Below are 288,358 nucleotides of genomic sequence, written 5' to 3' on the forward strand. Positions count from 1 at the left end.
AACAACTTAAAATATCCACATACCTGTGAAACGTAATATTCGTTCCTTTCTCGAATATATTTGTACAATTAATCGCTGCACAACTCTTCACCATTGTACTTCTTTTGATTGGAACATACAGACAGTAGAATTACGAGCAACAAATACTGTATGTACGCCCCAACAAATATACAACGTTGAATCAGGGTCTTCATAAACAACAATACTACGCAACACATCAGACTACAACCACTATAATGGCGTCCAGCCGAAGGTTCAAATTATCCCGCGACTGCAGCGCCATCAGTGAGTCTAGTCATTTTTTGCAAGGTCTTTGATGCCAACACAGATCAACTGCGGAGTCATAGATACAACTCGCGCATTATGCACGTGTCTGCCGCCGACCAACGTCTCTGGCGCATTTGCATCTGTGGCCGCATGCGCAGTCGCGCGTCGCGCGGTGCACGAGTATAAAGGGACGGAGCGAGCACTGGAGCGGCAGTCTTGCGGCTCACTCTGAAGATGGCTGAACGTTATACAGCCGAAATATTAGAAGAAGAAGAAGGAGATTTCTTGCGGCTGCACACCCGAAACTTAATGGAACAACGTGAGGGAGATGTGCTCTTTCAGTACGGTAAGGCCTATATACAAACATCCCGAATGGCTCAACGCACCATACAATATGTTGGTCATCTGACTTGCCATCACGATCATAGACTTGTCGTCCATTGAGCACGTATGGGATATGACAGCATGTAGTCCAATCTTCTCTGTCTTACCTGCAACAGACCTTGAGCACTCGCAACAACATGTGAAGCTGGCGCAGAACATTATCTCCTACGTTTCTGTGAAGCTCTTTATGTACGACAGCAGGAACACAGTATAGCTGGAGAGATAGGCAGTTGTGCCATACATTTTGTCTCTAATCGTATGATCCTACGACTACTGTAGATATAGACTGTTTGCCGTACATTCTATCTCTAGTTGTATGAACCTGTGACTTATCAGATGTGCGCAACTTGACCTTGAATAAAGTGTCATGTCAGACCATTGATTTTGCTATTTATTTTTAATTTACTGCTGTCGTACATCATTCGTGTAAAGTTTTTATCAACGACAGATTGTTCATATCTAGTGTTTCTTCCGAAAGAAGGAAGAGTTGTTTGACTAGTGACATTCCACTGTTTGTTTGTCGTTTTCCCATTTTTAGAACAAATACAAGAGTTGGAACTTTAATAGTGGCAACTATTTATTTACAGTTCGTACAAAACAGATACGTGTTTCAAAGTTTTACTGACCTTCAAAGTGGTCACCAGCATTGTGAATAACCCATTGCCAGCGATGTGGAAGTCATAGGATAATCTTATCGGTGCCAATTGTGTTGACAGTTCGAGCGACGCGGTCTATTGCCCGACGAATTTATAGCTGTTCTGAAGCGAATGCCGTGAAGTGTTTCTTTCAGTTTAGAAATCGAGTTGAACTGACGAGGGCTTAAGTCAGGGGAGTGCAGTAGGTGGTATAGCACTTAGCAGCCCCATCAGTCAAACAAATCAAATTCAAATGTTCAAATGTGTGTGAAGTCTTATGGGACTTAACTGCTAAGGTCATCAGTCCCTAAGCTTACACACTACTTAACCTAAATTATCCTAAGCACAAACACACACACCCACGCCCGAGGGAGAACTCGAACCTCCACCTGGACCAGCCGCACAGTCCATGACTGAAGCGCCCCAGACCGCTCGGCTAATCCCGCGCAGCAGTCAAACAAATCAGTAGCAGCTTGCACTGTACGTGCTTGAGAATTGTCCTGCAAAATGATGGTCAGGTCCTGCAGAAAGTGTCTTCACCTCTGTCTCTATGCTGTTCATTTTTGGAACACAACCTACGACCAGCTTAGAGACAAAAGTGATGACACTTTCTGCAGGACCTGACCATCATTTTGCAGGACAATGCTCAAGCAGGTACAGTGCAAGCTGTTACTGATTTGTTTGACTGATGTGGCTGCTAAGTGCTATACCACCTACTGCACTCCCCTGACTTAAGCCCTCGTGAGTTCAACTCGATTTCTAAACTGAATGAAACACTTCACGGCATCCGCTTCAGAACAGCTACAAATTGTTCGGACAATAGACCGCGCCGCTTGAACTGTCAAACAGAATTGGCAATGCTAAGAGTATCCTACGACTTCCATATCGCTGTAAACGGGTTATACACAATGCTGGTAACCACTTTGAAGGTCAATAAAACTTTGAAACACGTATCTATTTTGTACGAGCTCTAAATAAATAGTTGCCACTATTAAAGTTCCAACCCTCGTAATTTATCGGTCGCATTGTTACGTTACCCTTCAGTAGTTGATAAACATGTCTTCATAAGACTGTCATAGATTCAGAAAACTAACAATTTGTATCGAGATCCATAACGTGCATATAAAAACTGTAATCTAAAACAATAGCACGTATGGCATGGATGTCCTCACTTTAAAAGTCAGTACGCATCATTTGTTGAGCAAAACGCTACAAACGTAATAGGAGGCTGCAAACTTGTAGTTTCTGTAGCCATTTATAGATTTTCCTTTTTTTCATTTTTGTATTTCTGTTCCGCAAACTCTTAACGAGAGAAAGATCATAAGTATATCACAGTCGCATGTTTCCTACTTACTAACTCGATACATTTATCTTATCACTAACAACCTCATTGTAGACAGGTTGTTAAACTATAATCATTTTTCTTTCCACAACATTTGTCCACTAGAAGAATGCGAGTGCATTCGTTGGCTTTGTCTCATCTGTCTACACGTGACACTTAAGCAGTACTTCGGCCGTTAATCTGCTGCCATGAACTGCTTTTTCTCAGTAACACTGCAAAAATTTTCCAATACCGTGAGGCTTTAAGTAGACATTCGTCTCCTATATGTACCATAACTTCCTTCTTCCACCTTTTCACCTCTGCCATCTCTCTGCTTTCCATTTTCAGCTGCTTGTGACCTGTAACAAGGATTGTGAACTGTCCTTACTGCGATTTTTCTTACACAATGAGTATTGTGATCAGAATTTACGTACTTATCTTCCACACTTTCCATCACAGCATCGTCATTATCGCCTGAACATGCAGTTAATATCAAGGCAAAGAGTCCTCCCAGAACAGCGAAGGCTCCAAAAACTGTTAAAGGCACTGCTTTCCCAAAAACGGCCTGAAAAAAAGTTAATATCGAAACACTAGAACTATACACAAGCAAACATCGTTCAGAATGGTATGTTAATGTTTAGCTGTAGCCTTATTCCGTGATGTGAAGGATTTTTTAAAATTTTTATTTATACTGATTAAAACTGAATGTCGTTCTCATAATACTTATGTATATGAAAACGGCAGCAGGGTGCAGATTCGTGACAATATGTCACAAAACACATTCCTCAACCTGCACAAGGCTAATTTTACATTCCTGTCTCATATAACCATTAATAGGGGTCACTTTTATATCACACTTTCAGCGAACCTTATTATTGATCCATTAGAAACAGAGATGGAGGATGAGAGCGGGTGAATAGATTACGCAGGTGTGAAGGTGTTCAGTCTGGGCCAATAGCGTGGTCACTGAGTTATTTGTTTGTTGCTTATTTAGGCCGACCAGATTAGCACCTTAAGGATCTATCTTATATCTGACCAGGCACAACACATACCAATTATATCACTAAAACGTTCACTATAAAATAATAATAGACACTAACAATAATAACAGTAAAGAGTCTTATGAATGATATAGATTATTTTAGAAGATTTGAAGCCATGTTTAGGATTATCAGAAGCGGAAGGGATAAAGAAAAGAGAAGATTGGCAGTAATAATGGCAGTTAGGAAAGAACAGAATTAAAATAATTCTGCAATCATGAGAGGGAAAGTTGTGGGTAAGGTTGGGGGAGGGGGGGGGGGGAGGGAATTGAAGAGTGTGAGCTGCTAATATATGCGATATATGACTGTTGTCATAGAAAATGTGCCATTAGCTATCTTTTGAAGCTCACAATTTCTTAGATGCTTTTGGAAGATTGTTCCAAAGTCGGGTTCCTGATACAGAAAATGATTTAGAGAAAATGGCAGTGTTACGTGATGGTTACAAGCAGCCAACCGACAATTTACTACCCACTGAAATGAAGTGTTCTAAGTTGTTTTACCAAACTGTTCTGCTACTTTAGTCCGAACACACTTAGTTACTAAACCCTTCACCACTGGATTTAATTAAATTATTGGCCTGGTATCAACTAGCGTTTACATCCAAAAAGTGACCCTAACTAAAAGGAATAAAATGAAAATAAATAAAGCAAAACTAATTTATGCTGCCTCTAAAGCAACCAGTTCCTAATAGATCCATCAATAGCCTTTGGCTAAGCTAATCCTTTTACTCGAACGCATTAAACTTGGTATTACTTATCCGCTAGAAACTATTAAAACACTGAATTTTACGAGGGAGATTGGTGTGAGCAGACGACATAATTAGCAGTATAAGAAGTTTAACACAGACCTTCGAGCCGGCCGGGGTGGCCGAGCGGTTCTAGGCGCTTCAGTCTGGAACCACACGACCGCTACGGTCGCAGGTTCGAATCCTGCCTCGGGCATGGATGTGTGTGATGTCCTTAGGTTAGTTAGGTTTAAGTAGTTCTAAGTTCTAGGGGACTGATGACCTCAGCTGTTAAGTCCCATAGTGCTCAGAGCCATTTGAACCATTTGAAAGACCTTCAATTATGAAAGCTCTACGTTCATAAAAAAGTCATAGGGGCAACGGAAAAAGACAAAACTGCAGAAATTATGTGTGATACCAACAGCTTATAACAAGTGACAACACTACTTAAATGGTGATACAAGGGAAAACTTTGCCTTCCCTGGGAGCGAAAGATTTTATTCCGAGCGTCGTGCTTCCAAACGCTGTATTATAGGAAATAGAATACTGCAGAAGCTTGGAAATGGGTTCTGCAAATTTACAAATGTTTACTCTCAATTACTGAATTTATCTCCTCAGCATTACAAGTACATATAATAATGGTTACGTGGTTACATGGTACATGTAATAATATGGTTTCTGCTTTTTGTTCCGTAAGTACATAGAAGCCCGTAACCTGAAGAAAAATAGCCCTTGAGAATTAAAAGAATAATATATATGCCACTCTCTCTAGAATATTTTGCTAAATTTTTGTTTAAAACAAAAATTTTTAAAATGCTTAGTCTTATTGGAGGAACATAAATAATATTATATCGAAACAAAAGGAACTTACCAGGAAGCGTTTATATGAGAACATTTTGTATTGTTCAACCCTACATTATAATTGCAATTACTTCAGTAAAAAAGATCGTCCATCATTTTCTAAACCTGAGTGGCTTATTTGAGGGATCGATGTCACAGGCGTTTTACCATCTGTGACAGCGCTTAACACAAACGTGTTTGCTTTTCGGTCGGCAGTAGTTAACTCACAAAAACACTAAATTTGTTATTGTTCTTAGTATGAGTAAGGTTACCAGATTTCCAATGAAGGGAGCAAACAGAAGAACACACCGGCCGAGCGTTACACAAGAGAACACTCCAAGCACTCTGTGGCTTTCAGCAAAAACGCTTCCAGTTGCAAAAGTCACAACTGTGAGGCAGGTTGCTATAGCCACACGTCCAAACATTGCAACCATTAATAGCACGTAGTACAGGTCTCCCGTGTCTGCAACAAAATTTCAGATGTTTTCAAAATCATTAAATTTACATAACTGCGTAGACAAAGCAGACGAGCTTTATCCCACAAAATGGTAAATAACCTATATTAATAATCGTAAGAAGTGACTGATTGTATAATGAGGTAAAGTATATATTGCTGATAACAGTGATATCAATGCTAATATATTTACATATGTGTGTACACACACATGGTTTATTAAAACAAGTGTCAGAAACTTCACGGATTTATTTTTGACATCATGACATTTCAAAAAGTTCATGTGAACATGGGTTCGAAAATCCTTCGTTAAGGAGGTATGAAAGAAATTCCCTACACTAACTACTGGTTGTGTAATTTACCTCAAATGTGCATTTTTACTCCCTTCCTTGATTACAGTTGGTCATGGCATGTGTTTTCCTTTGTATGACTGTCGTTCTATCACAACGATGTAATCAGTGTGCGAAATGACGGATAGGCCATACATGTAAGGCCTAGCAGGTGGAAACACAAACGCAGCACCTCAATTTAGCGCTGAACGTTACGTAACTTATTCGTTAACGAGGCTGGCTTCACACGTGATGGGATCTTCAGCTGTTATAACAGTCACGTCTAGGATCTTCAAACCCCTCATTTAGTGCGATAAGAAAGCAATCAAAGAGATTCAGTCTCAACGTGTGGGGTGAATCACTCGTGATCATCTCCATTGGCTCCTTGTTCATTCCGCAACATCTTACTGGACAAAAGTAACCGCAGTTTCTCAGACATAAGTTGCTCCATTTACTTGATGCTGCGCGTCTAGACGTCACCCAACGAATGTGGTTTATGCACGATGGCGTTCCACCTCATTTGCAGGGGTAGTTCGCCAATATCTCGATAACCAGTTTCTAGACAGGTGGATTGGACGAAAGGGTTCCATTGCACGACCTGCCCGATCAGTCAGTTTGATTCCAATGGATTTTTTCCTCTGGAGATATTCAGAATACTTGCTGTATTCAACTCCCGTATCCCCTTTAGATGTTCTGAGGAAGCAAATCGTAAAGAGATCTGAGCGAATACGGAACACACCAGGAGATTTCCAAGAAGCAAGGCAAAGTATGCTTCCTGGGATGCGTCGAAGCAGGAGGTGATCACTTCGAGCAGTCCCAGTAAATGTAAACGTGTTTGGTAAATGTACCATTTTTGTGCCGTGAATAATAAATCCTTTCATACCTCACTAATGAAAGATTTTCGGATCCACGTTCACATGAACTTTTTGTAAGGTTTTGATGTCAAGTATAAACCGTAAAGGTTCTGACCCACGTTTTTATGCCCCCTGTATAACTACATCTACAATGTACAAGGTGAGTCGCGTATGACGTAACACCCCTCTTATTTCGTGAACGGTTCAAGATATTGAAACGAGGTTTTCGGCAAATGATAGTACACGAATGGGCGTGTGCTTTGGTATGTGATAGACAGCCTTAACTAAGTAAGTATCTTTAATAGAATAATATACTTTTTAACGGCATCCGAAAGCGCTTGTAAAGTCGAGTCCAGTGGTATAATCCTTGTTATTGTTGAGGTTCAAACTCTTCGCAAACGAATCCGAGAAATATTCTAAAATTGAAAGACAGGTTGGTCGGAATCGGCTACTGTGTTCTAGATACGCCCATGTCAGACTACCCAGGCTCCGTCGTTATATCAAACATTTCTGCTGTTTACTTGTCCGCACTGCACAGCTGGCAGAAACAGCGTCTTCTATCGGCAGGCCATTTCTGCTTCAACATTCATTGCGTGCAAACATGTGCGCCTATGAGGAGAAGTTAGACACGCTACTTTTATACGGCGAATGGCAGCACGAGGTGTATAGCCAAGGAATGTGTGATCAGCCAGAGGAGTATCATTCGCATCTTTCACCGACATAAATTCCAGTTTTATCATATATAACAACACCAGAACACTCGGAGGACGTGATTACGATAGTCGCATAGAATTTTGTTGGTTTCCTGCATCGCTTAGAAAACGACACAACTTTTTCCAAGGTTTGCTCTTCATCGACGAACCATGGTAATTCCAACTTACATGATATACACTACTGCTCAACTGAAAATCCACGCTGGCTTCTTCAGGTACTACAAAAGACCGTGAAGCGTAAACGTATAGTGCATCAAAGGAAATTCCATTGTGGGACCATACTTCATCTCAGGAATGTCAAATGGAAATACGGACGCACACTTTCTTTCGAACATTCCATATGTTGTTCTAGGAGAGGTACTACTGGATAAGCGGGAGCGTGTGGTTCCAACACGACGGCTGCCCAGCTCACTCTTCCAGTGTTGCAACGCAAATACTGAGTGAAAAGATTACTGACAGTTGCAATGCGATATCTGGACAGGACTCCTGATTTGAGTCCTCTTGATCTCTTTCTATGGGGAGCACTGAAAGGTGCAGTCTATCATGAAGCCCCAACTACGCCAGGCGATATGCGCCGTCGAATCGCCACAACATGCAATCGCATACCATCCAATGCACTTTCACCTGTTCATCTATCTCTCGGACGGCGGTTGCAGATGTGCCTTTTAGTCGATGCAAACAATTTTGAACACATACTTAAGTGTAAATCTACTTTTCGCTTAGAAAGGCACTTATTTTGTGGGTGGCACTGAAGGTAGCCAATCACGCCGTTGCATGGGCAAATTCAAGAAGCCCGCCAGATACAGTGTCGCCAAACATATCCTTCATTTGGTTTCCTAAACCAAACAAGGGAATGATACAAAAAAACTGGACACTTCAGCATTCTTCTGTAGCACCACATTTCGAAAGCTTCTATTCTCATCTTGTCTAAACTGTCTGCCGTCCACGTCTCATTCCATACATGGCTACACCCCATACGAATACTTTCAGAAAGAACTTCCTGACACTAAAATTTATACTCGATGTTAACAAATTTCTCTTCTTTAGCAACGCTTTCCTTGTCATTGCCAGTCTACATTTTATATTCTCCCTACTTCGACCATCGTCAGTTATTTTGCTTCCCAAACAGCAAAACTCATTTACTACTTAATGTCTCATTTCCTTGTTTAATTCCTTCAGCATCACCTGATTTAGTTCAACTGCATTCCATTATCGTCGGTTTGCTTTTGTTGATGTTCAATTTATATGCTCCTTTCAAGATACTGTCTATTCTGATCAACTGCTCTTCCAAGTTCTTTGCCGTCTCTGACAGAGTTACAATATCATCGGCAAACCACAAAGTTTTTTATTTCTTCGCCCTGGACTTTAACCCTTGCTCCAAATTTTTCTTTTGTTCCCTTTACTGCTTGCTCAATATACAGATTGAATAACGTTGGGGATAGGCTACAACCCTGTCTCACTCCCTTCCCAACCACTGCTTCTCTTTCATGCCCCTCCACTCTTATCATTGCCATCTGATTTAGGTACAAATTGTAAATAGCCTTTCGCTCCCTGTATTTCACCCCTTCCAACTTTAGAACGTGAAAGAGAGTATTCCAGTCAACATTGTCAAAAGTTTTCTCTAAATCTACAAACGTAGGTTTGCCGTTCCTTAACCTATCTTCTATGAGAAGTCGTATGGTAAGCATTACCTCCCGTGTTCCTACATTTCTCCAGAATCCAAACTGATATTCCCCAAGGTCCGCTTCTACCAGTTATTCAATTCGTGCTAGTATTTTGAAACCGCGACTTATTGAACTGATAGTTCGGTAATTTTCACACCTTTCAGCACCTGCTTCCTTTGGAATTGGGATTACTACATTCTTCTTGAAGCCTGAGGGTATTTTGCCTGTCTCATACATCTTGCTCACCAGATGGAAGAGTTTTGTCAGAGCTGGCTCTCCCAAAGGCTATCAGTAGCTCTTACGGAATATTGTCTACTCCCAGGGCCTTGTTTCTGCTTGATTGACTGATCTGGCCTTGTAACACTAACTAAAACGGCCTTGCTGTGGTGGTACTGCGAACGGTTGAAAGCAAGAGGAAATTACAGCCGTAATTTTTCCCGAGGGCATGCAGCTTTACTGTATGGTTAATGATGATGGCGTCCTCTTGGGTAAAATATTCCGGCGGTAAAATAGTCTTCCATTCGGATCTCCGGGAGGAGACTACTCTAGAGGACGTTGTTATCAGGAGAAAAAAAACTAGCGTTCTACGGATCGGTGCGTCGAATGTCAGATCCCTTAATCGGACAGGTAGGTTAGAAAATTTAAAAAGTGAAATGGATAGGTTAAAGTTAGATATAGTGGGAATTAGTGCAGTTCGGTGGCAGGAGCAACAAGACTTTTGGTCAGGCGAATACAGGGTTATAAATACAAAGTCAAATAGGGGTAATGCAGGAGTAGGTTTAATAATGAATAAAAAAAATAGGAATGCGGGTAAGATACTACAAACAGCATAGTAAACGCATTATTGTGGCCAAGATAGACACGAAGCCCACGCCTACTACAATAGTACTAGTTTATATGCCAACTAGCTCTGCAGATGACGAATAAATTGAAGTAATGTATGATGAAATAAAAGAAATTATTCAAATAGTGAAGGGAGACGACAATTTAATAGTCATGGGTGACTGGAATTCGAGAGTAGGAAAAGGGAGAGAAGGAAACGTAGTGGGTGAATATGGGTTGGGGGAGAGAAATGAAAGAGGAAGCCGTCTGGTAGAATTTTGCACAGAGCATAACTTAATCATAGCTAATACTTGGTTCAAGAATCATAAAAGAAGGTTGTGTACATGGAAGAATCCTGGGGATACTGACGGGTTTCAGATAGATCATATAATGGTAAGACAGAGATTTAGGAACCAGATTTTAAATTGTAAGACATTTCCAGGGGCAGATGTGGACACTGACCACAATCTATTGCTTATGAACTGTAGATTAAAACTGAAGAAACTACAAAAAGGTAGGAATTTAAGGAGATGGGACCTGGATAAACTGAAAGAACCAGAGGTTGTACAGAGTTTCAGGGAGAGCATAAGGAAACAATTGCAGGAATGGGGGAAAGTAGAAGAAGACTGGGTAGCTTTGAGAGATGAAGTAGTGAAGGCCGCAGAGGATCAAGTAGGTAAAAAGACGAGGGTTAGTAGAAATCCTTGGGTAACAGAAGAAATATTGATTGTAATTGATGAAAGGAGAAAATATAAAAATGCAGTAAATGAAGCAGGCAAAAAGGAATACAAATGTCTCATAAATGAGATCGACAGGAAGTGCAAAATGGCTAAGCAGGGATGGCTAGAGGACAAATGTAAGGATGTAGAGGCTTATCTCGCTAGGGGTAAGATAGATACTGCCTACAGGAAAATTAAAGAGACCTTTGGAGATAAGAGAACCACTTGTATGAACATCAAGAGCTCAGATGGAAACCCAGTTCCAAGCAAAGAAGGGAAAGCAGAAAGGTGGAAGGAGTATATAGAGGGTCTATACAAGGGTGATGTACTTGAGGACAATATTATGGAAATGGAAGAGGATGTAGATGAAGATGAAATGGGAGATACGATACTGCGTGGAGAGTTTGACAGAACACTGAAAGACCTGAGTCGAAACAAGGCCCTGGGAGTAGATAACATTCCATTAGAACTACTGACAGCCTTGGGAGAGCCGGTCCTGACAAAACTACCATCTGGTGAGCAAGATGTATGAGGCAGGCGAAATACCCTCAGACTTCAAGAAGAATATAATAATTCCAATCCCAAAGAAAGCAGGTGTTGACAAATGTGAAAATTACCGAACTATCAGTTTAATAAGTCACGGCTGAAAAATACTAACGCGAATTCTTTACAGACGAATGGAAAAACTAGTAGAAGCTGACCTCGGGGAAGATCAGTTTGGATTACGTAGAAATATTGGAACACGTGAGGCAATACTGACCCTACGACTTATCTTAGAAGCTATATTAAGGAAAGGCAAACCTACGTTTCTAGCATTTGTAGACTTAGAGAAAGCTTTTGACAATGTTGACTGGAATACTCTCTTGCAAATTCTGAAGGCGGCAGGGGTAAAATACAGGGAGCGAAAGGCTATTTACAATTTGTATAGAAACCAAATGGCAGTTATAAGAGTTGAGGGGCATGAAAGGGAAGCAGTGGTTGGGAAGGGAGTGAGACACGTTTGTAGCCTCTCCTCGATGTTATTTATTCTGTATATTGAGCAAGCAGTAAAAGAAACTAAAGAAAAATTCAGAGTAGGTATTAAAATCCATGGAGAAGAAATAAAAACTTTGAGGTTCGCCGATGACATTGTAATTCTGTCAGAGATAGCTAAGGACTTGGAAGAGCAGTTGAACGGAATGGATAGTGTCTTGAATGGAGGATATGAGATGAACATCAACAAAAACAAAACGAGGATAATGGAATGTAGTCGAATTAAGTCAGGTGATGCTGAGGGAATTAAATTAGGAAATGAGACACTTGAAGCAGTAAAGGAGTTTTGCTATTTGGGGAGCAAAATAACTGATGATGGTCGAAGTAGAGAGGATATAAAATGTAGACGGGCATGGCAAGGAAAGCGTTTCTGAAGAAGAGAAATTTGTTAATATCGAATATAGATTTAAGTGTCAGGAAGTTGTTTCTGAAAGTATTTGTATGGAAGTGAAACATGGACGATAAATAGTTTAGACAAGAAGAGAATAGAAGCTTTCGAAATGTGGTGCTACAGAAGAATGCTGAAGATTAGATGGGTAGATCACATAATTAATGAGGAGGTATTGAATAGGGTTGGGGAGAAGAGAAGTTTCTGGCACAACTTGACTAGAAGGAGGAATCGATTGGTAGGACATGTTCTGAGGCATCAAGGGATCACCAATATAGTATTGAAGGGCAGCGTGGAGGGTAAAAATCGTAGAGGGAGACCAAGAGATGATTACACCAAGCAGATTCAGAAGGATGTAGGTTGCAGTAGGTACTGGGAGATGAAGAAGCTTGCACAGGATAGAGTAGCATGGAGAGCTGCATCAAACCAGCCTCATGACTGAAGACCACAACAACAACAACATCCTTACATTTATCCTCTAGCGATTGCTGCTTAGCCATTTTGTTCTTCCTGTCGATCTCATTTTTTAGACGTTTGTATTATTTTCGTGTGCTTCATTTTTTTCATTTTTATATTTAATCGATTAAATAAAATTTCTCTTGTGTTTCCAAAGGATTTCTACTAGCCCTCGTCTTTTTTACCTACTTGATCCTCTACTGCCTTCACTATTTCATCTGTCAAAGCTACCCATCCTTCTTCTACTGTATTCCTTTCCCCTGTTCTTAACAAACGTTCCTTACTTCTTCCTCTGAAATCCTTTACAACTTCTGTTTCTTTCTGTTTATCCAGGTCCCATCTCCTTAAACTCCTGCCTTTTTGCAGTTTCTTCAGTTTTAATCTGCAGTTTTTAACCAGTAAATTGAGGTCAGAATCCACATCTGCCCCTGGAAACGTCTTACAATTTAAAATCAGGTTCCTAAATCTCTGTTTAACCCTTATAGAATCAATCTGAAACCTCCCGGAGTTTCTAGGTCTCTTCCACGCGTACAACCTTCTCTCATGATTCTTAAAGCAAGTGTTACCTATGATTAAATTTTGCAATGTGTAAAATTCTACCAGGTGCCAGCCTCTTTCGTTCCCTTCCCCCAGTCCATATTCACCTACTACTTTTCTTTCTTTTCCTTTTCCTACTATCGAATTCCAATCCTCCATTTCCATTCCCCCTGACTATTAAATTTTTGGCTCGCTTAGCTATCTGAATAATTTCTTTTATCTCATCATGCATTTCTTCAATCTCCTCCTCATCTGTGGACCTAGTTGGCATATCAACTTCTATCACTGTGGTGGGTGTGGGCTTTGTGTCATCTTGGCTACAATAATGCCTACAGTAGCTACAATAGATTATCTGCTTTCCTATTTTTTACTCATTATTAAACATACTCCTGCATTATCGCTATTTGAATTTGTATTTATAACCCTGTATTCACTCGGCCAGAAGTCCTGTTCCTCCTGACACCGTACTTCACGTAATTAAAAACTTTCTTCCGGTGTGAAATTATTATCATTGCTGTTGAAGTGCGCACAATCTATCGTAACTTTAAAAATTTCAGCGTGTTCATTCTTTCAGTGCAGCCTTGTGACAGGAAGCTCATTACTACATACCCCAACAGAACGAATTGGTTCATCTGCACACTTCTGGGTTCTCTGGATTCATTATCACGCACCCTGCACCGACAACTGAAATCACCCTTAGGCATCCTCCAATATCTAGTTCTTCTTTTCAGGCCAAGTGGCTGTGTGGAGAATAAATGAAGTGTCTTCTGGGTATGGGTCTTCTTTCCAGCTCAGGTGCTTGTGTGTGAGAAATGCAGGTTTGTTCCTGTGACAGTTCTTCTATTCAGCTCAGAATGACATGCTTCACTTGTGAATCAGTTCTAGAGCATCCAAAATTATCCCATAAAGGCAAGACCCAGGCCACAGGACCTTCTTCCCCTAATCCTGCTGCGCCACCAGCTGATGGCTGCTGCAAGCAACCCAGCACAACGAAAGTCGACTGGAGCCTCCTCGCCTGTGCACTTTGTGAGTGGACGCTGATGACCAGGATAGGGACAGGGGCAGGGAAGGACGTGAAGCTCTTTGCACAGGCAGATGCTGCGTGGCCCAACACTCACACATTGCTCCAGAGATCACACAAAAATTGTTTATAAATATGTAATAACAGAGCACAGAATTCGAAATTGTTTATGGTGAAGCAACAGAGCTCAGAAATTTGACCGATTTCCATTACTCAATTTTGAGGTACAGAATTTTTAAGTAGCACAATTGGGTAATCTCCAACATATATAAACGCCAATTCAACCAGTTTAACTTTGCACAAGTGATCTTTCAGTCTTCGACTTTAAGCTGGAAATATGGGTTATCTCGAACATACTAGTAGATATAAGACGCCAATTCAAATTGCTACCAATTCAGACAACTATGATTTTCATATCAAAAATTTCCCTCTATGTACCCTACTTTCAGCATCTTGAATTTTAGTATCACAAATGCGCAAGACCTGTTATCTTGGTTTTTTCCCTCAAGGAATATGACAACACTACATGAAGGAAGATGTGGGGAAGGGAAGGAAAGGGTGGGGGGTTGTCTTGAGGGGGAGGAGTGATCTTAAAGACAGTCCTTTAGTGGAGAGGGAAATCTGGCAACATTTCATAGGGCAGGTAGATGGGGACATGGAACGGGATGGGGTGACCTTGAGTGTGCCCTTGGGGCGAAGGAGTGACCTTAACGACTGACCTTTAGGGGGAGAGAGGAAATGTGGCAACACTGCATGGGGAAGAGGTACGGTGTCACATTGACGGTGAGTGGGAAAATCTGGCAACAGTGCAGTCCGTCCTGCACTACTAACAAAGCCCTAAGCTGAAACCTGTGGTGTGAGCTCTACAGATACTTAATTTTGTCATAAATAACCCTCACAAATTGGTCTTTACAACAATTTTCGAATTAAAAGACTGTAACACAGCATTTAAGGTTTATTATTTTGTGATGTAAAACTTTGCTTTACACTCACATGAGCAAAAAATTGTTGCAATTAATAAATGAAAAGAATTGAAATCATTATGGTAGTTAACATCTTTATGAATAACTATATTTTAAAAAAAAGAACAGTAAGGTTTGACATTCATGTCCATGTAAAAATTAGTATTTCGGTATTAAAAACATGCTGTAATTTATTGCGACAAAAAAGATCTATACATTCGTATTTTTTTAAAAACAAATGAATTTACTTATTTTCCTACTGAATTTTCCACTAAAATGCTCTTGGTGGGCGCTTGACCACTTACATCGCTAGTGAATAAGCTATGTGGTAAACGCTGAGGATCTTAAAAAGTAAAGTTTGAAGGTAGGCGACGAGGTACTGTCAGAATTGAAGCTGTGAGGATAGGTTCCGTGTTGTGCTTGGTAGAGCACGGCCGGGCACCAGTTTTAATCTGCCAGCAAGTTTCATATCAGCACAAATTCCACTGCAGAGTGAAAATCTCATTCTGGAGTCTTGTACGTTTTCTGAAATATCTCGTTTAGGAATAAATGTGTCTGAATGCGGCTTTTCCCACCTTCAAGAGGTCAAGAGCTTGCTAAAGGAAGTAAAAAAGAAATAGTATGTGGGTCCTGGTATGGATGAAATGATGTATGGAAGAAGACAATACGACCGCACAATTAAACTCATTGTGAATTGCCATAATAGCCTCAGCCATAATATTTTAAAACTGTACCGATTTAGACAACTGAAACACACTTATCTGATAGTGTGCCAGTGGGAATTAATATGAAGGATCTCAGACTTCGAAGCGTGAATGCTGCCTTCGTACATTTTAGCTGTTCACTGAAAAATTCTGTAGAGTACGGCCATACACGATAACTAAGTGTACGTCATGTACGTTTATAACAGAGCTCACAGTACAGCACAGCATAAATAACAGTAATTTTATTGTTTAAACTTTTGTGGTGCAGGCCCGTGTCCATAGACTGCAGCCCAGAAAACTTGCGTGTAAATGCGGCTCTGCCGACACCTCCACACCATTCTTGGCTATACACTGTAGTACCATCCGACAATTACCTTGGAACAGTGTTAACAAGAAGAAGTCTCCAACGGTGCGATCGACTTTTTGAAACTATCGATACGATGATGTAGGTTAAGATCCCAAGTACCACACACTGCAGAAACTCGACATGGTGGGCCCTCGTTTGGGAGTAATGACGACAAGAATTCCGAATATTGTCTGACACTCAATTGAGTTGAAACCGGTGCAGTATGTAGTCTGGTTATGTGGTGTTATGGATAGCATAACAGCAGGGCATGCAGGACGTTGTGGGTTCGCATCAGATGCAGTAACTTCTTTATTTTTAAATATTTATCGAAATGACTTTGGTCGTAATTTTTGTTCAATTGCTGCATTTAAATATAATTTTCTAGTTCTATTCCTTTGTCACATAATTTTAATCATAATATCAACTTCTTCATTTGCTTTCATATTTCTTCCTATCATTCTTTCTCCACTTGAAATCTTTGTTCATGTGTTTTAATTAATTTTATTTATTAATTTCGATTTAATTTCTTTTGTTGTACCAACCTATTTTTTCGTCCTCAATATTTTATTCGTCATACCTATTTCTCATTTTGCTTGAATTTCGTTTTGCTTACAAACCCGTCTCTCATTCAAATTTTCATTTGTGTTATTTTGTCTGTAGTGGAATACACTCCTGGAAATGGAAAAAAGAACACATTGACACCGGTGTGTCAGACCCACCATACTTGCTCCGGACACTGCGAGAGGGCTGTACAAGCAATGATCACACGCACGGCACAGCGGACACACCAGGAGCCGCGGTGTTGGCCGTCGAATGGCGCTAGCTGCGCAGCATTTGTGCACCGCCGCCGTCAGTGTCAGCCAGTTTGCTGTGGCATACGGAGCTCCATCGCAGTCTTTAACACTGGTAGCATGCCGCGACAGCGTGGACGTGAACCGTATGTGCAGTTGACGGACTTTGAGCGAGGGCGTATAGTGGGCATGCGGGAGGCCGGGTGGACGTACCGCCGAATTGCTCAACACGTGGGGCGTGAGGTCTCCACAGTACATCGATGTTGTCGCCAGTGGTCGGCGGAAGGTGCACGTGCCCGTCGACCTGGGACCGGATCGCAGCGACGCACGGATGCACGCCAAGACCGTAGGATCCTACGCAGTGCCGTAGGGGACCGCACCGCCACTTCCCAGCAAATTTGGGACACTGTTGCTCCTGGGGTATCGGCGAGGACCATTCGCAACCGTCTCCATGAAGCTGGGCTACGGTCCCGCACACCGTTAGGCCGTCTTCCGCTCACGCCCCAACATCGTGCAGCCCGCCTCCAGTGGTGTCGCGACAGGCGTGAATGGAGGGACGAATGGAGACGTGTCGTCTTCAGCGATGAGAGTCGCTTCTGCCTTGGTGCCAATGATGGTCGTATGCGTGTTTGGCGCCGTGCAGGTGAGCGCCACAATCAGGACTGCATACGACCGAGGCACACAGGGCCAACACCCGGCATCATGGTGTGGGGAGCGATCTCCTACACTGGCCGTACACCACTGGTGATCGTCGAGGGGACACTGAATAGTGCACGGTACATCCAAACCGTCATCGAACCCATCGTTCTACCATTCCTAGACCGGCAAGGGAACTTGCTGTTCCAACAGGACAATGCACGTCCGCATGTATCCCGTGCCACCCAACGTGCTCTAGAAGGTGTAAGTCAACTACCCTGGCCAGCAAGATCTCCGGATCTGTCCCCCATTGAGCATGTTTGGGACTGGATGAAGTGTCGTCTCACGCGGTCTGCACGTCCAGCACGAACGCTGGTCCAACTGAGGCGCCAGGTGGAAATGGCATGGCAAGCCGTTCCACAGGACTACATCCAGCATCTCTACGATCGTCTCCATGGGAGAATAGCAGCCTGCATTGCTGCGAAAGGTGGATATACACTATACTAGTGCCGACATTGTGCATGCTCTGTTGCCTGTGTCTATGTGCCTGTGGTTCTGTCAGTGTGATCATGTGATGTATCTGATCCCAGGAATGTGTCAATAAAGTTTCCCCTTCCTGGGACAATGAATTCACGGTGTTCTTATTTCAATTTCCAGGAGTGTAGTTATTTAAGTTATGTTTTAAATGTTTGTAAGAAGACTACCGTGCAAAAAAATGCACACCTCATAACAAAAATACGCTTTCCATATCGTTGCACAAATATAAAGAGATTATTTCGTCTTTTGCTTTAAACGGTTAGATCGTAATTTTCAAATAATTGAATATTATTGTAGAGAAATATAATTAAATTCATATTCACAAAAATTCGGATTGGAAAAAGAATGATATAAAGAAAAAAATGAAACCGATGGAAAAGTTCAGTGATTAAAATGATGTGACAAAGAAATAGAAGTAATTACGATAAAGATTTAAAAATATGAAGAATCAGTCCAGCTGAGAATATTCGAACCCACAATCTCCTGTATGCCATTCTGCTCTGCTACCCGTTCCACCACACTACTTAAAGTGCCTTTTTTTAACGCTATTGAGTGTCATATAAAATTCCGAATATTTTTTCGTCAATCACTTGCGCACGGGGGCCGACCAGCGCGAATGGCTGCAACGTGTGATACCTGGGATCTTAAGCTACATCACCATATAGATAGTTTCAAAAAATCGATAGCACCGCTGGGGACCTCTCCCTGTAAGAGCTTTGTGGACAACTGCTGCGTACCAGGATTAAGACGTTACATGAATCAAAATGAAAACTAAAAATGGGAAACGCCGCTGGTACCAAAACAGGATATTTTCGTTGTACTTCAAAATATCTACAACAGACTTAGTAGCGTGTATGTTTCTTTGTTCATGAGACTCACTCGCGGATTAACAACAAGGGCTGGTCAGCCAGATAAGCTGAATGTGGTTTTTAGGCAGTATCCCACATACAACTAGGTCGGTACTACCCGCCCCGCCTCAGTTACACGCCACACAAACATGTACAAAACTTTCTCTCACTTGAACACGAGAATTACAAGCATCGGGCAACCAACTGTCACTAGCATTGCCAAAACCATTATAACACTGCCGAATCCACAGAGGAACGGGAACAAGCAAGGAAGAAGAAGTTCCTTTGTTCGTGACGTAAGGAACGCCGAGTGGTGGTAAGCTGTTTGTAGATCGCTTTCGTACAGGCACCAGGACAGTACATTTACTTCATTTCAGTTATTTTTTACTTGAATCTTTGGTGTCCAGTGATATATGATAGAAAGGAAAGGCAAGTTTAGAAATATAAAGAAGAATACCGAGCCAAGAAATCAACGAAAGCCTTATGTAACAAAGAGACAGCTGCTGCTCAGAAAGAACCACCACAAAGTGATGTAAGTTAAAATCATTAGAATTTAACTGCAAATTGTGTATCATAATGAAATGGATTTACGTCACTTTTTATACCGGACTTTCTTGGTTAACAACTTCTTAAATACCATCGGACTACAGACAACAAAAGCTTCAACAGTATGTTTTAGACCAGAGAAGAATGGCAAACTTCTGATTAAAGCTTCATTTGATGACGGAGACTGGGATAAACTTGTTTTGCTGAAGAAGGCGTTCCCACTCCATGATCTTCCTATCCTAGAAAATGTTCCTCACCTTCCATTGGCCAACAAATTACGTACAGAAAAAGAACAACGTATTATTCATGAACGATTTGCTCGAAATCAAATACAAGGAATTTTATTTCTCGTTTTCTCAGCGTTGTCAATATTCTTCTTTTTGTTACTGTTCAGAAACAAGTAAGGTGTTGCTGTGCACATTCAGTGATTCCACGGAACTGAAGCTTGGCACTTACATCTTCACCTAATTTTTAAAACATCTTAAAATCTAAGCGTATTACACTTTTACTATACTTCTCCTGTTAGACGTTGCAAATGATGTGTAAATCTCATAATTTGCGATCCTTCGAATGAAATGATTTGTAATGTGACTCTGTCATTGTTTTTCCTGTTTTCTTAGATTTTGACCTTTCACATTTTCAGTGTTTCCCATTTCCAGTGTACAATTGATATGTTCACACACTGACATATATTTTTTGGCGGCTGGACAAATCACTATCTAACTAACTTAAAATGTTTACATCCTAATGTAAGAATACGCTCATATGAGTAAACATGTGTGTGCGTACACGTGTGTGTGAGTGTGTGTGTGTGTGTGTGTGTGTGTGTGAGAGAGAGAGAGAGAGAGAGAGAGAGAGAGAGAGAGAGAGAGAGAGAAACAGAGAGGGAGAGAGAGAGAATGAGATTAAATATGTCTGGTCTACTAAAATAAGTGCGTAACTCGTCGGCTGTCCGAGCGGATAACCCCGAAGACAAAAAAAATTTAAATAAACATTTAACGTGTACAACACAACACACATTGCGATAGTCGGGCGCTGATAACCACGCAGTTGAGCGCCCCACAAACCAAACATCATCATCATCACACATTGCGATAATAATTAGCACATTCATTGTGCATAACAAAAAATCTGATTTGAAAGACTGATAGGTGAAAAAAACTACTGACCATCTGGCAAAATCCAGGATAATATATACACTGTTCCTCCTGTAATATTAATTATTCCCATTGGGAGCCACGGATTGGATGCCCACAGAAGCAGCGAAAGTCCAAGAAGTGTGCCTGCTATTTCTGCTACTCCTGAAACAAAAGCCGGTCACTTTACAAATAAAAATACAACAGTATTTCTTGTGTTGTTCCTTGCCATTACTGGGATTCGAGTCCATTTAGTTTCGACGATTGAGTACTTCAGAAGTTCTTTCTTTAGCAAGGGTGGAGGGAGGGAGAGAGAGAGAGAGAGAGAGAGAGAGAGAGAGAGAGAGAGAGACGGGGGGGGGGGGGGGAGAGTGATATAGTGTGAGGGTGGGAGTGTGTGAGAGGAAGAGGGAGAAACTGTTTATCATCAATTAACTAATTAAAACTGTTTATAATGGTCTACATTCCATAATGACAAATACTACATCTGTATACAGGGTGTTTATAAATGAATATCAAGGTTTCAACGCTTTATAATATTTATTACATTAAACTTACAGTTATAAATGATACGTCAAATGAAAAAGCAACTCAAACTGTTGTGTTTGGTACCAGTGCGCATGCGCAGCGCACAATGTTTCCGCATTTCTTTTATTTTTATTTTTTATGGGCCTTTCTTTTTTGATGAACGTGCTGTAAGTGGCACTTCTTACCTTGATACACTAGAGCAATGGCTCTTCCCTCAGTTGGAAGAAGATGAGCCAGAGTACTTCATTTTCCAGCAAGATGGTGCGCCACCTCACTGGCATAGCGAAGTACGCGATTGGTTGAACTTCACTGTACCCAAGCGCTGCATTGGCCCCAAGGCCCAATGACAGGGCTTGCTTTGCATGGCCTCCACGTTCACCCGACCTAACGCCATGCGATTTTTTCCTTTGGGGCTTCATCAAGGATCGTGTGTACATGCCTCCGCTACCAGCAGACCTCCCTAAATCAAGAAACCGGATTGAAGCAGCTGTTGCTACAATCACTGAAGAAACACTTAGCAACGTTTGGGAAAAACTCGGCTATAGACTTGATGTGTGCCGTGTGACTAATGGTGCTCACATTGAACATTTATAAGGTTCTTGGTAAAACTGTTCGATTTTTTCATTTGACACATCATTTATAACAGTAATGTAATAAATATTATTGAGCGTTAAAACGCTAAGACTTGTTTACATTCACATTATCAGCTGCATATATTATAAATGCTGATTGTTTTTGATAATACAAGTGTAGCTATTAGATCTACAAATGAAAATAATGGAACAACAGGTAGCTATTAAAACTGACAAACAAGAAAGAAAACATTTAAAGAAATTTGAAGTTATTATTTTACCTGGATATTGAAAAATGAAGATGATTCAAAATATTTTAAATAACAGCCATATGTGACACATTACAAGGAAAATCCGCCACACTACCCTGAGACTCTTCATGCAGTTTCTAATGATACATAACATATTACTAAAGCCACATATGTCAGAGATGAAGGAGAGAGGGATAAGAGGTAGGAAGGGGGGGGGGGGGAATAGTACGAGGAAGTGGACGGCGGAGAGGTCAGGGGCAAATAGACAGTAATATGTGATAAAAGCTAAATATTTATGCAAAGTAATTGTTTAACACTAACATTAAATGTTCTGCTGGCCATTAAAACTGAAACACTATGAAGTCGGCATGCAACAGACGTCAAACTGGCGTGAGTGTACTACATGTTTGACATTTCAGAGCAACCGCACGAAGCAGTTACCAGTGATACCATTTAGATACTTCTGTGCAAGAAATCGCATATGAATGTAGGATAATCACGAGAAGATCGAGTTATGCCTCGTGTTAGAATGAGAAACGTCTACAACATGTGTCGGAATTCGACAGCGGCAGGATCGTGGGGCCTATCGAGACTGTGTCTTCGTTCCAAGGTATTACTGCTTACGTTAGTCGCGATCCAACAAATGGCGTAACAGAAACTCAGACATCAGCCGCAAATGGCCACTGAAATAAATCCTGTGTCGACAAGAGAAAAACTGTGCCGGACTAGGACTCGAATCCAAATTTTCGCCGTTACACGAGCGTTCACGTTATCCGCTTCGGCTATCTGAACACATTTCCCATCCACCCAAATTCTCAACTTGTCGCACACTACCCTCGTAGCGTCCACCTGCATTATCCTCATTGTTCCCACCCTTAACCTGATTCCCAAAAGAGTTTGGACGTAGTGCGCATCTGTATGGAAGGTATCATTAGCAGCCTTCAAGGTGTATGTATATTACTATGCACTAACGGAAAATAATCGCAACGCCAAAGTGGATTTGTGTGGCATGGACGAAAGTTGATAGGCGTGTTTCTACATCTGAAAGGTGTAGAGATGGGTCGTTCGCGAACTAGCGGGTCCAAAGGAACGGTTCATCAAGATGAACGGAACGAGCAAGGAACGAATTCTAAGGAGCGGTCTTTTATAGTTCACTTCGGTCGCGGCTTTCTACTTACAGTTCCCAGGAACGGGAAACGGTTGGTCTCGTTCCCGCAACGGCACGTCGGCCGGTCTCGTTCCAGCCTCGGTCCCGTTCCCGTCTGCCTCGGTCTCGGTCTCGCTCGGGCAGACTCGTCCTTCACGTGTCCACTCGTCGCAGTTCTACTGCCGACTGCTCCTACTTATCGACTTGTTCGCGTCGTTCACTGCGCACGCCCATTCTAGATCTGTTTCAAACCTTTTTTTGAAATCTGAACTTCTGGTTCTTTCCGTATTCTATTCAGCGTCCAATACCGGTAATTAAAATATTTTTTCTAATTACATAAATTACATAAAATTATGTTTTATGTAATACATACATCTTTTAAGGTAACAAAACGGCATATCAGCTTACTTCACTATTTCGATAAACAGCAGAAGAAATACTTGTAAAAAGGCAAGATTTTTTTGTTATCACACATGCGAAGAAAGTCGCCACGGCACACACGAGTGGCCATTTTCCGTCTTCTTTTGATCCATGGCAAAAGAGCATGTTCATTGTTGTGGAAGCCATACCGACTTACAATCGAATGAAGCCCGTGCTCCATAATCGATTTTCTGGTGTCACATTTTGTAAAGAGAATGTGATAACATCTACAATATCATTTCAGTGGTACAGGGTGGCGTACGAGAAATCGGCTCCGAGTACTAGACTGCTCATTGTCGCTTACCAATCGTCATCTATTGTTTCGACGTTGTTTGCATTAGCTTATTTGTTATTTCTTCACTACCTAATTATTAGATGTTTATATCTTGTGCTCATAGCGGTCAACAAATCGTGCGTAATTGGCGAGCAGTCTGCACTCGGGGCCGGTTATTCGTGCGCCAGCTTATATTATTTCACTGCGATCAGCCACATAACGCTACAGTGGGCTAAACGAGAGGTTTTGCAGAATCACGAAAGTTACAAGTGTGTGAGAATTCTGTTATGAAAAAAACTCTGTACTCCAAGAGGAGGCAAGTGCTCCCTCTTGGCGCCTTCCATCTTCAGTTACCTATGCTACTAATTTTCAGTTTTTCATAAGAATCACACACCAAGCACAAATGAACGGTGAACTAGCAAAAATGAACGGTCCCCCAAAAAGAGCGATTACCAGTGAACTAGTTCCGAAGGATGAACAAGTTTGCCCATCTCTAGAAAGGTGTCTATTAAACATTTCGCACCAGTCACACAAGAGTGGCGCTAGAAGAACCACTACGAGGATGCAAATCAGGTTTGGTTTAAATACACTCTGTAATGGTCGTGAGCGATAGTTACCTTTGAGACTGGACGTGGAGAGTTGATGTTGCTCAAGGAAGTCTTCAAGGCGACAAAGACGCCACTATTAACACTTCACTGAGTTTGAACGAGGTCATGTAATACGGTTATGAGAAGCTGGCTGTTCCTTCTGCTATCCTGCAGAAATACTTGGCAGGAATGTAGCCACTGGCAGCGGTGGTCAAGAGAATGTACGGTCACAAGAAGGCTGTGCTGCGGATGGCCATGTGACATTACCTTGGAGAAAGATCATCGAGTTCAGCGTTTGGCTGTGGCTAATCGTATGGCGTCTGCGGCAGCAATCTGAGTACTAGTTGGCACTACAGTGACTCAACGAACTGTTACAAATCGGTTACTTCAAGGACAGATCCGAGCTAGATGTCCTGTAGCGTGGATTTCGCTAGCACCAAACCATTGCCATTTGCAACTTCAGTGGTGTCGATGGAGGTCTGTCGTGCTTTGAGATGAAAGCTGATACAGTCTCAATGCCAGTGATGGCTGTGTGTTGGTTAGGAAGAAGCCAACTGAGTACCTGCAACCAACCTGTCTGTGTAACGAACACATTGTACCTACACCTGGAGTTATGGTCAGGGGTGGAATTTCGTATGACAGCTGGAGCACTCTCGTGGTTATGCCACATACCCTGGCTGCAAATTTGTACGTCAATCTGGTGTTGCACTGCCATTCATGAACAGCATTTCAGGGGATGTTCTGAAACAGCGTAACGCTCGCCCACATACCGCTGTTGTTGCACAACATGTTCTACAGAGTGTCGGCTCGATCACCAGATCTGTCTCCAGTCTAGCACATATGCGACATCATTGGACGAAAACTCCAGCGGCGTCCACAAACAGCGTTAACCGTCCCTGTATTGACCGACCAAGTGCAACATGCATGAGAGTCCATCCCAAAAACTGACGTCTAGCACGTGTACTACACAATACATGCAAGTTTACATGCTTGCATTCAACATTCTGGCGGTTACACCGGTTATGAATGCGCACCATCTTTTCACGTTTGCAATGACTTTTCTAGCGCTTACATTAACCCGTGATCTTGCAACATTAATCACTTAAATATGCTACAGAGAGTAATGTATTCCCAAAATTTCATTACTCTACAGTAATTATTTCTTGGTGCTGAGATTCATCATGGTACTGTGTAAGTAGGCTGTTTAGGTTCTTATATTGGTAACGCCGCCGCCACGTAGCGCTCTGTATGAAAATCACTGGCTGTGCTGTGTGCAGTCTGTGGTTGGTTTGCATTGTTGTCTGCCATTGTAGTGTTGGGTAGCTGGATGTGAACAGCGCGTAGCGTTGCGCAGTTGGAGGTGAGCCGCCAGCAGTGGTGGATGTGGGGAGAGAAATGGCGGAGATTTGAAATTTGTAAGACTGGATGGCATACATATTATGATTATTAAGGTAAATACATTGTTTGTTCTCTATTAAAATCTTTCATTTGCTAACTATGCCTATCAGTTGTTAGTGCCTTCCGTAGTTTGAATCTTTTATTTAGCTGGCAGTAGTGGCGCTCGCCGTATTGCAGTAGTTCGAGTAACGAAGATTTTTGTGAGGTAAGTGATTTGTGAAAGGTATAGGTTAATGTTAGTCAGGGCCATTCTTTTGTAGGGATTTTTGAAAGTCAGATTGCGTTGCGCTGAAAAATATTGTGTGGTCTATCATATTGTGTGTCCGTTTAAGCACAGTCTTGTATAATTTTTCTAAGGGGACGTTTCAACTGTTGGTCCAGATTGTATCACACCTCAACTGCGATTCGGCGTAGATCCCTCAGAGCGGCTGGTGGGTCACGTCGTCCATAAACAGCCCTTTTCAGTCTATCCACGGCATGTTCGATAGGGTTCACGTCTGGAGAACATGCTGGATACTCCAGTTGAGCGCTGTCGTTATCTCGACCGGTGTCGTTATCCTGAAGGAAGTCATTCACAAGATGTGCACTATGGGGGCGCGAATTGTCGTCCATGAAGACGAATGCCTCGCCAATATTCTGCCGATATTGTTGCACTATCGGCCGGAGGATGGCAATCACGTATCGTACAGCCATTATGGCGCCTTCATGACCACCAGCGGCGTACGTCGGCCCCACATAATGCCACTCCAAAATATCAGGGAACCTCCGCCTTGCTGCACTCCCTGTCTAAGGCGTCCAGCCTGACCGGTTTGCATCCAAAGACGTCTCCGACAATTGCCAGGTTGAAGGCATATGCAACACTCATCGGTGAAGAGAACGTGATACCAAGCCTGAGCGGTCCATTCGGCATGTTGTTGGGCCCACCTGTACCGTGCTGCATGGTGTCGTGGTTGCAAATATAGACCTCGCCATGGACGTCGGGGGTGAAGTTGTGCATCATGCGGCCTATTGTGCACAGTTTAAGTAGTAACACGACGTCCTGTGGCTGCACGGAAAGCATTATTCAACATGGTGGTGTTGCTGTCAGGGTTCCACCGAGCCATAATCCGTAGGTAGCGGTCATCCACAGCAGTGGTAGCCCTTGGGCGGCCTGTCATCAACAGTTCCTGTCTCTCTGTATGTCCTCCTTGTCCGAACAACATCGCTTTGGTTCACTCCGAGACGCCTGGATACTTCCCTTGTTGAGAGCCCTTTCTGATACAAAGAAACAATCCGGACGCGAACGAACCGCGGTACTGACCGTCTAGGCATGATTTAACTACAGACGGCACGAGCCGTGTACCTCCTTCCTGATGAAATGACTGGAACTGATCGGCTGTCGGACCCCCTCCGTCTAATAGGCGCTGCTTATGCGTGGTTGTTTACCTCTTTGGGCGGGTTTCAAATGTTCAAATGTGTGTGAAATCTTATGGGACTTAACTGCTGAGGTCATGAGCCCCTAAGCTTACAAACTACTTAACCTAAATAATCCTAAGGACAAACACACACACTCATGCCCGAGGGAGGACTCGAACCTCCGCCGGGACCAGCCGCACAGTCCATGACTGCAGCGCCTAGACCGCAGGACTAATCCCGCGCGGTTTGGGCGTGTTTAGTGACATCTCTGAAGAGTCAAAGGGACTGTGTCTGTGATACAATAACCACAAGTCAACGTCTATCATCAGGAGTTCTGGGAACCACGGGGGGGGGGGGGGGGGGTGATGCAAAACTTTTTTTTTATGTGTGTGTATACCCCACGCTTATCTGACTTCTTCTGGTGTATGCTGCGTGGTATAGGATCTTTACCAGATAGGATTGGCGGAAGATATGGAAAAAGTTCAAAGAAGGACAGCTCGTTTAGTATTATCGATAGGAGAGAGAATATGACGGATATGATAACTGAGCTGATGTGGCAGTCATTAAATCAAAGGCGTTTTTCGTTGCGGAGAGATCTTTTCATGAAAATCCAATCTGCAAGTAACTTCTCTGGATGCGAAAATATTTTATTGACTGACTCCTACATGAGGAGCAATGACCATCGTGATAAAATAAAAGAAATCGCAGCTCGTACGGAAAGATGTAGATTTTCATTTTTCCCACATGCTATTTAGAGGGTGTAATGGTCAAGAAATAACGTGAAAGTGATTGTATGAACCCTCTGCCAAGAATCAAGAGATGAATTTTAGAGAAGTCACGTAAATGTAGATGTAGATGTTGATGATGGCACACCACTCTTAACACTCAGCACCTAACTGGTTAAACTCGCCGGACCGAAATAATATGTCACCAATCTGCAGGCGGTATATCTCGGTACAGGGTGCATTACCTTAGCAAACTACACTCCTGGAAATTGAAATAAGAACACCATGAATTCATTGCCCCAGGAAGGGGAAACTTTATTGACACATTCCTGGGGTCAGATACATCACATGATCACACTGACAGAACCACAGGCACATAGACACAGGCAACAGAGCATGCACAATGTCGGCACTAGTACAGTGTATATCCACCTTTCGCAGCAATGCAGGCTGCTATTCTCCCATGGAGACGATCGTAGAGATGCTGGATGTAGTCCTGTAGAACGGCTTGCCATGCCATTTCCACCTGGCGCCTCAGTTGGACCAGCGTTCGTGCTGGACGTGCAGACCGCGTGAGACGACGCTTCATCCAGACCCAAACATGCTCAATGGGGTACGGATCCGGAGATCTTGCTGGCCAGGGTAGTTGACTTACACCTTCTAGAGCACGTTGGGTGGCACGGGATACATGCGGACGTGCAATGTCCTGTTGGAACAGCAAGTTCCCTTGCCGGTCTAGGAATGGTAGAACGATGGGTTCGATGACGGTTTGGATGTACCGTGCACTATTCAGTGTCCCCTCGACGATCACCAGTGGTGTACGGCCAGTGTAGGAGATCGCTCCCCACACCACGATGCCGGGTGTTGGCCCTGTGTGCCTCGGTCGTATGCAGTCCTGATTGTGGCGCTCACCTGCACGGCGCCAAACACGCATACGACCATCATTTGCACCAAGGCAGAAGCGACTCTCATCGCTGAAGACGACACGTCTCCATTCGTCCCTCCATTCACGCCTGTCGCGACACCACTGGAGGCGGGCTGCACGATGTTGGGGCGTGAGCGGAAGACGGCCTAACGGTGTGCGGGACCGTAGCCCAGCTTCATGGAGACGGTTGCGAATGGTCCTCGCCGATACCCCAGGAGCAACAGTGTCCCTAATTTGCTGGGAAGTGGCGGTGCGGTCCCCTACGGCACTGCGTAGGATCCTACGGTCTTGGCGTGCACCCGTGCGTCGCTGCGGTCCGGTCCCAGGTCGACGGGCACGTGCACCTTTCGCCGACCACTGGCGACAACATCGATGTACTGTGGAGACCTCACGCCCCACGTGTTGAGCAATTCGGCGGTACGTCCACCTGGCCTCCCGCATGCCCACTATACGCCCTCGCTCAAAGTCCGTCAACTGCACATACGGTTCACGTCCACGCTGTCGCGGCATGCTACCAGTGTTAAAGACTGCGATGGAGCTCCGTATGCCACGGCAAACTGGCTGACACTGACGGCGGCGGTGCACAAATGCTGCGCAGCTAGCGCCATTCGACGGCCAACACCGCGGTTCCTGGTGTGTCCGCTGTGCCGTGCGATGATCATTGCTTGTACAGCCCTCTCGCAGTGTCCGGAGCAAGTATGGTGGGTCTGACACACCGGTGTCAATGTGTTCTTTTTTCCATTTCCAGGAGTGTAGTTAAGATCAACCGAATCTCTGTCGTTCATCTTGGGTTGGGTTGCTGCTGCAAAATTATACTTTCCCCTGTCACACACTTCGCAGTGCACCAAATGACGGATACAACATTCATAAAAACCTCACAACGTATAAGCTCTATTGCTCGATTAGAAAGCCTTGAAATACTTCTCAGATAATCACAGTGTGATGGTCAGTTTACTAACCATGTATTTCACGTGCTCAGATGTTAGGATCCGGCTAGGCGGCACGAACTGGGAGTCAAATTCTGTCATCCTGTTGCTATCTCCATCTAATACACTGTATGAGGTTCTTTATGTAAGAGGTTTACTGTTCACCACCCTACTGGAGCAAATGTAATTTCGATGTATTGCTCACGCGCTGCCTGCGATATAAAACATCTCTGCTGCAATAGAATCGCAGGTCAGAGCAGTGTCAGCAGTAGTAATAATAATTGCTCGATCCTACAGAGCAGTCGCAGTAGTTCGTTGTTATGGAGCAGTTGCAATAGCTCGCTGTTACGGAGAAGTCGTAGTAGCTCAGCACTACAGTACAGTTGCTAGCCATGTAAGAGCAGTAGCAGTCGCCGCGGGTGCAGTGCAGTTCATTGCCATCTAGTGTAAGGTAAACTTTATTATTCCTCATCGCCATGCGCGTACTTAAATTTGTTGTCTGAGATGTTAATATGAATTTGTTTCAATCTTTTTGTGATTTGTCAGCACTAGTGAAGTCAGACTTGTAATGTTCAATTTTTTATGTAATGGTTTGCAGAAATGTTTTCAGTAATAAGGCTTTTCAGAACATAATTTTTTACCAGTCATTTACTTGAATTTAAATATTTTACAAATTTTCCCGGATGATAGTCATGTGTTGTTTAATAATCAGAGGACCAGCTATGCAGCTGTGTCAAAAAGAAAATCAGTTTTTTTTCGAATAATGCAAATCTCAGACAAATGTTGTTTAGCAGTAGTAGATAGGCCAGCATTGCACTGAGCTGTGCAATTTAGGAGCAGATATATAGGCAGCGTTATCCGGCGACACCATTATGAGGTAAGAATTTTTCAGTTTATTCAGGTTGATTTCACAGGGCCATGACGTAGCGCTGCTTACGTCCAAAATTTATCAGTTTCAATTCTCAGTCAATTTTGTACCGGAAATTTTTATATACGGGAAGGTTACAACACTTTAGTACTGTGGTAGCAAAAGGCTCTTGAGTAACCGAACGTGAAAGTGTCAGTACTGTGTAAATCTAATTGGCTGGTTACTCACCTGCACCGATGGTGTCTATTAGCAGTGAGGACCCCCAGTTCTTGGCGTTCAGCAAACCACCGTAATAGCTCACTAAGGTAAAAATCCAGATGCAATGGACCGCTGTGTACCTCGACCAACGTCGGAAGCTCTTGCGTAAAGGGGGCAGCGACATTTTATCGTCCTTCGCACTTAAAGGAAAAAAGGAAAAATATACTTAGTATTAACTCTCGAGCTCTGAAATTACTGATAATGTTTCTGTGAACCTACACACATGTTAAACACTTCTGCAAACAACTACTGTAGCTTGTTTGAAAACAACGCATTCTTCTCTTTAAGTGAATACTTAAAATCACAGAAGCTATAGCTGAGGTATGGTTGAGTACTATTTTAACCATACCTCGTTTCTGACAGCGCTATTACTGCCACCTTCATTTGATTTTCGCTGGGCGGTGAAGCATCCTGTCCTACTTCAATAGCTCTTTGTTTTTTCTTCTTTCTCGGTTCCCATCCCGGACAGTTTGGCACGAACCTGCGTAGCATAAGTGTGTAAGAGGATGTGCACAATGAACAGGTGTCTTGAAAATAAGAAAGGGAATGTCTCAAACACAAATAATAGACTCAGTATATAAATGTGTGTTTTACTATATTACAATTATGGTCGATCAAGCTACGTAACTAAATATAAGGCATGTCTGATAATATGTTTGATGCTAGCAAGTACATTTCTTTATGCAAGAGCTATTAATTTACTTTTTCAGTCATTTGTTGATTTTAAATGCTAGTGCAGGCTTTTGTAATGTACTGGAAGGTTCATGCAGTGGGTCCATTTCATTTTTTTTAGCAAAATCTATAACTATTTGAACGCATGTTGGTTTATGCTAAAAACTAGCAACAAGTAAATACATGCGTACAGGGGTTGCCAACCCAACATTGCGCATTTTCAAGTCGAGCACACTGCCATACTGACATTGTGTTTGCACATAAACACACAGTGTCTGCTAAGGTCGTTTTAATAACAGGGACCTGTGCTGGTATTATGCAGACAGTCACTTTATATGTGAGATAGCTTACAATGTTTAAGGTTCATCCATTGTGAACCAACGCCACTTAGAGAACCAGGCACTTCGGCTGCCTCAATAGTAGACCTGAAGGTACATTTTAAAACGACTAAGTGCGTCACGTGAGTGACATGGTTAAACAGGGCAGTTTGCTGGTGCTTTAAATTGTTTACTAAATCTTTTGTACCTCATAGTACCCTCTGACGAGTATCATCTCTTTATCAGTTTTATATTTAAAAAATCTTTCACGCAGGAGGATTGTACAGACATGCCGTAGTTTGACTGCCACACTAATTCCCATTTGTAGAACACAGAAATGGTAATATAAGGCAGTAGTACAGCAAGGTACTCTTTGGCACGCTTTGACTGTGCACTGTTGGCTGTAGGCCATACAGCGGCAGAGATAATACATAACGTCCATGCTTCGGTTGTCTAAATGACAGGAGCAACATGTCGTGTTAGTAGTACCATGATAAATTCCACCTGGTCAGTAAAAATTCTGCCTAATCAGTAAAATGTCTCTCCCCCACACACAAATACACATTTAGATCTCATAATCACAGCTCATAATCACACTGGGCATTAAAATGAAAGAGCCAACCAAAGCCCAGTATTTATCAGCCACTGAAATGAAACAGCCAATCACACTGCAGTATTCTAACGGACATTAAAATTAAACATCCAGCTAGTATGTAGCTACCATGTTTAAAAGCATCAAAATAATATCAATTTTGTACAAATTAGCACTTTGTTCAAAGGTGTCCAAATGATTTAAATTTTGTGTCATTTCAAAAGTATCTAAGAAATCTGAATTTTAAATCATTTAGTGCCATGTTCAAAAGTATCCAACCGACCTCAATTTCGCGTAAATTAGCGCCATGTACAAAAGCAACTGTATCATCTGAATCTTACATAGATTAGCATCATGTTCAAACGTATTTGAATGACATCGATTTTGCACAAATTATCACCATGTTCAAAAGTCCCTGAATGATCTGAATTTGACGTAAATTAGCATCAAGTTCAAAAGTATCTGAACGAGCTGACTTTTGCACCCATCCAAAAGTATCTGAACAATTTCAGTTTCGTGTAAATTGATGCCATGTTCAAATGAACACAAACGATCTGAGTTTTATATCTGTGCATGATTGTTAAAAGCTAACTGTGGCAGGTGGAGACTAGGAGAACTGTGTGATATTTCATCAGGAGATTCGTCAAGCCTGGGCTTGCCTGACTTCGCAGAAATCTGACACTCTCATTGTGTAATATCTGATTGCGATTGTAATGCATACAAGCCAGTCTTTACTCTGAAGAGTGCGTCGCTTTACAGTCCCAGACGTATTGCATAATCTGATTAGTTACGATGGTAATTTCTTTCCCACAAATATATGTGACAAAGGAAGACAGATGGTGATCCAGGCCAAGTTTCTGTGCTACAGTTTTGTCAAAAGCTCGTCTTAGTTCGGTTACAACCCATATCAGAGCATGCCAAACGTTACAGAGACTCTCATGCTAGCTTACTAACTTTATCTTGCAGCGAAAATCGTTTGTCGTCTTCTGGTGATAACGCTAACTTCTACAGTCACACAGTAGAAACTACATGACTCTTCGCTCCACAATCACCATTTTGAATCAAAACTGTAACAAATCATTATACCCTCGTGTTACAGCAAAACTGCTACAAATTGCCCCTATACATCGCTCTCTTAGAATGCAATTGTAACAAATTACCCATACATCACCACTGGTACTTGAAATTGTAAGAAGCTGCTCCTCTTATCGAAAAACTGTAACAAATTACTCCATAAAACGCTATGTTACAGCAAAATTTTAACAAATTACTCCATGCATCACCATTGTTACATGAAACTGTAACAGATTACCCCATATCTCGCGAATGCATAGTGGACGCAATTGGGGCAATGGTGGTAAGATTGCTTCTTGAAAATTTGTATTGGTTTAGCTAAAGGCGATACAGCACAAGTCAGAATGTGATGATGAGGGCGCAGCATATGCAGCGATTAGAACCTTACTACCTGGTACTGGAAACTGTACAATGAAGAACACAGTGATTATGTACACTTTGTATAACATTCATTTCAGAGCTCACTGAACAGAGTGCAGCATATGCAGTGATCAGAACTTTCTACCCCAATACACAATCTGTACAATGCCAGACACATTGCTTGTTTCCTCAATCATGATGACTACCATTACCCCAGTTGAGCCACAAATGTTCAGTTCACTTATGTGACTGGCAGTATGCAGGATACTATTGGGGGCAACGATTGTTGGTTGACAGGGTGACTGCCATACCTCCAGATAGCATTGGGGTCAATGGTGGTCAGTTGACGTGGTGACTTTGGACAGTTGACAGAGTGACTGCCATTACCCCAGATACTATTAGTTGGGCCAATTATGGTCATTTGATGTAGTGACTGCCATTACTCCAGATACTATTGTTGGGCAATGATTGTCAGTTGACATCATGACTAACATTAGCTTATATACTATTGAGTGGGGCAATGATGGTCAGTTTACATGGTGACTAAAAAAAATGCTTCAAATGGCTCTGAGCACTATGTGACTTAACTTCTGAGGTCATCAGTGGCCTAGAATTTAGAACTAATTAAACGTAACTAACCTATGGACATCACACACTTCCATGCCCGAGGCAGGATTCGAACCTGCGACCGTAGCGGTCACGCGGTTCCAGAATGAAGTGCCTAGAACTGCACGGCCACACTGGCTGGCCATGATGACTGATATTACTTCAGATATGTAGTTATATTCAATAATGTGCTGACCACGGGTGTCAGTAACTGGATCCAAATCGTGCTTTAACACTAGAAGCTGACAGTGTACATGCCATAACCTGACATTGAGTGGCAACTCCACATTCTCAAAAAGTATCCCAAGCACCAAATAAAATTGTACAAATTGCGCCAGATATCAAAACTGTCACACTAAATTGTTAACAAATTGCCTCATACATCATTTTTGTTACATAAAATGGTAACAGATAGCCACATACATCACCACTGTTACTTAAAATTATACATCACCACTGTTACTTATAATTGGACAAATTGCCCCATACATCTTCAGGGTTACACAAAATTTTAACAAATTGTCCCATATGTCAACGACTCAGCAAGTTGAGATTTGTTCTGACAAATTGTTACTTGTTCCAAGTAGCAAAAGGAATTACTCAGCAAGTTGACACTTGTTGATGCCAGCAAGTCAAGACTAGTTCCAACAAGCAAAATATTGAGTCGGTAAATTGAGACCGCTGACTAAGCCTATGTTCACATTTCAGCACAGCCTCCCTGACACCACCGACTCCACCCCATCCCTGATGATCATTACTGCAACCAGCAATATTGGGATGATAGAAATCACTCAGTTCTCTGACCATCATTGTTCCTGCAATAATATCTGACGAAATGGTAGTCACCCAGTCAACTGACCATCTGTCCCAATAGTATCTGAAGTAATGGCAGTCACCATATGTCAACTTACCATCACTGGTCACACAATAGTATCTGGTGTAATGGTAGCCGCCATGAATGATAACATAATACCTGTGTCCATAATAGTACAGACTCAATTACCAAGGAGGAAGGCTCTGATTGGATTGCTGCAGACACTGCTTTCTGATCATCGACCTCGGACAAGAGTTTAGTACAGGGCGTACACAAGTGTTATGTCTGGCATTGTACAAATTCCAGTGTTGGGTAGGGAGGCATCAATCACTGCATATCACTGCCTGGTGTTGTATTGTTTTTAGCAAAACTAAGTCTATTATTTTCGAAAACATTGTTGGAGGTTGTCAGCGAACATAGCGTAATATTTAAAATTAATTGTAAAACAGTCTAGATCACGAAGCATGATTATTAAAAGGTGACTGTTTCGTTCATTATATGAGAATCTGCAGCCAACTACTCAAGCAGTTACCTACCGTCATTCAGCAGTTCTGCTCATGCACAGCCATTGTTTATCAATGTGACTGAAGGTCTGAAAATGATCTTGTAACGATCGAAACTGTTCACCTTTTAATAAATGTGCCTTGTGATCTACATTGTTTTATAATTAATTTAAAAATCTAAGTCAAGTTTTTTAACAAATAATCTCATCAGTGTGCTCCCTGCCGCCGTTGGATAAGCAGCTGCAGCAGCAAGTCGTATACTCCTAGCTCACTCATTTGTTACATAGTTTAATTCTTAAATTCTTTGCGTGTTTTTGGTACTTGCATTGTTTAATTCATAAATTCGGGCGTATTATAGTATTTGAGAGTTGTAGCATTGCGTTTTAGTACCCGAATAGTGTAAAATCGCGTAGTCTCCTTCCGCCGCCGAGCAGTGTGTCAGCAGTGCGCAAGTAGCAGCATTACTGCATTTACTAGGCAATCTTGTATTTTAATAACCGTTTAAATTTTGTGTCGATTTGTTTGCGCTCTCTGTAGATTAGTTCAGACGTTCTTTACACAACAGTTTTTAGCATGGATAGGGACTGCAACTGCTGTGTTCGGATGCAGGCTGAGTTGGCATCCCTTCGCTCCCAGCTTCAGGCAGTGTTGGCTTCGGTCACACAGCTTGAGGCTGTTGCCAATGGGCATCACTGTGGGGGTCCGGATGGGGGTTTGTCGGAGACGGCCAGCTCGTCCCACGCATCCCCCGATCGGACTAAGACTGTGGTTGCCCGGGATACTGCCCGCATTGAGGCTGATCCCTCACCTGTAGTAGAGTGGGAGGTCGTCTCAAGGTGTGGCAGGGGGCAAAAGACATTCCGGAGGGCTGAACGGAAGGCCTCTCCAGTTTGTCTGACGAACCAGTTTCAGGCTCTGTCTCAGGCTGATACTGATCTTCGGCCTGACATGGCTGCTTGTCCTGTTCCAGAGGTTGCCCCTCAGTCTGCAAGATCCGGGCAGTCGCAGAGGGTGGGCTTACTAGTAGTTGGGAGCTCCAACGTCAGGCGCGTAATGGGGCCCCTTAGGGATATGGCAGCAAGAGATGGGAAGAAAACCAATGTGCACTCCGTGTGCATACCGGGGGGAGTCATTCCAGATGTGGAAAGGGTCCTTCCAGATGAAGGGTACAGGGTGCACCCATCTGCAGGTGGTCGCTCATGTCGGCACCAATGATGTGTGTCGCTATGGATCGGAGGAAATCCTCTCTGGCTTCCGGCGGCTATCTGATATGGTGAAGACTGCCAGTCTCGCTAGTGGGATGAAAGCAGAGCTCACCATCTGCAGCATCGTCGACAGGACTGACTGCGGACCTTTGGTACAGAGCCGAGTGGAGGGTCTGAATCAGAGGCTGAGACGGTTCTGCGACCATGTGGGCTGCAGATTCCTCGACTTGCGCCATAGGGTGGTGGGGGTTTCGGGTTCCGCTGGATAGGTCAGGAGTCCACTACACGCAACAAGCGGCTACACGGGTAGCAGGGGTTGTGTGGCGTGGGCTGGGCGGTTTTTTAGGTTAGATGGCCTTGGGCAAGTACAGAAAGGGCAACAGCCTCAAAAGGTGCGTGGCAAAGTCAGGACATGCGGGGACCAAGCAGCAATCGGTATTGTAATTGTAAACTGTCGAAGCTGCGTTGGTAAAGTACCGGAACTTCAAGCGCTGATAGAAAGCACCGAAGCTGAAATCGTTATAGGTACAGAAAGCTGGCTGAAGCCAGAGATAAATTCTGCCGAAATTTTTATAAAGGTACAGACGGTGTTTAGAAAGGATAGATTGCATGCAACCGGTGGTGGAGTGTTCGTCGCTGTTAGTAGTAGTTTATCCTGTAGTGAAGTAGAAGTGGATAGTTCCTGTGAATTATTATGGGTGGAGGTTACACTCAACAACCGAGCTACGTTAATAATTGGCTCCTTTTACCGACCTCCCGACTCAGCAGCATTAGTGGCAGAACAACTGAGAGAAAATTTGGAATACATTTCACATAAATTTTCTCAGCATGTTATAGTCTTAGGTGGAGATTTCAATTTACCAGATATAGACTGGGACACTCAGATGTTTAGGACGGGTGGTAGGGACAGAGCATCGAGTGACATTATACTGAGTGCACTATCCGAAAATTACCTAGAGCAATTAAACAGAGAACCGACTCGTGGAGATAACATCTTGGACCTACTGATAACAAACAGACCCAAACTTTTCGACTCTGTAAGCGCAGAACAGGGAATCAGTGATCATAAGGCCGTTGCAGCATCCCTGAATATGGAAGTAAATAGGAATATAAAAAAAGGGAGGAAGGTTTATCTGTTTAGCAAGAGTAATAGAAGGCAGATTTCAGACTACCTAACAGATCAAAACGAAAATTTCTGTTCCGACACTGACAATGTTGAGTGTTTATGGAAAAAGTTCAAGGCAATCGTAAAATGCGTTTTAGACAGGTGCGTGCCGAGTAAAACTGTGAGGGACGGGAAAAACCCACCCTGGTACAACAACAAAGTTAGGAAACTACTGCGAAAGCAAAGAGAGCTTCACTCAAAGTTTAAACGCAGCCAAAACCTCTCATACAAACAGAAGCTAAACGATGTCAAAGTTAGCGTAAGGAGGGCTATGCGTGAAGCGTTCAGTGAATTCGAAAGTAAAATTCTATGTACCGACTTGACAGAAAATCCTAGGTAGTTCTGGTCTTACGTTAAATCAGTAAGCGGATCGAAACAGCATATCCAGACACTCCGGGATGATGAAGGCATTGAAACACAGGATTACACGCGTAAAGCTGAAATACTAAACACCTTTTTCCAAAGCTGTTTCACAGAGGAAGACCGCACTGCAGTTCCTTCTCTAAATCCTCGCACAAACGAAAAAATGGCTGACATCGAAATAAGTTTCCAAGGAATAGAAAAGCAACTGGAATCACTCAACAGAGGAAAGTCCACTGGACCTGACGGGATACCAATTCGATTCTATACACAGTACGCGAAAGAACTTGCCCCCCTTCTAACAGCCGTGTACCGCAAGTCTATAGAGGAACGGAAGGTTCCAAATGATTGGAAAAGAGCACAGGTAGTTCCAGTTTTCAAGAAGGGTCGTCGAGCAGATGCGCAAAACTATAGACCTATATCTCTGACGTCGATCTGTTGTAGAATTTTAGAACATGTTTTTTGCTCGAGTATCATGTCGTTTTCGGAAACCCAGAATCTACTATGTAGGAATCAACATGGATTCCGGAAACAGCGATCGTGTGAGACCCAACTCGCTTTATTTGTTCATGAGACCCAGAAAATATTAGATACAGGCTCCCAGGTAGATGCTATTTTCCTTGACTTCCGGAAGGCTTTCGATACAGTTACGCACTGTCGCCTGATAAACAAAGTAAGGGCCTACGGAATATCAGACCAGCTGTGTGGCTGGATTGAAGAGTTTTTAGCAAACAGAACACAGCATGTTGTTATCAATGGAGAGACGTCTACAGACGTTAAAGTAACCTCTGGCGTGCCACAGGGGAGTGTTTTGGGACCATTGCTTTTCACAATATATATAAATGACCTAGTAGATAGTGTCGGAAGTTCCATGCGGCTTTTCGCGGATGATGCTGTAGTATAGAGGGAAGTTGCAGCATTAGAAAATTGTAGCGAAATGCAGGAAGATATGCAGCGGATAGGCACTTGGTGCAGGAAGTGGCAACTGACCCTTAACATAGACAAATGTAATGTATTGCGAATACATAGAAAGAAGGATCCTTTATTGTATGATTATATGATAGCAGAACAAACACTGGTAGCAGTTACTTCTGTAAAATATCTGGGAGTATGCGTGCGGAACGATTTGAAGTGGAATGATCATATAAAATTAATTGTTGGTAAGGCGGGTACCAGGTTGAGATTCATTGGGAGAGTCCTTAGAACATGTAGTCCATCAACAAAGGAGGTGGCTTACAAAACACTCGTTCGACCTATACTTGAGTATTGCGCATCAGTGTGGGATCCATACCAGATCGGGTTGACGGAGGAGATAGAGAAGATCCAAAGAAGAGCGGCGCGTTTCGTCACAGGGTTATTTGGTAACCGTGATAGCGTTACGGAGATGTTTAGCAAACTCGAGTGGCAGACTCTGCAAGAGAGGCGCTCTGCATCGCGGTGTAGCTTGCTCGCCAGGTTTCGAGAGGGTGCGTTTCTGGATGAGGTATCGAATATATTGCTTCCCCCAACTTATACCTCCCGAGGAGATCACGAATGTAAAATTAGAGAGATTAGAGCGCGCACGGAGACTTTCAGACAGTCGTTCTTCCCGCGAACCATACGCGACTGGAACAGGAAAGGGAGGTAATGACAGTGGCACGTAAAGTGCCCTCCGCCACACACCGTTGGGTGGCTTGCGGAGTATAAATGTAGATATAGATGTAGAACTCCGTTGCCCCAATAATATCCAGCATTTGTTCGCAACATAATGGGCAATATTTTACAATTTTTTCTAACATTGGTAATGCATGGAGTAATTTGTTACAATTTAGCTATAACATGAGAATGTGTGTGACAATGTGTTACAATTTTGCTATAAAATGGTAATGTGTAGGACGAAGGGTCATGCAGTTTTCATTGTGAGGTAGCATGAGCTAGAATTATCAGCACAAAATCAGAAAAAAATTTTACATGGAGCAGTTTGTTACAGCTTTACTGTAACGGTGACATATGGCACAATTTGTTACAGTTTTGCTAGAATACTGAGCTATTTGTTACAATTTTACTCTAACATGGTGAGGTATAGAGCTGTTTGTTACAACTCTGCTGGAACATGGCGATGTATAATGTAGTTTGCTTTAACAGGAGTATTTTATTACCATTACCTATGGGGTAAATTTGTTACAATTTTGTTGTAACATGGCGCTATACTGAGCAATTTGTTAAAATTTGTTTATAACATGTCGATGTATGGAGCAACTTGTTACAGGTTTGCTGTAACATGTAGATATACAGAGGCAGAGTGTCATATCGTCTTGTCTATATAACAACGTAAGTTAGCACCATCAGCAGCAGATGCCGTACTTTTGTACCACAAAAGAAAGTTAATAGCCTAGCATGAGAGTCTCTTCATTGTTTGATTGGCTTTCAATCGATTGTAGTAGAAGTAAGATGAGCTTCACACAAAATGATGGCACAGAAATGTGACCTGGATTTAGTTTAACTTTTTCATCGCCATCTGTCATCATCTGTTCATATATGTTTGTGACCAAGAAACGACCATCAGAATTGCTCAGACTATGACATATGATTAGGACTGTAAAGTGAGGCACTTTTGTACGACGTGCAAAATTCAGACCATTTAGACACTTTTGAACATGGTTCCAACTAAAGCAAATTGCAGATCTTTCAGATAGTTTTGCACAAGTAAGAAAATTAAGCTCCCTCGAATTTTTTTGTACATGACACTAATTCACGCCACATTCCAATCATTTCGATACCTATGAACATGGCGCTAATTTACACAAAATTGATATTATTTGGATACTTTTGAACATGATTATAATCTACATAAAATGCAGATCGCTTTGATACTTTTTAAGATGCTGTAGAATTCAGCTTATGGGAAACTTTTCACCGTGATTCAAAATTCAGATTGTTTGGACACTATTAAGCATGGGCGTTACATAGTGGTTGGCTGTTTCGTTTTAACTGTTGGTAAAGTACTATACTGTGATTGTCTGTTTCCTTTTAATGGCCGGTAAATCACACACATCAAGAAAAGTTATGCATCATCTCGGTTCCGAGAGTTCCGTAACCTGTACAGAAAATTGGAATAGAGATCAACATAAACATCATATCCGCCCTTTTTATTGCTCATGAAAACCACACATTGCATGTTGTACCACGAGACAGCGAGACCTTCAGAGGTGGTGGTCCAGATTGCTGTACATACCGGTACCTCTAATACCCAGTAGCACGTCCTCTTGCATTGAAGCATGTTTGCATTCGTCGTGGCGTACTATGAACAAGTTCATCATGGCACTGTTGGTACAGATTGTACCACTTCTCGATGGCGATTCGGCGTAGATCCCTCAGAGTGGTTGGTGGGTCACGTCGTTCATAAACAGCGCTATTCAATCTATCCCAGGCATCCAGAATGAGATTTTCACTCTGCAGCGGAGTGTGCGCTGATATGAAACTTCCTGGCAGATTAAAACTGCGTGCCCGACCGAGACTCGAACTCGGGACCTTTGCCTTTCGCGGGCAAGTGCTCTACCAACTGAGCTACCGAAGCACGACTCACGCCCGGTCTCACAGCTTTACTTCTGCTAGTATCTCGTCTCCTACCTTCCAAACTTTACAGAAGCTCTCCTGCGCAGGAGAGCTTCTGTAAAGTTTGGAAGGTAGGAGACGAGATACTGGCAGAAGTAAAGCTGTGAGACCGGGCGTGAGTCGTGCTTCGGTAGCTCAGTTGGTAGAGCACTTGCCCGCGAAAGGCAAAGGTCCCGAGTTCGAGTCTCGGTCGGGCACGCAGTTTTAATCTGCCAGGAAAAATATCCCAGGCATGTTGGATAGGGTTCATGTCTGGAGAACATGCTGGCCACTCTAATCGAGTGATGTCGTTATCGTGAAGAAAGTCATTCACAAGATGTGCACGGTGGATGCGTGAATTGTCGTCCATGAAGACGAATGCCTCACCAATATACTGCCGGTATGGTTGCACTATAGGTCTCAGGATGGCAATCACGTATCGTACAGCCGTTACGGCGCCTTCAATGACCACTAGCGGCGTACGTCGGCCCCACATAATGCCACTCCGAAATATCAGGGAACCCCCATCTTGCTGCACTCGCTGTACAGTGTGTCTAAGGCGTTCAGCCTGAACAGGTTGCCTACAAACACGTCTCCGACGATTCTCTGGTTAAAGGCATATGCGACACTCATCGGTGAAGAGAACGTGACGCCAATACTGAGCGGTCCATTCGGCATGTTGTTGGGCCCATCTGTATCGCGCTGCATGGTGTCGTGTTTGCAAAGATCGACCTCGCCATGGACGTCGGGAGTCAAATTGCGCATCATGCAGCCTATTGCACACAGTTTGAGTCGTAACATGACGTCCTGTGGCTGCACGAAAAGCATTATTCAGCATGATGGCGTTGCTCTCAGGGTTTCTCCGAGCCATAATCTGTATGTAGGTAGCGGTCATCCACTGCAGTAGTAGCCCTTGGGCAGCCTGAGCGAGGCATGTCATCGACAGTTCCTGTCTGTCTCTATCTCCTCCATGTCTGAACAACATCGCTTTGGTTCACTCCGAGACGCCTGGACACTTCCCTTGTTGAGAGCCTTTCCTGACACAAAGTAACAATGTGGACGCGATCGAACTGCGGTACTGACCGTCTAGGCATGGTTGAACTGCCTCCTTTCTGGTGAAATACCTGGAACTGATCGGCCGTCGGACACCCTCCTTCTAATAGGCGCTACTCTCTCTGAGCACTATGGGACTTAACATCTGAGGTCATGAGTACCCTAGAACTTAGAACTACTTAAACCTAACTAACCTAAGGACATCACACACATCCATGGCCGAGACAGGATTCGAACCTGCGACCATAGGAGTCGCGCGGTTCCAGACTAAAACGCCAAAACTGCTCGGCCACATCGGCCTGCTCTCATGCATCGTTGTTTACATCTTTGGGCGGGTTTAGTGACATCTCTGAACAGTCAAAGGGACTGTGTCTGTGATACAATATCCAGTCAACGTCTGTCTTCAGGATTTCTGGGAACCAGGGTGATGCAAAACGTTTTTTTTTTTTTTATGTGTGTACTAATCTGGGATTGGAAGATCTAAATGTGTATAAGTGAGAGGGAGATGCATTTTGGTGATGAGGTAGAATTTTTGCTGACGGTAACTGTTTATAAGTTTACTGCTGACACAGCATCTCGTTCCTTGCATCCAGGCAACCCTCTTGTGTGACTTATGCAGTTACCCTGGCGATGTATGACTTTCAACCAGCAGTTCAAGACCATAATTTGCGATAGAGTATCTACCTGTACCACCCCTAGCGTCGGGAAACCAGTGAATGAGTTGAAAACAAATAACTCGCCAGATCTATATGGAATTCTAATTCGGTTTTACAGAGTGTAATCCTTGACATTAGCTCCATAGTTAGAGTCCAGTTATTATGATTCACTCGCCCAGTGAAAAGTCCCAATAAACTGAAACAAATGTAAGCGACTGCTTTGTATGAGGAGCTCAAAAGAACAGACAGAAAATTGTATTGCGAAAATGCAAATTAAGGTAGATGAGTACGAAAAGCAATCCTGTAATGTTCGAATAATTATTGGAGTGCTGCTTGACAAAGTCATGTTAATTCATCGTCTAGGAGTACTACTGCCAAAGCGAGCGTATAAGGATTGCAGTAGGAAAGGTGAATGGTCGACGTTGGTTTATTGCGAGACTTCCAGGAATGTGTAGTTCATCAGTAAGGCAGATCACGTACAACACATTTGTAAGACCCACTCTTGAAACTGCTCGAGTTTCTGAGATGCTCCTCAGATTGGATTAAAGGAAGACTTCGAAGCATTTCAGAAGCCTGCTGCTAGACCTATTATCAGTAGGTTCTATAAACACTCTAGTATTAGAGTAATGCTGCACAATCCAAGTGGGAATTCGTGGAGGGAAGACAATGATCTTTTCCCGAAATATGAGGCATGTTTTTTTAAGTAAGTACCATTTTGAAATTAAAAAAATATGTGCTAAGATATCTCAATAATTTTATTTTTACACGAAAGCCTGTACCTTAATCTACTTTTCTACATCATTTCCGCCAATATTGCGGCATTTGTCATAACGTTGTACCAGTTTTTGAATACACTCCTCATAGAAGTCTGCCGCCTGACACGTCTTGAAGATGCTGACCGCCCAGGTGTTTCTTCAAGTGCAGGAACAGATGGTAGTCACTGGGCGCAAGATCAGGTCTGTATGGAGGATGATCTACAGTTTCCCATAGAAAAGATGTGATGAGACCTTTGGTCTGATTCGCCACATGCGGACGGGCATTGTCTTGCAGCAAAACAATGTCCTTGCTCAACTTGCCACGTCTTTTGTTCTGAATTGAACGGTACAGATTGTGCAATGTCATACAGTAAGTTGCTGCATTGATTGTCTCATTAAGAGGCAGAAATTCCACAAGCAATACTCCTTTTCTGTCCCAAAAAACTGTGCACATGATTTTCCGGGCAGAAATTGTTTGCTTAAACTTCACTTTTCTGGGTGAATCTGAATGCCGCCATACCATGGACTGTTGCTTTGATTCTGGTGTGACATAGGCCACCTATGTTTCATCGCCCATAACAATTTGGCTAATCATCACCGTCGTCATGGTACTGCTCAAGGAAAGTCAATGCACTGTCTAAACGTTTGGTTTTGTGCACATCCATCAACATTTTCGGTACCCAACGTGCACACAATTTTCAGTAATTCAAGTGCTCGGTCACAATGCCATACAAAACACTACAAGAAACATTAGTAAAGTAAAAAAGAGGAAATCATAAAGCGTCTGTTTTCTCTCACCTTATCGTCCACTTGCTGCACCAAACTTTCATTAACGACCGAAGGATGCCCACTCCGTTGTTCATCATGCACATTTGTGCGGCCGTCTTTAAATGCTCTCACCCGCTTTCTTACCATTCCATCACCCATAATGTTTTCTCCGTAAACTGCACAGATCTCACGATATATCAATCGCTTTTAGGCCTTTCGCACTAAGAAATCTTATAACAGCCTGTACTTCACAGTCGGCGGGACTCACGAGTATCGGAGGCATCTGAAACACTCGCACACAACGCAAACAAGGAAGAATCAGACTGTAATGGCGTAGACAACAGATGTAGGTACCCAGTGCGCATGCGCAGAACGCCGACCGCAGCGCTGCGGCCGCGGTGTGGCAAAACGGTACTTACTTAAAAAAACACGCCTCGTATTATTGAGAAAATTTAGAGGACTGGTATTTGTGGATGACTGCAGATCGATTCTACACGCCGACAACGTATATTTCACAAGTAAGGAATACGAAGACAAGAAATTATGGCTCGTACAGAGACACATAGGTTGCCGTTTTCCCCTCTCCCCATTTGCGAGTCGAAAGGAATGGCAATGACTAGTGGTGGAATAAGCTACATTTCGCCGTGCACCGTATGGTGGGTTGCAAAGCGTGGATGTAGATATAGATTTAGAAAAATAAAAATGACAAAACACAGAGTTTATTAAACGAGAGAATACTGAAAACTGTTTTAGAAGGGCTTATTTAAACAGATTAAGTAAAAATTTTAATTATTAGAGTTTTGCTGTGTCCTACAAGAAGTTAAGTTAACGCTTTTAGTGTCACGTGTGTGCCTGGTTAGTTCGCAATATGAGTTTGTTACGAAGTGGGGCGGCGGGGGGGGGGGGGGGGGCAGGAGGAGAGAGAGTCTTCTCTTCCTGCATTCATCATGAATGGTTTATTTGATCTTTCATAGCTTTTACACAATAAACCACAACAGGTAATAATGTAGATTTCAAACTGTTGGTAATTAGTCTATTATTTTATGTTACGCAACGATAATTTATTTCAGCTCCTTGCGTTCAGTATGTCTCCATCGAAACCAAATTATAATACTAAATGGAACATTGCTGATGAACATCTAAATTCTGAAGAAAAATGTTGAAATATTTTTGGTGTGAAATTGCTGTGTACAAAAATTCAAGGTTAATTTTTGTTTCGCGACTTACACGAACTTACACGCCGTTTCTTTGGTCCACGCTAGCTTTTGAGTTTGACATTCGTAGTCTACGACAAACGAGCAGGTGTATCTTACCATTGTAAAGGGGTTTCAGAAATTCAAGCTTCATTTACTTGCAAGATAATGCAATGATTATAACGGATCACAAGACACCATCATTTGTAATGTGTATAAATTGCTGCACGACCACTTCAAGAGACAGACGCTAATCAGCAGTTTAGTTTTGATATCCGGTACTCATCATGAGAAAGCAATATCGGTCAGATGCATTACGTGACTGCCTGCAGAGCTGCAACTACGGCAGTATGAGATATCAGCACAAGTTTCACAAAAGGAGAGGACAGATAGATATATGTTCAGCAGATACTACATGACATCAAGATGGAGCTAGTCGATGATCACATCTTGCCAGTGATACACGGAGAAATACGAAATGTTAATGAGGAAAAGACGTGTGTGCGTTATTTAATGCAGGAGGATGTCTTGTAATGCCACACCAACGTAAATTTGGACGAGTGGAAAGTGGGCCACCCACGTCACATTGTGTAAGAATTTGTTAGGCATATCCATGTTAACTATGTTTTCTTCAGAGGAAAGGAGTGTGTTGAAAAACTAGAAGAATAATTTTAAAAAATTTATACGGGCTTATTTTGACAACACTATCAAACCGGGCACTATCGTGGTCGACAATGACCCACTGTTTCTATCGAAAATTTGGAAAGGCCTTATTGGAAATAACGTCACGGCATATTCAGAACTCAGTTTATCAGCCTCCAACGAACTCAGGACAAGGAGAATTACTGGTCGTTTATTTTGTGTGTTTGTGACAAGGAACATAAGATGACGTCCAGGAAGTCTCTCAAGTTTGAGAATTATTTGAACAGAATATAGCACGGTAGCACTAATGTGTCACAGTTCGCCCGCATCTCGTGGTCGTGCGGTAGCGTTCTCGCTTCCCACGCACGGGTTCCCGGGTTCGATTCCCGGCGGGGTCAGGGATTTTCTCTGCCTCTTGATGGCTGGGTGTTGTGTGATGTCCTTAAGTTAGTTAGGTTTAAGTAGTTCTAAGTTCTAGGGGACTGATGACCATAGATGTTAAGTCCTATAGTGCTCAGAGCCATTTTTTGTCACAGTTCATCATTTTATCTTCACAAAAGCCCGCAAGCATACTTGAAGAGTTATTGTCGTTGCAACCTTGCATAGAAAAATTAAGAGAACAGCAGACCCAAGCGGAGATTGATTTTCTAACCAAAAGAGCAGAAGCTGGGAGACGTGCCCATGACAAAATTGTTAAACCAACAATTTATGGGCCTGGCCGTTGCATGGTACTTACATTTTATTTCAAGTCATAAAAAAATCAGTTACACGATAAAGAAGTTCGGACATTATTATGTTGCCGATCAATTCTAGAGAGTTCCTCCGGCGATTGGAGTGATAAAGGAGGAACAGCAGACATCAAAGGACTAAGACATACTGTTAGTATTATAACAGATCAGTACAGTTCTCGTGAAAGTGTAACGGAGTGGCTCAGGGATGTTAAATAGGTATTTTAGGAAGAAAAAGGATGGATTTCTCGCGATACTCTATTGAGTATATTTACGCAACAGGGATTCCAGGATGACAGTGCAGCAGTTCTACTGCCTCCGATGCATATAAAATCATCCTGAGAATAATACAGGAGAGGTCAGGATGAGTACAACAATTTTTTTCTCTTGCAAATAGTGTAGAACAGAAAGCTGCCAATACTGGTACCAAGTACCCTCTATTACACTCAGTACAGTGGCTTGAGGCGTGATATGAAGAAGTGGATGTACGTGGGAGGAGTAGGGTACCAGTCCTCTTATGGTCATCCTGATTCAGGTTTCTTGTGACTTAACCAAAATCGCAGCTGGCGGATGCCTTTCCTGTTCCTCATTCCTTTGCAACTAACTTAGTGCTCTTTCCCTAATGCCGTTGATGCTGACTGGACGCTAATCCACTACATTCTCAACAACGAGTCCTTTACTAATGTAAGTACCGTAACTTGCTGGATTTCGCAAGACAAAGTGCGTTTTACAACGCTGGTTGCTAGAAGGTCAGTTGAAATTCAGCTCTTGCGTTCAATCCCAAGGGATAGTCAGACAAGTGTTTCAGGATTTCGTCTTCTTTTTTTTTTTTCTTTGCTAGAATCCAATTTCATCATGGCTTATTATATTATTAGCCATTTCCACTGCTTTCTTCCAACTCTGCACCAGTCACTTCAATCGTGTGTACACGCTACCCGAAATACCGTCAAAGTCTATGTTCTGTTCGTTCATTCATTATCCTCGTTCATTCATTGTCCTCGCTTGTAATCTCTCCCTAATTTCCCCCATCATCACCAGAAAGGATAGCCCCCAAAGCCTGTTCCCTCTCCACTGAATGTTTTGGTGTGGCATCGCACGTTCGATAATAATCGTATGTATGGTAGTCAGTCAAATGCCTTTCGTAAGTCAAGAAACGTTGCATGTACCTGACTGCAATGATCCACGGCTTTCAGAAGAGTGTGAGTCTGGTTCCGCATGATCGAGGCTTTCGGGATCCACTTTGGTTAGCGTGGAGGAGGTCATTCTGTTCGAAATACCTTATTACACGAGAGCTCCGATGTGTTCTAAGATTCTACAACAAATGGATGTCAAGGGTACTGGACGATAGCTTTCTGGATCACAATAATTTTATCATGGAACTCTTCCATTTGGTCCGTATTTGCATGGAAAAGCAGTAATATCAGAAATTGAGTCAGCCTTGATGCAAAACACCTTGTTATTCGTTTATTTCTTATTCTTCCAAACTAGTTTCGGCGACAAATATCACCATCATCAGTGGGGTTTCTTTAATCTTATTGTATGTTACAGCATGTTTTAAGAATTATTGTCGCTGTTTGCGACAGTAAATAAGATTTAAAAAACCCACTGATGATGATGATATTTGTCGCCGAAACTAGTTTCGGAGAATAAAGAAATAAACGAATAACAAGGTGTTTTGCATCAAGGCGGACTCAATTTCTGATATTACTGTGTTTCTGGATCACTTCTGCTACTCCTCTGGTGGATGGGTGCTACCTGTACTTTCTTCCGACCTCTGTTCGAGGGTTCTGCGGTACACTAAGGTCAAAGGAGGGGCTATCTCAGTCAAAAATTCTGTCTAGAATCTATTAGGGATTGGAGTCTTGTTCAATTTCAGTGATTTCTATTGCGAGAGAAGAGTTAGAGACCAAGAACGAAGCGATCGGATTAAAAACGCTGTAAGACAGGGATGTAGACTTTGCCCGTATTGTTCAGTCTATGCGTCGAAGAAACAATGACGGAAATAAACGACAGGAGTGGGATTAAAATTCAAGGTGAAAGGACGTCAATGATAAGATTCGCTGATAACATCGCTACACTAAGTGAAAGTGAAGAATAATTGTAGGATGGGATGGTCTATCGATAGTAATTGGCCACTTTGACCTACAATAACTCATGTGCTATTCAAGTTAAATGCCTGTAATTTATACCAATTTAGTTTTACACTAATAGCTTTCTAAAGTCACGTCGATCGAGAAAATCGGGTGAAGCATTTAGATTTTGGAAATTCGTTGCTGGGTGCTACTTGTATAATTTACAGTCAGATACTAAACTTTAAACTAATAAAGATATTGAAAATCTGACTACACCATCAGAATCGTCTTTCAAATAATGGTACTGTACATGTTTCTTTTTGAGGTATCATTATTCATCTGGCTATTATTAATTTCTATACGAACTGTGAAATTTCTGCTATTATGGTTTCACAAAGTCCGCCATCTTTGGCACTCCCGGTATAGACATCTCCTTCATCGACACAAAGCACCGTCCTCGTCACAGCGTCAACATGGAATCCGCAGCCACGCAATTGGGCTCTTGCTTCTGCCAACGTCCGGCACCACGTGGTCGGCCTTCCGAGCGGCCCGTAAGACCACACCAACTCCTGACCGAGCGAGGTGGCGCAGTGGTTAGCACACTGGACTCGCATTCGGAAGGACGACGGTTCAATCCCGTCTCCAGCCATCCTCATTTAGGTTTTCCGTGATTTCCCTAAATCGTTTCAGGCAAATGCCGGGATGGTTCCTTTGAAAGGGCACGGCCGATTTCCTTCCCAATCCTTCCCTAACCCGAGCTTGCGCTCCGTCTCTAATGACCTCGTTGTCGACGGGACGTTAAACACTAACCACCACCACGCCAACTCCGAACTTAGAATATTTTCAGGGCGCCAAAATTCTCCAGTTACCTCATAAGGAACATTTGAAAACATTTCTGCTTTTGTTTGCTATTCTCAGTTTCAGCTCCTGCGTTATCCGTGAGTGTACGGACACTAACTTTGGTAGCACTGATAACCTTCGCATTTCACCAGAATGTTTTTGGTTTTTTATAAGTCTTTCCGACAAGATTCTATTGCGGTGGTCGTTCTGTAATTCAAGCACTGCCCTTTTCACAGCCAGAGGCCTTATCTCTAGCATCTATCCATTGTCCTATGATTTGTTTTACATCAATTGTGCAGTAGTCGCTGTTTCCTTACGAGCTTCTTTAAGGAGACTCTGTACCATGGACAGTCCATCCCATGATGAACAGAGATAATTCTCCAATAGCTAATACTCCATCTCCTGTAACTGGTGGCTACAACTTCTGATACCTGTATTGTCATCCAGTTATGGAAATAGATGAGGACCTTGTTGGAAGACTGAAGCTATGCTTCATCCAATTCTAATGAGAAGCTCTAATTTTAAGTAAAACATGAGAACTATTCATTAAAAATGTATGACGTAGCACCGAAAGTGAATATAAAATTATATTATTACTAAGGAAGTATAAACGTAGGCTTCCTCGGCCGTTGTCACAGTCAATAATCTACTGTGTCCAACACTACGGTGGCATTTCCCTTGTCCACTTGGATTACGACTAACCGAGAGTTGTTCCTTAGTTCCTTAGTGGCATGACGTTCCTCCTTACTGATGTTTTGCTTCGAAGGCTTTGCGTGAGCCAAGACTCGTACTGTTACTTGCCAGATCTTCTCTGCCTCTGGTTGTGGTAGATGACAAACTGAAGCCTCCACTGATTCGATAATGTCTGCTGACGCGCCCTAATCGATATTAGGCAGTTATTAAACAGCGCTGCCGGCCGAGGTGGCCAAGCAGTTCTAGGCGCTACAGTCTGGAACCGCGCGACCGCTACGGTCGTGGGTTCGAATCCTGCCTCGGGCATGGATGCGTGTAATGTCCTTAGGTTAGTTAGGTTTAAGTAGTTCTAAGTTCTAGGGGACTGATGACCTTAGGAGTTAAGTTCAAATGGCTCTGAGCGCTATGAGACTTAACTTCTGAGGTCATCAGTCCCCTAGAACTTAGAACTACTTAAACCTAACTAACCTAAGGACATCACACACACCCATGCCCGAGGCAGCATTCGAACCTGCGACCGTAGCGGTCGCGTGGTTCCAGACTGTAGCGCCTAGACCCGCTCGGCCACCCCGGCCGGCAGAAGTTAAGTCCCATAGTGCTCAGCCATTTGAACCATTAAACAGCGCTAAGTCGCTATCGCCGCTCAGTTTCCTATACGGCGGTTTGCACAAATGGCAGGCAATAAAGGAACCTCCAATGGAAAACGCCTATTTCCGCCAATGACAAGACGCAGTGCAAAGACCAATAAAAGAACACCTAATACCCTTCCACCTCATCCTCATATCCAATGACAGCACTCCTCAATAGTAAATAAGTAATTAAACTAGCGCGCATTCAGCAGTTAGCAACACACTCTGAGGAAGTCGTCTTGTAATAGCCGCCGAAACGTCGGAATTTTATAGTTGACAATACTGTCACAAACCCAGAACAATTTTATTGACTAAGGAAGTAAATTATGACAGAATTAAAACGGTACTTCCGGGTTTGCTTACTTTCCGCAAGAGAGCAAGTTGAAATATAGTCCAGTTCTTAGTGATTTCTGTTGTCTGACAGACGGAAACAGGACCTGAATGTTCTCATTATTCTTTTCGGTTTTATGCTTTTTGCAACACTACTTGGCAAGTTTCTACTTGTAATTCGTTTACTTCTTATGAAAGTAAACTTGAAACAATAAATCACGGAATAATGTCGATAGAGAGGTACAAATTGACACACATGCTTGGAATGACATGGGGTTTTATTAGAACCAAAAAAATACAAACGTTCAAAAAATGTTCGACAGATGGCGCTTCATCTAATCAGAATAACAATAATTAGCATAACAAAGTAAGACAAAGCAAAGATGATGTTCTTTACTGGAAATTCACAATATGTCCACCATCATTCCTCAACAATAGCTGTAGTCGAGGAATAATGTTGTGAACAGCACTGTAAAGCATGTCCGGAGTTATGGTGAGGCATTGCCGTCGGATGTTGTCTTTCAGCATCCCTAGAGATGTCGGTCGATCACGATACACTTGCGACTTCAGGTAACCCCAAAGCCAATAATCTCACGGACTGAGGTCTGGGGACATGGGAGGCCAAGCATGGCGAAAGTGGCGGCTGAGCACACGATCATCACCGAACGACGCACGCAAGAGATCTTTCACGCGTCTAGCAATACTTCCTTCTTTCTTTGTTCTAATAAAACCCCATGTCATTCCAAGCATGTGTGTCAATTTTTACCTCTCTATCTACATTATTCTGTGGTTTATTAAGTTTTCAAATTTATACTGACTTTTTGATCACCCGATATATATATGTATGTAAGAACTGTTACCTTACCTGGCGCATAAGAGAATGACCATACTGGGTAACGAGATAGCTAACTGGAAGTGACGCCAGTCGTTGAACAGGTGTGCTATGCACGGAAGAGTAACTACTCCAACAGACCAGAGATGTTCGTAGCAACATGAAGCCACAATCTTCCCTTTACCTTTCATCATCGCTGTACCTGCAATAAACATGGATATTCTCTATATCCGTCTTCTGAAGACGAACTGTCACCTCATATTGTAGAAATATGTTTTACTCACAGATCATGTACCCAGAGGTGAACATGCAGGTGCATGCGGCCGCTGTCAAGAAGCGCAGTAAACAGTGCAGAACAAAATATGGTGTAAAAGCAACAGCCACACCAGCGAGTATCTGAACAGTCGTGCCACCGATCAGAACCAGATCTGGCGGCACTATCCACAGCAAAAATGTGCACGCCACTCCTCCGAACAAAACTCCCATCAAGTACAGCAACTGAGATACTGATACCAGGATTTTCCGTTGACAAACAAGTTGCCACTAGAAATAAGAACAATTAGTAGCAACGATTAAGTATTTACACTACTGGCCATTAAAATTGCTACACCAAGGAGACTTACAGATGATAAACGGGTATTCATTGGACAAATATATTATACTAGAACTGACATGTGATTACAGTTTCACGCAGTTTGGGTGCATTGAGTCAAACAGAGCTTGGATGGCGTGTACAGCTAACCATGCAGCTTCAACACGATACCACAGTTCATCAAGAGTAGTGACTGGTGTATTGTGACGAGCCAGTTGCTCGGCCACTATTGACCAGACGTTTTCAGTTGGTGAGAGATCTGGAGAATGTGCTGGCCAGGGCAGCAGTCGAACATTTTCTGTATCCAGAAAGGCCCGTACAGGACTTGCAACATTCGGTCGTGCATTATCCTGCTGAAATTTAGGGTTTCGCAGGGATCGAATGAAGGGTAGAGCCACGGGTCGTAACACATCTGAAATGTAACGTGCACTGTTTAAAGTTCCGTCAATGCGAACCAGAGGTGACCGAGACGTGTAACTAATGGCACTCCACACCATCACGCCGGGTGATACGCCAGTATGGCGATGACGAATACAAGCTTCCAATGAGCGTTCAACGCGATGTCGCCAAACACGGATGCAACCATCATGATGCTGTAAACAGAACCTGGATTCATCCGAAAAAAATGACGTTTTGCCATTCGTGCACCCAGGTTCGTCGGTGAGTACACCATTGCAGGCGCTCCTGTCTGTGATGCAGCGTCAAGGGTAACCGCAGCCATGGTCTCCGAGCTGATAGTCCATGCTGCTGCAAACGTCGTCGAACTGTTCGTGCAGATGGTTGTTGTCTTGCAAACGTCCCCATCTGTTGACTCAGGGATCGAGACGCGGCTGCACGATCCGTTACAGCCATACGGATAAGATGCCTGTCATCTCGACTGCTAGTGATACGAGTCCGTTGTGATCCTGCAAGGCGTTCCGTATTGCCCTCCTGAACCCACCGATTCCATATTCTGCTAACAGTCATTGGATCTCGACCAACGCGAGCAGCAATGTCGCGATACGATAAACCGCAATCGCGATAGGCTACAATCCGACCTTTATCAAAGTCGGAAACGTGATGGCACGCATTTCTCCTCCTTACACGAGTCATCACAACAACGTTTCACCAGGCAACGCCGGTCAACTGCTGTTTGTGTATGAGAAATCTGTTGGAAACTTTCCTCATGTCAGCACGCTGTAGGTGTCGCCACCGGCGCCAACCTTGTGTGAGTGCTTTGAAAAGCTAATCATTTTCGTGTCACAGCATCTTCTTCCTGTCGGTTAAATTTCGCGTCTGTAGCACGTCATCTACGTGGTGTAGTAATTTTAATGGTCAGTAATGTAATATTGCGAATGTAGTGATGTAGATATAAATTAAAAAATAAGCATGCCAGACAAAATATTAGTTACTCGTGGAAGACATCGCGCAAATGCTTGAAACATCGCCACTAGCTTTGATAATGGGCACAATACAGAGAGGAGGAGGATCAACAAGTTTCGGCGTATATACTAAGCTCACTGGGTAATAAATTGGTCGCCGCTAGAAAAGTCCTTACAGGCATCTATTAATACCGTGTAATTTCGCCACTGGGTAACCGCATGAATTCGGTTAGAAAGTGAGTCTAGAAGATTGTAGAGGCACTCGCATCCAAGTTAACCCCACTCGCTGAGGATTTTATCGCGCAGTTCCGCCATACTGTGGGAATTCTGATGTCGGCGTTTTACCTGCTGTTCCAATATGTCCCACAGATTTCCTGTGGTGCTCAAGTCAGGTGATTTTGCAGGCCAATCGAGGTGAAACAGGATGGGGGTTTATTCAGAAAATCAATCACATATTCTTCCAGTCCCATGAATTTCGCTGTTGGCGTCTTGAAAAATAAGGGCATCAATAGCATAATGTAGATGTTGACTGAAAGACAACTCCTGATCTTTCAGAATGTTTAAATAAACAATGTTCATGTTAGTGGTCGCCTCAGTGAGTGGGCCCCATTCATGATAAGAAAAACACCCGCAAAACATCATAGACATCCTGCCCTTGCACACCTTCAGGATGAAATGCTTCATTTGGCCTTCGGAGCACTCGACGATGTGCGTCATTTGAATGTAGGCAAAAACGTGATTTGTCCGACCACGGTGCGCCATTTATTGTCAACGTTCAACGATTTCTACTCCACTGAAGACACGCAGCTTTATGTGTCTGTGTGAGCAGTGGTCTCTTGCGAGAGGACCGATTCCAAATGTTCGTAGCATGCAGTTCCCGAAGCAGTGCTCTCTTGCTAGCAGTTTGGGGTGGACCTTCATTCACTTCCTGCTGCACTTCCTGTCGGATTTGGAAGTGATTTTGATCCACAAGCCGTGAAACGCGTCTCCATTCCCTCTCGGTCAGAATCGCTTCCCGACGACAGTTCTAAGAGTGTTTCATAGGCACGTGTGTTACTCCAATGTTTGTGAACACGTTGAACAGTCCACCGTGAATCACCAACAAATCCAGCAACTTCACAAATCGTATGACTATGGGCACAGCCCAACACGATTATCACTTCCTGCCACTCTGTCACGCCCTTACTTTTCCCCGCGTTTATGTACAGCGTCCACTTGAAACATGAATGTCTCACTGATCGCTACTTCCGTATGCTTAAGTAGAGGCAGTGCGTGTGCAGTTGAGCATGTAGCTTGGCCACTGCGCTAACTGTAAAAGCTTAACAGTTCTTCCATCCAGTGAGCTTATACCGCTCTAAAGCTACTCTTTGATTATTTTATACCGCAGAACGTGGACGTTGGTGGTTTTGTTTCGCCCGTTGGGCCAAATAGTCCCGGACATTTTCTATGGAATTATGGTCGGATGATTTGGCGGGCTTGTCGAGGCGCGGTATGGCACCTGAGATTCTGTTAAACCAGGAAAGTATGTTTGCTGCCCAATCCCTATCAGTTAGAGTCTTCGTACGAACACTGCTCTTGCACCATATTTCATGGCTGCAAATGATACACCATTCCTTTTGGACTCTTTGGACAGTCTACGTTGGTACATCAACAAACTGTCAGTTTCATTCACAGTGTGGTCATGGACACATCCAATCACGGCAGCTCTTTTCTGCCATTCTATAAAGTCTCTTAACGTCGATCCATGTTACTGCTCTGATTCCATAGAACCGACTGATACATACACACCATTTCACAACAATGTCCTACTACAGCGCTCCAAATCAACCAGCGCTTTCTTCTAAGGATGGTACAATATTTTGTCTGGTGAGCTTAACAATAGCAGTACGGTACTCATCTGTCATGCTCATCTGTCATAGGAGATGTCTAACAGTTTCTTAGAATTATATAACATATAACTTTTCTCCTTTAATATTTGATGTGTTATCAACAGAAAAACTGTTAATGAAATGGTAAATGTTAGAGCAAGAAATTAGAGATACTTGGTTTGTTCTCCAACAAGTAATTCAGAAGAGAAAAGAAGAGAATACTAATTGGAAATATACGTACCAATAATGCTTCTGGAAGAATGATAAATATTTCAGGAAAATGTAGCTTACGAAATTTCAAATCATTGACTTATATAAACACAATATTCAGTGGATACATCATTAATTTTTTTCGTAAGTTGTTTGCGTCAATGAATTTTTTTCGTAATTTATTTGCGTGTGCGGTCGTTTTCGTGAGGTTTGATTCGTGCATCAGCATGAATTAAACCTCACGAAAACGACCGCACACGCAAATAACTTACGAAAAAAATTCATTCACGCCAACAACTTACAAAAAAAAAATCATTAATACAGTAAAAGGCAAATAATTTACAACAGATAAAATTAAAGTTTCAAAAATTTCCTCCATCGTCTTTAGCACACATTCCACCTTTGTTTACAAAATATCATGTAGTTCTTCTGAGAAAATCTGGACACACTTAATGACAATAGTAATATTTACTATTTGAAGTATTATATCCTGCCATATAGCCTACCCATTACAACTGCTCGCACTACACCCACATCTTGTGCGTATTCTAGCTGCTTGGCTGTAGGCTCTTCTCCACCACAGATGCCAGCTTCTACATTCGCTACATGCGTAACATCGATAGCAGCACTGTGATCGCAAACCTGTTCTTCTGTAGTCACGTGCTGCCACATGTGTATCTGTCCACCTGCCTATATAGGCCATGGCCCATCTATCCGCAGAGAGGTCCCACTCTGCATTTTACAATGGCTGCATCCTACAGCCCATCAATCAAAGCCCCATCACCCCCTTTAAAGCCCATTGAAATCATTATGTCTTAAGCAGCTAGCTCATTGGCTTCACTGCGCCACCTAATCACTCACCTCACTGGCTCATCACCATCATCACATCTCAGGCTACTGCCACAGATCAAGTGCCGCATCCTACCAAACAACGAAGCCAGCCTATGGCGACACTACTCAGTGGCTTCTCTGATGCTCCCACCCACCTTGCCAATATCACAGCTTCATTGCCAGGTGTGCACATGCTGCAGATTCATCACCAGGCACTAGCAGCTCCCATGCTGCAGCTTCAGTGCTGGACGCCAGCTTGCCCATGTTGCAGCTTAATCACTGGGCACCAGTTGAACCTGCACTGCAGCTTAATCACTGGGTGCCAGCCACACCAAGCACCACAGCACTGCACCAGGTTCCTGAAAGGCACATGCTGACGCCACCAGGTCTGACCAGTCAGCACCATGTGTACTAGATGTAGCGGAGCAGTCTCAGTTCTAGTACCTGATGATAATTATTGTTTACCTTATCTTGGTCATGCAATCAATTATTATAGATGCCTACGTGGGAACAGCTGTTCATATCAGATATCCTTACAATGGCATCAGGACAAAAAATGAACCAATACTGTTCACCAGAGACCTTCTTCCAATATGCAAAGGCACTTAGAAATCTTGTATCTTTCATTATCCCTGTCACTATGTACTCCTTTAGGAAGTCAGGTTTTGAACATTGACCTTGTTTAGTGAATTCAGTTAACACTACATATTGTGGTACACAGGCCTCAGATATTGAGTTATGGAGAGACGTGTTAATGTAGAAAATACATGTCTTCTGAATTACAAGAAAATGACACACTGTTGTATGACACAGACACTTGTTGCAATAAAATTATTCTCCTGCTCTTATACAAAATTCACTGGGAATTAGATTTTCTTGTATGAATTCATATAAGACACAAATGAAATGAAGTGTGTGTACGGCATCGTTGGCCGGGTGGCCCCTTTTATGGAAGTTCAGTCACCAAGAGCATGTCTTATTTCAGTCGACACCACATTGGGGGACTTGAGCGGCGGTGATGAAGATGAAATGACGATGAGGACAACACAACACCCAGTCCACGAGCGGATAAAATCTCCAACCCGGCCAGGAATCGAACCCGGGCCTACTGCATGGGAGGCAGGCAAATTACCACCCAGCTAAGCAGGTGGACATATAAGACACAAAGTGAGTAAATATTATCGTGTTTAAATTCATATCTGTAACACGGTAAGTAATAGTCACTTATGCAAAGCATCGAGTATTTTTCAATATGGGGCCATATCAGAATCACAGCAGTAACTGAAAGTAATAAGCCTATTTGGATGCTTTTAAAGCCAATGTGGACTCTTTATAGACAGATTTTTATGTTTGGAGTGCAAGACAGCTGCCATATATCACGTGTGATTCATCAGACAACTGATCTCATTGTATCCAGACTGAATCTTTCACACTGCAACAGAGTGTCAGCATTTTTTTAAACTTTCAACAAGATTAAAACAGTGTGTGAACTGGGACTCAGTCCCAGAAGTTTGTCTCCTGTGGGCAATGCTCTCATTGTAGTCACCCCATCTCAACTGACCATTGTTAAAGCAATGAATGTCACTTAGCAATCATGCCTAGGTTATGTGAAGCAGTTCAAATAAAAACTGCCAAGATCTCTGGAATTCTAGCTCCTAGAATATGTCATCATCAACAGCAATAATGATATTGTGTCAAGAATTCCCAAATACCATTAGAAATTCCAGACTTACACAACTATCAGAGTAAGCAAAGAGGCTTTTGAATAATAACAGAAAATGTTCAGTTTTTACACTGTGTACCTATCAGTTTGTACACAAGAAGGCTCAGGGGAAAATGGAACATATTTTGTGGATTACCTCAATAGAAACAAATTATCTTTCAGTTTCCCCTTAAGATTGTCAGGAGAAAAGGCTGCTCTGGACTAGATCTCTCTGCCATTTTAACACACTTTTCTTTTGGAATTAGATAATTTATCTTCATTAAAAATGATTTGATTGTCAATACCTTGATACCTGATTATACCAGCACCACCTACTGGCCCTGATGAGCCATTGAGTGGTGATAATGACAGTTGGTTCTCATGTAAAAACAACAGTGGACCATATCTGTTCAGTTATTTATCATACTGGTAATTAAAGTAATCCACTGTACTGCACAGTCACACAAATTTCAAACAAAATCACTGGTTTCTACCAACATCAGTCAGCCTTAGATAAAAGAAAGCAAGCTGTTGACAATGGGGTTTGTGGTTTCTGCAGTGGTGGTACTGAAACATGGCATCTGTTTTGTGTTCTGAGGGTTGCCAATTGAAACCAGTCATTTCATTTGAAATTAGTGTAATTGTGTTGGATAATAAATTATTTTTAAAACAATCAATAACTGTTTATTTCCAACCAACTGAAATAGTGTTTTTCCAGTTATCATAGTGTCATTCTCAGAGTTTCCATTGAGAAGAACACTGGGGAAAAGAAGAATAAGTACAGTTCAACAACCCATCAGTGATGAGGTCATTAGAGGCAGGTTGCAAGCTTGGATATACCAAGAACAGTGAAGAACATTGGTTGCGTCATTTTCAGAGAAACGTGAACAGCAATTGCCTTAACCTCTTAAGAAAAACCCAAATCAGGACGACTGGAGATGTAGTTGGCCAGTCCCCCCCCCCCCCACCCCCACCCCCCTCCCACTCCCACCCTTGTCCTGAATTCAGCACATTTGTCTTAATCCCACTGCACTACTTTTGGTGGAGGCAGATAGTGAATTATTGTCTTGTATAAGTTCTTGATTTTTGAAATCTATTCAGTTGACATTAGTGCTGTTTCACTAATATTTGATATTATGACTGTTTACATGTGATCTTACAAAGGTCATTCCTACTTGTGCATCTGTAATCAACATATTTTGGATTAGTGATTGCCCATAACATTACACTGAATTACAATATATGTACCTTATAAAGTACCTCCTCAATTTAATATAGTTGTTAACTGGCAGATGGCAGAATTATCTGATTGCTTTGTTAGTCTATTATAGGCCTAAAGCAAGTACTCTACATTACACTCAGTTGCAACTAAGGGTGTGATGGAAGTAACCACCTATTTTTACATCAGGGCCTAAACACCAACATCAGTAAATCTCAGCTACTAACATTTAAAACAACTGGTTCTCATGAGGCTGAAATAAACAATATTTGTGGTTTTACATCAGCAGAAACAGATAACATTAAATTTCTTGGTGTCTACTTGGACAAAAACCTCCCTTGGGTAAACCACATTACTTCTGTGTATGAGAAAATCAGCAGTATCCTGTATCTTATGAGTCAATTGGCAAAAATAGTGCCAATCCAAACACTAAAAATTGTTTACTGTGGAACAGTTTATCCATTTCTTAGTTATGGTATTGAACTCTGGGGTTGTGCGGCAGACCTACGCCTGAACAGAATATTTGTGTTACAGAAAAGAACCATCAGGTTAATGCATGGACTAAAGTCCAGAGAGTCCTGACATGAAACTTTTCTCCAACATAAATATCTAACAGTATTTTACTTGTATTTGGATAAACTTATTATATTTTTCCCACATAATTAAGATGCTAGAAATAAGGGGAACTACTTTAGGCAAAGGACAAAATTAAAAATTTCTGACAATAGTCCTTATATTAATGGGCATGGTTCAACAAGCTCCTACAAGCTTTGAAAACTTGTGAAACAAAGCTGTTCTAAAGGAAGTTAAAAGCCTTCTTAGTAAATAAGTGTTTATATTTACTCAGTGAATTCTAATCTACTTGTCCTTTCTTGTAACACATAATATATTTAGAATACTAAGACAAATGAATGTACCATTACTGTATGTGCTATCTACATTACGCTAGTCAACCTATTTTTTGTTCGCAAAAGACCTCAGCTTGATGATCTATAAACAAAAAATGTCAATAAATAAATTAAATAAGTAAAAACAAATAAAATTTTAACAGTGTACACTGTCTTCTAACAAACCTGAACTGCAAATCTGAGGATGGAATTTTGTATTTTATACATGCAGAGCAGTCACTAAACCATCTCTACAATGAGGAATAAATGTAACTATCACAATGTAGAGAGTCATAAAATTTTTGCACATCCCTAAGTCCCATGGAAGATGTGTCTAGAGAGATGAGAGTTCTTTTCTGCCTCACATGCTAAGGCATTTGTATAGCCATAGCTCACTGCAGCTGAGGAGTGGCCCAGCTAACACATAGGTTTATTTACCTTGAAGAACTTTTATTGTCAGTGGACATCTATTAGACACACCACATGTATATGTTCTGTACTGTGAATGCTGAAACTGCACAATCATATCATAGGAAGCTATATACTGATGGCCCTGATCAGTCACAGTTATTCCTCTACAGCAGTAATGAACATTCATTATCTTGGAACAGTATCTGAAAACCGTATTTGTGCAGTGACACCATTAACAGACTGTTAACATCAAAGGTCATGACTGAGTGACACAATAATTACATTTAGGGAAACACCATATATTTCTGAAATTGTAAAATTTAATTTCATGATAGTATCATGATGAATCAGTGCATTTACTAATAGTGTACACTACCAGACAACTGAAATCTCACAATCACATATTATACACATAAAAATAGATTTATCTTACAGCTAAGTCAGGAGCCATAAAAAATTTCTACTGGGCACTAATGAGAGGGCTTTTTATACAATACCTGATCAACGATGCTGTAGTAAGTGTCAGTAAACTTGAAGTCTTCACAAAATATTGTTTCTTCACCTTCAGAAGAATTACTGTTGCTAAGCAGAGTTACGTTCTTTCTGACATATGTGTGGCATGGATCATTCCTTCTGTACTGTAATAAATGCAATGTGCAGTGAAACATGTATACAACTACAAGTGAAGGACAAAATCACAATGACAAATAAATATGTTCAAATATTCTAAAAAACATGTGATATAATTGGTCATCAGCTATTAAAGTGTATAACAGAAGGAGACATGATCAGAGAGGTACCTTCTGCTCCTACAAATGCGAATGTTTATTAACAACACAAACAACAAAACATTCATTGACAATTCTGCATCTTGTTGTTGCTGTTGTTGTGGTCTACAGTCCTGAGACTGGTTTGATGCAGCTCTCCATGCTACTCTACCCTGTGCAAGCTTCTTCATCTTCCAGTACTTACTGCAACCTACATCCTTCTGAATCTGCTTAATGTATTCATCTCTTGGTCTCCCTCTACGATTTTTACCCTCCATACTGCCCTCTAATGCTAAATTTGTGATCCCTTGATGCCTCAGAACATGTCCTCCCAACCGGTCCCTTCTTCTTGTCAAGTTGTGCCACAAACTCCTCTTCTCCCCAATTCTATTCAATACCTCCTCATTAGTTATGTGATCTACCCATCTAATCTTCAGCATTCTTCTGTAGCACCACATTTCAAAAGCTACTATTCTCTTCTTGTCTGAACTATGTATCGTTCATGTTTCACTTCCATACATGGCTACACTCCATACAAATACTCTCAGAAACGACTTCCTGACACCTAAATCTATACTCGATGTTAACAAATTTCTGTTCTTCAGAAACACTGTATATGCCTTTATACTGGAAGAGCAGGTCAACTCCTAACATGAAACTACTATAATTTTATGTTTATGGTGATGAGCTTTGTATTAAATCCAATGTGTACACTGCTCTTCATTGTGTTAAAGCTTATTTGTATGATGATGACTATTCAAGTGCCAAAATAACAATAAATAAAGGACTTAAGAAAGAAAGAACAACATTGCATTACTGGCACGTTACAGTTTATATTTGTTCATAAAAATTCAGTCAAATTACAAGTAGACACATGTAGATAGGGGAAAGAAAAGCAGCATTACTAAGCTTTAGCTGGAGAACTTTGCTCATTCATCACATTCTGAAGATACAGTCGTGAAGGAGATTTGTTGCAGATGTGGAATAACCAAAAATATTTATAATTAATTGTTATAATTGACATCCATCTCTGTAGCTGATTGGTAAGTGTCACTGACTCCTATGCAGTTGATTCCTAACAACAACAGGGAGCACAACGTATTGACCACATGCCCCTCCATACCACATCCAATGACACCAGTAGCAGTGGATGACATGGTAGTCAGTCAAGCCTGATTGACTCATCTGGGGTGATAATGTGCAATTTTACCTGCCTACCTTATAATACCTGAAGTAAGATGAAACATTCCTTCTTGTCTGTCATCTCAGAGCTTCCACAGCATCTGGTGAAGTAAAACTAGCAAACACAGTGAGTGTCCACACTCTGTTATCATTCTGCAGTGCACAAGAGAAATCATGCAACATATTGCTCTATAGTCTTCCTCCAAAATGTTTGTTGGCAGACCTGGACTTCATTAATAATTAACTGTCACCAAACTTTTATAAACTAACTCTTCTCACTCAGACTAGATTTATTGTCGTAGGTCTATTTGGAAAGATGCTCCTTTGGAAGAAAAATAAACTGTCTCTTCCTTGGCTATATATTTAAAGGGACAATTTATTCAGTACTCTAGCTTAATACTTACATAACTATATACACTGAAGAACCCAAAAACCTGATACTGTTACCTAATATCATGTAGGACCCATGTGAGTGAGCACACAGAGGTGCCGCAACACAACATGGCACTTACTCAGATATTGTCTAAATTAGTGCTGGAGGGAATTGATACCATAAATCCTGCAGGGCTGCCTATAAACCCATAACAGTATGAGGGGGTGGAGATCTCTTCTGAACAGCACATTGCAAGGCATCATAGATATGCTCAAAATGTTCATGGCTGGGGCATTTGGTGGCGAGCAGAAGTTTTAAGTTAAGGAGAGTGTTCCTGGAGCCACGATACAAAAATTCTGGACTTGTGGGGTGGTACATTGCCCTCATGGAATCGCCCAAGTCCATTGGAATGCACAATGGACATGAATGGATGCAGGTGATCAGTCAGGATGCTTACATACTTGTCACCTATCAGAGTCATATCTAGACAGATCAGGAGTCCCATATCACTCCAGCTGCACCTAGCATACATCATTACAGAGCCTCCACCAGCTTGAACAGTCCCCTGCTGACCTGCAGGGTCCACAGATTTGTGAGGTTGTCTCCAGATCTGTACACGTCCATGCACTTGATACAATTTGAAATGAGATTTGTTTGACCAGGCAACATGTCTCCAGTCATCAACAGTCCAATGTCAGTGTTGACAGGCCCAGGCGAGGCGTAAAACTTTGTGCCGTGCAGTCATCAAGGGTACGTGAGTGTGCCTTTGGCTCTGAAAGCCAATGAAGGGTTGCACTTCTGTCATGCTGAATGATTCTTTTCAGCCATCATTGGTACTGTTCTTGCAGGATATTTCTCCAGCAGCAGCGATGTCAGAGACTTGATGTTTTACTGGATTCGTGATATTCACGTTACACTTGTGAAATTTTTGTATGGGAAAATCAGCCCTGCCTCAGAGATGCTGTGTCCCATCACTCATGCACTGACTATAGCACCACATTCAGACCCACTTAAATCTTGGTAACCTGCCAGTGTAGCAGCAGTAACTGATCTAACAAATGTGCCAGACACTTATCATCTTATATAGATGCTGCCGACCACAGTGTTGTATTCTGCCTGTTTACATACCTCTGTACTGAATACGCAAGCCTACACCAGTTTCTTTGGTGCTTCAGTGTAAATATCTGTGAAAGAACAGCAGTTTTCTGCACAACTGTACAACTTATAACTGAAGTCAGCTGTGTATTAAAACCCTGATTTCTGATTTTTGTGGGCATTGTGTTATCAGTAACGCCAATCAAGCACCAATTCCTGGCTGACTCAAAGCTTTAACTTGCCATGGGCTACTTCATTCTCCTTCCAGATTCTAAAGGGGCTCTCCTACAGTGCTGCCAGATGAGCACCTCTGCAAGAAAGAGGAAAATTGGAATTCTGACTTATCCACTGCCCCAGGGAAACTGCTGGAAATTTATTCTCTAATTGGTAGCACACTGCCATCAGAAGGTAAGGATTCATGGGGCACACTTTTCTAACTCATCAGATACAATCATAGCTGCATATATTCTCCATTTTTATTTGTTTATTTTTTAATCCTGTTTCTTCTTTATTCTTGGAGTCTTTTATTTTTATCCACTGTACTTGTGTTTCCTTTTTTAATAATTCACTGTAGGACTTCATTATACTGTGTTTTCACTTACAGCTAATCCCTTGACTTATGTAGTAGTTTCTCTTACTGCCATAAGATACATCAATCCTCCATGATATCCATCCCTTGTCCAAGCTTAACCTTTATTCATTTTTATGTGAAATGGGAAATCAAAGTTGCTACAGATAAATGATAAGTAATTGGTTAGATTTTTTATCTATAGTGTCCAATGTGTAAATATTCTAATGTCCCATCATCATGATGAGATTGTCATTCAATTGTTCACTCACTGTGTTCCAGAGATCCCATCAAGAAGAAAAACATTCAGGGATATGGAACAAGTCAAAGCAGATATTAACAAAAGGCAGATGAAACATATAAGCTTAACCTGTATGCTACATTAGCAATAAACTAGTGCTATACTGCTATATAAAATTTGTGCTTATTGCAGCTAAGTTTAACCTAGTACCTGCAAGAAAGACTGCTAATTTCTATAAGGCTGTCACTTCCTCAGTTATATGAAATAGCTGCTGTTTATCTTCTATTGGCAGCTTCATACTTACTTTATTACAATGTGGATTTATTTTCAAAGAAAATGGTACCTTCATCTGTAAGGTCAAAAGCCAGTTTACAACACATTATTACTGTTTGATAACATTAAGTTGACGCTTTGCCCAGTGGATATCAGAAATGACAGGTGGCAATGCCGTGAATTTGGACTGCTGAGAGGAGGAAGCAGTGGGGGAAGGGAGTACTGACTCCTTCCCAAAGTGCTGGCACAATTACCCATATTTTGTGCTAATAAAAGGCAGAGTTGATACACACAGTGAAATATTGGCAGCACTTGAAGGAAAATGAATGTATTCCAATTATTGCTGGTTTCCTCAGATACTGGTAACACCAGTAAAAAGTGTCAATTTATTGTGTCCAAACAGTATATATAAGGTAACTCTTTACTAAACACTTCAACTTGCTATGTAGCTAATAGAAATTTTCAGTCCTTGAACCCAGACAATCAACTAATCTGTAGAATTTGTTGTTATGGTATACAGGAAATTATTGAAAACCATCACACTAAAGTACATACCTGTACTCTGAACCCTGGAAAAACAACCAAAGTCAACAAATTGACATTAAATCATTTTTGTGCAAATTACAGTTCTGGTGAAACTGATTTTTATTGTATGCTACAAAAAGCACTAAGAAGTAAAAGCTCTGAGAAGCAAATGTAAGAAATTAAAGATCCTTAAAGTGACGTACGCAAGACATGCAGTTATCTACTTTACTCAGAAGTCTTACTTTATGTACGCTGAACAATAGATGATGTCATAAGACAAAGCAGGGTGAAAACATCCCAAATAAGTCAACATCTTTGTCTTTATGTCAACATAATGAGGGGTATTTCTAACAGCAAAACTTGCTGAAATGAGTTTCTTGATTAGTCTGTTTATGTATTGACTCCATTTTAATTTATTATCCAGTTGGACCTAGAAGAATTTTACATTTAGTATTTCATTTAGTGAGTGACCATTAATGCGTGCTTCTGGTGATAGCAAGTATTTCTTCCTTGTTTGAAGCTACAAAATATTAATCTTTATGACCAGTTGAAAAGTGTGTTAAGCTTACGATGAAGCAAGCTGGGATCTCTTTACTTCCTTTCTTGTTTTGCCATCTGCATCCTTAAATTCATTTTATTTTCATTTTTGCCTAACTACCATTAACATATATGAGCATAATCTGCATTTTCATAAAAGAGAAAGGTTGGCCCCAAGTCTTAAGAAATATATCACTAGATCTAATTTGTGTTTAGTTTTGTGTATGTAATTAATTTCCTAATTTATTTTGACTGCTCTTAGTTCATATCTTTTGCTGTAGTGTGAAATCAGTAATTGTTTCAAGTCTTAAATTCTGTTGTTGACTTATAAACAAATATAAATTCTATACTAATTATAAACATTTGGAAGAAGAACTACTAGGATTCTTAAAGTATTTATTTGGCTCTATTCGAAAACATGTTAGCGAAGTCAGCCCTGATTTAATTTCAGAATAATTACCAGATCTGTCAAAAGCATTGTTTGTATAACTATTATCTGTTACTTTCAGGATTTAAACAAATAATTCATCCTAACTTTTGTAGTAGAAGAAACTGTTAAAAAGAAAGAATTTTTTTTATGTATTCACTTAATTGAATGAGTTATGTTTTAATAATAATTTCTGTAAATTGAACATTGAACTATGTATAGTTTCAGGACCTATTATTGTGAGAATATATAAAGGCCTGATTTTGGTCCTGAGTCAGTCAGTCCATGGCCGATTTTCAGATGGGAAGTCTGTGTCAGTTAGAGTAACAAGAATGGAATTAGTGTAACACAAATTAGGCCATGTGTTAAAATGATGACAGTGTCTGTTCATTTTATTTTCGAAATAGTGAACTGTGTGATTAGGTATTTACTGCTCATAGATGTTCAACAGCAAATTCTTGTAGCAGTATGCTGATGTTTGCCTGCAACTTATTAATGAGGCTTATCAAAATTTACCAATAGTGAACTGGGCATATAACTGTGTAATATTGGGGGGCTGTGAACAGTGAAAGTAAAGAACTGTGAAGCAGCTGTGCAACTGTTGGCAACATCATTTACAGTAGTCAGTGTTCAACTCCCACCCCCCATTTTTCAATCAGTATAACAATACAGTATGTTGACACTGAGGACTATTGATGATGTAATAAAGTAGGCGAATGTCACAAGCTATCACCTGAGCTATGATTGGTTAGACTGAACTTGGGTCTCTGAGTAGTATGCTTGTCATCACTGAAACATGGCAGTTTTTAATCACCCTTCAAGACCACTGGAAATTTTTGTTTATGTTTCAAACAAGAGTGGACTTGTTGGTCCCACATGCATATTTCTGATAATCTCAAGTTAGTTTCATTCCTGTGGCAAATTCTATCATTGTGACCTTCTTCAATCTGTTATGCATGTATGACTTTCTCCAGACAACTGGGATGGTATTAATGTCATAACATTTTAGGTTGCCAAGTAGAATTTTTTGTTCCACACAGTCAAAAACTTTTGCAAGACCACAGAATATACCATCATGATAATTATTGTTGCTTAACTGTGGCCCAACTCATTCATCACTTTTTGGATAGCCTTTAACAAAAGCCAAACTCAGAGATACTTAACAAGTTCTGCTCAGAAAAATGATTCAGTATTCCTGCTTGATACACTTTTCAAAAACTTGTGAAAAGATTGAGATGAGGGAAATGGTTGTGTAATTAGAGGTGGATTTCTTATCTCTACATTTATAGATCATTATTAATACAGCATGTTTAAGTCACTGACAGGCTATAAAAATAGTTTAAGGGTAGTCCTATCAACTCAGCACAAGATTACTCTGCCAGAAACACTACCAGAGACAGCTAAATTACTACTATTTGAAAACCTGATAATTTTTTAATCTTCTTAAGAGTTGTATTTTTGTATCTAATGCCTGTAAAAGAAGCACTTTCTTTCACCAAAGTAAATGTCATGCATTTGTATTTATTTGTTTATTAGTGGTTGTATGATGACTATCACTAGTCCACTAAGCTTCTGCAAAGATGAATACTAAGATCTATGGACTTCAGTCTGTGGTATGCTGTTGTGATGTACGCATGCTCTCTTGTGTATAGAGTTTATTCAGGCAATAAAGTTCATGTTTTTTCTTATAGTTGAGTTACTTCTCTTACCTCCGATGAGGCTAGCAGATAAATAACCACATTGGTGACCCAGATTCTTTTCATACACAGCTAACTGTTTTCATGTATTAGCAGTGTTCAGTGGTGGCATGTGTAGAAAATAAATCTATTACTGTAAAATACATTGGACTCCACACTCCCTGCCTACACACTGGCTGGCAATAGTGAGGCACAGATGCAATCAACAATGTGAGTACCAGTTTAATCTCTTATATCCATTCTTTCAATACTGGCCCATATGTGCATAGCCTAACGGTGACTGCACCACCATGGCAGGAACATTATACAATGACACCATTGCACACTGCAACCTATGCTGACTGCCAAGTTCTGTCTGCCAACAATGATGGAGGTCTACATCATTTGAAGCAAGAATTCACTTCGAAATCTCACATGTCTAGGCCTATGCATTCATGACATTCATTGGTTTGTCACTCACAACAGGCATGGACACTTGTTATATACAAGTGCAACAATGTTCTGTCCAACTACCCATGTAGTTTCTCACTAACTATCTGTCTAGTCTTTTGACGGCCAAGGTTGTCCCATCCGTGACAGTTGGTTTCACTTCCATGCCTACCATGCTATGTAGCACATGTGGTCAGTGCTTTGCCTCCCCCACCCCTGCTCCCCCATGGGGGCCTAGGGCAACACACCACACCAACCTCCTTCCTCACACAACATTCTGAATCAAGATTTCATGCCTACTGCTGCAGATATACCACTGCAGCCTGCCACACTGTGGCTACTTTCTATCACACACTGAACCATCCATCTTCTATGCAGCATGTCCTTGTGGGCAATGTCTCCTAGTTACCACGGCTTCAGAAGGAAAACCCAAAGACATGGCTCACCCTGGCATATAACATTCTTGACATAACAGCATCCTAAAAGATGACGCTAAATTCATATGCTTGGGCAGCCACCTTTATGACCATACTGGCCTCATTAGCAACCTGATTTTGAGGCCTCCTGACAACCCAAGTATGCTATGATGTAGTCAACTATCATCAAACACTATCGCATACCCCTCCCCCTCAGAAGCATTTCATCATATCGTCCACATGGAGCAACTTGGCAACAGACACCTTCAGAGTGTTGGCAACACCTCCACACACAGGTCAGCTCTGAGACATGCCACTCATTGCCCTTTGGGCGCTATGGTTTGTTAAGCTGCCACATAACCCACAACTTCAGCTGCTCTGACACTCAGTAGACCCCTTGGACCTCTTAGAGACTAAGCTCTGGCTGGCGAGTCAGGCACGTAGAATCATCCATCATCAGCAACTACTTCCAGCCACAAGCTACTCAACAGAAAAGAAGGTTGGTAATAGTGTTTTCAACCAATCCACATCTCTCCCCCCCCCCCCCCTTCCATCTCTGATGTGCTCAGCTGGCAGAGGTTGCATGAGAGTTCCCATGACATAGCAGAACACCCTGCTGCCACCTGGTGACTGGTCACTAGAACTACCTGCACCTCCACCAACCTCATCCACTGAACCCCCATCCGATCGCACAGCAGATCTCTGGCAAAGCAGGACAAATGGCGTGTGTGACAAATGCCTTACTCACAATCCTGTCTATCTGCTCTGTCGGTGAAGTGGCAGAAACTGTTGGCCTCCCTGTGTGTGGCACCAAAACTCCGCACATGGACTGGTCTAAGCACAATGGCTCGCAACGATGCTGTAGGGCACCATTACATGCAACAGTCGCTGAACACAATGGACTCTCCTAGCAGAAGATTTTATGTCTCAGATTACATTGACAACCTTCATTTCCTCATAGACACTGGGACAGGTTCCAGTGTCATTTTCCCCTCTTATGCTCCCATGCATATTCTCCCAGTGAAACACGCCCTTTGTGCTCTCAACAGTTCTCACATTAACGTCTAGATCACAGTTGAATGTGAGCTCCAACTTACGCCTGATTTTCAGTTTCACTGGACTTTTCATGTAGCTGATGTGGACAGCCCGGTCCTCAGGACTGTCTGTCTTAAGAATTTTGGCCTCTCTCTGGACCACACTCAGCATCATCGCCACAACTTTCGACAGGCATACATACTCCAGACCCCTTCCACCCGTTTACCCTTTGTCCTTTGGTAAGAAGTGATCATAAGTCACTCTTCCTGACTGCTTCTTTTTGAGCACTCACGTCACAACTCCCCAGTCGAGCTTACTACCCAGTGCTCCAAGATCTATTCCCTATGGGCACACAATCAGAACTTAGACAGCTGATCGACAATGCATCAGACAAACTGACACATGCCCACCACCCTATCAGCCACCTCATCAGTTCATGCTCGACTTATATCATGGACACACCCACCCCAGTAGCCTTACCCTGTCGTGATATCCATGTCCTTAAGCTAAGATCAGTGACATTGCCCTAAAACTGTACCCTCTGATCATGACGCCTCATCATGAGGTGACCTGCGTGTATCTACTGCACCGGTATAGGCAGTACACCTAGGTGCAATTATCAACCGTACCTGCCATAGGATAACAATGACGAAGGATCCTTCCTTGCCCTACAATGCACACTGTCTCACCCTTAAGAAACTGCGCCATGTGAAAACACGTATTAATTAACTATTAAATGTGGGCATTGTACATCCTTCATACAGTAACTGTTCTTCCCCCATACATCCTTTCCATAAGAAGGATGTTTCATCCCGATTGTGTAGTGACTATCAGAAGCTCAATGCCAGTACGATTATGGCAATTATCACATCCCCCCACATTTTCATGACTTTGCCCAACTACTTAATGGAGCGCTAGTGTTCAGTGTTACTGACTGTCGCAAGGCACACCATCAGACCCCTATGCGCAAAAATGACAGCCCTAAAACAGCAATAATTACAGCATTCGGCTCAAACTTGGCAAAGGTTATTGACTCCGTTTCGTTTAACCTATCTTTTTGCTATGCCTACTTCAGTGATATTCTAATTTACTCTCCCTCCGCTGAGGAGCATGAAAAACACCTAGGCCTAGCTCACGTTCTGTCTACTCGCACCAACAACTCTATGAAAATTAACGATGATAAGTCACAACTGAGCCACACTAGTGTTACCTTCCTTGGTCACACAGTCATCACTGAGGGTATATCTCCAACATCTGATCACGTTGCGCAAATCTGTGAACTCCCATCACCTGCGACCTATAGTGGTTTGCGCCATTTTCTGGTAAAGTCTCTTTGAAGACATTTGGCACATGTCGCCTCTCTCCAGGCTTCTGTGACAGACTCTTCTGAGACACACATGGTCCTGTTGCGCTGACCTTGGTGTCCCAGCCCCTTCCCAGCTCCTCCATCCGATACTGTGTGAAATCTCGACTGGTAACCTCCACTACCCTATTCTGGCTTCTCTATGATGGACAGTATTCTAGGCTGTCCACGATCTCTCGTGCACCCAGACATTAAGACTACAACATGTCTCGACACAGAGCATTTTGTCTGGTAAGTTTGGCGCTGTACTCAACCTCTGCTGGGAAACTTTGACATACCGAAGGGATGTTATCATCATCTGCACTTCGACATCGTGGGCCCCCTACCCCTTCTGACGGATTTAGACATATCCTTTTCGTCGTTGACCGGGAAAACACTTAGGTCGAGCTGTACCTCTTTCAGACGTCATGGCCCATTCTGTCGCACTACTTTCGCTTCTGTGTGGATTTCGGATGCCCCACGTCAATCATTACTGAACAGGGAGGACAGTTTGTGTCCCTACTCTTTGCCAAATTATGCTCTCTGTCCAGTGTCGACAGGTTCCATACCATTGCATATCACTCACAGAGCAATGTCTTGGTCGAACTTTGGCACTGTACTCTCAAAGCGGCTCTCATATTCTGCAGTAGTTCCTGGTCAGAGGCTCTACCTTGGGTCTTACTCAGCATTCACTCGACTAATAAAGACGACCTGAACTCATCCCTTGCCACTATCATGGTGAGCTCTTAGTTCTACCTACCGAGTTTGTCGAGAGGACACTAATTTCCCATTGCACCTTAGAATGAGCTTCCTGCTCTAGTCAAGCATGTCTGCTTGCACATCATGAATATACATACACCAGTGCTGCCATGAGTGCTCATACATAGCAATCTGGCACACTGTGAGTTTGTGATGCTACACAATGACATCATTTGTATCTCTCCAACCACCATATTTTGATCTACTTTGTGTCCTTAGCCAAGCAGACAACACTATGTACATTCTTCTCAATGGAAAATGCCAGATGATCACCTTAAGCAAAGTCAAACCTGATTGGATACTGGATGAGAAACTTTCTATGAGCACAGATGCAGAAGCAGTGCCAACTAATGACACCCTCTCTGCGGGAAACGAAAACTCCCCCCAGTGCTCTATTCCCCCAGTATAATCCCTGACACTAGTGCCTCTTGTGACACTTCCCCTCCAGAAGAAATGGTTAGAATATGAACTGTTCTATGCTTTCATCAACTCACTCCCCTCCCAACGCTGTAGTCTTCGCTGTTGACATTTCTGACCTCTGCATTGAGGATCTATGTCTTCAGCTTCACGGCAATGTGTCTTTATGTTCTTCACTTCTCCTTGTTCTCCTGACGACTTGTCCACCACTCACATCACCCTTCTTCACTCATTCTAGTTATTGCAGTTACTGAGTGAAGCCAATGAGGGCAATATCATGGCTGCCATAGACGGACGTGGTAGTCTCACCATTCTTGTCATGCTACTTACGCATCCACATGACCTGGCACCCGCATTGGACCTCTTTCCTTCCCTTGCAGGCCGACACATGCAGCCACCTAACTATGTGGTCTCCAACATCTGCACTTTCAACCATCCCCAGACACTTAGAAATGGTCCAGTCATCAACACAGTTGGTCATGCAATATTGCTGACTGTTTCTCTGGACATCACCCAACCAGGAGCGCTCCACCTAATGGGACATAACAATGGTACTGTGTGTCGTTCCATGGTTTCAGCAATGCTTGGGGGGGGGGGGTGCTCTGTGTGGCAACTATCAATGGTCTACCAAGCCTCTACTACGATAAATGCTAAGATCTATGGACTTTAGCTGGGTAAACTGTTGTGATGTATGCTTGTGCTTCTGTGGATGCAGTTTATCTTGGCAATAACATTCACATTGTTTCTTATAGTCAGGTTATTTATTCTACCTCCAACATGAATAAGGTACAGATATCCATGGCTCAAAGGTTGCTGCCATTGTGAGGAAATAAGTGAATTTGGTGCCCAATGCTTTCAGTGTATCATCATTTCTTCCACAGCTGCTTTCTAGGGACTCAGTTTCATTTAATCATTATTATTATTTGTTTTGGAAATTGGGAATTTGTGGTAAGTTCCTATGGGACCAAACTGTTGACGTCATTGGTCCCTAGACTTACACGCTACTTAACCTAACTTAAACTAACTTACGCTAAGGACAAAACACACACACACACACACACACACACACACACACACACACACACACACACACACACACACACCCATGCTCGAGGGAGTACTCGAACTCCTGATGGAGGAAGCCGCACGAACCGTGGCAAGGTGCATTAAACCGTGCGGCATTATTTGTTTCTAGCTAAATAAAATTCTAAACTATTTACCTTATTTTCAGAGCATTTGATTTTTGAGCATAATTTGTGTGCTCTGCTTCTTCTTAATAACTGGCTGCATGATTATAAGCCATTTAGTATTCCTTTTCTACCTTCATAACTGAAAGGTAATTGAGTTTAAAACCAAACTGTCAGAGCCTGTTGAGTTATGACCCTCATTTCTTTCTGGAACTATATACACTACTCGCCATTAAAATTGCTACACCATGAAGATGACGGGCTACATACGCGAAATTTAACCGACAGGAAGAAGATGCTGTAATATGCAAATGATTAGCTTTTCAGAGCATTCACACAAGGTTGGCGATGGTGGCGACACCTATAACGTGCTGACATGAGGAAAGTTTCCAACAGATTTCTCATACACAAACAGCAGTTGACCAGCGTTGCCTGGTGAAACATAGTTGTGATGCCTCGTGTATGGAGGAGAAATGCGTACAATCACGTTTCCGACTTTGATAAAGGTCGGACTGTAACCTATAGCGATTGCGGTTTATCGTATCGCGACATTGCTGCTCGCGCTGGTCGAGATCCAATAACTGTTAGCAGAATATGGAATCGGTGGGTTCAGGAGGGTAATACGGAACGCCCTGCTGGATCCCAACGTCCTCGTATCACTAGCACTCGAGATGACAGGCACCTTGTCCTTATGGCTGTAACGGATCGTGCAGCCACGTCTCGATCCCTGAGTCAACAGATGGGGACGTTTGCAAGACAACAACCATATGCACGAACAGTTCAATGACATTTACAGCAGCATGGACTATCAGCTCGAAGACCATGGCTACGGTTACCCTTGACGCTGCATCACAGACAGGAGCGCCTGCGATGGTGTACTCAACGACGAACCTAGGTGCACGAATGGCAAATCGTCATTTTTTTCGGATGAATCCAGGTTCTGTTTACAGCATCATGATGGTCGCATCCGTGTTTGGCGACATCGCGGTGAACGCGCATTGGAAGCATGCATTCGTCATCGCCATTCTGGCGTATCACCTGGCGTGATGGTATGGGGTGCCATTGGTTACGCGTTTCGGTCACCTCTTGTTCGCATTGATGGCACTTTGAACAGTGGACGTTACATTTCAGATGTGTTACGGCCCGTCGCTCTACCCTTCATTAGATCCCTGCGAAACCCTACATTTCAGCAGGATAATGCACTACCGCATGTTGCAGGTCATGCACGGGCCTTTCTGGATACAGGAAATGTTCGACTGCTGCCCTGGCACAGCACATTCTCCAGATCTCTCACCAATTGAAAACGTCTGGTCAATGGTGGCCGAGCAACTGGCTCGTCACAATACGCCAGTCACTACTGTTGATGAACTGTGGTATTGTGTGAAGCTGCATGGGCAGCTGTACCTGTACACACCATCCAAGCTCTGTTTCACTCAATGCCCAGGCGTATCAAGGCCGTTATTACAGCCAGAACTGGTTGTTCTGGGTACTGATTTATCAGGATCTATGCACCCAAATTGTGTGAAAATGTAATCACATGTCAGTTCTAGTACAATATATTTGTCCAATGAATACTTATTTATCATCTGTATTTCTTTTTGGTGTAGCAATGTTAATAGCCAGTAGTGTAAAAACATTCATAAGTAGCAGGTAATTTTAATAACCATTACTTAAATGTAGAAGTGAAAATGGGATCAAGTTAAGCACAAAAATCAAAGCAGTATGTTGAGGAAACCTGTGCTGCCTTGGTGTGGATGGATGCTTTTTTTCCTCTCTCTATTTCTTTCTATCTCTCTCTGCTCAGCCATGGAAATATTTATTGGGAGGTTCCACGCACAGAACACTAACACAGGCTTCAAACTGCAGAAAAGGGCTATTAGAATAACAACTGTGAGTAGTAACTGAGCTCTCAGTAAAGATCTGTTTAAAGAGCTGGGGATTCTAACTGAACCATATTAGTACATCTACCAACCAGTTATGGACAAGCAGGATTATTTAGATAATGTTACATAAGGAATGGTAAGAATTGAAATTAATAAATTATAAGCATCTGTCAATCTGTAGTAAACTGTCAGGGTTCAACGATTCTTATTATAAAATTCTCTGCTAGGACCTGTCATGAATAATTGTAACTTTTTTCCATTCTCTTGAGCTTAACATTTCATTTATTATGGTGAGATGCTGACTAAGCTTTTTCAGACACATCATGGAGAAAACATGAAAAATTCTATAGAACAGTAAAAGTATAATCACTATTTCGATGCCAGCCGTGTGTGTGTGTGTGTGTGTGTGTGTGTGTGTGTGTGTGTGTGTGTGTGTGTACAATGGAATGCAGTGCAGTGCTATGTGTGTTTAGTGACCAGTGATGCATTACAAGTATTACAAGTGAATAGTGCACAAGTGTTTTTTGTAACATTGCTGTTTGCATGAATTATTTAATTTTTTTTATAAAAATTCCTTTTTCAGCTAAGATGACAAGTCTGTTAGCCTTTTGTAAATGAGCTACTGGTATAAAAGGGCTAACAAACTCTTTCTATCACACACACACACACAAACACACACACACACAAACACACACACACAAATATAGGTTCATGAATTTATAGATATTTAAAAATTCAATGTGATGTTTTTTGCAGTTTCAAGATTTTGTTCAGAAACATGGTTAGTTTCTGATAACCACATGAAAGCTACTAACCTAAAGAGTTGACACAATGAATCACACAGAAGTATAAAAAATTTAAAAAAGTGTTGGACATTGTTTCATTTGAGCTGATGGCAGAGAAATGAGATAATGATTCAGCTATATGTAAAACCAACTGTAGTTTCTAGGTGTATTTGATAGCTTTCTCTGAAGCATGAAGTGTGAAATCTGCGATCCCATGAAATGAGTGGTTGTTTTTGTTATAACCTTTAATTCACTAATAAATTGCGTGGATATACAAACGTAGAAACAATAGTGGGTTTCATGCTACCAACTCCGTAGCTGTCACTCAACTGCCGTGCCGTGACATGCGGCCGGCGCCGTTCATAGCCAGGTGGCGCTCCCGCGCTCAGCCGAGCTGCGGAGCGCCTCTATCGCCGTGTTTGTGTACTGACGTAGCGGCACTTTTAAATCTCGTGGCACTGTCACAACACTTTTCCCCCTTGAAAAAAACACTCACTTCCTTGGAGACATGGACAGTGCGGAGACATCCATGGCCTCTTGGGAGACCCCGAGAAGATCCCGCGGAGAAACACGAGAATATGGTCGAAAATGTCTAGGACGGAAGCCTGTGCGTGGAACGTGCCTCCTGGACGAGATGATGGGTGAAAACTCCGGAGCAGCATCCATAGGTGTCGTGGACCTGGGGGTGTGCTCCAGCGAGATGGGTCCCGGAGAAGGCGGCGTCGCGACTGGGGCTGGTTCCGGCGTACTCGGAAGCGGCAGCGACGTTGGCTGCAGCGACACGCACGGGAGATCGGCAGCAGCGACAGGACTGGCTTCTCGGGCTGGTGGAGGCGAAAGAAGGGGCGGTGGCACCGGCGTGGCCACCACTCGTGGGCGCATATGGTCGTAATGACGAACAACCATGCCGTCGTCCGTACGTATTTCACAATGCCGGCGGCCGCGAAGAGCCTTGACCACCCCTGGAATCCATTTAGGGCGAGATCCATACCCTCGTGCCCACACGTCGGCGCCCACCGAGTATTTTCCCGCACGAGGGGACAGAACTAGGCCTGACAGGGTGAAGCAGGTGCAGTAGAGTGCGCGGTTGGCGGCCATGCAAGAGTTCAGCAGGGCTGCGATCACCCAGAGGCGTGAAGCGATAAGAACTCAGAAATTGCAACAGAGCGTCATCGGTAGAAAAATCAGTAAGGAATTTTTTCATCTGGCTTTTGAAAGTGCGGACAAGGCGCTCGACCTCCCCATTCGATTGGGGATGGAAGGGCGGTGCTGTAACATGATGAATCCCTTGTCCAGTACAAAAATCACGGAAGGCCTGCGAAGGGAACTGAGGGCCGTTGTCCGTGACAATCGTGGAGGGAAGACCTTCTAGCGCAAAAATTTTGGACAAAGCCAGCGTCGTCGCTGCAGTGGTGGGCGACGAACCACAAACGGAAACTTAGAGAAGGCGTCAATCAACAGCAGCCAATAAGTGCCGAGGAAGGGGCCGGCAAAGTCAGCGTGCACCCGTTCCCATGGCTGCGCCGGATCAGGCCACGGAGAGGGCATTGTACAGGGTGCAGCCAGTTGTCGAGCACACTGACCACACGCAGCGACCATGTGGAAGATGTCCGAATTGATACCGGGCCAATAAACATGCCTGCGGGCCAGGGACTTAGTCCGAGAAATCCCCCATTGGCCTTCATGCAATAGTTTGAGAACATCTTTGCGAAGAGAAGCTGGCACCACGACCCGTGGAGATGCGCCATCCTCACGAACAGACAGACGAAGGCGCAAGGCATGGTAGTTGCGAAGGGGATCCGATGCCCGGCCCTTGGTCCTGTCCGGCCAACCCCGTTGAACAAACCCGATCACCTGACGCAGGACCGGGTCCCGCGCAGTAGCCGACGCGACCTGCGAACCTGTAAGCGGAAAACCCTCGACCACACGACGTTCTTCCTCACCAATGTGGAAACAGAGAAGTTCATCTCGATCGAAAACCGGGTCGGGGCCCATCGGCAAACGCGACAACGCGTCAGCGTTGGCGTGCTGGGCCGTGGGGCGATATTGAATCTCATAGTGAAAACGAGACAAGTATAAGGCCCAACGTTGCAGGCGGTGAGCCGCCTTATCCGGAAGCGACGCCGAAGGGCTGAACAGAGAGACCATCGGCTTGTGGTCGGTGATGAGGTGAAACTTAGAACCATACAAAAAAACGCTGAACTTTTTTAGAGCATAAATGATAGCGAGCGCCTCCTTTTCGATTTGAGAGTAACGCCGTTTGGCATCGTTGAGGGTCTTTGAAGCATAGGCGATGGGTCGTTCCGACCCATCTTCATACCATGGGCGAGAACAGCCCCTAGGCCATACTGTGACGCGTCAGTCGCCAGAACCAAGTGCTGACCCGGACGGAAAGTGGCAAGACAAGGCGCCGACTGCAAATGAGCCTTCAGGCGAACAAAAGCCTGCTCACACTCGTCGGACCAACAAAAAGGTACGTTTTTGCGTAACAGCTGAAGCAGAGGATGAGCCACCGCCGCCGCGGATGGAATGAATTTGTGATAATAAGCAATCTTGCCTAGAAACGCCTGAAGTTCTTTGACCGTAGACGGCCGGGGGAGAGCGGTGATGGCCGCAACGTGCTGACGTAGAGGACGTATACCTTCACGGGACAAGTGGAAACCAAGATACACAATGAAGCTGTTAACCTGTCTATCTCAGCCTTGACAGGTGCCCGCAACGCCATCGGAATAGGGCGTGCCCGGAAAAACTTAGGGCGAGCTGTAGGTTTAAGAGTAATGTGGGCTTCAAAAATCCTTGGCACGACCCAGACCAGCAGAGAACACGGACGAGAATTTAGAACACAATGCATCCAGCTGTTGATACGGAATATCCTCAGATATGAGGTGCACACATCATCAATGGAGAACCCAAACAACTGGAAAGCATCATAACCGAACAGATTTTGTGCCCGCATGATCCACCACGTAAAACGTGAAGGGCCGAACAACAGACTTGTAAGCAGTGGAAGCATCAAACTGGCCAACGATAGGAATTTTCTGTTTATTATAAGTTCTCAGATTTCGCGTAACTGGAGACAAAGGAGGGGAGCCCAACTCCAAATACGTGCGAGAATTAATGAGAGTTACTGCAGAGCCAGTGTCCACTTGCATGCGAATGTCTTTATCCAGAACACGAACAGTAACAAACAACTTATTTGTTTGAGAAAGTACACAGTTAACATCCATGTCCGATGCCTCGTCCACGTCGACAGGAACGTGAGGGGACTGACACACAGAAGCAATGTGGCCTTTTTTCCTACATGAATTACACGTGGCCCAACGTTTTGGACACGCGGCCCTGTCATGCTGTACGAAACAACGTGGACAAGAAGGAAGGGCGGAACGAACCTGTTTCTGTGGTTGCTGTTTTCGCTGCGAGCGTTGCGGCCCAACGCGACGTTGTTTACGCGAGTGAACCGCCGCCACATCATCGTCCTCCTGGGAAACAGGCAAATTGTCCGTGTCGAAAGTTGACTGTACAGCGCCCACATCACACCACGCGTCTATTTGCGCGCCAGCAGCGTGAGACACTTCAAAAGATTGAGTGATGCTTAGAACTTCCGACAACGACGGGTTTGGCAGTTGTAGGGCACGTTGGCGAACTTCTTTATCAGGAGCAAGCCGTAGAATAGCATACCTAACCATTGAATCAGCATAAGACTCATGATGAGTGTCCGTGAGAAACTGAAATTTCCTACTCAGACCGTGTAGTTCCGCCGCCCAAGCCCGGTAAGATTGATAGGGCTGTTTACGACACCGGTAGAACGCCACGCGGGCGGCAACGACGTGGGTGTTTTTTCGGTAATAGTTAGACAATAAATCACACATTTCTTGGAAGGACAGAGAGGCAGGTTCCCGCAGAGGTGCTAACTGAGATAGCAGCTGATAGATCCGTGGGGAAATCCAAGATAGAAATAACGACTTACACATCGGAGCGTCGACAACGCCGAAAGCCAAGAAGTGTTGCCGCAAACGCTTCTCATAATCCTCCCAGTCTTCAGCGGCCTCGTCATAAGGAGGGAACGGAGGCGGAGAAGAGGACGACAGACGATGAGTAAGCGACGTTGACAACGCCTGAATAGCAGCCGTCAGCTGTGTTTGTTGTTCAGCTGTTCCATGTCTGCCCAGACACGAACGCGCAATACTCCAACGCTGGAAAAAAAATATCCGACCTCGTCGCCAAAAAGTGTTATAACCTTTAATTCACTAATAAATTGCGTGGATATACAAACGTAGAAACAATAGTGGGTTTCATGCTACCAACTCCGTAGCTGTCACTCAACTGCCGTGCCGTGACATGCGGCCGGCGCCGATCATAGCCAGGTGGCGCTCCCGCGCTCAGCCGAGCTGCGGAGCGCCTCTATCGCCGTGTTTGTGTACTGACGTAGCGGCACTTTTAAATCTCGTGGCACTGTCACAACAGTTTTCTTTGCAAGTGGCTCTCTCATAAACTAATTCTGATGCTTTGAAGTTCATTGGGGCTAGAGGTAGGATGATCCAGAGGAATGGTTATATATTGATATCACTAATCACAAAAAAATGTAATGCCTCCTTTATGATGTAGCACCAAATAAATGTTAATAGCTACTTTATTTACACTGATCATGGAATAGAATAAAGAAAATCTAAATTAAAACCGCTGCTCTTAAAGTAACTGAAGGACCATTCTGCCATTTGAAACAGTATCCAAAATTATTTCATTAGGTAACATTTGTATATTGAAGAGCAGAGAAAAATTCTATCCATGAAAAAATAAATCAACAGACAAATGAAATTAGTTACATCTCCATGTAAGAATAAAATTTACAAGTGGTTAGTTAACTTGAATAACCACAAAATTGTTATAGTTAGTTCTATTATTAGTATTATTACATGGTGGCCAAGAAATTTTTTCTGCAAACTGAGTGTAATGGAGAAATTGGGCTAAACTTTTTAATTGTGCTAAAGCTCACCCCATTTGAAAGTACATGGCCTGAACAATGGTAAGTTCCAGGAAGCTTGTCTGGTCCAATAAAAAGGATGCTGGCCATTTGCCAGGCAGATGGAATTTTCACAATAGATACCAGCAGAAAAAGGTGCCATGGTTGCCTTTTCTTCCATTCCATCCTATTTAACAAACAGAATATGAACAGTGATCAGAATTTTGTTGTTCTCCTTGCAGTGCAAATAATGTAATTTTCATACTCTAACACATAAATCCAACTTTTGTCATCAAATTTAACACAGTTACTACAATTACAAAAAAAACTAAACAGTCCTTGAGACATGAGTTCTGCGTATTTTTCCTGCCTGTTGATGGAATTATTGCTTTCATTTCCACAATTTCTTCGGTTGATAAGAACTTGAATATAAAACCGTGCAAGCAACCCATAATATTTTGCACCCACACCCACTTATAGACAACCAGAGACACAGTTTCCAATCATTGAGGAAGTAGGCTACTTTGCTAGGAAACATACATAATTATTCACTTCAGCTAAGCAGCAAAAACAGGTTCTCATTCCTGTTTGTGTTGCAATTATACAGGCCAGTTTCAATCTTCAGTTTGAACCCTTCAACTTCCTCCCTTGATTTGACTCAAATTATAGGGAGATAATGTCGAACGATAAGCACAAAATTGCTACCCACCACTCCTCAAACATTATCAGCTTGACGAATCTGTCTCTGCCTCCTGCTGTTTGTTAATGTTCATGAAAACAGTCTGTCGCAAGCAATATTTGATAACGTACACACAAAATATTGGATTATTTCTTCTTTCTTTCTATTTGTGCTGTAATCATCAGAGAAGTTCACAAGACATCTGGGTCATTTGGATCATTAACCACATACCCTTCCCCACACCCATCTCCCTTAAAAGGATAATTTACTAAACACATGGTTATTTTCAGATGTATAGCAATTTCCAAATTTTTCAGTCAACTTTCAGCGAATAATACACAGTTACAAGAAAAATTTAAGATCTCGACTGTGGCACGGAATTCTATGAAATTACAAGCTATATTTGACATAGGACACTTCTTAGCTGCTTGTCTGTTGATTGTCCTATGCTGATGGGCTGACAGCCTGATTGTCTGTAGAACATTTTACAACAAGATAAAGATCACCAATCACAGTTTGATTGTACCTGCTGTCAGCAAGTAATCTGACACTGTTCATGAGTCTTCTGCTCTTTCACAAATGCTGCTGGAAACGACCAAAAGTAACGGCTTTCAGTGCTTTTACACGCTCAAGGTTTGCATCCACAGTCACAGTGCTACATTGTGAGAGTTTGTTGCTATTATAATTCTTCAGTCAATTGCACGACAAGTACTGGTTTAAATTTATGACCAAACATTTTTCATGTGATGTATTTCTCTGAATTGCATTATCTTGGATGTTACATCAAAGAGATTTTTGAAGCTTTGGGTACATAACTTATTTTTATATGGAAAGCACTTATATTTGGTACGCACTGTACCGATGCTGTTAGTATTATTAAAATTCTAATTTTCTGAGGCATGTTAAAACTCAGGGCAACAGCAACTTGTATTTGTGTGGGCTAGCAATCCACACGGAGATGCCGCTAAAATTACTTGGAAAATCACCCCAAACAGTGAGATCGATCCCCCCTCAAGCCAATACACAACTGAACTCTGAATCGTCATCTGGTCAATCAGCTGCTTTCATAGTACTTTTATAGAACACATGAGTTACCTGAAAACATCGGAGCACTCACCTAAATTAATTTGTTCAAACCAATCTTCACTATGTGCTGACCTGTCCCTCTATACAGCATCCGACGATGAAAGAATGAGGATGACACGGCGGTCGGTCGACTATCGTGTGATCTCCTTTTTTTTTCCTCTAGTCTCCACGTCACTAGTTTTCTGACCAAGGGCTTCCCCAGCAAGGGGAGAGGGAGAGAAGTGTTCCCCTCTCCCTGAAGATAAAGAAAAATTTGAGTTTATCTGCTTGTGTTATTAGGGTTATTGCAAATTTGGTGATAAATGTATCAGTAATTAGCCTACTATACCCGTTTTTATTCGCTGCCTTCATATGGCATAGTATTTTGAGGTAATTCATCATTAAGAGGAAAAGTATTCACAGCACAAAAGCGTGTAATCAGAGTAATAGCTCTGGAGCCCAACCAGGATCACCTTGCAGACATATATTTAAGGAACTAGAGATATTCACATTACTTTCGATTTACATATATTCACTTATGAAATTTGTTATCAATAGCCCATCCGAGTTCAAAAATAATAGCAAAGTGGGTAGTTACAACATTAGAAGAAAGGACGATGTTTACTACTCTGAAATAAATCTGACTTTAGCACAGAAGAGGGTGAAATATGCTGTCACAAAATTCTTTGATCATGTACCAAATAACATTAAAAGCCTGGCAGATAGCCAACCAGCATTTAAAAACAAACTCAAGTATTTCTGAACGACAACTCTCTCTCTTCAGTAGATGAATCATTAGATATGAAGAAGTAATTGTGGGAAAAAAGATTGTATCGTGCAAAGGCTGGGCTCAAATGGCTCTGAGCACTATGGGACTCAACATCTTAGGTTATAAGTCCCCTAGAACTTAGAACTACTTAAACCTAACTAACCTAAGGACATCACACACGCCCATGCCCGAGGCAGGATTCGAACCTGCGACCGTAGCAGTCCCGCGGTTCCGGACTGCAGCGCCAGAACCGCTAGACCACCGCGGCCGGCTCGTGCAAAGGAAATTTATGTTAAACTGACACGTTCCACGTCAGTATGAAATATCATATACGGTATATGATCTATGGAAAAAGTATTAATATAGTGTAATGTCAAACGAAATCGCATCCGCCTCTTACAAACTGACAGGCATATCTGGTCGGCTCCAGTTTAAAGAAAGCAGAGCACTAATAATCGACATTCACTAGCAAGAAGTGTAGCAAGATTCATTGTTGTGAAACGTTAAAACTACGATCTTTCGCTCACCGTGGATCTAACATGAGCCCATACCCCTCATCATTCGCCCACTAGCTCAAATCTAGGATACGCTCTTCGCTCTTGTTCCTCGCTATGAATACGTTGTTTTCTAGTTTTTATTTTATTTTATTTTTTAACTGTGCCGCTCGTTCCTAATTTGAAGGTGGCTGGAGAAAAGATTTTTCGTTTACCGTACCTGATTTCTCTAGTAATTACGGTTTTCCTATTCAGTATTACAAGACTAGAATCAGTGTTTCGAAATTTGTTACTCCAAGGGCATTTGTCGGTGATATTTCAGCCAAATATTATCGATGTCTCCAATTTAAAACTAACAGAGGCTTACAGCAATTTCTCTTACGTAAGTCGTAAAAAACTTCTTTGAGTGCGTACAGTCCTTGGATTTGAAAAGCTAAATGACACAGGTTGGTTAGATCTAATGTCCTGTTAATGTCGGAGTTATTGTGGATGGAGTGAAAACTCGTTGGACGAGGATGGAGCAGGACTATGGCTGCTGCTGTTTTGAAGGAACTGGTGTATATTGTCGTTCACCTGATGTTGTTCATGGAAACTGTGAAGTGACCGAACGAGCAGATGAACATCGCGCCCCTCGAATACGAGTCCGGTGTTTAAAAAAACTGAAGGCATTGCTCGAATATCTGACGTAAACACAAGCAGTTTTTGTCACTGTTGACTGGCGTTCTGCAATCATTCTCGTTTGACGATAAGATGTGTCTTATCACCGTTCTTTCAATAAACAATGGCGTACCACTTTCCTTTGTTAAAATTTGTCCAGTAACTCCGTTGTCGTAACATTCTTTCTTTATCCTTCGTCATGCATTCATGGACGCGGTTGAACATAACGGACGAAAAACAAGCTTACAATAATGTTGTTCTTCGTGTTTCAGCAATGAGTGTACGATGCAAAAACGTGAACCAGCGTCAGCTTTGAAGTGGTAAAGCTGAGTAAAGTGAGGCACTGTCTGGCATTTCTTCATCTCCGATCATGTGAAACCACTGCCTTCTACTGCAAGCCCTTTGCTTTCCATGTTTTGGGAGGAGGTAGTATGGACCAAAGTAGGAAATAAATTGTTTGGTATGCATGAGCTCTGAAACACATACCCTTAAGAGCTATGAGAACTCGTTCAATAGAAAAGATGTGTTTTACAGTAGCGGAGATGAGCAAGTACACATAGCTCATAAGCTTTGCGTTTACTGGAATTTTTTTCTTGTGTCGGTCCATACTACCACCTCTCAAAATATGGAAAGCAAAGCTTTCACCATATAAGATTTGTTTCGCAACATCGAAGATAAGTAAGTGCTCGTAGCTCCCAAGCACGTGTTTTCTAAACTTTTTAGCTTCGAATAATCGTTCCTGTCACATCCCTGATCATTGATTATTCTTCCTTGGACACCCTTTATATGTAGTATAAACCAGGACTCCATCTACAAACTTTCAGAGGTAAACAAGGGCTATAAAGCGCATCCCTTAAGAGATATGAACATTTGTCCATCACCAAAACAAGAAAAAGAATGCCTAAGACTCTTTTTTTGAAGCAAATTCTTTATCAGTGACGTATGCCTTCAACATGCACCAGCTTCAAGTTTGAAGTACAGCTGTAAGTATTATACAGTGTGTTCAGAAATTCCCATTACAAACTTCTAGGGCTTGTGGAGGGGAATGAGTGCATGATATTTTGAATAGGAACCCATGTCCGGAAACGTCATGCAACGACGCTACAGACCGTCATAGTTAGAGACGCCGGCGTCTATAAATATATCTATATACAGGGTGATTCCGTGATGATGCTACAAAATTTCTAGGATGATGGAGAAGTATAGATGTATCAATTTTGGGTGATGGTCCCTGTACCACTACCAAAACGAAAGCTTGAAAATTATAAGTGAAACCAATCTGATAGCTCTGGCAGTGGAATACACGTACCGGTACTGTTGTTGCTAAGGTTGTAGGGTAGATAACTTTCCGAGGTGGTAACAGGGGCGGTGGCAAGGGTGGCGGGGGGAGGGGGGTGGATATGGGGGCTATAACCCCCTCCCCCCCCCCCATGGAGTATCATATTACGCCGGATAAAAATGACTTCAGAAATCAACGAATATATCACTCCAACCGATACAATCATTTTTTTATAATTATGTAGCAATACAGGTTGCAATGTATTCCAAACACGTTTTAACAAAAGAATAAGAGCGGCAAATAGCTTACTACCAAAACCAATAAATATCATTTAACTTAAAATAGGTGTCTTATTATTTATTAATACACATTTTTTACCCTGAACTCCAAAACAGTTACCAAAAACTACTTTAAGCAACACTAAATTTTACCAATTTGTGGGTAGAGGACCCCAACTCTCCCTTTGTTAAGCCATATTCCATTCCCCCAAATCCCCTCCCCCCCCCCCCCTTTGACCGACTTATAGAATCGCCCCTGGGTGGTAATATGGACCAAAAAAAGAAAAAAAGTCTCGTAAACATAGGCCCTAAAATGCTTACCTTAAGAGCTACGAGCACTTGTTCAGTAGAGGAGATGCCTTTCACAGTAGCGAAGATGAACATGTGCTTATAGATTCTCAGGCATGCAATTTAGAGCCCTTGTTTGCTGGAAATTTCCTTGTTTTAGACCTACTACCCTACAGTCTCAGCAACAACAGTATTAGTACGTGTATTCCACTGTCAGAGGTATGAGAATGGTTTTCGCTTCGACTCGTTCGTTTCCCACACAGGGACCCTTACCTCAAACTAATACATCTATCCTTCTGAATCATCCTAGAAAGTTTGTAACATTATAACGAAACCATCCTGTATGTACATACATTTACTGCCACCAGCGCCTATAGCTTTGATTCTCTGTAGCGTCATTGGATGACGCTTCCGGACGTGGGTTCCTATTCAAAACTGTAGGTGCTCATTGCCCTCTATAAGTTCTAGAGGTTTGTAACGGGAACTTACGGACACCCTGTAGGTTTTAATAAACCTTAATCCATGTAACTGTGTAATGGTTTTTCAGGGTTAATAATTGCCCGATGAGTACAACAAGATATAGTTTTCATGTCATCCCGTGTTCCTGGATACCCTACTGAAGTATTATAACAGTACCTGCTTAGTGACATGAAACAGATCAATCTACTTTGCACCAGGAGATTGAGAATGTATTTTTGGCATACCTCAGGATTTCACACTATTATCATTCATACATGTATTCGATGAAACCTTCTGATGTACTGTTTGTAACAAACTTATATTACTTCTTATCTCTGTACAGTCGATTACGCAAGTTAGAAATAACACTTTAATTCATACCTAACGTAAGACTAGATTATCTTTTATTTGCAGGGGAGGAGGGAGGGAAATTGTTGGATGTACGTGGAAGCCACGGAATGAAACTTTAGACACATCTTGAGTGAATAATGCATTTCTTCAGTATCTCAGATCATGTGTGCTTTAGCGAGAAAGATTTCCTACAAACGATTTCATAATAAGGCTAAGCGCAAATTGAGACGCTTATAGCACGTGTGACGTGACACGAAACTGTGTCGCGCGGGTCCAACGCATATTGAGACGCGTACACTACTTTGCACGCTCTGGTTGGCGACGCTCTGGGCTGACAGCAACGAAGCGTGCCACACTGTAATCTTTCTCAAGCGATTTTACAGAAACTATTAAGTAAAAATATTTCATTTTTATCTTGTTTGTAACGTTATATGTCAGCTTCGTGGCGAAGTGCACATAATCTCGCTAATGGTTATACTTATTGTGGTATACACATGTTAGTAAGACGCTACGCAAAATTCGAAAAGTTTGCAATGAAAAATATGGGGCGCCATGATTTTGCGTTTGGTGTGTATTACACCATATGTTGCTGTGTATGAAATTTAGCCAACATGTTGAATTTTTCTCTAGACTTTGGAGGAAGTCTCTGTCTCCGACTCGAGAAAATGGATCCTATGTAGCGCGGTCACGCCCGCGAGAATGAAACATTCACATCTTTCGTATCTCCTAAACCGCTCGAGACATCGAAACGAGAGTTTGGCGTGTGATGTACACAAGGAGGAGAGTATTTTGCCAATTCGTAAACACACGGAACTTTCTTATCTATGGTGATATACCAGTAGTTATACTTCCGTTTTTATTTTTTTTCACTCCAATCACTGTAATTTTTTAAGAGTTATCGACAACCACTGAAACAAGAGATTCTTGGTATGAAAATAAACACGAAATTTCTTCTCTTATGTTACTGCAAATCGACAGCATGAGGTTTTTCGTAAGCTATTGAGCTCTGTGATTGCCAATTACTTGTTTAATGAGGCGCTCTGTTTCAGAATTCTATCGCAATAGCTGCTGTGAGATGAGTTTGTGCAAATTACACTGTGTTTTGGCAAAGGAAGTACAATTAAAGCTGTCAACAAGAGAAATGTGGCCGTTACTCGTAAATGGTGATGCTTCGTCGAGTGAGAAAGGGTTAGCAATTCACACAAAAATAAATTGCCAATTCTGTTGGAATTTTGGCTGAATCCCCGTAATCCATCGTATTTTTAACACTGAACGACTGGGATGGAAACTTACCAAAGGATTTTATTCCTTCTCCTGATCTGAGCAGTATTAAAATAATGACGAGCGCTCCTTCAGGCGGAATGATAGGCACACAGCCATGTGTGCCTTGTGAGCGGGAGTTCGAAAAGCATTGTCATGAAAGTAGATCTGCCTTTGTCAGCAATACATTTCAACAAATTAAATATATGTAATCACGACACTCTTTCAGGATACAACTACTTTCGTAATAATACCAACCATTTTTTTCATTTATGTAGCCCGTTGTATAATTAGTTTATTAATGCCGATAATGTATATCTTTACGACTGTTTCTAGCTTGCAGTGGAAATGTGACGTCCACATGTACATAGTATAATGTCTCTTCCCAAATTACGATAGTAATAATAATGTCGTGTGGCTAGGGCCTCCCGTCGGGTAGACCGTTCGCCTGGTGCAGGTCTTTCGAGTTGACGCCACTTCGGCGACCTGCGCGACGATGGGGATGAAATGATGATGATTAAAACAACACAACACCCAGTCCCTGGGCGGAGAAAATATCCGACCCAGGCGGGAATCGAACCCGGGGACATAACGATAGTGAAACTTATGTAGTTCATTCCGTGGACGATTTTTCCCAGATGCACAAAGGTGTCACATCTGTGGAAATTACGCCTTTTCGACTTTTTGCAACAGGTCGTAGAGATACGCCAGCATAACTGTCAACAAGTTGATAACCTTGTTTTACTTTCCTGCCTTGCTTCTAATCACGTGATTTTATAATATTCCTTATTTCCTTATTCACTACCTTCACGATGAATTGTCTGTCCCTTCTTACGATCTGGAAACATTATGGAGCCGGAAGATATAATCCCAGTGGTTAATGGCTCACCAGTTATTGAACTGTGCATTGTTCTTGACAAAAGAATAAACAAAACAAAAGAACTGTGCAGATATATGTAACTGAAAACTATTATGTACTAACGAAAAGAGATGGAGCGGTTAAAAGGCGAAAAACGAAATATTACTCAGATGAAATGGGAGATACGATACTGCGTGAAGAGTTTGACAGAGCACTGAAAGACCTGAGTCGAAACAAGGCCCCGGGAGTAGACAACATTTCATTAGAACTACTGACGGCCTTGGGAGAGCCAGTCATGACAAAACTCTACCATCTGGTGAGCAAGATGTATGAGACAGTCGAAATACCCTCAGACTTCAAGGAGAATATAATAATTCCAATCCCAAAGAAAGCAGGTGTTTACAGATGTGCAAATTAACGAACTATCAGTTTAATAAGTCACAGCCGAAAAATACTAAATGGTTCAAATGGCTCTGAGCACTATGGGACTCAACTCCTGTGGTCATAAGGCCCCTAGAACTTAGAACTACTTAAACCTAACTAACCTAAGGACAGCACACAACACCCAGCCATCACGAGGCAGAGAAAATCCCTCACCCCGCCGGGAATCGAACCCGGGCGTGGGAAGCGAGAACGCTACCGCACGACCACGAGATGCGGGCGAAAAATACTAACGCGAATTCTTTACAGACGAATGGAAAAACTGGTAGAAGCCGACCTCGGGGAAGATCAGTTTGGATTCCGTAGAAATGTTGGAACACATGAGGCAATACTGACCTTACGACTTATCATAGAAGAAAGATTAAGGAAAGGCAAACCTACATTTCTAGCATTTGTAGACTTAGAGAAAGCTTTTGACAATGTTGACTGGAATACTCTCTTTCAAATTCTAAAGGTGGCAGGGATAAAATACAGGGAGCGAAAGGCTATTTACAATTTGTGCAGAAACCAGATGGTAGTTATAAGAGTTGAGGGGCACGAAAGGGAAACAGTGGTTGGGAAGGGAGTTAGACAGGGTTGTAGCCTCTCCCCGATGTTATTCAATCTGTATATTGAGCAAGCAGTAAAGGAAACAAAAGAAAAATTCGGAGTAGGTATTAAAATCCATGGAGAAGAAATAAAAACTTTGAGGTTCGCCGATGACATTGTAATTCTGTCAGAGACAGCAAAGGACTTGGAAGAGCAGTTGAACAGAATGGACAGTGTCTTGAAAGGAGGATATAAGATGAACATCAACAAAAGCAAAACGAGGATAATGGAATGTAGTCGATTTAAGTCGGGTGATGCTGAGGGAATTAGATTAGGAAATGAGACACTTGAAGTAGTAAATGAGTTTTGCTATTTGGGGAGCAAAATAACTGATGATGGTCGAAGTAGAGAGGATATAAAATGTAGACTGGTAATGGCAAGGAAAGCGTTTCTGAATAAGAAAAAAATGGTTCAAATGGCTCTGAGCACTATGGGACTTAACATCTATGGTCATCAGTCCCCTAGAACTTAGAATTACTTAAACCTAACTAACCTAAGGACATCACACAACATCTGAAGAAGAGAAATTTCTTAACCTCGAGTATAGATTTAAGTGTCAGGAAGTCGTTTTTGAAAGTATTTGTATGGAGTGTAGCCACGTATGGAAGTGAAACATGGACGATAAATAGTTTAGACAAGAAGAGAATAGAAGCTTTCGAAATGTGGTGCTACAGAAGAATGCTGAAGATTAGATGGGTAGATCATATAACTAATGAGGAGGTATTGAATAGGATTGGGGAGAAGAGAAGTTTGTGGCACAACTTGACAAGAAGAAGGGACCGGTTGGTAGGACATGTTCTGAGGCATCAAGGGATCACCAATTTAGTACTGGAGAGCAGCGTGGAGGGTAAAAATCGTAGAGGGAGACCAAGAGATGAATACACTAAGCAGATTCAAAAAGATGTAGGCTGCAGTAGGTACTGGGAGATGAAGAAGCTTGCCCAGGATAGAGTAGCATGGAGAGCTGCATCAAACCAGTCTCAGGACTGAAGACAACAACAACAACACTCAGTGATAATAAAATTCAGTATACAGTAAGGCCGTATTTTTGGGATGGGCAATACTTTCACTGCCAATAGGCGCCATGCCGAAGTGAACATATGGCAGGACTGCCTTCTCGCTCCCCGCCTCACCCCTCCCGCACACTCAAGCGGTGCTAGAAACTGTGCCACAACCACAACGCCGCGCGACCTGGCGCAGGCGCGTGTCGCGTCCCAGTCGCGTCGCGTCGCAATTTGCGCGGTCCCATTTGAACCTGTGGAGTTACAAAAATGCGCGCTGCGCTGAGTCGCGCTATACGCATCTCAATTTGCGCCTAGCCTAAGGGCAACCAAAACCTCATGGCTGTGAAGCCTGAGGAAGGTCAGTTAGGCATAAATTAATGTGCAAGGCGCTGTTTGCATACAAATTTATAAGTTAGGAAGTCTGTGTGACGGCTGTTACAATTCGAATAGCCTACATCTACATTTACACTCTGCAAACCGCTGTGAAGTGGATGGCGGAGGGTACGTTAGATTGTGTCAGTTATTAAGACGTTTTCTCGTTCCATTCACGTTTGGAGCATTTGGAAGAACGATCGCTTAAATATTTCTGTGCATGCTGTAATTAGTGTTAATCTTGTCTTCGCGATCCCTGGGGGAGCTTTATGTAAGGTGTTGTAAAAAGTTACTAGATTCAGCACTTGTTGGTTCTAACAATATTCTAAGCAGGGTTTCACAGCATACTTTGCGTCTGTCTTCAAGAGTCTGTAGTTCAGTCCTTTAAGAATTTTCGTGACTCTTTGCCACGGGACAAACAAAAATGTGAACGTGCGTGCTTCCGTTCTTGTATCATTTCAATACCCCCTATTAGTCGTATTTTGCACGGGTCCCACACACTTGAGCAATATTCTAGGATGAGTTGCACGAGTGTTTTGTATGCAGTCTCCTTTGTAAACTGATTGTGTTTCCCTAGCATTCTACCAACGAACCGCAGTCTAGTTGCTTTACCTGTGAGTGAGCCTATGTGATAGTTCCACATCTTATCGCTACAAGTTGTTACAGCCAGGTTTTTGTAGCAATCGATCGATTCCAGTTGTGACTCACTGGTATTACGTTTTTAGTTTCCTGAGGTGCACAGTATTATATTTCTGGAAATTTAAAGCAAACTGCCAATCTTTGCACCATTTTGAAACCGTATCAAAATCTGACAGAGTATTGGTGTAGCCCCTTTCAGGTAGTACTTCATTGTAGATAAAACAGATAACTGCATCATCTGCGAAAAGTCTGATGCTACTATTAATATTATCTGCAAGGTCATTGATATACAGCACTAGCAGCAAGTGTTCCAATACACTTCCTGGAGGCACTCCCGAAGGTACTTCTGGATCTGTCGAAAACTCCTCGCCGAAGATAACTTTTTGCATCTTCCCTACTAAAAACTTCTCATCCCAGTCTCAAATTTTGCTTGATACCATTTACGATCGTCCTTTTGATAATAAGCATATGTGTGGTTCCGAGACAAACGCTTTTCGGAAACAGAGAAATACTACATCTACCTGACTGCCATGACCCACTGTTTTCAGTATGACTTGTGAGAAAAGTGAGAGTTGGGTTTCACGCAATCGATGTTTTCGAAATCTGTGTTGTCTGGCATGAAGAAAGTCAATCTGTTCGAGATACCTCATTTTATTTGAGCTCAGAATAAGTTATAAGGTTCTAAAACAATAGATGTCAAGAATATTGGGTGATAGTTTTGTGGATCATTTCTGCGATCCTTCTAGTATACGGGGTGTTACAAAAAGGTACGGAATCATTCCTCACACACAAATAAAGAAAAGATGTTATGTGGACATGTGTCCGGAAACGCTTAATTTCCACGTTAGATCTCATTTTAGTTTCGTCAGTATGTCCTGTACTTCCTCGATTCACCGCCAGTTGGCCCAATTGAAGGAAGGTAATGTTGACTTCGGTGCTTGTGTTGACATGCGACTCATTGCTCTACAGTACCAGCATCAAGCACATTAGTACATAGCATCAACAGGTTAGTGTTCATCACGAACGTGGATTTGCAGTCAGTGCAATGTTTACAAATGCGGAGTTGGCAGATGCCCATTTGATGTATGGATTAGCACGGGGCAATAGCCGTGGTGCGCTACGTTTGTATCGAGACAGATTTCCAGAACGAAGGTGTACCGACAGAAAGACGTTCGAAGCAATTGATCGGCGTCTTAGGGAGCACGGAATATTCCAGCCTATGACTCGCGACTGGGGAAGACCTAGAACGACGAGGACACCTGCAATGGACGAGGCAATTCTTCGTGCAGTTGACGATAACCCTAATGTCAGCGTCAGAGAAGTTGCTGCTGTACAAGGTAACGTTGACCACGTCACTGTATGGAGAGTGCTACGGGAGAACCAGTTGTTTCCGTACCATGTACAGCGTGTGCAGGCACTATCAGCAGCTGATTGGCCTCCACGGGTACACTTCTGCGAATGGTTCATCCAACAATGTGTCAATCCTCATTTCAGTGCAAATGTTCTCTTTACGGATGAGGCTTCATTCCAACGTGATCAAATTGTAAATTTGCACAATCAACATGTGTGGGCTGACGAGAATCCGCACGCAATTGTGCAATCACGTCATCAACACAGATTTTCTGTGAACGTTTGGGCAGGCATTGTTGGTGATGTCTTGATTGGGCCCCATGTTCTTCCACCTACGCTCAATGGAACACGTTATCATGATTTCATACGGGATACTCTACCTGTGCTGCTAGAACATGTGCCTTTACAAGTACGGCACAACATGTGGTTCATGCACGATGCAGCTCCTGCACATTTCAGTCGAAGTGTTCGTACGCTTCTCGACAACAGATTCGGTGACCCACGGATTGGTAGAGGCGAACCAATTCCGTGGCCTCCACGCTCTCCTGACCTCAACCCTCTTGACTTCCATTTATGGGGGCATTTGAAAGCTCTTGTCTACGTAAACCCGGTACCAAATGTAGAGACTCTTCGTGCTCGTATTGTGGACGGCTGTGATACAATACGCCATTCTCCAGGGCTGCATCAGCGCATCAGGGATTCCATGCGACGGAGGGTGGAGGCATGTATCCTCGCTAACGGAGGACATTTTGAACATTTCCTGTAACAATGTGTTTGAAGTCACGCTGGTACGTTCTGTTGCTGTGTGTTTCCATTCCATGATTAATGTGATTTGAAGAGAAGTAATAAAATGAGCTCTAACATGGAAAGTAAGCGTTTCCGGACACATGTCCACATAACATGGCAGTACCTTTTTGTAACACTCTGTATGAGTGTGACCTTTGGATCCTTCCAACTACTGGACAAGCTTTTTTGTTCGCGGGATCTATCGCATATTATAGTTAACAGAGGAACTAACTCAGCCGCAAATTCAGTATAGAATATGAATGGACTCCGTCGGACCCTGGAACTTCCTTCAATTTTTACCGATTTTCAGCTGTTTCTCAACGTCACTGACTCTAATATCCATTACGCTAATTTTTTCAGTGGTACGAGAACTATACTGGGGCAACACTCCTGGGTTTTCCTTTGTAAAGGAACATTTGAAAATGAATTTAAGCATTTTTGCTTTTGCTTTGCTACCTACAGTTTTACTTCCTGTCTCGCCTATGAGTTTCTGGATGCTAACTTTTGTCCTGTTAACAGCCTACACATATGAGCAGAATTCCTTTGGGTTTCATGAAAGGTCTTTCGACGTATTCTGCTATGGTAATCGCTGAAGGCTTGACGCGTTGTTCTCTTTGCAGATAAACGCGTTTCATTTAGCACTTCACTGTCTATAGGCCTATTCTTTGTTTTACAACTACTACGTAGTAGTCCCTGTTTCTTTAGAAATTTTGTTACTGGGGCTGTATACCACAAAGGGTCCTTAACGTCATGTACTGTTCTACTGGGTACACATCTGTTCAGTACATGGTCAAGTATTCTTTTAAACTTGAACCATAGTTTCTCTACATGCTCCTGTCCTGAGCAAAATGTTTCAAGTTCCTCTTTGAGATATGAAACTACCGCTTCTTTACTTAGTTTACACACATATAAATATTTCTACTTGTTTTAGCTTCCCTTTGTGCCTTGGTAATCATTGTTGCTACAGATGCCTCATGGTCTCTGATACCAGTTTCGATTTGAACATTCTCAAAGAAGTTAGGTGTATTTGTTGCCATTATATGCAATATATTTCCGTCATGACGTGAGTTCCGAACTATCGGTTCTAGGTAGTTTTCAGAACAGGAGTTGAATAATGTATCGCAGGATGCCTTGACATGTCCACCGCTAGCAAAATTGTAGTCATCAGAGTTGATTACTGCGTGATTGAAGTCTGCTCCTATGGTTACAGTATGGTTGGGAGCTTATGTACTAGCAAACTGTGGTTCTCTCTAACGTTCCCCGTTACATCAGCAGGTAAATCCGGTGGTCGATAGAAGGACCCAGTTATAATTTTATGCCTATAGCTGATACTGAATGTAGCCCAAACACTCTAGCAATCAGCTTCAGTTTCTATCTCAATGGATCTGAATTTCTTGTCTTCTACCTCAAATACACTATTCTTTTGATATATGCTTAAATTTTCCTGAAAAGTCCTACTCCTGTCAACTTTTGGTTTTAACTAGCTTTCTACACCTAGTATTATGCGAGCTTCACTGCTTTTTAGGAGTGCTTCAAACACTAGTACTTTGTTACGAATGTTTCGACAGATGAGCACGGGGATTTTAATACTCTCACCTGCGGTGGCGTTTCTTTGGATCTTACGCTGATATTTCCGACTTCCTCATAGCCATCATTATCCTGACAGGTTGGGGAGTTACCTAATCTAAAAAACGCTCGTGTGCACCCCACACACAATCAGCTACTGGGTAGCGGTCCATGATGTGTAGTGCACACTTGATCCTTTTAGGGGGACCCTAAAGTTCCCAACTATATCGCAAAACATTAATGAAGTCATAGCCTAGCTTGTCACAGAGACTTCGAAGACTCTGAAGTCCGTGTTATAGGTCTTCCCCTCGACCCAGAAACTGGAAGCCACGATCTGTTGTAGGAACAATGCTGCAGATTGAGAGCTTCGTTGAAACTTCTTGAGCAGTGCTTCTAATCTGAACCTTCCCTTCCACTCGCTGAAATGGTCAAAGTATGTCCTAGGAGCCCAGACGACAAGTATCGTTTGTCCCTACTCGCGCCATATTCTGCAGTTGGTTGCACCTAGTTCCCTCAATGACTGCCGGAATAACCTTTTGCTGAATGAGGCTCACAGGCATACACACTGACTGCACATAATGGCCCTTCCCGCCTGCTGCTGGCTTTTCCCTAAGGGATACCATCATTCACCATACGTTTGAATTGCCAACGAGTAATAGATATGTATTTGTCTCCTCGTGACAAGGGACACAGCACGTTGCTCAAGAGGTGAAGTGAGTTCACTGGCTCACTTCCGGTTTCAGTGGAATACAGCACGTCGAATCTGTTAGTTTATGGGATGGATGAAGCATCGTGAGTTCTCCATGGTTCCTGTCTTCCCTGCACAGGACGTCTACCGGGTGATCAAGAAGTCAGTATAAATTTGAAAACTTAATAAACCACGGAATAATGTAGATAGAGAGGTAAAAATTGACACACATGCTTGGAATGACATGGGATTTTATTAGAAACACCCCATATTGCTAGACGCGTGAAAGATCTCTTGCGCGCGTCGCTTGGTGATGATCGTGTGCTCAGCCGCCACTTTCGTCATGCTTGGCCTCCCAGGTTCCCAGACCTCAGTCCGTGCGATTATTGGCTTTGGGGTTACCTGAAGTCGCAAGTGTATCATGAGCGACCGATATCTCTAGGGATGCTGAAAGACAACATCCAACGCCAATGCCTCACCATAACTCCGGAATGCTGTACAGTGCTGTTCACAACATTATGCCTCGACTACAGCTATTGTTGAGGAATGATGGTGGAGATATTAAGCATTTCCTGTAAAGAACATCATCTTTGCTTTGTCTTACTTTGTTATGCTAATTATTGCTATTCTAATCAGATGAAGCGCGATCTGTCGGACATTTTTTGAACTTTTGTATTTTTTTTTTTTTTTTTTTTTTTGTTCTAATAAAACCCCATGTCATTCCAAGCACGTATGTCGATTTGTACCTCTCTATCTACATTATTCCGTGATTTATTCAGCTTTCAAATTTATACTTACTTTTTGATCACCTTGCATATCTACCACTGGTGCGCCACTCACAGTCAAGTGGACGAGTAGTGACAGATTCTGCATTTCCTGCAGAAGAGACGGTATCCGCATGAGATGATAGTACTTGAGATGCTTTTGTTATCTCTTTTACTTGACTCTCAGTAGCCCTCTCAACAAATTCATTCGCTGCAGCTTCCAATCGTTTGACATCCTTTGCCCCGGAACAGCGTACACATTGGTGCTGCATTGTGCCAGAGTATTTTGCAGAACAGTAAACAAGAAACAGTAACGATTTTCTGATAATTTATGAGGCTGATAAGCGACAAATATTACCATTAGCCTTTTAGAACTGAAGCGATTAACAGCGAAAACGATATATCAATTACGAAAACTGAAAAACTTGGTACAAAATTTACTGTCTCTCTGAAATGTCACTAGGTTATGGTCACTAACAAACAAACAGCGTTATTTATGGTAACTACAGACAATATACACTCCTCTTAAAAGGAAAAACTAAAGTGACACGATATGTAAGTTATTTACAGTAACCGTAAATCACAAACGCCAATTCATTATGAAACAGATTAAGCACAACAGTCTTACCTTACGAAAATTCGTGAAAATATACGTTTGAAAGGATCCGAAAATTCACAAAAATATACCTTTCTCACCTAAATATACAATGAAAGAAGAGAACGATTGGTTTTGAACGAGGTCACCGTGGCCAAAAGTTTCTAAAACGTACAAGTGTAGTTTACAATTTACTCTACAGTATGAGTTTTTCGCGGCACCCGCTAATGTTCGACAACACACAACGTATCACGATACACACGAGTACTGACGCAATAAATGAAAGACTATGTAAAATTGACAGGAAAAGTTTTATGGAATGTAGAATCTACAATTTCGAATCTGACCTATGTGGCACATGCGGTCTCACACAAAGGTAAATTCGTAAGTCTGCTTACATATGTAAATATACGTGCGCATTGCACGGATTTTTTGCTTTCCTGATAGTGTTAGTATTTCTTAATTTCTTGTAGACGTTTTTAAAGAGTGGGGCACTTCATGGGATAGGATGACAGAACATGGATGTCAAAAGGTATGATAAGTATTAATCAACTGCAACTTAAAAACCCCTGGCAGAAATGTAGTGGAATACTGGAAACAGCTTTCCTCAGTGTTAAGAGAAACTTTGCTGCTCGTGATTCCACCGAAATTGACGCAGAAGAACAGAAAGTGTTCGGGGACAAACTTCCAGAAATTAATGTATCCATTATTGATGAAGGAAATGTGGGAGACTATTCGCCACATAAAAAGCAGATATCTCCAGTGCCAGATGTAATATATCGATATATGTACAGAGGAAAAAGTTCTTGTGTTACCTACGCAAGGAGTTTCTGCTACAAGGGAGACTACTTGTCGACTGTGGTGTCAAATTAAAGAGAAAGGACAAAGACCCGTTGCAGCCTTAATCTTAAAGACTAATATGTATAATATTAGTCCTAAGTAAAGTATTCGAAAAATATACTGAGTAGTAGTCGGCAGAGCACTTGCCCGCGAAAGGCAAAGGTCCCTAGTTCGAGTCTCGGTCTGGCACACAGTTTTAACCTGCCAGGGAGTTTCATATCAGCACAAACTCTGCTGCAGAGCGGAAATATTAATTTGGATGTCACAAGATCATTTGATGCTCGAAGATTAGATTTTCCAACAGTCTTTGATTTGTGACGAAGACTGTGAACTCCACGATCTATTTAAATGTACAGAAGCTGTCGCAACTTCTGCCATCTTCCTAGTCTCCAACACAACTTACAAATAGTGCAGTTGAAGACATAAGTTCATGTCTTATAGAAAATAAATTTAAGACTCAGTTTTTACAGTTTTTGGCACACAATTCAACTAAACTGGAATTTTGATCACAGAACTGGCATATAATTAGTGCGTCTGAACAACCGAAATTCCTAGGTGTTCAGATAGATGGTAAGCTGCCATGGAAAGGTCAAGCTCAAAAACTGAGTGCTGCTATTTTTACCACTAGAACAGGATCTGCAATAAGTGACAGTCCAACGCGAAAATTAGTCGTCTTTGGTCATTTTCATTCGCTTAGGATATACAGCGTCATATTTTGGGGTAACCCTTCCCAATCACAAAGAGTGTTTTTGGATCATAGTCAGAAAAAGCCAGTCTGAGCAATATGTGTTGTACGTTCGCGAACCTCTTGTTGGCCCCTGTTCAGGAGTCAGGGAAATCTGACAATGGCCTCTCAAAATATATTTCCTTTAATGTCGTTTGTTGTTTACAATAAAAGCTTATTCCCAAGAATTAGCAGCGTTCACTCTGTCAACACTAAGCAGAAACCCAAGTTGCATTTCGATAGCACCTCTTTGACTAGTGCAGAAATATATGCAGTTTCCTGCTGCATCCATTTTCCGTAAGCTACCACAAGAATTTCAAAAACAATCTTAGCGGTAATCTTCGCACTCCTAAAGGCCAAACTGAAAATTTTCCTCGTGGCTCACTTCCACTGTTCTACTCGGGAGCTCCTGGGAAAAAAATCGGCAAATTCGTAAGTTATACTGTATATTTTTCTGCTATGTACTGAGCAGCTTGTCTGCATAGGATTCGTATAAGTTTTATTTTATTTACTACTAACTTTCCTGATGTTAATTTCATGCACTGATTCGACGCATGAACACGAATGATCTGCTCAGTTTGACCTTCGAATCTAGACGGGTAAAACAAAAAGAAAGGGGAAATCTACTGTCACTTACTGTTAGCGCATTTGCTTACTTACGGACCAATCTGCTGGGACGTAGCCTTCGAGACTGCAGTGCAGATAATGCACGGTGTGAGAGAACCAAAACGAGAGCTTGCGTGTGCAGAAGGTATTTTCTGCATCTACATCTACATCTACATCTACATCTACATCTACATCTACATCGATACTCTGCAAATCACATTTAAGTGCCTGGCAGAGGGTTCATCGAACCACCAACACAATTCTCTATTATTCCAGTCTCGTATAGCGCGCGGAAAGAATGAACACCTATATCTTTCCGTACGAGCTCCGATTTCTATTATTTTATCTTGGTGATCGTTCCTCCCTACTTAAGTCGGTGTCAACAAAATATTTTCGCATTCGGAGGAGAAAGTTGGTGATTGGGATTTAGTGAGAAGATTCCGTCGGAACGAAAAACGCCGTTCTTTTAATGATACCCATCCCAAATCCTGCGCCGGCTGCCGTGGCCGAGCGGTTCTAGGCGCTTCAGTCCGGAACCGCGCGACTGCTAAGGTCGCAGGTTCGAATCCTGCCTATGGCATGGATGTGTGTGATGACTTTAAGTTAGTTAGGTTTAAGTAGTTCTAAGTTCTACGGGACTGATGACCTCAGATGTTAAGTCCCATAATGCTGAGAGCCATTTGAACCATTTTTCAACCAAATCCTGGCTCATTTCTGTGACACTCTCTTTCATATTTGCCGATAATACAAAACGTGCTGCCTTTCTTTGAACTTTTTTGATGTACTCCGTCAGTCCTATCTAGTAATGATCCCACACCGCGCAGCAGTATTCTAGAAGAGGAAGGACAAGCGTAGTGTAGGCAGTCTCCTTAGTAGGTCTGTTACATTTTCTAAGTGGCTTGCCAATAAAACGCAGTCTTTGGTTACCCTTCCCCACAACATTTTCTGTGTGTTCCTTCCATTTTAAGTTGTTCGTAATTGTAATACCTAGGTGTTTAGTTGAATTTACAGCTTTTAGATTATACTGATTTATCGTGTAATTGAAGTTTAACGAGTTTCTTTTAGCACTCATGTGGATGACCTCACACTTTTCAGTACTTAGGGTCAACTGCCAATTTTCGCACCATTCCGATATTTCTTCTAAATCGTTTTTCAGTTTGTTTTGATCTTCTGATGACTTTATTAGTCGATAAACGACAGCTTCATCTGCAAACAACTGAAGACGGCTGCTCAGATTGTCGCTCAAATCGTTTGTATAGATAAGGAACAGCAAAGGGCCTATAACACTACCTTGGGCAACGCCTGAAATCACTTCTGCCTTACTCGATGACTTTCCGTCAATTACAAAGAACTGTGACGTCTCTGACAGGAAATCACAGATCCAGTCACATAACTGAGACGATATTCCATAAGCACGCAATTTCACAACGAGCCGCTTGTGTGGTACAGTGGCAAAAGCCTTCCGGAAATCTAGATATACGGAATAGATCTGAAATCCCTTGTCAATAGCACTCAACACTTCATGTGAATAAAGAGCTAGTTGTGTTTCACAGGAACGATGTTTTCTAAACCCATGTTGACTGTGTGTCAATAGACCGTTTTCTTCGAGGTAATTCATTATATTCGAAACAATATATGTTCTAAAATCCTGCTACATTTCGACATTAACGATTTAATCATTATAGCTAAAAGCTATCTCGCAGAAATATATCCATAAAAAAATTTTGCTCTTAATGTCCCAAATGGATGGTGCAACACTGTTTAGAGGAACGCGGAGTCACTGTAAAACCCACTTAGACGTTGCTCACAAGCAATAAGGGCTCCTTTCTAAAAATAATCACCACAATTATAAGAAGTGAAGAGAGGTCTCGTCTTTTGTCTAGACACGAGAAATTCGCTTCTAATGTGGAGTAGCCACTGCTCTTAGGGACTAAGTTAATAGCCAAAGCCAGTACCTGTCAAGAAGCAGACGAGCGCCAGCGGTACCGTCGGCCAACTGCGGAGGACACATCCGCCGCCGGCGCAATCGGACGCCCCTGCCACAGCGTGCACTGTTCCGCGCATGCGCAGCTCTCTTTTTTACTGTTCCTACAGTGTTCTCTCGAAGCTACAATTTAAGTCGTTTATATGTAAAAAGTCAGAGCTCTTTTGAAAGCTGCTAGCCAACTCTTTGGAAGGACTGGCCCTGTTACACAGCAAGTACACACGTTGACTGTATAATATTGCAGTGCTGTGCAGCAGCTTCATAAACTGCTGACTCTATAATTGGGAATCATAAAATTTATTTCTAAATCTGTCATCATGCTTCCGCATTGCAGTTCATCTTCAGGTACATTCATCTACTGTATATAGAAAGAGGTCACCCCAAATATACAGGGTGGTCCATTGATCGTGACCGGGCCAAATATCTCACGGAATAAGCGTCAAACGAAAAAACTACAAAGAACGAAACTTGTCTAGCTTGAAGGGGGAAACCAGATGGCGCTATGGTTGGCCCGCTAGATGGCGCTGCCATAGGTCAAACGAATATCAACTGCCTTTCTTTAAATAGGAACCCCCATTTTTATTACATATTAATGTAGTACGTAAAGAAATCATTTGTGAACAGTCTTGAAGAGCTTCTGAAGCTTTCTTTTTCGGGCGTACCCATAGAGCTGTTACGGGGATATTAACATTCACAATATTTGTATATAAATAACCTAGTAGGTAATAACAAATAGTCCAGTAAGCTATCCAAGGGTGCTGCTTCGTATTCACAAAAAGTTGTAACCCTAGCAAATGCAGGAAGACCTGCAAAGGATCGACGCTTGGTTCTGGGATTGTCAATTGACTAACAACATAAACAACAGTAACGTTTTCCGCCTAAACAGACGGAGAGACCTATTATTGTATGATTTCACGATTGCCTGACAGTCACTGGAAGCAGTCACGCATCTATTAAATATCTGAAATTATGTGTATGGGACAATTTAAAAAGGAGCGACGTAAAACTAATCGTAAGAAAGGAGGATACCAGACTGACATAAACTGGAAGAATCGTCAGAAAGAGTTTTCCACCTACGGCGGAGGTAGCTTACAAAACAGGTACTTGGGTATTACTTTTCAGTCCAGGACCCTTACCAAACAGGACTGATCGAGCAACGTTTCGCAATGGTGAGCACAATGGACTCGCATTCGGGAGGACGACGATTCAAATCCGCGTCTGGGCATCCATATTTAGGTTTCCCGTGATTTCCCTAAATTGCTCCAGACAGAAACCAGGATGGTGCCTTTAAAACGGCACGGCTGCTTTCCTTCCCCATCTTTTCATAATCGAGCTTGTACTGTGCTTCTAATGACCTCAATGTCGAAAGGACGTTAAACTCTAAACTTCCCTCCTTTGTCTTCAAATAGGACTGGTTGATGAAACAGAGAAGATCCAGAGAAAGGTACTGGGTTTCGTCACAGTTTCGTGTAGTGAACGTGAAAGCCTAACAGAGATGCTCATTCAGTTCTATTGGTAGACGCTACAAGACAGGAGCAGTGCATCACAATTTTGGTTTACTGTTAAAATTTCGAGAGAATACGTTCCTAAAAGAGTCAACCGATATATTGCTTCCTCCTACGTGTTTATTTCGCCAAAACACTATAGTATATCAATACAGAACTGTTGATTACGTTTTATTCTCTTCGTTTTTATCGCTGAACTAATAACTGATCAACGCATCCCAGCGGCACTATGGGCGCTACACTTATATCTATGGAATGATTCTTTTTTTTTTTTTTTTTAACACGAACTGATTAAAGTCACTGGCACTCATGAACGCACTCATCGTCTTTCGATGTCATGAGCCTACCAGATGTAAGTGAGATGGACGCATTCTCGCGCCATTGTAATTACCTGCTGTCCTAAGAAATAAATACGCTACCACGGTAGCGGAAATATTCAGATATTAGAGCATTCGTTATTTACAGTTAATATTTCTGCCAGTATCAATCTTGATAATTACCTGCTGTCCTAAGAAATAAATACGCTATCACGATAGTGGAAATATTCAGATATTAGAGCATTCGTTATTTACAGTTAATATTTCTGCAAGTATCAATCTTGATAATTTCATTCTTTCCAAAGCAACCACAACGGATTTTTGGTGACTGGATTGTTTCGTACGACCGAACATCTTTGAGCTCCATCGTTAATAATCTCATCGTTAACGTCGAGCCTAATTCTTTCGGTAACGTTGTCCTTTGAGTTTAATTGTGATTCGTCTTATTTAGTGTTACATTAGTACTGGCCAGCTGTACGTGATTAAAAGAATATTATTTTCTGGGCATAATTCGCAAACTTAGACTAAGCAGACGGTATGATTATCTGTCTTCATTGGTAAAATTAAAGCCAGTCAGTAACTACAAAAAGAACTACGTGAATAGCTTTCTCTCGTAGTAATTAGCGACGTTTCATTTTATCAGATCAGTTAAGCGTAATGCAATTTCATAAGTTTCAGTTAATTGCATTTTTAGGAAGACCATGAAGGTAAGATTGTAGAGATTCAAGCTCATTCAGAGGCACGTTAATAATCGTTCCTCCCACACATTAGTAACGATTAGAACAGAATAGGGGAAAGTAACAATGCTACTCTAAGTACTCTACGCCACACACCATAGCATAGCTTCCAGAGTGTACAGGCACGTGTGGAATGGGCGATATATCCGTCATGATGGTACCACAAGAACTGCCTTATACCCAATAACTTGGGCAATATACCTATTAAGAACTGTAGATGCTTGTGGCTATTTAGGATCTGTCTGTACGAGAGGGACCATTATGAGCTTTTTGAATAGCACGCACCACATTTTGACAGAAGAAGGTCGTTGATCAGCTACTACTCTGTCAGCGTCAGTTCTCAGCTCGCCAGCATTTTATACTACCAAATTTATTTTTCTGTGCTCAGTAAGCATAGCTCGAGAATTAATAAAGCTATGTTCAAATGCAAATGTATTATCGTTTTTCTCTAGTAACGACGTGTCTGTTTGGTATGTCCGGTGACGTCCACGAACACTTACAACGTACCTTTGACTGAAGGTGCATTTTGTAGCACTCCGTGGTAACTGTTGCTTAGACCAAAAATTCCGATATCTGTTTGGACGTTTAATAGCTCATTTGTGGCAAAATTAGCGCAGAGAGGTAATAATTTATGTTGATTCTTTCTTGAGGTTACCTAAACTTCAAGAAATCACGTGTACGCGTGCGGGTCGAAAAAAGGGGAGCGGTCAGAGCTTTGCATTCACGCAATGACTGTGGAAACATCGTAAGGAAGATGATCAGGCTATTTAGTTAGACGTAGACTACTTCTGGAGCACGTATTGAAGTCGACGTGCGCCGAACCTTCCTACACACTATGTGATCAAAAGTATGTGGACACCTATTAGAGGACATTACTAAGGGTATACAAAGTCTCTGCGTTTGTGTCACCTTGAACTTTGCTAGGGAAAGTTTGAATGACGTGTCTGAATATCTGTAGAGGAATGGCAGCCCATTCTTCCTCCAGAGCCGAGACCGGAGATGGTAGTGATGTTGGAAGCAGGGATCTGTAGAGACGTCGACTTTCCAACTCATCCCAAAAGTGCTCCATTGGGTTCAAGACGCGACTCTGGACAGGCCGATCCGTCTCAGAAATGTAATTGACCACAAACCGTTTTCCCCACACAGGCTGCTTTATGACAGGGTACACTGCCACCTGAAACAAACAGTCATCGTCTCCAAACTGTTCCTCTACTGCATGTAGCACACTACACTCTAAAAATGTGATCTTCCGGATTTGGCGTTTTCTTGAGAGCAGTAAGAGGACCTTGTTCTAATCACGAAGAACACCCCCATACCGAAACATCATCTCCTCAGGACTTTAATGTTGTCACTGCACATGATGGACAGTAATGTTCTCCAGACATTAGACAAAGTCATACGCTTGCATCGGATTTCCACAGTGTGTAGCACGATTCATGAATCTAGATCACTCGTTTATAGCCGTTCACTGTCCAGTGGCGTCTTTCTTTATGCCAGCTCAAGTGTCGCTTACTACTGACTGTGTAACTTCGCCCATTTTACTCCAGGCTTTTTAACTCCGTACGCAGTCATTGTTCTAGCTGGACTACTGGTAGCGCTTTCGAACTCTCGAGTGAGTCCAACAGCTGATTTTATGCGAGTTTTTACAGCCACTCTCCAAAATGTTCGGCAGTCCATGTCTGTCAGTGCATGAGGCCTGCCTGGTCTGGGTTCAGCTTTGTTTGTTCCTTCGCGCTTCTACTTCATAACCACATCACCAACAGTCGACTTGGGCAGCCTTAGGCGGGTTGAAATGTCCCTTATGGATTTATTACCAGGTGGCATCAAATTACTAGACCACGTTCGAAGATACTGAGCTATCCTCACTTATCCATTCTGCTGTTACTGCTTCCCTACTGACAACTAAATATTCCCCGCCTCCTTTTCTACAGGTGGATCACCTTCTGTGACATCTGGTGGTCAATTATGTAGGGATGTCTGGACACTTTGGATCAGATAATGTACAGAATGAACACGTAAATTAGCTACAAACTACGGCATGCACACACTTCACTCAACATTTAAACGTCACTACAGATATTCAGATTCAGGTTATTATACGTTCGATATGCCTGCCATCATTCGTGATGATGTAGCGCAGGCGAATAGCAAAATTCTGCATGATCCGCTGATGCGTCGGAACATTAATGCTAACGATGACCTCCTGAACGGCTGTTTTGAGCTCAACAATGGTTTTGGGGTTCTTGGTGCACACCTTGTCTTTAATCTGACTCCAGAAAAAGGAGTTGCGTGTGTTCAGATCCGGAGAATATGGCGGCCAATCGAGACCCATGCCAGTGACCTCTGGGTACCCCAAAGCCAGAATGCGGCCTCCAAAGTTTTCCTTCAGGACATCAAACATTCTCTTGCTTCGATTGGGTCGAATTCCGTCTTGCATGAACCACATATTGTCGAAATAAGTTTTTTTTTTTGGATAATGGGGATGTAATCATCTTCCAAAACCTTGACGTACCATTAGGTAGTCACCGTGCCATCAAGGAATATCACACCAATTATACCGCGACGGGATACTGCACACCACACAGTCACCCGTTAAGGGGGAAGAGACTTCTCGAACGCGAAATGCAGATTCTCAGTCCCCAAATGCGCCGGTTTTGCTTGTAGACGAACCCATCCAAATGGAAGGGGGCTTCGTCGCTAAACCAAACCATACTAATTCCCATCGTGCCCCGCGTCCAACCGTGCAGTTTGAACGTCCTAACGGTTATGACGATTTTATTTAATATAGTTCAGTAACTGTCACCCTGTAGGTCTGTAGCTCGAAAAGTGGGAATGGTCAGAGCTTGACATTCATGAAAATGCTTGTGGAAACATCGTAAGGAACATTATCAGGCTACTTAGTTAATCGTCCTCTGGACCACTGACCACTGACTGAAATCGAACTTCTCCATATGGGCTATGTAAAGTAATATCTCATTGCTGTGAATCCTTTGTAACATAAGGATGGAAATGTATTGAACATAGGATGCTTTAAAGCGACCACTAGATCACATTACTGAAACGTGACATTCCTGTTGTTTCAATATTTTTCATTTGGTACCGTTAAAATAACGGCAGCTCAGTAATTGGCTGGGTGGTTTGGCTACATTCAGCATTTAAAGAAACAGCGTTGTGAAAAATGGAAATGTTCCGTGAAGGCTTCGTTGGACGATTTTTTTCGCTTTTCGTAAAGGTCAAACTCAGAAGCAATGCCTGAATGGCTCCGTTCGACTTTCGGTAATCAGTCATCTTCAGAAAATATTATTTAAAAATGGGCGGCAGATTTTGGTGGTGGTAGTGCTTCCACCAGCGATGAATTTCGTGAAGATCGAGCAAATTTAGTTGTTGTCGCAAAAAAAAAAAAAAAAAAAAAAAAAAAAAATAGACGTTGCGGACAACTTGATTGGAGAGGAACGGCATGTAATATAACTTGAGGTACTTGCGTCTTTATCGACGACCTTATTACATTAGATTTTGCATGAACTTCTAGCTGTGAAAAAGACATATCCTCGATGGATAACGCAGAATTTGATCGAATATCAAAAGCACACTCGCGTCAATTGCAGTAAGAAGTTACTGAAAACATTCTACTGAGGAAACGTAACCCCATATACGACAGCATAACAGGAGACGAAACTCCGATATATTCGTAAGACTCGGAAACTAAGTAGCAGCCAACTGTTTGGGTGCTCCAAGATGAATAATAATCAACAAAAGTGGTCAGTTCGCGAAGCATTTCGAAAAATATGATGAGTTTTTTCTTTGGTTGCAATGGACAATGACTTGGAGTAACAAAGATTATTCAATGGAGAATAGAATACAACAATTTGGTCTGCACATACCATCGATGAAATTGGGAAATAGCAACATCGCATCATTGTTCGTCATGGCGAAACCATATGTCATACAGCACATCAAACTGTTGACTATTTGACGGAGAAAATATGGAATTAATGTCTCATTGCCTTTATGACCTGATTTATTGCCTGACTACTTCAAATTTAAAAAAACACCTGGAGCGTGAGTTTCATCACGTGAAAAAAAACTGTTGCATCCGTCCAAAACCATGTTCGTGGGTATCAAAATCAGAGTGGAAAAAAATGATTCCAGAACTGGTTCTAATCAATGCAAAAGTACGAGGGCTATTCGTTTATTAATTTCCGCTTTCGTGATGGCTAAATGCACTAGTCACGAATCTTGCCGCTCTTCTTTGGACCTTCTCAATCTCATGAATCAGACCAAACTGGTAAAGGTCCCATACAGACGATCAATACTCTAAGACTCGACGAACTAACGTATTGTAAGCAATTTCCTTTGATGAAGGACTGCATCGATTGAGGATACTACCAATGAACCGCAATCTAGAGTTCGTCTTGCCCGTTACTTGTGTAATCTGATCATTCCATTTGAGATCATTTCGAACAGTCACACCTAGATACTTCACGGATGTTACACTTCCAAAGACTGAGCATTTATTTTGTACTCACACATTATTGAGGATTTTCGCCTTGTTATTCGCATTAGGTTACACTTACTAATATTGAGAGATAACTGCCAGTCAGTACACCACGCATTTATTTTCTGCAAATCCTCATTGATTTGTTCACAAGTTTCGTGTGATACTACTTTCCTGAAGACCACAGCATCATCGGCAAACAGTTATATGCCGCTGTCAGTACCATCAACCAGATCATTTATGTAAATCGTAAAAAGCAGCGGACCTATTACGCTGCCATGGGGCACAACTGAATCGATACCACAGACATTACCACTGTTCCGCTGCAGTCAGCAATGGCGTATGTGGGAGGCGCTACTGAAGACACGACCTCTCCCTCAGCATCGCAGCGCCATCGCACAGAGCTCGATATAGAGCCGAACTTGGACTCTCTCTGACCAGTACGTGATCTCCGATGCAGCAGTCAGCATCATCTAGTTAGGACAGCAGTGCTATTCAAGTCTCAGATGGAAATGCGCTTTTGTAAATGTTGAACTTGTACTTCAAGAGAAGAGTTACAATTGTGCGCATCAAGTGATGCTTCACTGTTCAAAGACAGTTGTAAATATTCGACGCATTCCTGGAATGCACTGTTACAAAGTTAAGTAAATTTTTTTATCATTCTTATAATAAAGTGAGCTAATGTTTCGTAAATTGTAGTTTCGATCAGCCGTCTCCCAGAACGATCAAAGAACCCATAGTTATGAATGGACAACTGTAGTTTTGTCAAGTCATAACAATCTCAGTACGCCGCCTCCATCTGGCCACAGGCAACTCTTGTCGATAAGCATCACTACAACAAATACAGTTAAAAGTCAATAGGGAAGGTGTCACACAAAAACATCACTCACAAACTTTCTCGGAAACAAATGAAATTTATTGACGTGAATCACCCTAAGCAAATCTATTGCTTTTATCCAATATCATCTCCAGCTAGCTAATGGCTCTCTTTTAACTGAACAGGTCCTCGCTGGCCAACCCGTTACACTCGCCGAGAAAACCACGAAATTGCCAAGCAGTAATCCTCGCTCACACCCAGGAACACACTTAAAATTACCTGTCTCTTCCGTACTGCGCTAGATAACTTGGTTGATGACTCAGGATCACCAACTTCCTGCTTCTGAAATACACTACAAAAACCCAGCTCTACTCCTAGAGAACACGCTACACGACTTTTACATCACAATTGAGGGCTGTAGACGGACTACTCGGTTTCACGACCTCCAAAACGGCTGCACGAAATTATTTGACACATACGCCTTTCAACTAATCAGAATCAGGAGGACAATGCAGGCATTCCCATCAGCCCGTTGCTGACCCTGGGCGCGTGGGACATATGGAAGTGTCCAGTGCTCATTCTTATTATTCCGATGGTCACCTTTCAAGTTTTTAGCAAATCAGTGAAAGAAATACCTTCTTTGACGCAAATCGTTTTATTTTTTCTCGAAATCGCGTTTATAACTTGACATACGAGGCCTGTTGGTTTATTTAGGTCCGATAGGTCGGGAAGTGGAAACCACAGTGAAAATCAAAAATGTTTTATTTGTGACAGTTATCTACTTCTCTACATCGCCGCTCCGAGTTAGAAATTTGTTGGAGCGTCGTACCGACTTTCCAATGCCCTTGTCGTAGAAGGCAACTGCATGTGCTTCCCACCAATTCTCTACGTTGGTCTGCAGCTTGTTGTGTATGTTAAAGTGTTGTCTTCGTAGCCAGCGAATCATGTGAGCAGATGTGAAACTCACAGGGAGCCTAGTCCGGGCTGTATGGTGGATGATTGAACACTTCCCATCGAAAACGCTGCAGGAGCGCCTTTAATGCCCCTGGAGTGTGCAGTCGAGAACTGCCATTAGGAGGAAAAGCTTGACAGTTACGTTATTGGAGCTGCACGAAATCAAGCGAAATCTCTCAGCAGGAACTCTTACTTGGCGAGAGAGATTGTTTATGTGGCACCTTTAAGTGCTCACTGTGCGCTCAGAACTGAAAAGAGTGACGTGACGCGATCGACGAGCATACTAGAGACACTGCCCAACCTATCTGTGCAAAGCATGTTTCTTTCTTCTCCAACTCTTCTTAATACTTCTTCATTCCTACTCGGTCTTCCCACTCCACTTTTTCCATTCTTCTCCGTATCCACATCTCTAGTGCCTCCAATCTTCTTTCATCTTCCTTCCTCAACGTCCAGGTCTCCGCACCATATGAGTGCAACGCTCTTGATGTAGCATTTGGCAAGTCTTTTCCTCAGATCTTTGTTTAGCGGTCCACAAAGTAATTTCTGTTGCCTCTTGAATCCTTCTTTTGCCATTGCAATTCTTTTCCTAATTTCTGTTGAGCAATACATATCATCCATTATTACACTTCCCAAATAATTGAAGTTATTCACGTGCTCTATTTCCTCTCCCCCTATTTTCATACGGCATTTTCTCCCCTTTCCTCCAATTACCAAGCTTTTCGTTTTCTTCTTGTTAATCTTCATTCCATATTCTTCTAATTTTATGTTTAGATTTGTTCCCTGTCTCTCGCACTCTCTGCCATCACAACCATGTCGTCTGCAAATCTTATACAATCCCTCTCCGACTCCCTACATACAATCTAAAATAAAATGTAATAAAATAAAATACAAATACCCTCGCACCACGGACGAGTTATCCGAATGGACCGGAAATGTACAAACAAATGATTACAGATACAGAAAAATTGGATGATTTACTCTAGAGAAAGTACTTCACAAATTGGGCAAGTCAACAAAGCGTCGGTCCACCTCTAGCCCTTATGCAAGTAGTTATTCTGCTTGGCATTGATGGACAAAGATGTCGGATGTCCTCCTGAGGGATATCGTGCCAAATTCTGTCCAACTGGCGCGTTAGCTCGCCGAAATCGCGAAATGGTTGGAAGGCGTAGAATATGATCAACGTAGCGCTGTGCTGTAACGGTGCTGCAGATGCCAACCAAATGAGTCCTGCTATGAAATGATACGGCACCCCAGACCACCACCCCTGGCTGGCGTCAGTCAGGTTGATATTCCACTGTGTCTCCAGACACGTCTTCGCTGGTCATCCAGGCTCAGTTTGAAGCAAGATTCAGTAGTGAACGCAGTTCTATTCCAGTCGGTGAGATTTCCCGCCGAAGATGTATCTGGAGCCGCTCCGGACAGCGGTGAGATACGAACCCGATTGGCGCCAGCCGTACGACCCGACAACTAGGAGTGGTTCTTTTTTAATGAAGAAATTGCCAAACAGCCGTGCGATTTGAGAAATTATTTTATTTTATTTTCACAGCCACTTACGGTAATTCACTATGTCATTTTCTGGTCCCATCTGCATCTCTTGTACAGACTTAGTATTGGTTAAAAACAGTCTTGGTTGCAATGTTTTAGTTTTTTATTTTTCAAGTACGCCTTTCACCTTATTTAGGCATATTCAGGTTGATCTTAATTTGGTATTTCTTAGAACGATCGTTTAGACAGTGTAGCCAAAGGGCATCGTCGGATACTTCAGGCCAACATCGCCTTCGTTAAACTCAGTAAAAACTTCCTAGATCTAAAGGATCGTTCTAAGAAATACCAAATTAAGATCAACCTGAAGATACCTAAATAAGGTGAAACGCGTAGTTGAAAAATAAAAAACTAAAAAATTGCAACCAAGACTGTTTTTAAGCAATAGTGTTAAGCACTGGTTTGCTGTATGCCACATATGGACTGGAAGATTTCTTGTACAGACATTCAAACGTGTCGCTATTGCCATACTGGATCCAACCATAAATGGACAAAAATTTAAATGTCGTGTGACTAGGGTCTCCCGTCGGGTAGACCGTTCGCAGGTTGCAAGTCTTTCGTTTTTACACCACTTCGGCGACTTGCGCGTCGATAGGGATGAAGTGATGATGATTAGGACAAGACAACAGCCAGTACCTGAGCGGATAAAATCTCCGACCCAGCCGGGAATCGAACCCGGGCCCATACGATTCTGTCGCGCTGACCACTCAGCTACCGGGGGCGGACCATAACTGGATGCTGAATTCGTATTTCAAGGGCTTCCTTCGAAGGCCTGACGACAACAGTTGTCAAGGAAGTGAAGATACTGACGTTCTTACACTCTTAATACCCAGAGACGGAGTTTTGTAAAAGGCTGTCTTGACGTTGTGAACTGCAGGCGTTAAATCAGTGTGTTACAACATAGTGTGTGTGTGTATGTGTGTGTGTGTGTGAGAGAGAGAGAGAGGGAGTGACAAGCGTGTCTCTCGCTGTGTAATTAACGAGACGAAGTGTTGAGCCGCAAAGCGCCAAACAAAGAGGTGATTAGTTACTGGCTGCTTCACTCCGCTGTTAAAGCAGCCATAGCACGCCAGAGAGGTCACTAGCGGCAAGTTCGTACTAACCTACGAAAAGCACGCTGAGCACACGTATTTCGCGAAGAAACAAGCAATGGTATCAGAGGATACAAGTACACTTCAAGCAGTTTGATATGTCGTCTACTAAAACAGAATTTTTAAGCATACGGAATTCAGCTTGATTCAGTCAAAACTTAAACTGTCTTACATAACATGAGTAGTCCACAGCTCGTGGTCTAGTGGCGAGCGTTGCTGCCTCTGGATCACGGGGTCCCGGGTTCGATTCCTGGCCGGGTTGGGTATTTTCTACTCTCGGGGACTGGGTGTTCGTGTTGTCCTCACCATTTCATCATCATCAACATCATCATCATTCGTGACAGTGGCTAGATTGGATTCGGTAAAAAAATTGGACAGTGCATAAATTGGGCGTTTGTAGGGCGCTGATGACCGCTCAGTTGAGCGCCCCACATCATCAGAACATAAGTACTGCCTGTAACAGTTAGGCTATTTTTAACGCAAAGACCTGTACATAAAGTTCGACAGGTTTTGAAGTACACTATGTGGCCGAAAGAATCCAGACACACAGCTGAAAATGACTTACTAGTTCGTGGTGCCCTCCATCGATTGATGGAATTCAATATGGAGTTGGCCCACCCTTAGTCTTGATGACAGCTTCCATTCTCGCAGGCATACGTTCAATCAGGTGCTGGAAGATTTCTTGGGGAATGGCAGCCCGTTCTTCACGGAGTGATGCACCTAGGAGAGGTATCGATGTCGGTCGGTAAGGATGTTACTGTGTGTAACCACTCCCCCACAGGCCGTGCTTTATCAACAGGTGCTCGATCGTGTTGAAAGATTCAATCGCCATCCCCGAATTGCTCTTCAACAGTGGGAAGCAAGAAGGTGCTTAAAACATCAGTGTAGGCCTGTACTGCGATAGTGCCAAGCAAAACAACAAGGGGTGCAAGCCCCCTCTTTAAAAAACACGACCACACCATAACACCACCGCCTCAGACTTTTGCTGTTGGCACTACACACGCTGGCAGATGACGTTCACCGCGCGTTCACTACACCCACACCCTGCCATCGGATCGCCACATTGTGTACCATGATCCGTCACTCCACACAACGTTTTTCCAATGTTCAATCATCCCATGTTTACGCTCATTACACCAAGTGAGGCGTCGTTTGGCATTTATCGGCGTGATGTGTGGCTTATGAACAGCCGCTTGACCATGAATTCCAAGTTTTCTCACCTCTCGCCTAACTGTCATAGTACTTGCAGTGGATCCTGATGCAGTTTGGAATTCCTGTGTAATGGTCTGGGTAGATGTCTGCCTATTACACATTCGGACCCTCTTCATCTGGCGGCGGTCTCTGTCGGACAATAGAGGAGGTCGACCTGTACGCTTTTGTGCTGTACGTGTCCGTTCACGTTTCCACTTCACTATCACATCGGAAACAGTGGACCTAGGGATATTTAGGAATGTGGAAATATCGCGTACAGACGTGTGATACAAGTGACGCCAAATCACCTGACCACGTTCGAAATCCGTGAGTTCCATGGAGCGCCCCATTCTTCTCTTTCACGATGTCTTATGACTACTGAGGTCGCTGATATGGAGTACCTGGCAGTAGGTGGCAGCACAATGAACCTAATATGGAAAACGCATGTTTTGGGGGTGTCTGAATACTTTTGATCACATAGTGTACATGTAATACAGGTAACGATGAAGAATAAGATCAGACGCGATAAAAAAAAATACAGTTCTACAAAAAATATGATTCCATCAACACTACATTATAGTAGTTTAATTTGGATTCTAATCAGAGGAGTTCAGCTGAATGGAAAATGTAGAAATTAAAATTCTAAGAAGAACAAAAACTTTGTGCTTAAGCGACTGACTATTCTAAGACGCGGTGCAATATAAAAAAGAATTGAAAGTTGGTTCAATTTACAGCAAAAAGACGAAATAATGAGTTTTAGTTTTACAGCACACACTAGGTGGAAGAAGAAACATGGAAGGAGCTAAACAGAAAGATATATGATTCCTGTAGACAGAACAGGCGTGAATCTTGATCCGTAAAGTGAGCAAGAACAAGGAGGTTACTTTCTTACTTAATTAATTTTTCGTTTAAGTTTGTCTATGGTATCTCACATCCATTAATTGTGTGTCGGAAGAAACAAATAGCAAAATCCTCTTTTCTCTCATTCATTGATTTTTCTTTACATTTCTGTTCAAATTTCTCCATTTATACATTGGTTTCTCTGTTCATTTAATCCTACACGGAATGTGACACCCAATACCTGTCTCCTCAACTGATGTAGGATGTGTTAGCTGCATTGAGCATCACTCACCTGAATTACGACATAAGTATGCTTTAGTGAGTTCTCCAAGGTTACACTACGACTGCTGTGGGGCAAGTATTATGTACTCGTATAAGCTACTAACTTGCTTGATCAGTAAGGTCTGTTAAGTGGTGTGGAATTGCAGAACGAGTAGAAAGTGCTGGCAGCTAATGACCTAGCTCATCGCTCCTTAGGATGTAGCCTCCAAGGTCATGGCCTAAGTCCAAAAAAGCTTTTCCGAGCTGTCAGATATTCACGGTCAGATAAGACACAGCCAGGTAGCAAATAATGGCGCACAGCAAAAAATCGTGACGTAAGAGTCTGGCAGCGAAATGATCTCTCCTTGCAGACTATCTTACCTAAAGCACTCCGCAAACTTCGCCGAGACGACGGAAATGTGGTATAAATCTGCTTGTATAGGTACCGCACGAGGAGGGACAAACTGCACAATGAATCTAACCTCAGTACCTACAATACATAACCAATCCTGGACATGGACCTGACGTATTGTACACGACAATGAATTTGGGGTGGTCTATTTCTCGAAATAAATTCAGTAAACATGTATGTAATTCCTTTTGACTATTCAGGTTGATAAAATCAATCAAGCGAGGTCTCATTCAAAGATCCCTTCCATAATCCTACACGTGGAACTGCCTCACTTTGTCAAGATTGCTCATTTACTGAAAAACAAAACTCAGAAATTCGTAGCAGGAACAGAGGCCAAGAAATTCGTAGCAGGAAAACAGGCCAAGTTGTGATATCTTGATCGAAATAATATCCCAGTAAGCTTCTAAATTTAATCAGGAAACTTCCGCCTTCGGTTATTTGCAAAGCAGTTGTCAGTGTTAGCAGAATTCCCGCTGAACCCAGAGTGTAGAAATGTGCGGACTTAGTCGTCTTACCTTTGAACCCAGTTTGTAAATTTATCTGACTGGCGTCTAACGCACAGAAATACTGTAATTAATTTTCACACATTGTGACGTATTTTTGTTATACCAACTGCAAAAAGTAAAACGCATAGAATAAAAAAATAAAAAAAGAAGAAACACAATTATAAATAACCATATGTCGAAGACAAAAAAGCTCGGAAGCTTACATAAATCATTGGGACAATTTTTTAAATAATGGTAAGTGACAGAGCCTTAATGAGAGGAAGCAGAAGAGTAGGTTTATTACAGTTTTTTGACACCTCAGTAGTTTGACTTTCTAGATTGTGAGGACACAAGTTATTGTTCCGAGAACCTCTTGTCGACCCCTATTCAATAGTCTGGGAATTCTGACATTGCCCTCACAGTATATATTTTCTTTAATGTCGTTTGTTGTTAGCAATATTAGCTTATTCCCAAGAGTTAGCAGCTTTCACTCAGTTAATACTAGACAGGAATCAAATCTGCATGTGGAATGCACTTCCTTGACTCTTGTGCAGAAAGGAGTGGACTATTCTGCTGCATCCATTTTCAATAAGCTACCACAAGAACTCTAAAATCTCAGCAGTAGCCCAAACACTTTTAAGTCCAAACTAAAGAGTTTCCTCATCGCTCACTCCTTCTATTCTGTCGAGGAGCTCCTGGAAGAGCTGAAAAATTAAGCAAATTCCAGTGTTACATTGTCGATTTTCTTTATTTAAACTTACCAATTGTCGCCTGAATACGTTTCTTGTATTTCATTTTATCTGTTTCTTCTATCGTGTTATAATTTCATGTATTGACTCGTTCCATGACCGTGGAGACTTCTCCTTAATTTGGTCCCACGGAACAATAAATAAATAAATAAATAAATAAAAACATAAAGTTACAAGTAAGGTTGGATATCTAGTAAGGTCGTTCAGTCTTTTCTCAGAATATATTAAGAGAATTTGCAAACCCTATCAAACAGCATTTATTTCATATGTACTACATAGTCTCTAGCACGTTCTATGGCCTTATGCCAGCGTGATGTAAGAGGATGTATTCCCTCTTGGTAAAAGCCCTTGTCCTGTCCTCCTTTCGTCACCTGTAACGATCTGTGAAAGAGATCCTCTCCACTGTCCTCAGTCTGTGCCATCACTTCAAGTAGTTTTCTTTAAATCTTGTGGTCTCATTAGTGGAACACATTCTGAGTACACCTTCGAATATGTATTGTGTGGTCTGGTGTGGGCATTGAGAGTATCTTTGAGTGCCCAAGGGTCTCAGTCATTGCACACGCACTTCTACCGGTCACCAACCAGTAGGTGTGTACCCTACTGTCGAGTTGTGATGCACCTGTCTGCAAGTATACTGGCATCCGCCTCCACCATGTCGGTAGTAGTGGCCGTGAGAGGTCGTCCCGAACGAGGCGATCACTGAACTCATTGTTTGCTCTTCCAGACGCTTTAACCCTCTTTACCCATCGCCCAGCAGTATTCCTATCAACTGCATCATTACCACACAATGCACACAAATAATTATGGATTTCATCAAGGTTACTTTTTCCGCAACAGAGAATTCCATTACAGCAAGTTGCATGTAACGAGTCTCTTTCTTAGACACTGTTTTACTGGTGCTCTGCCTTCTGTCGGAATTGTTTAAAACTTTGCAGACGTTCAGAAGAACATCAGATTTAAATCTGAAAGGACAATTTCTTATATACATTAACGACTGTAAAAATGGGTCATTATTTACTGGACGAGCCCCCTGACTGCATAAAGTTCGTTTAACCATCACGTACTCAGTTGTTGACAAACAGCTGTACAGAGCGACTTTGGAAGCTGTGTTACTTATTGTTTTTCAGTGTAATATTACAAAGTGGAACAGCAAGCGGACATCTGATGCCCGCCGCAAGACGACCATCTGCTTTCCTAAGTGTTGTGTCGCCATTTCCCATTGTTAGATCATTTTGGTAATACCATTAGTTTTCAAACTGTGATCAGTGATATCAGTGCCGTCTCCAATCGTTAGTGTTCCTCTCTATTCACATTCCATTTTATTTTTATCATGTAGCAGCACAAACGTACAACATGTCTGAAATGTAAATCATCACTTACTGAAACAGAAACATGCCCCGCCCCCACTCCCATCCATCTCCTCTAATCTCTCCTGCTCCCACTCTCTCCCTCTCTCTCTCTCCCTCTCTCTCTCTCTCTCTCCCTCTCTCCACAACGAACAACATTTTCTCAGGTAACAAATGAAAAAAATTATAACCCACTAGTTCCGCTCCAGGTTTTCTGGATGGATTCCTTGGCTGTTGGGTGTTTACTGGAATTAATAATCCTCTCCTAAATGTGCCTGGAAACACCTTTGTCCTGTTACCAACACGATGCGATTTCGGGAAAAGGCCAGAGAGTTTACAAAGGCAACCCTGCACGTTTGGGATTCCTATTAGAGGTTGTGCATCCTTGCCTTCCTCTGACTTTTGAATTGGTATCCCCAGCCAGCTAAACAAGGAGCTACATTTTAATGTGGACACCAAAGCACGATGGAGTTCGGCGTTTTTCAAATCAACGCAACTCAAAGTTAATAAGAGACGGGACTGTTCCATCATGGTACACAAAACACGTGAGAACACTGTTGCAGAAGCAACGAAAACGGCATGCCAAATTCAGAAGAACGCAAAATCCCCAAGACCGGCTAAGTTTCACGGAAGCTCGAAATTTAGTGCGGACGTCAATGCGATATGCCTTTAATAGTTTTCACAATGAAATATTGTCTCAAAATATGGCAGAAAACCCAAAGACATTCTGGTCGTATGTAATGTACACTAGTGGCGAAAAACCGTCAATACCGTCACTGCGCGATAGCGATGGAGATGTTACCGATGATGGTGTCGCTAAAGCGGAGTTACTAAATACAGTTTTCCGTAATTCCTTCACGAAAGAAGACGAAGTAAATATTCCAGAATTCGAAACCAGAACAGCTGTTAGCATGAGTGACATAAAAGTAGGTCTCTTAGGTGTTGCGAAACAACCCAAATCACTTAAGGTCCTGATGGCATACCAATCAGGTTCCTTTCAGAGTATGTAGACACAACAGAGCCTTTCTTAACAATCATATACAACCGGTCATTTGACGAAAGGTCTGTTCCTAAAGACTGGAAAGTAGCACAGGTCATACCAGTATTCAAGAAAGGAAATAGGAGTAACACATTGAAGTATAGACCCATATCACTGACCTCAATTTGCAGTAGGATTTTGGAGCATATACTGTACTCGAACATTATGAATCACCTTGAAGAAAATGACTTATTGATACATAACCAAAACGGATTCAGAAAATAACGTTCTTGTGCAACATGAAGTAATGGGTGCTGTCGACAAGGGATGTCAGATCGATTCCATATTCCTAGGTTTCCAGAAGGCTTTTGATACCGTTCCTCACAAGCGACTGTTAATCGAATTGCGTGCATATGGAGTATCTCTCAGTTGTGTGACTGGATTCGTGATTTCCTCTCAGAGAGACCACAGTTCGTAGTAATAGACGGTAAATCATCGTGTAGAACAGAAGTGATATCTGGCGTTCCGCAAGGTAGTGTCATAGGCCGTCTGTTGTTCCTGCTTTACATAAATGATTTAGGTGATAACCTGAGCAGCCCCCTTAGATTGTTTGCAGATAACGCTGTAATTTACCGTCTAGTAAAATCATCAGACGGTCAATTACAATTACAAAATGATCTAGAGAGAATTTCTGTATGGTGCGAAAAGTGGCAATTGGCACTAAACAAAGAGAAGTGCGAGGTCATCCACATGGGTACTAAAAGAAATCCGATAAATTTTGGGTATACGATAAATCGCACAACTCTAAGGGCTGTCAGATGGACTAAATACCTAGGAATTACAATTACGAGCAACTTAAATTGAAAAGACCACGTAGATAATATTGTGGGGAAGGCGAATCAAAGACTGTGCTTTGTTGGCAGAACATGTAGAAGATGCGACAAACCCACTAAAGAGACAGCCTACATTACACTTGTCCGTCCTCTGCTGGAATATTGCTGCGCGGTTTGGAATACTTACCAGGTAGGACTGACGGACGACATCGAGAAAGTACAAAGAAGGACAGTTCGTTTCGTGTTATCGCGCAATAGAGGTGAGAGTGTCACTGATATGATACGCGAGTTGGGGTAGCAGTCACAGAAACAAAGGCGGTTTTCTTTGCGGCGAGACCTATTTACGAAATTTCAATGACCAACTTTCTCTTCCGAATGCGAAAATATTTTGTTGACACCTACCTACGTAGGGAGAAATGATCATTATAATAAAATAAGAAATCAGAGCTCGAACGGAAAGATTTAGGTGTTCCTTTTTCCCACGCGCCATTCGAGAGTGGAATGGTAGAGAAGTAATATGAAAATGTTCCATAAAAACACGGGAGAACTGCCGGATATCAGTAACGTCCTGCCACGATATTTCGGAGCAGAGTCTTCTGGCCATCTTCAGGTGAGTGCCACTGGAGTAGTACTGGCGAGTACGCGCTGAGCGGCTTTAAATAGCAGAGCTCAGCGCGTACTCGCCAGTACTACTACAGTGGCACTCACCTGAAGATGGCCAGAAGACTCTGCTCCGAAATATCGTGACAGGACGTTACTGATATCCGGCAGTTCTCCCGTGTTTTTATGGAACAATCAGTACGCCGGGAAAACTTTAAACATCACAAATATGAAAATGGTTCGATGACACTCCCGCCAGGTATTTAAGTGTGAATTGTAGAGTAACCATGTAGATGTAGATGAAGACGAATGGGGCTCCATAAGCAGGGAATTTCATGGCGGGCTGAAATTGCAAAACCACTCGTCAGTGACGTGCTGCAGAAGTCATTAAACCTGGACAGTGACGCAGTGGAAGGGACTCATTTGGTCGGATGAGTCTTGTTTCACTCTGTTTATAACTACTGACAGAGTTTTCGTCGCGAAAGTGGAATGTGGCGGGGGTTTGATGACGATGTGAGCAGCCGCATAGTGGTATTGCACGGGCCCCATGATTGTTCCGGAAAGTCGCATTACTGCCAACCATTATGTAACCATTTTGGCTGATCAGGTCCATCCCGTTGTGCAGTGACTGTTCCCCAATGGTGTTGCTGTGGTTTTGTGAGCTCGAGGATGAATTGTCGCATGCACCCTGACCCCCACAGTCACCGCATATGGATATTATTGAGCGTTTGTGGTCTAATAAAAATGGCTCTGAGCACTATGGGACTTAACATCTGAGGTCATCAGTCCCCTAGAACTTGGAAATTATTAAATCTAACTAACCTAAGGACATCACACAAATCCATGCCCGAGGCAGGATTCGAACCTGCGACCGTAGCAGCAGCGCGGTTCCGGACTGAAGCACCTAGAACCGCTCGGCCACACCGGCCGGCGTTTGTGGTCTACTTTGGAGAGAAGGATGCGTCATCGCTTTCCATCTCCATCATTTTCACCTGACCCTGCCACTATTTTTCAGGAAGAATGGTATAAAACCCCCTTTAAAAACTTACAGCACCTGCATTTACCCATTCAGAGATTCGGAGGCGACTGGAAGCTGTTTTAAATAATAAGGCTTTTGACATGGCTGTCAATCAGCGACTGTTGTATAATACAAAATTTTGGAAAACACAGCCCTCAGTCGCGAACACAATTTGTGACCTAGGTTTCGGTGCCACCAGGGACACCTTCCTCGGACAAAATCAAAACTAAATGTTACAGCATAACGCACCAAAAAATACGAAAACTGCGGTCATACCTGACAGCGTCAGATAGTCAGAATTAAAATAAAATGCAACAGAGGTGCAAGGTACTAGGGGCTGCCATGTGTCCTCTGCTACAGTCAACACAAAACTGAAACATCATGTGACTTGTGCGCAACGGCAACTTCAAGACAATACCGCCATCTGGTGGATAATTGGTAAAACAAGCTATTTTGTAAGCATATCTCGTAACTGCAGAGAGGAGCCGGCCTTGGTGGCCGAGCGGTTCTAGACGCTTCAGTCTGGAACCGCGCGACTGCCACGGTCGCAGGTTCGAATCCTGCCTCGGGCATGGATGTGTGTGATGTTCTTAGGTTAGTTAGGTTTAAGTAGTTCTAATTCTAGGGGACTGATGACCTCAGCTGTTAAGTCCCATAGTCTCAGAGCCATTTGAACTGCAGAGAGGGAAATAAACAAACACCTGAACGGTTGTAAGTAGGCTGTTTATGTTTTCTTATTGGCAACGTTACATAGCGCTCTGTATGAAAATCACTGGCTTTGCTGTGTGCAGTCTGTAGCTAGTTTGCATTGTTGTCTGCCATTGTAGTGTTGGGCAGCGGCAGCTGGATGTGAACAGCGCGTAGCGTTGCGCAGTTGGAGGTGAGCCGCCAGCAGTGGTGGATGTGGGGAGAGAAATGGCGGAGACTTGAAATTTGTAAGACTGGATGGCATATATATTATGATTATTAAGGTAAATACATTGTTTGTTCTCTATTAAAATCTTTCATTTGCTAACTATGCCTATCAGTAATTAGTGCCTTCAGTAGTTTGAATCTTTTATTTAGCAGGCAGTAGTGGCGCTCGCTGTATTGCAGTAGTTCGAGTAACGAAGATTTTGGTGAGGTAAGTGATTTGTGAAAGGTACAGGTTAATGTTAGTCAGGGCCATTCCTTTGTAGAGATTTCTGAAAGTCAGATTGCGTTGCGCTAAAAAAATATTGTGTGTCAGTTTAAGCACAGTCGTATATAATTTTTCAAAGGGGACTTTTCATATGTTATGTAAGTAGGCTGTTTATGTTTTCTTATTGGCAACATTACATAGCGCTCTGTATGAAAATCACTGGCTGTGCTGTGTGCAGTCTGTAGCTAGTTTGCATTGTTGTCTGCCATTGTAGTGTTGGGCAGCGGCAGCTGGATGTGAACAGCGCGTAGCGTTGCGCAGTTGGAGTTGAGCCGCCAGCAGTGGTGGATGTGGGGAGAGAAATGGCGGAGACTTGAAATTTGTAAGACTGGATGGCATATATATTATGATTATTAAGGTAAATACATTGTTTGTTCTCTATTAAAATCTTTCATTTGCTAACTATGCCTATCAATAGTTAGTGCCTTCAGTAGTTTGAATCTTTTATTTAGCAGGCAGTAGTGGCGCTCGCTGTATTGCAGTAGTCCGAGTATCGAAGATTTTGGTGAGGTAAGTGATTTGTGAAAGGTACGGGTTAATGTTAGTCAGGGCCATTCCTTTGTAGGGATTTCTGAAAGTCAGATTGCGTTGCGCTAAAAAATATTGTGTGTCAGTTTAAGCACAGTCGTATATAATTTTTCAAAGGGGGCGTTTCATATGTCGACCCTTAGCCGAGGATACCTCACTGGAATCTTCTGATTTTTTCTTGTAGTTTGTGTGATTAGTGTAGATTTTGTTTATTGCTATTGCGTAATTGTAGAGAGAATCTCCTTTGTAGTTGCAGTCTTTCATTGTTGTACAGTAAAACAGTTGTGGCATGCATGTAGATTTGCACCAAGTATTTCGCAGCTGCGCTTGCAATTATCTAGATATTATTTTCAGTGCTATGTTAATGTGTTCTCCTATTTTTGCTCTTCAAATTGTGTTTTTCTGTGTTGTCGTGTGAAATATTGTGACAATAATGGCGTGTGAAAAACGTAACACTAGGCTCCAAAGTAAACTGAGAAATAATAGTGACAACGAGCGTAGCTTATCAACACCACTGTGTAGTGAATTAACAGACATTCGAAGTAGTAATTTGGTAATTGTGCATAGGGAAATGGAGCGGGCGGCAAACAATGGCGTAGGCAGTGAAACAATTAGTGAACAGGGAAGCATTATCGATCGATCGCTTGGCAACAGTTCGCCTCAGGAATCCGAAATGACAGGACACAATTTTGCAAATACTGTAGATTCAGGTTTTGCGTCCTCACCGTTTTCTCAAATAAGTCAAGACACATTTTCTGCTTGTCAAAATGTGAATGTTGCCGGTGCAAATGCACTGCCGAAAAGCGTAGAGGAACAGATGACAGGACACAATTTTGCAAATACTGTAGATTCAGGTTTTGCGTCCTCACCGTTTTCTCAAATAAGTCAAGACACATTTTCTGCTTGTCAAAATGTGAATGTTGCCGGTGCAAATGCACTGCCGAAAAGCGTAGAGGAACAGATGACAGGACACAATTTTGCAAATACTGTAGATTCAGGTTTTGCGTCCTCACCATTTTCTCAAATAAGTCAAGACACATTTTCTGCTTGTCAAAATGTGAATGTTGCCGGTGCAAATGCACTGCCGAAAAGCGTAGAGGAACAGATTCCAGACACTAATGCATTGTTATTACAGCTAATGCAACAAATGGAACAAAATCAGAGACAAACACAGCAAAAGTTAGACACAATGGAACAAATTCTTCAAAAGTTAGAAACAATGGAACAAAATCTTCAAAAGTTAGACACAATGGAACAAAAGCTTCAAAAGTTAGACTCAGTGGAACATAAGATTGAACAAACACGTGAAGATTTAACTACTGAGTTACATAACATTGAATCGAAATGTCAAAAAGTCTGTAATGATGTAAAAACACAAATTTGTGAGCATTTTCAACCTTTTTTTTCGCGGCATGAAAATGCATTACAGAATCACGAAGCAGCCATAAAAGAACTCCAAACTATTGTTCATGAAAATCACGACACCTTGCAAGCTAAAATTGACTCAGTTTCATCTACCGATTCGGTTACGCAACTTGCAAAAACTCAAGAAAACTTAAAGGACACAGTAGATACGATCTCAACACAAATGGACACTCTGAAACTTGGTTCAGAAAAACACACTGAGGAAATAAGTACACTGTCGGAGAAAGTAGCTGAATTTCGGATCAGTTCACTAACTTATCTGCAAAGGTAGATGATGATCTGAATGACACAAGACCTGTAGCCATCACTGACACAGAAGAGTATGAACAAATTAAGAAATTCAAACAAAATCAGAATCAAATTAATACGCAATACAAAAGAGAAATCCGGGAAGTACAAGATCAGTTGGCACAAGTAATACAAAAATTTCATATTTCAGAGGACACTCGCGCTCCAACACGGGATGAGGAACTTAGAAATACGGAAAAGCCACAAAATAATAACACAGGGCATTTAGGAAATTATGAAAGAAATTGGCAAGGTGCACCGAATTTTGAGATGGAACCGCTGACACGACGTAACAATGACCGATATGCTACTCGCCGACACGATGATTTTGACTATAAGCTGTTCATTACTACACGTAAATTCAAAACGTTTAAGAATTCTGCCAACGACATTCATCCACAAGCGTGGCTCCATCAATTCTCTCATTGTTTTCCTCCCAACTGGTCATTGGAGCACAGGTTAGAATTTATGTGTGGCTACTTGGAGAATGAACCAGGTATAAGAATGCGATCGGTCATTCACGATTGTCACAGTGAAGGAGATTTTTATCATGCCTTCCTCTCACCATATTGGTCTCAAGCTACACAAGACCGAGTAAAACATAGCATCATAATGATGAAACATTTCGAACAGTCTGGATTTTCCAGTCTTGTGAAATATTTTGAAGACATGTTGCACATGAATCAGTACCTGTCAAACCCATACAGCCCCTCAGAACTCATCCGCATTTGCTTACTCAAATTGCCTGAACATTTACGACATATTATTTTAGCAGGACGTTGCAAAGACGACATTGAAGCTTTTCAGGGACTGTTACAAGAACTGGAAATTGACACTGACAATCGCGGAATGCGAAAACAGGAGCACAACAATTACAGGTCACATATGTCACAATTCCGCCATGAAAGAAATAATAACTGGACACGACAAGGCTATTCTCACAACACATATCATGACCAAAACAGACACCACCCGTATGACAACCATTGGCAGAGTAGTAATAATTACAGGGAAAGATCACCTCTCCGCAGTAGTGACTATCACAGAGACAATCAGAGAAACAGACAATTTGGGAACCAAAATAATTATTATCAAGGGAGACAGAATAACTTTAGACGCAACGGTCCAGTGCGCAGTTACAATTCAGGGAGAAATTCTCCACCACGTGACCGACAAGAAAGAAACTATGCAATCTACCGACATGACGACAGACGCTATGATTGTAACGACAGACCTGAATTGCATCAGAACTGGCGGGATTCAAACAGAGCAGGGCCCTCTCGAGGAGGTGAATTTGTAGAATTTAGGTCTCCAAATCCCAGTAACGACGCGCGCCAACAAAGAAACAGACAATGACTCACACCGCAGGCAGCCATGTGCGCCCGCTGGCTCAGGGAAAAATAACATAGACGCTAACCTTTAGAAAAATTTTAGCATTCCTTACCGACGTGTAACACATGATAATTGCGTTGAAGTTGAAACTCTGCATACTAGGAAGAGTAAAGGTTTACACCACATTTCACATGTAAAACCGTTTATTGAAAGATAATCTGCTTTTTAACTTTGTCTTTGCCATAAAACTTTTCACTTCACATTTCTAGTATGCTTTGTCAGACTTAAGAAACTGTTAACATGCAACAATGTTTGAAGTTAAATATCCAGTCAAGAACCAAGAGAATTTATTTAAACAGAAATTACGAATGCATTGTTATTGTGAACAGACGACACAGTGTTATTGTGTGTGTGCAATCTTGCTTGTTAGTTGCACGATTACGTAACGACTATAAGGCTCACATACTTAGAACGTTTGCCAGTACTGCTAATGAGATTTTAATGCACCATTTTGGTTTACTTGAAAATACATTCTGGATTTAAAGTACTTTCAGTGAGATACCAGATGACACAGTGGTTAGTTTATGTGACAGCTACACGATTTTATCACGACACTACTAATGAGTGACAATTTACAGTGCTGCTTTTGCGGTGTTTCTGTTTTATATCTGCACAGTTTTCTGAATTATTCTGGAAAGTAAAACATGTTTTAGTAGTAACTTTTGTGGTATAGCTACAGTGAGACAGCCTCTTTCGTAACACAACAATACGTTACAGCACAGTACTTTTTTCATCAGAACAATAAGCGTAATAACTAAGATATCTATACGCAAAGCATTTCACTTTTGTTTATCATGAGGTAAGTACATTGACTTCTGCACAACTTAGCTTTCGAAGGTCAATAACTACGACACTTCCACAGAGATTATCTTACAGCAAGACGCACATTTAGCGCTACAGCACACGTATTTGAGTGATTAATTTTGTACTTAAATCATTTATTTTTAAAGATATTTGAAGTACAATGATAAAGAGGTTTTCCGTAGTACATTTCATTCCATTGTTATAATCTGTAACACCTGAGGGTATAATTACATTAATCCTCAGGGGGGTACACGCTTACTTTGTGTACCATGTGTTTGGCAAGCACAAGGAGCCCTAGCTAATATGGTATTTGCTTATACAACTTTACACATCGGTACCATATTTCTCCAACACAGAATTACACAGCCACCTGATTATTTAACAGAGAAACAAACATTTTTTTTACTACATCAGTGACACATGTTTACGCAATTACACAGTTGGGTAACTTCACACTTACGAAATTGTATTTTGTCTGTACTGTGTGAATTGTTCATATTTTTTTGGAACCATTGTGATACTATGAGAGCTTTGAATGATGTATTTGGTATGGGATCACGATTTTTAAAGTACGTTTGAGGTAGATGACACTATTGGAATGAGCAGAGAATTTTTTTTAGGTTTTGACATTATTGCAGAAAGCTACGACATATGAAACGTCCCCTTTGAAAAATTATATACGACTGTGCTTAAACTGACACACAATATTTTTTTAGCGCAACGCAATCTGACTTTCAGAAATCCCTACAAAGGAATGGCCCTGACTAACATTAACCCGTACCTTTCACAAATCACTTACCTCACCAAAATCTTCGTTACTCGGACTACTGCAATACAGCGAGCGCCACTACTGCCTGCTAAATAAAAGATTCAAACTACTGAAGGCACTAACTATTGATAGGCATAGTTAGCAAATGAAAGATTTTAATAGAGAACAAACAATGTATTTACCTTAATAATCATAATATATATGCCATCCAGTCTTACAAATTTCAAGTCTCCGCCATTTCTCTCCCCACATCCACCACTGCTGGCGGCTCACCTCCAACTGCGCAACGCTACGCGCTGTTCACATCCAGCTGCCGCTGCCCAACACTACAATGGCAGACAACAATGCAAACTAGCTACAGACTGCACACAGCACAGCCAATGATTTTCATACAGAGCGCTATGTAACGTTGCCAATAAGAAAACATAAACAGCCTACTTACACGGTGTACATGAAGTAATTGCATTAGCGGGATACTACATGAAATAAAATACAACTAATGAAAGACTGGCTGTAGTACAAAAATTCCAGAATAAATGCATAAAGAAGACATATACGAAATAATCCATTAAATGACATTACTGCTTACTATAATAGATACGTTATCAAAACCAAAAAGGTTTTTTTTTAATTTACGTATATGAGCCGTAAAAAGTAGAAAGAAAAGGTATCTCTGAAACTGCAGGAATAAGTTGGTACATCTTCCGCGCAACTACACTTGCTCGTTGAGAAAAAGTCCGTCATTCGAAAGTAAATGCTTGAAAATTTCCAGCTCCTCCAAAATATCAAGTTTACGCCCTTTTTTTTCAATATGCAAAATTTCCAACTTCTCAACCCCTTTAGGGGAGTGCCCTGTGATTAACAGGTGATCTGCAAAAGAAGAATTAGGGGCACACGAACCGTTTTTCCTCAGAAAATGTTCTTTACAGCGAATTGAAAAGGCACGTCCTGTTTGACCATTATAATAGGCACTGCAAGTGTCACATGAAATCTTGTAGACACCAGATTTCTGCAGAGGGCTAGTAGTTGACTTTAAATTATGGATGATATTTTTTCTCAAGCTGTTATTTGTAGAAAAGGCAGTTTTACATTTGTTTTAAATGCCAATGGTAATGCGTTGTGTTTTTGGTGTTTTTGCATATTTTTTCTCCACTTGCTGCACACTTTGCGTTTCCACTGAAATACTAACGATTCGCGCGCCTTACCATGTAGCACACTTCACGCCAGACTGAAATTTGTTACAGTCCGTTCCCAGCAATGGTAAAGTAACTGGTGCAAAACACTTGCTTTTTTTGCGCAAGAAGTACAGTTGCCGAGCCAGTTAATTTCCACTGTTTTGGAAATGGCAACGATGACAGCATCCAGTATGTAGGCTGTCGGCCCGCTACATTATCTGATGCACTGCAGTCATTTTCTCCGTAGCTTTCTGTCGGGCGTAGCACAAAGGGAGCCGCGCTATGGAAGTGAGGACGCAGACATGCGTCATTGACCCGGCATCAGTCTGGGTCGCAGACTAGTTGATCCCATCGTCGCGCAGTGTTGGCACTGTGACGGCACATTCCGCCAGAGTTTATCCCCCAGCATCTGTTGCTGTTACTCAAATGTTAGCACGGCTTGTGCAGATGCGAACGTGATGGTGGCCCAGAAAACTCGTGATTCGGTGAAGCGAAAGTGGAGTGTTTGATGTTTAATTCCATACGCTTTGCTGCATTGACAAGCTTACAGACGGAGAACTGAAGCAAAATTGCGTCCCGTACGACGCTCTAACGCGAACGACATATCTTCGCACACTTACAACGACTTAGTGGCTCTGTAGACGGTGGTGGACATATAATTACTCTGAAAACGAATGTCGAGATATTTGACAATTGTAGAATCTGCCTTGTTAATTTATTAATGCGAAGATTAAATAAGTAGAACTAGATCGAACGTAAGATAAAGTTTTCGTCAACCTGAAGGTTGGTTTGGAGACACCAAAGTGAAGTGCACAACGTACCCGTTGGTAAGATTGTAGAACTAGAGCAGGAATTGCACAGTCTTGTCAAGAATTATGAGGAATTCGGGGTGTTCGAAAAATTTCGTCACTCATTTCAGAGGCGAATTAAGTATTGGACACAAATGCGGGGACAGCAGGAGCGAAAGCACGATACACTACATTTTCACAAGTAACTTGCTGAAATAGTAACAGCTAAAGTAGGCCACTGTTGAAATTTGACCCGAATTAAAAGAGGACTTAATCGTTAAGTCTACATTTCAAATATATTTGTACTAACTAGGACATTATTCCGTACTATAGTCAGTGACACCGATTAATCACACGTTCACAGTTACCTCGCAAACGGCGGGTTCTTCTTTACTGCAACGTTTTTGCTTTATTACACTGTACTTTTGTCCGTGTCGGTTATAATATTAATTATAAAACAGCCTTTACATGACATATTATACATAAGGACAACGTATTTAGAGTCATAAACAATCGCATTTCTGTAACGAGCAAGGGATAAGCACACACTCTAGCTTTCCGACGCTGATGGCTTTTTTTGGACTTAGCGAATGATAGGTAATCGCCTGTTCAGAATTTATCAGTTACCTCATTCCTATTGCCGTCTGTCATTCATGTCGCCAAATAGTCACTTAGCCTGTGATGGGAGACAAGGTCGTTTGCATCATCTTTCTGTTATCCGACTAAATTTTGTTCCGTATGCGACTCAACTGTTTGCGAGGCAGATGTGGGAAACCAGACGGGATTTGCTTAAACGAGTGCCGGAAACCACCTAAAATCGAACTCAACATGGACGAAGTATGAAATGAAAGCCGTTAATCAGCCGCGCGGATCCAATCCAGTACTGCTTTTCTATATCAAGCAGGCTGGAGCGCTACGCGATTCATTACTTGTGTTTGTAAAATCGCAAACAAATTTTGATTCTTAGTTACTACTTATCAATGGCGGTTGTGAAGATATACTCTACGAGTTCCAAAAGCATGTCAGCAGTCCTAAATTTCTCCTGGTGTGCAGATTTTTGGCTTTTACACAACGTATCAACAGTTTACGACTGTAATAAATAATTCGAAAATTAAAGTCGCGATTACAGAATTAGTAACTGCTGCATTAATTTGCCGGAAGAAAATTTCGCAATCCATTATACGAGGCAAGTTCGGAAGGTAAGTATTGTTTTGGAGAAAAACTCTTAAAAACATATTTTCAAATCAAAATTTATTTTTACAAGAAAGAGCATCTATGAAACTACTTCTCTACATAGTTTCCACCATTGTTCAGACATTTGTCATAAAAACAACTTTTCTATTCCCTCTTCACTGAAATATGCCGCCGATAAGGACAGCTATTGCTGAATATCGTTTCTTGCGTCGCCATTGTTGTCAAAGCGCCTTCCTTCAGCATCACGCTTAAATTTCAGAAAGAAGGAGCGAGAAGGGGGCTGTACGGCGTGGAATGCTCAGTCAGGGCTTTTGCTGCTTTATGACAAAACTCACGGCCCCATTCAGCTGGTGTCACCCATAGCATTGTTCAACATTTCGAAAGGGAACAGTTCGATCACCCGCCGTACAGTCCCGATCTTGCATCTTCTACCACTTAGTTCTTGAACTTAAGCGTCATCGTCATTTTGGAGGAAGACGTTAAGACGTTTTGACAGCGATAACGATGCTAAAAACGTCGTTCAGCAGTGGCTGCCTTCACTGGCGGCGTCTTTCTATGAAGAGGGCACAGAAAAGTTGCTTTCCCGCCATGACTGATATCTGAACAATATTGTCAACTATGTAGAAAAATAGTTTGCGATCCTCTCTTTCTCCTAAAAATAAATTTTGGTTAGAAAAAAAATGTTTTATGAGGGTTTCTTTTTTCCAAAACGATACTTACTTTCCGGATATGCCTCGTATTTTTATACTGCAGTGACACTGTCAGTGGGTGCCTTTTATGCTCACATTCCATTTCATGTTTTATGCGGTTTATATTTATATGAATCACAGCGTGAGAGACCAGCTGCCGTTAGCATTGTTAAAATTGTTAACGAGGCAACCTTTGATGAGTCTATAGAAAATACATATTATGTTATTAATGTTGCTAGTCCTTTTCCATCCTGGTGACACATTATAAAGTGTTCAACACCCTACATTGTAGGTCACCGACAAGCAGCTCTTCAACCAAGGGAGTACGTTACAGATATTTCTATGAACTGGGCAACTTACATTCCTCTCAACCGCTGTCTGTTCACTTACTTTCAGGAAACAGAACAACAAATTGCTAAATTTGAATTTTACACTTAAACTCAAGAATTTCGCTAGGCTTCGTTATGTGTTCTGTTATACAGGGTGAGGAAATTGAGACAGGGCAGTCAAAATATATCCAGAATGAACACATGTAAGGTGCTGTAGTTTTCGCTAATATACAGCGGACGACGTCGCATATTTTCTGACGTATGTGAGTAATTTTTAACGTTTGTAGCTGCAAAATTATGGCACTGGTATTTTTTTATGGAGCTATGCGCATTATCTGTGGCACTGGAAACAGCCTTCAGAGAGGACTTCGACGACATAACACTTGTGGAACTTGTCCAATAGTAAAAAGGTAACAACGCTATAAACCACTGGCTCTCTGTCAGAAGAACAGGTTCCACAAATTTCTGTCCTACTGTCCGAAATGTGAGCAAACGCAGCTCTGGTATGAACTGGTTCGTGTGGTCCACCTCTACGTTTGATGCCCATCAGTCTGTGCCCTGAGGTTGTGGTGGTCAGATATCTTGCCCTTGAAGCTATTCAGCCTTTCTTAGAGTGTACCACTTCTGAAAAAAGTGAATACGGCTTCCGTTTAGGTTGAGTGTCGCTAGGCCGCTAGATCAACGGTACGATGGTGCGCTGAAACGTATCCAAACGAAATCGATGCGTCAAACATTATGAAACAAATTGAAGAAATTGGAAGTGTGGAGAATAAAACACGCCAACGAAAAAGGACAACTGTGAGAGAATGCTACAACATTTTAGGAGAGGTAGCACACAAACCAGACGTCATAACATACACTCCTGGAAATGGACAAAAGAACACATTGACACCGGTGTGTCAGACCCACCATACTTGCTCCGGACACTGCGAGAGGGCTGTACAAGCAATGATCACACGCACGGCACAGCGGACACACCAGGAACCGCGGTGTTGGCCGTCGAATGGCGCTAGCTGCGCGGCATTTGTGCACCGCCGCCGTCAGTGTCAGCCAGTTTGCCGTGGCATACGGAGCTCCATCGCATTCTTTAACACTGGTAGCATGCCGCGACAGCGTGGACGTGAACCGTATGTGCAGTTGACGGACTTTGAGCGAGGGCGTATAGTGGGCATGCGGGAGGCCGGGTGGACGTACCGCCGAATTGCTCAACGCGTGGGGCGTGAGGTCTCCACAGTACATCGATGTTGTCGCCAGTGGTCGGCGGAAGGTGCACGTGCCCGTGGACCTGGGACCGGACCGCAGCGACGCACGGATGCACGCCAAGACCGTAGGATCCTACGCAGTGCCGTAGGGGACCGCACCGCCACTTCCCAGCAAATTAGGGACACTGTTGCTCCTGGGGTATCGGCGAGGACCATTCGCAACCGTCTCCATGAAGCTGGGCTACGGTCCCGCACACCGTTAGGCCGTCTTCCGCTCACGCCCCAACATCGTGCAGCCCGCCTCCAGTGGTGTCGCGACAGGCGTGAATGGAGGGACGAATGGAGACGTGTCGTCTTCAGCGATGAGAGTCGCTTCTGCCTTGGTGCCAATGATGGTCGTATGCGTGTTTGGCGCCGTGCAGGTGAGCGCCACAATCAGGACTGCATACGACCGAGGCACACAGGGCCAACACCCGGCATCATGGTGTGGGGAGCGATCTCCTACACTGGCCGTACACCACTGGTGATCGTCGAGGGGACACTGAATAGTGCACGGTACATCCAAACCGTCATCGAACCCATCGTTCTACCATTCCTAGACCGGCAAGGGAACTTGCTGTTCCAACAGGACAATGCACGTCCGCATGTATCCCGTGCCACCCAACGTGCTCTAGAAGGTGTAAGTCAACTACCCTGGCCAGCAAGATCTCCGGATCTGTCCCCCATTGAGCATGTTTGGGACTGGATGAAGCGTCGTCTCACGCGGTCTGCACGTCCAGCACGAACGCTGGTCCAACTGAGGCGCCAGGTGGAAATGGCATGGCAAGCCGTTCCACAGGACTACATCCAGCATCTCTACGATCGTCTCCATGGGAGAATAGCAGCCTGCATTGCTGCGAAAGGTGGATATACACTGTACTAGTGCCGACATTGTGCATGCTCTGTTGCCTGTGTCTATGTGCCTGTGGTTCTGTCAGTGTGATCATGTGATGTATCTGACCCCAGGAATGTGTCAATAAAGTTTCCCCTTCCTGGGACAATGAATTCACGGTGTTCTTATTTCAATTTCCAGGAGTGTAGTATGCTGAATGTGCGAGTGGAATCAGACAATGGACCGTCACCCAGTACTACATTCCAACACATTTCATCCTTTCCAAATTTCGCTCCATCAAAAGCTTCGTAGCAGAAAGTATCAAAACTGGTTGCAGTTCTACGAATGGTGTGAAAACTGCGAATTGATGCGGCGTTTCTATGCAAGATTTTGTTTAGTGGAGAAGTATCGCTTAGAAACCGTGGATAAATCAGTCTTGGCAATATGCATTTCTCGTCAGTTGAAAAAGAACGCTGGCCGACAGAAGGCGATGAATCAACACCTTTTTCTGTCAACCTGTAGTGCGGGCTTTTTGGAAATCGCGTGACCAGTCTCTGTTTTATTAGTGAGCCTCTAAATAGTCACAAGTATCTACAGCTTCTAACAGATATGATGCGGCAGATGTTGGAAGATATCCCTCTGGAGATAAGGCAGGCCATGTGGTAACAACATAATGGATGTCTCGCCCATTTCCCGCAGACATTATAGACATTCCTAGCAGAACATTAGGAGATACTAAGATCGATCGTTTGGGAACACAAAACCGCCTGCGCGATCCTCAAACTAGAGACCTCGGACTTTTATCTCTGGGTAAAATTAAAACAAAAGCTCGGCAAGTAGATTTTCGAAGACTTGAATGCACGCCTGTACTGCTATGTGTTCAGATGAAGGGCAAAGTACAGTATTGTCTGGCCGGGACGTATCAGTGCTCCAAATCAGATTCCTGAATACTTGATGCAACATTCATCAAAATAAACAATCGATCTATGTGCTGGGGAAAACAACGGGACAATATATTTGCTCGTTCTGGACATATTTTGGGTCGTCTACCTTACCAGTCTCACTCTTGGGACAGTTCGCCGAGGAGGAGGATCGGTTTGGATTCCGTAGAAAAGTTGGAACGCGTGAGGCAATACTGAACCTACGACTTACCTTAGAAGATAGATTAAGAAAAGGCAAACCTACGTTTCTAGCATTTGTAGACTTAGAGAAGGCTTTTGACAATGTTGACTGGAATACTTTCTTTCCAATTCTGAAGGTTGCAGGGGTCAAATACAGGGAGCGAAAGGCTATTTACAATTTTTACAGAAACCAGATGGCAGTTATAAGAGTCGTGGGGCACGAAAGGGAAGCAGTGGTTGGGAAGGGAGTGAGACGGGGTTGTAGCCAATCTCCGACGTTATTCAATCTGTATATGGAGCAAGCAGTAGAGGAAACAAAAGAAAAATTTGGAGTAGGAATTAAAATCCTTTGAGGTTTGCCGATGAAGTAATTCTGTCAGATACAGCAAAGGGCCTGGAAGAGCAGTTGAACGGAATGGACAGTGTCTTGAAAGGAGGATATGAGATGAACATCAACAAAAGGAAAACGATGATAATGGAATGTAGTCGAATTAAATCAGATGACGCTGAGGGAATTAGATTAGCAAATGAGACACTTAAATTAGTAGATGAGTTTTGCTATTTGAGAAACAAAAAACTGATGGTGGTCGAAGTAGAGAGGATATAAAATGTAGACTGGCAACGGCAAGGAAAGTGTTTCTGAAGAAAAGAAGATTGCTAACATCGAGCATAGATTTAAGTGTCGCAAAGCCTTTTCTGAAAGTATTTGTAGCCATGTATGGAAGCGAAACATGGATGATAACTAATTTAGACAAGAAGAGAATAGAAGCTTTCGAAATGTGCTGCTGCAGAATAATGCTGAAGATTAGATGGACAGATCACGTAACTAATTTGGAGGTACTGAATAGAATTTCGGAGCAGAGGAATTTGTGGCACAACTTGACTAGAAGAAGGGATTGGTTGGTAGGACACCTTCTGAAGCATCAAGGGACCATCAGTTTAGTACTGGAAGGAAGCGCGGAGGGTAAAAATCGTAGAGGGAGACCAAGAGATGAATACACTAAGCAGATTCAGAAGGATGTAAGTTGCAGTAGTTACTAGGAGATGAAGAAGCATGCGCGGGATAGAGTAGCATGAAGGACTGCATCAAGCCTGTCTCTGGACTGAAGACCACAACAACAACAACAAGTGATGATAGGAGAATGTATAATACCTGGATATACGGGTGTAACGGCTAAAGACGCAAATATTTTTAAATGTTGTACCTTAATATGTACAAGCTTCAGCCTGTTGTTTGGTTTGTCTCTGCATCGAATAGTCTTCCCACAACCACATCACAAGCTTTAGCACCTGATGTTTTCCGCACGGTCGTAACTGCACCACTAAGTGGACAACGTCTTTCAGTGTAGACTAACCATTTTGCGTCAACACATCCGCACTACAACACCTGACCTACTGCGCATAGGAAAATAAGCATACGGCTTGCTCGTGCCATATGTACTTTGAGGTACTACCGAACATAAAAATGTACTTCTTGTAGTAGCCGTAATATTAGTCTGTAAATGACATAAATACTTATGTAACGTTGTTCAGTACACCATCCGCAGTCACCAGTAGAAATATCTACACTTGTACCTCTACACCTTGTATGTTGCCCAGTGGGGTGACAAAGTCATAAGTATAGGCATGTGTCACATATTCAAATGTGTGAAAATATATTCTAGAAGTAGAATAATACAGCACATTGTGTGTAATGCTGTTTTGTTAACAGTACAAGAAACTTCGTTACAGTAGATATCGTTTCGTTCTTATTTGTAGTTGGGAGTTTTGAATTGAAAGTGTATCGGTAATTGCTGGTTTTGAAGTTTAGTAGGCTGAACAGTTTTCTTTGAGCGTTTAAAGTGTTTACGTAAGTGGAAGTACGCGAAAATTCGTTATTTTTATTTTATTTTTTAGAATTTCTAAGGGACGTGAAACTTTTAAATTTTACTTGCAGGGAAGAAGATGAGCTATCTTTACCGCAGTCAGATGCAGAGCATTTCAGCCAGAGTCATTATTTGAATTAACGACTGAACATTCACCGTGGATTAATTTACGCCCCTATTGCGCGTGATCTCACCTGGACCGGAATTAATACTCTAAGCGCATCCGGAGTAGGGAGTGGTGTTAGACGGACAGTTATAACTTCATTCACTGACCACACACACATTGTGCACAAGCAAGATCTGTTCAGCAACACCAGATCTGGTGCCCAAGCTCGAACAACATTAATTTGTAATACATTTATTAGGGTTTCTGTCAATACTAATTTGTTTGCGACACCTAATTATGAATCTTTAATTGCAGTTGGTGGCCATTTTGTTCCACAAATTCATGAACATTCATGAACTTACATCATTCTCAAAATGTTATATTCATTTAATTACATTGGTGTTAAGAAAGTTTAATTTAAAAAATCAATGCATTTGCGACAAGTTAAATTTGTGTGCCGGTCAGAGATTAGAAAACTACGCGCTTGCTTTTCACTGACAGTGCTCTTCCAGCCGGGGGCAAGTGTCCATCTTTCACCAGTTTGAATCAAATGCTTTACTCGTCACAAGTTTCTCCCTGTCTCCCAAATCCACTGTGGGAAGTGAAGGTCTATAGTCAGTTCCCAAGACTTCTAGGGATGTCTTTCTCCGTGAAATGCTTTGACTGACACTCTTGCTTACAGTTCCAACTTGCCTACAACTACTGAACACTGCGTTTAATACTCTCAAAGAAAGAAGAAAACATATTTCAGTTCAGATATCAATGCTGTTTTATGATGTGTATTTTCCCCAGGGGGTGATTACCGCAACTAAAACAGTTTAACACATACTGCTCAGTATTGTTCACAATTTGTTACCAGTACTAAAGGGCGTAGCAGGCGAGGGACATGGAAGGGAGGCAATTGAACCCAGAGTCATTTGTCGTGAAATCTTTAAAACTGTTCCGTCACTCACTGTGAGACTAACATATCACGTCACCTACACCCCCGCCTCTCCCCCGTCCTTCCACAGATACTCGGTATGTTACATTTCTGTCAATAACTCGTATGAGGAACGACAGCAAATGTCACAAGGAACGACATAAAGTGGTGGTTTCCTGTATTTCAATATGACAAAGCAGCAATGGCCTTTCGTTACATTTCTCACGTTTTCGAGATTGAACAGAGCCTCTGTAGTTCATCTGTGGTCACAAACTTTCGTTACGGTAAAGAATCGCCTCCAAAAATCTGCTTGGACAAGTTTATTTCGTTGCTAAAGTTCCACCTTACCAGTTCAGCGACGCCAGACAGGTAGCAGCCAGTTTAAATAATTCAGTTGTTTTTTATTGAAATGGACATGTATTTTTTTTAATTTTAACGTAAAATATTTCGTCTAAAGACAGCAGGAATATGGTTATCGTTTCAAAGTGCAGTTGGGCTTACAAAACATTCGTCCGACGGACGCTTCGGTAGATTCGTCGGCCTACACCACCTGTCAGGTTGTATTAAAGTAAGAGAGAGAAAATATTCAAAGAAGAGCTGCACAATTAACGTCGGGTTCGTTCATTCAGTTCAAGAACTTCACAGAAATGTTCTGCGAACTCCAGTAAGAGACAGTGGAAACACGACGTCGAGGCCCTTATAAAAGCTTACTGATAAAATTCCGAGAACATCCACTTCAAAACTCGTTAACAAGCGTGTTGCTTCCTCCAGCACACATCTCAGGTAATGATCATGGTGATAAAATTATAGAAGTTCCCTCTTACATGACCGCTCTTCCCGCGCACCATGCGTGTTAGGAATACTTTAGATGTGTGAGGATTTATTTACCCATAACATCAACTCTTAAATGTAGCCAGAAATTTTGCATATTTTATTGTTACATGCATTATACAACTTGTATTACAGTACCTCTTATATTTAGTATGGAATCTAAAATTTAAAAACAGTAGTTACAAGAGGAGTAGAAACAGTGACAACTACAGCAAAAATAACAGAAGTTTATATTTCCGTGGGGGAGCTGCATAACAGAGATACTCTAAAGGGTAGATTTGAACCGTGGGCCCTGGCAGTAACGGAAGTGGGAAAGGACGAATAACAGGCGAGAAACAGCAAAACTCAAGTATAGAACAAAGTAGGAAAACAAAGCTTGGAGAAATCACTTAAACGGGAAAAAGAAAGAGTAACTGAAAGTAACAGGTGACTGCTCTACTGCTAAACAAGGAGAAATGGTCATTGCGTTAATTTTTAGGACAGAAATTACGAAAATGATTAAAGGAATGTTTCAGTATTAAATTACGAAAATGATTAAAGGAATGTTTCAGTATTTTCTTAACTGCAAAATGATGCTGACGCTTTTGTAGAGGGTATGGTAGCTCGTTCCAACCGCTGGAATCTATGACTATAACCAGAATACTAGAAAAGTTAGATCTCTGTCGCTATTATAATGACATGATTCGTACCTGATGTTTGAGGCGAGATAATGAGGCTCGCGCACCTTGAGAAACCGACGAAGCGTGTCTAATCTAGCCACAACCATCCTAACCGAGCGTATGAGACAATGACTTTGTCATACAGGTTGATGTTGCAGACGTAAAGCACACAAACAACTGTAGTCTATAGTTTTCGGTATTCGCGCCGTGTTCATTTACGTAGCAATAGTAGGAGTCGGCAAGAACGAATGACTACACAAGTTTCTGGTTCACATCCTGCGGAAATACATTCCAAAATTTCTAGAGGACGCGGAGACAAGCGCATGTCTTCATGCACTTGATGACATCTTTTCTGCGTGGAATACAAAGGAAGTAATGTAGTTTTCTTTCTAGGTCATCAGCCTTTCGACTGGTTTGATGCTGTCCACCACCCTGTATCATCTTGCGCTAATCTTTTCTTCTTATCGTAAGTACTACACTCACTTTCCCCATTATCTGTTTTGCATATTCTGCTCTTTGTTAGCACCTAGCAGCGCCAAGTTCTCATCCGACAGCTGCCAGAGGTCGCGGAGTCGCTCCGACACGTGTTAAGGAGCTTGTAGCTGTCATAAGAACTGAGCCGTTGCGCGGTCACCAGTAAAAAGCTCGGAAATTCCACTCAGATAAACAAGTTTTCGTATGAAAATTAACTAACAAGGGGAACGCCTCAGACACGGCCAACCCATTCGGCTTATATTTGGCAGATAGTTGTATACAACCTAAAATGAAAGAATCTAAGATATTTTGGCTCAACCCTCCCCTCCCCCCCTTCCCCCACTCCCTTTTCTGACAAAACTACCATTAAAGCTGATGGAGTGCAATCGACTCGTAATTGACGAGATGGATAAATAACTGAAAAGAAAGCATTATTCATCATGTATGTGGTCCTCAAACGTATATATTCCTAGAAATGGAGGAAAGAAAATCTTTTTGGCTGCCACTTAACGTACGTGCAACGAAAGTGCCGCTGGTGTAGCAACCAAGGCAAAGGGGAACAGAGAACTTCTGTTCGATTCCCCTATGTATTCTTTTACTCGTTTGTATTTTTTCCGTTCCTAAATTGCTAAGTATAGGAGCGTTAATAAGGTAAGTATTTCAACGTGGAATAATAGAAGGTAGACAAATAAGCTTCTCAAACGACTCGGATTACTAAAGAACTAGAAACTTTGAGCCTCACTGTATGAAAAAAATTCCGAGTAAGTGTGCTGCGAGGGCGAGCGTTCGAACGTTTTTGCGTAAGATAGATAAACAATCCTTGTCGCAGTTGGTAGTATACACAAAATAACGCATTCGTACATAGCGCAGTATTCCATCGTAGCGTCTGGAAAATTGTTGCCCAAGTTCTGCTATACTTTTAAGGAACTAAAGATTAATTTGGTCCTCGTGGTATACATGGGTCAACCGTTTAACTGACTCGTTCAAAATTGTTTGCCTCACTTGCTCCATATCCGGTAAATTGACAAATTAAATTTACAAAACATATCTTGAGAACATTTTGGAACCATACGTTGCTGATAACAATTTTTGTCTGATATTCGATTCCTGGGTTGGACAAACTAATACTGTCATGAATCATCGCTCGTTCACGGATGTCGAGGATCAGCCGACTCGCACGGTAGAAATAATACCGACAAACAACTCACCTGTGTGTCAGCCAATTTAAAAACTTCCTTTTGAGGCTTCAAAATTTCAGTCTGCTCCTGGAAGACTAGCGGTAATAGCCCAACAGCGCGGGTGGGATAACTATTCCTAGCATAATTCACGATCAACTTTCAGCAGCGACTTTTCAAGCAATGTTATCGCATGCGTGCTAACCATCAAAGTTAATTCCCTGAAAATAATTGTTTTTAAATTCAAACCAAGTCTGTTTCCCCCCAAATCTTCGACAGAAACGATGTGATTGCGCGAAGATAGCGTTAATTAGAAGTTCTTGGTGCGGCGTGTACGTTTCTTTTCAAATGTTTATATGACAAGTACCACCAATCTGGATGTTCAAAAGAAATTGAGGTCATACAACAGAGTGTGAGAAAGAGCCATTGTACAGTGACCAGAATTAAACTTCCAATTTTTCACTAGTCCAAGTCGTTTGTCAAGTTTTACTGCCTACCTTGTTATTATTCCATACTGATTTACTTCCCTCCTATTGGCGGAGCGGTTCTAGGCTCTTCAGTCTGGAATCACGAGACCGCTACGATCGCAGGTTCGAATCCTGCCTCGGGCGTGGATGTGTGTGATGTCCTTAGGTTAGTTAGATTTAAGTAGTTGTAAGTTCTATGGGAGTGATGACCTCAGCTGTTACGTCCCATAGTGCTCAGAGCCATTTGAACCTCCTATTACTACAAATTTCAGAACAGAAAAAATATGAACGAAGAAAGAAATGCATGCGGGAATCGAAGTTTCTCCAGCCAGCGATGTTTTCGTTGCAAAGTATTTACATTATTGGTAGGTACATAAGCAGCAGTGAAAAAAGTTTTTTTGCTCGATTTATAGGAAAGTGAACGTTTGCGGACCACATATATGATGATGAAACATTCTCAGTTCTCAATCATACAGGGTGTTACAAAAAGGTACGGCCAAACTTTCAGGAAACATTCTTCACACACAAATAAAGAAAAGATGTTATGTGGACATGTGTCCGGAAACGCTTAATTTCGATGTTAGAGCTCATTTTAGTTTCGTCTGTATGTACTGTACTTCCTCGATTCACCGCCATGATTTCATACGGGATACTCTACCTGTGCTGCTAGAACATGTGCCTTTACAAGTACGACACAACATGTGGTCCATGCACGATTGAGCTCCTGCACATTTCAGTCGAAGTGTTCGTACGCTTCTCAACAACAGATTCGGTGACCGACGGATTGGTAGGGGCGGACCAATTCCATGACCTCCACGCTCTCCTGCCCTCAATCCTCTTGACTTTCATTTATGGGGGCATTTGAAAGCTCTCGTCTACGCAACCCCGGTACCAAATGTAGAGACTCTTCGTGCTCGTATTGTAGACGGCTGTGATACAATACGCCATTCTCCAGGGCTGCATCACCGCATCAGGGATTCCATGCGACGGAGGGTGGATGCATGTATCCTCGCTAACGGAGGACATTTTGAACATTTCCTGTAACAAAGTGTTTGAAGTCACGCAGGTACGTTCTGTTGCTGTGTGTTTCCATTCCATGATTAATGTGATTTGAAGAGAAGTAATAGAATGAGCTCTAACACGGAAAGTAAGAGTTTCCAGACACATGTCCACATAACATATTTTCTTTCTTTGTGTGTGAGAGATGTTTCCTGAAAGTTTGGCCGTATCTTTTTGTAACACCCTGTATATCGAGCTCGACAATTTTGAATCAACTACGCATCATGAACTTGAGGGCTAGTCCCCACAAAAACGAGGGAGACGGGGGGGGGGCTTAGCCAAAATATCTTTCAGTCTTTCATTTTAGATTGTATACAAGCGAACCGCCAAATATGAGCACCAAATCGGTTGGCCTTGTCAGGCCTTCCCTTGTAAGTGCGTCTTCGTTACCTGTGAAGACGTGTCCCGCAGCGGGAGTGAAACGCTAGGCACAGAAATACGCCTGGTCCAAGGCCTAATGTCTATAAAAACGATGTCACCCGGGTTGTGAATACGGCTGCGTTTACGATCGATTGTCTATAGAGTCTATTTCAACGTCTCAAAAATTAGCACGGTGATAAAGAGGCCGGAGTGGTATTCGGGCAGAGCTTGATTCTGATCACCGTCCAGTTACCCAGATTTATATTTCTCAAGCTTTCCCTTAATCATTTCAGGTGAACGTCAAAGTTACCGAGCGGAGTGATTCGCTGTCGGTAGAACCGGATGACACATCTCCGTCTGGGTATGTAGATGCTGGTTTTCCGTGCATTCTGTGTATCATTCAGTCCAATGCCGAGATGGTTCCTTCAACTTCCTAGGTCGGCTTTGAAGTGGTCAATGGGGTGAGAAGTCGTAAATTTCTTCTTCTAAAAAATTATTCAACTGAACCCATCTGACACAACAAGGTAATTCCTCTAATAACCATACTTATAACCCACAACATAAGTAATTTTATCTTACGTGTTCAACTTGCTCACATAACTTAACGCATACGCACTGAGGCTGGTCAGGCTCGGAGAAAAGTTATTTTTATGCGGTTTCTCAGATCTACTTAGAAATATATTGACTTTCTGTCCTCCGACTTGGGTCTCAGCCTCATACTGCAAACACAGGCATTCAAAGTACGAGAACACTTATACCAAAGTTATTAAGTGATCTCATTTTCCTTTTTTTGAGCGAAAGTTTATAGTCTCCCACAATCAGATGATTTCGGTGTCTATGCCCATTTTCAGGCCACCAAGACAGAAAAACGAGTTATCTATGTGTATTGATCACTGTAACATGACCATAGACGCTGAAATCAGTTTAGTGTGGGAATCTTGCAGAATTTCGTCTAATAATTACAGCCAAATAAAGGAAAAATGACGTCACTTGAAAATTTTGTACAGGTCGTGGACCACATTTCGAAGAGATTATTAAAAAGCACAGAGCAAAATTTACACATTTCGCTACCCATCTTTCGTTACCATGACTAGGCGATCACAGGAAAGGCTTCTGGTCGCGGAACTTACGTGTGGCATCACACGTTGACTCCTAAAACCAGAATTATTAGAAGTAAAAAAAGAACGAGAGAGATATTACGTGTCGACTCGCACAAAGTTAGTGAAAGTGGGCGATATGTCAAACGGTGAAGCGAGGAATGAGAGCGAGTAGACTGTATAAGGTTACACTCATCCACTAGCTGCTGTTCCCACGTGTAAAATCCACGTAAACTACAAAGAAGAAATAATTGTTTCTAAAGAAGAACCGACCTAGACGGTTTAAAATAACTGGAAAATTATCCGAAATGCGAACCGCAGCAGGATCGAGTGTCATACCATATCGTCCCTAGAACTTCTCAACTCAATCACCGTGTCAACATCAGACATATTTCCGTGATTCACTCAAGTGAAACTCGCACGGTTCGTTACAACAATATTGTTTGCGAAGTGTTCGCCTAGCCTCGTTGCGACAAAGGTCCGGAGCAAGTGGCGTACGCCGCCTAATGAGGCGTAATGGCCGGGCGCTTTGACACGGAACTTACCTGTGAGGTGTCCTCGCTCCAGTGACGACTCGCTGCAGGTGAATGGGCGGCCTAACGACCTGCCTCCAGGCGCGCCGCAGACGTTCTGAGAGCTCCGATTAGCCCACCAGCAGGACTACCGCTCCAAACGCCCGGCTGCAGCCGCGACGTCACAGTGCCGACCCGGCGTCCTCCAAAATTTGTTCTTCTCGGCTGATGCTGCTTATGCCCACTGCGCGCGGTCCGTCGTGCGCTTGTCGCCTTCTTGCGACTCCATCTCCAACGTGCCGGGGAGTGCTATACAGGGTGTTACAAAAAGGTACGGCCAAACTTTCAGAAACATTCCTCACACACGAAGAAAAAAAGATGTTATGTGGACATGTGTCCGGAAACGCTTAATTTCCATGTTAGAGCTCATTTTAGTTTCGTCAGTATGTACTGTACTTCCTCGATCCACCGCCAGTTGGCCCAATGAAGGAAGATGATGTTGACTTCGGTGCTTGTGTTGACATGCGACTCATTGCTCTACAGTACTAACATCAAGCACATCAGTACGTAGCATCAACAGGTTAGTGTTCTTCACCAATGTGGTTTTGCAGTCAGTGCAATGTTTACAAATGCGGAGTTGGCAGTTGTCCATTTGATGTATGGATTAGCACGGGGCAATAGCCGTGACGCGGTACGTTTGTATCGAGACAGATTTCCAGAACGAAGGTGTCCCGACAGGAAGACGTTCGAAACAATTGATCAGCGTCTTAGGGAGCACGGAACATTCCAGCCTATGACCCGCGACTGGGGAAGACATAGAACGACGAGGACACCTGCAAAGGGCGAGGCAATTCTTCGTGCAGTTGACGATAACCCTAATGCCAGCGTCAGAGAAGTTGCTGCTGTACAAGGTAACGTTGAACACGTCACTGTACGGAGAGTGCTACGGGAGAACCAGTTGTTTCCGTACCATGTACAGCGTGTGCAGGCACTATCAGCAACTGATTAGCCTTCACGGGTACACTTCTGCGAATGGTTCATCCAACAATGTGTCAATCCTAATTTCAGTGCAAATGTTCTCTTTACGGATGAGGCTTCATTCCAACGTGATCAAATTGTAAATTTTCACAAGCAACATGTGTGGGCTGACGACAATCCGCACGCAATTGTGCAATCACGTCATCAATACAGATTGTCTGTGAAGGTTTGGGCAGGCACTGTTAGTGATATCTTCATTGGGCCCCATGTTCTTCCACCTACGCTCAATGGAGCACGTTATCATGATTTCATACGGGATACTCTACCTGTGCTGCTAGAACTTGTGGCTTTACAAGTACGACACAACATGTGGTTCATGCACGATGCAGCTGCTGCACATTTCAGTCGAAGTGTTCGTGCGCTTCTCAACAACAGATTCGGTGACCGACGGATTGGTAGAGGCGGACCAATTCCATGGCCTCCACGCTCTCCTGACTTCAACCCTCTTGACTTTCATTTATGGGGGCATTTGAAAGCTCTTGTCTACGCAACCCCGGTGCCAAATGTAGAGACTCTTCGTGTTCGTATTGTAGACGGCTGTGATACAATACGCCATTCTCCAGGGCTGCATCAGCGCATCAGGGATTCCATGTGACGGAAGGTGGATGCATGTATCCTCGCTAACGGAGGACATTTTGAACATTTCCTGTAACAAAGTGTTTGAAGTCACGCTGGTACGTTCTGTTGCTGTGTGTTTCCATTCCATGATTAATGTGATTTGAAGAGAAGTAATAAAATGAGCTCTAACATGGAAAGTAAGCGTTTCCGGACACATGTCCACATAACATATTCTCTTTCTTTGTGTGTGAGGAATGTTTCCAGAAAGTTTGGCCGTACCTTTTTGTAACACCCTGTGCAACCGTCACTGTGCACAATACACAGGTTGATTCGTGTACTACGTACAGGTGACAAAAATACCACGAGAAACGCGTGCTTGAACGTAAATGCGGATGTTAGGCAAGCCTGCAGGTTACGCTACTGTATTTGTCCACGAAATCTACTCTGTAGGAATCAGCATGGGTTTCGAAAACGACGATCGTGTGAAACCCAGCTCGGGCTACTCGTCCACGAGACTCAGAGGGCCATAGACACGAGCTCCCAGGTAGATGCCTTGTTTCTTGACTTCCGCAGGGCGTTTGATACAGTTCCCCACAGTCGTTTAACGAACAAAGTAAGAGCATTGGACTATCAGACCAATTGTGCGATTGGATTGAAGAGTTCCTAGATAACAGAACGCAGCATGTCATTCTCAATTGAGAGAAGTCTTCCGAAGTAAGAGTGATTTCAGGTGTGCCGCAGGGGATTGTCGTACGGCCGTTGCTATTCACAATACACATAAATAACCTTGTGATAACATCGGAAGTTCACTGAGGCTTTTTGCGGATGATGCTGTAGTACATCGAGAGGTTGTAACAATGGAAAATCGTACTGAAATGCAGGAGGATCTGCAACGAATTGATGCACGGTGAATGGTGTGGCAATTGAATCTCAATGTAGACAAGTGTAATGTTCTGCGAATACATAGAAAGAAAGATCCTTTATCATTTAGCTACAATATAGCAGGTCAGCAACTGGAAGCAGTTAATTCCATAAATTATCTGGGAGTACGCATTAGTAGTGATTTAAAATGGAATGATCATATAAAGTTGATCGTCGGTAAAGCAGATGCCAGACTGAGATTCATTGGAAGAATCATAAGAAAATGCAATCCGAAAACAAAGGAAGTAGGTTACAGTACACTTTTTCGCCCACTGCTTGAATATTGCTCAGCAGTGTGGGATCCGTACCAGATAGGGTTGATAGAAGAGATAGAGAAGATCCAACGGAGAGCAGCGCGCTTTGTTACAGGATCATTTAGTAATCGCGAAAGCGTTACGGAGATGATAGATAAACTCCAGTGGAAGACTCTGCAGGAGAGGCGCTCAGTAGCTCGGTACGGGTTTTGTTGAAGTTTCGAGAACATACTTTCAACGAGGAGTCAAGCAGTATATTGCTCCCCCCCTACGTATATCTCGCGAAGAGACCATGAGGACAAAATCAGAGAGATTAGAGTCCACACAGAGGCATACCGACAATCCTTCTTTCCACGAACAATACGAGGCTGGAACATAAGGGAGAACCGATAGAGGTACTCAGGGTACCCTCCGCCACACACCGTCAGGTGGCTTGCGGAGTATGAATGTAGATGTAGATGTAAATGCAGAATGGCACCTGGCGCAGTACCCTCAATACATTGCAGTTATCAGACGTGGTCAAAACAGTGTTCTGCGTAGTTGCGACTGCATTACGTGAAGTGGATTCGAACGTGGGCAAAAAGTTGCTGCTCGTTTGGTGGGTGATACCGTAACTTAGGGAGCAGAAGTGCTTCGTGTTTCAAGAGGCACCATTTCGAAGATTGAAAACATTATCCGATAAGTAACAACGCGGACGGAAGTGTGTGTTGAGTGATCGTGACAGACGGCCTCTGCCGGCCGCTGTGGTCGAGCGGTTCTAGGCGCTTGTGGTGTTTTCTTTTTTTAAAAAAAATATTTATATTTTGATTAGATTATTACTCTCTTGTGAAGATTCAGATATCTGTTGAGTTTTGCACCACTTTTTGGCGGGAAGAGCAAAGACTTTTCAAAAAACTTAAGTACTGTAAGTTATAGTTTATCTATATTTCACCTGAGATCGTTTGCAGAAGGCGTAGCGTTCTCAAGATTAAAAACAGAGTTCGCATTGCCACTTAATTTATTTGTGTCGTGATCATGTTCGATCACGACAGAATATGAGACATAGCAAATACGAACAGAGAAACCTAAGGGACCAGACAGAGCTGGAAATTTTCTTTGCTATACTACACCACGCATTAAAAGAAGTTGGATTTAAATTACAACCAAGGTAAATAGCAATGCGCCTTCTGCCTTAACTACGACGTTTGCCGACATGCAGTTGGTCCCTGGTAACTGTATGAAAACTATAAAAACATAGTTATTTTTGTTGCTATTAATTGCAGATGGGTAGTATAGAAATACTTTAAGTAATAAGTAGGCACTACAGCATTTGGGAGCACAATAACCAATTTAATTACCTTAGTCAGTATTTCTAACAATAGGATCCGTACATTTGAATTTTGTACCTTGCTGACTGTTTCTTTAAATAAAGTCCTTTAACATTTTCGACATTTCATCTTAGCTGCACACATGAATTCTTACATAGCACTGCACAATAGTAATATTTTATAATAACTAGTGATTGCGGACCACGCCATATACGCATCCGCCGTCTTTAAAAAATATCACGACTGTGTTAACAGAAGAGGATTTCAATTCTTCAGCTGTCAAAAAATAAGAAACAAAATATCTCTATCGATGCAATTTATGAACAATTCGTATTCCGCGCCGTGGCGAGTAAGGTTGTAACCTCCGCACAATAAAATAATATGAATAATATTCACATTAAGTGTAACCTCCCAATAAAAAAAATTACGTAAGCCACCAATAATACAATGTGACTAATCTCTCAATAAAATTGTGGCTCACTTGTAACCTTTCAAAAATTGACTGTGAATTTAAACTGATAAATTCTGGACGTCAGCAGCGCTGCGTCATGGCCCTGAAAGATCATTCTAAATAAACTAAAAATTCTTACCTCAATAAGTTCGCCGGATAACGCATATATATCTGCTCCTATAAGAAATTTTTTCTGGCACAGCACAGTGCAATGCTGGCCGATAGATTTGTCATGTATAAAAAGAAACCATTTTTCTTTTCAATAATCGCGATGACCAAGGATTGGAGAAATTAGTAAATTCTTTAAATTGAAATGAATGATTGTCAAAAGTTGCTTTTTATGAGAAATATTATTATTAAGAGATTTTTAAAAAACATTTTCAAGGGGCTTGATACAACAATAGTACATATGCGCGAGGCTTGCTTTTACCTTATACTACATCGCTCAGGCACCGCCATCGCTCCACACGACCGGCCCAGCCAATTCCATACACACGACTGCTAGCAACTACTTACTCCTACTGCTACACAGTTCCTACTGCAGTCAACACTGCTCTTTGGTCTGAGATTCTCTTATAGCTTACATAACGCAGGCAGCGCGTGAGCAATCCATCGAAATTACATCTGCTCGAGTGCGCTAGCAGCAAATTCCTTAATCATGGACCTCTCACAAGGTATTCTTTGAAATATCAGGTGGTCGCTGCTCAGCGCCGATCTAAGAAATTTTTACACAGATGGGTTTTATGAACCTGCATGGTTAGATTATCGAATGTAAGTTTGTTTAAGCTTTCGAAACAGATACTAATATTACACGCTTCAGTCCGGAGCCGCGCTGCTGCTACGGTCGCAGGTTCGAATCCTGCCTCGGGCATGGATGTGTGTGATGTCCTTAGGTTAGTTAGGTTTAAGTAGTTCTAAGTTCTAGGGGACTGATGACCTCAGATGTTAAGTCCCATGGTGCTTAGAGCCATTTGAACCATTTTAGACGGCCACTGACGAGGATGGTGATGAGAAATAACAGGACGACAGGTGCGAAAGTCACTGCAGAGCTGACTGTCGCACTTGTGAAGCCCGCCAGCACTCAAACAACACGAAGAGAGCTTCATAAGCTGGGAATTGGAAGGCGAGCTGGAACTCCAAACGTACTCATCGGTGATGCAAATACCGATAACAGGGAAACGGTGCTGAAACCATAAAACCTGGATCAGACTTGTTTCACGCTGTTTGAAACTTCTGGCCGAGTTTACGTCCCAAGAGTGAAATATGGAGAAGGTTCGGAATGATTGGACAGCCATACCGTGGTGCACCGTGGGCCCTATGGTTAGTCTGCAAGGACGGACTACAGCCAAACAGTCTGTAAGAAGGGCAACCACACCTAAAATAATACATGACTGTTGAAACTGGTTCTTTCGTGCCTCAATACTGCCGATCGGCCGATCTAATTCAGCTGACGATGCTCGTTATCGAATTTCGCACACGCGTTTCTATCCAACTAACCTAAGTGTGCCTGTGCGAATTTCAGTGAGCATTTCTCACGCTTATTGGTGAACTACAGTTTCATTCTTTCTCTACGGTTGCTGATCTCTACAGCTCAGGTACATTTCAATAATTATTTTACTACTTTGACAGAAGACTCTGGGTTCTTGACCGAATGAATTCTTTCGTTATATTAACTTCCACATCCACGTTTTCTCAGCTTACGGATTTTATTTAGGACGCCCACCATCGGTGTTTAACAGCCTTTTAGTTTGATGACAACCGTTGAGCGATCGCTCACTTTCGTTTATAGCTGCGCCTTGGAACATCGTGATTTTCATCAGACGTGAAGTGATTACTCGTAAGTAATGAATACGAAAATTGACGATCAACAGTACCATACAATATTGCATTCTTAACAAAAGTTTTGCAAAGTTTATTAAATCCAACGGCGTTTGACGATACCTATACAGAATAACATTTGTGGTGAATGTTTTTAAGGTTTTCAAAAACATCTATTTATTATTTTTATTGTACTAACGTTGTAATTCTGTTACACAGAAATGCACTTGGGAGTGCATCTTTAAGGTGCGAAACTGGTCGTGGGTCTTTGAAAGGACTACAATAAATAGCTAATACGCTCAAATGAACTTGCATTCATTTTAATCTTAATTTGATAATAACACCTTGTGTAATATTTTGGCATAAAAGTTTCAGTTCTATCGATTATGTGACTATTTTGAGGGATCACTTACATCCCGTGGCATATTGTTTGTTCCCCAACGGTGATGCTGTGTTCGATGACGATAGGGCCCTCGTTCCCACAGGACGGGTTTTGTGAGCACGACGACGCAATGACGCATCTTAGCTGGCTACCACTGTCACCAGATATCAATATTATTGGGCTTTTGTGGTCTGCTTCGGAGAGAAGGGTACATCATCGCCATCCACTTTGATATCGTCCCTGCATTTGCCACTATTTCGCAGGAAGAACAGTATAAGATTCCCTTGAGAACCATACAGGACCTGAATTTATCCATTCTGACACGACCGGAAGATGTTTTGAACGTCAACCTGTTTTCTACGCCGTATTTGGCATGGTAATGTGTTGCGTTTGTGGTTTTCCCATATTTTTTTTCCAACCCTGTTCCATCCCTTTTATTTCATGAACGGTTCAAGATAACTTGACAACGTTTGTGGTATATGAAGAAACGCACGTAATTGTGTTGTCTGCTTAATCACCTGAACTCTCGTTTTAACAGAGATATTTAAGTAAATGAAAAGGCGTACCTGTATAAAGTCCAGGAACACTTTCAATTATTTATTGCACAAGAACCAAACATTGTACAGATATCATACATATGTCATTTTGAAGAGAAATCCCGAAAGATTTTTTTCATATATACCGTCACAGTGTAGTTTACTAATCTGCCGATAGCCAGTGCTAGTCGCAAACATGGCGAGTTCAGGTGCGGAGCGAGCTTGCTGTGTGTTGGAGTTCGACAAAAACAAGTGTGCTACAGCTGTTCAATGGATGTTTAGAACCAAGTACGGTAAGAAGCCACCAACAAGGAAGGCCATTTACCACTGGCAAATTCGTTACGACGGGTTGCTTGTGCCCGGCGAAGAGAAACGGACGTCCCAGTGTGAGTGAAGCGAATGTGGAGCGCGTACGAGGGACATTCATAAGGAGTCCAAAGAAATCGGTGTGTAGTGCATCCCGTGGACTCGAAATGGCAAACTCAAATGCAGTAGGACTCTCCGTTCATCTTTCAGCAGGATGGGGCCCCACCCCATTTTCTTCGTGAAGTTCGTGGGTACCTGAACATGGGGCTGCCGCATCGATGGATCGGTTGTGCTACAGAAGGGGACAGCTGTTTCATGAAATGGCCTCCCCGATCACCAGATCTCACTCCATGTGACTTTTTTCTGTGGGGACACATTAAAGAACTGGTGTATGTACCGCCTCTACCATGTGATGTAGCAGAGCTCCGGGAGAGAATACGGGAAGCGACTGCCACAGTTGACGATGCCGTGCTGGGACGTGTATGGCAAGAATTCGATTACCGTATTGATGTCTGTCGGGTCACTCATGGTTCACATATCTAATGTTTGTAAAAAACCTTTCAGAGTTTCTCTTCAAAATGCAATACGTATGACATCTGTACAACGTTTAGTTCTTGTGCAATAAATATTGCAATAAATATTAAGCTTCATAGCCTCTATGTAAACTTCAAGCAGGCCTTTGATATTGTGGAAGTGCTTAATCATTTGTTGCTGCTTCCTATACCATCCAACTATATTTCACTAAGGAACATTGCCTAGTCCCAAGGCTGTTGTGTAAGTCGAAGGAGAACTAAGTAAATGGTTTAGCATCAGCAAAAGAGTCACACAACGGTGCCCTCTCTACACTGCTATTCGATCTGATTCTTGCAGCAACCATATAAAAGCTTCACACGTCTCGTAACAAACGCAAGTCAACTCAAATGCGTGCGTATGCTCGTGATTTAGCAATTACTAGTAGAAAAGGACTTTCACTAGACAGAACCAAGCTAGAAGTCCTTCTGTCAATGAAATGCAAACTAAGTACAGGAATTTCACCAAAAGAAAACTTATACGAACTATTAACAGCAAGCCGCAATTTTGAGCATACACTGTGTTCTGACTAGCTGAGACAAATTCCTTGTCAAAAGAAATTTAACTGCGAGTCTTGAACGATAATAAATGCTTCTACACATCTAAGAAATTATAGGCCTTCAGGTTGTTAAATAGGCAGCTTAAATTGCAAATATAATGTGTCCCAGGAAGAATAATCAATATTCAGGACTATGACAGGAACCATCATCTGAGGCAAAAACTTCATATGGACAGATGCCCTATTCCGAATGGCTTCCCAGATAGAACACATTTAATGTATATTTGTTTTTCGGCTACTGGCGCACACATATGCGTGTTACCCATCAAACCTCTTTGACATTTTATTCTAGCCAAATCTAATTCGTTCTTTCACCCTCTTTGCTCGGGACGTTTTTCTGCCATTAAACTAGCACGTTCAACGCGATTTTTTATGCTGTGTCGTGAGTGGAGCAGTGCGAGGTATTCAAAGTGTATCAGAGAAAAGCATCGGTTAAGTTTGTACACACTTTGGCTAAAATGACATTCATCTACACTAATGAAGAATGGTGTATGTTTACGGCTTCTGCGATAGTAGTGCTCCTGCTGCTGTCGAAGAGTATCTAACAGTGCCGCACGAACACGTTTATGGCGAACATTACGTGCGAAAAAGTTATACCCATTCCACAAACAGCGTGTCCACGATCTTCACATTGGCAACACTGCCACACGACTTGAATTTTGTCACTACTTAAACGACAATCGCCATTTGCTTCAATTAATAGTATTCACTGATAAAGCCACATTTTACACGGAGTGAAATTAACAACGCACGGAATAATCATCGATGGTCGCAGAAAAATCCACACGCTAAAGTGGAAACCAATCCCGAAATGAAAATTAAAACACTCACAGCCCCCACTTTTACATTTAATTTATTAATTCAAACAGTTTCGGAGTTCCATTCCACCATCTTCAAGCTCCTCGATCAACGTAAATTGGGAGGAATCCAATCTTACGTGCAGTCATAACAGGAGTCCATAGGCCGCTGGTTTACACGTGAGGGAAAAAAAGGCCAAATGGCTCAGGGAACAAATTATATGATAATAGTCGGCGCAGTGACGACTGTTGTGACGAGGAGATGGAGGTGAGTTGGACGTGTAGCCAGGCAAACGAATAGTAGATGAACCAAACAAAACCTTTACTGTTCTCCGAGAGGTAAGAAAAGACCATGATGACAACGTTAAGGAATGTCAGTAGGTGATGCGTTTATCTGGCAGTAAATATCGAATGGGAGATAAAGGTAACGACTACTTTAATTTAAGAATTACGTTGTCAAGTATCCTAATTCGTATTGAGTAGTTCTTTCTCGATTCTCTTCTTTTCCTATAGACCGTGATTCACTTCAGTACAATAGTGAGTTCCAGACGTACTTTCTTAGAGATTTCTACCTCAAATTAAAGCCGATATTTGGTACTAGTAAATTTCATTTGACCAGGATTGCCCTCCTTGCCTGTACTAGTCTCCTTTTTGCGTCCTCCTTGCTTCATCTGTGATGTTGCTTCCAAGATAACACAGTTTCTTCACTTCCTCTCCTTCGTGGTCCACAATTAAGTTTCTCGTTGTTCTCACTTCTGCTGCTCAGCATTACTTTCGTGTTTCTTCAGTGTACTACCAATCCAAAGTGTGTTCACTCCTTTCAACAGGTCCTGTAAATCTTCATCACCGAGGGTAACAATGTCATTGACGAATCTTATCAATGACATTATTTCACCTTGAATTTTAATGGCACTCCTGAACCTTTCTTTTCTTTCCGTCATTGCCTCTTCAGTGTATAGGTTGAGCAGTAGGACCGAAAGACGGCGTCCCTATTCTAGACCCTTTTTAATCCGAACACTTCGTTCTTGGTCTCCCAGTCTTACTGTTCCATCTTGGATCTTGTACATATTGTGTATCACTCGTCTTTCCCTATAGCTTACACCAATTTTGCTGATAATTTCGAACATCTTGTACTAATTTACAAAGTCGAATGCTTTTTCTACATCGAAAATTCCATGAAAGTGTCTTCATTTTCCTTTAGTCTTGCTTCCATTATCAAGCGCAGTTGTAAGAACTGCGTCTCTGGTGCGTTTACCTTTCCTGAACCCAAAGTGATTGTCACCTAACAGATCTTCAGTTTTGTTTTCCGTTCTTTGTGCATTATTTTTCTTAGTAACTTTGATGCATGAACTGATAAGCCGCCTGTGCGATAATTCTCGCACTTTTATGTCATTTCAATCTTTAGGATTGTGTGTATGTCATTTTTTCCAGTGGAATGACAGACGACAAAGTTTTTAATTCCTTTGCAGAAAGTATATAAATAAGAAATTAGTGAAAATATTTATCATATCAGAAGAGGTTTTGGCACCGATAGATGTCGAATATTCACAAAAATGTTTTGCCGTTTTTGCCATTTTGGCGAATAATCCACATGTTTCGATGCCATTAACGTGCCAAAACCGATAAGCTGTTTTTTTTAATAATTACCGAGTCTGAATTCATAAGAAAGTTACCATAGTCAAAAGTGGATCGAATTCCTAATGTCCCAAGCACGCTTTCGTGTGCTCTCACTGCGAATGTACCAGTCCAGCTGGCTGACCATGATCGGATTGGTGCTGTGGTTTTCATGTATGGCGTACAGGTTTATGATGTCACAGATAGGCGTAGCCCTTGCAGCACGGTTCAGTTCTGAAGACCTGTGCGGTATGAGTAGCTCGATGCTGTAGTAATAAAAGCGGGTCTTGACATTCAACATACAAAAATTTACATGCATGTTCTGCCAACTACTGTGGTGAGCATGACAGAGGGTACTTGTCAATGTATGTCGTATTGGAGTTGCCATACCCGTATGGAGCGCCATAAGAATGATTGCTTAAATGCTTCTGTGTGTTGTGTAATATGTCTAATCTTACCTTTGAGGTCTCTACGGGAGCGACGCTTGCTAGGCTGTATAAGGTTCGTAAATTCCTCATTTAATAGTGATCCTTGAAACTATGTAAGTAGGCTTTCACGGGATGGGTGGCGACTATCTTCAAGCACCTACTTGCTCCGAGTTTTCTGCATCTCAGAGGCGCTGCCCCAAGAGTCAAACAAATCTGTGACTTCATTCCTTCATTGTAATTGCATTACAGTTGCGTTTTATTACGCCGGTGACTAGTTTCGAACCACCAAGTTCATTTTCAAGCAAAGCCTAGTAAAATTAAAATACAAAACATTTATTGGAACACGTAAATTAAAAAGAAGGAAACAAAAAAGTCTTAAAATTTCAGCAGTCAGTCACTGAACTGTCACATATCTGCACTAACAGGGCTTGGTCAGGCGGCAATCATTTCACATACAGGTAACATACACATAATATATAGTCACATGGAATGGCAGACCAGTTTCACAATTCAGATGTATTCATTCATAAAGTGCATTTGAACTAGACTAGGGACTAGCGCTGAAGATACTTCAATAGGAAAACGCCTGACGTTGCACGTGTCTCGTTTAGTATCCGTGCGCACGCTTACAGCCAACGGTGCGTTGATTCTCAAATCCATACTGTTCTCTAGCTGTAACTCGCTGCTGGCCGCTCAGAAAGAGAATGAATATTATGGGCTGCCAGCGGCTAATGGAGGGGGCTGCGCAGAACGGTTGAAAATTGGACCGCCTTCCTACATGACGCGGACGACGAGAATCTCGCTTCTGCATGCTGCTCTGTTGCCGTACTTCGTGACAACTGAATTGTTCGTTCAACTGTCTTTTTTGTTTTTTTATTTTTTTCTTGTAGCTATATTGCTGTGAATGTGTGTCAGTAAATGTTTTAGAGTGATTAATAAAAAAATTAGGTGACGGCAATAAACGTGAAGTGCTTCACAAGCAGGCGAGGGGGATTATTTCCCGCTTTTATAACTTCTTCAGACGTGAATTTGAAAGTAGGTCTCCTACTGTTGACATTTGAAGGCACAAGAACGAGCTGTAGAGTAAACGAAATTGTCAAAAAAAAATAAATAAATAAATTTATTTCAGTCGCCTGAAAGGCACCGAAATCGCAAGAAACCTGTAACATAAATGGATGGTTTTAATAATGATGTTTCAAAGTGCTCCATGTGAATGGTGAATGCCTGAAATCACAAAAACTTGTTACGGTTATACAGAAGAAAATTGGCTTCAAAGGTAAGCGCTTCACCAATGTAAAGAATTTTGAAAGACATTGGTTCCAAATATGTTAAGAAGTGAGTTTTAAGTTCAAAGAAGTGACATAGGCGCAGCACGAACTACACTCCATATAAAGATTCACGATACAAGAGAAGGAGGTAGGTCAACCTTGATGAAACATGGGTCATCAGAATCATTCCAGGAAGACCTGCTGGAAAACGTGTGATTGTAACGGCGGTTTTAAAGTTATCTTAGGAATAGGTTCTCGGATGATTATTCTGCATGCTGCCTCTGCTGGTTTTGTTTCTTGGAGTAAACTTGTATTTAGGTCTACGAGAAACAGCAGCGACTACCATTCGGAAATGTACGCTGTCAGTTTCGTAACATGGTTCACAATTCTTGTCATACCTTGCTTCGAAGTCGGTCACTGCCAGTTATACTTCAACTGTTACAGAGAAAACACCAACTACAAACACCAGAAAACGGATATTTTTCCCTGGGTTAAAAATAAAAATATTTCGCACAGTATACTGTGACAGACTCCTGCCGATCTCTTGCAGCTCGATAATTTATACATGTAAAGAGACAGAACGTAAAAACTTGACTTCGTATCAGGTACAGACCCATGGAATTAATTTGGGTAAGTAAAGGCTTCGTGGAAGAAAAAACAGCGCATTCAGGATAAAAGACACTGAATCGCTAGCGCGTGGGTACAGCCTAGGTGGCATGCTGAAAACTTCAGAAAGAAAAATTTGACAGGGAAGCGATGATGGTTATAAGTCTTGAACCTATCATCGTAAATTTACAATCAGATGGTTCGGAAACACAATCAAACAGCTGTGTCGACGGTATTACGATGTAGACTTTGGAACAAAGTAAAGTAATAATATTTCTCAGTTTTAAAGACTCATGATTTATAAAATGTTTGTCAATATATCAGTTGCACACATAGTAAGGAGAACTTCCTAGCCTTTACTGTTTAGGGCTTTGTATCCTATGAATTATGCAGACTACAAAGTTCAACATACTGCCCAAGGAGATGTTAAGCTTCTCCCAGCATGTTGTATGCTCTAATAAGACGTGAGAATGCGGCCAGATAAACACGTCAGAAGTCTGGTATTTCCGCCTGTAAACTCCTGTCATTTTCAAGGCACGAACTGGAAAATACATTAAAATGACAGTAACTGTTACTTGTCGAGATATCCGCGGTTTTCGATGTTGTCGGTCAGCAGTCCCTGGAGTTATTCGCAGATGATGGTTAACTGGTTGCTTGTTCATTGGATTATAAATGTGATCTCTCACTGTAACGAGTTAGTTTACACTCATGATCCGTTGACAGTGAAAAATATGACAACTTACTGACCTTTTTTACGATAGTCTTTTACATTAGTCTTTTCTACCAGTAATTCTTTTTTTTGCGCAGCGATGGCATTTGACTACAGTCTAACATATCCGCACTCATACCTTATACACATTTTTAAAAATCCTATTGAGTAGAAGCAATTGTGAAGCAAATACAATGATTTCGGTTTTTACTTGAAGTTAATTTTGTTGTGTATAAAAGTTTTATTTATAATACAATGAAAATTGCAATAAATGATAATTATTGCAAGAAGTAGCAATCATCTTGTCGTTAGACATCTGTCATTTTGAGAAAAATTGTACTTCACGTCTTCACAAAGCTGTGTCAGCTATTCTCGCTTCCCGACGTCACGCAGAGTAAATCTGTGGAGCAGTGGACGCAACGTCGTCAAGATGTGATTTACTGTTCCCCTCATGAGGATTGATTGAAATCGGTTTTAAAATTTATTATTACCCTCATAGATTTTAACGTATAATACGACGTGCCGTAGGCCAATGAACCTGACTTTTCCGCAGGAACGCAGTGGTAACGTGGACTTTGTTTACCCGCTCTCTGCTGCCGCGCATGCGCAGTTCTCATCCCTCCACGCTTCCTTACTGCTCCGCCCCTATGCGCGGAAGTGCCATCCTATATGATACAGGTTATAACAGTTCGTTAAAATGGACATAATGTCGCCTTATGAACGGGATGCTGCCACCTGTTAAGCAGCCAGCGTTAAGATACAAAAGATAATTATTACACCAAACAGCTGTTACTTTATCATGAGAGACTTGTATTAGGGGTGCATGTCGTTTTGATTTTGTAATTTACCAATGTGCACGTCATGAGAGAGAGCAAGGTAAGTTACTGTTAAACGATGTTTGGTCTTGTTGTGGCACAGTCTTTGCCTCTGCACAGTCTAATACATCCTTTTATGAAGTGTGGCAGGTGATGGACGTATTCAGCAGAGCTGTGTTCAGTTGTGATTGTATCTGTTAAATCAACTGATTCAGCTGTTTAGTTTTTATAGAAATTCTCTGTTAACATTTACAGGCTGTTAGGATGGTAATTATGTTGCCTGGAAGGAAGACTAATAGGTATTTTGATAAAGAAGTATTTCAGGATCTATTGTGAGGTAGTGAAGCTGTGTTTACTGAAGTAAAAAATTTACGATTATAGCTATAAGGTGTAGTTATTTGAAACAATTAGAAGAAAACAGAGAAGGGAATCGTAATTTGAGGTGTATATTAAGACAAAGACAGAGAATATGATAAATGTTGTAATATGATAACGAAATTTGTGTTGGTTAGGTGCACAAGGTGATGAGATTTATGATGCATACTGTAATAAAATGAGGCAATGATTATGACGATTAATACAGAGGAAGAGTAAGTGGGTAATGATTGGAGCATAGGGACTCTGTTTCTTGTTATAATCAATTTTTATGCCATGTAGATGCATTTTGTACTTATAAGCACAAAGGTAAGCTTTTGAAAATAGGTGGCTAGATGACAACAGTGACTTGAGACAGCACAGATATTTCTTTGTTGTGGATTTTATGATTATCTGATGCAAATTAATCAGCCTTTTATTAACATACAGCGTCATTTTTTTCATCGCCCCAACACAATATGTAACAGTTATGCACATTTTACAGTAATTCGAGCACTGTGCGCTTTTGTCTCCATTTGTGCACGAAAAATGTTTTGGAAAGATTTAGCTCAGCACTGATTGTTACTCTTTACTGTGTCACATTCTTTTAGCATATGGTACCTTACAGAACGTTTTGTGACTTGTCTTTGTGATAGTGTCTATTTTCTTGTTTATATTGATGAATGACTTTTTTTCTGATTTGTATGCAGCTACATGCACGCAAGATTTAACGTCTACTGAATTCTGTAGAACTAATCTCCCTTTTCTTTGCCCAAGGGATAAACTTTACATATGGATGAAACGACGCCCTAACAACAATATTGTCCATCAGTCTAAGTGTTTGAGAAGTTTTCGAAGTGAAGATGAAACTCATGATTCGTGAGGTGTGACATGGATAGACAATAAACTTAAAAAAAGAGAAAGTACATACTGGAAGTATGTTGGATACTAATAATTTTTTTCACTTTTCATCTGTATTCTTTTTGCCTTGACATAGGATAAGATTCTTTTATATATATTTTTCTACTAATATGTGTGACATTACAGACTGTCTGTTTGTGTTTACATATGATGTAACATAATAACGTGCACTGCTTTAGCTCAAGGAATTCTCAGGTTGAATTTGCCTCTTACACTTATGTTATTTATTGAGTTTCTTTATAATGTATACTCTCTTTATAAATTGTTACTATAGGATGTGGCGCAATTATTATAACAATTATGTTAAGTGTAGTATCATAGTGTACTCTCATAAGTCATGAAAGATGTGTAAAAAGTCATGAAAGATGTGCAAGAAGTAAGAAAGGAAAAGATAAGAAAGGAAGTTGTACAACATATACATGAGGAAAGAAATGGTTACAAAGATGAATTTGAGATGAAATGATTAGGTAAGGTAGATATGAAATGAAGTATCATTTTGTTGTTGTTGTGGCCTTCAGTCCTGAGACTGGTTTGATGCAGCTCTCCATGCTACCCTATCCTGTGCAAGCTTCTTCATCTCCCAGTACTTACTGCAACCCACATCCTTAGGTAGGGCAAATATGAGGAATGTTAGGGCATAGATGACAACTGGTTAGGAAGGCTAATGGAGCTAAATAGTGTGAACATATAAGAATGTGTGGCATATATGACAGAAACAAGCAAAGAGATAAGGTAAACAGTGGTATTTGTTGGAAGTTTGAAGAAATTATGGGTAAAACGACTAAGAGGTGCACAAAGTAAAGGATGAAATATAATTATATAGCATGCTAACTGCTGACCATATTCGGTATAATAATAGACTGACATTTGACTGACTGCATAAAGTATTCTTTGATGCTGAATCTTGGTTACTCCCTAATTTATGTTGTTCCTAATTATGTATTTGTGTTCTTCCTATCTGTGTGTGTGTGTGTGTGTGTGTGTGTGTGTGTGTGTGTGTGTGTGTGTATGTGTGATACCACTATTCACATGTGTTCATTTCTTGTGTGTGATCACTATCCTATTTGTCTCTTTCTGCCTTACTCCCTACATTTATGTGTATTTTACTGATTTTGTGCATACATATTCATTTGAATAGATTTAGAATTTTGTACACATACAATATTGTTTCTTATCATGCCTATTACTGTACACTATTTCACGATTTACTCGTCTGATGTTTCTGTTATTCATTATAGTTAAACAATGATATCATTTTTCTTAATTTTTATAGACACAGAAATTTGTTGTTATCATTACACTACATGTGCCGTCCATACGTACAACTACGAAAAGTCTTACAACTCTTGTCTTGATATAGGCAATTGTAGATTGTAAATGTAACAAACTGACCATTCACACAAGTAATTGAGACTTGCGAGAGCAGAAGAAATATGTCTACTGATTATATACTGAAATAATCCCTGTGAAATGGCGTACTTCACCGAAACAAACTGCGACTGAGTTTTATAAGGTAATCTTTGATTCAGGCCAGGTTACAGTTCAGTTCAAATTAGTTTCTTTTTAGTCAAACCCTGGCATTCAAGTTTAAGCTGGATAACAGTTTGTGGACACTTAGTTTTGGTGATAGGTAGATTTTTTATAGAGGGGGAGGTAAATTTGATTAAGTTGTAAACACTGAAGTCTATACTGTTTCAATAAAGTCATGTCACTTTAACGTACAAACTTTTAGTTATGAGTAAATGTCACTGTAAATTATGCAATTGGAACTGTGTTGAGGTACAGCACGTAACTCTTTTTTATATGTTCAGACTACCAATAATTTTGACAATGGAGGAAAGCATTCTCATTTGTTACTTGTCACATAAGATTTGTGATGTGCTATACAAAGATGCGCATGAGCAGTTTGGATTTGAGATGCAATGTTTCATTGGGTATAAGCACTCGCATGGATACTAAACGAGATACTAGCAGCATCACCTGTTTTCCTATGCAACTGTCTTTTGTGTTAATCCATAGTCTAATTCAACTGCACTGTATGAATACATCTACATTGTGAAGTTGGTCAGCCATTCAGTGTGACTATGTGTTATGTGTATATTATCTGTATGTGAATTGATCGTCTCCCAATCAAGCACTATTGGTGTGGGTATGCTACAATTCAGTGAGATACTAATGAAATTTTAATAAGTTTTTTTTTCGTTTTCTAATTGCTATTTTTCTATCTTCTTGTAAAAGTTTTGTACTTTATAGGCCAGACTAAAAAAATTAATTTGGTAGTTCAAAATTAATCGCTAGCATAATAAAGCGCAACTGTGACGGAATTACAATTGAGAAATTATCGTATCCAAGTTGCTAGTCCTGTTTCTGACTTCCATGCTGGAAATACGTAAACCATTGACAATTCGTGTTGCCCTTCTTTGCATACGTTGATCGTCGTCTGTTCGTTCTCTATGGTTTGGGCTCGATACCCTTAGACAGTGTTCTAAGATTAGTCGCACGACTGCTTTGCCAGATATCGTCTTTGTGGACAGATTGTATTTTCCAAGCATCTTACGAATGAAACGAAATCTACCACCTGCTTTTACGACTGAGGATTGGCAATCATTCCACTTTGTATCGCTATAAAGGTTACGCCCAGTTATTTGTATGAGTTGACAGATTCCTTTTGTGATTCATTGTTACTGCAGTCATAGGTTACTGTGTTTTTGTGTTTTCTGAAGCACACATTTAAAGCTAGCTTCGTATCTTTGCAGCACTTATAAATGTTATCACGATTTACCAAAATATTTATCCACCTTTTTTCAGATAGTACTTTGGTATAAGTAACTGCATCAATTGCAAAATATCTGCCGTTGCTAATGTTGCCTGTCGAGGTCATTAATGCACAACGTGAAGAGCCAAAATCCCAATAAAATTCTCTGAACGCGCCTGAATTATTTTTACAGCTGTCGATGGCTCACCATCCACGATAACTCGCGGCGCCTCAGTCCAGTCGCAAATTTCGTTTTGTGCCTGGCCTGCATCGATGGAGCTTGACTCATCCTTTGGCGACCTCCTTCTTTCAACCGCTTTTAGTAAAATTGAAAATGTGTGGTAAGTTCTGTGGGACCAAACTACTGAGGTCATCAGTCCCTAGCCTTACACACTACTTACTCTAACTTAAACTAACTTACGCTAAGGACAACACACAACCCATGCCCGAGGGAGGACTCGAACCTCCGACGGGGGGAGCTGCGCGAATTTTGGCAAGACGCCTTAGACCCCCCCCCCCCCCTTTTAGTGCCAGCGCCTTTAGCAGTGTCTCAGTGTCTTGTTTCCGGTAGAATTGCAATCCATCAGTTTTGTGTGGGCACTGTTTGATTGTATAGAGCGGACGATAGGGGGGGCGGGGGGGGGGGGGGGGGAGAAGAAGAAGATTAGTGTTTAACACCCTGTCGACAACGAGGTCATTAGAGACAGAACACAAGCTCGAATTACGGAAGGATGGAGGTGAAAATTGGCCATGCCCTTTCAAAGGAAGTATCCCGGCATTTTCGAGAAGCAATTTAGGGAAATCACACAAAACCCAAAATAAGATGGCCGGACGCTGGTTTGAACAATTGCCTCCCGAATGCGAGTCCAGTGTGCTAACCATTGAGCAACTAGAACCGACGAGGGGACTAAACCTACATACACACATACGATGACGCAGTTACGTGAGACCACACCAGATACATCTAGAATGAGAAATTACACTGGTGTGTAAAATTTAAGGACGAAAGTAACTTTCACATGATGTGTCAGTGTCAAGTATATAGCTCGATGAAAGTTGGACGGACGTAGAAGGACTGCGAGGCCTACGAGAAAGGCAGGCCGTGACGGTTACGTCACGAAGGTAGTCCTGCACTCGCTCGCTCGCTCAAATCAGCAGACAGACTACGTTCCTACGCCTGTTAACTCGTAACTAGGCGTGTCCATACAAACGAAAACTGAATCTTCTACAGGAATCCGCTATTATGAAATCTTACTGTTATTAGTCCTATAATGATGGGAAGTCCATGGGCCTACATATAATTTGTTACGGATGTAACAATAAATTAAAATTATGCTAAAATGATTATCAGTTACATAAGGCACCACTTCCAGCATGTAATGAGTACTGTTAAGCAGAAGAGACTAAATGCTGTGAACAAGCCATTATACCATTTATATCGAGTATTGAACTTAAATTAAATTTTGCCATAGTACTCTTAATCAGTAAGACTCCATAACAGCAGATTCCAGTGGAAGATGCAATTCTCGTTAGTACTTACACGCCCAGCTGCGAGTTAACAGGTTTAGAAACGCATTTTGTCTGCCGAGCTGAACGAGCGAACTAGTTCAGGACTACCTTCGTGACCTACGCACCGCAGCCTGTCTTTCTCGTGAGCCTCGAAAGGACTGCTACAGCATAGAACAGACAACTGAAAGATATACGCAGTGAGGAAGAACTTAAATGACACTTTTATTCAAAGAGAATAATTACACTGAAGTCACCACGATTCATGACGTTCCCCTGGGTATTATGAGGGTCACTCCAAAAGAAATGCACTCTATTTTTTTAAAATCCATCTTTTATTCTACATGTCTGAAAGTTTTACAGTGTGTAGATACATCCTTTAGCAATAAATATTTTCATTTCTCCACATAATTTCCATCCCTCTCAACTGCCTTATGCCATGTTGGAACCAGCGAATGTATACCCGCACGGTAAAATTCTTGACCAGCCCGTTGGGGCCACTGTTTAGCAGCGTGCACAAGGGAGTCATCATCTCCAAACCTTGTTCCACGAAGAGAGTCTTTCAGTTTCCCAAAGAGATGATAATCACATGGAGCCAGGTGAGGACTGTAAGGCGGATGTTTCAGTGTTGTTCATCCGAGTTTTGTGACCGCTTCCATGGTTTTTTGACTGACATGTGGCCGTGGATTGTCGTGCAACAGCAAAACATCCTGCTTTTGCCGATGTAGTCGAACACGGCTCAGTCGAGCTTGAAGTTTCTTCAGTGTCGTCACATATGCATCAGAATTTATGGTGGCTCCACTTGGCATGATGTCCACAAGCAAGAGTTCTTCGGAATCGAAAAACACCTTAGCCATAACTTTTCAGCAGGTGTGATTCTGAATTTTTTTTTTTCCTTGGGTGAATTTGCATGATGCCACTCCATTGATTGCCTCTTCGTCTCTGCTGAAAAATGATGGAGCCATGTTTCATCACCTGTCACAATTCTTCCAAGAAATTAATCTCCACCATTCTCGTACTGTTCCAAAAGTTCGCTGCATACCGTTTTTCTTGTTTCTTTGTGAGCCACTGTCAACATCCTGGGAACCCACTTGTCACAAACCTTTTTTAACGCCAACACTTTCAGTATTCTGCAAACACTTCCTTCCCCTATCCAAACGAAGCGTGACAATCCGTTCACTGTGATGCGTCTGTCAGCAGTCACCAATTCGTTAACTCTTTGCACATTGTCTGGAGTGTGTGCAATACGCGGCCTGCCGCTGCGAGGACAATCCTCAATATTGCCGCGCCCGCTTTCATCATGTAACCTGGTGCCCACTTTCATCACGTAACCTGCTTGCCCACCGACTAAACTGCGATCGACAGCAGCATCTCCATACATCTTTTTCAACCTCTTGTGGATGTTTCCTACTGTCTCGTTTTCACAGCACAGGAATTCTATGACAGCACGTTGCTTCTGACGAACGTCAAGTGTAGCAGCCATCTTGAAGACATGCTGTGACGGCGCCACTCACTGGAACAGGTTGAACTAACTTTGAAAACAAGCGGGAAGGATGTATCTACACACTGTAAAACTTTCACACATGCAGAATGAAAACTGTATTTTTACAAAAGTAGTGTGAATTTCTTTTGGAGTGACCCTTGTACAAAAGACAGGGATGTGGTACTTAACAGGGTGTGTGATCACCAGGGGCGGAAATGCATGCTCCGCAACGTTCTCCCATGCTGCACAACATAGATAAGCAGCGGCAAAGTGCCGCGAGTGCAAGCATGGACGCCAGGGTATGCGATGGAACAAAGTGAAAGTGTGTGGGTGTGAGACAAAAAGTGTACGAATTGCACCGATTATTATTTGTGAACTTAAAAATGCATGGCCACAACGTTAAAGTGTTTCTTTTGAATAAATAAGTTTCAATCTGAACGTGTATAGTTCAATTCACTGCTCTTCAAAAGCCAGCCAATATCAGACTCAATAATAGGGGCGATAATGCAACCGTTTACTACCAACCCCCTTTACAGATGAGCCACGTGACAAAATAGGTAGTAAACGAGCTCGAGTTCTGTTGTCCTCCATCAGCGCTGTTGACAAGTGCTGGATGGTCATTGGTGCATGTGGACGTGCTGATATACGTCTCCCCAATGCATACCACAGGTTCTCGATGGGATTTAAACCTATTCGCTGAACATCCTCTCGTTGTAAAGACTCCCCCGCCTTCGTAGTTCGATGCGATCGGGCATTGTATCCATAAAAATAGGGACGAATGCACCCCTGAAGAGAAGCACATGGGGAAGGAGTTCACAGTCACAATGACGTTGACCTGTGAGTGTTCCGAGTTCAGAGATTTGGAGGTCAGTAGGTTGCGGTCTTTCAAATAATGATGAAATGAATGGTGGTGTGTTGTGGTGTGGTGGCCCTCAACTATGTACCCTCCGACTCATAGTTGAAATAGTAAAAGTTTTGGCTCGCTTCGTTGTCTAGGGGCTGGGATACATAGTTGCCGCATTACAAGCCAAATACTGCTTAGTCTACAGTATACAGTATGAATATACACATGAATCGAAGTCGAAGGTTCCTACCACTCGGAAATTGCGAATGTTACGTAGAAATTTATAAATGAAAGATTGCAATTAAATAATATCTGCAGGTACTATCATAGCGATTTTAAATGATGAGTCTATATCACGACTGTCCGTCCATCACGCCGTCCCGTGCAGCATTCCTCGTGTCCTGTCCCGTAGTCGCAGAAGTCTTCTCCTGCTTCCATCCAGTCTCCCCATTCACGAGCGCTGTGATTGGCTAGAGCGCTCGCGCCACGTCCTCAAGCCAACGCACTCACACAAACATAATGAAACACATTCTAAATACTGGATTTACATTTATATAACTCGAAATTAAATAAATATTCCTGTGGCTGGACCATAAACATGCTCTAATACACATTATTAGATACACAAACAAATTAAATAAACGTATATCAAAGGAATAGAACAAAATGTAGGCCAGTACCCTAATGTCTCTGTGCTTTCTAAAACACAGTAAATATGTAGCCAATTTTTACATGAATAGTATATATCGGATATAAACAAAGACATAGACGAATAAATATATTTATAAACATGCTGCTACCGTTTTTTCGAGTAATTGTGTAGTACATATAGCCTGACGCGATCGATAGTAATCGGCCAATTTGACCTACAATAACTCATGTATTATTCAAGTTAAATGCCAGTAATTTATACAAATTTAGGTTAACACTAATAGCTTTCTAAAGACACGTCGATCGGCAAAATCGGATAAACCGTTTAGATTTTAGAAATTCGTTGCTGGGCGTTACTTGTATAATTTATCGTCAGATACTAAACTTTAAATTAATAAAGATATTGAAAATCTGATTACACCATCAGAATCTTTGTGCAAATAATGGAAAGGTACATGTTTCTTTTTGAGGTATCATGCTTCCTCTGGCTACTATTAATTTCTATATGAACCGTAAAATGTCTGTCATTATGGTCTTACAAAGACCGCCATCTTTGGCTCTCCCGGCGTAAAAGTCTCTTTCATCGACACAGCGTCGCCAAGGAATTCGCAGTCACGTGGTCGATGGACCACGTGGTCGGGCCGTTGTGCGGCCGCTGACGAGCCGCGGCCCGCCGAGAAGCCCCAGCGCGGCCACGCAAACTCCCAACTTAGAATATTTTCAGGGCGTCACAACCCGCCCGTTACCTCACAAGCACAAGTAAGATTATGCCTCCCCGCATCATAACGCCTGGGCCACCGAAACGATCATGTTCAACAATGCTGGACGCACACGCAAATGGCGACAGATGAATACGGTGTACTCATCTGTCAACATCATTGTGACACTGTATTTTTTCCCCATTGGCATCTTTTCAGGATGACTTCATATTTATAGACGACAGTACGCAATATCATCGAACAAGGCAGGTAGAGGAGCTTTTGACACATGATGATATTCGGTGAATGGAGTGGTCCCTCCGTTCCCCCGACTTAAGTCCAATCGAGTACGTGAGGGATGCGTTGGGGAGAGGTACCTTAGAACGTCCACATGCACCAACGACTATCCAGCAGCTGTCAACATCGCTGGTGGAGGAATAGAAAAAAAATTGTTCAAATGGCCCTGAGCATTATGGGACTTACTGTATGTGGTATGAATGGGACAGCGCTCGAATGGTTTAAATCATACCTAACTGGAAGACTGTGGAAAGTTGAAATAAGCAGTTCACATAATATACAAAAAAAAACTGGTGATTTCTCAAACTGGGTAACAATGAAGAATGGGGTGCCGCAAGGTTCGGTCTTGGGTCCTCTGCTGTTCTTAATATATATTAATGAATTACCATTCTGTATTCATGAAGATGCAAAGCTGGTACTTTTTGCCGATGATACAAGTATAGCTATCACACCCAACAGAGAAGAATTAACTGGTGAAATTGTAAACGATGTTTTTCAGAAAATCATTAAGTAGTTCTCTGCAAATGGGCTCTCATTAAACTTTGACAAAACACAGTACATACAGTTCCACACAGTAAATGGAATGACACCATTAATAAATATAGACTTCGATCAGAAATAGGTAGCTCAGGCAGAACATTCAAAATTTCTAGGTGTATGCATTGATGAGGGGTTGAACTGGAAAAAACATACTGAAGATCTGCTGAAACGTTTGAGTTCAGATACTTATGCTATTAGGGTCATTGCAAATTTTGGCGATATACATCTCAGTAAATAAGCTTACCACGCCTATTTTCATTCTCCGCTTTCGTATGGCATCATATTCTGGGGTAACTCATCGTTGAGTAAAAGAGTGTTCATTGCACAAAAGCGTGTAATCAGAATAATTTCTGGAGCTCATCCAAGATCATTCTGCAGATACTTATTTAAAGAGCTAGAGATCTTCATTGTAACCTCACAATATATATATATAATTTCATAAGTGAATATATATATATATATATTCACTTATGAAATTTGTTATTAACAATCCGAACGAATTCAAAAGTAATAGCAGTGTACATGGCTACAACACTAGGCGAAAGGCTGATCTTCACTACTCAAGGTTAAATCTAACTTGGCTCCGAAGGGAGTAAATTATGCTGCCACAAAAGACTTTGGTCACTTACCTAATAACATCAAAAGTCTGACAGATAACCATATAGCATTTAAAAGTAAATTAAAAGAATTTCTTAAAGGCAACTCCTACTCATTAGTTGAATTTTTGGATATAGTAAGTGGGTAATTTCCCCAACCCCCCACAAAACAAAATTAAAAATTAAAAATATTAAGTTTCATGTAATATTTTGTGTAATGTAATATCTTTTATAGACATCTTTTTTAACCTGACACGTTCCACGTCATTACGAACTGTCGTATTCATGATCTATGGAACAAGTACTAATCTAATCTAATCTAATCTGAGGTCATCAGTCCCCTAGACTTAGAACTACTTAAACCTAACTAACCTAAGGATATCACACATCCTTGCCCGAGGCAGGATTCGAACCTGTCACCGAATCAACAGCGCGGTTCCGGACTGAAGCGCCTAGAATCGCTCGGTCACACCGGCCGGTGGAGTAATAGAACGTACTACTACATTAATGCCTTACCAAACTTGTGCGCTGCATGAGAGCGCGTTGCGTGATAACACACCCCATTAAGAACCATGTCCTGCCGTTTGTAATATCCAGGGGACAACCATGAATCGCGGTGACTTCAGCGTAATTATTGTGTTTGAATGAAAGTGTCACTGCTGTTCGTCTCATTCCGCATCTTTTTCAGTTACTATCTGCACTTCACTGCAGCAGTTCTTGCTATGTGTGTTCCAACTTTCTTCGAGTTGTGTTACTTGCCTGCGATACACCATGCGAAAGTTGCTTCTTCCTTAAGATTTGCATACCAGTGTACTTCAACGAGCAGATTTTGCTGAGTTATAACGGACGATGTGGCGAATTTTGTGACGTAAGGACTTAATATTTAACGTTTATGGTTACCGAATTAGGCACAGACCTTTTTATTGGGTGTGTATTTTATTGTCTTTTCCATTGGAAAGAGCTTTCAGAGAGGACTTTAACGGCATAGCATGTGTGAAACTAGCCTAGAGATGGACAAAGTCGTTCTTCTTTGGGAACTAGTTCACTGGTGATCGCTCTTTTATGGGAACCGTTCATTTTTACTCGTTCACCGTTCATTGTGTATGGTATATGGTTCTTATGATAAACTGAAAATTAGTAGCATAGGTGACTGAAGATGGAAGGCGCCAAGAGGGGCACTTGCCTCCCCCCTGAGTACAGAGTTTTCATTCGTAACAGAATTCTCACACACTTGTAATTTTTGTGATTCTGCAAAACATCTCGGTTAGCCAACTGTAGCGTTATGTGGCTGATCGCAGTGGAATAATATAAGGTGGTGCACGAAAAACCGGCCCCGAGTACAGACTGCTCGCCAATTACGCACGATTTGTTGACCGCTACTAGCAGAATAGGTAAACATGTAATAATTAGGCAGTGAAGAAATAACAAATAAGCTAATGCAAACAACGTCGAAACAATAGATGACGATTGGTAGGCGACAATGAGCAGTCTAGTACTCGGGCCCGATTTTACGTGCGCCACCCTGTACCACTGAAATAATATTATGGGAGTTACCATTTTCTCTTTACAAAATGTGACACCATACACTCGATTACGAAGAGCGGGCTTCATTCGGTCTCGCAAGTCGGTCTGCCTTCCATAACAATGAACATGCTGTTTTACATTGGATCAAAAGACGGAAACTGGCCACTCATGTGCGCCATGCCGACGTCCTTTGCATGTGTGATAACAAAAAAATCTTGCCTTTTTACAAGTATTTCTCTGCTGTTTATCGAAATAGTGAAGAAAGCTGATACGCCGCTTTGTTACCTGAAAAGATGTATGTATTACATACCACGTAATTTTTACGTAATTTATATAATTATAAAATACATTTTACTTATCAGTCGTGGACGCTGAATAGAATACGAAAAAAACCAGAAGTTCAGAGTTGAAAAAAGGTTTGAAACAGATCTAGAATGGACGTGTGAAGCGAATGAAACAAACAACTCGATACTGAACTAACAATGAGCAGTCGGCAGTGGAACTGCGACGAGTGGCCACGCGAAGAAGGACGAGTCTGCCCGAGCGAGACCGAGACCGAGAGAGACGGGAACGGTACCGAGGCTGGAAAGAGACCGGCCGATGTGCCGTTGTGGGAACGAGACCGACCGTTTCCCGTTCCCGGGAACTGTAAATAGAAAGCCGCGACCGAAGTGAACTAAGAAAGACCGTTCCTTAGAATTCGTTCCTCGCTCGTTCCTTTCATCTTGGTGAACCGTTCCATTGGACCCGCTAGTTCGCGAAAGGGCCATCTCTAAGCGCCGGCTGCGGTGGTCTAGCGGTTCTAGGCGCTCAGTCCGGAACCGCGCGACTGCTACGGTCGTAGGTTCGAATCCTGCCTCGGGCATGGATGTGTGTGATGTCCTTGGGTTAGTTAGGTTTAAGTAGTTCTAAGTTCTAGGGGACTTATGACCTCAGATGTTGAGTCCCATAGTGCTCAGAGCCATTTTTTAGCCATCTCTAAACTAGACCAAACAGGAGCAAGATATCAGTACCGTAAACCACCGCCCGCCCTCAGAAGCAGAGGTCTCAATAACGTCTGCCCTACTGTATCAAATGTGAACAAACATGTAACTGAGGTACGGTCCGCGTGTTTACCTGTGCGTTTGAAGGTCATCAGTCTGTGCTCTGCTGTTGCAGCGGTCAGGGAGCTTGGTCGTAAACCTCTTCAGACCCATACAATGTATACAATAGTCGAAAACGTGGATATGGTTTCGTTTAAGGCAAATGAAGGAAGGCGGCTAGAACAGCAGTGCGGGTGTGGGCTGGGAAGTACCCTGATCGTGCCACGCTTTCAAGATCTGTCTTTGCGAACGTTGTAGAGAAAATACATGACACTGAATGCGTGAAGCGTAAAATATGTCAAGGAACAAAAACAGAAAGTGATGACAAAATGCAAATAACGCTGTAGCAGCGGTACCACACAATCCATTCACTCCGTGAACTTGCAAGTGTGGCCAGCCAACGGAGTGTTCTGCCAGTACTACATTCCAACGTGTTGAACCCTCTGTAATTTCGCTCAGCAACAGCTTCATGGGAAAGACTTTCAAAATCTGTTATATTTACCCAAATGATGTCTACTAAAACTTCTATACAAGATTTTTTAAAGATGAAACACGGTTTGCAAATCATAGGCAAATCAGATTGTCTTAGTACGCGCTATTTGTCAATGGAAAATCTACACTGGCTGAGCGAAATGGATAAACAACGACCTTAGTTTGTCAACGTGTGGAGGGAACATATTAGGTAATCTCTGTGGTACCAATATGATGTATGTCCTTCTCATTCTGCACAGACATTCGTAACAGGACATTTGCAGAGCGATGGATGGGACTTACGGGAACCACAAAATGGCTTGCACGCGCAGAAGACATTACACCTTATGACTTTTATCTATCGGGGTTATTAAAACGAGAGTTCTACAAGAAAACACCAATGACTCTCGATGACTAGAAATGTCATATAACATGACCTATGCTGCGATAAGTTCATAATGAAATTAAAAATGAAATATTGTCTGTTCGGAATTGTTTAAGAGTATGTATCAGTGGCCATGGTCAACGTTTTAAGCAGCTGATTTGACAGTAATAATAACAAATCCACGAACAGTATGAGAGTTATGTCTGTGAGTAGATTTGATACGGCGTGGTAGATTGTGAGAGAGTATCGTGCGGCGCTGTTATCTTGGTGCTATGTGATCATGTCTCTCACACGTTATGTCGTTGAAGTTCTTTTCGAAGACTGTTTCTGTTTCCACAAAAAAGCGTATATTTCCAATTCGGAAAATCGGTACCATAATGCGTCAGCTATAAACTTACTTAAGTAAATCAGAAAATTTTCCACATTTGCTACTGTAACGGCGAAAACCCGCACCTCTATATACGAAGGGGAGCCCAAAAATGGCGAGAACTGTTATACAAGAAATCGTGTCTTTGGCGGAACATTTTCAAAATCTAAATACCTTCAAAACAGTATCATCAGACATAATACATTTGTCTCAACGTGAAAACAGTTTTGAAATCATCAGAAGTCATGCTGTTTAGCACCTCCTGTGATTTTTTTTCGCTTCTGCTACGTATCAGAGTCGCTACCCTTTCAGGTTTCTTTTCACTCTTGGGAATAAAAAGACTCACAGGGGGCCATTTCCGATGCGTAGGGCGGGTGTGAAACAGTTGTCATTTGTTTTTTGGCCAAATGCTACATGATACTCCATGCTAAGTGCTCAGGGGCGTTGTCGTGGTGCAAAAGCGGATCTCCCGATTAACATAACGCAGGTGATTTTTGTCTCACTGCTTCACGTAATCATTTTAGCACTTCAAGGTACTACTGTGGGCGATGAATTGTTAGTCGACGATTGCCTTGACACAAAAGACCTAGAAGTCATACCATCGTTGTCTTCTATTCTGATCACACCTGACCTTTTTTTGGGGGGGGGGGGGGGAAGGGGGCGGGGCTTGGTAATCAAAGAGTCTTCCACTGACTGAAGTGTTGTCTGGTTTCTGGGTCGTATCCATAACACCACGATTCGTCGCCTGTGATGACATTTGCGTCAAAATCCGCAGTTGTTTCTGATTGTTTTCTCAGTTCCTGGTCATGCGCAAACGATTGGATCTCTGCTCGTCAAAAAGCACATGGTGAACAAATTTTTCCGCAACGCGTTTCCTCTTCAGATCTACCGTCAAAGTTCGTTGGCAAGACCTACAGAACATTCCAGTCATTTGCAACAATTCATCCAGCGTTCGACAACGATCAAACATGATCGCAACACTGATTTTTTCAATGTTTTCGTCCGTCGGAAGTCGAGGGGTATACCAGTAGGGATCCGCGAGAAACAGCACTTACAAAATCAGTCACGCTCACTGCAATAATGTTTCCATCCCTACCGCTAGGTCACCTGGTATCTAGTGAAGACACGTAGCGAGAGAATTTAGAACTGCAGGGTATATCAAAAAGAATCATCCGATTTAAAAAAAAATCATAACTGTTATGTTACTTGAGATATGTGCGTGAACAACGTGCTGTTGGGAAGAGCAAACTGTCGAGTTTTACACGATTCCTTCCAGGTTTTCCAAAATTTAATGTGTTTTGTGGAGTTCCACGGGAAAAAGATGTATGGTTCATTTTTCTTTGCCGAGAACACTGTTACAGGAAGCACATATCTCGATATGATTGAGAACACTCTTTTCCCACAGTTGGAGACTAATTCGAACGACTTTATTTACCAACAGGATGGGGCACCGCCACACTGGCATCTTGAAGTGCGGGAATTTTTAAAATCAAAGGATTAATGAATGATGGATCGGTCGCACTGGACCAAATGGCCTCGAGGGCCACTGGACCTGACTGTATGTAATTATTTCTTTTGGTGGTTTATAAAAGACTGTGTATGTGCCTTTATTACCAGCAACAATGACTGAACTGAGGCATCGCATAACAGTAGCTGTGGAAGCTGTAATTCAAGACACGCTCGCTGCAGTGTGGGAACAATTTGAATACCGCACTGACGTATGCCGTGCATCTCAAGGGGACATATTGAACAGCTATAAGAAGGCGTGAAAAAAAATCTTGAGCTTCCCCTTCATCAAAAAACAAAATTCATTTACGAGTACATGCTTATTAGTTTCATAAATATGTTGTTGTTGTTGTCTTCAGTCCTGAGACTGGTTTGATGCAGCTCTCCATGCTACTCTATCCTGTGCAAGCTTCTTCATCTCCCAGTACTTACTGCAACCTACATCCTTCTGAATCTAGACGTGCCAAATTGGATGATTCTTTTTGATACACGCTGTATACATCGCTCTAACAACTGTTAGAGAAAAGTTCTCGATACTTTTGGGTCCCCCTCCTATTTTCTCGTTTTGGACACGTTTTGGGTGTCCTGTGTTAGGTGTGTCACCCTGTGTACAGGGTGTTTCACTACTGTAGGTACAAACGAAAGGGGCGAGTAGGGGATAATGAAGCAAGCAAATACTCCTGATGACCATCGGTCCGGAAATCAACAGTGTCTCCGATACGGCGTATGCTCAGGTATAATCATGCCAATCTTACAATACTGTTAACGTCTAAAGCTACGTTTATTTCGAAACACGTCAATTGAGGTGTAATTACGAGGGTGAGTCAAATGAAAACCTTAAATATTTTTTAAAATATTATTTATTGTGCAGAAGTGGTACAAAGCTGTATCACTTTTCAACATAATCTCCCCCACGCTAAATACAAGTCCTCCAGCGCTTACAAAGTGCATAAATTCCTTTAGAAAAAAATTCTTTTGGAAGTCCGCGCAACCACTCATGCACCGCCTGGCGTACCTCTTCATCAGAACGGAACTTCTTTCCTCCCATTGCGTCTTTGAGTGGTCCAAACATATGGAAATCACTTGGGGCAAGGTCTGGTGAGTATGGTGGATAAGGAAATGGTTGGTGGAAGTGTTTCGTCCCCAGTAACGATTCTTGCAAGGAAGCCATCACCTTCTCATTCAAAGCGCCGAAGAAGTTCTTCACGAACATCAACAAGTCGTTCTCTCATTTCAGGAGTCAGATGCCGTGGCACCCATCTTGCAGACACTTTGTGAAACTGGAGCACATCATGCACAGTGTGGTGTACTGACCCATGACTAATCTGTAAACATGCTGCAGTGTCATTCAGTGTCACTCGGCGGTTTTCCTTCACTATGGCTTCAACTGCTGCAATGTTCTGCGGAGTCACATCTCGTTGTGCCTGACCTGGACGAGGAGCATCTTCCACTGAAGTCACACCATTTGCGAACTTCCTACTCCATTCGTAGACTTGCTGCTGTGACAAACATGCATCACCGTACTGAACCTTCATTCGTCGATCAATTTCAATAGGTTTCACACCTTCACCACACAAAAACCGAATAACAGAACGCTGTTCTTCCCTGGTGCAAGTCGCAAGTGGGGCGGCCATCTTTATATTGGTACTGCGACGGTATGTGTCCATCAGCACTGTGCTGCCATTTACAGGCCGTTCTTCACGCTGTTGGTAGCACGCTTACCAGCTTACAGGATAACGGCGCGAAATTTCGATTTGTTATTACAAATTTAAGGTTTTCATTTGACTCATCCTCGTACAAAGTGATAAACTGCCCTCGTTTGATTTTAAAATCGTTCCGGATGCCTAACTACTGGCAAATAGCGTTTCGGCAACAAGTGTATGGGTCGTGGCTCATCAATACATTGGCATCCCAGGCCTTTTCATTTGAACCCGTTGGCTTCTTTTGTGTGGCGAAATTTTAAAGTTTTTTTGTATTCCTGCCCTGTTGATAGCGTCGATGAACTCAGGGAAGTCATTATGGATGCTTGTCATTGCATTGTAAAAAGGAAGGAAGATTAGAATTTAATGTCCCGACGACAGTGCTATCACTAGAGACGAAGCACCAGCTCGGATTACGGAAGTATGGGAAGGAAATCTGCTGTGTTCTTTTCAAAGGACCCAACCAACCACTTGCCTGGAGCAAATTAGGGGAATCACGGAATACGTAAATCGGAATGGCTGGACGGAGATTTCTCCCGAATGCGAGCCTAGTATGCTAACCACTGCGCCATCTCGATCCGTTTCAATGAATTCGGAACATACCTTGGCTTTTGGAACGTGTACGGGCGTTGATGACGAGACATTTTGAAGTCTGCTTTCACATGAGCAATGGCCATGTGGAACAGATTGGATCCTCGGGATCTCTGTTATAAGGTATTCATGTAGTCAGTTGTAACAGCCGATACATAGCCGGGCGCGTTAGAGCGTCGCTACCGGGAGGTCAAGATGCCCCGACCCCGGACCGAACCCGCCCGGCGGTGTAACGTCGATTGTCGGTGTGCCAGACAGCCTAAATGTCATTTTTAGGCGGTTCCCACACCCCACTAGGAGAATATCAGGCTGGTACTCAAGTTCGCCCGCATCTCGTGGTCGTGCGGTAGCGTTCTCGCTTCCCACACCCGGGTTCCCGGGTTCGATTCCCGGCGGGGTCAGGGATTTTCTCTGCCTCGTGATGGCTGGGTGTTGTGTGCTGTCCTTCGGTTAGTTAGGTTTAAGTAGTTCTAAGTTCTAGGGGACTGATGACCATAGATGTTAAGTCCCATAGTGCTCAGAGCCATTTGAGCCACTCAAGTTCGACCCCAGTCATACGATTCGCAAACATTTCGCTTACTTTCACACGAATAACGTCGTACAGATACTATGTCCCGGAGAGTAACAGGGTTGCGACAGCAAGGGCATCTTCCCCACCCTCTAAACTAACCACGCAAAATCCGTTAATGACAACGCCGACACTGCGCCGACGCGGGACAAAGGCACAGGAGAAAGAAGGTGTACTCAGTCGTAATCCGGCGTGTGTGGGAAATCATTGATTGGTGGATTATTTGCTTCCCTCATTGTTCTATACTCCCTTACAATACTCAGATACTTTGTATGCTCCCCAAGCCGCTGTATGGTGCGTGGTAGACAGTACTTACAAGGGTAACTCCCCATGGCACCGCCCATCAGATTTAGTGATAAGCTGGCCCGGTGGATAGCCTTTCAAAAAGTGAACACACATCAGGCATGAAAACAGGAAGAAGGTGTGAAAAAAGAAGCAAAATAAAAACAGTGAATGGTCCGAGCTTAACAAGTGCAATTTCGAGAGTAATTGAACAGTAGAGGCATCGCGGTTAAACAAAAAAAAATTAAAAAAAGGTGGTCACGGTGTTAAGACTGTGAAGCGGACGAGCTGTGTTCAATACTCCGTCGTGCCATTTATTTTTATTGTTATTCACAACATTACGAACTGTGCATCCGGTCGCTGAAATGTTTTTCTCTTTCTGTAGTCTTGGCAGTTGTCATACTATACATTGGTTATAGAACACGAGTCATGTGATAAGAGTACGTTACCGTCGCAAGTAAATGTGATGAATAGTGAGAACAGGCGAGATACCACATAGACGTCTCACAGAAATGAAAACAAAAAAAGGTGTGAATTACCTTACAACAAAGGAATTCAATAGTCAAGACTTCCAAAACGGAACGCAACTTCAAAAACGTTGAGAATATACGTTTTGACAGAGCACAGAGAACGTGTGTGATTGTGAAACTGTCGCGTTCATTTGTTGCAGCTTATGTGACAAACTACACTCCTGGAAATTGAAATAAGAACACCGTGAATTCATTGTCCCAGGAAGGGGAAACTTTATTGACACATTCCTGGGGTCAGATACATCACATGATCACACTGACAGAACCACAGGCACATAGACATGGGCAACAGAGCATGCACAATGTCGGCACTAGTACAGTGTATATCCACCTCTCGCAGCAATGCAGGCTGCTATTCTCCCATGGAGACGATCGTAGAGATGCTGGATGTAGTCCTGTGGAACGGCTTGTCATGCCATTTCCACCTGGCGCCTCAGTTGGACCAGCGTTCGTGCTGGACGTGCAGACCGCGTGAGACGACGCTTCATCCAGTCCCAAACATGCTCAATGGGGGACAGATCCGGAGATCTTGCTGGCCAGGGTAGTTGACTTACACCTTCTAGAGCACGTTGGGGGGCACGGGATACATGCGGACGTGCATTGTCCTGTTGGAACAGCAAGTTCCCTTGCCGGTCTAGGAATGGTAGAACGATGGGTTCGATGACGGTTTGGATGTACCGTGCACTATTCAGTGTCCCCTCGACGATCACCAGTGGTGTACGGCCAGTGTAGGAGATCGCTCCCCACACCATGATGCCGGGTGTAGGCCCTGTGTGCCTCGGTCATATGCAGTCCTGATTGTGGCGCTCACCTGCACGGCTCCAAACACGCGTACGACCATCATTGGCACCAAGGCAGAAGCGACTCTCATCGCTGAAGACGACACGTCTCCATTCGTCCCTCCATTCACGCCTGTCGCGACACCACTGGCGGCGGGCTGCACGATGTTGGGGCGTGAGCGGAAGACGGCCTAATGGTGTGCGGGACCGTAGCCCAGCTTCATGGAGACGGTTGCGAATGGTCCTCGCCGATACCCCAGGACCAACAGTGTCCCTAATTTGCTGGGAAGTGGCGGTGCGGTCCCCTACGGCACTGCGTAGGATCCTACGGTCTTGGCGTGCATCCGTGCGTCGCTGCGGTCCGGTCCCAGGACGACGGGCACGTGCACCTTCCGCCGACCACTGGCGACAACATCGATGTACTGTGGAGACCTCACGCCCCACGTGTTGAGCAATTCGGCGGTACGTCCACCCGGCCTCCCGCATGCCCACTATACGCCCTCGCTCAAAGTCTGTCAACTGCACATACGGTTCACGTCCACGCTGTCGCGGCATGCTACCAGTGTTAAAGACTGCGATGGAGCTCCGTATGCCACGGCAAACTGGCTGACACTGACGGCGGCGGTGCACAAATGCTGCGCAGCTAGCGCCATTCGACGGCCAACACCGCGGTTCCTGGTGTGTCCGCTGTGCCGTGCGTGTGATCATTGCTTGTACAGCCCTCTCGCAGTGTCCGGAGCAAGTATGGTGGGTCTGACACACCGGTGTCAATGTGTTCTTTTTTCCATTTCCAGGAGTGTATTATGTTTTCATCATTCCATTGGGAATGATCACATTCATATTCATACGAACATCTAAATTGGGCAAGGAGGCATATCTCACTCACTCACCAGCCGTACAAATTAGGTGCGTCGATAAGAGATTCCTTTTCTATGATATAAGTACTGTCACTAATGACGTGTTCACACACCAGACGTGTTTTCCAGTGGAAGATTCGGTGACTTCTCGCCTTGCCATCAAATGTTTGCGGTTCCAGTTCGAAAGCCACTTCCTTTCGGCTGCCAATAGAGTAATTCTGCAGAATCAACTGTCATTATAGGTCCCTACCGTACTCCTCGATGTTGCAAACGGACGTTACACCAGGAGACAGACACACATTTGAATATAGCAACAACAACAAAAATTGCCATGAGGGAAGTTTGAACCCGGCTCGCCCGCTTGGTTGTCCAACACCGTGATCACTTAATCACGACACTGATGCTTTTACAGCCTGCTCTATATTGCACTTCTTGTTCTTGGACCATTTACTGTTTCTTTTTGCTTTTTTTTCACATTTCAGTACACTTTCTTCCTGTTTTCATGCTTGATCTGTGTTCAGTTTTTGACGAGCTGTCCACTGGGGCCTCTTACCACCAAATCTGAGGGACGTACGATGCGGAGTTTCCCTCGCTAATACCACTATCAGCGAAATTTGTTCTGTTCCATTCGCGTATTGGCCGTTAGAAATATGATTGCCTATAAGTCTCTGTATGCACCTTAATCCCTTTCTTTGTTCTCATGCACCCGCACGGGAGGAATACTATGGTGGTAGCAGAACTGGCGTCCAGTCTTCCTCGGATACTGTTCCTCTAAATTTACCCAACCGGTTTTCACTGTCTTCCTTTTAAGCATTCCCATTTCTTTTCCCGTAGCATCTCTGTTACACTTTCGAATGAGCCGTACCAAACCGTTACGATCGTACTGAGCGTCTCTGAATTCGCCCAATTTTTGCTACGATCCCTACTTGGCAAGGTTTCCAAACATTCCATATAACTCAAGTAGGAGAATGTTTACGATGCACTTGACAAAGGCAACTCCCTATTTCTTCGCTCTTGCACAGTATTCGTAGATCGAAGAACGTACAGTGCTCCTGCACGTGACTGTCGTCCTACTAAATAATAGAAGAGAACAAATATCCTTATTCTGCTATCCCAAAGAACTAAACGTTAATCAGACACAACAAAAGAAAAAAAATCCTTAGCTGAGGTTCAGTATATCCGGAAGAAAGTGGTTAACGGGAGCAAAGTTAGAGGCGTCAAATATGATCTTAAAATATTTTTTTGAAGCTTCGCACAGAGACACTAACTGGCCTTAGAATCAAGGCAACCACCTGATCAGTGTCAGGGTCACCAGTAGCACTCGAAGACATTTACCGACTAACCTGATCGCATATCCAGGTGGCAACATAAACAGGCGTAATATGTGACAGGTTTTCTACGCTGTATATTTACTCTCACATAGAATGGTTTTCTCTGAGAAATATGACGGTCCGAATGCCATTCCCTCATAGAATAACAATGACTTCTACTCTGATCCTGCCGACATACAAATGTGAGCTAAAGTATTCAAACTGACTTCGTATTTCATGCTTTGTAGTTAATTTATGTGAATACTTAAGTACGTATTTAATACTTTTATTATGCCAGAATTATAGCTATGTACTTTACGTGTCTAACGCACGAATCAAGGTGACAGAAAATAACTAATTAAAAAATTCTCAGATATGTCCGTGAACAAGACACGTGCGAAAAGAAACCACTACAGACGGAAGTCCATAGATTTCCGCAAGATCAGTCACTTGCTGGTCTTTCGTAGTGCCAACAATTTTACAGCATTGCATCCAAAGAGCAGATATGTAACTACAAATCAGGAAGGTACCAACACCAGTTCTCTTTGAAATTCCGAAGGTAACAGGAATAAAATACAGGGAGCGAAAAATTATTTACAATTTGTACAGAAACAATACTGTAATTACAAGAGTCAGGGGGCATGGAAGGGAAACAATGGTTGAGAAGAGAGTGAGACAGGATTGTTGCCTGTTATCCAGTTTTTTCATTGAGCAAGCAGTAAAGGAATCCAAAGAAAAATTTGGAGACGAATGGAAGTTGAAGGAGAAAGAATTGTAACTTAAAGATTTGCCGATAACACTGTAATTCTCTAAGATACGATAGCTGCGCGGAATGAATAGTGTCTTGAGAAGTGATTATAGAATGAACATCAATATAATTAAAACAAGGGTAATGGCATGTGTTCGAATTAAATCAGGTAATACTAGCAGAATTATTTTGCGAAATGAACGCTAAAAATAGCAGATAAGTTTTGCTGTCTGGGCAGCAGAATAACTGATAGTGACCGAAGCAGAGAGGCTATGAAATGCAGACTGGCAATGGCATGAAAATCATTCCTGAAAAACAGGAACTTGTTAACATCTAGTCTATATAAATAAAAATATGCTAACGCATGCATGAAAGACCATCACTTGAGAACGGCTCTACCGATTTGGCTATTTTTTCGTTATGTTCGTAATTGTCAGGACATGGTTTGTGTGAAAGAATTTTTTTTTTAATTCCGCCGGTAAAATCGGAAATTCGGATGGTATTTTCGTATGAAAGTCTCTATGAAAGAAACGTGACAGTCTGCTTGACTCTTCTGCTGTCACATGTTTTCATAAAACAATGTGACTTTCAGTTTTACACTCCTGCTGTCGCATGTTTTCTGAACATGAACAAATTCCGCATTGGATACTGATATTTTACAAAAACAATACAGTCAGACTGTGATACAGTTGAAAGCCATATTTCAGTGTGTTATCGGTGGTTATCATGTCTTTGGTGTGTTGCAAAGATTGAATTGATGTCAGTTTGTGGTAATTGGGTGTGCTGCTAACATTCAGTTCATTTCAGCTCGTGGTTTATGGAAAAAATGTCACCAGTGAGGGGTCGAAATATCGACTGGCGCACGCGCAACTTAAGTTAACTACATAATCGTGGAATCAATGAGAATGGCGAAGAGGATCAACAGCGTCTGGAGCCAAACGAATAAAAAGCACTCCGTCTTCAGGCCATGAGTGGCCTACCGGTATCATCCGACCGCCGTGTCATCCTCAGTGGAGGATGCGGATAGGAGGGGCGTGGGGTCAGCACACCGCTCTCCCGGCCGTTATGATGATATTCTTGACCGAAGCCGCTACTATTCGGTCGAGTAGCTCTTCAATTGGCATCACGAGGCTGAGTGCACCGCGAAAAATGGCAACAGCGCATGGCGGCCTGGTTGGTCACCCATCCAAGTGCCGACCACGCCCGACAGCGCTTAACTTCGATGATCTCAGGGGAACCGGTGGATCCACTGCGGCAAGGCCGTTGCCCAAAGGAATAAGAACTGTACAATAAACACAGTCTGTTAAACTAGCTGCGAAGAAGAACATGCTAAGCTGTGCTGTGAAAATGTACGGTTTTGTTTTCCTTTTCGTAGTCAATTTTGACAGAAAACAAAAAAAGTTGTGTTGATGGCTAATTTTGTAATCCTACCTGATAGTAGACAAAAACCTTGCGAAATACAGTCTTTAACGCTACTATCCTCATAGATATAGCAGCTGGAAATGTTTCCAACCGATTAACCCATTCATTTTGACTTACATTCCCAGTCAAGATTCCATTTGCAGAAAAAATAAATAAGGTCAGAGAGAGAGGGGGGGGGGAGAAGGTGGACAGAGAAGGGTGGGGGAGGAAAGGGACATCAAAAAGGGGAAGGAGAATATGGACAAAGAGATGAGAGAGGTGAAGATCGATAGAGTGAGGGATAAGAGGTGTACAGGGAGGGGGAGGAAGGTGATGGGCAGAGGGAGGGGGGAGGAGAGGGATGAGAGAGGGAGAGAAAGAGATTAGGGCGTTCAACCAATTTCCATACATAATTATCAATTAGAAGCATTTCCAGGTTCGCTAGTACAAAATTAAATGTGTGGGTGTGTTTTCTGAAAGCATTCATCCGGCGTAAAGCCCTGTGAGAAAGTGAAATGTGGAGAATAAGTAGTTTAGACAAGAGGAGAATAGAAGTGTCTGAAATGTAGTGTTAGAGAAGAATGCTGAAGATTTGATGTGTAGATCGAGTAACTAATGAGGAGGTACTGATTCGAATTAGGTGAGAAACAAATTTATGACACAATTTTACTAAAAGAAGGGATCGTTTGATAGGACACATCCAGAGGCATCACGGAATAGTTGATTTGCTAATGGACAAAGTATGGGGTGTAACACTTTGAGCCGTGCAGCGGCTCGCGTTGGTGCTGTTTGTAGGTTTCCGCCCTCTGTTGGAGGCCAGACCGTATTTTTTAGTTAGCATGGTTGCGGCTGTTTGTCTTCTTCTCGTCTTGACTGGCGCCGCTCGTTTCGCAAACGTTGCCTGTCCACTAGGGCAGCAGCGGCGGTTATCGATATGTAGTAACTGTGGCCCTATATTTGGGGCGACGTTGTTGATATTCCAGGTCACGTGAGTGTGGCAGTTCGGTTGTTGACTCAAGAGGAGCCAGGTCCGCGCAGTGAGTGAACACGCCGGGTCCGCTGGGGGCACGCATGGACTGCCGGATGGAAGGGCTGTGGTCACGAGGGTGCACGACCTCATCGTAAACCGGTTCCTGCAAGTTTTAAGTTGAGTGCATTTGGATTCAAGTAGAGAAACTTCCACCATTGTGAGATCTTGCGATTCTCCAGTGACTTGGATTATTGTTGCTTCTGGTAGTGTTGCCGAGGCGAAGAGCAGCGAGTGCTTGGGGAAGGCGAATCTGGTTAGCTTTCCTGGATTTCTAATTACTATTTATTGCGTTCAGTTTGTTACTATTTGTCAGGTTCAACCAGCGGTATTTTTCCTGCCTCGTGGCCGCTAACGCCCCAGTTACCTGACCTGGGGGTTAGTGTATGTAACGGCAGTGTACGTTTATTCGCCTTGACGCTGCTGTCCAGTGAACTGTGTAGTTTTAACAGCTTTCTTGATTGTAGATTGGTTGGTGATTCTTCTGCTCTGGTGGTAGTGATTCCTTTCTCGTTCCGGGCGCTCTAAGCACAGTATTCTGGGGGCACAGTGCAAAGCGTGTTGTTCCATTCTTGCATTTGGTTTACCGGACGTCAGGTAGCTTCAGCAAGATTATCATTAGTCATTCGTTAGACTGCCACTAGTCTGAGTTACCATTTTGTGAAGTGAATGCAACTCTTGGCTGCCTACCTCATCGCTCGCGAAAGTGTTTGTTGCCGGACCTTCTCAGAGGTCGATTCCTGGAGCACCGTCTGTGACTGGTCCCTGTGTTTTATTATTGTATTATTTATTACCGTACCTTGTAATGCCTACATTAAAGGTTATGTATGTCTAGTTAATAGTTCTGATCGCCTTCTGGAATAAATCTAGCAGCGTAAGGGTTGTGTTATAAGGTTACCATCATCTTATTTCACCCATTTGGTGGTCAGTTGCTTGTTTCTTTTAATTAACCTTCGCTTGTATTTGACGTTTTGCAGCAGGTTTCTAAAGTTTTTATGTAATTGCCGTTCCTGCCGTGTAAGGCCTTCAGATGTGATTGTGGTCATATGCTTTGAAAAAAAAATCGATATTTGTATTTTAGCAGTAAGCCCTAAAACCTTATTTAGTGCCATTCCTGGCATCTGACACTTTCTGATGTGTTTGTGGCCACTTCCTTTTAATATTTCAATACCTGTAAGTTGTAATTGGAGCGAGTTCTTAAACATTCTTAATTTATTGCCATTCTTGGCGTGTAAGACCTTCAGCCGTGATCACAGTGGCTTGTTTTTTTAAAACATTATCTGTATCTGTATTTTATGGTGATTTGCTAACTTGTAACGCATTGAAAACACTATTATTTACACAATTGTTTATTCCTTCATTAATAACGTGTGGTATTTTTAATTTAGTGTTGAGTCTCGAATTACTGTTTTAAAAATAAATGTGTGTAACTGTAAAAGGCAGCCAATAGCAACTGATTACGCCCCCGTCCACAATTGTAACCGAATCCTGCCTTCCCTTGACCTTCAGGTCTCACACTAGTAGCTGGAAACCAAGAGATGAATACGATAACCATGACTTCCTCAGAAAGAAGTGAATATCAGAGTCCCAGTGAGGTACACAACTGGCAGTTGTCATCTGTGAACCGTTGCACTCAACCAAGTACAGGCAATGCGACATCTTAATGAAGAGGAGGTTGCAAGGGCTGTCTGTTTGATCTAAAAAGGATGGACTTTCAGTCGTGTTGCTGCAGATGCCAGTGCCTCTGCAAGTGTCATCTGTAGGTTGTGGACACGCTACAGGGAAGCAGGACAGTACACAAGACGAGTTAGACAAGGTCGCCGTCGCGTTACAACCCAACATGAAGACCGATATCTGGTCATCACTGCCTTGCGGCTTCGTACGGATACCGTCAGAGCACTGCAAGACGATCCCAGAAGGGCCAGTGGAGCAGCTGTGTCCGATCTGATTGTAATGAGCAGGTTACGAGAAGGAGCCATACGACCCACATGTCCTGTTCGAGTACCTCTCTTGACACGATAACATCTTGTAGCTAGCCTTCACTTCTGCTTTCCCATGTAAACTGGTGAAACGTGTAACTCACAGATGAGTCCAGATATCCTCTGACGCAAGATGATGGCCGTGCTCTTGCACGGAGCCACGTGGCGAGCGGTACCAGCCATATGTTGTCCTTAAAATCAACAGATTCCAACGGTTCTGTGATGTCGTAGGGAGGGTTCTTTGTTGACAGTCATACGGATGTTATTTTCGTCTATGATCGCCTTCTCGCCACGCAGTATGTCGAACACTGGGTGTTGGAGCATGTGGTGGCTCCTGCATATGTTGTGGCCCTGAATTCCTTATAATGCCAGTGCATATGTGGTGGGCGTTAGCACGGATGTCTTGCGAGGCCGGGACATCGACGTAATGGAATAGCAGTGAGACCCGATCTAAACCCCATCGTGCATAAGCGCAACTTGCTTGACAGATGTGTACGTGATCGTCCTCTTCCACCACAGACTCTACAAGAACTCTCGTGGGCTCTCATTGGGAACGCATACCACAAGTCCGTAGACTTATACGGGACATGGTTTCAGGCAGTGACAAACATTCACTGAGGGCATACACGTTACTGAAGCTCTCAAAGTCCATTAAAAGCACCCGGGATAAAGGGATGAATGATTTCTTCCACTTTGTCTTCGATACCTGTCAGACGTTTCAGTTCTTTTTATGTACACGATCGAGGATATCATGACGCTTTGTTGTGCATTTAATTTTTTAAAGATAAAAGTATAATTTCATAACACATTCAGTCCTCAATTATTGCTCAATGGAGTACGGCAGACGCCCAAAGTCATGTTCCACTAATTCTTTTGAGCAGTGTACAGTCTCAGAAATTTCTTCTTCAAATCAAGACCTATGTTTGATTAATTTGCCTGTTCATTCCTTTCAACATATGCGGAGTAATTCATCTTCACCTTACTAAAGATAGCCATTCCATCAGCGAATCTTATGACCCTGAATTTTAATCCCAGCCTTGAATCTTTGTTTTGTTTCCGTCATTACTTCTTTGTTGTATAGATTGAACAATAGGTGTGAAAGAATGTACCTCTGTTCTACGCCCTCTTTAATCCGAGCACTGTGGTCTTGATCTTCAGTTCCATTGCTCACTCTTGGTTCTTGTACAAATTATGTACTACCCGTCTTTCCCTACAGCGTATTCCTATTTTTCTCGGCATTTCGAACATTTGCACCATTTTACACTGTCGACTGCTTTTTGCAGGTCGACAAATCCTATGAACATATCTTGATTTTTCTTCAGTCTTGCTTCCGCAACTTCATAATTACCTCTCTGATGCCTTCCCCTTTCCTAAAGCCAAACTGATCGTCATCTAACAGACCCTCAATTTTCTTTTCCATTCTTCAGTATATCATTCTCGTTATCAATTTGGAGGCATGAGCTGCTACTCCGACTGTACGATATTCTCCTGCTTACCAGCTCGTGCTAGCTTCGGAATTGTGCAGCTAATGTCTTTCCGTAGGACTGATGGTGTGTTGCCAATCTCATATACTCTACGCGCCAACGTGAATAGTCGTTTGGTTCAAACTTTTCCCAATGATTTTAAAAATTCCCGTGGAATATTATCTATATTTTCTGCCATATTTGATCATAAGCCTTCCAGAGCTTTCTTAAATTCTGAGTCTAATACTGGATTGTCCACCCTGATAGCTGAGTGGTCGGAGCGGGGGTCTGCCACACCTAGGGGCCCGGGTTCAATTCCCGGCTGGGTCGGAGGTTTTCTCGGCTCAGGGACTGGGTGATGTGTTGTCCTCATTATCATGTCATCATCTCCAGTGGAAGGCAACGGGAAACCACCACTGGAATCACTTCCCTAGACGCTCATGCGGTGGACCTTTCTGACGAGGCTTTCCCCATGACAAGACCAGCCGTAAGGCACAACACAAAGTTTTAAGTTAATACTGGATTCTCCTCTTTGTTCCATATCAATTCCAATTTCTTCTTCTATCAAGACATCAAATGGCTCAAATGTTCAAATGGCTCTGAGCACTATGGGACTTAACTCCTGAGGTCATCAGTCCCCTAGAACTTAGAACTACTTAAGCCTATCTAACCTAAGGACATCACACACATCCATGCCCGAGGCAGGATTCGAACCTGCGACCGTAGCGGTCGCGCGGTTCCAGATTGTAGCGCCCAGAACCGCTCGTCCACTTCGGCCGGCTATCACGACATCAGACAGTTCTTCCTCCTCATAGAGACCTTCAACATACTCTTTCCACCTGTCAGCTCTCTCCTCTGCGTTTGACAGTGGAATTCCCATTGCACTCTTGATGTTGTCGCTCTTAATATTTAACTTCACCGTAGATTCTTTTGTCTTTTCTATAAGCCAAGCCAATCCTTCCGACGATCATTTCTTTTTCTGTTTCATCACATTTTCGTGCACCCATTTCGCCTTGCCTTTCCTGAAAATTTTATTCACTTAATCCCTAAGTGATTTATACTGTTGTATTCCTGTCTTCCTCTGAACATTTTTCTATTTCCTTCTTTCATCGACCAGTTGACGTATTTCTGCAGTTTCTTTGCAGTTACCTTTCTAGTTCCTATGTTTATCTTTCCAACATCTGTGACTTTCCTTTTTAGAGCTGTCCATTCCTCTTCAACTAAAATGTATACTGTGTTATTCCTTATCGCAGGGACCACATCGTTGGCTAACCTAAAACATGTCTAATCTTTCCTCAGTGCTTCAGTATCCAACTTCCTTCCGCACTGAGTCTTCCGTACGATTCTCTTGAACTTCAGTCTACTCTTCATCATTATTAAACTGCGATCTGAGTCTGTGTCTGCTCCTGGGTATGCTTTACATTCCAATTTCTTATTTCAGAATCTCTGTCTGACCCTGGTGTAATCCAAGTGGAATCTTCCCGTGTCTCTAGGCCTTTCCACTTATACGTCCTCCTCTAATGGTTCCTGAACCGAGTATTTGATATTACTTGCAGAAAGTTACCGCAGAACTTAATTAGTCTTCCTCCTCTCTCATTCCTACTACCAAGCCCGTATTGTCTGTTACTTTTTCCTCTACTCTTTCGCCTATAACCTCATTCTAATCCCCAATGATTATTAGATTTTCATCACCCTTTAGGTACCAAGTTACCCAGTCAATATCCTCATGCACTTTCTTTCTCTCTTCATCTTCTGCTTGCGACGTTGGCATGCATATCTGAACTCCTTTTGTCAGCGTTGGTTTGCTGTAGACGCCGTTGAAAAGAATCATATCACTGAACCTCCACAGTAACTCACTCTTTGCCCTACTTTCCTTTTCATAACAAATCCTACTCCCATTATACCATTTGCTGCTGCTGTTGATATTACCCTACATTCGTCAGTCCAGACGTGCTTGTCTTCTTTCCGTATCATTTCACTGTCTCTCCATATGTCTAGACGGAACCCTAGCATTTCTTTTTTCAGGTTTTCTGGCTTTGCTACCGCGCTCAAACTCCTGAAATTCCACACCCCGACTCGTAGAATGTTACAGTCCCGTTCGTTATTGCCTCTGTTTGTCATAGTCACCTTCGCCTTGGCAGTTCCCTCACAGGGATCCGCATGGGGTGACTAATTCGGTATATTTTGCCAATGGAGAGATCATCATGACACTTTTTCAATTACAGGCCGCATGGCCTGTGGAAACACTAAGTGTGTCATTTATGCGGTGGTTTCCATTGCCTCCTGAATTCTTATGTTATTGATCACTGCCGATTCTTCCTCCAATTTTTGGGCAGTTTCCCACGCAAAGGTGAAGAGAGTGTCCTGAACCTCTCTCCGTGCCTCCGCCCTCTTTGAGGAGACCGATGGTAGAATGCGGGTGACTGCTTATCCCGAATGTCTTCGGCCGCCATTACTGATGATTTTTATTCAACATTTAATCAGTGGTTAGGTTCCAATCTGAAACCTAAGAAAACTTTGAAAATTAGTCTATGACACTACTCCCAGGTCACGGGTGATGTAAATGCTTTTGTCTAAATGTAGCTCGTAACGCATAAAATAAATAATATTGGTTTGTATGCAGAATTTTCTATTTATAAATCGATATAACACAGAAAAATCATCTGTGCCATTACTACGAATCTCTTTGGAGCTTCGGAAAAGTTAAAGGAGCTGCAGAGCGAGTTGCAAGCATCGTCAATTGGCTGCGACGTTAAACTCGCCTCGCGAAGTGAGGAAATCAAAGTTAGACTCGAAATCTCAGTTCCGGAGACGTTAAGTTCTTGCTAAACCTTATTGAAACACATCAGATTACTGCGCGTTCTGAAAGTCTTGTTATACTGGAAGAGAATCAGAAATTACAACTTCGATCTATCGGCTAGAAATTTCGGAAGGGTACTCAGCGGAGGGAGACGCAATTCTGTGAAAAAGAACATATTGTAACAGAGTGCAGATATCGAAAGAGTACATGGGTTAAAATACGGTTATCTGAGAGAAGGCTTTATTTACACAAGACAGGAAGTTTACTCTATCGTTAGAAGGACGTGCAATACCTTACCAGCAACAGAAGTTACAGCAAATTAGTGCTGTGCCATACGCCATTTAGCTGAAAATTTTTTTTGCGAAAGCCGGTCTGTTTAAGCGTTTGTAAGATGGAGTAGGCAGCCATTTCATTAAACTTCGCATTACGAAGTCTCACACACTCAAGCATAACTTCGCTACTTGAGTGAACTGCACAAAACCAAAACAATCAAGATCAAAATACAACTTTACGGTCGCTGGGACATTACACATCAAATCTATCACAAAAAACAATGTACAGTGTCATAAATTGTAATTCTTAATTCTGTTCCTTCTAGTAGACAATGAAATTGCTTAGTGCTCGTTATAATAATTCACAATGCGGACTCTGAAACACAAATCAGAATATTCTGGAAAGTGACTTTTTTCTCTGGTAGACTGAAGTTACTCTGTGTTGTGACTTGGGAAGACAGCCAAGTCACTATGCGAGGATGCCGAAAGGCACGCGTTAAGCTCACGCAGACTGGCGTGAGGTCTGGAACATTACAATGTAATTAATATAGCAAATAAAGTACGTAGTTGAAGTAATACTTAACTTTATTCCATAATTGGTGAACATCGCTCTTGTTGATACATTATATAATCTCAATATAAACTGGTCATGGTGCCTTGCTAGGTCGTAGCAAATGACGTAGCTGAAGGCTGGTCAGTGTAGCTTCGCTAGCAAAGTCAGCTGTACAACTGGGGCGAGTGCTAGGACGTCTCTCTAGACCTGCCGTGTGGCGGCGCTCGGTCTGCAATCACTGACAGTGGAGACAAGCGGGTCCGACGTATACTAGCGGACCGCGGCCGATTTAAAGGCTACCACCTAGCAAGTGTGGTGTCTGGCGGTGACACCACACTCTGTTTTTCTTATTTTTTAATTAATTTGCTCTCAATCAGAAGCACGCCGAGGAGAACCCTCTGGGTAGCAACAATAGACAAAAAACAGCACTTACTCGCATTAGACACCAGTAAAAGCGCTCGCAAACTGCCGGACGCACCCAAACAGTAGTGCACACTAGGAAACGCCTGAAAACCTAGTTCAGGGTGCACGCCAACATGCGGTGTATGCGCCCTTAGAGAGACAGGAGGGGCCGAAGGGTCGACCTCCATCGAGCCGGAGCACCCGACGGGCGAAGACGACAGATGGTCCGGAGCAGGCAAGAGTTCCATGTCGGAGGACAGCTGGCCACGGGAAGCGATCGGCGGCGCGTGACCCAGGGAGGCGCCCGGCTCTTGCAGCGACGCGTCCACTGCGGGCGGCGCCGGCGGGAGAACAGGCGGCGGCGGCGACGGCGGCGGCGGCGGCGCGTCGCCATGGGGCAAAATGGAAGGCAGCGTCGGTAACACCTGGGGATGAGGCGAGCCAGTAGATGGGTCCCCAGGGCGCTGACCGGACGGTACCGTCGCTGAAAGCAGACGGGGAGCGGCAGATCCCGTGCGACGACAGAGGCGCAGCTGATTGAGATGCCGACGCACCTCACCAGAGGCCCCCAAAACCAGATACACTCCTGGAAATGGAAAAAAGAACACATTGACACCGGTGTGTCAGACCCATCATACTTGCTCCGGACACTGCGAGAGGGCTGTACAAGCAATGATCACACGCACGGCACAGCGGACACACCAGGAACCGCGGTGTTGGCCGTCGAATGGCGCTAGCTGCGCAGCATTTGTGCACCGCCGCCGTCAGTGTCAGCCAGTTTGCCGTGGCATACGGAACTCCATCGCAGTCTTTAACACTGGTAGCATGCCGCGACAGCGTGGACGTGAACCGTATGTGCAGTTGACGGACTTTGAGCGAGGTCGTATAGTGGGCATGCGGGAGGCCGGGTGGACGTACCGCCGAATTGCTCAACACGTGGGGCGTGAGGTCTCCACAGTACATCGATGTTGTCGCCGGTGGTCGGCGGAAGGTGCACGTGCCCGTCGACCTGGGACCGGACCGCAGCGACGCACGGATGCACGCCAAGACCGTAGAATCCTACGCAGTGCCGTAGGGGACCGCACCGCCACTTCCCAGCAAATTAGGGACACTGTTGCTCCTGGGGTATCGGCGAGGACCATTCGCAACCGTCTCCATGAAGCTTGGCTACGGTCTAGCACACCGTTAGGCCGTCTTCCGCTCACGCCCCAACATCGTGCAGCCCGCCTCCAGTGGTGTCGCGACAGGCGTGAATGGAGGGACGAATGTAGACGTGTCGTCTTCAGCGATGAGAGTCGCTTCTGCCTTGGTGCCAATGATGGTCGTATGCGTGTTTGACGCCGTGCAGGTGAGCGCCACAATCAGGACTGCATACGACCGAGGCACACAGGGCCAACACCCGGCATCATGGTGTGGGGAGCGATCTCCTACACTGGCCGTACACCACTGGTGATCGTCGAGGGGACACTGAATAGTGCACGGTACATCCAAACCGTCATCGAACCCATCGTTCTACCATTCCTAGACCGGCAAGGGAACTTGCTGTTCCAACAGGACAATGCACGTTCGCATGTATCCCGTGCCACCCAACGTGCTCTAGAAGGTGTAAGTCAACTACCCTGGCCAGCAAGATCTCCGGATCTGTCCCCCATTGAGCATGTTTGGGGCTGGATGAAGCGTCGTCTCACGCGGTCTGCACGTCCAGCACGAACGCTGGTCCAACTGAGGCGCCAGGTGGAAATGGCATGGCAAGCCGTTCCACAGGACTACATCCAGCATCTCTACGATCGTCTCCATGGGAGAATAGCAGCCTGCATTGCTGCGAAAGGTGGATATACACTGTACTAGTGCCGACATTGTGCATGCTCTGTTGCCTGTGTCTATGTGCCTGTGGTTCTGTCAGTGTGATCATGTGATGTATCTGACCCCAGGAATGTGTCAATAAAGTTTCCCCTTCCTGGGACAATGAATTCACGGTGTTCTTATTTCAATTTCCAGGAGTGTACATCGCGCGGCCGAGGCAGCGAAGAATGCGCCCTGCGAGCCAACGCCGTGAACCTCGATAGTTGCGAAAGTATACAACGTCGCCTGGGGCAAAAGCAGGTGTCTGCCGCTGCACAGGAACCTGATGCGGCGGATGCAGCAAAGACATCAAGGGTCGATGAGGACGACCATGAAGCAACTCAGCCGGCGAGCGACCATCTCGGGCTGAGAGCGATACGAGGACAAAAAGAGCAATAACGCGTCCTCCTGAGAATGCGACTCTTTCAACTTCAACATCTGGGACTTGAAAGTCCGGACCAAACGTTCAGCGGCACCGTTTGACTGAGGCGAAAACGGCGCGGATGTCAGATGTTGAATACCATTGGCCTTGCAGAATGACTGAAATTCGGCGGACATGAATTGTGGGCCATTGTCGGAAACAATAGTCTGCGGAAGACCTTCAATGCAAAAGATAGCAGATAACGCTTGGATGGTGGCAGAAGACGTCGTGGAAGACATCCCGACAACAAAAGGAAAATTACTGAAGGAATCTACCACAACCAACCATCGAGCATTCCAGAATGGACCAGCAAAATCGATGTGTAAGCGTTGCCAAGGGGAAGTGGCTTTCGGCTATGCAAAGAATTTCCGCGGTGGTGCGGATTGTTGTTCGGCACACGCCATGCAAGAAGAGCACATATTCGTAATCGCAGCATCGATTCCGAACCAAGTACAGTGCTGACGAGCAAGTTGTTTCGTTCTCACTATACCCCAATGTCCTTGGTGGAGAAGCCGTAAGACAGAGGACTGTAACGAATGTGGGACCACGACCCTGGACTGATCATTATCAGAACGCAACAGCAAAACACCACATCGAACAAAAAGTCTCTCCTTGTGAGCAAAAAATCGGCGAACCAACGGATACTCGATCCGTGACTTTGACAAGGGCCATTGCTTAGCAACAAAACGCAGAACTGTAGCAAGGACAGGGTCGGCAGCTGTAGCTGTAGCTACACGACGAAAATCAATCGGAAACGATTGGACCACGTCATCGGTTTCCGAATCAATGAACATGCAAGCAAGTTTGGAGGAATCGAATGCTCTATCCTCAGCAACTGGCAAATTGGACAACGCATCGGCGTTTCCGTGCTTAGCAGTGGACCGATACAAGATATCGTAGTGGTACTGCGAGAGGAAAATAGACCAGCGAATGAATTTCTGTGCTGTACGTGTAAGTACAGGCTTGGTCGGATGAAAAAGCGAAGTCAGAGGTTTGTGGTCTGTGATGATGGTAAAGTGACGACCATACAAGAAATCATGAAACTTTGTAACACCAAATACGAGAGCCAAAGCTTCTTTCTCGATCTGTGAATAATGTCTTTGCGCAGACGAGAGCAATTTGGACGCAAAGGCAATAGGGCGATCGTGCGAACCCTCTTTGTGCGCAAGCACAGCACCGATTCCGAAATCCGATGCGTCCACCATCAACAAAAGGGGCTTCTGGGGATCGAATGGCGTAAGGCAAGTATTGGAAAGCAACGCCGATTTCAACTGGCGAAAGGCGCGTTCGCATTCCGTCGTCCAGACGAACGCAACACCTTTACGGCGTAAGCGATGAAGCGGAGCTGAAATGGAAGAGGCGTGGCGCACATATTTATTGTAATAATTAATTTTTCCCAGCACACTCTGCAGCTGCTTCAAATTCTGCGGCGAAGGCAAGTCTTGTATGGCACGGAGGTGCTCTGGACTGGGATGTATGCCTTGGGCATTGAGTACATGGCCCAGATAGGGTAAGCCCCGAGCAAAAAACACACATTTGTCCTTCCGTAAGCGAAGACCATTTTGTCGCAAGACCTGAAATAATGTTCTGAGATTGGCTAAATGTTCTTCTTCCGTCTTTCCGGAGATCACAATATCGTCCAGATAGTTTGCTGCAGTAGGGACCGACGCACAAACAGTTTGTAGATATTGCTGAAACAATGCAGGGGCGGATGCACACCCGAATGGCAGTCGTTTGAATCGGTACAAACCAAGATGCGTGTTAACCACCAATACGCGCTGGGAATCTTCGTCCACCGGTATTTGCAAGTACGCATCTGCTAGGTCCAACTTCGAAAAATATTTACCCGGGCACAGTTTGTCAAAAAGATCTTCCGGGCGGGGTAAAGGAAAAGTAGCAGTCACAAGTTGTGGATTCACTGTTGCCTTGAGGTCCACACAAAGTCGCAATTTTCCGGAAGGTTTTTGCAAAATTACTAAGGGTGAAGCCCAGAGAGAAGCCTCCACACGTTCAATGACACTTTGTGATTCCAATTCGTGTAATGTTGTTGCGACCTCATCACGCAATGCGTGGGGAACATTGCGCGATCTGAAAAATTTCGGTTGCATGTTTACTTGCAGTTCCAAATGTGCTTTATAGTTCTTAGCGCAACTAAGGCCCGGTGCAAAAATGTCTGCAAATTCTTCACATAGACGAAAACACTGGCTGAAGGCACAGTCTGGTTCACTGATAGGACCTGATTGACTATAGACAAGTTAAACAACTGAAATAAATCTAAACCAAACAAGTTCACTGCAGAAGAAGAACGAAGGACGTATAAAGACACAAGTTTTGTTTGTCCCTTGTATGTTGCAAGAAGGCTGCACTGTCCTAACACTTAGATATCTTGTCCTGAATAACTATTTAACTTAACATTTGCAGCATGCAACGGAGGTGCGCCCAGTTGTTTGTACGTGTCTTTATTGATTAGTGAAACTGCATCTCCGGTATCGAGCTGGAATGGTATCATGTTGCCATTCATGACCAAATCTACAAAAAGTTTATTGTCGTGCTGACGACAAGAGCGACTGTCTCATGCAACGTGAACAGACACTGGTACAGAATCACTTGCTATGTGACGGGATTTCCTGCGACGTCGACGCACACTATTTGTGGGACGAAACAGTCACTGTTAGAGAGAGTGGCACTGGGCGGAGTGGAATTAACTACATGAATGTCCATGGGCGAAGGTTCACGAGCCTGAGTATTCTTGGTTCGATTCCGGCGCGAAGCAAAGGGCCTGGAATGGTTGTGAGTGTCCGATCGGAGCTTTTTCTAGCAAACACTTTGAACATGTCCTTTTTTATTACAGAAAAAGCAAATAGCCTGGCATGACGGGCAATTCTCACGCGAATCTCTAGTAGCACACCGCGGGCATGATTTCACTGCATTTGCATGCTGGCGCGGGACACGTAGCGGAGAGCTTGGCGGCAGCTGCGCGGACGGGCGCGAGGGCTGTTTACCGTTCCGTGCAGGTCGCCCGGCGGGCCGGTTAATGTGACACACGGCTGGCGAAGTTTCAAATGAGTCCTGAGCAAAGTCAAGTGTGTCCTGCCGATCCAATATGTCCAGCACTTGTTGAAGGGAGGGATTGACTAGTTTCAAATTCTGTTCCCTTATACGAACATCAGAAACGTTCTGTGCAATTGCATCATGCACCATAGTACCTGAATAAGGGAGTCCACATTCACACTCAAAAGCACAATCCCTCGTAAGGCCTTGCAAAGTTGCAACCCACTCCTGATTAGTTTGACCGGCCGTACGTTTTGTACGAAAGAACGTGTACCGTTTTGCAACTACATTGACTGACTCTTTGAAATATGCATCTAACGCAGACAAAATTTCTTCGTAGGACAGAGTTGCTACGTCGCATCGGGGAAATAATTTCACTATCACACGGTACGTCTGCACCCCTACACAAGAAAGCAAAAATGGCTGCCGCTCAATACCTTGAATTCTGTAGACGGCGAGATGGAATCCAAATTGGCGTGACCACTCCGTCCAGCTTTCCAGTGCAGCATCAAAAGGACGAAAAGACGGTGCAACTGCGTGTTGTGGCTGCGGTAGCGGTGGAGCGGCGGCCGCCGCATCGTTTTGCATTGCACGTTGACCCTGGACGAGCTGTCCAAGGGCATCCAATAAGGCTTGCGTCTGCTGATTCTGCAAGCGATAAAATTCGGACAGTACAGCTGGCGATTGTGGCGAAGCCATGACACAAGTAATTTAAGCAAGTATAAAGAAGAAGACCGTTTTTACACTCGTCGCCAACCTGTTGTGACTTGGCAAGACAGCCAAGTCACTATGCGAGGATGCCGAAAGGCACGCGTTAAGCTCACGCAGACTGGCGTGAGGTCTGGAACATTACAATGTAATTAATATAGCAAATAAAGTACGTAGTTGAAGTAATACTTAACTTTATTCCATAATTGGTGAACATCGCTCTTGTTGATACATTATATAATCTCAATATAAACTGGTCATGGCGCCTTGCTAGTTGTAGCAAATGACGTAGCTGAAGGCTATGCTAACTATCGTCTCGGCAAATGAGAGCGTATTGGTCAGTGTAGCTTCGCTAGCAAAGTCAGCTGTACAACTGGGGCGAGTGCTAGGACGTCTCTCTAGACCTGCCGTGTGGCGGCGCTCGGTCTGCAATCACTGACAGTGGCGACACGCGGGTCCGACGTATACTAGCGGACCGCGGCCGATTTAAAGACTACCACCTAGCAAGTGTGGTGTCTGGCGGTGACACCACACTCTGTTTTTCTTATTTTTTAATTAATTTGCTCTCAATCAGAAGCACGCCGAGGAGAACCCTCTGGGTAGCAACAGTAGACAAAAAACAGCACTTACTCGCATTAGACACCAGTAAAAGCGCTCGCAAACTGTCGGACGCACCCAAACAGTAGTCCACACTTTTTTCACAACAACAAACTTTACAACGCAGCACTAGCAATAGCAGAGTCGCTAACCTACAGTACCCGTGTACCTTACTGCTAGGGACTGAATGAGACTCTCTTTCTACGGTACACAAGTGCGATGTGTCTAAGTTGATAGCAATGCAGTTCAGAAGTCAGCTTTCTTTACGAATTAACATCAGAATTGAGTCGATCTGCAGTTTGCAGTTCAGGCGTGTACTACTTGAAAAGAAAATGGAAAAACAATAAAGGACGGTAAATTACGTGCATTTATCACCTAAACTTTATCTTTACATTAACAATAATGATTTTGCGCCACCAAATTACGACTTCTAACAAAATTATGCAAAAAGTCTGATATGAGTTACTGTTTCAATTAACATTTTACAATGCAGTTCATTGTTAAAAAGATATTACCCCTAAGACCAATGAAAGAGAGAAATCGTAGATTTTATTCTCTCTCTTATATATCCTTTTCCATAGATAAAATTAGTAAACATAAAAGATACAGATACTCTCTGGTTAAACTGAACACTGTTATTAGTACAAGCGCGGTAACAGACGTAATCATTCCCGTATGCCATCTATGTCTCACCGTCGCAAACGAACGCCACTGAATTTAGTTTACAGCCGTTGTTTGTGCGTCCCGGGTGTGGATCGCGTTTGTTTCACTCACGGCTGACTTAGAATTGAGGTGAAAATGCAGTCACTCTCGGCGACCACGAATCTAGCAGTCGACTCAGCCGGTAGCGCCACCGGCTTCTCCCGTGTTTAAATGGACCCTCGGAAATAGTAACATATTCGCCGAAAAATAGCTATATAGTTGTGACAAAGACAACATAAACATGTACTTGCCTAACACACTGTATGAGCCGTGCTGCGGCTCGCGTTGGGCTGTTTGTAGGTTTCCGTCCTCTGCTGGAGGCCAGAACATATCGTTTAGTTGACTTGGTTGCCGTTGTTTGTCTTATTCTCGAGTTTGTAACAACAACAACGCTGTACTGTTGTACATATAATATTTTTTCTTCTGATTTTCGATACATTACTGTAATCGATGTTTTGATTTCTTTTTTTTTTTTTTTTGTTTCATGTCATTGTGTTAAGAAAACTGTAAACAAATTTCGATGTCAATATTAATGTTTATGTCAAATTTCGAGCACTATTGTAATAGAATTGAAAGGTAACAAATGTTGAAACTGTTGTAACATGTTTAAAATTGTAACTGTGCATCTGGTCCATACGTAGGCAATGTATTAGGATATGTAGAATGCAAAACCTCGGGTGAACACCCTGTCTGTAAGGGAGCGGTAGAAGGTGGAGGCAGGCGAGCGCGGGAAAATGCACTCGGGTGCTGCATGGCATAACGGGCTCAGCAGTTGTAGTCGGAGTTTGGCATTGGTCTGAGCAACACGTTCTGGAGCGAGGAGGCTCTTCTGGAAGAAGTAGTTCCATTGAGCCTCGGGTATGCCGTTCCAACGCCCATGCAGCATGGCAAAATTCCATAGGCACTAAATGGAAAAGTATTGCGACGCTAAGAAGAAGTAAAGTGCTGATACATCAAGAGCCATAGCTGTGGTTGTATGTGTGCTCTGTGCCTCGCCATCTCGCCGCCCGCCAACCGCCGCATCGATGCAAACAGGTTGAAACTTTTAGTACTGTATTCGTATGGACCAGTGTTAATTTTGTTCCATACTGTTCAATAACAACTTAAATTTCACCAGAACTGTCCTATCATTTAATTATCCTCACAACTAACCTAGACAGGGTCCTTTCCAAATGTTGTGCAATCCGAGTGTCCCGAAATGAAAAATTAAAGTTTGTATTAATAATAATTACCTGCAGACCTAGTTATGTTAGAATGATGTTTAAGGAACTGTCTTGTTAATGAACTAGTTAAGGAATAACGGAGGTCTGACAAATATATTGATTTAGTAATGAAGTTTAATTATTTCGAGACAGATATAATGGTATTTAAATGAACAGGAAATAAAATGAAAAAAGTAGTAACTCATATATTGGAAATCTTGAGCACATAATGATACCAGTAATCAAATTTTTTAATACAGTGATCATTACAGTTTCAGGGTCCCCACCCCCCCTTTTTTTATTCATTTGAATTCTGAAGTGTTCTAAATTAATTTGACCAGCAAAAGTTAAAGTCAATATAAAAGCCCAAAATTTATCAGTGTTTTATCTTTATCAAAATTGACATTGTGTGTGTGTGATTCGAAAGTGCTATTTCTAGGGTAACCTATGTCCGATTTTAATCGGATCAATAGACAGTACGAAGTTTTGTAGTAAACATTATAGTGTAGTGTTATGTATTTATGGTTTATCCATATCAGTACAGAAAGTGACATTATCAGTTCAATAGATTTTCTGGTTCTAAAATTTACCATATTATGCAGTGTTACTACGTGTTGTTTTGCATGAACGTACATCAACTTGTACAGGGAAGAAACTAAGTTAATGCCTAATTAGGCTGGCGACCGTATTATTAACAAATTGGTAGCATCTGCTGTGTTGCTTTCTGTCCGTCCTAACGTGTAGTTGTATTTCGGACTTATTTGACGTATCATTGTTATTACCGAGTGGGTGTAAGTCTGATTTGCCTCCATTCAGGTACACGCGGTCAATATCTATACAAAAATCCTTTCTCATAAGGCGAAGCCCGTCAACTTACCATAGTACAGGCTTTAATGAGTATCGTGTGCCCCACGCGCGCGTTACAAGTTGACTGGCGCCACTTGGTTTCGTAAGCTTTGCCTGTCCGCTAGTGGCGGCAGCGGCCGTTATCGATGTGTAATAACTGTGGCCCTATCTTTGGGGCGACGTTGTTGTTCTTTCGGGTCGTATGAGTGTGCCAGCTCGGTTGGGTACTCAGGAGGAGTCAAGTCCGCACCAAGTGCGAGAACACGACAGGATCGCTGGCGGCACGCATGGACTGGCATATGGAAGGGCTGTGGTCACGAGGGCGCACGACCTTGTCGTAAATCGGATCCTGCAAGCTTTAAGTTGAGTGCATTTGGATCCACCATTGTGAGATCTCGCGATTCTCCAGTGACTTTGGTTCGTGTTGCTGCTCGTAGTGTTGCCGAGACGAAGAGCAGCGAGTGGAGTGCTTGGGGAAGGCGGATCTGATTAGCTTTCCTGGACTTCTAATTACTCTTTATTGCGTTCAGTTCGTTCCTGTTTGTTAAGTTCAACTAGCGGTATTTTTCCTGCCTCGCGACCCCAGTTACCTGCCGTGGGTGTTAGTGTATGTAACGGCAGTGTACATTTCCTCGCCTTGCCGCTGGTGTCCGGTGAGGCGTGTAGTTTTAACAGCTTTCTTGATTGTAGGCCGTTTGTGATTCTTCTACTCTGGTGGTAGTGATTCATTTCTCATTCCGGGCGCTCTAAGCACAGTATTCTGCCGGTAGAGTCCAGACTCTCGGTTCCGGCTTTGGCCTATTGTTCCATCGTTGCATTTGGTTTATCGGACGTCAGGTAGCTTCAGCAAGATTATCATTAGTCATTCGTTAGACTGCCACTAGTCTGAGTTACCATCTTGTGAAGTGAATGCAACTCATGGCTGCCTATCTCACCGCTCGCAAAAGTGTTTTTGCTGGACCTACTCAGAGGTCGATTCCTGGTGCACCGTCTGTGACTGCCCCTTGTGTTTTATTATTGTATTTGCTGTTTTATTGTATGTTTCTAAAATATTTATATAATTGCCATTCTTGGCGTTACAGCAGGTTTAAATGGTTGTGCTACCAAGCTTACCATGTCTTTGTCTCACCCGTTTGATGATCAGTTGTCTGTCTTTTAAATTAACCTTTGCTACTCCATTGCTGTTTTACAGTATGTTTGTTAATTTTTTTATAATTGCCGTCCTTGGAGTTAAACTCCTTCAGCCGTGACTGTAGTTACTTGCTTTAAAATTCTAATTGGGATCACATCGCCTTGTTTTTAAAACATTATTTGCTGTGTCTGTATTTTATGCTCATTTGGTAAATTGTAACGAGCTAAATGTACTATTAATTACACAATTGTTTATTCCTTCATTAATAACGTGTGATATCTTTATTTATTGCTGACTCTGGAATTACCGTTTAAAAATAAATGTGTGTAATTGCCAAAGGGAACCAATAGTAACTGATTACGGCCCCGTTCACAATCGTAACCGAATCCTGCCTTCCTTGACTACCAGGTTTCACTGTCGGAAATCGCAATGTATTTGAAAATAAACAAATATTTATGACAAGCAAGAGTATAAATGTCATCGCCGTTCGTCTCATGCGCGGCAATTTAAGCTGCATTCTTAGGTTTCTGCCTCACCACACTCTGAAATCGCGCCACATTCGGGAAACACGTCAAATAGATAGGAAAATCGTCACTACCACAGAGGTCATCATGGACTCTCCAGTGGATGTATGGGAGAAAACAAGGTCTGTAGATGGGAAGATCAATGTCCGAGACAGTTCCGTCCCCCATACTGAAGTGTATGAGGGCGCCAGCATTCAAGAAGTAAAGGTCATGTTGTGCCAGTAAATTTTTGAGGTCTTTACCATGGCCAGTGATCATGGTTCCACCCAAGATTAGAAAATGTGGGGGAAGCTGAGAAACCAATGCAAACAATATGTTGTGAGACGCTTCATCATCTGGATGGAGGTAATCATTGCAGATGGTAATAGCATGAAATGCCCTTAACTGAACAGCCACAGCCTCCAAAGGTGTGTTAAGAGACACAAGTTCGCTATATAGAATGTCCAGAATATATGTGCAAACATGGCCCAACACCCTGCCACAGATAGCACGATTCAATAATATCACCAGTGTCCACGAAGGGCCAAGATCTGCACTGCTGGAAACCAAGTCTCCTAAAGCAGAGGAAGTGCCAGAAGATGTCGGAGCTCAGCTAGTTGGTGGAAAAAACCGCTACGTTCCATTATGGAATAATATTGTCGATGTACAGTGCGGCCATGAAGGGATCAAGGAGACAGGATATGCCCTAGGGTCACATGCTGCCATTGGCTGAGCGGTTATGGCCTCAGTGTACATAGGCTCTGGGTTCTGTTGTTTGGTGCGAACTGCGGCCTCAGGGGCTCCTGGAATCTCTGCTTCGTCCACAGGAGTAGAACAGGCGGGATCTGGTGGCATGGGTGCCACCGAAATGTCCTTCTTGGAGAGCTTTTTCTTGTCATTACTCTCCTTAGAGGATTTCGATGACTGCGAGGGCTTCTCTGAACCAGTTTCAGGCAAAGATGATCAAAACCCTGCGACCAGAGACTAAAGAAGTAAAGCTTTATGTTTTGTCAAGAAATTTCGTTTTTCGTATGTATAATGTGGATGGTGTGACTGCGATACAGGTAGTTGTACCGTAGGAGAGACCAGACTAACTGGAACGCCGTTAAATCCGCACGTACACGACATGTTAACCATACCTGTAATACAGTTCTTCGTACGCTGCGCTCCAACATATGAACTTTGACGATGAATTACTATAACACAACATAAGCAAATAAAAATCAAACAGATCTGGTAAAATTGTAGTTTATTTTTGAGGCCTAGTGTTCCTCAATTTGTTAGATGCAAGTTACTACATTAATGCAAAGTTAAAAATGCGTGTATCAGAATTCACGGGGCTCTCAGGACCGCAACTATTTCCTATCAACACTGCACAGCCACCACGAACGAAACAGTTACTCTCGTATGAATTTACAATTCTAAGCTGCCACAGTACTGCTGTACTGTGTGGCATACGATGTATGCTTTGTGTCATGTGGGAATTAAAACCTCTATGCCAGGACAGTTTTGAATCTGGTGACCTTAAGCAGCACGATATTCTCTAAGATACAAAATGATAACGACCAAGAGGTCTTCAGCGATGATATAGTCACAATACTACGGCAGTAAAGAGCTAAACAGTCACATTGTCCCACTTACCGACATATGTGAGAATGATGACGTATCGCACAGCACATTCTAAGCTGCCACAACACTGCTACAGTATACTGTGTGGTAAATCTACATCTACATCTACATCCATACTCCGCAAGCCACCTGACGGTGTGTGGCGGAGGGTACCCTGAGTACCTCTATCGGTTCTCCCTTCTATTCCAGTCTCGTATTGTTCGTGGAAAGAAGGATTGTCGGTATGCCTCTGTGTGGGCTCTAATCTCTCTGATTTTATCCTCATGGTCTCTTCGCGAGATATACGTAGGAGGGAGCAATATACTGCTCGACTCTTCGGTGAAGGTATGTTCTCGAAACTTTAACAAAAGCCCGTACCGAGCTACTAAGCGTCTCTCCTGCAGAGTCTTCCACTGGAGTTTGTCTGTCATCTCCGTAACGCTTTCGCGATTACTAAATGATCCTGTAACAAAGCGCGCTGCTCTCCGTTGGATCCTCTCTATCTCTTCTATTAACCCTATCTGGTACGGATCCCACACTGCTGAGCAGTATTCAAGCAGTGGGCGAACAAGCGACCTGTAACCTACTTCCTTTGTTTTCGGATTGCATTTCCTTAGGATTCTTCCAATGAATCTCAGTCTGGCAGCTGCTTTAGCGACGATCAACTGTATATAATCATTCCATTTTAAATCACTCCTAATGCGTACTCCCAGATAATTTATGAAATTAACTGCTTCCAGTTGCCGACCTGCTACTTTGTAGCTAAATGATAAGGGATCTGTCTTTCTAAGTATTCGCAGCACGTTGCACTTGTTTACATTGAGATTCAATTGCCATTCCCTGCACCATGCGTCAATTCGCTGCGGATCCTCCTGCATTTCAGTACAGTTTTCCATTGTTACAACCTCTCGATATACCACAGCATCATCTGCAAAAAGCCTCAGTGAACTTCCGATGTCATCCGCAAGGTCATTTATGTATATCGTGAATAGCAACGGTCCTATGACACTCCCCTGCAGAACACCTGAAATCACTCTTACTTCGGAAGACGGCTCCGAGCACTATGGGACTTAACATCTATGGTCATCAGTCCCCTGGAACTTAGAACTACTTAAACCTAACTAACCTAAGGACATCACACAACACCCAGTCATCACGAGGCAGAGAAAATCCCTGACCCCGCCGGGAATCGAACCCGGGAACCCGGGCGCGGGAAGCGAGAACGCTACCGCACGACCACGAGCTGCGGACTTACTTCGGAAGACTTCTCTCCATTGAGAATGACATCCTGCGTTCTGTTATCTAGGAACTCTTCAATCCAGTCACACAATTGGTCTGATCGTCCATATGCTCTTACTTAATTCATTAAACGACTGTGAGGAACTGTATCGAACGACTTGTGGAAGTGAAGAAACACAGCATCTATCTGTGAACCTGTGTCTATGGCCATCTGAGTCTCGTGGACGAATAGCGCGAGCTGGGTTTCACACGACCGTCTTTTTCGAAACCCATGCTGATTCCTACTGAGTAGATTTCTAGTCTCCAGAAAAGTCATTATACTCGAACATAATACGTGTTCCAAAATCCTACAACTGATCGACATTAGAGATATAGGTCTATAGTTCTGCACATCTGTTCAACGTTCCTTCTTGAAAATGGGGATGACCTGTGCCCTTTTCCAATCCTATGGAAATAACGCTCTTCTAGAGACCTGCGGTACACCGCTGCAAGAAGGGGGGCAAGTTCCTTCGCGTATTCTGTGTAAAATCGAACTGGTATCCCATCAGGTCCAGCGGCCTTTCCTCTTTTGAGCGATTTTAATTGTTTCTCTATCCCTATGTCGTCTATTTCGATATCTACCATTTTGTCATCTGTGCGACAATCTAGAGAAGGAACTACAGTGCAGTCTTCCTCTTTGAAACAGCTTTGGAAAAAGACATTTAGTATTTCGGCCTTTAGTCTGTCATCCTCTGTTTCAGTACCATTTTGGTCACAGAGTGTCTGGACATTTTGTTTTGATCCACCTACCGCTTTGACATAAGACCAGAATTTCTTAGGATTTTCTGCCAAGTCAGTACATAGAACTTTACTTTCGAATTCATTGAACGCCTCTCGCATAGCCCTCCTCACACTACATTTCGCTTCGCGGAATTTTTGTTTGTCTGCAAGGCTTTGGCTATGTTTATGTTTGCTGTGAAGTTCCCTTTGCTTCCGCAGCAGTTTTCTAACTCGGTTGATGTACCACGGTGGCTCTTTTCCATCTCTTACGATCTTGCTTGGCACATACTCTTCTAACGCATATTGTACGATGGTTTTGAACTTTGTCCACTGATCCTCAACACTATCTGTACTTGAGACAAAACTTTTGTGTTGAGCCGTCAGGTACTCTGTAATCTGGTTTTTGTCACTTTTGCTAAACATGATGTATGCTTTGTGCCATGTGGGACTTGGACCCACAATGCCAGGATGGTTTTGAATCTGGTGGCAACAAGCAACACGATATTCTCCAAGACACAAAATGATAATCCACTGTCACGACCATGAGGTCGTCAGCGATGATATAATCACAATATTGAGGCAGTAAACAGTTAAATAGTCACATCGTTCCCCTTACATGCAGGGAAGTGACGACATATCGTACGGCATAAGCTGTGCTCACAATCTATCGTCATTTGAGTCTGTGCGACTGTATTTGACTAGATGTTGCTCAGCTGATATGAGCAAAAACGAAGGAGATGGCGCTGCCGTTTGTCTCACTACCGACGTTCCAACACACAGCGCGTTCTCGCTGAACAATGGCTTGCCACCGTCTGTGCTAAGCTTTGTGGACTGCAGTGACGTCAGACAGTCCACTTCAGGAATATTAATCCTTGTCAGGAGACACTCTCAGAATGGAACAAGAAATAATTTTCCTTACCTCCAAACGGTGATAATACGTGATTTATTATGTACCATTTTTCCTTTCTGTTCCAAACTGGCTTAGCCCGTTCAACCTGGTCGAAGCTGAGGGGTGTCCGCCCATGCCAGCTGCGCCATACTTTGATTTTCCCCCCTGTTAGTATTCTTACGCCAGCCTTACAGACTTCCCGACACTGCATTCAAAACTCCCACCAGGATGGCTCGTGCTTTTTGTGCGCACTATCTCCCTCCCCCTCTCGCACTGCAATGGCTTCTCGTGTCTATTGCCAGCTACCGTCAATTCTGATTGTTACGCTCTATCAAACTCCAAATATTTCGTGATTTGCGATTTTCACCAATTTCAGTTCCACCGCTGCGGATGGCCCTACCACAGAGTCGTTTGCAACCTAAATTTTTTCCACTTGATACCTTATCTTTGTTTTAATCTGTTGACTTAGAAACTCTTAAATGAGTGTGCACAGTGCAATGATATACCACTGCCGTGTCTCCTGAAGAGGAGCAACGCCTTCTCAATTTAAAAAAAAAAAAAAAAAAAGTTCAAATGTGTGTCAAATCTTATGGGACTTAACTGCTAAGGTCATCAGTCCCTAGGCTTACACACTACTTAACCTAAATTATCCTAAGGGCAAACACACACACACACCCATGCCCGAAGGAGGACTCGAACCTCCGCCGGGACCAGCCTCACAGCCCATGATTGCACCGACCTAGACCGCTCGGCTAATCCCGCGCGGCGAAGAAAATATACAAATGCAGTAAATTATGCAGATTAAAGTGAGATACAGATGTCTAAAAATTATATTGACAGAAAGTGAAAAAGGCTTTAGAAGCATGCAGAAATAGGGCAGAGACGGATGCCACCTCTAGGAAAATCAAAGACCTTTGGAAAAAAGAGAAGCAGCTGTTTGGATATCAAGAGCTGAGACGGAAAGCCAGTACTAAGGAAAGTTGGGAAACCTGAAGGATGGAAGGAATATATAGAAGGTCTACGTGGGCGAACAAATAGATGACGATATTATAGAAAGATAAGAGGAAGTAGATGATGATGACATGGGAGATATGATACTGAGGGGGGAATTTGACAAGTATTGAACAACGTAAGTGGAAGTAAGGCCCTTGCAGTACATGATATCTCCTCAGAATTGTTGAAATCCTTGGAGCAGCCATCCATGACAAAATTATTCCCTCTTTTGTGTAAGGTATGTGAAAGAGGCGAAATGCCCCCAGACTTCAGGAACAATGTAACAACCCAGTTCAAAGAAAGTAGGTGTCACAGTTTGCTAAAATTACCGCACCATCCGTTTAGTACATCATGGTTGCAAAATATAAATACGAATTTTTTTAGAACATTGGAAAATCTGGTAGAAGACAACCTTGGGGACGATTAATTTCGTTTCCGTAGAGATGTAGCAATATCCGAGGCAATAGTGACTCTTCTACTTATGCCATATGGTGGGCTGCAAAAGAAAAATCTATATTTATAGCATTTGTAGAGCTAGAGAAAGCGTTTGGCAATATTGGCTAATCTACATTATCTGCAGTTTTGATGGTAGCAAGGATAAAATGCAGGGAGCAAATGTTTATTTACAACCTGTACAGAATCCGGACTGCAGTTAGTAGAATCGAAGGACATGAAAGGGGAAGAGTTTTGGAGAAAGGAGTGAAGATAGTTGTCGCATAACAGCTATGTTATTCGATCTGTTCCTTGAGCGAGCCGTGAAGAAAACCAAGGAGAAATTTGGAAAGGAAATTAAAGTTCAAGGAGAAGAAATAAAAACTTTAGTTGAACAGAAAGGTCAGTGTCTTGAAAGGACGATGTAAGATGAATCCCGAGGCATCAGGGAATTGTCAGCTTGGCGGTGAACGGAAGTGTGTGTGTGTGGGTGGGGGGTAACCTGCAGAGCGAGAAACAGGTTCAAATGGATGCCGGTGGCGGTAGCGGTAGTGACGCAGAGATGTACAGGATAGACTAGCATGGAGAACGTCTTCGAACTAGTCTGCAGACTGAGGTCCACAAAACCAACAATACATATAATACAAATTTTCACTATCTTTGTGTTATTAATTCACGTATATTTGTGTGAACAATGCGTCAGTATTACATTTTAAGCAAGTGTACAATTATTGGATCTTGTAGCTTAATTATTCAAGATGTTATATGCATATTTTATTTCAGTATACTTAATTCATAATGTTGACAAGTTAAGGAAATAAAAAGTTTCACACTGTCAAACTTTCAAATCTAATGTTATACTTTATTTCATTTCTTATTCTTAAAAGAGAATTTTTGATTGGTGTCATTTCACTTACGTTCTTTTCTCACCAACATTATTGCTGTGAGTCAATTTACAGAAGACTTGAAGTTTGAGGTTCCCTTGCCTCCTTGCACTTTCCTTTGTCTCTTTGTCAAGCAGATGCAACAGCAAAACGTCTTTCAGCTTTAAATCTTGATCCAGCATCTAATTATATTTTCTCACACTGGATAATCGCAGCTTCTCTTTCGTATTTTAGAGAATCTGCGTCTTGTACAAGTTGTGTCAGAAGACTGATTTGTAAAGCTTACTTGTAAAGATGTCATTGGAAGATTGTAATATGTACGTGGATTGAAGCTTTTTGCAATGTGAAGTCAAACTTCGTACATTTATTTAACAAGTAAATTTGTAATCAGTAATGAACACCTTTCCCATGAAATTTAAATTGTTTCGCCAAGTTTCTGATTGGAAAGAGTGTTATTCAATGTGTACCGAACTTTACGCTGATTTATTACGTGGTGAAAGAAGAGGAACTAATGTTGTCTACCTAAAAGCAGTTGCCTTACTTACGGTGTTTATCCTCTGAGCTATAGTTTCAAATTAGGCTATTCTGTACCTCTGCTTCTTCTCACTGAAATAGTGCATATAGACAAATTAGATAAACCATCACTTGGTATCTAAAATAATAACACTGATTTCGAGAGTTTCTGGACAAATCACCTGTAGACATTCTATCCTAGCAGTATGGAATTTTACGGCTGTTGGTTAAAGTCCACATTTCTTTCCCCCCAGGGGGCTCACAACTCTTTTGTGAGTACGTTATTGGCTACAACGGCGCCCCAGCCTTCGCAGCATTACTTCCTTTCCGTGTTGCAAGCTTATATTTCCACTACTCCTTTTCCCCTTTGCCTCTCCATCAGATGGTTTACTTGGTGTCGCCCCTGCTTGGACCTGGTTTATGACTTGGCCTCGTGTTTTCCCTCCCGGCGTATTCTACAACCTTTCACTAAATAAACGCATGGTTCCCATTGTTGGGTTTGACCTGCCACCAATTTTCAAAATTCTCCAGCAGGGAAAGTCGCCCAATGCAGTGTTTGCTCTTTCCATTTAATATGGTAATACGCCCAAAACCCAGCATGGTGCCATCCCGCTGTGTGGGTGGGGGTGTCGTCATGTACCTGCATGGTGGTCGTCCCCTGATTGGTTGGTTTGGGTGGAGGGGACCAAACAGCGAGGTCATCGGTCCCATCGTATTATGGAAAGATGGGGAAGGAAATCGGCCGTGACCTTTCAAAGGAACTATCCCGGCATTTGCCTGAAGCGATTTAGCGAAATCACGGAAAACCTAAATCACGATGGCCAGACGCGGGTTCGAACCGTTCTCCTCCGAATGCGAGTCCAGTGTGCTAACCACTGCGGCACCTCGCTCGGTGGTAGCCCCCTGACCAAGCAGGGATTATACTGTTGGTGCCTGAACTAAAAACTTACCTTGTATGCCAAGGAGTATGTGCCCATCGCGACTGGGACACAGGGACTCTGAGCAATTGATTACTGGCGAGGTAACCGTTGCTGAGGCTGGGTAGCGCCCATAGGGACAGACCCCATTCGGAATGGGTGGCACCATGGCGGATGAGCTGCAAATGAAGTGGATTAGGTTATCTCCTGCTGGTGACCATATCGCTCCAGCAGTCTCTATGGAAACCATGTTCTTATTGAATGAAGAAAGATGTGACCCTAAAATGACCCTTTCCTGGCTACGCACATGTCTTCACATTGCACAGCTATCGCGATCCGTAGCGATTCTGAACGAGCGCTAAATGCGAACGCTTCTTGTGCCCCTCCCTCCAGCTTTGTTAACTGTGGAAAGCGCCATAGTCCCTGTTCACAGATAGAACTGTAGCATGCATTAGGTCAGTGAATGACATATTAAATAGTTTTCCGTTTTTGTTCCACAGTGATTTTATTAGCTCGTTACGTGGCCAACTGCCGAAACGAGAAGAGTCATATATAAATAAAGAGCTAATAATATCATTATGCAACAGAAAACGGTAAAATATTTAATATATCATTCATTCATAATTATCGTATACACCAACGTTGTTGTGTATACTGGACGTTTTCTTGAGATAATCTCTAACGCAACAGCTTAATCAAGCTAGGAAAATGTGTGACTCATTCAATACAATACTACAACCACTCAAAATACATATGAAATTTTGCTTTCCGCTTTAATGTGAAAATGGGTTATTTATAAAACTGTAAATTGGTTTTCTATTCTTGTTTACAATTAAAACAATTTATCAGATTTGCAAAAAATTTTATTTCGAGAATAATACACAGGTTGTCAAAAATTAATGCATATTTTGAGAAGTGGTAGTACGAATCGAAACAATAAACAAAGTCCAGTAAAAATGGACCTTAAGAGCACCTTTTCATCTTCGCTTCTGTGAAACACAAGCTCTGTGCGTTCAGTGTTTTGAGAGGTAGTATTATGGGCCAAAACAAGAAAAAATTTCCAGTAAGTATGGGCTCTAAAGCGCATACCTTAAGCGCTATGAGCAAAAGAAGTGAACTGTTTCACGGAAGCGAAGATGAAAACATTCTCACAACCCTTAAGGTATGCATCTTAGAGCCAATGTTTACCGAACATTTTTTTCCTGCTTTGTTTCATACTACCATCACTCAAAATATGGAAAGCACAGTTTGCAGTAGCAGAGATGTCTTTCACAGTAGTGAAGATGAACACGCACTAATAGCTCTTAAGGTATGCATTCTGGAGTCCATCTTTAACGGACATTTTTATCTTGCACTAGTCATTATCTATTTTATTAGACAAAACACAACACGTTTACTTGCAACTAAAACATATACAGGGTGAAAAGTATTTAAACCGACAAACTCTGGGAGGTTGAAGGGGACATCAAAACAAATATTTTTCTCTAATGTCAGTTTTGCCTGTGAGGATTATTTAAACCGGTGGAGGCCGTATTACATTCTTCAGTTGTTAGAGGCCGTTATTACGATCTTCAATTGTTAGAGGGCGTATTACGCTGTTCAGTTGTAGGCAACTGCTGTCCACCAATGTGGTAGTGCACTTTCTCTGTTTACTAATGGAGCGATACACGTGGAGTGAGTACACTGATATGGTTGGTGCGTACTACATAGCGCACCACGACGGACGAGCTGCACAGCGGGTTTATCAACAACAATATCCTAATCGCCGTATCCCGCATCATACGATAATTGATGCTGTGTACCAACGTCTGCGTGAGACCAGGTCATTTAGCAGATTACCTGGACAGGGATGCCGTCGCACGGTAAGAACGCTGCAATTTGAGGAAGCTGCCTTGCAGCATGTGGAGTGGGATCCTTCAATCAGTACTCGTGCAATTGCACGTAACGTGGGGATGAATCAGACGAATGTAAAAACAGTCCTTCGAGAGCAATTGTTACTTTCATTTCACTTACAGCATGTCCACGACCTGGAACCAGTTGATTATCCACCCAGACCACAGTTTACGCAGTGGTACCTGGAACAGTGTGAAATGCATCCTACATTTCCATCCTCTGTGTTGTTTACCGATGAAGCAACGTTTGGGGGTGATGGAGTCTTCAACATGCACAATTCGCATGTTTGAAGTGAGGATAACCCACATGCCACAGTTACTAGCGCTCATCAAGTGCGGTTCTTCGTTAATATATGGGTCGGTGTTGATGGGGACCGTTTCATTGGGCCGTATCTGCATCTAGTTGTTGTCTCTTGGTCATAAAAAAATGGAAAAGTGTTTGTTGGTTTAATTAATTTGCCGCCAGAGAATACATCCTCTTCCGGTTTAAATACTCCTCACAGGAAAAAATGACTGTAGGGGAAAAATATTTGTTTTGATGTCCCCTACAACCTCGCAGAGTTTGTCGGTTTAAATACTTTTCACCCTGTATATTTATGAAAGCCAGCGTAATGCTGTGCGGCAAGCTTTGGAGAATCATGTATGCCGCTGATATGCATGGATGGTAAGAGGATTTTATTAACTATGTGTATTTTATTACTTGTGTGCATTTTACCAACCAGGTTTTTGCAAAGGTATATATATACGTGGAGTGTCATTTATGCTTTTACTTCATGTAATGTAACATGGCAATTTTACTGTGTAGGAAGTTCCTTTAGATCATATGATGGCAACATAAGACTGTGAAACCGGTCATCTTGGGACAATGAAACTGTCTACACTGAGATCCTGGCGTACGAAAGTGTCTTCTTTATTTCCAGCTATAAGTCACAAGTACGAAATGTTTATTTACAGCAAAGTACTTTTTGCATTAACTCAAATTATGGTATACGCTAATATCATGCAAGCTTCAGCGCATGGAATTAAAAATCAGAATCTCTAACAAAGTGCGAGGTCTGTTCACATGCAAATCATGATGATAATATGTTCAATGGACCAAGTTAATATATGGAGAGAAGGTCTAAAAACTTACAAAAATAAAAATCACTACAAAATGTCGAAAGAAAAGTTGAATAGAATGTCGTTTTTATCTAAATCAAACAATAATTGTTGTATTCGATTGGGGATTACAAATTTAAAATCGTTTTTTGAACGTCATCAATACCTTTTATCGATGTTTTAATTAAAATATGAAATCGAACATCGTCTTTTAGATGAAACTAGTTATCTAAATCAAGGTGTTTTGACCTCGTGCTTTGACTGAAAAAACTTTTTTAATGAAACTGTCAGTTAGTTGAGCAATGCACTCGTAACACGCTTGACTGAAGTTGCTGATGGCACTTATATTTCACAATACGTAGTATATCTATACGTAGTATATCAATACGTAGTATATCTTGACTTTCAATAAATGTTAGTTAAGTTGATCATGATTCATAAAAAGGAAATTAAAAGCGAAACCTTGAATCGCATGATGACAGCTGATAGAGTAAATATAAGTGAAACGGCTGGTATTAGAAGAGACAGATATTTCTAGGAGTTTTTATGTCGTAGCCGAAACTGCCTGTTATGTTATTTCAGAACGAACTTTTATTACGTGTAAGTTTAGGCTACGATGAACAAAGAGTCTATCGTCTGAAGCACTCGATGAGACACGATTTAAGGCTTGCTGTCGATAGCAGGTAGACAAAAAAGCAAAGAATCCACGAGAATTATAATGCAACTCCATGGTCTGAATGTTTTAACTGACGGTTAAAATCCTGCGTCCACTTGGTTTTCTTTGTCAGTGGTAGTGACCAGATGCCCTTTATCAGTAACGTTTTTACTTTCTCTTAAGTCAATAGCCGTACCTATCTACGTCGATTGAGGTGTATCGTCCAGATACGGTGACAAAGAACTGCGTATTATTTGAACTTAGCGTTGTAACAAAAGTTTAAACCTCAGCACGTTTCTCGTTGTGTCGTAACTTGCAACTCTTCTTTTGCTTCACTATTCTCGCGATAACAGACCTTCAGCGACAACGAGCAGAAGATTCAACAAATCAGACTCTTTAGATGACAGTTCCCATCCTGCAACACGGCAAAATTGCAGTGATGTCAGCATTCGTGTTACGTATTTCCTACGATATATACATACACTACTGGCCATTAAAATTGCTACACCAAGAAGAAATGCAGATGATAAATGGGTATTCATTGGACAAATATATTATACTAGAACTGACATGTGATTACATTTTCATGCAATTTGGGTGCATAGATCTTGAGAAATCAGTTCCCAGAACAACGACCTTTGACCGTAATAACGGCCTTCATTCGCCTGGGCATTGAGTCAGAGTTTGGATGGCGTGTACAGGTACAGGTGCCCATGCAGCTTCCACACGATACGTAACTGGCGTATTGTGACGAGCCAGTTGCTCGGCCACCATTGACCAGATGTTTTCAGTTGGTGAGAGATCTGAAGAATGTGCTGGCCAGGCCAGCAGTCGAACATTTTCTGTATCCAGAAAGGCCCGTACAGGACCTGCAACATGCTGTCGTGCATTATCCTGCTGAAATGTAGGGTTTCGCTGGGATCGAATGAACGGTAGAGCCACGGGTCTTAACACATCTGAAATTTAACGTCCACTGTTCAAAGTGCCGTCAGTGCGAACAAGAGGTGACCGAGACGTGTAACCAATGGCACCTGCGACCGAACCGCTGAATCTTTCCATCAGTAAATGGGGTATGTTCGCCACTGACTCGGTTGTTTTAACCCCCTCCACTGACGGAATGACCCACTTCCCAATTCCGTATGTATAAAACCAATACGGACTTGTAGCTGTCACGCCTTTGCGCTTACTGCTACGTATTTTAACTGTAAATAGCTCAGTCCCAATGGTAAGAGGCAGTAGTGAATTCACGTAGTTAATATTTGAATCCAGCACAGCTGCCACAAGCTCAGCTCACTTTTACTCCACTCCTACCCTCGCCATTGCACCACATTAACTAGGTGCTACGTGGACCTTGCTAAATTCACTTGCGTATACATTTTTGACCGTTACTCGCCAGTATTTACCTAATGAATAGTACACTCCTAACCGGACTATTTCCCTAAGAGCTGTGATGATTGAACGGGTTCGATCCACGGCCTACAGTGCCCTACAGTTCACACGGTAACACTGCCTACCTGACCCACTTAACTTGGTAGTGAGCTTATGTATCCAATCACCACTGCTAGCAGCAGTGGATAATCCTATCAGCACGACGAGAGCAGCAGACTTACCGTCGAATCCTCCTGAAAATACTTATAACTACGGTCGCCAGCTCTGAAGGAGTAAAAGAATAAATCAATTTTTGGCCTCGTTTCAAAGTGAAATGGCTTGAGTTGAATTTAAAGTTAATTCTGAATATTACTATTTCTGATCATTCTAGATGATTCTACAAAGCAAATACTCTCTCAATTTCTGTGAGGTGGCTTGGTAATTACTACCAAGACAGGTTATGCAACTTCGGTTAACAAAATTCTATCCTTCAACTTATTTAATGATTTTGGATATTACTCTTTGGACCATTGATACAGAATCAGTTAAGTGACTTTACTTGAAAGGTTGCTCAGAAAAATTTAAGTAACTGTAAATAGGCGACTCATTCTAGTGTGACCATTGCTCTTTTCAACATTCTTATACGCTAAAGTATTCTACAACCAAAAGAATTGTAAATGAAAGAGGCGATGGTGGCCTCAGTCTGATTTCACTATACTATGTTTGAGGTTACTACACTTTACAATGAACAACATGCGTCATAATTTTACTCATTACTATATTCTGTCCTCTGCACTTGCATAAAAGAAAACTGGTATTCTCCTTTTACATGTATACAAAGTTCGACTTAACAATTGCAAGCAGTCTTGCCTTGGGTAGACGTGTTGGTGCTGGTGGTGAGATGCACGTGGCTAACGCAGCTCTTCACGCCTCATGCCCTTAATGGCGGCTGGAACTACGAGCTGTAGCACTCGTATAAGCTACTGCACGTCCGCCATAAATTCTGGGCGCAGGAACTCTTACAACCAGCCCCAGTGGCATAGAGGCGGCTTCGACAACCATTCGTCGCGTTCTACTCCACAAACGGCGACGATATTCGCCTCTTCGCTGTTGCACAATCACTTTTGCGTGAGCACAGTTACGCACGTCCGATCACGTCAACACTCCCCAGGCCATTCCCTTGTTCAGTCCCTGTGTCTCCAGCTACCCCTAGCTACGCTCGTATCACCAAGAGTGGGGGCGTTCCCCTACCACCTTTTTACCGAAATCATTTAGTATTTAAGAATATTTATATTTACTACCCTGGAGTCCATACCAGTCATAATAATTTATTACTAGCGCTTTACAACATTAAATTATACAGTAATAACTTATAATTACCAAGAAAAAGAATACATTTGACTCTGAGAGCTTAGTGCATTGTCTGACAGCGCTAATTCCCAGTTTCGCCAATAGATGGCATCAGGGTGCACTCCCTGGCAGTCTCACACAAGCGCGCCCGTTTCAGACGCGCGGGCTCCAAATTACTGTCAGCCCACCATCATTTCAGTTCCGTTACACATGCCCCACTTCTTATTGAAGTATCTTACAGTGATAATTCAATAAGAAGTCTCTCTTATAATGAATCTGAAATGTTCGATAAGCTTTTTACCAAGGGTTTTCCCTTTCTTACTGATACACCTCGATACTTATATTACATATTTAAAATTAAACACCAATTCTTTCTCTCTTTCCTGCTAAACATTACATAAATGATTTACATATATTCTTTCCAATTTTCTTACTTCTAAACACAGTACACTTTAAACATCTTTTTCTTTTTATTTTTACAAAGTTTTAAATACACTTCTTTTATCTCAGGCAAGTAAAACACACCTTATGCTCCTATTACTTTGTAGCCGTCCTTTTCACTTTACCTCGTCACTTTTCTACCTCTTCCACAACACTTATTTACACATCTATTAAGGCTTTCTTAGAAGCTCAGTCTTTCCCAGTCCGTTTAGTCTCTACTTAAACTAGAAGTTTCATTAGAATACTGCAATATATTTTAGTGAGCATTTACCTTTCACATAGAACAAAAGAAACACAACTATTTACATATTGGTTTACTTTAATATTTATTTATATATTTATTTTCAATCTGGTAGAATTCGTGGTTCATACCTTTTGAGATCCACTATGTTTCTTACTCCCAGGCGTTTGCCTGTTAATGGGTACTCTAAATAATAAGCATTCACATTGGGTATGGACACTATTTTAAATGGTCCATTATATATATATTTAAATTTGCTGATCTCGTTATTAATTTCACTTGACTTTTCATGTGTTTTTACAAGAACGAGATCACCTATTTTGAATTTGGGATTCCTTACTTTTTCGTCGTGACGACGAATTCTCGCATCTGCTTGTTTTCTCATCTTGTCTTTTACTAAGTTCTTTTTACTATCATAATCTAATTCAACTCTATTTGGAAATTCTAGTAGGTCTTCTACTAGACTTTTACTTCTTGTCTTTTTCAGGATTTCTTCTGGAGTAAATCCAGTGCTCTCGTTTGTTAATGAATTCATGATTTCTTCGAATTCACTCACATACATGCCCCACTTCTTGTGGTTACTATGGCAGTACGTCCTAAATAACCGACCTATCTCACGCATAAATCTTTCTGCTGGATTGCTTGATGGGTGATAAGCTGAGATATGTACCACTTCTACCTGTTTCTCAGTTATCCCATCCTTCCACATTTTTGAGCAAAACTGAACACCATTATCTGATAGTATTCTCTTTGGCTTCCCTACTTTCACAAAATAATCACACACCATTTTATCATACACAGCTCTGGCAGTAGCTTTTCTCAAGGGATAAAGCTTTATATACTTTGAGAAAAGTTCAACTGCTACAAATATGTACACAAAACCCCCCATGGTTTTCGGTAATGGTCCAAAGATATCTACTGCTACTATTTCTAATACTTCATCAGGTTTTATTGATTGCATGGGCCCTTGATTAGTTGCATTTGTTACTTTCGCCTTTTGGCATAGATCACAAGATCTTATCCTCTGTGCTACCCTTCGTGCCATGTTGTTAAAGGTAATGCATTCATCTAACTTATCAGTACACTTCCGTGCACCACAATGGCCATATGCCAAGTGAACATAATCTATCAGCACTTCAGTGTGTTGTTCCAGCCAACATACTCTCCACTTCCCTGGATTATTTAATCTTTGAAGATACAGTACACCTTTATGTATTTTATATGAAGCCCTTACGTTAGTTGCGTCCGGATTGTCAAACTTGACCTTTACCGACTTGAGTGCATCATCATCACTTTGATATCTTCGCATATTCCGACATATTTCCCTAATTTTTTCTCTTCCTTCCGCTTTTTTGAAGTAATTCACCTCAAAAACATCTTCCCTATTCTTTACACTTTCTAGTGTCTCACATCCTTCCGGTAATCTCGACAAAGCATCCGGTACTGCATGTTCTTTCCCTTTAACATACTTGATCTCTATGTCAAATTGTTGTAAAAACAGCGCCCATCTGGTCAACCTGTTATGTAACAATCTGCAGTCCTTCAAAAATATTAAAGCTTTGTGGTCTGTATGGACCACAGTCTTATGTCCCCATAAGAAAAGTTGAAATTTCCTAAAACCCCATACTATAGCTAAAGCCTCCTTCTCTGAAACTGTATAGTTTCTTTCGTACTTAGACATGGTTCTACTCGCAAATGCTATTTGTCTATGAGTTTTTTCCCCATCTATCATTACCTCCTGAAATATGGATACTCCCAATCCATAATCTGAACTATCTGTTGCCATGTGGAATGGTTCACACAGGTCAGGGTGCCATAACTTTATGTTTTTAGCCAAATTGTCTTTTAGCCGGTTGAATGCTGTTTCACATTCCTCAGTCCATATATACACACTGTTCTTCTTAAGTAGGTTGTTCAGATGTGGGCTATTGAACACCTGATCATCCACATACTTACGATAAAAGGAACAAAGTCCTATAAACGACTTTAGTTGTTTTTTATTCTTGGGAGCCGGACAATTTCTTATTGCTTTGACTTTATTGGGATCCTTTTCAATTCCCTCTGGTGTTACTATGTGACCTAAAAACTTTATTTCTTTCTTCACAAACTCGCATTTTTTCAGGTTCAGGGTCATTCCTCCTTTAATTAAAGCTTTGAACACCCTGTCGCATAACTCCATGTGCTCTTCCCATGTCCTTGTAGCAATTAACAAATCATCTACATAAACCATGATTAGCGAACTAAGTTCACTCCCTAAAATTTTGTCTAAAGCCCGAATGAACACTGAAACAGAAGTATTTAGGCCAAATGGTACCACTGTGTAATGGTAGCATTTGCCATTGAATAAAAATGCCGTGTACTTCCTAGACTCCTCACTTAATGGGATTTGCCAGTATCCTGCCGTTAGGTCTAAACTAGTCATGTACTTTACACCATTAAACTTCTGCAATAAATTATCTATGTTCTCTGGACGATCCAACTCCCTCTTCACTACTTTATTCAGAGTACGAGCATCTATCACTATTTGTACACTTCCATCCTTCTTACCTACTATCACCAATGGGTTATTATATGGGCTAGAACTCCGTTCAGTGACCCCACATGAAACCATTTTATCTATTTCTTTTTGAACTGCTTCTTTCTTAGACAAGGGTACATTATATGGTGGTTTAAAGAAAGGTTCATGCTCCTCTACCTCCATGCAGTACTCATAATTTATCACTCGTCCCGGTTTGTCCGAAAATACCTCCTGATTTTCTTTCAGAATTTGCCATAGATCCTCCCTTTGGGCATCAGATAGTCCTTCCGTTTTATCCACTACATTTCGAAGGAGTGTCTCCTTATTTCCATCTTCAACTATCTGCCTCACCAGAAACCAATCGAATTTTTGACCTATTCCTGAATCATGATCATCTCTAAATTCTACCCATCTCAGCTGGTTCTCTTCCATTACTCTAGATGATTCAAATGGTATTTCTAATACCGCACTATCAACTTTACAAACTATTATCCCTTTGTCACAATCTATAATTACTTTTTGTTTTATTAACCAGTCAATGCCTAAAATGATCTCGGCACTGAGCTCTGGAACTACTAAAAATGCATTAGAAAATAGCTTGTTTTTTATCTTAAATTCCATCATCACTTGATGTTTAACAGGTTTACTACATTTCCCTGTCGCCCCTATCACTTTAACACCTGTTACTGGCATCATGACTACTCCTCGTTGCTCTTTGATCATCTCAAAAAATGCGTGCGAAATAGCACTTATTTGAGCACCCGTATCCAACAATACATATAAATCGTACCCACATACATTAATAGGTAGGATTGTTTGCATCCTATTGTCCTCTTTCATACTTTCTTTATCTTCCCATAATAAATCCTTTTCCACCGCCAAGTCTTGCCATATTATTTTTCCGGTTTTTATACTGACCATTCCATCCGGAGGTTTCTTTCTCCTTTTCATCCTAAATTCTTTCACCACTTTTTCCAATAGTCCTTCGTCTAGGCTCTTTAATGCCATCTCATTCTCATTCGAATCTGTCATGCCTGAACTCTCGGTTGCGGAATCGGAAACTTCCTCTATTTCTTTTTCTCCCTGGATGCTTTCTGATGATTTTGACGATAATTCCTCCTCCTTAGAAATATGACCTTCTTCGGGTTCAAATAATTCTCGCAAATTATAATCCATTTCAGTACTTTCCCTTTGTTGGATAGTGCATTCGCCACTCTTACTTTCATTATTTTCCCCTACTAATGGAATTCCAGTCTCACTCAACTCATTTGCTTCAGTACTACAGGGATCACAACACTCTTTCTCTTGGTTAGATACACTTTCTCTAATTTCTTTAAAAGAATCTTCATCACAGTCATGAACTCTTGCTGTCACTAGGTACACATCATAATCGGTATGGCTCTCTAACACTGTCATATTCGGGTCCAAATTAATCACTTGAGTGGAATATCTTTCTAATTGTGCTGGCTGGCTTTTGAGCTGATGTATATATTCTGCATACGAGGTAATTTCTGAATCGGCATGCGTCTCTGCACTATGCCCCTTTATCTTATCCACCCTTTCCTCTTTAATTACTTCTCGATGCGATTCGTCGACTATTCGTACGAACCTTTTACCATAAGTCACATCACTCCTCCCTTGCCCCTGCCTCTCTGCACAGTTGCCATCCCTACCGACAAACAACGCCTTCTCTGACTCTTCCTTCATCAATTCGTCACTCTGACCGCGAATTGTACTTATTTCATTCACGTGAGCCTTCACATCCGACCGATATTCTTTTCCTACTTCATTTCCCTTAATAATTCCTCCCTGCTCTCTCTCCTCCGTTTGTATCCCTGCATTATACTTCGCAAAGTTTCGTTTATGTAACTGCTCTTCAGGCGAACGACGCACTATCCTACTATAGTACTGCCTACTCCGATCTTCCCTATATTTGGGCCATTTCTTTCTTTCCGCGCGCGTTAGGCCCTTGACCTGCGTGGTATTTAGTTTTCCTGATTTTGATAATGCATCCTGTTTCCCTGATAGTGTCCTCTCCCTCGCTGAGAGTTACCTTCTTGACCTCTTCCTCTCATCATGTTAATTTGCGGTTCATTCCTACCACCTTTTACTATTCCATTCTGATTTCTGAAACCTCGAAACTCTCTAGTTTCACGCCACCTATCTTCATTCTCGATTTTTTCTAAAAATTCATCGAATGTTCGATGAGTGCCTCCTACATAACGCTTTGAATCGTCAGGTAGCTTTTTCCACAACTCCCACACTATCTCCGATTCTGATCTACGATCTTTAAGATACTCCAAACGCTTGAACCATCCTTCACAGTATTCTTTCATGAGCCCACGCCCATGTTCTGGCATTCTGGCGACAACGAATTCTCTCCACAACCTATCTCTCTGTTGTGTGCTCCAGAATTCCTCAAGGAACTTTTCTTTGAAGTCTGTAAACTTCAAATTGTCGATATCCAAATTCAATCCCCAACGTTTAGCATGACCTGCTAAAGCGTCTATTACTAAATTAATTTTTTCTTTATCCGACATGTCTGTTGGTAAGACAAGTTCACAATTTTTTATAAAATCCATTGGATGCCATCCACCTTGTTTCTTTTGAGGATCGTATTTTTCCTCCCTACTCAGTATTTCCGATTTTTGCATTACCAATGGGATACCACTACAGTTAAGAAACGTCTGATTCTGAACTTGCTGACTTAATAATTTTATCTCATTACGCAGTGTATTTTCCTGCTCCTGCACACATGCATCAAAACTCAACATGGTATTGCGCAGTGTTTCAACATCAGCTGCCGTTTCTTTAACAATCTCTTTCTTTAGAACTGGTACTATCGCCTGTAATTTACTTTCAATTATCGGTTCTAATTTTTCACTAACCAAAGGTTCCACTGATTTCTCTATTCTCTGAATTTCGGTATCAAATCTTTTCTCTATTTCTGTGACTTTTCTCTGAACATTTGTTATTTCAGCCCTAATGCTATTTACTGATTTGTTTACCTCTGTGATACGTTGGCTTTGCGTATTCAAAATATCTAAATTGGCTTTTATTTTACCAGATAGGTTTTCATCCAATTGGGATATATGACTAGCCATTTCTGCTTTCAAACTAGCATTCCCTTCTTGAATTTGCGCCACCATCCTATTTAACAAACTTGTTAATTCCATATCCTCTCCCTTGTGACTTGCATCCACAGATACATTGGGTTCACTTTTCACTACCTTGGGTTTCACTTCCCGTTCCTCCTGTCTTATGGGTGTGGATTCATCTATAAGATTTTCCAACCCTACAACAGTATCTATGGTTCCTAATTCTGGGTCTGACCTTGTAATGTTTTCGTCTTGCTCGTTACTATTCGACTCCATCTTATGCTGCTGTATTTCGTGCCTAATAGAAATGTTTATTAAACCAAGTATTACTTGTTTAACTCCTACTATTGGACTTTCTTTTGCTGCTTTGCAGGTTGTCGTCTTGAACTTACCAACTGTGGTATATTTGTCTACAACAGAATTTAAAATTTAAAATTTACTTGAAACTACAAGTTTATATAAAACACTTTTATTGCCGCCATTATTCTACAAACTTGGTTAGTCCTGTCACGGTCGCCACATGCGACCGAACCGCTGAATCTTTCCATCAGTAAATGGGGTATGTTCTCCACTGACTCGGTTGTTTTAACCCCCTCCACTGACGGAATGACCCACTTCCCAATTCCGTATGTATAAAACCAATACGGACTTGTAGCTGTCACGCCTTTGCGCTTACTGCTACGTATTTTAACTGTAAATAGCTCAGTCCCAATGGTAAGAGGCAGTAGTGAATTCACGTAGTTAATATTTGAATCCAGCACAGCTGCCACAAGCTCAGCTCACTTTTACTCCACTCCTACCCTCGCCATTGCACCACATTAACTAGGTGCTACGTGGACCTTGCTAAATTCACTTGCGTATACATTTTTGACCGTTACTCGCCAGTATTTACCTAATGAATAGTACACTCCTAACCGGACTATTTCCCTAAGAGCTGTGATGATTGAACGGGTTCGATCCACGGCCTACAGTGCCCTACAGTTCACACGGTAACACTGCCTACCTGACCCACTTAACTTGGTAGTGAGCTTATGTATCCAATCACCACTGCTAGCAGCAGTGGATAATCCTATCAGCACGACGAGAGCAGCAGACTTACCGTCGAATCCTCCTGAAAATACTTATAACTACGGTCGCCAGCTCTGAAGGAGCAAAAGAATAAATCAATTTTTGGGCTCGTTTCAAAGTGAAATGGCTTGAGTTGAATTTAAAGTTAATTCTGAATATTACTATTTCTGATCATTCTAGATGATTCTACAAAGCAAATACTCTCTCAATTTCTGTGAGGTGGCTTGGTAATTACTACCAAGACAGGTTATGCAACTTCGGTTAACAAAATTCTATCCTTCAACTTATTTAATGATTTTGGATATTACTCTTTGGACCATTGATACAGAATCAGTTAAGTGACTTTACTTGAAAGGTTGCTCAGAAAAATTTAAGTAACTGTAAATAGGCGACTCATTCTAGTGTGACCATTGCTCTTTTCAACATTCTTATACGCTAAAGTATTCTACAACCAAAAGAATTGTAAATGAAAGAGGCGATGGTGGCCTCAGTCTGATTTCACTATACTATGTTTGAGGTTACTACACTTTACAATGAACAACATGCGTCGTAATTTTACTCATTACTATATTCTGTCCTCTGCACTTGCATAAAAGAAAACTGGTATTCTCCTTTTACATGTATACAAAGTTCGACTTAACAATTGCAAGCAGTCTTGCCTTGGGTAGACGTGTCGGTGCTGGTGGTGAGATGCACGTGGCTAACGCAGCTCTTCACGCCTCATGCCCTTAATGGCGGCTGGAACTACGAGCTGTAGCACTCGTATAAGCTACTGCACGTCCGCCATAAATTCTGGGCGCAGGAACTCTTACAATCAGCCCCAGTGGCATAGAGGCGGCTTCGACAACCATTCGTCGTGTTCTACTCCACAAACGGCGACGATATTCGCCTCTTCGCTGTCGCACAATCACTTTTGCGTGAGCACAGTTACGCACGTCCGATCACGTCAACACTCCCCAGGCCATTCCCTTGTTCAGTCCCTGTGTCTCCAGCTACCCCTAGCTACGCTCGTATCACCAAGAGTGGGGGCGTTCCCCTACCACCTTTTTACCGAAATCATTTAGTATTTAAGAATATTTATATTTACTACCCTGGAGTCCATACCAGTCATAATAATTTATTACTAGCGCTTTACAACATTAAATTATACAGTAATAACTTATAATTACCAAGAAAAAGAATACATTTGACTCTGAGAGCTTAGTGCATTGTCTGACAGCGCTAATTCCCAGTTTCGCCAATAGATGGCATCAGGGTGCACTCCCTGGCAGTCTCACACAAGCGCGCCCGTTTCAGACGCGCGGGCTCCAAATTACTGTCAGCCCACCATCATTTCAGTTCCGTTACACACCCCATATCATCACACCAGGTGATACGCCGGTATGGCGATGACGAATACACGCTTCCAATGTGCGTTCACCGCGATGTCGCCAAACGCGGATGCGACCATCATTATGCCATAAACAGAACCTGGATTCATCCGAAAAAATGACGTTTTGCCATTCGTGCACCCAGGTTCGTCGTTGAGTACACCATCGCAGGCGCTCCTGTCTGTGATGCAACGTCAAGGGTAACCGCAGCCATGGTCTCCGAGCTGATAGGCCATGCTGCTGCAAACGTCATCGAACTGTTCATGCAAATGGTTGTTGTCTTGGAAACGTCCCCATCTGTTGACTCAGGGATCGAGACGTGGATGCACGATCCGTTACAGCCATGCGGATAAGATGCCCGTCATCTCGACTGCTAGTGATACGAGGTCGTTGGGATCCAGCACGGCGTTCCGTATTACCTTCCTGAACCCACCGATTCTGTATTCTGCTAACAGTCATTGGATCTCGACCAACGCGAGTAGCAATGTCGCCATACGATAAACCGCAATCGCGAGGTTACAATCCGACCTTTATCAAAGTCGGAAATGTGATGGTACGCATTTCTTCTCCTCACACGGGGCATCACAACAACGTTTCACCAGGCAACGCCGGTCAACTGCCATTTGTGTATGAGAAATCGGTTGGAAACTTTCCTCATGACAGCACGTTGTAGGTGTCGCCACCAGCGCCAACCTTGTGTGAATGCTCTGAAAAGGTAATCATTTGCATATCACAGCATCTTCTTCCTGTCGGTTAAATTTCGTGTCTGTAGCATGTCATCTTCATGGTGTAGCAATTTTAATGTCCAGTAGTGTATGTATAAGGTTTTAAACATGTTGTCCAGAATTCCTGGACAAATCACCGTATGAAAAAATACTGCACGGCTGGACGATGTTTAAAACATTTTAATTGGCTGTAAGCACTACTGGCTCTATTTTCATGTGCTGATTTTAGATATTATGAAGGAACATAAAATACTGATATTTCCCATTCGTACTTGTTACATCAAGGGAGATGACGCAAGCGATTGAAGGTCGTGTTGGACGGAGAACAGTCCAGCGTGAGAAGGACACAGGACTCCAATTACGAAACACTGGAAAACCCTTGAAAGCAGCTAAGAAACGTTACAAAGCGACAGAATAAATGTCACTTATGATGATTATGCAGGCAACGGCCTTGCCGCAGTGGATACACCGGTTCCCGTGAGATAACCGAAGTTAAGCGCTGTCAGGCGTGGCTGGCACATGGATGGGTGACCATCCAGCCGCTATGCGCTGTTGCCGTTTTTCGGGGTGCACTCAGCCCCGTGATGCCATTTGAGGAGCTACTCGACCGAATAGTAGCGGCTCCGGTCAAAGAAAACCATCATAACCACCGGGAGAGCGGTGTGCTGACCACAGGCCCTTCCTATCCGCATCCTCAACTGAGGATGGTCCCGATGGGCCACTTGTGGCCTGAAGACGGAGTGAATGATGATTATGTATATTGTACCTTTCGTTCTCTCTCTCTCTCTCTTTTCCGTTTTTCGGCAGAGCGGTGACAAGAATCGACCATCTGGCTGGAATTACTGGACTAGAACCTGAAACTTTCTCGTTCAGTTCAATGTTTTTATCAGGATGCGATCTCGTCTGTAAGATGCTGTGGTATCAGATTACATGTTGCATTATTTTAGAAACTGAACCGTATGGAAAGGAACACATATGTTTCCTAAAGCGTGGTCCTGGAACCAAGGGAAAATTTTAGTGATTTTTCGGGCAGTTTTTAACAGTGGCATCATCATTCTATGGTGTACCATTTTAGTGGCAATATCAAGCGGCCAATTACTGCTCAATATGAATTAAGTTTCTTCAGCGATCAAAAAAAATTTTTTGCGAACTACCTGGTTGAAGAAGTGCAGTATTGCGTTCAAATAGTGACCTAGAACTTCAGATTATAATTTTCCGTCTTTTTTTCAATCGATTACGTTAGGTGACGTTCACTCCGAGATATTTTTTTGAAAGGTTCACTAGGACGAATGGAGAACTAGATCCGTTTCCATCTGACAGTCTCCTATTCACTGCTCTTAATTATGTTCAAGCTGAGCGATACGACAATCGACTCACCTAATTTTCTGTCCAACACTCGCTCTGTCTGTGTCTGGCAGCTGCATTTTGACAATTATTGCTATCATATGCAGTTCAAGCATAAAATTTCCTCTTGTCAGTTCAGATAATGATTCTGACCATGTTTCTCGATTGATAAATAAATTTCAATGAAGTCAGCATTCGTGTTATGCATTTCCTACGCAACTAAAGCGTGCTACGCCGGTAACAGCAGAAGGAATTTGAGCCTGAAGAGTGATATTATCAGGTCGTCAGTGTAGAACAGAAGCTATTGTTGGACTTAGCTCTGCGAACCAGATGCTGTGTCATTGATGACAATCACTATAACCCTCTCATCATAAGAATAAACCTGATGTAAACAAACACAAACGCGATCATTGGTCTGAAGCTGTAGCACACGTAACTGATGTTGTTACGCTCTTGAAAGTAGGTCCTACTTATGTGTTAAATATCTAATTAATTAGTTAATTTAAATGGAACTTTAAGATATTCAAACGCATTAACAGCCGTCAACGTTTTTCTTAATCACACTTTAACTGCGTAGTTTTTATTTCAAAAACCATCTATAGTCACAGCTTCTGCAGCGTTGCGCTCTGATTGTCGCGTTGTTAATGAGCAGTGTGAAAATGGCTAAGGCTGCTTTCTGTTTCTTAGTGAAACAGGCGTGTGGAACGCGGTTAAAAAATTCCGAGAAATAGGCTGTTCTTAATGTTTTTCATAAATTTACGGAGATAACCGTCTTTGAAGTTTTCCCATCGTTCTATATAATGCAGTTGATGAAAGGATCCACCTTAAACGCGCAGCACAATCGGTAGTATAATGGAAATTGGTTCAAATGTGGTTATTCGTGCGTATTTTCAAATCTTCGCAGAATCTTTTTTTTTCGTTCAGTTTGAAATACCTACATCTCGTAATTGTAAAACTCATTATCATTTCTTTCTGAATAATGCAAGTCTTCTTGTTTCTAATTACATATTGGACGCGAAATTCCTGTTTCCATTTCAAATACAAATTCTAAAATATCGATATTTTATAAAACACTGTTCAATAAGTTGTTTAAATTGAGAAAACATAACAACTTAATTTTTAAGGCAAAAATGAAAAACCAAATCCTCTTTATTTGGACTATGTCCGTTGTTTTATACCACAGAGGTAAATAAGTACCGTAGAAACATGAAAAACAATCATTTTCACAGCATCGAACACGACATACAAATGCTACATTTTTACATTTGCTACTGCACCATTACAATATGAACCCAACAGATCTGGAGCCAAGCTGCGGAATTTGGTCCGAGAAGTAACAAAACTGTTAAGCAGCCAGACGTACTGGAACTAACGCACGCAGCTTTTTCACACGTCACTGCCGAACTCTGGCGGGAAAGAGAACGGCTTGTAATAAAAGATGAGAAAATGCTGCTCCTCGTTGGCTTTGTGCATTCTATTGTTGACAGGCCTGTTATCAACGTAGCAGGTGACACTTCCAGAACTGAAAAGTATTTCTCGGATTCGGGTAAGGAAAGAGCTAACAGATTACCAGACGACTGACTGTAAGTAATGCCTTCAGTGGCTTCAGTATTTAACTATACGGTGAAATCCTTCAGTACTGTTACGTTACACACAGCTTATCCAGAAAACTTACCCTGTGGTTAAATCAGGAATTTTCATCACTCTTGTTTTTAATTGCAATAGTACATTAGCTAAAAACGATAACATGTTGCGGGTTCGTCTCGTCGTCTAAGGAGCGTATTGCGGGAGATCTGCAGTGTATTATTTCATTCTGCTTAAACGGTAAATGGTATTCGGAGCTGTATTGCTCCTCTGCTCGTCTCTTTTTACGTGTGAACTGCAGCTGGCCACGCCACTGCAGGCTAACTGTACCAGCTGACCGACCAGTGCTGTCCAAGTTAAATGCGCCGATAAAGCCGTTGTCCCGTATTATAGCTAAGTCTATGCACAAGTAAAGCACAGCACAAAACGTACCCTTATTATAGTACTTGACAGTACTCGAGACAGCTTGCCTGCAGTCCCACGTGAAACGGAAATCCAATGAGGTTCCTACAATGGCGGAAGAATACGTAGTGCAATGCTTAGATCAGGTTTATTCTTATGATGAATCAACGGATTATAGCTTCATAGCACAGGCAAAGAAGGAAAATTAGGGGAAAAAATTCGTATAGTCGCAAATTTTATACAGTGATTTTTTTTGGGGGGGGGGGTAATGAATAACACACTAAAAATTCTGATGACTGGGGTGTGACCGTGGGGATGGTAGGACGGGGGCGTTCGAAGGTCCCATTTTTATGGAGGGATAAATTGTGTTCTGGAGGTACAACAGTGGAGATTAGAAGTACGATGGAAGGTAGGTTGTCAGACTGTGATCATGCACTTCCCTCCTACATAGTTCTGCAGAATGAAGAACGAGAAGGCAATTCCCAATTCTCTCTATCGCACTATGTCACAAAAAGCAGCTTAGGATGTTTCGCATAGTTATATTAACCGTTTCGTAGCTCACCTTACAAATCACTGGCAACGCCATGTGCTGACAAAAAATGGTTCAAATGGCTCTGAGCACTATGGGACTCAACATCTTAGGTCATAAGTCCCCTAGAACTTAGAACTACTTAAACCTAACTAACCTAAGGACATCACACACACCCATGCCCGAGGCAGGATTCGAACCTGCGACCGTAGCAGTCCCGCGGTTCCGGACTGCAGCGCCAGAACCGCTAGACCACCGCTGCCGGCCATGTGCTGACATGCCCAGGGGTTTTTGTGTTACACAAAGTGCTTTAACACCACATAGAATACGTATATGAATCATTAAACATTATAAAAGTGTGCATGTTCCACATCTCCTCCTAAACCAATAGACCCTCCTTAATGACAGGCAACAATCGCTGAGGGGATAAGAAGCACCAACCTATCAACGTTCAGGAGATGTAAGTCATAAACAATGGGAAGCATGAAAAGCTGCCAAATCATGGATAACGTTTAAATTTATTTCTTCTTTGCTACTAACTCCATTCGCATCATATTTCGCAGACAGTATCCACATATTCAAAATTGTTCTGTTCTTTACTGCAAGACGTTCCTACAGTCGAGTCAACTTAACGAAATCCCTGACATAATCTCTGACATCTGGCAGCGTTTGACAGCTTTCAATTACTGTAAGCGAAAACAGTAGCAGTCTATAAAGCTCTCAAGAGGCGTTGTCATAGAGACGTTTGCCGCACAGCGTGGCCGCGCGGTCTGGGGCGCCTTGTTAATAAGTGGCTCTGACCACTATGGGACTTAACATTTGAGGTCATCAGTCCCCTAGAACTTAGAACTACTTAAACCTAACTAACCTAAGGACATCACGCACATCCATGACCGAGGCATAATTCGAACCTGCGACCGAAGCAGCAGCGCGGTTCCGGACTGAAGCGCCTAGAACCGCTCGTCCACTGCGTCTTGTCACGGTTCGCGCGGCTGCCCCCGTCGGAGGTTCGAGTCCTCCGTCGGGCATGTGTGTGTGTGTGTGTGTGTGTGTGTGTGTGTGTGTGTGTGTGTGTGTGTGTGTGTGTTGTCCTTAGCGTAAGTTAAAGTTAGATTAGGTAGTGCGTAAGCCTAAGGACCGATGACCTCAGCAGTTTGGTCCCATAAGACCTTACCACAAATTTCCATAGAGACGTTTACAATATTTCGTTGTAGACACGTGAAGCAGCTATGTCCAGCGTGCAGAAATTGTCCGGATACCCCTTACCCTGACATATCTCCCTTTCATTTCAAGAGACTGCAGTTCCCAGTGAGGCATGCATATCTCGTTACAATTACCAAGTCATAGGAGCAGTCTATTAAATACCACGGAGTGGATTTGACATCTCCATGTTTTTCTCATGGACAACTTTATGTCTCTTGCTCAAGGATTGGCTAGCCAAGAATTTATTCGTCGTAGATTCTATACATGTAACTGGAAGTAGTATTCTTTATAATCAAGTTCTAAGTTAAACATTACAGAGAATTTTTATTTTGTATCCTCTGTTTCTTCACTTGGGGTATATGTATTACCAGTATTTCACTATCCAACGCTATGCGATGAACTGGGAAACCATGTTCAAATTTCTACAGGTAAAAACTCTAGAAGTGTAACTAGCCTCCAAGGAGAGGGGGAACTATGCACTGATGGCAACAGATGAGTCCCGTTTGTGCCAGAAAGAGAGAGACAGAGAGAGAGAGAACGAGCGAGAGAAAGAGACAGAGAGAAAGGATTACGATATGTCCAACAAGGGTGGCTCAGACCAGCTCAAGAGCGCGTGAAATACAATTATTCCTGGGTAAAGCGGAAGCGGTACGATGCCAGAGGGATGTTTTGACGCCACAACCATACTTTCAGAGGGTGAACATGCATTGGTTCACTCCATATTTCCTCCAGAGCTAGTAATAGTGAACTGTTACAAACAAGGACGGACCAAGCAAATGATAAGGTTGGAATTACAAAGCAGTGGAATAATAGTCAACGGCACGACCTGTGAAACAGTGAGAACGACATTTCTTCTCCAGGCTACCATCACTGGAACAACCATAATAAACATGACGGAACCTTCGTTGTACCGGCCAGAAAAACCATTACACACGTCGCCAACCAAGAACCTGACCTACTTAAACGGGACCCTAAAAACAGACCCCCTTCGTTCACTGGACGAGTTTATAACTTCATAGATGTGTCTAATTACCACTGAGCAAATATTCCAGCATTACAGCAGTATCGCGATGAGCAGCGCAATGAGATTATGACTTTTGTCATTCTGGTTTCCCTTTGTGTAACCTGCATCTACCTCAAACGGAAAATCTCCTTCCCTTGCGAACTCTCAGTGAACCAGTTACCAGCGGATTGGATTATCTGTAGCGAGTAATGGTTAGTTAATTAAGAATTAGATAAGAAGCCGCATGATAAACAAGGAGAAATGCTATGCATGAGTAAGAAGTGAGGGCAAATATTTACTGTTAAATGACTGCTGAGGAACTTGATAAGAAAAGAGAATTTGGTAATGCAGTTGTATTTGTTTGTAAGTGATGATGCAATGGAATTTTTCCCTATGAATAGACAAGAAAAGTTCAGTAGACTAATTATAGAAAGTACGTGCAAAATTAAGGAAAAATTGATGAATAGTGTGGTTTAAGCTGAACTAGTGTAAAAGAGGCAACTGAATATATTATTTATAACTGTCAGTTTCTAAAATACGTATCGAGACATTGCAGAATTATCATAAGCTGCAGATGATGGCTCGGATCTCCTTATGGAGGAAGGAGTGTTGTGCTGTTGTGCTGCAAATAATTTACTGGACTCAACTGAGCAAAACTGAGACACCTCATACGGCTAATGCAAGAGGCTTGTAAAAGAAGAAACTGAATATATTATTTATAACTGTAAAATACGTATCGAGACATTGCGGAATTATCATGAGCTGGAGATGATGGCTCGGAGGAGTGTCGCACTGCAAATAACTTACTGGACTCAACTGAGTAAAATTGAGACACCTCTGGCCGAGCGGTTCTAGGCGCTACAGTCTGGAACCGCGCGACCGCTACGGTCGCAGGTTCGAGTCCTGCCTCGGGCATGGATGCGTGTGATATCCTTAGGTTAGTTAGGTTTAAGTAGTTGTCAATTCTAGGGACTGATGACCTGAGAAGTTAAGTCCCATAGTGCTCAGAGCCATTTGAACCATTTTTTGAGACACCTTATACGGCAAATGCATGAGGTCACAGAAGCAGGTCAGTTTAGGCTGGCCAAGCGAAGTTACATTAGGGGCTACGTGCTGATATGATAAGTACTGTCTCCGTGGTGTCGCTAATGTTACCACATGCTATGGTCAAACCAGAGGCATAAAAGCATGGATGCATCGAAAAGGCAGAATCACTGCGGCGTGAGTGACCTGGCTGGATCACGTCTGATCCATTTTCCTGTGACTTACATGATAGAAACCGATGCTGTACTAAAACAAGAGTGAAATTAGAATTATATATTAATATTTTCAGCTGCTGACGGGCGTTGATATATATCAAGGGGGACTGGTGAAAATGTGTGCCCCGACCGGGACTCGAACCCAGGATGTCCTGCTTACATGGCAGACGCTCTATCCATCCTTTTTTTTTCATTTTGTTCGTTATTGATCGCTGTGTTTGGTCGTTGCGGACGTCGCAAGTTATCCTGTTCAAGTTCGGTTGTTGATCCTTCCACTCTCAGTTTTTTACACTCCTGGAAATTGAAATAAGAATACCGTGAATTCATTGTCCCAGGAAGGGGAAACTTTATTGACATATTCCTGGGGTCAGATACATCACATGATCACACTGACAGAACCACAGGCACATAGACACAGGCAACAGAGCATGCACAATGTCGGCACTAGTACAGTGTATATCCACCTTTCGCAGCAATGCAGGCTGCTATTCTCCCATGGAGACGATCGTAGAGATGCTGGATGTAGTCCTGTGGAACGGCTTGCCATGCCATTTCCACCTGGCGCCTCAGTTGGACCAGCGTTCGTGCTGGACGTGCAGACCGCGTGAGACGACGCTTCATCCAGTCCCAAACATGCTCAATGGGGGACAGATCCGGAGATCTTGCTGGCCAGGGTAGTTGACTTACGCCTTCTAGAGCACGTTGGGTGGCACGGGATACATGCGGACGTGCATTGTCCTTTTGGAACAGCAAGTTCCCTTGCCGGTCTAGGAATGGTAGAACGATGGGTTCGATGACGGTTTGGATGTACCGTGCACTATTCAGTGTCCCCTCGACGATCACCAGTGGTGTACGGCCAGTGTAGGAGATCGCTCCCCACACCATGATGCCGGGTATTGGCCCTGTGTGCCTCGGTCGTATGCAGTCCTCATTGTGGCGCTCACATGCACGGCGCCAAACACGCATACGACCATCATTGGCACCAAGGCAGAAGCGACTCTCATCGCTGAAGACGACACGTCTCCATTCGTCCCTCCATTCACGCCTGTCGCGACACCACTGGAGGCGGGCTGCACGATGTTGGGGCGAGAGCGGAAGACGGCCTAACGGTGTGCGGGACCGTAGCCCAGCTTCATGGAGACGGTTGCGAATGGTCCTCGCCGATACCCCAGGAGCAACAGTGTCCCTAATTTGCTGGGAAGTGGCGGTGCGGTCCCCTACGGCACTTCGTAGGATCCTACGGTCTTGGCGTGCATCCGTGCGTCGCTGCGGTCCGGTCCCAGGTCGACGGGCACGTGCACCTTCCGCCGACCACTGGCGACAACATCGATGTACTGTGGAGACCTCACGCCCCACGTGTTGAGCAATTCGGCGGTACGTCCACCCGGCCTCCCGCATGCCCACTATACGCCCTCGCTCAAAGTCCGTCAACTGCACATACGGTTCACGTCCACGCTGTCGCGGCATGCTACCAGTGTTAAAGACTGCGATGGAGCTCCGTATGCCACGGCAAACTGGCTGACACTGACGGCGGCGGTGCACAAATGCCGCGCAGCTAGCGCCATTCGACGGCCAACACCGCGGTTCCTGGTGTGTCCGCTGTGCCGTGCGTGTGATCATTGCTTGTACAGCCCTCTCGCAGTGTCCGGAGCAAGTATGGTGGGTCTGACACACCGGTGTCAATGTGTTCTTTTTTCCATTTCCAGGAGTGTATTACAGAGGCCAACCAGCTCTCTGACCGAACACGCTGAGCTACCGTGCCGGCTGCATCTGAGCCACCGAGGACACAGAGGAGAGTGCGACTGCAGGGACTATCTCGCGCACGCCTCAGGCGAGGCCCACATTCCCACCTTATATGTCCACACACGACATTCGTAGTGTCCCTACCCAACGCGCTCATTACTCGTGGAAGACATTCTTACCAAGTCCCGTAAGAGTTCGGGTAATATGTGTCCATCCGCACAGAATAGGAAGGTCATGGCCGGTATTGCCAGAACTATATCCATATACGTATATAAAACAAGTGTGGTCCAAGCCCATATAAATATTCCTCATTTCTAGTCAGAGGAATTGCTGTCTGCCAGCTACCAGCCTCAAGGGATTCCTATGATGGTCTACAAGTCTACAGATCCACATGATTCAGCAAGTCTCCACCTCAGGACTGTGCCTCTGCTAGCTTTCGCTCTGTTGCCTGTGCTGAAACCAATGCTGCGGACGTAGTCCTCCAACCAGCAGGCCATCTGATGGCCAAGATTTCGAGCCCAGGCGTCGCAGGCAGCTACTTGCTGCCTGCCTCTGCTTGTGTGGACAGACGCTGCTGCTGCTGTGAGCCATCTCGTACATGCTGGGTCCATGGCGTGATTCTGCACGCCTCAGCGTGCCCTTTCCTGTACTGCCTGGCAGCCTATAATCTGCACTGTGGACCGCCGACCGCTGCTGTGGTCAACGATCTTGGAGAGTCATTGCCATTATCATTCTAACGCCCATACGACGCCGCACGCCGCCAGGACACCTGCTAACAACTGTACCTCTTTGCGGACGACCTACTGTCTACATACAGGGGACATTTGCCTCCCTGAGTATTATCCCGATTGTTGTAACTGTTGAACAATAAATGAATGTTTTAACAATGGTGTTTTCACGATAGTATGTCGGTCGACTACCAGGCATCCTCTCACAGCGCCACTGCTACCCCAACCAGGGTGGTGAACACAAGGCCTGCTGATCTTTGCTGATGAAGTTCCGCAAACTACCACAGAGGCCTCCCACCCTGGTCTCTATACAAAGAAGGAATGGTGGTAATGCCAGTGTCAGAAATCAAAAAGTTTTGCAGTGGCAGGGAAACTGTTGAGAGCTGTCAAGGAAGAAGTGCTGCTTTCTTTGTACACTACTGGCCATTAAAATTGCTACACCACGAAGATGACGTGCTACACACGTGAAATTTAACCGACAGGAAGAAAATGCTGTGATATGCAAATGATAAGCTTTTCAGAGCATTCACACAAGGTTGGCGCCGGTGGCGACACCTACAACGTGCTGACATGAGGAAAGTTTCCAACCCATTTCTCATACACAAACAGCAGTTGACAGGCGTTGCCTGGTGAAACGTTGTTGTGATGCCTTGCGTAAGGAGGAGAAATGCGTACCATCACGTTTCCGACTTTGATAAAGGACGGATTGTAGCCTATCGCGATTCCGGTTTATCCTATCACGACATTGCTGCTCGCGTTGGTCGAGATCCAATGATTGTTAGCAGAAAATGGAATCGGTGGGTTCAGGAGGGTAATACGAAACGCCGTGCTGGATCCCAACGGCCTCGTATCACTAGCAGTCGAGATGACAGGCATCTTATCCGCATGGCTGTAACGGATCGTGCAGCCACGTCTCGATCCCTGAGTCAATAGACGGGGACGTTTGCAAGACAACAACCATCTACACGAACAGCTGGACGACGTTTGCAGCAGCATGGACTATCAGCTCGGAGACCATGGCTGCGGTTACCCTTGACGCTGCATCACAGACAGGAGCGCCTGCGATGGTGTACTCAACGACGAACCTGGGTGCACGAATGGCAAAACGTCATTTTTTCGGATGAATCCAGGTCTGTTTACAACATCATGATGGTCGCATCCGTATTTGGTGACATCGCGGTGAACGCACATTTGAAGCGTGCATTCATCATCGCCATATTGGCGTATCACCCGGCGTGATGGTATGGGGTGCCATTGGTTACACGTCTCGGTCACCTCTTGTTCGCATTGACGGCACTTTGAACAGTGGACGTTACATTTCAGATGTTTTACGACCCGTGGCTCTACCCTTCATTCGATCCCTGCGAAACCCTACATTTCAACAGGATAACGCACGACCGCGTGTTGCAGGTCCTGTACGGGCCTTTCTGGATACAGAAAATGTTCGACTGCTGCCCTGGCGAGCACATTCTCCAGATCTCTCACCAATTGAAAACGTCTGGTGAATGGTGGCCGAACAACTGGTTCGTCACAATACGCCAGTCACTACTCTTGATGAACTGTGGTATCGTGTTGAAGCTGCATGGGCAGCTGTACCTGTACACGCCATCCAAGCTCTGTTTGACTCAATGCCCAGGCGTATCAAGGCCGTTATTACGGCCAGAGGTGGTTGTTCTGGGTACTGACTTCTCAGGATCTATGCACCCAAATTGCGTGAAAATGTAATCACATGTCAGTTCTAGTATAATATATTTGTCCAATGAATACCCGTTTATCATCTGCATTTCTTCTTGGTGTAGCAATTTTAATGGCCAGTAGTGTATATATCTTATACACTACAACGCCCTCAGGACACGACGCTTCAATGAAAGGGTACAGATATACACAGAACACACTGCCTACTGGTGCTCTGCCACCTCTACAAACGCCATCCAACGTCAGGCGAGCGAATACCTATCCCTACTGCAGAACTGGATGAGGTTCTGGGGTATTAAAACCAACCTAAAGAAGACACAGTGCATACTGTTCAGACACATACTCATTCCCCGTAAGTCAAACATGGACGAAAGATACCTATAACTCCAACTCCGGGTGCACAGTTAACCCTGACCCACAATACAAAATACCTTGGAATATGTCTGGATAAATAAGCTGAAACCGCCACACCATTTGAACCATAGGCAAAGTAAGAAAAAGACAGATTATTGAGTCCCATTCAAGGATGCCGCCATGCTGCAGCAACAACACCGCACTTAATACATGCAAAACATATATAACACCTGTTAAAGAAAGAAGGAAGCAAGATTGGGTTTAATTTCCCGTCGATGTCTAGGTCATTAGAGACGGAGCACAAACTTAGATTGTGTCGAGGGTGGAGAAGTAAATTTGCCGTGCCCTTTCAAAGGAGCCATCCCGCCATTTGTCAGGAGCGGTTTAGGGAAATCACTGAAAACCTAAATCTGGATGGCAGGACGTGAGTCTGAACCGTTGTCCTCCCCAATGACAATCCACTGTGGTAACCACTGCGCCACCTCGTTCTGTATATAAGACATGTTATGGAATACAGAACTGCTCCATTAGCAGGCCTAACAAAACACAAAGTAGAACGTCTCTTCACCTGCTCTACCACATCCAAAGACGTTTACACAATCTCTGATGTTACTCCACTACAGACCAGACTCACACAGCTTCGTGCCCGATGCTATGGCCGTCACATGGTAAAAAACAGGTCCGACATGCAAAATATTCTGTTATATGAATGCATGGTGTGTGTCCTCTCGAACATGTCCGAAAGAAGAGACACCATGCGTTCACATAATTGATTTGCGTCGATGGGCAACGCACCCATCTTCTTCAGTTATGATGCACAAATACGTCCGACCTCCTGCAGGAATCTCTTGAGTAGGCAGCATGGAGGACATGGACAGAACTGCGGATAGGTGGCGTTTGATGCGAATGTGGGTCGGCAGAGAGGCGTGCCGAGATCGTTCGCGCAGTTGCGTTGAACACTGTGTCCGGATGGCGCAGTCTTAGTAAGCAGGAGATCCCGGGTTCGAATCCTAGTCCACCAGACATTTTCATTTGTCGCCGCCGATTCCACGTAATGTACCGATGCAGCTGACATCAATAATTCCTTCCCTTTCCTTTCCTTCCTCCTTCCTCCATCAACGATATATACAACATTATAACCACAACACTGAGACACACAACGGAACCCAAACATAAAGACATCGACCCCCAACAGTAACCGCACGCAACACCATCAGTACATACGAAGATGTTGCAGAGGAACTCACTACTTTAACACAAAACACAGAAATTCCACTTCACTCAAAGAAAGGAACATTCGAGAAAGATAACTGACAGTTTCTCACCACCTGCAAACATGTGTATTGTACCAACTGAACGTTCTCCTTTTCTGTATTTTGTATTTATTTTGTAGCATTTTATTTTGTACTCTGTACTGCCTTGTATTATGTATAATTTGAATCCTGTAGTATTTTGTATTCTGTGTCATTCTGCGTTCTTTATAGTAGAACAATAACCTACCAGAAACTGTAAAGTTCTCCAAATCTTAACCTTTATATCAATCTGACCAGTTCTACTTCCTTTTTGCTCACATAAAGACAATTAACCCTATGTATGTGACCCCAGAAAAATAAACTACTTGTTAAAATTGGTTCTACGGCCGCAAAAAGCCTGTGTGCTCTCATTAAGCCCGTCTTTTCCCATCAGAAGGAGGAACTGAAAGGTATTTAAAAAAATAATTAAAAAGTATCTACGAATAAGACGCAATTCTTACACATGTATAGTGAGTACCTGCATGTGGTCTATTGTTAGGATAATAATTTCAGTTTCGGCTTGATTAACTCTCGTTAAACTCCTCTTTAATTATTCTGTTGCATTTTGCGAATGTTCTTGCCACTACGAAACTTAAAACAAATTTAGATTTCGTTTATTTACTTATGTATCAGATTTTATACGAAGGGGTAATGTTTCTGGGCATAAAAACTCGTATTAACTTAGAGGTTACAGTGAATTAGTGGAAGGCTTTCCAAGTGATGATGGTCATAAAGCCGAGATGGGTTATCTGTTCAAATACGAGGGTCACTCCAAAAGAAATGCACACTATTTTTGTAAAACTACAGTTTCTATTCTGCATGTGTGAAAGTTTTACAGTGTGTAGATACATCCTTCCCGCTTGTTTTCATACTTAGTTCAACCTGTTCCCGTGAGTGGCGCCGTCACAGCATGTCTTCAAGATGGCTGCTACACTTGACGTTCGTCAGAAGCAACGTGCTGTCATAGAATTCCTGTACTGTGAAAACGAGACAGTGGGAAACAACCACAACAAGTTGAAAAAGGTGTATGGAGATGTTGCTGTCGATCGCAGTACAGTTACTCGGTGGGCAAACAGGTTACATGATGAAAGCGGGCACGGCAATATTGAGGATTGTCCTCACAGCGGCAGGCCTCGTACTGCACACACTCCAGATAATGTGCAGAGAGTTAACGAATTGGTGACTGCTGACAGACGCATCACAGTGAACTAATTGTCACGCTACGTTGGGATAGGGGAAGGAAGTGTTTGCAGAATACTGAAAGTGTTGGAGTTAAAAAAGGTTTGTGCCAGGTGGTTTTCCAGAATGTTGACAGTGTCTCACAAAGAAACAAAAAAACGGTATGCAGCGAACTTTTGGAACAGTATGAGAATGGTGGAGATGAATTTCTTGCAGGAATTGTGACAGGTGATGAAACATGGCTCCACCATTTTTCACCAGAGACGAAGAGGCAATCAATGGAGCGGCATCATGCAAATTCACCCAAGAAAAAAAAATTCCAAACCACACCTTCTGCTGGAAAAGTTATGGCTACGGTGTTTTTCGATTCCGGAGGAATCTTGCTTGTCGACATCATGCCATAAATTCTGATGCATATGTGACGACACTAAAGAAACTTCAAGCTCGACTGAATCGTGTTCGACCACATCGGCAAAAGCAGGATGTTTTGCTGTTGCACGACAATGCACGGCAACATGTCAGTCAAAAAACCATGGAAGCGGTCACAAAACTTGGATGGACAACACTGAAACACCCGCCTTACAGTCCTGACCTAGCTCCATGTGACTATCATCTCTTTGGGAAACTGAAAGACTTTCCTCGTGGAACAAGGTTTGAAGATGATGACTGCCTTGTGCACACTGCCAAACAGTGGCTCCAACAGGTTGCTCCAGAATTTTACTGCTTCCAAGATGGCGTAAGGCAGTTAAGAGGGATGGAAATTATGTGGAGAAATGAAAATATTGTTGCTAAAGGATGTATCTACACACTGTAAATCTTTCAAACATGTAGAATAAAAGATGGATTTAAAAAAATAGTGTGCATTGCTTTGGGAGTGATCCTCGTAAGTCAAAACGTGATTAAGAAAGCGAATTCAATTGTTTAACGGTAGAGAATGACTGCATTACTCCTCCGAAGTTAGACGATATTGAAATGAATGCTCCACAGCCTAGCTTCTCTTTAGTGGCGAAGAAAACGGGCCGACCGGAGTGGCCATGCGGTTCTAGGCGCTACAGTCTGGAGCCGAGCGACCGCTACGGTCGCAGGTTCGAATCCTGCCTCGGGCATGGTTGTGTGTGATGTCCTTAGGTTAGTTATGTTTAATTAGTTCTAAGTTCAGAAGTTAAGTCGCATAGTGCTCAGAGCCATTTGAACCATTTTTTTAAGAAAACGGAGCTTTGCATCATGTACGACAAGGAAACCTCCAGTATTGTCGAGGTAACTGAACAATACACCCTGGAACTATAACGTCTTAGTAAAATATTTTTCTTGCTTTAAATTATTATTGTTTCCTTCGTGTCGCTGTAAAGATTTCATTTAAACTTCTCAGAAAATATTTAGATACTAGTTATAAGGTCATGTCTATACACCGTTCGATTAACAAGACAAACCAAATGAAAACAAAACATACATCAAAGCATAGCAATCGGGTGTAAAGATAGAGAAGACAGAGAGAAGGGAAAACACCTCTTTCGAAACGGGTATATCGTTGCGTGCTTAGCACTGTCTCAGAACTTACAAGAACAGGCCACAAAATGGACTGCAATATAAATTCGTTCCTTTTTCTTGGAATTTTCTATTGATGTATGTAATTGGATAAGTTCTAGTTTATATTAGTTATTTTATGTTATGTTAGTTTGCTACATGACCCAATTTATATCGTTATAATTTTATGAAGCTTTCCATGTCACAGGTAGGTAATGTTCCTCGTTCTGATGTAGACGGGCCAATCGAGTCCGATCGACCGCCGTGTCATCCTTCCCAACTAGCGTCACTGGATGCGATATGGAGGAGCGTGTGGCCAGCACGCCGCTGTCCCGGTCGTTATAGGGTTCCCTGTCCTTGGAGCTGCTACTAATTGCTTGAGTTGCTCCTCAGTCGGCCAGTTTCCCGACAAGGCAAAATTCCTGACTGTACTATGAATCAAACCCGGGTCTTCCGCGTGGCAGTCAGCCGCGGTGAGCGCTCAGCTAGTGTAAGGGCGAGACAAGCCATTGGAAATGAAAAATGCTGGAGCATTAATAACCGATGTAAGCGTCATAATGTTGAATGCAAGCATTCAAACGTGCTTTCATTGTGTTGTACAGCTTCCGGATGTCAGTTTGTGAGATGGAGTTCCATGCTTGTTGCTCTTGGTCTGCCCATATGGGACGGTTAATCCTGATTGTGGATGACGCTGGAGTTGTCGTCCCATTATGTCCCGTACGAGCTCCATTGGAGAGAGATCTGGTGATCGAGCAGGCCCAGGCAACATGTCTACACTCTGCAGAGCATGCTGGATTACAACAGCGGTATGTGGGCGGGCGTTATCCTGTTGAAAAGCATCCTTGGAATGCTGTTCGTGAATGGCAGCACAACAGGTCGAATGACCAGACTGACGTACATATTTGTAGTCAGGGTGCGTGGGATAACCGCGAGAGCGCTCATACTGTCATACGAAATCGCAAACCAGACCATAACTCCAGGTGTAGGTCTAGCGTGCCTAGTACAAAGACAAAGACAAATAAACAAACAAAAAGCGAGAAGCCGTAGACTCCCATTTGCTCTCTTACACATTCATTTGTTTTTCTTTCCCAACGAATTATACAAATACTATCGATAATCCTACGATTTACTACGTTATTTATGAGGTGTACGGAAAAACATCAAATTGTAGTTTTGATAGAGAACACCTATATCCTTCCGTACGAGCTCTGATTTCCCTTATTTTATCGTGGTGATCGTTTCTCCCTGTGCAGGTCGGTGTCAACAAAATATTTTCGCATTTCGAGGAGGAAGTTGGTGATTGGAATTTCGTGAGAAGATTTCGTCGCAACGAAACCGCCTTTCTTTTAATGATGTCCAGCCCAAATCCTGTATCATTTCAGTGACACTCTGTCCCATATTTCGCGATAATACAAAACGTGCTGCCCTTCTTTGAACGTTTTCGATGTACTCCGTCAGTCCCATGCGGTAAGGATCCCAAAATGCGCAGCAGTATTCTAAAAGAGGACGGACAAGCGTAGTGTAGGCAGTCTCCTTAGTAGATCTGTTACACTTTCTAAGTGTCCTGCCAATAAAACGCAGTCTTCGGTTAGCCTTCCCCACTACATTTTCTATGTGTTCCTTCCAATTTACGTTGTTCGTAACTGTAATTCGTAGGTATTTAGTTGAATTTACGGCCTTTAGATTAGATGGTTTATCGAGTAACCCAAGTTCAACGAATTCCTTTTAGCACTCATGTGGATGACCTCACACTTATCGTTATATAGGGTCAACTGTCAATTTTCGCACCATTGAGGTACCTTTTTTTAAATAGTTTTGCAATTTGTTTTCATCTACTGACCCTATTAGTCGATAAACGACAGCTTCATCTACAAACAACCTAAGGCGGCTGCTCAGATTGTCTCACAAATCGTTTATGTAGATAAGGAACAGCAAAGGGCCTGTAACACTACCTTGGGGAGCGCCAGAAATCACGTATGTTTTACTCGATGACTATCCGTTAATTACAACGAACTGTGACCTCTGTGACAGGAAATCACGAATCCAGTCTCACAACTGAGACGACATTCCATAAGCAAGCAATTTCACTACAAGCCGCTTGAGTGGTACAGTGTCAAAAGCCTTCCGGAATCCAGAAATACGGAATCGATCTGAAATCCCTTGTCAATAGCGCTCAGCATTTCATGCGAATAAAGAGCTGGTTGTGTTTCACAAGAACGATATTTTCTAAACCCATTCATGTTGACTGTGTGTCAATAGACCGTTTTCTTCGAGGTAATTCATTACGTCCGAACACAATATATGTTCGAAAATCCTGCTGCATATTGACGTTAACGATATGGCCCTATAATTAAGTGGATTACACCTACTACCTTTCTTGAATATTGGTGTGACCTGTGAAACTTTCCAGTCTTTGGGTACGGATCTTTCTTTGAGCGAACGGTTGTATATGATTGTTGAGTATGGAGCTAATTCATCAGCATACTCCGAAAGGAAGCTAATTGCTATACAGCCTGAACCAGAAGACTTGCTTTTATTAAGTAATTTAAGTTGCTTCACTACTCCGAGGATATTTACTTCTACGTTACTCATGTTGGCAGCTGTTCTTGATTCGAATTCTGGAATATTTACCTCGTATTCTTTTGTGAAGGCATTTCGGAAGGCTGTGTTCAGTAAGCCTGCTTTGGCAGCACCGTCTTCGATAGTATCTCCATTGCTATCGCGCAAAGAAGGCATTGATTGTTTCTTGTCGCTAACATACTTCACATACGACCTGAGTCTCTTTGGATTTACTGCCAGGTTTCGAGACAAAGTTTCGTTGTGTAAACTATTATAAGCAACTCGCATTGAAGTCCATGCTAAATTTCGAGTTTCTGTAAAAGATCGCCAATCTTGGGTATTTTGCGTCTGTTTAAATTTGGCATATTTGTGTCGCTGTTTCTGCAACAGTGTTCTGACCCGTTTTCTGTACCAAGGAGGATCAGCTCCGTCGTTTGTTATTTCTTTGAATTCAAGCCACACCTGGTCTACACTTATATTCTTAATTTGGAGGGAGTGGAGATCGTCTCTCAGGGAGGTGTCAAGTAAACTTTTATCTGCTTTCTTAAATACGTATATTTTTCGTTTATTTTTGGAGGATTTGGGGGTTACAATATTCACTGTCGCTACGACAACCCTGTGTTAACTAATCCCTGTATCGGTTTTGATGCTCGTTATTAACTCAGGATTGTTTGTTGCTAAGAGATCAAGGTGATTTACAACCGTTTATTATTCGCTTGGGTTCATGAACTAACTGCTCGAAATAATTTTCAGAGAATACGTTTAGCACAATTTCGGATGATGTTTTATGCGTACATCCGGAATTAAACATGTATTTTCGCCAACATATCGAGAGTAAATTGAAGTCACCACCAACTATAATAGTATGAGTCAGGTACGTGTTTGAAGTCAAACTCAAGTTTTCTTTGAACCTTCAACTGTATCATCTGAATTGGGAGGTCGGTAAAAGGATCCAATTATTATTTCATTCTGGTTGCCAACAATGACCTCTGCCCATTCTAAGTCACAGGAAGTATCTACTTCAATTTCGCGACAAGATAAACTACTTCTAACAGCAACAAACGCGCCACCACCAACTGTGGTTAGCCTATACTTTCGGAGCACCGTTAGGTTCTTCGCAAAAATTCGGCTGAGCTTATATCCGGCTTAAACCCCCTTTCAGTGCCTAACGATTTGAGCATCAGTGCTTTCTATTAGCGCTTTGAACTCTGGTACTTTCCCAACAAAGCGACGACAATTTACAACTGTTATACCGATGGGTCCTGTATCTAAGTTCTTCCTGTGTTCGGCCGTCAACCTTTGTGACTGAAGCCCTTCTTGTGTTTTCCCGAGACCCTCTAACCTAAAAAAACCGCACAGTCCAGGCCACGCAACCCCTGCTACCCGTGTAGCCGCCTCCTGCGTATAGTGGACACCTGACCTATTCAACGGAATCCGAAACCCAACCACCCTTTGGCACAAGTCGAGGAATCTGCAGCCTACGCGGTCGCAGAACCGTCTGAGCCTCTGATTCAGACCCTCCGCTCAGCTCTGTACCAGAGGTCCGCAATCGGTCCTGTCGACTATGCTGCAAATGGTCAGCTCTGCTTTCATTTTGCAAGCAAGACTGGCAGCCTTTACCACTTCTGTTAGCCGCTCGAAACCAGAGAGAATCTCTTCTGATCCAAAGTGACACACATCATTGGTACCGACGTGAGCAACAACCTGCAGCTGGTTACACCCACTGCTCTACAAGGCATCTGGAAGGACCCGTTCCACATCTGGAATGACTCCACCCGGTATGCCTGCGGAGGGCACATTTTTCTTTCCCTTCTTGGTAGTCATCTCCCTAAGGGGCCCCATAACGCGCCTAACGTTGGAGCTCCGAACTATCAATAATCCCACCCTCTGTGATTGTCCGGATCTTGCAGTCTGAGAGGTTTCCTCCGAAACAGGACAGGCGACAGCATATGGCTCAGCGACAGTGTCAGCCGCAGACAGCACCTGGAACCAGTTTGTCAGACAAACCGGGGAGGCTTTACGTGAGGCCGCTTGGGAAGTCTTTCGCCGCTTGCTACGCCCCGGGGCGACCTCCCACTCGACCAAAGGTGAGGGGTCAATCTCAGTGCGAGCAGTAACTGGGTTGGTCACCGGTGAGGACTGATCGAAGGACTCGGACGTGCTGGACGTCCGTTGGATCCCCACGGCCGGCCCACAACAGTGGTGCCATTCGATTGCAGCCTCAAGCTGTGTAACCGAAGCCATCACCCTGTCCATACTTACTGAACTATGCAGATAAACGAACTATTGGCACGTGCTGCGCAACTCTGCTGTACACTCTGACGAGAATGCAGGAACTTGTCTAATAAATTAGATTAAAACGCAGAGAGTCAAAAACCTAACTACCGAAGCACTCAGGTGAAATAAAATAATTCGCCTCTGACTAGGAACTTGTAATGTGTCACAAAATCGGTTTACTTTCCGACGCAAACGAAAACGCGAGAACTGTAGCTATTAGATGTTAAATTAAGACGCAGAAACTCAAGAAATTAAACTATTAAAGCACACAGATGATATTATAAAATTCACTCCTGGTTAGGAACTCGTAAAAGTCACAATAACGGTTACTTCTCTGTTGCTGCTTGTGACTCGGCCGACTACTCCGAGAATTATTGCGAGAATTTGACAGAACCTTGAGAGAACTACGTGCAGACAATGCCTCTGGATCACAGGGCATTCCCTCAGAATTGTTGAGATCCACGGGAGAGCCAGCGATGACAAAATTATTCCAATTGATTTGCAAGCTATATGAGACAGGCGTATACCCTCAGACTTCAGGAAGAATTTAATAATTCAGTTCCAAAGAAGGCAGGTGATTACATGTGTTAATACTAGCGTAGTATCAGTTTAATAAATCGTCCGAACTCGAGGAAGATCAGCCTGCATTCCGGAGAAATGATAGCGCTCGAGAGGCAATAAGGAAGCTATGAAGTATCCGAGAAGATAGGTTGAAGAACTGCAAACCTATGTTTATAGCATTGTATTTTTATAGAAAGTTTTCGCAATGTTGAATGGAGTGCACTCTTTGGAGACTGCAGCTAATAGGAACAAAATATAGATAGCGAAAGGTATCTACAATTTACGCAGAAACTTGACTGCAATTATACGGGCCTAGGGACACGAAAGAAAAACAATGGTAGAGACGGGGTTGTGGTCTATCCCCGACGTTATTCAATCTGTACGTTGAGCAAGCTGCGAAGTAAAGAAGGAGACATTTGGAAAGGGAATTGAAGTTCAGGGAAAAAATTAAATCTTCGAGCTTAGCCGACGTCATTGAAGTGGACCTCAAGAAAACTGTAAGTAGAAGTTCTTCCAAATTTCACCACTAACTGTATATAAAAATTGATAATCAGTTAAAAATTGCGCATTTTCATATATTGCAGTAAAGACAACACAACAATTCAGAACATCATGCATGAAAACCATTACGAATAAATGCGATAATACACAGAGAAAAACACTTTGAAAATTCAAAATACAAATAAAAGAAAATCATGACTGGTAGAAGAAAATTTATTTATAAACAAACACATTGTTTTCACAATCTCAGACTTTCACAAACCTTTTCTAATAGATCAAATAAAAAATATGTAACTCTGTCAGAGACGGCAAACGACTTGCAAGAGCAGTTGAACAGAATGGATAGTGTCTTGAAAAGAAATTACACACATCAAAAAAAGTTTTGCATCACCCCGGTTCCCAGAACTCCTGAAGATAGACGTTGACTGTGGAAACTATATCACTGACACGACTTGCAAGAGCAGTTGAACAGAATGGATAGTGTCTTGAAAAGAAATTACACACATCAAAAAAAGTTTTGCATCACCCCGGTTCCCAGAACTCCTGAAGATAGACGTTGACTGTGGAAACTATATCACTGACACAGTCTCTTTGACTGTTCAGAGATGTCACTAAAACCGCCAAAAGCTGTAAACAACCATGCATGAGCAACGCTTATTAGATGGAGGGGGTCCGGCAGCTGATCAGTTCCAGTCACTCCACCAGGAAGGAGGTACGCGGCTCGGGTTGTCTGTAGTTCACCCATGCCTAGACGGTCGACTGCGGTTCAATCGCGTCCGCATTGTTACTTTGAGCCAGGAAGCGCTCTCGTGAAGGGAAGTGTCCAGGTGTCTCGGAGTGAACCAAAGCGATGTTGTTTGGGCATGGAGGAGATACAGAGAGACAGGAACTGTCGATGACATGCCTCGCTGGACGACCGCTACCTACGGATTATGGCTCGGAGGAACCCTGACATCCCACGCCCGGGTTCCCGGGTTCGATTCTCGGCGGGGTCAGGGATTTTCTCTGCCTCGTGATGGCTGGGTGTTGTGTGCTGTCCTTAGGTTAGTTAGGTTTAAGTAGTTCTAAGTTCTAGGGGACTGATGACCATAGATGTTAAGTCCCATAGTGCTCAGAGCCATTTGAACCATTTTTGAACCCTGACAGCAACGCTACCATGTTTAATAACGCTTTTCGTGCAGCCACAGGACGTCGTGTAACGACTCAAACTGTGCGCAATAGGCTGCATGATGTGCGACTTCACTCCCGGCTTCCATGGCGAGGTCCATCTTTGCAACCACGACACCATGCAGCGCGTTTCAGATGGGCCCAACAACATGCCGAATGGACCGCTCAGGATTGGCATCACGTTCTCTTCACCTATGAGTGTCGCATATGCCTTCAACCAGACAATCGTCAGACACGTGTTTGGAGCCAACCCGGTCAGGCTGAAAGCCTTAGACACCCTGTCCAGCGAGTGCAGCAAGGTGGAGGTTCCCTGCTGTTTTCGTGTGGCATTATATGGGGCCGACGTACGCCGCTGGTGGTCATAAAGGCGCCGTAACGGCTGTACGATACGTGAATGCCATCCTCCGACCGATAGTGCAACCATATCGGCAGCATATTGGCGAGGCATTCGTCTACATGGACGACAATTCGCGCCCCATGGTGCACATCTTGTGAATGACTTCCTTCAGGATAACGACGTCGCTCGAGTAGAACCCTGTCTAACATGCCTGGAATAGACTGGAAAGGGCTGTTTATGGACGACGTGACCCACCCACCATTCTGAGAGATCTACGCCGAATCGCCATTGAGGAGTGGGACAATCTGGACCAACAGTGCCTTGATGAACTTGTGGATAGTATGCCACTACGAATAGAGGCATGCATCAATGCAAGAGGACGTGCTACTCGGTATTAGAAGTACCGGTGTGTACAGCAATCTGGAGCACCACCTCTGAAGGTCTCGCTGTATAGTGGTACAATATGCAATGTGTGGTTTTCATGAACAATAAAAAAGGGTGGAAATGATGTTCATTTTGATCTCTATTCCAGTTTTATGTACAGATTCCGGAACTCTCGGAACCGAGGTGATGCAAAACTTTTTTGATGTGTGTGTATGATGAATACTAATAAATGTGATGAACATCAAAAATTTTTTAAAAAGGATAACGGAATGTAGTTGAATTAAAACACGCGATAGATGAATTTTGCAGCAAAATAACTGAAGTTGGTCAATGTAGGGAAGACATAAAACATAGACTGACATATGCAAGAAAATCATTTCTACAAAAAAGAAACTCCTGTGATAGCAACTATCTTCTGGAGGTATTTCTCTGGAATGCAGAATTCTACGGAAGTGACATGTGGACATAGACAGAACAGGCGAGAAGAGAAGAAATTTTGAAATGTGGTGCTACAAAAGAATGCTGAATATTAAATGGGTAGACTGGATAAAGTACTGAATCGAACGGGAGATAAAAGAAATTTATGGCAGAACTTGATAGAAAAAGATCGTTTGATAGGCCACAACGCGTCAAGCAATTGTCAGTTTGGTATTGGAGGTAAGTGCCGAGGCAACAATCGTAGAGCGAGACCAAGACTTAACCACACTAAGCAAGTTGAAATTGATGTAAACTGAAGCAGTTATGCAGAGATGACGAAGCTTCCACAGGATAGACTACAGTGGAGAGTACACTAAACCAATCTTGAGACTGAATATCACAAGATGTAGCGAAATTATACTGAGATGACAAAGGTCACGGGGTACCTCCTAATAATTTGTCGGACCCCCATTTGCCCGGCGTAGTGCGGCAACCCGACGAGGCATGGACTCAACAAGTCGTTGCAAGTCCCCGACAGAAACATTGTGCCACACTGCCTCTACAGCCGTCCAGAATTCGATTATGTCCCATAAATCATCGATGGGACAAGTGTCGGCCGATCTGGGTGACCAAACCATTCGTTGTAATTGTCCAGAATATTCTTCGAAGTAATCGCGAACAATTGTGGCCCAGTGATATGGCACATTGTCATCCACAAAATTTTTATCTTTGTTTGGGAACATGAAGTGCATGAACGACTGCAAATGTCCCCAAGTAACCGAACATAACCGTTTCCAGTCAATGATTTGTTCAGATGGGCCATTCCCTGTAAACAAGCCACCACCAGCTTGCACAGTGCCTTGTTGATAACTTGGGTCCATGGTTTAGTGGGCTCTGCGGCAAATCGAACTCTACCGTCCGGTCTTACCAACTGAAATCGGACTCGCAGATCAAGCTACGGTTTTCCAGTCGTCTAGGGCGCAGCCGATATGGTCACGAGCCTAGGAGAGACACTGCAGGCGATGTCTTGCTGTTAGCAAAGGCACTCACGTCTGTTGCCATAGCGCTTTAATGAAATTTTCGCAGCATTTTCCTAACGGACTTCATCGCTTACGTCCCACATTGATTTCTACTGTTGACACAGTGTAGCTTGTCTGTTAGCACTGACAACCCTACGCAAACACGGCTGATCTTGGTCGTAAAGTGATGGCTATCGGCCACTGCGTTGGCGGTGACGAGAAGTAATGAAAAATTGATATACTCGGCGCAATCTTGACACTGTGGATCTCGGTATATTGAATTCCCTAACTATTTCCAAAATGGAATGCCCCATGCGCCTAGCTCCAACTAGCATTCAGCGATCAAAGTCTGTTAATTTCCGTCGTGCGGCCAAAATCACATCGGAAACTTCAAATGGCTCTGAGCACTATGGGACTTAACATCTGTGGTCATCAGTCCCCTAGCACTTAGAACTACTTAAACCTAACTAACCTAAGGACATCACACACATCCATGCCCGAGGCAGTATTCGAACCTGCGACCGTAGCAGTCACGCGGTTCCAGACTGAAGCGCCTAGAACCGCACGGCCACACCGGCCGGCCGTCGGAAACTTTCCACACCAATCGCCAGAGCACAACTGACTGGTCCGCCAATGCACTATCCTTTTACACATTGTGTATGGGATAATGCCGCCTTCTGTATGTGGCATATTGCTATTTGGTGTCTTCTGTCATCTCAGTGTAATAGCACAGACAGTGTTAAGTTTCAACATGAGTTGGAAAACAGAGTGAAACTGAAAATATTATTGGAGGTTTTACCGATCAACAAAAACAATCTCAATCATACTTTTAGTGTGAATATCAATAGCTGTCATCTCTGAGGTTCTCATTTCTTTGTCACCGCTTTGTAATTTGTAAACTTCTGAGGTCAGCGGCCACTGTTTTCGACTATTAACGCGGGGCTTCCGTGTTCGATTCTTGATGACCACCTCAAATGTATGTCTAGGGAAAGATCAGGAACAGTGTCCACTCTCTCTCGTGAGGCAAAATGAGAACACGACTGATAAAATATGAAACGAATTTGGTATGCAAGCCGCCGCACTGGCATAAAATTGAATGACCAGGCAGAAAGCCGTATGACATCGTCGTTATCGTTTTTTAACGATTTTCGGGTGGGAAGAACTGAATTTCTTCTGTATCAGCAGGGCAATTTCGAAGCCATTTTCCCGAACAGAGAACATCCAGTGGTACAGCCTCAAAAATTACGATGATGTATTGAGGCCTATATACTGTTCATCAGTTTCCTTAATAGATAGCAGACAAGATCTGGGTTTCTAACATTGACCCAACTCGTTCCGATCGTTTTCAGATGAGGTCGATGATTGGATCGTAATTCCCTCATGGTGATAGAAATGAGGAATGTGTGCCTTATATCATATATTTTGTTTTATATACCATATTCAGACAGCCTGCTACATTTTGCTCTGGACGCCTCATTAACCGTCACTGGAAACTCTTCGTGATCAATCATTAACATGTTGTGATGACCTCGAAAAAACTCTTCACTCTTCGATACTATCTTTCTTCTTTTGCTTGTGCCTTTATCCCGCAGTGTTGGCAGGGTCGGCATTGTTACAATCGGTTTTTGGCATGGATAGTTTGAAGAGGTGGCCGGATGCCCTTATGCCCTTCCTGCCGTCACCCCGTCCCCCCCCCCCCCTCCCCGGGATGGGAAATAGTGTACCCCAGATGTCTGCGTCTAGTGTAAATCATGAAACAGTGCGAACGTATTGCAAATGTCTGCGAGTCTTGTAACTGAGGCGGAACGTGGGGACCAGCCCGGTTTTCACCTAGGGGGATGTGGAAAACCGCCTAAAAACCAAATCCAGGCAGCCGGCACGCCGGCCCTTTTCGTTAATCCGTCAGGCGAATTCGATCTGGGGCCGGCGCTCCTCCTCGAGTCCAGAAAGCACTGCATTAGCGCTCTCGGCTAACCTGGCGGGTACTCCTTCGATCCTATAAAACTAAAAATTTAAGATGAATGCACCTGGACGATGAATGCCTATATCACAACGTACACTAATGTAGTGATCATCATAGTTGCGAGTGCTATGGTCTAGATTGCATTCTTTTCATATCGATGGACGTTTATTGATTTTCATTTAAGTACTTGCAAAATGGCGAGGAACATTCCATTTTTATCTGACTGTGAAGACTAAAATCCGAGGCCGTGTTAGAGACACGACAATTTCGTAATATATGACTTAGAGGAGGAACGTCGTTAGCTTGTTCATAACGTTTTGAATGCCTTACAAGGTGCCAAGAGTGTATATGGTTCATGAAAGTTTCATCACTCTGGTATTACTCAATGACTCAAACTTTCCGTGTTGTCTAGACGGCTAAGGACGTGGTGTTGCATCGTATATGAGTAATAAATTACCCAGACAAAGGAAACCGGAGGCATTTGATTTGTGTTGATATAGAAGGATCTGATATTTCATATTGACAAAAGAAAGCGCGTGCAGTGAGGGGATAACAAGCAGATTACACTACGAAAGAGGTAAGCCGGAGACACACACGAAATTGCGAGCCCATTAGGAGAACGTAGGCGACGGAAATCAGGACTATTTAAATTTGTAATGAATAGAGCACTACAGGGGGAAACACAGAAGACAATGGCGAAGATAGAAACTCATTGCGCTGATTATAAAGGGTACTACGTGTACTGTGTGCATGGATAAACAAAGTGTCACAGGGAGAAGTGAAATTGTAAAACCAGCCGAAATAAAGGGAACAGTTTAAAATGTCTGACAGGTGACTTCAGAAGAATGTCGCATTTGAAAGTACACTCCTGGAAATTGAAATAAGAACACCGTGAATTCATTGTCCCAGGAAGGGGAAACTTTATTGACACATTCCTGGGGTCAGATACATCACATGATCACACTGACAGAACCACAGGCACATAGACACAGGCAAGAGAGCATGCACAATGTCGGCACTACTACAGTGTATATCCACCTTTCGCAGCAATGCAGGCTGCTATTCTCCCATGGAGACGATCTTAGAGATGCTGGAGGTAGTCCTGTGGAACGGCTTGCCATGCCATTTCCACCTGGCGCCTCAGTTGGACCAGCGTTCGTGCTGGACGTGCAGACCGCGTGAGACGACGCTTCATCCAGTCCCAAACATGCTCAATGGGGGACAGATCCGGAGATGTTGCTGGCCAGGGTAGTTGACTTACACCTTCTAGAGCACGTTGGGTGGCACGGGATACATGCGGACGTGCATTGTCCTGATGGAACAGCAAGTTCCCTTGCCGGTCTAGGAATGGTAGAACGATGGGTTCGATGACGGTTTGGATGTACCGTGCACTATTCAGTGTCCCCTCGACGATCACCGGTGGTGTACGGCCAGTGTAGGAGATCGCTCCCCACACCATGATGCCGGGTGTTGGCCCTGTGTGCCTCGGTCGTATGCAGTCCTGATTGTGGCGCTCACCTGCACGGCGCCAAACACGCATACGACCATCATTGGCACCAAGGCAGAAGCGACTCTCATCGCTGAAGACGACACGTCTCCATTCGTCCCTCCATTCACGCCTGTCGCGACACCACTGGAGGCGGGCTGCACGATGTTGGGGCGTGAGCGGAAGACGGCCTAACGGTGTGCGGGACCGTAGCCCAGCTTCATGGAGACGGTTGCGAATGGTCCTCGCCGATACCCCAGGAGCAACAGTGTCCCTAATTTGCTGGGAAGTGGCGGTGCGGTCCCCTACGGCACTGCGTAGGATCCTACGGTCTTGGCGTGCATCCGTGCGTCGCTGCGGTCCGGTCCCAGGTCGACGGGCACGTGCACCTTCCGCCGACCACTGGCGACAACATCGATGTACTGTGGAGACCTCACGCCCCACGTGTTGAGCAATTCGGCGGTACGTCCACCCGGCCTCCCGCATGCCCACTATACGCCCTCGCTCAAAGTCCGTCAACTGCACATACGGTTCACGTCCACGCTGTCGCGGCATGCTACCAGTGTTAAAGACTGCGATGGAGCTCCGTATGCCACGGCAAACTGACTGACACTGACGGCGGCGGTGCACAAATGCTGCGCAGCTAGCGCCATTCGACGGCCAACACCGCGGTTCCTGGTGTGTCCGCTGTGCCGTGCGTGTGATCATTGCTTGTACAGCCCTCTCGCAGTGTCCGGAGCAAGTATGGTGGGTCTGACACACCGGTGTCAATGTGTTCTTTTTTCCATTTCCAGGAGTGTATTTTGGAGGTCTCGTGATAATGAGCTCGCCTTTAAAAATCTACGACTGCTCCGTTTTCACAAAAATTTCAAAAAGACAGCAATGAAAGTGAATAGGCACTGAAAGAGAATCTACTCCTTGTTATTCAAAGAACTCACATCCACAAACAGACACATTAATTTAATTTCTTGTTGTGTGAGAGGTTACGAATGACAGTTAACGGTATTGCAGACTCCGTTACAGGTAAACGTAGATACATTCTTGTGAAATGGATCTCTCGAATCTATAGGTTATTTGCAGTTCAACGGCAAAATGATAGATATTAGACATTAACTCCTACTAGTAGGCTTGAAGATGGAATGGATATAACGTTTCAACACGCTAGTGCCGGTGCCACCATGAGAGACGGAATAACGACACACTTTTATTTGCACAGGGCCGGAAGAGGTAATCGCCTGTAGCAATTCACGAAACCAAGGAAACCCGTAAATAGGAAGGCCGGACGGGTATATGAATTCGGCTCGTCCTTAGCACACATACTGTGTTCAATAGTGATGCGTTTGGAAATTCTTTCTACCATTATCGAAGATCCCTATGAGGTGCTACGTGAGAATTTTGGAGCCCTACATATCATGTAACTGAGCTACTGGCAAGCATAAAAATTGAAAAGTTTGGTAAACAATATTTAACAGTAGTTTTCGATATGTATACTTCCTCGTCCGACAAATGAGGGGGCTAGGACTTAATCTGGTCAGAGTGAAAAAAAAATGGTAATTTGACTGGTTTGAAACGACCCACCAGAAATTCATATCCCTAACCAAACTCTTCAACTCAGAATAGCACTTACAACGAACGTGTTCGATTATTTCTGACATCAGAATTGTGGACCACGAAGTAGAAAAAACGAAAGACTTCTGCTAGCTTGGAAACAGAACAGCGCATGTCGGACTAAGCGACAAAGATACAATAACAAGAGCAGCACAAGCAAAGACAGCATTCCTGGGTAAAAGACGCTTACAAGTATCAAACATAGGCCATGATTTGAAGAAGAAATTTATTATAATTTTCAGCTGTGGATCACAATTGTACGGTTGTGAATCATGGGCTGTTGGAAAATAGGAAAAGTGCAGAATCGAAACGGTTGGGGTGTTGTGTCACAGAAAGATGATGAAAGATAAACTGATTGATTAGGTAAGAAATGACGAAGTCTTCCGAAGAATCGGTGAGGAAAAGAATATACGGAAAAAATCGACTGCAAGTAGGGGCAGGGTGACGAGGCAAATATTAAGAAGAAATGTCCGTGGTATCAGAGGGAGCCACTGACGGCGACAACTGTAGACGAAGAGAGAGAACGGAACATATTCAGAATGAACTAAACATGTGGAGATTAATTGACACTATTGTTGTTCTCAAGTAGTGCTCTAACTGTCTGATGTGTGACATGATCCCGTTTCACTCTGAAAATTATAAGTTGCATCCCAGATGGCAGCTTCCAAATTGGACACCATGTTGGTATCATAGCCTCAGATACATTCCTACTCTGCCATGTCATACTGTATGACTTTACATTTCTGTTTATCCAGTTGCTTTTTTTTTCACACGGGCTTTTTCACACCTATGGACCATTTTGTATTAAGAAAAATCGTGTCCTGTACTCCGCAAATCCAATTTATTCTAATACCAACAGGACCGTCCGAAATTGTACTAAGAGTATTCTCCGAAAGATATTTAGAACAATTACTTCAAGAGCTCACGCGAGGTGTAAACGGTTGCGACAACAAGTAGAACCTCTTAGGGACATACAGTGCTGAGCAAACAGAGAGCGTCGTGACAGATGTAGGAACTGGCGAATGAAAGGTCGTTATTTTATTTATTCGTGTCAGAAGCATTTACGATGTATAAAATAATGTACAATATTTACATGTCGTGTGTATATATATTTACAAGACAGTTATTTACACTTTTGCCGCCCAGAAGTTAGCGACCTCTATTGCATTTGGCGTTGCATGTAGCAGGTCTTCTGTTGTGCATGTTGCTGGACATTGGGTGCACTGGAGCAGGTGAAAGGTCGTCTACGTTGCTCCACACTCACAGAGTGGCGGCTCCTCTAGGAAACCCCATTTAGTCAGATTGCTGTTACATTTCGTGACACCCGAGCGTAGTCTGTTGAGGGATCTCCATGTACTCCAGTTCTCTGTGCTTGGTGTAATCCATCCCACAGTACTGGTAAGCCTTGCATGCCATAGTTCGATTCGGCATTGCTGTGGTGTCCCAACTAGAGCCTCGGTAGATCTGAGGAAGCTCTTTCTGGATTTTAGTCGTGGGTTTGCTGGTTGATAGCCGTATAGGGGGTGAGCTTCAGAAGTTTCTGATTGTTCCTCATCACTTTTTGCTGCTGCCGGGTGGATGTCGGGTGTGGGGGGTGGGGGGGGGGATGCAATTCCCGCGAGTCTGTACAATTTATCCAGAGGAGTAGGCTTCAGGTACCCGGTGATGATACGACAAGTGTCATTAAGGGCGACATCTACTGTTTTGGCATAGCAAGAATTGAGCCACAATGAGCTTGCGTATTCTCCGGCAGAGTAACATATTGCAGAGCAAGAGATTCTCACAGTGTTGTGCTCCCCACGTTGTGCCTGTTAGCTTTCTGATGATATTGTTCCTGGCTGCCACTTTTTGCTTGGTATGTAGGCAATGCCTCTTATATGTTAATGCACGGTCAAGGGTGACCCCTAGGTATTTGGGATACGTACAGTGTCGTAGTGATGTTTCTTCCCAGGTGATTTTGAGGGCTCTAGCTGCCTGCCGGTTTTTAAGATGGAAATCACAAGTCTGTGTTTTTCCAGGATTTGGTCTCAACTGGTTTTCCCTTAAGTAAGCTGACAGTTCTCTGAATGCTTCGGACAGATTCTCTTCAACAGTTTCAAAGCAACGGGCTTGGGCGGCGATAGCACAGTTATCTGCACAGATGAAGCTCTGTGTTCCTTCAGGTAGTGGTTGATCATTTGTGAAGATGTTAAACAAAGCTGGAGCACTTATGAGTTAAAACAAAAGGTCGTTGTAGTAGGGAGATTGACTACCGTAACATCCAGATCTAGCAAAAATAAAAACGAAATACAGCTGTTTAAAAAGCAGATAATAATTTGCTTGATGGCTTTCTAATAGACAATCTCCATTCCTTCCAAACGATGTACATGTCCATCAAATGTAGCTTCAGAGCAAATAAAAAGTGTTGACAGCAGTTTTATACAAAGTAACATAATAAGAGACGAAACAGATCTTTACGTTGTATATAACAAGTCAGGATAGTGCCGCAGAAGCAACGAAACAGCATGCACGATTTAGAAGAATACAGAATCTATAAAACTGACAACAGTTTTTGGGTGTTCGAAACTTATCGTGTACCTCAATACAAAACGCTTTTAACGCTTTCCACAACGAAACTCTCGTGATCTACTTCACCTTGTCCATTAATATTTATGCAACGATTTTTACAAGATTTGTGAAAAGGACAGAAGCAGGCAACGTCTACATCGTAAGAACTCTCTACAGCCATAACTGGTGGAGTAATAGACGTGCTTGATCTAGCGCACATGAAACTTGGTCAATATCATCGACGCGGCTGCTTGTTAAAATTCACTTGTCTTATATGGTCTGCACTCCAAATGATAGCACATACACAGTCTTTGAACTAATAAATTGGCCAGTGAAGAGACTGGTTGTCCAACAAATAAGTACAGCTGGTAGAAACAAACTACACTCCTGGAAATGGAAAAAAGAACACATTGACACCGGTGTGTCAGACCCACCATACTTGCTCCGGACACTGCGAGAGGGCTGTACAAGCAATGATCACACGCACGGCACAGCGGACACACCAGGAACCGCGGTGTTGGCCGTCGAATGGCGCTAGCTGCGCAGCATTTGTGCACCGCCGCCGTCAGTGTCAGCCAGTTTGCCGTGGCATACGGAGCTCCATCGCAGTCTTTAACACTGGTAGCATGCCGTGACAGCGTGGACGTGAACCGTATGTGCAGTCGACGGACTTTGAGCGAGGGCGTATAGTGGGCATGCGGGAGGCCGGGTGGACGTACCGCCGAATTGCTCAACACGTGGGGCGTGAGGTCTCCACAGTACATCGATGTTGTCGCCAGTGGTCGGCGGAAGGTGCACGTGCCCGTCGACCTGGGACCGGACCGCAGCGACGCACGGATGCACGCCAAGACCGTAGGATCCTACGCAGTGCCGTAGGGGACCGCACCGCCACTTCCCAGCAAATTAGGGACACTGTTGCTCCTGGGGTATCGGCGAGGACCATTCGCAACCGTCTCCATGAAGCTGGGCTACGGTCCCGCACACCGTTAGGCCGTCTTCCGCTCACGCCCCAACATCGTGCAGCCCGCCTCCAGTGGTGTCGCGACAGGCGTGAATGGAGGGACGAATGGAGACGTGTCGTCTTCAGCGATGAGAGTCGCTTCTGCCTTGGTGCCAATGATGGTCGTATGCGTGTTTGGCGCCGTGCAGGTGAGCGCCACAATCAGGACTGCATACGACCGAGGCACACAGGGCCAACACCCGGCATCATGGTGTGGGGAGCGATCTCCTACACTGGCCGTACACCACTGGTGATCGTCGAGGGGACACTGAATAGTGCACGGTACATCCAAACCGTCATCGAACCCATCGTTCTACCATTCCTAGACCGGCAAGGGAACTTGCTGTTCCAACAGGACAATGCACGTCCGCATGTATCCCGTGCCACCCAACGTGCTCTAGAAGGTGTAAGTCAACTACCCTGGCCAGCAAGATCTCCGGATCTGTCCCCCATTGAGCATGTTTGGGACTGGATGAAGCGTCGTCTCACGCGGTCTGCACGTCCTGCACGAACGCTGGTCCAACTGAGGTGCCAGGTGGAAATGGCATGGCAAGCCGTTCCACAGGGCTACATCCAGCATCTCTACGATCGTCTCCATGGAAGAATAGCAGCCTGCATTGCTGCGAAAGGTGGATATACACTGTACTAGTGCCGACATTGTACATGCTCTGTTGCCTGTGTCTATGTGCCTGTGGTTCTGTCAGTGTGATCATGTGATGTATCTGACCCCAGGAATGTGTCAATAAAGTTTCCCCTTCCTGGCACAATGAATTCACGGTGTTCTTATTTCAATTTCCAGGAGTGTATATCGTCATGGCCATGCTCCTCCATTCAAGTTACTGTACATCAGTAGCAATTTCAACTCAAAGTTACTCGTAAACGAACATCACACCAGAATTCATGGAGGCACTAATTCAAATTGTGTTCCCAATTTCGCCGTCGCTAACTAGTGACCACAATGGTGTATCAAACAAAATGTACTGCCAAGTGGGACTTCACAAGAGAAACATTAGAATAATTCTGATACTCCTTAGCACCTCAAAGAAAAAAGATTCTCCACTACTATTAAATTTCTACACGCAGTCGCGACTAGAAGGCCATCTGTGATTATATAAGACAACACTGAGCATAAACATAGTAAGATAATCTGCTTGATCATGGTCATTAGTACCCATGTAAGAAACAACATAACTGCACAACTTAAGATCTGTTTATGTGATCTAACTGGGTTTGTAATTGTAGTTGCCCTGACAGCTTTTATGCCGCAATCACAGTCACTTCTTATGCAATTGTAGATGGTTATAGTCTGCCAATATCACACGAACTAACAACAAGCTAATTGTGCCGCTGAGTTCAGGTACAGCCAGCTACAGTTCTGATGTTAGCCAATATCCGAAGCAATTCGCTAAGAACAAAGGGACGTTATCGTTATTTGTAAGATATTACCAGATCGTGAAGTCAGACACCCCACTTTTCCTAATATTCACAATTTAACTTTTTTGGTGAGCCACACTTGTAACTCACTTGTCATTTCAATCCGAACCCATCTTATAATAATTTTGCTGCCTACAATAGTAGGTGCATAGTTTCGTAGCGTTTTTGTTTTGCATGTTGCTATTCCAGTTGCTATGGGTTTATTTACCGATTGTCTTTTTTTTATTTGTAGTTTACTTTTGTTATTTGAGTTTACATATTGTCGTTCTACCATTTGGAGATGCTGAGTGGAGCTGTGGACGCTATAAAATGGTGTGCCAAGTGGAGAAATCGAAACATTCAGGACATATTCTTCTGTTTGAGTTCAATAGAGGGAGGCAGTAGCGGAGGCAGCCACAAGCACTTACGCCGTGTACCGGGATAATGGCACTGGACAGAGCACGGCAAGAAAACGGCTTCCTCGTTCCAAGGAAGATCGTTTTGACATCACTGACTCTCTGCGTTCAGGAAGACCTTCGCGGTTCGATAAAGGTCGTTTAAACGCATTGAACCACAATGATCCGCGTCCGCGTTCTCGAGAACTGGCAAATATCATGAACTGTGATCATTCCACAACCGTGCAACAGTTGCATGCAATGTGGATGGTTCAAAAATCGGGTGTATGGGTACCGCATGCTCTAAGCCGAAATCAGAAAAATCATCGTGTGGCCTTATGTGCATCTCTCTTTACTCATTATCAACTTTCTTGTGAACAACACGGACCGTTCCTATTCTGTATCGTTACTGGTGACGAGAAATGGTGTCTTCATGATAACATAAGGAAAGGAAAGGAATGGTTGACCCAAACATAGCAGCAACTCCCCGTGCAAAGAACTGCGCGCATCGACAAAACATAATGTTATGCACATGGTGGAACAGCAACGGTGTGGTGTACTACGAATTACTTCCCCGAGGTGTAATCATCACTGCTGATATTTATTGTCGACAACTGAGACGTCTTGCAGACGCAGTCCAAGAGCAAAGACCGAGAAGACTGCGTGAAGTGATGCTACTCCAAGATAACAACGCCCGCATTGTGCTTGGCTGACAAAAAACACTACACGGTGTAATGGTACTTGAATTACGTAACCATTACGGCACCTCACCTCAACCTCTCGATTCCAGCAATATTCTACTGCGTTTCTGTAAAATAGTTAACATATTTCTGTGACAACATTCAGATCTGATCTCATTAATGTAGAGGTACTTCGATACACCGATATGTATACATTGCAATGATATTATTCTTATGTGTATTCTTTCTTTTGTCACTATGATCTTTGACGTACTTGTAACTCTGATTTTTGGGCGCGTCAGCGGTTATTAGAGAGTCAAGCTTTGGTCGTCATGTTAAAAAGACGCAAATTGTTCAGTTTGTGAAATGTGAACTTTAACAGTGAGGAAGATATTTTCAAGTATGTTTTACATTGTGAAGTGATGTTTTTGAACGAGTTACGTGATATTGCAACAAAAGTAATAAAAAAGAAGTGTAACTTAAATTCGGAGTGCTGATTACTTTTTTGCATCACCATTGTCCTAACTTGTAAAAGTTTAATCTTCAAGAATGGTTTATGAAACACATCTATAAAACTTTTGAATATCGCAGAATAACACCTAGGTCTCTTTGCATCCGAGCTTGGAATCATCACTACCTAGATTTTCGATGATTGAGCCATGAGTTCACAACGAGACCAGCGTGGGAAACACCAAAAGACGGTGCCTAGTTTATCCATTATTTCAAGAAATGACTTTACTAACGGTGCTGTAATGACACCTGCCACATAATATAACTTTGTTGTTGCCCGAAAATGCAATATTTAGTAGCGTGAGCAACACTACAATCATAATTAATTTTTAACCTTTGTTGTGGTAGGGTTTTTAGAACAGGAATTAGATTCGGAAGTCAGTATGCACCCAACTTATTCACCTGATCTTGCGTCCTCAGACTGTTACATTTTCCACTCTCTTTCAAACAACCTTCAAGGAAGTTCGTTTCCGGATGGAAATGATCCCCGAACATGGCTCGAAGAGTTATTCGCCTCAAAACTATGTCATGTATACAGTCGCGGAATCTAAGGTACCCCAGCATTGGCAAACGTAAATAGTGAAGGATGATACGCTGAAGAGTCAAATGAACTGGTACACCTACCTAATATCGTGTAGAGCCCCCCCGCCCCCCGCGAGCCCTCAGAAGTGCTTCAACACGACGTGGAAACGAGTCGACTAATGTCTGGAGTTGTGCTGGAGGGAATTAACACCATGAATCCTGCAGGGCTGTTCATAAATCCGTAAGAGTACGATGGAGTGGAGATCTCTTCTGAACAGCACGTTGCAACGCATCCCACAAATGCTCAATAATGTTCATGTCTGGGGAGTTTGGTGGTCGGCGGATGTGTTTAAACTCAGAACAGTGTTCTTGGAGCCACTCTGTAGCAATTCTGGACGTGTGGAGTGTCCCATTATCCTGCTGGAATTGCCCAAGTCCGTCGGAATGCACAATGGACGTGAATCGATACAGGTGATCAGACAGGATGCTTACGTGCGTTTCACCTGTCAGAGTCGTATCTAGACGTTTCACAGGTCCCGTATCACTCCAACTGCACACGCCCCACATCATTACAGAGCCTCCACCAGCTTGAACAAGCCTCTGCTGACATGCAGGGTCCATGGATTCATGAGGTTGTCTCCGTACCCATACACGTCCATCCGCTCGATACAATTTGAGACTTGTCCGACAAGGCAACATGTTTCCAGTCATCGACAGTCCAATGTCGGTGTTGACGAGCCCACGCGAGGTTAAAGCTTTCTGTCATGCTGTCATTAAGGGTACACGAGTGGGCCTTCGGCTCATCCCATGTCGATGATGTTTCGTTGAATGTTTCGCACGCTGTCACTTGTTGTGGCCCAGCATTGAAATATGCAGAAATTTGAGGAAGGGTTGGACTTCCGTCATGTTGAACGATTCTCTTCAGTCGTCGTTGGTTCCATTCTTGCAGGATCTTTTTTCGGCCGCTGCGGTGTCGGAGATATGATGTTTTAAGGGATTCCTGATATTCACGGTACATTCGTGAAATGGCCGTACCGGAATATCCCCACTTCATCGCTACCTCGGAGATGCTATGTCCCATAGCTCTTGCGCCAACTATAGGACCACGTTCAAACTCACTTGACTCTTGATAACCTGCGATTGTAGCAGCAGTAACCGATCTAACAACTTCGCCAGACACTTGCTGTCTTATATAGGCGTTGACGACGGCAGCGCCGTATTATGCCTGTTTACAAATTTCTGTATTTGAATACTCGTGCCAAGACCAGTTTCTTTGGCGCTTCAGTGTATATTATTGATGACAAAAGTCTCCGATTTGTGTATCTGTTGTTTAAAAACGCTATGAACTTATTACACCAACCCAATGTAAGACGAACAGAGTGTTTATAATTAAAGTACAGCTACTCACAGAGGTCCATTGTGGGCTGTAATTATCGTACGGCAGCGAAACTTGATATGCTAATGCGCAACTGATTTACGCTAGAAAAAATTAGTTCCAATTTTGACCACTAAGTGCAAATCTGGCTCTGTGCACCGAGTATCTCGTCGACGCCTCCGGTGCTGACACTGAACAAACTGTGTAAGCGGCGTTTAGAAATAAAATCAACATTATGCCTTTCTCACTTGATGATGATGAGGTCCCATACTCTGAGGAGCGTATGGGACGATGCGGGAGAGCCACACCTCCGTACTAGGCAAGGTCCTAGTGGAGGTGGTTTGCCATTGCCTTCCTCCGACCGTAATGGGGATGAATGATGATAATTCAGACGACACAACAACACCCAGTCATCTCGAGGCAGGAAAAATCCCTGACCCCGCCGGGAATCGAACGCGGGACCCCGTGCGCGGAAAGCGAGAACGTTACCGCAAGACCACGAGCTACTAACAACTTTAAAAATGTGGAAAGCTTCACGATTTTGCCTGTCATCCTTGCGCAGGGGCCATGCTAATCTTCTCTGTAGCGTTCGAAGTTTAGTACATGTACAGCTGAAGCGAGTACTTCTCACTTACTTGATTCTGTTTACCTCCAGTATCGTAGCTTATCGATACTGCCGTAGCCGGCGCCTCTATCCAGAGTCTACTAACGTCACGAGCGGCGCTTTGAACATCGCTAGCAATAGCTTGACCTGATCAATAATGAACCTACAGGCCGCCTACCAATGAAGAACGCCAGGAGGTTGTTATAAGCGGCGGCCACGTGGGCAACTTCTTCTAGTTCAAGATTAGTTTCTTGTTGCTAGTTGGTGCCGAACGTTACAACCGTGCCATTGCTAGCTAGCTCTACTGGCAAACATTCAGTGTACATCGACGCACAGCCGTGTCGGGCCTCTGCTGATCGCTATCCACAGCTGCCACAAGTTGTCAACAATGCAGCAGTTCTTCAGTTCTTGAGTAAAATACGCTACTGGCCATTAAAACTGCTACATCAAGAAGAAATGCAGATGATAAACGGGTATTCATTGGACAGATATATTATACTAGAACTGACATGTGATTAATTTTCACGCAATTTTGGTGCATAGATACTTGATACGCTTGGGCATTGAGTCAAACAGAGCTTGGATGGCGTGTACAGGTACAGCCCATGCAGCTTCAACACAATACCACAATTCATCATGAGTAGTGACTGGCGTATTGTGACAAGCCAGTTGCTCGGCCACCATTGACCAGACGTTTTCCATTGATGAGAGATCTGGAGAATGTGCTGGCCAGGGCAGCAGTCGAACATTTTCTGTACCCAGAAAGGCCCGCACAGGACCTGCAACATGCGGTCGTGCATTACCCTGCTGTAATGTAGGGTTTCGCAGGGATCGAATGAATGGTAGAGCCACGGGTCCTAACACATCTGAAATGTAGCGTCCACTGTTCAAAATGCCGTCAGTGCGAACAAGAGGTGACCGAGACGCGTAACCAATGGCACCCCATACCATCACGCCGGATGATATGCCAGTATGGCGATGACGAATACACGCTTCCAATGTGCGTTCACCGCGATGTCGCCAAACACAGATGCGACCATCATGATACTGTAAACAGAACCTGGATTCATCCTAAATAATGACGTTTGCAATTCGTGCACCCAGGTTCGTCGTTGAGTACACCATCGCAAGCTCTCCTGTCTGTTATCACAGCCACCTCAAGGTGGTGGTGCTGTGATGCAGCGTCAAGGGTAACCGCGGCCATGGTCTCCGAGCTGATAGTCCATGCTGCTGCAAACGTCGTCGAACAGTTCGTGCAGATGGTTGTTGTCTTGCAAACGTTCCCATCTGTTGACTCAGGGATTGAGACGTGGCTGCACGATCCGTTACAGCCACGCGGATAAGATGCCTGTCATCTCGATTGCTAGTGATACGAAGCCGTTGGGATCCAGCACGGCGTTCCGTATTTCCCTCCTGAACCCGCCGATTCCATATTCTGCTAACAGTCATTGGATCTCGACCAACGCTAGTAGCAATGTCGCGATACGATAAACCGCAATCGCGATAGGCTACAATCCGACCTTTATCAAAGCCGGAAACGTGATGGTACGCATTTCTCCTCCTTACACGAGGCATCACAACAACGTTTCACCAGGCAACGCCGGTCAACTGCTGTTTGTGTATGAGAAATCGGTTGGAAACTTTCCTCATGTCAGCACGTAGTAGGTGTCGCCACCGATGCCAACCTTATGTGAATGCTCTGAAAAGCTAATCATTTGCATATCACAGCATCTTCTTCCTGTCGGTTAAATTTCGCGTGTTTAGCACGTCATCTTCGTGGTGTAGCATTTTTAATGGCCAGTAGTGTATATTTATTTAAAGTGCGCTCGTATCAACTAGCCTTTTGCTTGCCTGTCCATATTCCTACGGCGAGAGATCCTTTTGGCCACCTTCCACCAACTTATCATTAGCATCGAGAACTTAACATTTGGCTTCTTGGAACGTAACGGTTACCGATCCGCATCATAACACCGCTCACGTTCCATTAATAATCCAGTACATATGGAAACATTTCTATACGTATTTCTTGCATTCATAGTGCCATAATTGCACCTGGTGGCCAAGATTCTATTTTTTTCCCAACATAGACCGCGTCTGCATTAACACATTAGAATATCTACCACGTTTCGCTGCCATACGATCGACCACTGTGCGTAACTGCACTTTAATTATAACCATCCGATAGATACATTCAATATTGTGTAGTTGTTCTGCCCGGATTGGACAAAGGTTATAGTTTCGCGTTAGAATACTCTTGTTGAAGATGTTTCTTTTTTTATTTTTTGATTTTATTCTGCCCAATAATGCCGTAATTTTTTTTAAACTATACATATCCTACAACTACAGTTTCCTTAATATTGAACATAAAATTGTTGGTTAGACGTCAGAAAAGTGATGAGCTAAAAACAAAATAACAGTCACAGGACAAAGATAACTACATAACTTACAAATGTGGTGATGTTAAACATACACACCACACTGCTCTGCAATTTTTAAGGACGAGATGGACAACATATTAACAACTCGGTGGAAACGAATGAAAGTACGGGAGAATGTTGACAGAGGTCTCGCAGGCGTGCACAGAAAGCTGGAATTCAAGTGACGTGAGGTCTGCGTGTCCAGAGCGCCGAATGGGGCAGTTGAAGGATCGGGAGAAGACTGCATGTTTCCATCAGTGAGCAGCAGCGGTGTACTGTAGTAGTGTTCCTCATTACAATATGACCCGGAGACAACATCTGGGTGACTTCACGTGGCGAAGAGTAATCGGGAAACTTAAAGAAGGACGAATTGTGACGAGTGCAGCCCAGGAATTTGCTGTTGCTCAGAGCATTGTGTCTCATGCGTGGGAAGTGTCCCGAACCACGGGCAGTGCTGTCCGAAGGAGAGGAGACGGTCGACTACGGCCAAGTACAACAACAAAAGATGGCTACAGTTTGAAAAAGGCAAGAAGGGACCACAGCAAACAACTGGTGCAATTACAACGACATTTAACGGGTTAATTTTAATTTTAGAAACCAACAGCCTCAGTTGCAAAGTTTACCTAGATTTACCTAGGTTTCAGTCGGGATAACTCAACCTTCTTCAGAATAAAAGTAACTACCGTTTGTCCATAGTAAACATCATCAGGCTAAAACTACAAATCCATAAATTATCGTCAGACTGTAAAAAACTTATGTGAAACTGCCTCGGCCCCACTTCGCGACCGCGATGCGGCAGCCACGAGTGCTGTACTGGAACTGACCGTAGCGTCATGAGGCCCGCCTAGGCGGACACAATACCTTGCGCCTGCGCATAAAATGTATGATAGTTACTTGTTGGGGCAAGACGTGCGCTTAACTCCTGACCTTGAATTTACTAATAAAGTGAAATAAAAGAAAGGTACAGCTGAGGAAAAGGGCGTGTATGTTATCCTGTGCAGAACGTACTTACATCGACTGTCTTAACATTTATGTAGTATTCGTTGGTCATGATATGAGGAAGACATCACGTGCTTACAACTTATCGCCTGTCTATGAAAATTTTGTGCTTAAGCACGAAGTTTAATCACCTAAAATGAACTTAGGAGTGGGAAGGATAATATAAAGCCAACATCGTCATTATTATGACTAGGTCTAAAAATGTTTAGAGACGTGAATGTTAAGTGTTTGCTTAGCTATCGTTACAACGCATGAACATCCTCCTGACTTAGCACACAAATGGTCATGAATGAACTTATGAACAAGTCTACATCTAATCTGTAACATCCGGCAATACGGGCCATATAAAATAGATGGTCATAATTCAAGATTAGTATATTTGACCTGAAATGGTCTAGAATCAAGTCAAAATAAACTAATGCACGTCCCTGACTGAGCTCCATGATGAAGTTATGTTTATGAGTTACAGAAAACACTAAAGTAGGGGACAATGTGGCGGCAATGGGGTGCTCAACTTGTCTTCATGGAAGTGATCCACACACTTACTGTAAAAACTGTGAGTGGAGCATTGCCATTCTAAGCACGTAATGTCTTCCTCATATCATGACCAACGAATAATTCATAAATGTTAAGACAGTCGACCTAAGTACATTCTACACAGGATAACATACACGCCGTTTTCCTCAGCTGTACCTTTCTTTCATTTCACTTTACTAGCATATTCAAGGTCAGGAGTTAGGTTCGCGTCTTGTCCCAAAGTACCCATCACACAGTTTATGCCCAGGCGCAAGGTATTGTGTCCGCTTAGGCGGGCCTCATGACGCTACGGTCAGTTCCAGTACAGCACTCGCGGCTCCCGCATCGCGGTCACGAAGTGGGGCCGAGCAGTTTCAGATAAGTTTTTTTACAGTCTGACGATAATTTATGGATTAGTAGTTTTAGCTTGATGATGTCCACCATGGGCAAAAGGTAGTTACTTTCATTCTGAAGAAGGTTGGGTTATACCGATTGAAACCTAGGTAAATATAGGTAAACTTTGCAACTGAGGCTGTTGGTTTTTAAAATTAAAATTAATATTTATACAGTTGCTGATAGGGTCGCGAAATGCCGGCCGGTGTGGCCGAGCGGTTCTAGACGCTTCATGCCTCGGGCATGGATGTGTGTAATGTCCTTAGGTTAGTTAGGTTTAAGTAGTCCTAAGTTCTAGGGGACTGATGACCTCAGATGCTAAGTCTCATAGTGCTCAGAGCCATTTGAACCATTTTGGCGCGAAATGTTGAAAATATTTACATTTAATGGGGCTGGAAGACATGCAATCTGACCCTCCGCAGTGGCACGGCGAGTGCATGGTGGTGGTCCCTTTGCCCGACGACCAGTACGTTGCATTCTGTTGACGACAGCATATCGGCTGCGCCGTTTGCTATGGCGGCAAGAGCGTAGCACTGGACTAGCGAGCAGTGGGGTCGCGTGCTCTTCTAGGACGATAGCTGATTCACTCTGAGGAAGTGATTCTGGACGTACCCTCGTATGGCCAGAGGTGGGAACACGTAATCCATCCAGAAAATTATCGAACATGATTGTTTTGGTGATTCAGGTGTTGTAGCGTGGGGAGGTATAATGTTACACAAGAGTACTGGCCTCCAAACCTTTGAACACGGTACACTCACTCGTCAACGTCGTGACGCCGTACTCCTTCTCCATGTGCGCCTCTTCAGGGGTGCATTCGGCCGTGACTACCTTTTTGTGGACGACACTGAGTGACCACGCAGGTGGACGAGCTCTTGGAACGCGACGCGGATATTCGACGAATGGGCTGTCCTGCCCGTTCCTCCGACTTAACTCCCACAATCGAGCACGGGGGGGGGGGGGGGGGGGGAGTGCGTTGGGGAGACGTATTGTAGCATGTCCACTTACACCAATGTCGATGCAGCAATTGAAGACCGTGTTGGAGGACTGGAATGCCCGACCACAGAAACTCCTTACCAACCTTGCGGTCAGTGTGATAGGAGAACGTTGCAGCGAATCCATTGTCGTCCGTCGTGATCACACACCCTATTAAGAACGATGTGCCACCTAATCATCTTGGGGTTGAAGCTCTTTCTTTCCGTGTTTGCTTCAACAATACGTATGTTTTTGGATAGAGTCCGCCTTTAGCAAAAACAGCTTATATAGGGCAGACAAGCAGAAACTTTAATGTCAGATACACAGGACTCAGAAGAGCATTAAAAAGTAACAGCTGTCATTCCACATTTGCTGAACACCTCATGGACAAGAAACATAACCCAACAAACAACAACACATATTTGAACATTCTCAAATGCAGCAACAGCCCCTCACAAAAACTAATAATTGAAGAAAATTATCAGATACAAAAAGCCATAGTGGAAGGCAAACAAGTGATGAATGAATACACAGCTCTCTGCAGTGGCACTCTGTTCTCTGCCCTCAAAGAATTATTAGACAGGACCAACCTATAAAGCTCTCACCCCCTCCCCCCTCACACACACACACACACACACACACACACACACACAAAGTAAAAAAATGAAGAAAAATAATAATAATAAAGCCTAAAACCTACTGTCTCTCTCTCTCTCTCTCTCTCTCTCTCTCTCTCTCTCTCTCTCTCTCTCTCACTCACTTTCTCCCTTCTCACACACACACACACACACACACACACACACACCAAAAAGAAATCCTAAAACCTACTGTCACACTCTCTCTCTCTCTCTCTCTCTCTCTCTCTCTCTCTCCCTTCCTTTTCACACACACCAAAAAAAATCCTAAAACCTACTGTCACTCTCTTTCTCTCTCTCTCTCTCTCTCTCTCTCTCTCTCTCACACACACACACACACACACACACAATTACAGACGCCTCCGAAAGATTCATGACAACCGCCAGGAATGCCTTCAACTGTTCCACTGCCAGCCATCTTGCTTTTACACCTCCAACTGTTCCACTGCCTTCCATGTTTGTTTTTACAGCTGGTAAACAGTGAAACAGTGACAGTGACAGTGACAGTGACAGTGACAGTGGCAACTCAATATATAGTGTTTGAGAGTGATGAAGAAAAAGAAAATGTAAGTGAAACATCACCCAAATAGACACACACACACACACACACACAGAATTAAATAATTTCAGGCAAAGAAATGACAATTTTCAAATCGTAATTTTTGGGTTAAACAATTTATCTACTTAAAGGTATAAGTGGTTGCAGATGACAAACTGTGGAGCAAAACAGTCACTGTAGAAACACAACACATCAGAAAAACCACACCATGTGGTAAAAAGGTATGAATTCATAATTCATGAGTTTTTCTGTAATTACGATTTAAAAACTAATAGTTACATTTATACAAACGGTATAGAACACTGTTTATCTTTAACACATGAAAAATAAAAGCCCACTGAAGATGCTGCAACTGCAGTCAAACATGGTTTGGTTAAAAAAACAAAATTGTGTTTTGCTTAAGGCGGACCCTATCCAAAAACATACCATGTGCCACCGTTTGTAATGTCTGGGAGACCATGATGGATCACGGTGACTTCAGTACAGAATAAAAGTGCCATTTCTGCTCGTCTCATTGCGTACTTCTTTTAGTTACCTTCTGTACTACAATGTAGCGATTCTTTCTATGTATGGTCAAAGCGTCATCGTGCTGTGTTATATGGCAGTACACAACATGCGAAAGCTACTTCTGTGTTTATTCAGTAATAGCGGCCTGTTGTAATATTTTAAATGCAGTGTCAGCAACAGAATATCTTTCACAAAACAACATAGTCTTCAGAGCAGCTGCTCAAAGTGATCTCCTTGCATCTTCAAACATTTAGCGACTCTCCGGATCCTGCTTCTCCGAATTCTTTGCAGCATAACTGCCTCCACCGTTACGAGAGCAGCTTGCAAGCGCCTACCAGTTCTTCCAGGTTCATCGGTGGAGTAGAATAAAGTTGCGCCTTCAAGTACCCCAAAAGAAGAGATCCGTCATAGGAAATTACACTGCCTGACCTTATTTCATCTCAGGCGTTTAAATAGACATTCGCACACACTCCTTCTGACGAACATTCTGCCGGTTCTTCTTGAAAACGTACCAGTGGATAGTCTGCGTAATATGTGGCTGTAACAGACGGTTGTCCAGCTTACTCGTCCCGTGTTGCAACGCAAATACTGAATGAGAAATTTCCTGGGCATTGGATCGGACGAAAATCTGTTGTCAAATGGTCTGCAAGGTCCCCCGATTTGACTTCTCTTGATTTCTTTCTTTGGGGAGCACTCAAAGATGCAGTCTATCACGAATCCCTGGCTACACCAGACGATGTGTGTCGTCGAATAGCCAGCACAGGCTATGCCACATCATCCACTGTAATTATATCTGTTCATCGTTCTTTCGAACGGCGAATGTAAATGCGTCTTTCAGTCAATGGTCAACAGTTTCAACATATGCTTAGTTAAAGGAAAAAGTTTTTTTTTTTAAGACATAATTTATATTAGGTAATTTGGGTGGTTACCAAATCATTGTTAGTAAATTGTGTATTTCGTTTACATGTGTACGAAATTGAATTGCAATGTAAATTAAGTCGACAGCGTGTATTGCACATAGCTGGTAACACTGTCATTACGCGTTTACGTTCAGCATGAAACGACCTTTCGTTAAGAAGGATATTTATTTTGTGCTGTTACAGATCATCACCAAAGTAATTTTAACAAAATGTTTAGCTCAATGAATGTATCCCATATGACATAATTTAGAGCAGTGTAGGTAGAGATAGTTGTTAGGCAGCATGTATTTTTATACAGCCAGGTATAGGAAAAGTTAGGTCAAATCTTCCTTCTAACATTAAGATATTTAATACAGTAGTTGCTTTTTGCAGCGCTTGAGACATCTTTATTTCTGAACACTGAACAATGGATTTCTCTGTTTCAGCTCAAGTAAATCTGGGAGGATATACAAATGTGAAATAGTTTTCCTAAACCATTTGTGACACGGTGGATTCTAACCTACGACGTATTTCCACATGCAACATTCGTTGGTGAACGTGCCTGTATGTCGTGAGTCGGTTCAAGTTGAAATAAGCTTTATTCTCATAGCGCAGACCTACCTTACGGTATACAAGTACGCAGCCTCGTCCGAGACGTCTGTTTAGCAGTGTCTGCACCGTTGATCCCGTTTCCGGACACCGTGCTCTCACATTTTAGGACATTTCTTGAGCTTTTAACGACAGGTTTCAACATCAACATTAACAAATGCTGTATCACCGTAATTGTCTTCTCAAGAGTTATCGTCCGCAGGCGCCCCACAAACCAAACATCATCATCATCCAGAGGCATTGAATGCAGTTATAAAAAGTATATGGTTCCATTTATGAAAACGTACTTGCTTCAGTGTATCCGATGATACCAGCGCTAAAAACATTAACCAGACAAAAACATACGCGCTACTCGGCGCTCTGGCATCTGCCGAAAACCGCATTTCTCGTAAGACACAGCAGGCCCGCTAGAAGGTGCTCGTAACACGTCAAATCGTGTAGTTAACTATAGAGCAGGGCCAATAGACAGGGGTCTGCGTCCGCCATGCCACAGCAATCCAGACCATCATGCAGTCAGTGGCATCGCGTTTACTAATCGACGAAACCTGCTGTTGTCTGTTGACTTGGATACGTACCAGCATACTCCATTGGAGGGCTTTGAAATTTTGTACAATGATATGCTTTTGGATCCTTCTACATTCTGGTCAAACTATCTAATTCTGTTTTGGCCTCTAGTGGGCAATGTCTCACCATGGAAAAGTTACCAATTCTTATATTTCACTTACTGCCTTGTGACTGTGTTGAATAAATCAGTGTATTTGTTAGTTCAACTGTCAATACTTTAAGCACCACGATGTCGACACTTAACCTTCTCTTCTTCCTTAAAGCCAAAGTTCCAGGGTTCAATCCTATTACATTTATTGTGTTAAAAATGCGCAGTTGCACTGTGGGTCGTATTCCTGTACTCCTGAACAATAATGTCTTCTAATACACTGCGCAGTTTTAATAAAAAAAAAGTAACTATTATTTGAGATATGTGCGTGTTCAATGTACTGTTGGAAAAAGAAAACTCTCAAGCTTTACATGGTTCCCGCTAGGTAGCAGCAGTGTGCGCCCACTTCAATTCTGGTAAAAATGGTGTCGGGACAACAGAAATCGTTTTGTGTTCTACGTTTTGCGCAGCGCCGGTCAATAATAACTGTTCAGCGTGACTTTCGTGTGTGTGTGTGCGTGTGGTTTGAGGTTTTCGGGCGCTAAACAGCGTGGTCATCAGCGCCCAAACGCAAAGAAACAGGAACACATGCAGTGAAGGGACGAAGACGGACAGCGAACAAGGAGAACGGCTAAAAGACACAGACCTGACGCAGTTACAAATCCTCACATACAGAGGCCAAACAAGAGGAGAAGAAACGCACTAAAAAAGGAAAGGAAACACAAGGAAAAGAGAACAGAAATCGAAGTGAAACAAGTAGGTAATCGTGACTGGCGGACCTCTTACCTAAAGCCTGGGTGAGCCAGTCACCCAGCAGCACATTAAAATCCTCTCCCTAAAATCCGAGGCAACAAATTGGACAGGCCACAAAACCGTAACACCTTAAAAACAGTCGTTGCGTCGTCTTGCAAAATAGAGGGCAAATCCGGTGGCAAGGAAACCACCGCCCTCTGGTCAGAGAATAAAGGACAGTCAAGTAAAATGTGGCGGACAGTAATCTGGACGTCACAAGCACTGCAGATTGGGGGGTCCTCCCGCCGGAGTAAAACACCGTGCGTTAAGGGACTGTGCCCGATGCGGAGGCGAGTGAGGAGAACCTCATCCCGCCTGCATGACTGGTAGGACGTACGCCATGGCCGCGTGGTGGCCTTGACCAGACGCAGCTTATTTTCACCGACTGCCAGTCACTCTTCTTCCCATTGACGCATAACACGAAAACGCAAAAGGGAGGTAACAGCATGGAGGGGGACGGCACATTCAACAACGTGAGGGAGGGAACATGCATCTTTGGCAGCCACATCCGCCAGTTCGTTTCCCCTAATACCCACGTGCCCCGGCACCCAGCAGAAAGAAACCTCCTTCCCCTGCCGTTGCAGGTGGAGTAGGGCATCATGGATGTTCTGGACGACCGTATCCGCTGGGTACAAGTGTTGCATGGTGTGAAGGGCACTCAGGGAGTCAGAACAGATGAGAAACTTAAGACTGGGAACACATCTCATCTGCTCCAATGACCGCAAGATCGCAAACAATTCGGCATCAAAGATGGTAAACGCTGCAGGAAGCCGTAACTTGACGACTCGATCAGGGAAAACAACAGCACAACCAACAGAGTCCCCCTGTTTAGAGCCATCCGTAAATACTGGTACATGGTCGGGATGCTGGTTTAAAATATCGTAAAATAAGGAGGTAAAAACAAACGCAGGAGTGCAGCTCCTCCGGTACTCTGACAAGTCTAAAAGGACGCTGGGCCTCTGGAGCAACCAGGGAGGCAGGCGGGTAAAACCCTGGAGTTGGGGTGCCACACGCTCCACACCAAGGGACTCAAGCAAATGCTTGGCACGAATCCCAAATGGTCTCGTTGCCCTTGGGCGACTGGAAAAGAGACGTTCCATAGGCGGTCGGGCAACAGTAGGGTATGCAGGGGAGGTAGGACAGGCAAGGAATTGACACACCCGTCGCACCATGAGGAGTTTCCGCCGGATGGCGAGCGGCGGTTCCGCTGCCTCAGCACACAGGCTGGGGATGGGACTGGTACGGAAGGCACCAGTAGCCAGCCTGATACCCTCGTAGTGTACTGCGTCAAGAATCTTCAGATACGAAGGCCTCGCTGACCCATACACAGTGCGTCCATAGTCAAGACGCGACCGGACGAAAGCCCTATAAAACTGCAGCAGACGCGCCCGATCTGCTCCCCAGGACCGATGGCTCAGACACTTCAAAATATTCAGCGCCTTCAGGGCCCGCACCTTGAGGTCTTTAATGTGCGGCAACCACGACAACTTGGAATCAAAAGTGAGGCCCAGGAACCTCACAGTGTCTCTAAAAGGAAGAATGGTGTCCCTCAGACGCAATTCAGGGGAGGTAAAAGCACGTCGAGAACGATTAATATGAACACACACACATTTGTCTGCAGAAAAGGTAAAACCTGTCTTCGCAGTCCATGCCTCTAATCGCTTTATCGTAAGCTGCAGCTGCCGACTAGCAGTGACAAGACTGGAGGAAGAACAGAAAACAGCAAAATCGTCCACAAACAAGGAGCACTGGGCAGGACTCCGGATAGTGGACGTGATACTGTTAATGGCGACGGCAAAGAGGGTGACACTTAAAACGCTTCCCTGAGGAACACCATTCTCCTGCACGTGCAAATCAGATAGCACATTACCAACCCGATATCGAAAGAGGCGGCGGGAAAGAAAGGACCGAATGAAGATGGGGAGATGGCCACGAAAGCCCCACTGATGGAGTTGATTGAGGATAAGGCGGCGCCAAGTAGTGTCATACGCCTTATTAATGTCAAAGAATACACCTAGACAATGCTGGTTACGTAGGAAAGCCTGCTGGATGGCCGCCTCAAGCAGGGTCAAGTTGTCTATAGTTGAACGACATCTCCGAAAGCCACACTGAGAGTGGCTAAGGAGCTGCCAGGTCTCGAGCAGCCAAACCAGGCGACGGTTGACCATGCGTTCCAATGTCTTCTCGACACAGCTCGTCAAAGCAATACTCCGATAACTACTGGGATGCATTCGGTCTTTTCCCGGTTTGAGGAGGGGAATCAAAATCGCCTCCCTCCACGAGTCAGGGAACGTGCCGGATGACCATATCATATTAAAACAATTCAGGAGAACTTCCTTGGATGGCAGCAACAAGTGCTGCAGCATGCTGTACAGGATTTGATCATCACCTGGCTCAGTATCATGAGCCACAGACAGCGCCGAATCCAGTTCCCACATTGTGAAGGGGCAGTTGTAGGGTTCAGAATTTGGAGACCGGAAGTCCAAGTGATCCCTCTCGATAGCAGTGCGGTAGCGGCAGAAATCTGGATCACAGTTAATAGTGGCAGTAGATTCGGCAAAATACATGGCCAGTGTCTGGGCAATGTCTCTCTGCGCCGTGAGTAGACAACCCTGATGCAGCAATGCCGTGACAGGTAGTTGGCTGCGTTTCCCGGAAATCCTCCTGATGGCTTCCCATACTTTTGTAGAACTAGTGGAGCGGGAGATGGAGTTCAGGAACGATTGCCATGACCGTTGTTTGCTCTCTTTAATCACTCGCCGCGCCTTGGCCCTTGCCACCCGAAAGGCCGCAAGATTGTCAGCTGAGGGACGACACTTGAAGCGGCGCAGAGCTGCACGGCGGGCTCGGATGGCTGAGCGGCACTCAGTGTTCCACCAAGGGACAGGGCGCCTCTTGGGATGACTTGAGGACCGTGGGATCGACAATTCAGCAGCATGGGAGATCACGGCTGTAACATGGTCGACCCATTCGTGGACGCTGGCACGGTGTTCCAAAACAACTAAATCGCTGAAAAGTGCCAGTCAGCTCTGCAGAGGTGCCACCTGGGCGGCACTGGTAATGCCACAGTCTCATCCAGGAGGCGAATCCAAAGGGGGAAGTGGTCACTAGAATGGAGGTCAGCGGCAACCTCCCACAGAGCAGAATCCGCGAGTGCTGGAGAGCAAAAGGAAAGGTCAATAGCTGACGACGACCCAGAAGCAGTACAGAAATGAGTGGGAGCACCAGAGTTGAGGATGCACAGTTCTTCGGATGCCATGAGGCTTTCCAAAATGCGACCCCTGGGGCAAGTAGTCGTAGAGCCCCATAAGACATTATGAGCATTGAAGTCCCCCAGAAGGAGAAATGGGCGGGGGAGTTGGGTAACAAGGTCTGTGAGAGCCTCAGAGTCTATTGCATCCTGAGGCGGTAAGTCAACGGAACAGATTGTGAGCCTCCGCCCCACAAGAAGGTCAACTGCAACTGCTTGCAAGTCCGTAACGAGAGGGAGCTCAGATGAGTGGTGCATGTCATGGACAAAAACCGCAACACCACCCTTTGCCCTTTCCCCCATCAGATCATCTTTTCGATACACAGTATAGCCCCGTAAAGAAGGAGCATCAGTGGCCCGGAAATATGTCTTGGAGACATAAGCACAAGGGGCGCTCTCGTACAAGAAGTTGTAATTCGGCCACATGCTTCCTGAACCCATTCAGGTTCCACTGTAATATGGGAGCCAGTGATCAGGGTGGCTGAATTTTCACCCTGCCCCTGTGCTTTGGAGGAGAGCCCGTAACGGAACATATTAAAGGCTTAACTGTACCAAAGTATGCGATACCCTCCAAATTCAACTAGTTTAACGAGTTTTTATGATTATAGAAAAGTTATTGTGTATGTTAACAATGATTGCATAACATGTCTGCATAAACAGTCAACCCATTAAATTATACTGAGTAACTGACCCACAAAAAAGTTAATATCACTTTATCACTGATACAGCAAATGTCATCATGTAGAAACACTAAGTTCATCTTAAATAATTAATATGAAGTACGAAAAATAGTGGCCAACTTAGGTATTTTGGATCTCCTTAAATAAAAATCACCCAGTGAAACCTATTTGTTCACTAGGAGCGTTTTCACTCAGTATTCACGTAAGCAATCCTATTTTAGACGAAAACCAATGTAATTCTTAATAATTCATGTTATTTACTTATTTATGCAAATTAGAGAAGTCAATTGACAAACTTCTAAAAAACGGCCTTTTTGTAACAAAGAATTATTCTGTCAAGTCAACAAATCTGTCTATCATTTTAATAACATGTTAAATTATGTCACTCGATGCAAATTAATAACTTTTCTGCACAAATTATGATAACAGATGTACATGTGACTTGTGAACTATATCTCTTTTTAGTAGTTCTTTGACAATGTTATAAATACAAGCAGCAAGAACGGTCGGGAGGCAGTCGGAATGTTACTTTGGTAAAGTGTGTTTGTGTGTTATTGTTTGAGGTGGATAAACAATGCAAAGAACATGTAACAGAAGTACTACTTTATGTTGAGTCATAGTCTTTGGTGGACAGTGGAATTAAGATGGCCACCAGAGTAATAAATATTTGAAGTTTACATATTTGTTGGTTTCGCTCGTTCTTTATCATCAAAAGCACATAAAAAACACGGGACCTCATGTTTTTAACCCTAGACAACCAGATGTAGAGCCAGCATCAGCATCAAGAGACAGCAGCGATCCAGCAAGTAGCAGTGATTACTACAACACAATGCATTTTAATGGCGCCAACCTAACATCAAGTGCTAACAAGCTCCGTAAACGGGAGTGAAATAGTGCGATTATAGCAATTAGCAATATCTACGACCAGGCGACCATTACAAAAGTGGGGGCTCAGCCGGGATCTTTAAGTGCATCGATGATAATAGTGCAGCGATAAATTTCATATATGCTTAGCACTCCAAAAAAGTTTATTTGTGCAGTGTGGCAACAGTGAAAATATGTCAAAAATAAATAAATAAATAAAGTGCGTTTGTGCGACTACGAAAAACTATCATCACACCGCTCGGAAGATTAACGTCTGGATTATGTCAATGGAATTCATCAATCAAGACTTCAGCTTCGATACAACCGAATAGAAGTGAAGAAAGCCAACAGGAACACCAATCACGACATCATAGCATAGCTACATAACGCAAGGTATTTTGTTGTTGTCATTTAAAATAATTAATAGTTAACATGTCTTTACCTGAGAGTGATGAGATCGTAGGAAATGTAAAAATTGAACCAGGGGATGGTGAACAATTAAACTTAACAGAGTGGCTAGCAGGGTTTGCAACTCAAATAAGCTCGCAACTTAAACAATCAAGTGAACAAGTACGTTTGGGTTTTAAACAATCAAGTGAACAAGTAAGTTTGAAACTCACAGATAGACTGGATAAGTTAAGTTTGGATTTTGATCTATTAAGTACTCATCTCAATGAGAAGTGTGAGAAAATCAAAACTACCCTCAGTAAGGACACTAGAGAACAGTTGATACACTTCAGAAAATAATTTCAAGTTAAAGTTGAAAGTTTAAATGAAAACATACAAGCTAACACAGACAGCATTGCTGTCATCTACAACAGAGTAGATACTGAAGTTGAAAGATTAGATCAGAGAATAGACAAAACATCAGAAAACCTTAAACAAGAATACAACCTGTATACCACTAATGTAGATACAAAAGTAGAAAATATACGCACTAAATATACACAATTGGAAGATGCATTGATGTCAAAACAAATGTTTTACAATCAAAATTCAATGTATGGGCACATCCAAGTGAAATGCTTTCCTGGTGAAAATCTGCACCCTATTGACTTTATTCACCAATGTAAGGATATGTTTGTTGTAGGAATGTCAGATAACATAAAAATTAAGTTTGTAAAACGGGTTCTAGAAGGGGAGGCCCTATCCTGGGCAAATGAGAATAATGATTCTTGGAATACTTTTGAAGAGTTTGAAGCTAAGTTTATTTGCAAATTTTGGTCACAATCCATACAAGCCAGATTAAAGTCAGAATTTCTAAATGGACCAGTGTATAGAGGGGAAGTAGGGGGAATGCAAAAATTTTGCAGAGATCAATTGAAAAAACTTGCTCACTTGAATAACTCTTTTGATATTATGACACAAATTGATGTTTTAAAAAGAAGGTTACCAGAGAGACTGCAGTGGGAATTGGTCCATGGACCAGACGATTCAATGGAAGAGTTCCTGAAATTTGTAGATAGATTAGATAGGGCCTTGGAAAGAGAAAATAACCAAGGTTTTTGCTCTGGCAACAACCAGTATGGGGGGTGGAACAGGAATGTAAATAGAGATTATTATGGGAGGACAGACTTTGAAAATTCTGGAAATAATGCTCCAAATAGGGGAGATAGGAGATATGAAAATGATTTCAGAAACAATACACAGGAGGGAGGATGGAGGAGAGATAACAGGAATGATAGAAATAGGTATTGGGGAAGAGAACAAGATAGAAGGGGGTTTGTTGAAAATAGTGAACAAAACGACAACTACAAACGGACAGACCGAGGGAACCAGCCGGGAAACGGTGGACAGTCCTACTAGATGTCCGTAGTTTTGGGGCTAGACAATATTATGACAGGACAACACATAACCGAAACTGGAGAAGGAGAAGATACAATGTAAAGAGTAAGTACCATGAAAATACTGATGTTGTTAGAATGAATAAATTAGAATTTAATAAAAGGTTTTGGGATACTATGAGTAAAAGTGATACAGTTAATAAAAGCAGTGTTCAAGCACAGGTAGTTAGTGAAAGTGCAGAAGTTGAAGGTATTGCAGAGTTCCATAGTTGGGCTGAAAAAGATACTGGTGTTAATAACAAGTCAGACACACCACAAATAGAATCTATTTTGGGGGGTTTATTTGATAAGAAGGGGGATGACGAAGTGTTTAATGGAGCCAAAGACTCAATTGCTGAGATTCAGATACAAAGGGGGGAAACAGAAGATGGGGTTGTTGTGGAGGAGGAGGAAGAAGTAATAGAGGGACATTTAAATAATGATCCTAAATCAAGTGATGTTATTGATGAGAGTGTGGAGGAAGAAATAAAAGTATTTGTAGAATTGAAAAGTGATTATGTGGTAAAGGTAAGTGATGTGACAAACATGGGTAATAATGAGGTTAATTTAAGTGAAATGCAGACTAGGGAATGTGTATCTGAGGACAAGCTATTGCCTATTGGGAACTATGAAACACTAATCTATAAGAATGGTAATAATAATAATATTAAAGAAAATATAAAGGGATGGAATGTAAATGTGTGTTTTCAAGAAAAAGGGGAAAAGTTTTTAGAAGTTTTGTGGAACAACTATGGAAACTGTATATACAAAGATGCCTTTTGGAAAGAATTAGCAAATGTAAGTGCAACCTTGTATCCTACATGCTGGACAAGAATCTGTAGTGGACTTTATAAAAAAAGGGGGTGAAAACAGTAGTTTGTTAAGTGACAACACAGTGTTAAAAGGAACAGATGAAAACAAAGGTTTATGTTTAAATGTCAATGCTTTGCAAACAGAGAGGGATGTGTCTAAGTGTAGGAAAGAGACATTAGACTTAGGAACTAAAGAAATTGAAAATGATCTATTGTTTGAAAATACTGAAATAGACAAAGCTGGGTTGTCCATATGTTAAAGTAAACATTGACATTAGTCCATTTGAAATAAAAGAAAGGCCACTTCCTAATGTGTATAGACTTATCTTTCCCAGATCAAGAAGGTT

The 288,358-nt window shown here is 42.9% G+C and overlaps 1 protein-coding gene and 1 non-coding gene across 2 annotated transcripts; both read right to left on the bottom strand.

Moving 5' to 3' along the window:
• Positions 1-2,305: 2,305 nt before the first annotated feature.
• LOC126148896 (organic cation transporter protein-like) lies at positions 2,306-148,336 on the bottom strand. Its single transcript, XM_049915783.1, has 11 exons — positions 148,261-148,336; positions 83,425-83,578; positions 62,991-63,131; positions 53,697-53,955; positions 53,446-53,614; positions 31,330-31,461; positions 30,951-31,120; positions 20,740-20,871; positions 5,484-5,674; positions 3,042-3,172; positions 2,306-2,966 (listed from the first exon to the last, which is right to left on the bottom strand). Exons 2-11 carry the CDS (start codon positions 83,575-83,577, stop codon positions 2,870-2,872), a joined length of 1,575 nt encoding a protein of 524 aa, XP_049771740.1. The 5' UTR covers position 83,578; positions 148,261-148,336; the 3' UTR covers positions 2,306-2,869.
• A 122,209-nt stretch (positions 148,337-270,545) lies between these two features.
• LOC126163335 (U6 spliceosomal RNA) lies at positions 270,546-270,652 on the bottom strand. The gene has a single exon (XR_007535225.1). It is a non-coding gene; the product is annotated as a U6 spliceosomal RNA (small nuclear RNA).
• Between the last annotated feature and the right edge of the window lie 17,706 nt (positions 270,653-288,358).

Source organism: Schistocerca cancellata, chromosome 2, assembly GCF_023864275.1.
Source record: "Schistocerca cancellata isolate TAMUIC-IGC-003103 chromosome 2, iqSchCanc2.1, whole genome shotgun sequence".
In the NCBI taxonomy this organism is placed as follows: domain Eukaryota; kingdom Metazoa; phylum Arthropoda; class Insecta; order Orthoptera; family Acrididae; genus Schistocerca; species Schistocerca cancellata.

Excerpts from the sequence above, each read along its gene's own strand:
- LOC126148896 (XM_049915783.1), bottom strand. The coding sequence starts at position 83,577 with ATGGAATGGAAGAAAAGGCAACCATGGCACCTTTTTCTGCTGGTATCT. Across the intron at positions 53,956-62,990 it reads ACTACAGCATCGTTGATCAG|TGGCAACTTGTTTGTCAACG; the intron begins GTATTGTATAAA and ends TCTTATTTCTAG. Across the intron at positions 3,173-5,483 it reads CTCCCTTCATTGGAAATCTG|GCCGTTTTTGGGAAAGCAGT; the intron begins GTAACCTTACTC and ends ACTTTTTTTCAG.